At 36.8% G+C, this 288,358-nt stretch overlaps 8 protein-coding genes across 20 annotated transcripts in view; 4 read left to right on the top strand and 4 right to left on the bottom strand.

Annotated features, from left to right (window-relative positions):
- The window catches only part of NLN (neurolysin), a 100,182-nt gene extending 14,022 nt beyond the window's left edge, over positions 1–86,160 (bottom strand). For 2 of the 5 annotated variants that reach the window (XM_060143021.1, XM_060143022.1), the window contains exons 1-10: positions 86,017–86,160; positions 47,932–48,191; positions 44,025–44,173; positions 35,252–35,359; positions 32,627–32,729; positions 31,853–32,013; positions 19,583–19,718; positions 17,184–17,550; positions 8,969–9,170; positions 83–269 (exon numbers count right to left, since the gene is read on the bottom strand). In XM_060143021.1, the coding sequence (XP_059999004.1) occupies positions 83–269; positions 8,969–9,170; positions 17,184–17,550; positions 19,583–19,718; positions 31,853–32,013; positions 32,627–32,729; positions 35,252–35,359; positions 44,025–44,173; positions 47,932–48,191; positions 86,017–86,057 (1,714 nt within the window). In that variant the 5' untranslated portion in view covers positions 86,058–86,160. Of the gene's footprint in view, positions 1–82; positions 270–8,968; positions 9,171–17,183; positions 17,551–19,582; positions 19,719–31,852; positions 32,014–32,626; positions 32,730–35,251; positions 35,360–44,024; positions 44,174–46,021; positions 46,135–47,931; positions 48,192–86,016 lie in introns of those variants that run through there. The other 3 variants (XM_060143023.1, XM_060143024.1, XM_060143025.1) reach the window with 3 other exon arrangements.
- A 191-nt stretch (positions 86,161–86,351) lies between these two features.
- On the top strand, positions 86,352–131,733 carry SGTB (small glutamine rich tetratricopeptide repeat co-chaperone beta). 2 transcript variants are annotated; one of them, XM_060143017.1, is made up of 11 exons: positions 86,352–86,535; positions 87,679–87,800; positions 96,769–96,872; positions 99,470–99,539; positions 103,373–103,472; positions 123,429–123,533; positions 127,547–127,673; positions 127,788–127,850; positions 128,547–128,584; positions 129,533–129,616; positions 130,898–131,733. In XM_060143017.1, the coding sequence occupies exons 2-11, from the start codon at positions 87,701–87,703 to the stop codon at positions 131,007–131,009; spliced, it is 903 nt and encodes a 300-aa protein (XP_059999000.1). In that variant the 5' UTR covers positions 86,352–86,535; positions 87,679–87,700; the 3' UTR covers positions 131,010–131,733. The 2 variants fall into 2 exon arrangements, with proteins under 2 accessions (XP_059999000.1, XP_059998999.1); XM_060143016.1 differs by having other exon boundaries at positions 127,547–127,685.
- A 1,755-nt stretch (positions 131,734–133,488) lies between these two features.
- Positions 133,489–169,286, bottom strand: TRAPPC13 (trafficking protein particle complex subunit 13). Of its 4 annotated transcripts, none has more exons than XM_060143012.1 (14): positions 169,145–169,286; positions 158,556–158,624; positions 157,893–157,992; positions 156,689–156,773; positions 151,388–151,477; positions 150,258–150,385; positions 147,435–147,507; positions 146,278–146,322; positions 143,263–143,280; positions 141,225–141,358; positions 139,312–139,510; positions 138,156–138,256; positions 135,810–135,960; positions 133,489–135,684 (listed from the first exon to the last, which is right to left on the bottom strand). In XM_060143012.1, the coding sequence occupies exons 1-14, from the start codon at positions 169,188–169,190 to the stop codon at positions 135,577–135,579; spliced, it is 1,347 nt and encodes a 448-aa protein (XP_059998995.1). In that variant the 5' UTR covers positions 169,191–169,286; the 3' UTR covers positions 133,489–135,576. The 4 variants fall into 4 exon arrangements, with proteins under 4 accessions (XP_059998995.1, XP_059998996.1, XP_059998997.1 ...); XM_060143013.1 differs by having other exon boundaries at positions 135,810–135,957; XM_060143014.1 differs by lacking the exon at positions 151,388–151,477.
- SHLD3 (shieldin complex subunit 3) lies at positions 164,568–169,265 on the bottom strand. Of its 3 annotated transcripts, XM_060143020.1 has the most exons (3): positions 169,145–169,207; positions 166,907–167,078; positions 164,568–166,199 (listed from the first exon to the last, which is right to left on the bottom strand). In XM_060143020.1, the coding sequence occupies exon 3, from the start codon at positions 166,078–166,080 to the stop codon at positions 165,328–165,330; it is 753 nt and encodes a 250-aa protein (XP_059999003.1). In that variant the 5' UTR covers positions 166,081–166,199; positions 166,907–167,078; positions 169,145–169,207; the 3' UTR covers positions 164,568–165,327. The 3 variants fall into 3 exon arrangements, with proteins under 3 accessions (XP_059999003.1, XP_059999002.1, XP_059999001.1); XM_060143019.1 differs by lacking the exon at positions 166,907–167,078 and having other exon boundaries at positions 164,598–166,199; positions 169,145–169,265; XM_060143018.1 differs by lacking the exon at positions 169,145–169,207 and having other exon boundaries at positions 164,598–166,199; positions 166,907–167,081.
- A 603-nt stretch (positions 169,287–169,889) lies between the features above and the next one.
- On the top strand, positions 169,890–208,593 carry TRIM23 (tripartite motif containing 23). 2 transcript variants are annotated; one of them, XM_060143010.1, is made up of 11 exons: positions 169,890–170,019; positions 174,791–174,953; positions 180,515–180,636; positions 189,379–189,657; positions 190,219–190,401; positions 193,006–193,221; positions 196,863–196,997; positions 201,870–201,999; positions 202,492–202,602; positions 203,880–204,004; positions 206,089–208,593. In XM_060143010.1, the coding sequence occupies exons 1-11, from the start codon at positions 169,939–169,941 to the stop codon at positions 206,266–206,268; spliced, it is 1,725 nt and encodes a 574-aa protein (XP_059998993.1). In that variant the 5' UTR covers positions 169,890–169,938; the 3' UTR covers positions 206,269–208,593. The 2 variants fall into 2 exon arrangements, with proteins under 2 accessions (XP_059998993.1, XP_059998994.1); XM_060143011.1 differs by lacking the exon at positions 202,492–202,602.
- Positions 176,575–178,167, top strand: LOC132517879 (F-box only protein 27-like). Its single transcript, XM_060145928.1, is given in 3 exon segments — positions 176,575–176,581; positions 177,337–177,788; positions 177,790–178,167. Coding segments are annotated over 3 exon segments (837 nt in total).
- A 1,776-nt stretch (positions 208,594–210,369) lies between the features above and the next one.
- PPWD1 (peptidylprolyl isomerase domain and WD repeat containing 1) lies at positions 210,370–237,235 on the bottom strand. The gene is made up of 11 exons (XM_060143009.1): positions 237,046–237,235; positions 233,795–233,897; positions 231,813–231,913; positions 231,552–231,672; positions 222,837–223,284; positions 218,884–219,074; positions 217,619–217,808; positions 214,685–214,866; positions 213,171–213,252; positions 211,674–211,856; positions 210,370–210,635 (listed from the first exon to the last, which is right to left on the bottom strand). Exons 1-11 carry the CDS (start codon positions 237,233–237,235, stop codon positions 210,492–210,494), a joined length of 1,935 nt encoding a protein of 644 aa, XP_059998992.1. The 3' UTR covers positions 210,370–210,491.
- Positions 237,236–237,373: 138 nt separating this feature from the next.
- Positions 237,374–277,473, top strand: CENPK (centromere protein K). 2 transcript variants are annotated; one of them, XM_060146101.1, is made up of 12 exons: positions 237,374–237,443; positions 241,156–241,210; positions 247,840–247,905; positions 247,984–248,121; positions 250,156–250,212; positions 253,598–253,670; positions 258,609–258,655; positions 269,162–269,244; positions 269,339–269,437; positions 269,771–269,897; positions 274,038–274,091; positions 276,703–277,473. In XM_060146101.1, exons 4-12 carry the CDS (start codon positions 248,005–248,007, stop codon positions 276,859–276,861), a joined length of 816 nt encoding a protein of 271 aa, XP_060002084.1. In that variant the 5' UTR covers positions 237,374–237,443; positions 241,156–241,210; positions 247,840–247,905; positions 247,984–248,004; the 3' UTR covers positions 276,862–277,473. The 2 variants fall into 2 exon arrangements, with proteins under 2 accessions (XP_060002084.1, XP_060002085.1); XM_060146102.1 differs by lacking the exon at positions 247,840–247,905 and having other exon boundaries at positions 237,392–237,443; positions 247,971–248,121.
- Positions 277,474–288,358: the final 10,885 nt, after the last annotated feature.

The following is a 288,358-nucleotide window of genomic DNA, read 5'->3' as shown; positions in this document are numbered from 1 at the left end:
AAAAAAAGAAAAAAAGAAAAAAAGATGCCACCAATTCTCCATTAAGCAATTCTAGCTTATTTTCTAAAATTATAAGTCATACCTGTGTTGACCAGTCTAGAAGCAACAAGTTTTTCAAGCAGATCATCTGTAATAGGGCTTCCATCTTTATAATGTTTTGACAGTCTTCGGAGGGAATCAGCGTCCCACACCCAATTTTCAAGCATTTGTGATGGCACCTCTACGAAGTCAGTTTCCACATTTGTTCCACTAAATCGTGCAAAGTCAGTCTAAAAAGTAAACATAAAGGTCTTTTTTAAAAAGCACTGAATGAAAACTACATATATGATGAATTATAATTAAGACTCACCAAAACTTAAATCAGAATCAGAGTCAACTGCTTCTTTGAATGGTTAGGATAACCTCAAATTTATATTGCAAATAAAACACAGTAGCCAAGCAGCCTGAAAAATAACCCCCAAATACCCTTTATTAAACTAATATTTCATTCTTTTGAATCACAGAACACACTTGGAACAATCATTAAGAAATCATAACTGAAAAAAAATCAGTCTAAGTTAAAGGAAGCCTTAAGCTTTGAAAGTAAAAATATTTTAAAAGAATTTTCCATTAGAATTCCCTGGCAGTCCAGTTAATAAGACTCTGCGCTTTCACTGCTGAGTGCGCGGGTTCGATCCCTGGTTGGGGAACTAAGATCCCACAAGGCACTCAGGGCGGCCAAAAAGACCCAAAACAAAACAAAACAAAACCCGAAAGGAATTTCCCACTAAAAATGAAGAGATCCAAGAGATCTAAGACAAATCTCTCCCTAGCTCCCCTTTCTATTTGCATATCTTTGTTTACTCAATACATGCCTTTCTGGGGCATTCATCAGTCTATTATTTAACTACTCAAGTTTCCATCTAAATCAGTTAAAGAGTTAAATTACAACATTACAGACAGATGCCCTTTTCATGTGTGTGGTGTTTTGTGTTCTAAACTTTAAATAAGTGTTTCTAAGACAACCGTGTTGTAGAAAGCCAGAGCTGTACCTCTCAGATTGGGTAGAAGATGTTACCTTAAAACAAGAAGCCCCTTCAGTGGGATTTAGCACTATAATAGTTGGCAAGTGAGGTGAGTTAAATGCAGCTATGAGAAAAGAGAAACAACTGATATACTCAGAAGTTAAAGTACCCACTGTAAAAATAAAGGACTTATTCTGAGGGTGTGGGCTAAGCGTTAAAAAAAAAAGTTTTATTTAAAAAAGGAAAGTTTAGTAAATTGTTGAATCAGATGTTAGAAAGCTCTTGAGCAGAAAGATGGGAATTCACTAGACAGGCTGGTGTTTTTCAACCTTCACACCGTCCAGAGAACTCATGTAAAACTGCCATTGGCAGAGGAATATTTAGCATTTACCCAACTGGGTCAGCAGCAGAATGGGGCTTATTCTGTTATCTTTCCCTGAACCTCTGTCCTGTTTCCCTATTTAGATGCTTCACATCCCAGTCTTCTCTCTCTGACTTCATCATCCCTGGGGCTCTAAATGGAAGAAAGGGAAAGGAAGGCGACTTAACCACTGGAGAAGGCAGCAGACTGGTTGCCAAATCAGAAGCAAATAACCATTCTGTTTTTGGCCCAGGGCAGAGGCACAGATGTCAACGCCACCTCACATTCTGCCTTCCTCTCTTTATGAAAAAAAATGTTTTGCTTGACTTCCTATTATAATTGTGCTGATTCTAGATATGAAGAGCTGCAACTACTGAAGGGCCAAGGGAAACTAAATTCACTAGGCACTGGAATGAGGTAAACTCTGTTTGAGGACAGATAAATAATTTTTTATCCCCATAAAAAATTCTTACAGGTAAAGAGTCAAGGGCTCCAGAAAACTGAGTATTTTGCCACTTTCTTGTATATAATCTTCTAAAAATAACTACATCCAACATGATAGATAAAATAATTTTATACAATAATTATAATAGCCAACATCTATGGAGACTTTACTATGTCAGGCATTTTGCTAGGCTCTTTGCATGGATTATCTGATTTAAATGCCAAAACAATTGTATAAAGCACGGTAATCTCCATTTATGAGATAAGGAAATTGAGGTATACTGAGATTAATGGTAGAACTAGGATTTTAAACCAGGTGGTCGGACTACAGAACCCCAATTTTAACCACAAATGCTATTATACCGCTCTATCTCAGAGAAAAATCAAAGAAAAAAAGGCTAAATTACGATGTGACAAATTGATGAAATCATCTTGGATCTAGTCTTATATCAAACTGGCCTTTATGTGAATAGTAAAAGCGAGGTTTCAGTGTGCTTCCTTAAAAATCTGATTTCCTCTATATACTGGAAGATTTTTCAAAGTTCACACATGAGATTGAGGTGTAAAGGCCAGCCTCTGTAACCATCTATCCTGGATTTGGGATTCTGTAATACTAACTGCATAACTTTCTAAATATTATAGTTGTAAAATAAGTAAATAAAGACAAAATCACACCATCAACTATCACTGTATTTCAATATTTTGAAAAAAATATAAATTTTGTATATCCTGCTTGTGTGAACATTTTTTGGTTAGTATTTGCTGATGAGAGGGAAAATCAACCCCAAATAACAATAAAATGTATGTGTGTATTTGGTGGTGGCAGTGGTATTTCAGAACCTAGAAAAACATGAACAAATGAATAACTCATGAGTTAAAATTAAATGAGAATTAACACAATTCTGTCACGCAGAGTAGAGAAGAGAGGGCTTATTCTCTCTGAAGCCACCCTGTAGTTGGGGAGACAGCACAGCACATGAATGAACAGATCAACAATGTCTTCTAAAGAACAAAAGGAAATGTTTGCTAGGAGTAAAAGCTAAAAATAACTCTACTGCTTACTAATTTCCCGAAAGTCATGCTGTTTCTCCGTGTGCCCTTTGGGCAATACCATTTAAATATTTTTCAAATGAGGAGGACAAAGAACTTACAAAATCCAAAAGCTCAATTTCCAGCAAATAACTAAATTTGAACGTGCTAAGGAACCCACAGTCAGTCACTGTGTACGTCCACAAGGAAACCATGGGCAAGTCTTAGGATCCAGCAGCCTGATGGGGGCCTGATGTGCAAAACAGCCTGGCTGTTGAATTCCATTACTCACTGATGACCAGCCGGCAAATACCACTCCCCAGTTTTCAACTGTATGTTCCAAAGAACCCAAGAAGTACTTTATACAGTTTTCAACACGAATAATTCAATGGTGTTGAATACAGTACCTTATAAGCATTATTGCTGCAGGAAATATTTTGACAATAAAAGCCTAGAAAACAAGGTAAACTAGATTCCTGTTTAGTTAGAAGTTCTCGAGAGGAAGAAAGTTGTCTAAAACTATGAGACTTTTCTATATTATCTTTTAAAACAGACAGTCGGATGCCTAAAATATACTCCGTTATAGATTTTTACAACAAATGACTTGATGCTACAGAGATTAATTTCTCAATTGATACAACACAGTGAGAGCTGGAGCAAAATTATTAAACTAAAGCTCAAAAAGTTATGCGAGCTTTAAAGACCAAATCCTATATGGGTTATTGTTCTAATTGAGACTGGTTGCTTTTAGCATTTACAACTAAAGTGTTATTTTCATGAAAGCAAATCTCAGCTCAAAGAAAAGGCAGTTGCTGAAGTCAATAAGTGTACTGTGCTGAGGAAAAAGAACAGGGCTCAGGAGAGCGGACCTTGGCTGTCTGAGATGATCCCCTATTGATTTCTTAGCAGTCATTCCATGTCCCCTGTCTGATCTACCCCTAAATCCAGGGATGATGAAGTTTAAGTAACAAGTCATTGGAGAAAAAAAGTGCCACTGTCTCCTAGGCTTTGCTATAAACAGAAGGTTAAAGGTCATACTTTTAACTTCACATATACCTAGCAATCACTGGCAATGAAAACAGTAATAAAGAGAACCTGAATAACATTTTGTTAACTTTTACAACAGCCCTATAGTTCCACAGGTCAGTATTACCACCATCATTTAAGACATGTGAAGCAACACATTATCTGCAGAAGATTTTTCTAATCTAATCTTCCACCTTTGCCAGTACTCTAAACTGCTCATTCTGTTGAACTCCCTGATGTTCCAGTGGTTAGGACTCTGTGCTCTCACTGCCGAAGGCCCGGGTTCAATCCTTGGTCAGGGATCTAAGACCCCTCAAGCTGTGTGGCTCGGACAAAAAGAAAAAAAAAAAAGATACTTTCAAAAATAAATAAATACATAAATAAAGTGCTCATTCTGCTCCAGCTCCAGGAATCAAACTTCTAAGTAGCAGGTAATCATTAAAACAAAACAAAAATACAAATGTGATGTTTTCCAATCACCTTCCACAGATCTTCACCCAAAACCCGTGAAGGGTAAGCATTTGTGAACTCTTTAAAATCTGAAGTGACAGTGCTTTTCCTCATGGCAATCTTTTCCCCCGTCTCAAATTATGACCTGTATGCTACTTATTGATTTCAGAAGAGCTGAATTATATATAAGCATAGTTACAAGAACACTTCAAACATGTATGGCACTTTATTCTTTCCCAAGTACCTTTCTACACATTATTTAATCTCATCAGCACTCCAGGGAAGCAGATATGAGAACTGTTGTTGTTTCTTATTTTAGGAATAAGAAAAAAGAGGTGGCCCAAGGAGGTCAGAAAATGTGCCAAAAGTCACATAGCCAGGCCTACAAATACACGGATGATTTTTAATCCAGTGCTCTTTTCATAACACTAGGGTGCCTTCCTAACTGATATAGGCTACATTTATTTAAAACAGCATCTAGTCCACAATATTTAAAGCAGACAAGATGCTCTACTAGTCTTTAGATGAAATTAACAGATTATTTGAAATGTGAAGTTTTTCTTTCACTTTAATAAGGCTTTATTGTGGTTCTCATCTGTTGCTTTAAAATAACGATATCTAACAGTCCAAAACTCATTACTGCTCTTAATGCACAACCAACACAGAGACATCACAATGGAGGCTGTTAAGAAGCATTACTCTTCTTTTCTACAGGAAGTTCGAAAGTCCAGCGATTACTGACGCCCAAACCACAATAAAGCCATGAAACAGGAACAGATACTAAGGATGCCACTTCCTGACTGCTATCTTCAAAATTATCTACGCTGTAGTGTAAACACAAAAATATGAGTGAAACTCATTCTCTTGAATGATGAGATAGTAGACACCTTGAACTAGTCCATCTACATGTTTGAAAACTGGATGTTCCTGCTGACATATTTAAATATTACTATGACAAGCTCTAGCAAGCTCTTCTGGTCATCAAACTTGCAAACTGCCACAGTGGAGAACTCAAACGCTTGGCTGCCATATCTTAAAACCAATCTACTGAATATGTATGGCAAACTTATAAATTCACTATATATTTCTCAGATAAGTCAGAAGTATTACTGAACACAGAAACTATTAAACTCCTTTTTCACTGCCATCTACTTTAGGTCAGCACAAAAGGTTTTGAAATCATTATAAAGCTGCAAATATATGGATCTGCATCTGTTACTTTTAAGACAAAAGCAGTGATCACTGGTTTCAAATACATTACTTTAAAAGATCTTAAAACGTTACAGGACATTTGAAAGGATTAACAGACAAACAAGAGATGTTTTGAAGATTACGTCATTAGGTGATGACCAGATAAGGGACTGTACTAATACACCATTCATCTGTATGACACATTTCGTGTTCAAGAAGGAGGTTAGGCAAATTCTAAGAATTGAATATAATCTACTGTTTCAAGAAAGAGACATCATTCATCATCAGTATATACACTGATTCATGTATATATTCATATGTATAGTTGTCATATATATAATTGTATGTTCATATATATAGCCGATTCATATATATGTGTATATATGAAACATACATATATTTTGTTCATCAGTATATATATTGATCAACAGTAAATATGCTATCAGCAGAATATCAGTATATACATTATCATCAGTATATCAGTATACATACTGATTCATATATATTCATGTGTGTAGTTCAGTCATATATATGTTTGGTCATATATATAATTATATATTCATATATAGTTCATTTATATATATATGTATATACATTTCATTCATGAGTTACAGAGCTTTAAAATGAAATAATACCAGGACAGTTATTTTCCAGTACTAAAATGAGTATTTCAAAGAATCAAAATTAATGTAAGAAATAATGAGAATAACAGAGTTGTAGAGAACTGTATCGTGAACACATGATAAGCATACAATATTAAGGTTATAAGAGGGCTGTGTTTGAAAACAAGAACATGCATCAAAAGCATGGAAAACCCTATCTGAGGATCAGTATTATTTTAATAAATGTGATTAAGACACCAAATTACTTCCTCAGAAATCACTAGCTGATAATCAACATCCAAATAAAGGAGGAAACTGCTCTAACCCAGTTTTTAACTTGGACTTCAGTATGGTCTGGGCTTCAGGGAGTCGGTGTGCCCTTTGAAATTCCAGGTAGAAATCTGACTGTATAAGTGAATGTGCATTTTTCTGGAAGAGGTATCTATAGCTTAAATCATATTTTCATAGGTTCTCAGATCCAAAGAAGTTAAGATCCACTGTTCTAAAAGCAGACTATTGTTTATCTGTGTACAAATACATAACTAAGATCTTAGATAATCTAAGTAACCTAAGTCTGAAATTAAGAAAAATATTTGACTTTCCCAAATTATTCATAAAAACACTTGAGAAAAATGGAACCTAGACTTGTCCTAATTAAAGGAAATGTCAGTCATAGAATGAACACTGATGGAAAATAAATATTTCAGGAAACCTATTGCTGTGAAAATAGACTTTAAAATTACCTAAGAAAGAAAATTTAGGTTATTCTGAAAGCTTTATTTTCCTTGGATTAAACAGAGAGTAGAAATGGCTATATCAGTATATTAGGATTTATTTATCTGAATAGATTCATACCGGAGTCCCCTCTGTTTTTTAAAATAAAACATGGAAACACCAGGATGTAAAGATAAAATGTTGAAAGAACTAAATACTTTTTTTTTAACAAAAGTGATAGTAGTATTCTGGAAAAGAGTGGGTACATTTTTGGTTATTACAATGATTAGGGGCTGCTCTGGGGGTGGGATGCTGGATGTCCAGGACTGAACTGCACATGTCAAGACAATGAAAAATTGTTCCCTATTCTGCATGTCATTCATATGCCCTGCTGGACATTCATATCAATGAAAAATCTGTAATTAAGTAAGCCTAGAAACTAACTCCATTGCACATATTTTTACAAAATTTTTTTGGCACACTTAAAGTTTCCAAGACTCTAACTACTAGAATCAATTGTGTAAATCAAAGTAAGATTACTTTCTATTTGGAAGTGTCCCAAGAGATAGTCACCATTTTGGAAAATCATGTCACTATTGAGGCCTGAATGTTTGTGTCCCACCCCTAAATTCATATGTTGACACCTAACCCCCAATATGATGGTAGGAGGTGGGGCCTTTGGGAGATGATGAAGTCATGAAGGTGAAGTCCTATGGCTGGGATCAGTGCCTTATAAAAGAGATCCCAGAGAGCTCCTTTCCGCTATGTGAAGACACAGTGAGAGGGTGCTATCTCTGAACCAGAAAGCAGGTCCTCAGCAGACATCAAATCTGCCAGCACCTTGATCTTGGACTTCAGCTCCCAGAACTGTGAGAAATTTCTGTTATTTTTAAGTCACCCAATCTATGGTATTCTGTTATAGCAATCTGAACTAAGACAACTGGCTATACCATTCTTGGACTTGAATGGACAAAACAAACCGCTTAAGTATCAGTCTGCAGTTTTTGCTGCAAGATTCGGGGTCATTCACATATAATCTGACTACTTCCTTATGTCTTACTACACAGCCATGCCCAGGCATTACAATTTGAAAAACATAAACAAAATGCTTTCTTTTATGCAGTGAGGATATTGCATAGATTAAAAAAAATTATCTGTATAGAAAAAGACCTTTAGGGAAAAACTAGTTAAATCCAAATAAAGTGTTGAGTTTAGTTAGGAGTACTGTACCAATGCTGTTAGCTTCTTAGTTGTGGCAAATGTACTATAAGATGTTAACAGTAGGGGAAACAGGGTGAGGAGTACTGTCTTTGCAACTTTTCTGTAAATCTAAAACTATTCTGATAAAGAGGTTATTTCTAAAAAGTTCATCTTTAGAGATTCATGGAGATTTCAAATTTGGAAAACTGTCCCTCTACTTCTGTAAATATCAGTTTTTAAACTATTAGGCTGAACAACTGAACTAGATGTTTTCGTATGTCAACAGCGGTTAAATATTGGCATGTTCATATGGTTCATCCTAGAATAGTGTGGGCCTAGTTTACTGGACTATGTTACAAAGTTTAGAATAAATACACTTTTCATTTTTAAAAATAAAGAGAAATTAGTTGCAATCCGCTGCACACACACATTCTCTTTCTTAGTAAATTCTCCCCATGGTTATACCGTGCTATCTGTGATTTTAATTGAAGGCTAGTAAAGGAAGGTGTTACAAAATATTTATTATTAAAAAAGGAGTACAGAGTCTGGATGATTGAAAACCATTGTACTAAACAATGCATTAATACGCAGAAGAGACAGATTATAGCACAGTTTATCTCTGAAGCTTACACCAAATTCCTATGAGGAAAAGATTTGAAAGGAAAAAACACAGTATTTGTAACCCTTCCTTAACGACAGTTTTCTTTTTTTCATAGGGTGGTATTCAATGAAGCTCTTTCATTAGTGGATCAATCTCTGAGTAAAGGTATGTTGTGAAAACATAGTAAGAAAAATTTTGTGTTTTTGCAGAAGGCCTATGAAATTTTTGAACATGTTCAGCTTCTGAGAAAACATGTTAAGAAACATGTTGAGAAACCTGACATTGGTGGAAAAAAAAATCTGGAAAAGCAATTAGTAGGTCTACCATAAAAAAAAAAATCACTCACCTGTGCACAAATCTGATGCATGACGTGACCAAATTCATGGAAGTAAGTCCTCACCTCATCGTGTCTCAGGAGAGAGGGACGACCTGCTAGTGGCTGTGAGAAGTTCACCACGAGGGCAGCCACAGATATCATGCGGCTCCCATCAGGCAGGAGGCAGCCAGGCTGGAGACCAAAGCAGGCTGCGTGGTTATATTTTCCTTCCCTAAGGAACCAGAAGCACAGTTGGTGAGATACAAACACTCTTCTCTAGCAACAACATTGGCATGGCCTCTCTTAGTCATTTAACCATATTTGATAACAGGAGATGCTTTGAAACATTTAATTCACCTTTTACAAAGTGGGTCGATGTTTTGTTGAAATGAAACAACGAAAACTAGACAAACAAAAACCCCACTATCACTTGATATGAGTTATATTTCCAAGGTTTCTTTTGTTGAAATCTTAATATAAGAATTAAGAATATACACCACAAGTAGGGTACAGCTGAATGTCCAATGTATTGTAACAAGCTCTTGCTTTTTGTCTTCAAAGATAGAGTCAATAAACACTAAATAGTGTTGAAGCAAAAGTGAAATAATGGAGTTTGACTTACTAGGTAGTTTTTCCTTAAAGTTAAAATTGATTTAAAAAAACTGATAAAAACTAAAATCCAGACAGTAATATTGTTCTTTTATTCAAGGAGGGAAGAATCAGTACTCATAATTAAATGAGCTCCTTTTATAAGCCAGACAGGCCTTTTTTGAAACAGAATGCTTTATTTAGCCTTGGAAAAAGCATAAATTATACTATAAAGTCATCTATTCTAGGACAATGTGATACCAGTGATGGTAGCTCTCAAAAGCTATGGGCCATTAGACTTTATTACAGGGATAGGTTTCCTCCTTTTTTCTTTGCTCAGAACATGAACGTACATTCAAGTTTAGTGTGAATTTTTTAGTTTGATGTTTTGATTTGTATATCTTTTTCTGTATTATCTTTTCTTTGCGACTCATAACTTTTTTCCTGCTGAAGTTATTCAGGTAAAATAAAAACAAAAACAAACTAGTCTTTTTACTGCTTCCTATTAAGATGTAGAAAGCTGAAAAGGGCATTGCTCCTATTCTTACAACAACATGCTGGACAATTTGCAAAGCACAACTTTTCTTGAACCCATCGGAAAGTGAAGGTTGAAGGGCAACCAACCTACAATCCATCTAAGACAGATGCCTCCAAGGAGAAAGAGAAAGGAAACAAGCACTTTTTGGTTTGTTTGTTTTTAACCTGGGGCAGACACTGCAGACATCAGTAAGAAAATTTTTAACAAATTGATAAAGATTGATGGTGAACCAGCAAAAATAGGGAACCACTAGGAGTTATTAGATAAGGGAAATTTTGCATCCATTTGCAGGGTCTTCTCCTTAGACCTCACTGAGTACACACAAAAAAGACAGGGGCAGGATGAGAGCTCTGGGAAAGAATCAGTGCTGATGCAAGCCTGGTGGAAGGGAGCATTGCCTAGATCCATTTCACCTCTCTCCTAGTGGACACGAGCCTTGAACTTCTCATGGAAAGGCAACAAACCCTGTTGCCCTAAGAGAACTGGTAAAAACCCACTGCCGCTGGGGGGATGGTAACACAAAAAAACACTCTACTCCTGAAGGTAGGGCAGGAAAACATCCTGGGCCCAGATCTACAGCTGAGGGTGGGGCAGTATCAGTATATAGGTCTACTCCTCAGACCCAGGGTAAGACTGAACAGAAAAGACCCCCACCCCACCTTTCCAGGCTAATAGGCATCCAGTAATAAACAATAGCAGTCTACTGCAGGGAGAGGAACAAGAGCATGAAAAGAGACCTGCTCTAAGGCACAGCACAAATGAACAACCTCAAACTAAGTGGAACAGACACTGAGAAAAACTCTGGCAAATAAGCTCTCATCCTAAACACATACAGGAATCTGAAGCTTTGGGTTCACTGAGGTTAACCATAGCAATAACAAGGTCCAAACCCAGCTCAACTACTAAATGGAATGAGTTAAAGACTCACATTAAAGGCCTAGCAGAAGTACATATGTGCCCACTGCCAGGTATAAAAATTATTTACTTCAGTCTTTTCTGTCTTATATAAGTGTCTGACTTAAAAAAAATTATAAGGTACATGGAGACGCAAGGAAAAAAGACACAATGTCAAGAGGCAAAGAGGGCAAGAAAAATAGACTCAGATATGACAAAGATGTTGGAGCTATCAGACAGAATATTTACAATAACTTAAATGTTAAAGGTTTTGGAGGAAAATGCACAGTCAGACGGATAATTTTGGGAGAGAGCTGGAAACTATGAGAATAAAATGAAAATGCTAGAAATAAAAAGCACAGTAATGGGGATGAAGAATGCCTTTGATAGTCTCATTGATAGACTTCCCACAGCCATGGGGAGAATCACTGAACCAAAAGATAGGCCAATAGAAATTACCCTAAAACACAAAGATTTTTAAAAGGGTGCCAAAAACAAAAAACAAAACAAAACAAACAAAGACTCAAGAGCTGCAGGACAATATCAAATGATCTATTATATATGTAAGTGGAATTTCAGAAGGAGAATAGAGAACAGGATAGAAGAAATATTTGAAGAATAGCTGAGAATTTTCCAAAATTAGGGAACTCCCTGGTGGTCCTGTGGTTAGGGCTCTGCGCTTTCACTGCCGAGGGCCTGGGTTCAATCCCTGGTTGGGGAACTAAAAGCTTGCAAGCTGCGTGGTGTGGGCCAAAAAAACCCCCCAAAAACCAAAAGAATAGCTCAGAATTTTCCAAAATTAACAACACTAAACCACAGATCCAACAAGTTCAAAGAACACCAAGGAAGACAAATACAAAGCAAACAACCAATAAAAGAAAAAAGAAGAAATTATCCCATATGCCTGAGTGTATGGAACTGATGAAAGAGAGGAACAAAGAGAAAATCTTGAAGGCAGTCAGAGGAAAAGAATGCAGTACAGAACACAGTAAGAACACAAAAAGAACACAGTAAGAATTACAGCCAATCTCTTGTCAGAAACTCTGCAAGCCAGAAGACAATGGAATGCCATCTTTAAAGTACTGATAGAAAATACCTGTGAACCCAGAATTCTATAAATAGTAAAAAATACATTTCACAAAAGAAAGTAAAGGAAAGACTTTCTCAAAAAAACTGGTATATATTACCAACAGACGTGAACTACAAGAGATTTTAAAGGAAGTTCTTCAGGCAGAAGGGATGTGATACCACTCTAAACTTGTAACTACAAAGCAATTAGTGCTGAAAATATAATAAATGAAGATATATTACAATCTATTTTGAATTGCTGTGAATAATAGTTGACTAATTAGTAATACTAACAACGCACTGGGTGTTAAGCATATGTGAAAATAACATGTAGGCCAACGATAGCACAAATGATAAGAAATATAATATAACTTGAAGGTAGACTGTGATTGAAGATATTGATATATACTTTAAACCCTTAGGCAATTTTTTAATTTAAAAATATTAAAAGGAGATGTAAATAATACGCCAACAGTAGAGACAAAAATAAATCATAAAAAAACCTATCAACCCAAAAGAAGTCAGAAAAGTGGGGAAAGTATAGATGGGACAAAAAGTAAGATGGTTATACTAAATGTAAGTTTCCTAAGCATGTCAATTAAAACACTATTAGAGTGGATAAAAAAGCAAGCACCAAGTACAGTGTCTATAAGAAATCCACTCTAAATAAAAAGGCAAAGGTAAAAAGTTAAAGGATGGAAAAAGATACACTGCAAATGCTAATCAGATGAAAGCTGAATGGCTATAGTAATAGCAGACAAACAGAACAAGGAATATTACTAAAGATAATAAGGAACATTATATAACGATAAGGGGACAGTTCTCTAAGTAGATATAACAATTCTAAATATGTGTATAACTAAAAGCAGAGCTTCAAAATATACTAAACAATTCAATATCCTGTGACAAATCATAATAGAAATGAGTATAAAAAAGATCGTGTATATATATGTATAACTGAATCACTTTGCTGTACAGCAGAAATTAACACAACATTGTAAATCAACTATACTTCAATTAAAAAAAATACATGAAGCAAAAGCCGACAGAACTGAAAGAAGAAAGAGACAAATCACTTAGAGACTTCATTCCTTTCTCAGTAATTAAATGAACAGGCTGAGAGAATATCAGCTCAGATATAGAACACCTGAACAACATTATTGGTCATCTTCATCTAACTGACATTTACAGAACCCTCAACCTAACAACAGAAAACAAATACTCAAGTGCACATGGAACATTCACCAAGACTAATTACATGTTGGCTGTAAATCAAAACAACTTAAAAGAATTCAAAGGATATAAAGTACATTCTCCAATAAGAACAGAACCAAACTAGAAATAACAGAAGGCTAACTGGAAAATATCCAAATATTTGGAAATTAAAAATATACTTCTATAAATATAGTCAACTTCTCTTTGACTAAAGGGCAAAGGCACAGATAAAGACAATGGAGCACAGACATTTTTTTTCAACAAATGATGCTGGAACAACTAGGAGTCCACATGCAAAAAAATGAGTCGAGACACAGACCTTACACCTTTCACAAAAAATAATTCAAAAATGGATCACAGACCTAAATGCAAAATGTAAAACTACAAAATTCCTAGAATATAATGCAGGAGGAAATCTAGATGACCCTGGGTTTGGCAACGACTTTTTAGATGAAACACTGAAGGCACAATCCATGAAAGAAAAAAAATCAATAAGCTGGATTTCATTAAACACTGTCAAGAAATTGATAAGACAAGCCATAGACTGTGAGGAAGTATTTACAAAAGAGACATCTGATAAAAGACTGTTATCCAAATACACGAAGAACTCTTAAAATTCACCAATAAGAAAACAAACAATCAGATTAAAAAATATACCAAAAACCTTAACAGACACCTCCTCAAAGGAGATACAGAGATGGTAGTCAAGTATATGAAAAGTTGTTCCACATCATATGTCATCAGGGAAATGCAAATTAAAACAACAATGAGATACCACTACACACCTATTAGAGTGACCAAAATCCAGAATACTGACAACACCAAATGCTGACAGGGATGTGGAACAATAGAAACTCTCATTCATCACTGGTGGGAATGCAAAAATGGTACATGCACTCTGGAAGACAGTTTGGTGGTTTCTTACAAAACTAAACATACTCTTACCATACAATCTAGCAATTGCACTCCTCGGTATTTACCCAAAGGGACTGGAAATTTATGTCCACACAAAAACCTGCACATGTTTATAACAGCTTTATTCATAATTGCCAAAACTTGGAAGCAACCAAAATGTCCTTTAGTAGATGAATGGGTAAATAAACTGTGGTATATCCAGACAATGGAATATTATTCAGTGCTAAAAAGAAAAGAAATGAGCTATTAAGTCATGAAAAGACATGGAGGAACTTTAAATGCATAATGCTAAATGAAAGAAGCCAATCTGAGAAGGCTACATACTGTATAATTCCATCTGTATGACATTTCAGAAAAGGCAAAACTATGGAGAAAGTAAAAAGATCAGTGGTCGCCAGGGGCTGGGGTGGTGGGGGAAGGGATGAAGAGGCCAAGCACAGGGGATTTTTAGGGCAGTGAAACTACTCTGTATGATACTATAATGGTAGATACACATTATATATGTCTTTTCAAATCCCAAGAAAGTATAACATCAACAGTGAACCCGAATATAATTTGGGTGACAATGATGTGTCAACGTAGGTTATAACAAATGTACCACTCTGGTGGGGGACGTTGATAATGGCGGAAACTGTGCGTGTGCGGGGCAGGGGATATACGGGAAATCTCTTTACTTTAGGGTCAGTTTTGCTGTGAATCTAAAACTGCTCTAAAAGATAAAGTCTGTTTAAAATAAATAAGTAAAAATAAATAAATAACAACAACAACAACAGAAAAGAACTGTGTCAGGCTGAGCTAGGAGTGAGCAGGGACATGGGAAGGGAAGGCAGACAGAGGAGCGGAGAGAAGGGAAGAGAACCCATGGACATGTACACCAGAAACCGTGCACTGAATTTGATAACATTTTCAGCCAGTCCAGCCTCTGGATGTTCAATGGGCCCATCAGTGTTTCTGGAATAATTCCATGTAGTTAGACTGAATTGTTTAAACAGGTAAACAGATCTATAAATATTATTTTACCGGGGAAAACAAACTAATCTGCAAGGTGTTTATCCTGTTATATTTTATACATCTTGGTCCATTATGAAACACCATAAGGACTTTCGACCAATTTAAAAATCAGTGCCATTGAGGGGTTTTTATCTTTCTTTTTAAAAAATAAATTTGATTTATTTAATATCAGAGGTTTCCTTACTCTGAGAGTATGTCTTTTTTACGTTGTGTTTATAAAATGATGGTGATTTTTTTTTTTTTTTTTTTTTTTGCGGTACGTGGGCCTCTCACTGTTGTGGCCTCTCCCGTTGCGGAGCACAAGCTCCGGACGCGCAGGCTCAGCGGCCATGGCTCACGGGCCCAGCCGCTCCGCCGCACGTGGGATCTTCCCGGACCAGGGCACGAACCCGTGTCCCCTGCATCGGCAGGCAGAGTCTCAACCACTGCGCCACCAGGGAAGCCCAAAATGATGGTGATTTTAAGCCCTTACCTGGCAATCTTATGTTGGAACCATTAGAGGTTTCTTTCCTGTTGTTTGACAATCTCACTGTTTGATGAATAAAAATTGATACGTGATTTAAAAAAAGAAGAAACTGGTCTTTCCTAATCTACTACAAATATCCTTTTTTTGAGTCAAGTAGACAAAGAAAACAAGAAGCAAGCACGTCAGGAGACAGAAAGTGAATATTAACTAGGTCACTACCCTCACAAAACATCACTCTCTGGTCCCCATACCTGAGTGCTGGTAGCAATGGCCAGATCTCTGAGCACAAAAGACACCAGTTATATCTTGGCAAAGAAACAGCAGGATGGGGTAGCTAGACTTGCTATCTTTGGCCATGGAAAGAGAATCTGGGGACAGTTATAGGAGGCTCCAATGCTGAAGGAGTTCCCCTGAAAGAATTCTTGGCCTAAAACTGTATCCTGACACTCTTCAATTAAAAATAGACTTATCCAATTTGACATGGGTTTATTTTTAGATCATATCAGAAGTGAAAGTAAGTCCATAAAGCAGTGGGATCAGACAACTCTGCCTCCTGTCTGGTTGACAATAGTTAACCAGCCTCCTTCCTGAAGTCATGCAAAATCAGTAGGTTACGAAGTTGCATGTGCTGCTGATCTAGAGAGATGCTATTGATATAATTTACTCTGGCCTAGTTAGTAAAATTGCAACAAGCTGGCTTTGTTTTAGAAAGCAGCCTACAGAGAAAGTAATCCAAATCCTTTCATGTCTGATGAAACACTGTGGAGTACATAGTTACTACATGCTACAGAGACAATAATAATAATATTTTTAAGTCTTACTACTGATTGAATGCCCAGGCTGGGTGATTAGCATATATAGTCTAATGCACAAAACAAACCTGTAAAGCAAACATCATTCCCATACAATAGAGGTGGATATAGAGACTCATAAAGGTTATGTCACTCAAGCATTCCAACTCAAGTTTGACTGACTGCCAAGATTTTGCTATTCCTTTATACTGTGCTGCCTTTCAGCCAGACTGAAGGGAGTGGACATAGATTTAAGAGTACTGGCAGACAGATCACCTGAATAATAAACATTCTGAAGTCAACTTTAAATTAAGAAATGCAGGGAATTCCCTGGCAGTCCAGTGGTCTGCACTCTGTGCTTCCACTGCCGTGGGCCCAGGTTCAATCCTAGATAATGATGATGATAATGATAATAGTGATGATAATAGCAGCTCACATTTACTAAGCACTTGCTGTGTGCTGGGTAGTCTTCTAAAAGCTTCGCATGTAATTAACCATTTTAGTCCTTACAACGACCTTACAAAGCAGGTATGATTGGTATTCCCATTTCATAGGACTGTAATATAGGTAAGGAAACTGAGGCAGAGAAAAATTAAGTAACCTGCCTAGTAAGTGATGGAGCCAGACATTCTGGCTTCAGATCCCACATTTTTAATCCCTATACTAGGAATCACATATGAGAATTATGAAAGACAAGAATCTTAATCTGGGTAGGAGTTGAATCCCTAAGGTCCCTTCCAACACGGTGATCCTCAGTACCTTGGATAGAGGTCCAAGTAGAACTGTCCTAATACTTCTCCCGTAGCTTTATCTTTCACAGTGTAAAGTGTAACACTCTTATGCCAAACATGAGCATCTGTCACTTGCTCAAATGAAAGTCCCAACAGCTCCTGGTAGATGTTCAGTAAGCCTTCAGTGACCACTTCAATTGGGAAGTATTCCTTGAGGATCTCTTGGTCTACAGAGTACTTGAGTTCTTCTGTCTCAGTCATGTAGTAATATAGATCCCAGGCATTGATTTTCCCATCGTATTCAAGACCTCTCTCTTCACATTCCTTTTTCTTCAAATTCAAAATAAACTCTCGTTCTGCTTCACCCAAGGGTTTTAATTTCTGGCTTAAATCATCTGTGAGGAGAGGGAAAAGTTGGCAATCCATTGCTCTTGGAAGCAGGCATATTCATACATACCACCAGTATTTTAGCATTGTGCTTCCTCCTTTGTCACACGCAATACAGATACATCAGGAAAAAAGAAGGAAGGAAGGGTGGAAGGAAGGGGAGAGGAAGGGAGGGAGGGAGAGAGGAAAGCAGGCTTTATTATGACAGCACTGCTGTTCTCTTCAGGGTAATTTATTTTATGGCTCCTCACCCTTCTTCTTCTTTTTTTTTTTTTTTGCACCACCCAAATCAGGCCACAACTTCCTTACATCATCAACAAAGCTGAAGTTTATCTCAGAGAACTCTGCCTTAAGAACATTATAATTCAGGGAATGAAGCGATAGTGAAACTACACTCATGTACGTGATTATTCTTCAATGAGGTTAGGCTCCTCAGAGACCTAGGGAAAACAAATCAGGTGTGACCTGAGGTCAGAATTACTGAAAACTGTTCATCGCCTTTGAGAGCCATGGGTTTAGTTAATCACTATCTCATTCCTACGAAGAAGGTCTATTTGGACATGGCAATTCTACTTTTTAGATGGATACTGCAATTTAACACTGTGGTCCGTTTTTGACTATTGCACTGTATTTGGCTAAAGGAGTATGCTTTTATTATGTGTTTATTTTCCACAATTTGCTACATATGTAAGATAAAAAGCATTGCTTCTGTAAGGGCCATCCCCATAGTGTGAGGTGAAGGCAGCAGCTTGAGCAGTGCTGTGAAACAAAAAGAGGAAAATCATGGAAGATACAGAGAGATGTAATTCTGATTAGAGAGAAAACTGCTTTTAAAAAATTAAGTTAATGAGGTATTGTTAAGGAAAATTTTCAGTATACACAATCACCACTAAAGGAAACATTCTCACCAAAACTATTAACTCCCCAAGCCAATCTCTTGTATACAATACATCAGAACAGATGGCAATTACTGGTTCACATCTCTGTTGTTTCCGCTCAGCAGAAAATTCATTGAGTAAAGAACCTTGTCTTAGCCCTTTCTATAGTCCAACTGTGTAGCACACACACTAATACAGGGCAGTTATTTCATAAATGTCTCATGAATGAATAAATGAATTATATAATAATGAATAGCTACTATTTGTGCAACACCTGCTACATGTCATATGTGACGTCAGCATATACATTAATAATTCAAGGTGTGGCCGTAGAGAACGCAGAGGACTAAAGTGCAGGCTGCATGATGATTTTGACACATTATTAATCATCTCCAACTTTAAGCTAATAAAATTATGCACTAGTTGTTAAAGGTGAATAAACTCTGAAAGGGGTCCATGAGAAAGTTAAAAAATAAATCATACTCTGGTAAACTCTGATTAGAGAAGATTAAAACAAAAATTAGTATTTTTGCAATGGTTATGTTATTCAACCATTTTCACTAAAATGAAAGAGAAAACCAGAGTGACTTGGAATAGTGACACTGAGATTGAGAGGGGTAAGGGTGATAGAGTGTCACTGACTAAATGTCATGGACATAAGCTCTATGGTTTTAAAAAGATTAATGAAAAAGTGATTTTAAATGAATGTGAAGATAGTTATTAGATAACAATTTTGATGCTTATTATTTTATATTCTTTTATGTATTAACAAGTGGCTTCTGAAATATAAAATATTTTTTTGTTTCTATATGCTCTATTTTCATTTATGTCCTGTCAGCTTATTTCATACAACAGGCTAATCCTCTCTCTATAGGTCCCTAGACATCTTCTTAGAAATTAATATAAAAATCCCCGTCAAGATACAAATAGAATGAAGCAAGGACCATAATAGTAATATAAACAATGAGCAACTCTTAGGGCCAAGCACAGTATCTAACATATAGTAGGTGACCAAAACATTTCTCTTGCATGAATGAAAAACAGAATGTTCTCAAGGGCATATTAAGTTCTGAGGCTCTCTGTCAAGTTGGTACTATGCAGCAAAACAGTCACAGAAAAAGAGAAATGGCAATATACAAGGGATTAAGAAAAGAAGACTAACCTAGAAAGGCTGTTACGTGGCCTGTACTCTTCGCAGTGTTCATTTCAAGGACAAAGTCAGCATGTGTGCTATAGCCGAGCAGTTTGGCTACTTTGGCCCGCAGTGGGAGTAGCTGATGCAGGATTATGGTGTTTTCCTGGTAATAGACAACAATAGTAAAAACCAAAATACACAGTAATCAGAGGAGAGAGGGGGAAGATGGCAGAAGGGTAAGACGCGGAGATCACCTTCCTCCCCACAGATACATCAGAAATACATCTACACGTGGAACAGCTCCTACAGAACACCTACTGAATGCTGGCAGAAGACTTCAGACCTCACAAAAGGCAAGAAAATCCCCACGTACCTGGGTAGGGCAAAAGAAAAAAAGAAAAAACAGAGACAAAAGAATAGGGACGGGACCTGCACCAGTGGGAGGGAGCTGTGGAGGAAAGGTTTCCACACACTAGAAGCCCCTTTGCGGGTGGAGACTGCAGGTGGCGGAGGGGGGAAGCTTTGGAGCTGTGGAGGAGAGTGCAGCCACAGGGGTGCGGAGGGCAAAGCAGAGAGATTCCCGCACAGAGGATCGGTGCCGACCAGCACTAACCAGCCCGAGAGGCTTGTCTGCTCACCCGCCAGGGCGGGTGGGTCTGGGAGCTGAGGCTCGGGCTTTGGTCGGATCGCAGTGATTGGACTGGCGGCATCAACACAGCCTGCAGGGGGTTAGTGCGCCACGGCTACCCGGGAGGGAGTCCGGGGAAAAGTCTGGGTCTGCCAAAGAGGCAAGAGACTTTTTCTTCTCTCTTTGTTTACCAGTGCGCGAGGAGAGGGGATTAAGAGCACTGCTTAAAGGAGATCCAGAGACAGACGCGAGCCGCGGATAACAGCGCGGACCCCAGAGACAGGTATGAGACGCTAAGGCTGCTGCTGCCGCCACCAAGAAGCCTGTGTGCGAGCACAGGTCACTCTCCACACCTCCCGTCCGGGAAGCCTGTGCAGCCCGCCACTGCCAGGGTCCCGGGATCCAGGGACAACTTCCCCAGGAGAATGCACGGTGCGCCTCAGGCTGGTGCAACGTCACGCTGGCCTCTGCCGCCGCAGGCTCGCCCCGCACTCCGTACCCCTCCCTCCCCCCGGCCTGAGTGAGCCAGAGCCCTTGAATCAACTGCTCCTTTAACCCCGTCCTGTCTGAGCGAAGAACAGACACACTCCGGCGACCTACACACAGAGGCAGGGCCAATTCCAAAGCTGAACCCCGGGAGCTGTGCGAACAAAGAAGAAAAAGGGAAATCTCTCCCAGCAGCCTCAGGAGCAGCGGATTAAATCTCCACACTCAACTTGATGTACCCTGAGTCTGCGGAATACCTGAAGAGACAACGAATCATCCCAAATTGAAGAGGTGGACTTTGAGAGCAAGATTATTTTTTCCCCTTTTCCTCTTTTTGTGAGTGTGTATGTGTATGCTTCTGTGTCAGATTTTGTCTGTATAGCTTTGTTTTCACCATTTGTCCTAGGGTTCTATCTGTCCGATTTTCTTTTGTTTTTTTTTACTTAAAAAAACTTTTTTTCTTAATAATTATTTTTTTATTTTAATAACTTTATTTTATTTTCTTTTATCCTCTTTCTTTCTTTCCACTTTTTCTCCCTTTTATTCTAAGCCATGTGGATAAAGGCTCTTGGTGCTGCAGCCAGGAGTCAGTGCTGTGCCTCTGAGGTGGGAGAGCCAACTTCAGGACACTGGTCCACAAGAGACCTCCCAGCACCACGTAATATCAAACGGTGAAAATCTCCCAGAGATCTCCTTCTCAACACCAACACCCAGCTTCACTCAAAACGACCAGCAAGCTACAGTGATGGACATCCTATGCCTAACAACTAGCAAGACAGGAACACAACCCCACCCATTAGCAGAGAGGCTGCCTAAAATCATAGTAAGTCCACAGACACACCAAAACACACCACCAGACGTGGACCTGCCCACCAGAAAGACAAGATCCAGCCTCATCCACCAGAACATAGGCACTAGTCCACTCCACCAGGAAGCCTACACAACCCACTGAACCAACTTTAGCCACTGGGGACTGACACCAAAAACAATGGGGGGCTTCCCTGGTGACACAGTGGTTGAGAGTCCACCTGCTGATCCAGGGAACACAGGTTCGTTTCCCGGTCCAGGAAGATCCCACGTGCCGCAGAGTGGCTGGGCCCGTGAGCCATGGCCACTGAGCCTGCGTGTCTGGAGCCTGTGCTCCGCAACGGGAGATGCCACAGCAGTGAGGGGCCCGCATACCGCAAAAAACCCCCAAAAACCAAAAACAGGAACTACGAACCTGCAGCCTGCAAAAAGGAGACCCCAAACGCAGTAAGATAGGCAAAATGAGAAGACAGGAAAACACACAGCAGATGAAGGAGCAAGATAAAAACCCACCAGACCTAACAAATGAAGAGGAAACAGGCAGTCTACCTGAAGAAGAATTCAGAATAATGATAGTAAAGATGATCCCAAATCTTGGAAATAGAATAGACAAAATGCAAGAAACATTTAACAAGGACCTAGAAGAACTAAAGATGAAACAAGCAATGATAACACAATAAATGAAATTAAAAATACTCTAGAAGGGATCAATAGCAGAATAACTGAGGCAGAAGAACGGATAAGTGACTTGGAAGATAAAATAGTGGAAATAACTACTGCAGAGCAGAATAAAGAAAAAAGAATGAAAAGAACTGAGGACAGTCTCAGAGACCTCTGGGACAACAATAAATGCACCAACATTCAAATTATAGGGGTTCCAGAAGAAGAAGAGAAAAAGAAACAGACTGAGAAAATATTTGAAGAGATTATAGTTGAAAACTTCCCTAATATGGGAAAGGAAAAAGTTAATCAAGTCCAGGAAGCACAGAGAGTCCCATACAGGATAAATCCAAGGAGAAACACATCGAGACACATATTAATCAAACTGCCAAAAATTAAATACAAAGAAAACATATTAAAAGCAGCACGGGAAAAACAACAAATAGCACACAAGGGAATCCCCATAAGGTTAACAGCTGATCTTTCAGCAGAAACTCTGCAAGCCAGAAGGGACTGGCAGGACATATTTAAAGTGATGAAGGAGAAAAACCTACAACCAAGATCACTATACCCAGCAAGGATCTCTTTCAGATTTGATGGAGAAATTAAAACCTTTACAGACAAGCAAAAGCTGAGAGAGTTCAGCACCACCAAACCAGCTTTACAACAAATGCTAAAGTATCTTCTCTAGGCAAGAAACACAAGAGAGGAAAAGCCCTAAAATAAAAAACCCAAAACAGTTAAGAAAATGGTAACAGGAACATACATATCGATAATTACCTTAAATGTAGATGGACTAAATGCTCCCACCAAAAGACACAGATTGGCTGAATGGATACAAAAACAAGACCCATATATATGCTGTCTACAAGACACCCACTTCAGACCTAGAGAAATGTACAGACTGAAAGTGAGGGGATGGAAAAAGATATTCCATGCAAATGGAAACCAAAAGAAAACTGGAGTAGCAATTCTCATGTCAGACAAAATAGATTTTAAAATAAAGACTATTAGAAGAGACAAAGAAGGACACTACATAATGATCAAGGGATTGATCCAAGAAGAAGATATAACAATTGTAAATATTTATGCACCCAACATAGGAGCACCTCAAAACGTAAGGCAAATACTAACAGCCATAAAAGGGGAAATCGACAGTAATACATTCATAGTAGGGGACTTTAACACCCCACTTTCACCAATGGACAGATCATCCAAAATGAAAATAAATAAGGAAACGCAAGCTTTAAATGATACATTAAACAAGATGGACTTAATTGATATTTATAGGACATTCCATCCAAAAACAACAGAATACACATTGTTCTCAAGTGCTCATGGAACGTTCTCCAGGATAGATCATATCTTAGGTCACAAATCAAGCTTTGGTAAATTTAAGAAAGTTGAAATTGTATCAAGTATCTTTTCTGACCACAACGCTATGAGACTAGATATCAATTACAGGAAAAGATCTGTAAAAAATACAAACACATGGAGGCTAAACAATACACTACTTAATAACCAAGTGATCACTGAAGAAATCGAAGAGGAAACCAAAATATACCTAGAAACAAATGACAGTGGAGACAAGACAACCCAAAACCTATGGGATGCAGCAAAAGCAGTTCTAAGAGGGAAGTTTATAGCAATACAATCCTACCTTAAGAAACAGGAAACATCTCGAATAAACAACCTAACCTTGCACCTAAAGCAATTAGAGAAAGAAGAACAAAAAAACCCCAAAGTTAGCAGCAGGAAAGAAATCATAAAGAACAGATCAGAAATAAATGAAGGAAACGATAGCAAAAATCATTAAAACTAAAAGCTGGTTCTTTGAGAAGATAAACAAAATTGATAAACCATTAGCCAGACTCATCAAGAAAAAAAGGGAGAAGACTCAAATCAATAGAATTAGAAATGAAAAAGGAGAAGTAACAACTGACACTGCAGAAATACAAAAGATCATGAGAGATTACTACAAAGAACTCTATGGCAATAAAATGGACAACCTGGCAGAAATGGACAAATTCTTAGAAATGCACAACCTGCCAAGACTGAATCAGGAAGAAATAGAAAATATGAACAGACCAATCACAAGCACTGAAATTGAAACTGTGATTAAAAATCTTCCAAAAAACAAAAGCCCAGGACCAGATGGCTTCACAGGCGAATTCTATCAAACATTTAGAGAAGAGCTAACAACTATCCTTCTCAAACTCTTCCAAAATATAGCAGAGGGAGGAACACTCCCAAACTCATTCTACGAGGCCACTATCACCCTGATAACAAAACCAGACAAGGATGTCACAAAGAAAGAAAAGTACAGGCCAATATCACTGATGAACATAGATGCAAAAATCCTCAACAAAATACTAGCAAACAGAATCCAACAGCACATTAAAAGGATCATACACCATGATCAAGTGGGGTTTATTCCAGGAATGCAAGGATTCTTCAATATATGCAAATCAATCAACGTGATACACCATATTAACAAATTGAAGGAGAAAAACCATATGGTCATCTCAATAGATGCAGAGAAAGCTTTTGACAAAATTCAACACCCATTTATGATAAAAACCCTGCAAAAAGTAGGCATAGAGGGAACTTTCATCAACATAATAAAGGCCATGTATGACAAACCCACAGCCAACATCATCCTCAATGGTGAAAAACTGAAAGCATTTCCACTAAGATCAGGAACAAGACAAGGTTGCCCACTCTCACCACTCTTATTCAACACAGTTTTGCAAGTTTTAGCCACAGCAATCAGAGAAGAAAAGGAAATAAAAGGAATCCAAATCAGAAAAGGAGAAGTAAAGCTGTCACTGTTTGCAGATGACATGATACTATACATAGAGAATCCTAAAGATGCTACCAGAAAACTACTAGAGCTAATCAATGAATTTGGTAAAGTAGCAGGATACAAAATTAATGCACAGAAATCTCTGGCATTCCTATACACTAAGGATGAAAAATCTGAAAGTGAAATCAAGAAAACACTCCCATTTACCACTGCAACAAAAAGAATAAAATATCTAGGAATAAACCTACCTAAAGAGACAAAAGACCTGTATGCAGAAAATTATAAGACACTGATGAAGGAAATTAAGGATGATACAAATAGATGGAGAGATATACCATGTTCTTGTATTGGAAGAATCAACATTGTGAAAATGACTCTACTACCCAAAGCAATCTACAGATTCAATGCAATCGCTATCAAACTACCACTGGCCTTTTTCACGGGACTAGAACAAAAAATTTCACAATTTGTATGGAAACACAAAAGACCCCGAATAGCCAAAGCAATCTTGAGAACGAAAAACAGAGCTGGAGGAATCAGGCTCCCTGACTTCAGACTATACTACAAAGCTACAGTAATCAAGACAGTATGGTACTGGCACAAAAACAGAAAGATAGATCAATGGAACAGGATAGAAAGCCCAGAGATAAACACACACACATATGGTTACCTTATCTTTGATAAAGGAGGTAGGAATGTACAGTGGAGAAAGGACAGCCTCTTCAATAAGTGGTGCTGGGAAAACTGTACAGGTCCATGTAATAGTATGAGTATAGATCACTCCCTAACACCATACAAAAAAATAAGCTCAAAATGGATTAAAGACCTAAATGTAAGGCCAGAAACTATCAAACTCTTAGAGGAAAACATAGGCAGAACACTCTATGACATAAATCACAGCAAGATCCTTTTTGACCCACCTCCTAGAGAAATGGAAATAAAAACAAAAATAAACAAATGGGACCTAATGAAACTGCAAAGCTTTTGCACAGCAAAGGAAACCATAAACAACACCAAAAGACAACCCTCAGAATGGGAGAAAATATTTGCAAATGAAGCAACTGACAAAGGATTAATCTCTAAAATTTACAAGCACCTCATGCAGCTCAACAACAAAAAAACAAACAACCCAATCCAAAAATGGGCAGAAGACCTAGATAGACATTTCTCCTAAGAAAATATACAGACTGCCAACAAACACATGAAAGAATGCTCAACTTCATTAATCATTTGAGAAATGCAAATCAAAACTACAATGAGAAATCATCTCACACCAGTCAAAATGGCCATGATCAAAAAATCTAGAAATAATAAATGCTGGAGAGGGTGTGCAGAAAAGGGAAGCCTCTTGCACTGCTGGTGGGAATGTGAATTGTTACAGCCACTATGGAGAACAGTATGGAGGTTCCTTAAAAAACTACGAATAGAACTACCATATGACCCAGCAATCCCACTACTGGGCATATACCCTGAGAAAACCATAATTCAAAAAGAGTCATGTACCAAAATGTTCATTGCAGCTCTATTTACAATAGCCAGGAGATGGAAACAATCTAAGTGTCCATCATCGGATGAATGGATAAAGATGTGGCACATATATACAATGGAATATTACTCAGCCATGAAAAGAAACGAAATTGAGCTACTTGTAATGAGGTGGATGGACCTAGAGTCTGTCATACAGAGTGAAGTAAGTCAGAAAGAGAAAGACAAATACCGTATGCTAACACATATATATGGAATTTAAGAAAAAAAATGTCATGAAGAACCTAGGGGTAAGACAGGAATAAAGACACAGACCTACTAGAGAATGGACTTGAGGATATGGGGAGGGGGAAGGGTAAGCTGTGACAAAGTGAGAGAGTGGCATGGACATATATACACTACCAAATGTAAAATAGAGAGCTAGTGGGAAGCAGCCGCATAGCACAGGGAGATGAGCTCGGTGCTTTGTGACCACCTAGAGCGGTGGGTTAGGGAGGGTGGGAGGGAGGGAGACACAAGAGGGAAGGGATATGGGAACATATGTATATGTATAACTGATTCACTTTGTTATAAAGCAGAAACTAACACACCATTGTAAAGCAATTATACATCAATAAAGATTAAAAAAACCCCACCAAAATAAAGGTTAATACTTAACTGGATCCAAAGCACTAAAAAGAAGAGTTTCTACATTACTTTCAGGTTGGTAAAACTGTCAAATATTTTTAGACCATCTCAACTTCTAGTAAATTATTCCATTTCAGTGTTGCAGAGTTTTTTCTGGATTCATGATCCAATTTTATTTCTGAAATAATTGACTTTTTAAGTCTCAGGAGATAGCTATGAGGGTCTTAACAAAATTTTAGGTACTGTTAAATTTGAGTAAAAAAATATATATTTTTAACGTCGTTATTGGAGTATAATTGGTTTACAATGGTATGTTAGTTTTTGCTTTATAACAAAGTGAATCAGCTATACATATACATATATCCCCATATCTCTTTCCTCTTGCATCTCCCTCCGTCCCACCCTCCCTATCCCACCCCTCTAGGTGGTCGCAAAGCACTGAGCTGATCTCCCTGTGCTATGCGGCTGCTTCCCACTAGCTATCAGTTTTGCATTTGGTAGTGTATATATGTCCATGCCACTCTCTCACTTTGTCCCATCTTACCCTTCCCCCTCCCCGTGTCCTCAAGTCCGTTCTTTAGTAGGTCTGCGTCTTTATTCTCGTCCTGCCCCTAAAAACATATTCTTAAGGACTATACTGATTCCACATTTAGTCTCGTCAATACTGCACAAGATATTGGAACCTATAATTTTTCTTTTATTGTCGTAAAATATACATAATACAAAATTTACCACTTTAACTTTGCACCCATAAGTATGGCTATTGAAAAAAAAAGGAAGGACTTCCCTGGTGGCACAGTGGATAAGAATCCGCCTGCCAATGCAGGGGACACGGGTTCGAGCCCTAGTCTGGGAAGATCTCACGTGCTGCAGAGCAACTAAGCCCGTGTGCCACAACTACTAAGCCTGTGCTCTAGAGCCCACGAGCCGCAACTACTGAGCCTGCGTGCCACAACTACTGAAGCCTGCACGCTTAGAGCCTGTGCTCCACAACAAGAGAAGCCAGAGCACCGCAACAAAGAGTAGCCCCCGCTCGCCACAAGTAGAGAAAAGCCCACGTGCAGCAATGAAGACCCAATGTGGCCAAAAATAAATAAATAAAATTTTTTAAAAAATAAAAAAAAGAGAAATAATAAATGGTGAGGATGTGGAAAATTTGGAACCTTTATATCTGATGAGAGTGTAAAATGGTACAGCTGCTGTAGAAAACAGTATTATGATTTCTCAAAAAATTAAACATAGAATTACCATATGATCCAGAAATTCCACTTCTGGGTATACATCCCAAAGAAATGGACGCAGAGACTCAAACAGGTATTTGTATACCCATGTTCACTGCAGCATTATTCATAATAGCTAAATGGTAGAAGCAACCTAAATGTCCATCAATGGATGAATGGATAAAGAAGATGTGATATATATATACAGTGGAATATTATTCAGCCTTAAAAGGGAAAGAAATTTTGACACATGTGAAATTATGGATAAACCTAGAAGACATTATGCTACGTGAAATAAGTCAGTCACAAAAGGACAACTACTATATGGATTCTACTTACATGAGGTTCTTAGATTAGTAAAATTTACAGAGACAGAGAGTAGAATGATGTATGCCAGGGGCTGGGGCTGGGGGGATGGGGAGTTAGTGTTTGATGGGTACAGAGTTTCAGCTGGGAAAGATGAAAAAGCTCTGGAGATGTATGGTGGCGAGGGCTGCACAACAATGTGAAATCACTTAACGCCACAGAACTCTATGCTTAAAAATGTTCTAGGGATTTTGCTCTAATTATTACAAACATTTTATATATTTTATTTGTATTAAAATGCAAATAATGATATTGCTTTATTGTTTTCTTAACAATAAAGTAAAAAATAATCTCCTAGAGGAAGTAAATAAACGTTGAGGTCAAAGAAAAACTACTATTAAATCATCCAATTATTTATAGACATGCTTCTAAGGAAGATCACACTCCGAGGTCAGACTACCAGGGTTCAAAATTTGGCTCCACCATTTACTACTTGTCCAATTATTGGCAAGTCCCTTAATCTTCCTAAGCCTCAGTTTTCTCATCTGCAAGACGTAGATAATAAAAGTAGCTACATCATAGGGTGATCATGCAGATTAAGTGAAAATATAAGTAAAATGCATAGAAAAACGCCTGGCACAAGAGCAAACACCATATAATTATATTATTATTATTAAACGAGAATGGAAACATGGATATGAGAAACACATAATACAATTCTCCAAGTTCTAAAGTTAAGTAGTTTGAGTCTTTCAAACTAGTCTTGGCCCCGTTCTTCAGTTTCCCTAGACCTCCCTAGACTGCCAATTTTTTTCCTAATATCAATTCCCCCATTCTTCCTTTCAGTAACAGAATTCTCTGAGTTTTTGCTGGACACACAGTCTCCTGACTACCTTTCCCAGCCTTTCTTAAAGCTAGCTGTGGCCATGTGATACACAATGGGACAACGGAATACGAATGAGATGATAAGTGAAATTTCTGGGTCATCTCTTTATAGATGCTTGTCTTGCTAGCTGTGAACTGAAGATGAGAACAATGACCTTGGAAGCCACATACTAAGGACAGCAGAGCTGTCTTCCAGCTCTGGACCCCTCACCTCTGTACTGTTAGTTGCAAGAGAAATAAACCTTAAAAAAAAGTGTAGTAAAACATACTTAACACAAAATATACCATTTTAGCCCATTTTTAAGTGTACAATTCAATGGCACCAATTATAATTTACACTGTTGTGCAACCATTACCACTGTTTCCAAGACTTTTCTAACACCCTAAACAGAAACTTGGTAACCATTAAGCAATAATTCCCCAGTCTCCCAGCCCCTGGTATCCACTAATCCTTTCTGAAGAAAAATAACTTTTAGCTTATTTGAGTCACTGTGCTTTTGGTTGACCTTGCACATTTTATTTAACCTGAAGCCTAATACCCACAGAGACTAATAGTAGGAATAGGGTGCTGCTATAACCAAAATGAAAAATGCACAGGAATGGAAGGTGAGGACACAGATGCTGTCAAGCGGGAAGCTGGTAATCCTCATGATATCATGGATAACATTTGTTAAAATTGTTGCTCGCTATAACTTGGAAGGCAGGCCAGTCACCTACTGAGTCTTAGCTCTAGGGTAATTGTTTGGGAAAACTAATAATGTTGGTGTCTGTTTGTTGGTATTTATTGCTTTTGGAAAGATTGATTACATGAGAGACAGCTCAAGTGAGCTGTCAGTTTGCAAAGATGGAGGGAAAAGAGTTCTGCTAAGAGAGCTTCTGCCTGTGGTCCCTGATGTGGGGCTTCAGGTGACTGGAAAAGGTAATTGCTCTGTTCTCCAGAGACCAGGAGAAGACTGCCACTCAGAGTTACTGAACTGTGAAGATTAGTGTGAGGGTGCTGCCTTCTTCCTCAAGCCTACTGTTGCAGGGGGCCCTGAAGCAGACCCCATTAAACTGAAGAACAGCAGGATGGACACCATACAGGAGCCCGTATATAAGAAAAGATATGGTGGATTTGAGGACTATGACGAAAAGCGGTATTTGGGTGTTGTTATTTTAACATGAATCTGATTGGAAGCAAACAGATAAGAAAGTGATTAAGTTTCTGAGGGAATTTTATTACCAAAGATATCATTAAGCCTGGCCTACAAAAGCAACCCTCTGGCTTCAAAACTGGCATCAGCAGGAATCTATACCAGCAGCTGCCCAGGATATATGGTCATGGAGGGTAACGGACAAGAAAGAATTCCCTGCAGGCAAAACCAGGGGCCATGGCATACAATTGCTAAAGGAATTCCTGCTAGAAAGGAGACCCAAGTAAGTCCAACGGGCTATCCCAGGAACTTCACCAGAGCTCGAATCTTCACAATTCCTGCCAAATTGTTTCTGAAAATTGGTATGGGCTTGCTTTGTTTCCCATTCTTTCCTTTTCCAAATGGGAGTCTTTAGTGTGGTTTTCTGTTCCTATTCTACCACTGGGTACGTGTTGGAGGTGAGCGGGCCAGACAAGTTTTCTAACCTTTCACATGCGGCCAGATCACGAGAAGGTATAACTGGGGAGGACCGTGTGCCCCTCACAGATCCTGGTCTTTGAGCTAAAGGCAGTAACTGGTTGGGATCTGACATATGGTGAATGGGTTCTATGTGGGGGAAAAAAAGGGTGCTCAAGATTACTCGGATAGCCAGAGAGGCAGACTGTGGTGAAGCTGGCTAGTTGACTCTTAGAATTCATTTCTAATTCTTCCGTTTTTTCCTTTTAGTAATAGAATGCCCTCAGCTGAGCAAATGGCTATCAACTGAAGACTATATTTCCCAGTGTCCCCTGCAGCTAGATACAGTTATATGATGGAATTTGGGTAAATGGGATGTGAATAGAGTTGATGGATGTCACTTCCAGGTCTTCTTCTTAAAGATGCTTGCTCTGTGTTTTATTTTCCCTCTTCCCAACAGGCTGGAAAATGGTGACAACTGCCTTAGAAGTCACTTGTTGAGGAGAGAGAGGTATCCCGCCAGCCCTGGACTGTTGACTTGGAAGAAGAATACAACTTTTAGTTTCTTTAATCCATTCTATTTGTATTAGAACAGCTTAGCCTATGGCCATACCAAGCAGGTTGCCAATGAACAAGGAAAAAGGTGTCTTGTAAGTCTGAGGACTTAGGAGGCATAACCTTCACACAAATAGAAATTCACACAGAGGAATCAACCTCTGATTCAACATTGGTAAACAAAGCAAACATTTTGCTTAAAATTTTCCATAAAAACAAAAGAAAGACAAACATTTATAGTACCTCTTTGCATCTTGTATTAAAAGCCATTTCCATCTTCCTTCTGGTTTCAGGGATACAACATTTCTTCATGACAGGAAAATAGTGTGGATATTTTAAGGTAATTTTATACTTGTCATCATCTGTCTTTTCCAAACTGTCAATGAAATCATCAGGAAGAGCACCTGCAAAAAAATCATTTTCTCATACTTCAATTTTTCCACTCATTATTGGTTTATTTAGCATTGGCATGGTGCCTTTAAGAAGCTCTAGGAATTTTGTGGAGTAACTGAAATTCAAGTAAAGTAATGACAACCCTTATAATATCGCTTTGACGTTATTGTAATGGGGGTGGCAGTTAGAGGACAGGTGGCCTGGGAGACGGTAATTCAAAATATGAACAGGCTTCAGTGCACTTGTATAGATGGCATTTTGATGAAGAACAGGCAAAATTAAGCCAAGAAAAATCCATCACAGAATAAGGAAAGACTAGTTTAAGTTACAATGTAGAGGACATTGCGAGGCAAAAAAAAATTCAAAGCACTGAAGGCTGTTAAACGCTAGCATGAGTTACCAAGAAAGATTATGAAATTTCTTCTGGACTGTCTCTAGAAACAGTATACATTCTTATAGCCTAAAATCTAGATGTGGTTTGGTTGTGTTTTTTTGTAGAAGGGGTGGTGGGTTCTGTAGAAGGTACATTGTAAAAAGAATTCTTCTAACTTTGATTTGGCAAACTGTGAGGTGACATTATTTGCCTAAATTACAGATTTAATCTAAAAAACAACAAAACTTTACCAAGTTCAGCCTTGGAAAATTCAAGGAAGGTATCATCCTCATTGAGGTTTTTGTTAAAGTCAATACATAGCTCACTCATTCTTTTCTTCATTGCTTTAATTTCCTGAAACAAAGATACAAATACAGGACCTTAACAATAAAATGAAATTTTCATTTTTATTGCCATCAGTCAAGTAAGTTTCACTTTTATATGAAGACTGGGTTCTGTACCCAACTCTCAGGAAGTACTTTCTTAGAGATGCGCTTGATACCATAGTTTTCTGCAATCTTCTACATTGTGTCCCTGAGTATTTGTATGTAATATGTACAAAAAAGCAATCCTGGTGATGTGTTAGAAATTACACGTAAATTTGTAAGAACTAAATACATTGAGGAGGTATAGTCAAAGCAAAGTCTGGCATATAGCACATACACAATAAGTAGCTTGCTGAGCAAATAAATGAATCTAGTAGCCTGTTAATAATTAACACTTCTAATCTTTCCAAATTCTAAATTTTAATTTAGTAAATCAGTATTGGGTACTGAAGTAAGCCAAGAGATAAGAACTGAGTAATTACTTCTATGGTTCCTTTGGAAAACAAGATATGTCTTAGTTTTATAGACCGTTTGCAAATAAAAGCAATTTATGGGCCCTAACATTTACATAAAAAGTACTAGGTAGGGAAAAAAAGTATTAGTTGGGAGATCAAAGGAAGCAACAGAAAGAACACCACAAGAAAACACATGAGATAATTTATTAACCTGTCCCACTCTTCTAAAAGTGCTAGATAATAAAACTTACATAAACCACACACTTTCTCAAAGTGTGCTTCTGACCAGAAGCATCAACATCACCTGGGAACTTGTTAGAAATGCCCTCTTTTTTTAAAAAAAATAAATTTATTTATTTATTTATTTTTGGCTGCATTGGGTCTTTGTTGCTGTGTGCGGGCTTTCTCTAGTTGCAGCGAGCGGGGGCTACTCTTCATTGCAGGGTGCTGGCTTCTCATTGCAGTGGCTTCTTCTGTTGCGGAGCACGGGCTCTAGGCATGTGGGCTTCAGTAGTTGTGGCACACGGGCTCAGTAGTTGTGGCACGCGGGCTCCAGAGCACAGGCTCAGAAGTTGTGGCGCACGGGCTTAGTTGCTCCGCAGCATGTGGGATCTTCCTGGACCAGGGCTTGAACCCGTGTCCCCTGCATTGGCAGGCTGATTCTTAACCACTGCACCACCCAAGTCCAAAAATGCCAATTTTGAGACCCATACCAAACCTGTTGAAACAAACTCTCAGAGGTGGGGCCCTGTATAATCAGAGCTTTAACAAGCCCTCCAGGTAATTCGTATACACAATAAATTTGAGACTTAACACATACTGTGCAGTGTCATTTTTGGACACTTTGGTCGTGTCCCCAGCTCCCTTCCACTTCTCCCCAACTCTACAGCAGCCATGCAATTTAGGTGGGACTGGATCCTATCTGAAGTCCAGGGTGTGACCTCTACACCAATCAGGTAATCCCATCCTCACTGCAGCAGTGACTGGTTCAGGGAACCCAGGCCTGGCATTCCCCTGACTAAAGAAGGATTCAGGATTAGGCATGTGATCCCATCTGGGCCATTAAGACATGAGGGGAGGTCTAATGGAGGCTTCTCTATGTCCTTCTGGATGGTGGGGTTTTTATATTTGCAGCCATTTTAGTAATAAAAGGAAGCCAGCCTTTGGATAACTAACACTGAAGGAGACAGAGTAGAGAAATAGAAAAATCAGGTGGTCAATGACACCACTGAGCATCTGACTCAAACTAACTCCTGAACCCCAACTACCTCTGGATCTTCCGCTTATATAAGCAAATAAACTTCTTCTATTGTTTGGACTGTTTCAACAGGGTTGACTAATATAATGTTCATGAAGGCAAAGCGAGATCAGTTACACTTCTCCTGTAACTAGGATGAAGAAGATACAAGGTGTCTGAAGGGCATTTTGGTGGAGGAAAGGTGCCCATATCTCAGTGGTGCTTTCACATGTGTCTAGCATGCTTACATCACTCGGCTTGAATTTCTTTCCAACTTATTTCCAGTTCTACTGGCAAGAAGAATAACCTGGAAATAAATCATGGGTTATATATCCTGTCCAAAAGAATGAGTTAATTCTGCAGCTGAGTTTACTTCTGAAACTGAAAGATCTGAATGGTATTAGACAAAGGAGAAAGTCTGAAAAGCTAATCTCTCCGCCTTTAAGGAGCATATATTACTCACAGGGTATTCCATTCCAAAATGCTGGTTTGAAAACTCTCCATCATAGGGATTTTATTACCAGCCCTATCTCTTTACGAACAAGGGGGTAAGAATACAAATCAACTATTAAGATCTGAACTAGCACTAGAGCAGGGAAAATAAGCCTGGCACACATGAAACAAATAAAACCTTGACAGGATTAAAGAACAATTAAGTTATCAGTTGTTTGTCAGTCATCATGAGGTTAATAGGAGTTGTGGAATTTAAAATCCTTGACTACTAAATACATTGTAAACTGATTTGTATTATGGGTTATATCCCATATTACAAACACGTGTTTCCCTATTTCCTGTTTTTTGTTGTATTTTGTTTTATTTATTCTTTTGTTTTCTAATAAGAAAAGGAAACAAACTCACATTTTGTACTTGTTCTGGAAGATGGAGCCCATTCCTTTTCCCCATTTTCACTGATTTTTCCAAGTATCGTCTGGCTTCAGGCTTTATCATTCCCAGATCACACGTTTCCTGAAATTAAAGAATGTGACAACCTCTTTGATTTCTGTTACAACAGTGCATGGGTAAATTATAAACTATGAGGCCACAGCAAAATTTATTCATCATCTCTGGTGGGCTATGAAGTACATAGGTGATTATGAGGCAGGTCTTTTTGAAAACCTATGTTCTTTTATGCTTTAGTGAGCTTCTGCTTATTTAAAACTGAAAAATTAAATAAATAAAAAGCTAACCAGAATTTCCTTGCTTTGCATCAGAATCAAGCGTGCCTGTACCACTTGAAAATGTGATAATAGGGAACATTTGCATAATCTCATAAAACATTCTTTATGACTGAGTAGTCCTTTTCACAAAACATATTTCTTATCACAAATCATCTGGATTTAATTTTCTATCGTTTGCTAACCTGGTTCCACTTGAGAGGCAAAAATAGAAATAATGGGCAAATTCTACAAAAATGGAGAGGACTCTTTTGCCAACATACTAAACAAGGACAGCTGGATAGAACCCCAGCAAAAGGCTTACAACACTTCAAAAATGCCTTACTGTCATTTGGTAAGAGAGATCAAGGGACCACATCAAGCTGCATATGGACAAGTATCTGGGGAAAATGAGTTAGCACTGCACAAAGAGGAGGAGAGCTGGACAGTACATGTGAACCTACATGTAGCAACGCAAACAACACTCACTCAAAAGGACGGAGGGCCCTAAAGGAGAGTGGAAAATTCCCCCGGCCACAGCAAGGTAGTAAACATATCAGATTTTTCCAAGTATCTTCAAAACACGTGGCAGAATATACATGGCACATCTGGGTGGCTGGTTAGTTTGTGGTCCCTGGGAGGAAAGGGGCTCCAGACAGATTCAACAGGTGCAAAGGATTCAGTGTGGTTGAGAGCCAACGAGGGACTTCTGTCTCTAGAGCCTTAGAGCCCTCTCAGCCTCAGAGACCTACTCTGGTTGCACTCTCTCCGTGAAAGACTTGGGCTGTTCACCCCAAGCTTTATATTTTCCCACCTAACCAGATCTTTAAAAGGACTGTGCTTAGCTTTAGAGTCTGCATTTTAGACTGCTGGTAAAAGGCTCTTGCTGCAATAGGTCTGTCATTTTTTATATTTTGTTGCAGCAGGTAAACAGAGTTGTATTTTAACTGAGGGTCCTACTTAATACAACAATCTGTATCTCACTTTACCTGCCAATGAATAATTTTGTCATAGTACTAAAGCACTTGTTATGCATATATTACTCACAGCTTCCTCTGAGTTTATTCTCAGTGGGGGCAGAGAACTGTTAGACCCCTTTTTCCATAATAACCCCTTCTTCCATAATAACCCCTTCTGTGCCCTTGGAGAATTTCTGAGCACGCTGGCATGAGTGGAGTGGGAACCCTCCCTAGCTGGTATTGGCACATACTGGGATCCCGGCAGCAGGTGCCGGCAATGGCAAGAAACCCAGAATGGCTAGGGAGATAGCTGGGCTGTGGGCTGATTCCCTCAAAGACGGCCAGCAGTTCAAATCATAGTGTTCATATGGATGTGATTAACGTGGGTTGACTGAGGCTGGCTTTAACAGCACCAGGAAGTCTGTTCTGAGATATGGGGCATGGCAACAGGAGTCCCTAGACAGGATGATACTCCAGGTTGTAAGACTGGGGAGAATCTAGGCAGTAGCTATATGCAGTGGAAGAGAGGAAAAAAAAATCACTGGTGAGCAGGGCCCGGCAAGGGTTGGGTACACTGTGAGGACCCAAGTGATCAGGTTGAGGTCCAGAGCAGGGGACCTTCCCACCGGGGCAGTGGGCCAAGGCAGAAGTAAGGCACACAGCTGGACAGCAGCATGGGTTTTTGGGTCCCTGGCATTCACCTGGTCACATGTGGCCCTGAGCTTAGGACAGAGGCTCATCATAATCCTCACCAGCTGATGTAAGCAGAATTCTTACTCTACGCCAATGCTTGATCAGGATGGGCTCTCATACTCAGTGGGCCTGGACTTGCCATATCTGGGAGCAGCAGGGCTGCTACTTCAGAAAGCCTGAAAGTGTACTCGGCACAGTAAACTCAAAACTCTTGGTCTAAATTAGGTAAAACTACCTATCTCCCCAAAGAGGTAATCCAAGTGTAAACAGGTAGAAGGATGTTCTGAGAAAAATCAGCTCTGAATTAGGTCTAATTAAATATGAACAAATTACCTGTACTGAAATATTCGACTTACCACAAAAATGACACTTAGCAAAAATCTGATTCAATTATATCCAGACACCCTTTGCCAGTCAGACTCTGAGGTCTTGGGAAATCTCCGGAGGGCTCTGGTAGGAGTAAAGCATGTCTAAAATGTGCTTCTAAAGCACATTCCTGTGCCAAAGCTGATCATAATAATATTCTCCCTTATAATCTCCAGGCAAGGTCAGAATTCCTGCCCAAGGATTTTCTAAGAGGGAATAAGCCAACAGTTCTACACTGCTCTGCCGCAGTTGCATCTTCCTTCCTGAAAAAGAATTTAATCCCCTTGAATCTGAACCAGGTCTCATGCCTCTTTGGGGGAGTAGGGAGCTAAAGTTCTCTGAAGTAATTTTCAAATTTATATAATCTGACAGCAGGGGATCTTATTTTAAACTCTGTGATGACAAGATTTAGTTTTCCCCATCTTCCTCCTGTAACTAAGAACTTTTATATAAAAGTGTGAGTGCATACACACACACGTTCTTACATGTATGTTTATATACTAATTTCACAGACAAGAAAACTGAGGTTAAATGATTTCTCCAATATCACACAGCTGTTTAGTGGTAAAAATGGGGATAGAAATAAATTCTTTTATATTTGCAGTGTCTTTCCCTTTTTTTCGTTTTGTTTTGTTTTTTCAATCACATTTGCTGTCAGGTTTCTTTCTTTCTTTTTTTTTTTTTTGCTATCAGGTTTCTATCCTACTACTGTGAAGAGGATGTTCTTAGGCAGCTGCCTACACTCTGGACAGGAGGGCTGCAGAAAGGCCTCTTGCTGACTCCTAACTCAATACCCTATCATGAGTCTCTGCTTTTGAGTGGGCCACAGGCAGAGTGAGGACACGGAGAGGGGTACCGCACTGCATGAAGACACATTTTAACTGAGACTAGTTCTGTTCCATTCAACAACCATTTACTGAGCTCCAATTTATGTCAGGCACCAGGAAAACAAAGATGAATATCCTTGAGGCTCTTTAAGTCACATGGAGGGAAAAAAAGATATATCAGCAAATAATGTTAATATCATGTAGTGAGTGAAAAGAGAGTAAGTATTGTACTTGAGAAGCACAAAAGAGGGACAACTGGCTAACGGGGAAACTAAGGCAAGGTAGTTGATGCTTTATATAGGATCCCTTGGCTTTTAAGAGCCTGACAAAGGTACAAGGTTCAGTAGTATTATGACCAACGACTAGACTTACGCATTTCAAAATCAAGAAGGCATGGTAAGTAGAGGGAATTACCACTGCTATGTTGAATTTTGGACAGAGCTTTTCCTCTTCAAAAAAAATTTTTGTTTTCTTTTTTTTTTTTTTAAACCGCGGTTTTAAGGCACTGATTCTTCCACAGCTGGTAGATCACATGCTTAAAAGCATCTATACTTAATCCTGTGACCTATTCATTTACACTGTAACATTAAAACTTTTCTGTTTAAATTACTAATTGGCTAAGACGAACTGGCAAAGACCAAGTTCCACAGCTCTGAAAAAAATATAAATAATATTACAATAGGTAATTGTAGTTCTCAATTTAGCTTGTATAATTCACTCAATTTCACTAAAGAATCCCTTTCCTGTACTTACTACTCAGTAGGCCACTGGAATAAAATATTACAGGCCTGGATTGTTTCAACATGGAGACATTGTACATTTTTTTCTCACCAGTGTGGCTTTTTTGATCTTTGCAGGCTTTTTAGCCAATGATCGAGAAGCCTTTGTCAGCACAGGGAAACACCAAGACTTGAGTCCATACTGCTGGCTTTTGATACCTGGACATGTTTTAGCTAAAGGGATGAGGACATCCCTGTTTTTCACTTTTTTTTTCTTCTAGAAAATTCAGAATTAATTTTAGAATTAAGGATACATTAAATGTTATTTGTTTTTGTAATATTTGAAATCTACAAATGACTATAACTACATATATATGTTTTGAAAACAAATTAAATCCACCCTTATACTTATGAAATACAATATTAAAACACTATTGCCTTTATCTATGTAACAGGTAACCACTCTCTTGAATTTTGTGTTACACATTTTCTTCCAGTATTACCACTTACGTATACATTGTTTAGTTTTGCTCCTTTTTGGCCTTTTTATTATTTTTTTATTTTTATTAGTACAAACCTTTTATTTTTAAATGATATCATGTTGTATGCAGTGTTCTGCAATTTCTTTTTTCTTTCGTTGTTCCTAAGATTCAGCCATGCTGTTGCATGTTGCTGTAGTTTATTTCCTTCACTGCTATAAAACATCCCATTGTAAATCTACTACAATTTATTGCTCCATTTTCCTGTTGATGGAAATCTGAGTTGTTTCAGTGTCTTGCTATTATACATAATGTTGTTACGAATACATGTCCCATGTCACCTGTGAACAAATGCAAACCTATTTCTAGGTAAATGCTGAGGTGGGGGTGGGGAGGGTATGCTAAGTTACGGAGAATGTAAGATCCAACTTCATAATATTAGATTTTTCTCTGAATTAGTTATTACTATTATTTAAAAAATAATTTTACACCTTTACTAGCAGTGCACAAATATTCCCATTGATTCACATCCACACAGATACTTGGCATTGTCAGACTTGTTCATTTTTGCCCATCTGGTGAGTGAAAAATGGTATCTTATTGCAGTCATTATTTGAACTTCCCTGACTTAATGAGGTTAAACATCTTTTCATATGTTTAACTGCCATTTGTGTTTCATCTGAAATACCTTTCATGTCATCTGCCCATTTTTCTATTGGGATGTTCGTCTTTTTTACTGATTACAGTAGCTCTTTATAAATCCTAGGTATTAATGCTTTGCTAGTTTCATTTTTTTTTTTTTTTTTTTTCAGTACACGGGCCTCTCACTGTTGTGACCTCTCCCGTTGTGGAGCACAGGCTCCGGACGTGCAGGCTCAGCGGCCATGGCTCATGGGCCCAGCTGTTCCGCAGCATGTGGGATCTTCCCGGACCGGGGCACAAACCCGTGTCCCCTGCATCGGCAGGCGGACTCTCAACCACTGTGCCACCAGGGAAGCCCTAGTTTCATATTTTGTAAATTTCTTTTTTTTTTAGTATTTGAGTATTTTTTTTGAATTAGTGCCTTTTCACTTTATTAATTAAAGTTCTTTATTTTAATGTAGTCATGTTTATCAGCCTTATATTTTATAGTTAGCACTTTTGGTGTCTTAAGAAATACTTCCCTGATCAGATATCATAAAGGTATATTTCTATATAAACTTCCAGAAGCTTTAAAGTTTAACTTTTTAAGACTTTAATCCATTAGGGATTGTTTTTCATTTAGTTGTGAAGAGCAATCCAGTATTTTTTACCCCACATGGATAACCCTTGTCCTTGCATCAATTACTGAAGGCCTATTTTTTGGATCTGTCACTGTTTCTCACTCTAGTTTGAAGAACATTTATTAAGTGTTTACTGTACTTTGTACCAGGCACTCTGCCAGAGATGCAAAATAGAATCAAATGCGACACGTCCCTCCCTTGAGGGTTTTAGTGTAAAGTCTACATGATTTCTGGCAAACATTTACCAGCCACTTCTATGGCTCCTGGAAAGTTACCATTTCTGAGCCTCAGTTTCTCTACTAATAAAAAGGGATACTTCACAAGATTGGTATAAAAGTTAACTTAGATAACTATATTGCTATACAAATGTAAAGTAGTATTACTAGCCACACTTGGGAAGGAGGTAGGAAGACTACAGCACACTGGTTAGTCTCATGCTCTACTATGATTTCATCTATCCATTTAGTCAACAAATTGCTTATTTTAAAGGTTTTGAAACATGACTGCAAATCAGATGATACTTCCTAGACTGTGATGTGGTGGCCCTTGAATCCGGGTAGATCGTAGCGACTAGTCCATCAGTATGGTATTGCAGAAGTGATCTACATGACTTCTGAGACAGGTCATAAAATGCAATGCAGCTTCTGTGTAGTTTATTGTAACATCCGCGTTGAAGCCCTCTGTCTCCATGAAAGAAGTCCTACCACCCTGACGCTGTCATGCTGTGAGGAAGTCCAAATTAGCCTATATAAAGACACTACATGGAGGTGCCCTAGGGGGACATGAAGACAGAGATAACTGGTTAGCCTCTACATGCTCCAGCTCCAGCCACCACTGTCTGAAACCACATGCAAGACCCCAGAGTTGCCCAACTAATACCTTCCTGAATTCCTGATCCACAGAAACTATGAGAGAACATAAAATGATTGTTGCTATGTTCAGCCACTAAGCTTTAGAATTACATATTGTACATCAACAGATAAATAGGATGTTTACTGAGCACAGATTTTGCCATAAAGAACTGTGGCAAAAGTAATTTCACATTTCTATTCATCAATATTAAGTGAAAAATAACATAAGAGCTAAAATAACATTTTATCTCTAATTAAGATAATACATTTGATTATTGCCTACATTGGTGGTATCTTGAGACCTCCATATTATTCAGAGCACCCTCATTTTAGGAGAGCATGCCTGAAATTGATGACTCTACATAAATTTAAAATCCTATTATCCAGCCTAAGGAAGGCTTCATGTATTATATCATGGTAGCCCTATTTTATTTACAGTGTTACAGGAAAAATTAAATACAGGATTTAGATATATCTAACTTTGTCCTTTAGTTATGAATGGGATGAGATTTACCATCTATTAAAGTGGCCAACTCTAGCAGAAAACTGATTCTGATAGTTCTAGATTTTAAAAAATACTGACTAAAAAATGTAACTATTTGTCAAGGAAGGTATTTAAATTCACCAAATAAGCTCCAATTCATAAACAAACACAATAGTTATTTTTAAAATTATTCTGATGTAGCCTTAACATTCTAAATGCCCCTGAAATTGTTCACATAATAATCCACATGTATGAGAATAAACTCCTGTGGAAAGAGGAAACATTATGGAACTAAATCTGAAACAATTACAAATTAATATAATAAAACACTGAAGTGAACCAGCTCAAGTCAATGAACAAATCTGATACATGCACTGGTGTTTATGAGGTCACTTACAGTGTACTAGGCTGCTGTCTCGTCTACTACACAGGCAGCAATTTGTTCCCAAATTTAGTGGGATCAGAGGCCAATACATACAATATTTAAAAAAGAAATTTTTTTTAAATATAAAAAAAATTTTTTTTTTAAATAACAAAGTTTAACAAAGTTTACTTTGTTAAAAAGTTTAACAAAGAAATCTAAAGCGACAAATCTCCCATATCTTGATAACATTTGTAAGAATCAGAAACAGTGGAAAAGTAACAAAAACATTAGACTCAATAACATTAAGACTGCAATACCTTTTTGAGGCTAGAAAATCCCAAATGAGAACTTAGAAGTCAGGATGAAAAAAGAATTAATCAAAGGAAATTAGAAATGTGGGGGAAAAGCTCTACAGTACATATATAATATCCAGATAGAAAAGAAATTAGATTGTTTTGGGATTAAATAAAAATAGGAGACTATAAGGGCCATGATTTGAATTGTACAGAATAACAAGTGAAGCTAAAAGTTGAAAAGAGAATAATTTAACTAGCAAAAAATAGTCATAGTTATTTTAATTTGTTATTTTTACAGTGCCAAAGATGAACAATTATGAACCATCATAGATGAACATAAATTAAGGGTGAAAAATGTTTGTCTTACATTAGAAAATAGGCAGCATGTACGTCTTACATGCCTAAATAAATTCTGGATTACATATTCTACAGTGAGTTACAAATAAAACATTTGAAATAAAACTGCTTTTTATTTCAATTCCTGTCATAACTTGCTAAAAAGAACACAAATTTTGAGATTTTGCATATACAACGTGCAAAATTAAACAAAAATGCCTAGGATTGTAAAACACTGGTTGTTTTCCAAACAAATTGCTGAGTTCCATGAAAATAAAAATTCAAAGCAAAGACATGATGAAAATGCTAGGAAGCAAACCAACATCGTTGATGAAAAGACCTGAAATACTCAAGGCAGACCCACTTAGAGCTTTCTTAATCCATAATTTCTGTGAGTCCTGAAAAATGTAAGGATGACAGATAGGAATGTCTCTGGCATGCAGCATCAACAGTATGTCATCATTATTGTGGCCAAAACCACATGATATTTATAGATAACTCAACTCCATTCGCTTCTAGTTGATCTGATCTAATACAAACCTTGCAAAATTTTGAAAATTCAAAGAGGTTTTTACATCAAACCATTAAGTTCATGATGGCTAAAAAGCCTTAGATTTATGGATGTACACTCTTTTAATACTTGGTCTTAAAAATTTTAAGTGAATGTAATTAGTAACTTAAAATAAACCTAAGTGATATAACACTATGTTGTGCCCACTATCATAATAATTAGAAACAAAATCTAGGAACATTCAAATACTTTTTATCATTGGTCAAAGGTTTTTACTTATTTATTGTCAGTTTTTTTTTTCCTTTTAAAGGGAATTATAAGATCATTTACCTTTAAATGAACAATTCTCAGAAAGATATCTTCTCTCATGCTCATCTCGATATCAAAACGAGAAAGTCTTTTGTCTGCTTCTGTACTTGCTGCTCGTACTTCTTTGTCAGAGGAGACGTGCTGGGGAAAGTCTAGCATGGTTCGTTCCACTGTTAACAGAGGAAAAAACCATAAGGACTCATTAAGTCAGTATTAAGCAAAATACCTTGTACCTAGATGAATGATTATCCGAATATAAGTTTTTCATTACATACTTTCCATATAGGCTCCTAGGGCTATCAAGAAACAGCATCGAACACAGGACTTGGCTATTCCTGGGGCATTGTTAGGAACAATAAGGGTGTACACTGAGTACTTACCAAAGGATGTTTAGTGTGCAATTTATTCACTGGGAATGTAGAAAAAAAAAAAGATGTAGTCCTTTTTAAAAAAATTTTTATTGGAGTATAGTTGATTTACAATGTTGTGTTAGTTTCAGGTGTACAGCAAAGTGAATCAGTTACACATGTACATATATCCACTCTTTTTTAGATTCTTTTCCCATATAGGCCATTACAGAGTATTGAGTAGCATTCCCTGTGCTATACAGTAGGCTCTTATTAGTTATCTATTTTATATATAGTAGGGTGTATATGTAAATCCCAATCTCCCAATTTAAAAGATCTAGTTCTTGGGGACTCCCCTGGCGGTCCAGTGGTTGAGACTCTGTGCCTCTATGGCCGGGGGTACGGGTTCGATCCCTGGTCAGGGAACTAAGATCCTGAATGCTGAGCGGTGTGGCCAAAAATAAAGACAAGAAAAGAAAAGATGTATTGATAGTTCTTATACTGAGGCATTTTATAGTCTGGGAGTCGGGGGTAGGGAACAATACATGAAAAGATAACAATACAGGACAGAGCAGCTTAGCTGTCAAATGAATGGGACAGAAATTCAAAGTCTGCAATACCGAGGGCTGGGGCATTATGCCATGCCTTGTGGAGAAGGCTGGATCTTAGAGGATGGGCGGGGTGAGAGGAAGAGCTCAGTTGAGGACTGGAGAAGTAGAGACTGAAAGCATGGGGACTGGCAAACAAACAGGATGTTTAAGAAACAAGTAGGCCTATTTAGTGGGATGGGGCTTGTTTAGAAAAGAAGTTCTTAACCTTTATGACAGACTCCTTAGAAAATCTAATCCAAGTCATGGACCCTCCCCCAAATGCAAACATTCATACAAATATAAAAAGCTGCATACAATTTCAGAATTCTCAGAAATCTCAGTGGACATATTCAGTAAGCAGCTGAATACTGGGGCTATTCTTGTTAAATGATGGTAGTAATGTCATCTGCTCTTATTTTCACATATCAAAGTTGGTTGTTGGGTTTTTCAAACATTTGCATTTTGACTTTAATTAGGCAAAAATCTGATGTCAGTGAAATAATCCATACTACAGCAAAAAAAAAAAATCAGTATGGTTTATAACCATAGTTGTGGTTATGCTGTGACAATGAATATATTTTAATTTTACTATCTTTAGCACTTTGAAGGTATTATAAATAGGTAACATTTACACGTGTGATATATGGTAGACAGTAAAGCTATCCTTTACATACCACGGAATTGTCCAGTTAAACAAGCTACCTTATGCATATCAGTCCTCTTAAAACATTGTCACAAAGAAAGCTGTAAAAAAATTGCCACAAATCAATAAATTCATAGTGTCTGTTTTAAAAAAATCAAATTAGATAATTATTATTTTAGATTTAATATATCATTTTTGTCCCTTGATTAAAGAAAGAAAAGAATGTAAGATTTAACATTTAATACATACAGCACTTGTTTAAGTGAGTTAACTAGATAGTCACAATTTCTGTTTACTTTTAAAAATTAGCTCAAAAAGATATTAAGAAGGAATCAAAATTGCTCAAGAACTTAAATGAGCAGAACAAAATGCAGGAGTCTAAAACTGGAAACATATTCTTAAACAAACAATAATATTGAAAACCATTTCCTTCCTTACTTTGCCACAAAGACCTGGAACCAGACTTATGTTCTCACTGCCAAACTATAAACAATGTTGATGCCCGGTACCTGACACTGGACAAATGGGGTTTTAACAGCTACTGCAGGAGGCTGAGAACATACACAGATAAGAGAAAGTTAGTCTTTAAAACTCTAATCCGAAACTCAAACATTTTTATGATTAACCCATAAAGATAAATTTACAGGAGAGGAAGAAAAAATACCACAAAACTAAAGGTATATTTAAAAGATGTATGACTGGAAGAAAAAACAGAATTTAAGATAATTCTGTTTTAAAGATTTTTTCCCCACCTATTTTTACATTTGCTAAATGCATAAGCTACTAGGCTGGCACACCGTCTTAGTCATAAGTGACTGAAGAAGTGAGTATGTGAACCAAGGACAAACCACATACAGGGTGGGAGATGCACACGAAATTGCCTGCTGGGAAAGCTCTGCTGAATAGGGACCACCTCCATTCCTTTGACTTTAACTACAAGACCAACCAGACTTTTTTTACTGAAGAGTTTAAGCTCAAGGCGTGTAGCAAGATTTAGTGGCTATTAATGAGAGTGAAGCAGTTGGTATTAAGAGGCAGAAACTGAAACAGAAATGCAGAGGGAAGAGAAAGTAGCCAAGTCCCTATATGGTGGGACATAGGGTAGGGAACTCTTGGTGGGGAAGAGATGACTAGGTCACTAGGGCTGTGCAGGATTTTGGACAACCTTCCAAATTCCAGAATCCATACAAATGCTTATGATAATTCAGTTCTACAGACAACCTATGTTCTTATGATGCTTGGCTACACAGCCAATGTTGTTTAGCCATAATTATCCTACAAAATATATCCAGTTCTTTGAGAAAACTGGCATGAATCTTCATTCCTTACAACTCAAAGGGTTTAATACTTATATTATTAAAATAATATATTTTAAGTGTAGGAAATACGGAAAATAGAGAAAAGCATGAAGAGTAAATGAAAAATCAACTATAAACCTGAAAAAACAATGAATGGTTGCTTCCAAATAACACACTGTTCTTTGAGAAAGATCACTTAAAATATCAAATTTATCTTAGCTCCATTATCAATTGTTCTGAAAGTCTCCTTTGGATCATTTATCTTTGTGATCACTGTCTTAATCCATATATTAGCATTTAGACAGGTGGGACAGATGGACAATATCTTAAAAAGAAATACAAATGTATAAAAATGTACCCATTATATCCCTACTGAAATATTAATGATAAAGAAACTAAATTTAATGTGTTCATTTTTATAATAACTTTAAAGAATTCATGTTTAACTAAAAGTGATCTACAAATCACAGAAAGACTATAAACCTAGTACCAAAAATATTGGCCATTATTAAAATTTGTTTTCTTTCTCTGTCCTTTTAATGTTATTAAATACGTCTCTTAAACATGATTTTAATGGCTACATAATGTTACAGAGGGTGAATGTACCATAATTTATTTAGCTATTCTACTTGTTGACACTTAGGGGTTGTTTCCAAGCTTTTGCTATGATAGAGTACCTGTTTATACATAAGTTTATACATGATTTTTCCTATAACTGATTATTTCTTTAGATTATGCCTAGATGTGGAATTAATTACGGGGCTAGGGTATGAACTTCTCAAAAGTTTTGATATATATTGCTCTCCAGAAAGCAGTTGTAATGAGACTGTACATTTTACAGCACCTCTGCCACATAATAAAAATTTTTAACTCAGGTAATATAAATAATTCTAAGCAATTATGAATCATTAATCATTTAAGCAATTACAAATCATTATGTAAAAATCAATGTCTTATAAAATTGGAAAATGAATTGCCAAGACAGGAAGCATAAAATGGGTTATGATGCCCACAAAATGAAATATTGATGTGCTTTTGCATCCTACCCACCTATATACTTCACTTCTACATCTGCCAGTGCCTGCAAACAGTTCGCGTAAGTTACTTCCTCAATGTCAAGCATTGCAATATTATCGTACACCTGTTTGGTCTGTGCAATGAGCTCCTCAGTTCTTGTTTTAATTTGTTCTGGTGAAAGATCCCATCTTAAAACATTTCTGCCAGCTGCAGTATAGGAAGACATTGCCTGAAGAGGAGACATCACTTCTTTTCCTAAAGTCATTCTGAATAAAATCCTGGAACCACCAATTCTACGAAGAATCAGAAAAAAGATAAAAATTAGGCATTTTGTTGGTCCAAAGTCAACACACAAATGTGTATTATCTAATTAAATTTTAAAGGAAAAAGAACTTTTTACTAAAATTGAGCAAATTTCTTTCAGGTGAATACATATGCACAAAACTAAATGCTCTTTACTTCCTTGTTTTCTTGAATAGTTACAGAGTTAATGGAATTTGGACTTTCCAAACACTGAATTGCTTATGTAATTAAATCATATAGAGAAATAAAGTTAGGTGTCAAAGACATAATAATTGTCCTTTATAAATTAAACCAGTAATCTTTCTTACTTAAACATTTTTCCTGTGCTAATATCCACCTACTATGTATGTAGAATCAATATTTTGATACTCAGCAAGGAAACATTTTCAAAATTCTTTCTATATTGAACAACAATTTAAAAAATGTTTTACCAAAATTTCATGTAAATCAACTATGGCAATTTGAATTTAAGACTTAAAAAATAAAATCTGGTATAGCTATGGTATTATCCTAAAAGATAAAGGAATGATACCAACCCTTTACCCACTTAAAACACTGAAACTAAAAACTGATGCCATATGTGTGTATATATATTTATAATATATAATTCTAGAACTTATAAATAAAAATATTATAATTAATAGCTAACAGTTATTGTGTTTAGGCACTGTATTAATTACTTTCCATTTATTAACTCAGTCCCTACAACAATACTATGAGACAGATACTGTGGTTGTTTCCATTTAGCCAAAGTAACTAAAACACAGAGAAGTTAAGTAACTTGCCCAAGGTCACACAGCTGGCTACATGGTGGGAACTAGGATTAAAAACCAGGTAGTACAGATCCAGAACCCACTCTCTTAACCACAATACTAAACTTAATTCCTATTATCTTACAAGACCCCCAAACAACCATAGGCAGGACAATATTCCCTTTTAACAGATGATGCAGTTGAGACTCAGAGAGGCTAAGTGACTTGCTTAATGTCATTTGTTCAACAGATATTTATGAGCATGCACTGTGTCTGGTCATTGTGACAGGCACGAAGGATAAAAAGGCAAATTGACTGGGACCCTGCTATTTATATCATGGAGAAGACTAATTGATAAATGGGTAATTGTACTGCATTGAGATGAGTGCCAACAGGGAGAACTCTGAAAGAGCACAGAAGGAGCTTTTCCAGAAAGATTTTCTAGAAGGAACAGTGAGCAAGCCAAGATCTGAACAATGTGCAGAAATTATCCAAAGGTCAAAGGTTGTAAGGAAAGAAAAATCTGAAAAAGTTAAGTAGGGACTAGAGAATGAAGAGCCTTGGGAATCATTTGAGTTCAAACCTACTCTGAAGGCAATGACAGAGCCACTGAAGGGTTTTAATCAGGTGAGAGATGAGAAAAGACATGCATTTTAAAGAAATCACTCAAATTATAGTGAGTTGAAATGTTTAGAAAAGAGAGATCATTCCCAGAGAGAAGCTATAATGGTAACTGGGGCATAATATTATGGTATACCTAACTAGGAAATAGGGGGAATTGGAGTGATTTAGTAGATATTCACTAAGAAGAATCAATATGACTTGGTATTGAATGGATGTCGGGAGGAGGTGAGATACTCAAGGATGACGTCCAGGCTTCTGTCTTGGAATTGGAGGGATGGACAGAGGCTCTGTCGCTAAAACAGGGGACTCAGATGAAGGAGGAGGCTCTCTGGTGGGACAAAGGGAAATTCAGTTTTGGACGTGCCAAGTCTGAAGCGGCTGTAGCACACATAAGTGGAATTCATTACTAGTAAATGTAATTGGAGGAGACTTCCCTGGTGGTCCAGTGGTTAAGAATCGGTCTTGCAATGCAGGGGACACCGGTTCAATCCCCGGTTGGGGAACTAAGATCCCAGATGCCGTGGGGCAACTAAGCCCGCGCGGCACTACACAGAGCCCGTGTGCTGCAACTAAGACCTGACACAACCAAAAAAAAAAAAGATAGATATTAAAAAAAAATGTAATTGGAGTTACATGGGTGGTTGAACTAGCCCAAGGGAATTTGCAGAGTGAGAACAGAAGAACAACAGAGCTCTAACTCTAGTTTAAGCATTGAGGTAGAAAGAAAACCAAGTAGGTTGGGTTCTAGGAATTGTGAAAAGTAAGCACTGAAAAAGGGAGTGAATAACAGTATGAAATGTACAAATCTCAAGAAAGACACAAGAGTCTCTGTTGAATTCAGCAACAGGAACGTCATTGATGACTGGCAAGAGCAGTGTTAGGGGGGTGGCAGAAGTGCAAGTCAGATTACTATGATCGAGGGCTATGGAGATGGTAAAGAACCGGAGAGAGTGCACCTCAGCAACTCTCCATAGAGCTGGCTGTGAAAACAAGGAGAGCTAACGCAGTATAAGGGGCTGAGACATACAAGGGTGCATTTTTAACATAGGAGAAGCCAGAATACTGACCCCCTTTAACTGTCTCTCTACAATAACTGATACTGTCTATGTGAAACATACTGGTTGATGGTTACACTCAAGGCTGGCAGATTATTTTCCAATGTATTTCCACATTTCTCCTTCAACCAGTTGAGTTATATACTCACCAAGAGTCAAGTTTAATTGCTCCAAAACCTGTTTATGCTTACTATACTCATTTCCTTTTAATTATTTTATTTTATATCAATTTTTTATTGGAGTATAATTGCTTTACAATGTTGTGTTAGTTTCTGCTGTACAATGAAATGAATCAGCTATATGTATACCTGTATCCCCTCCCTCTTGAACCTCCCTCCCCACCCCCATCCCACCCATCTAGGTCATCACAGATCACTGAGCTGAGCTCCCTGTGCTATACAGCAGGTTCCCACTAGCTAGCTATTTTACACATGGTAGTGTATTTATGTCAAACCTAATCTCCCAATTCATCCCACCCTACTCTTCCCCCCGTGTCCACATGTCTGTTCTCTATGTCTGTGTTTCTACTCCTACCCTGCAAATAGGTTCATCCATCTGTAGCATTTTTCTAGATTCCACATATATGCATTAATATACAATATTTGTTTTTCTGACATTTCACTCTGTAAGACAAACTCATCCCTACATTCGCAGAGATGTGGATGTAGGTCCATCCACATCTCTACGAATGACCCAATTTCACTCCTTTTTATGGCTAAGTAATATTCCATTATATATATGTACCACATCTTCTTTATCCACTCATCTGTTGATGGACATTTAGGTTGTTTCCATGTCCTGGCTATTGTAAATAGTGCTGCAGTGAACATTGGGTACATGTGTCCTTTTGAATTATGGTTTTCTCAGGGTGTATGGCCAGTAGTGGGATTGCTGAGTCATATGGTAGTTCTATTTTTAGTTTTTTAAGGAACCTCCATACTGTTCTCCACAGTGGCTGTATCAATTTACATTCCCACCAACAATGCAAGAGGATTCCCTTTTCTCCACACCCTCTGCAGCATTTATTTTTTGTAGATTTTTTGATGAAGGCCATTCTGACCAGTGTGAGGTGTAGTTTTGATCTGCATTTCTCTAATAATTAGTGATGTTGTGCACCTTTTCATGTGCCTCTTGGCCATCTGTATGTCTCCTTTCGTGAAATGTCTATTTAGGTCTTCTGCCCATTTTTTGTTTGGGTTGTTTTTTTGGTATTGAGCTGCATGAGTTGTTTGTATATTTTGGAGATTAATCCTTTGTCCGTTGATTAGTTTGCAAATATTTTCTCCCATTCTGAGGGTTCTCTTTTTGTCTTGTTTATAGTTTCCTTTGCTGTGCAAAAGTCATTAGGTCCCATTTGCTTATTTTTGTTTTTATTTTCATTACTCTAGGAGGTGGTTCATAAAAGATCTTGCTGAGATTTATGTCAAAGAATGTTTTTCCCATGTTTTCCTCTAAGAGTTTTACATTTAGGTCTTGAATCCATTCTGAGTTTATTTTTGTGTATGGTGTTAGGGAGTGCTCTAATTTCATTCTTTTACATGCAGCTGTCCAGTTTTCCCAGCACCACTTATTGAAGAGGCTTTCTTTTCTCCATTGTATGTTCTTGCCTCCTTTGTTATAGATTAGGTGACCATAGGTGCGTGGGTTTATCTCTGGGTTTTCTATCCTATACCATGGATCTATATGTCTGTTTTTGTACCAGTACCCTACTGCCTTGATTACTGTAGCTTTGTAGTATAGTCTGAAGTCCAGGAGCCTGATTCCTCCAGCTCCATTTTTCTTTCTCAAGATTGCTTTCGCTATTAGGGGTATTTTTTGTGTCCATACAATTGTAAAATTTTTTGTTTTAATTCTGTGAAAAATGCCATTGGTAATTTGATAGGGATTGCACTGAACCTGTAGATTCCTTTGGGTAGTATAGTCATTTTCACAATATTGATTCTTCCATCCAGGAACATGGCATATCTCTCCATCTGTTTGTCATCTTTGATTTCTTTCTCAGTGTTTTATAGTTTTCTGAGTACAGGTCTTTTGCCTCCTTAGGTATTATTCCTACCTAAGGTATTTTATTTATTCCTCCTTAGGTATTTTATTCTTTTTGTTGAAATGGTAAATGGGATTGTTTCCTTAATTTCTCTTTCTGATCTTTTGTTTTTAGTGTATAGGAATGCAAGAGATTTCTGTTTGTTAATTTTGTATCCTGCAACCTTACCAACTTCATTGGTTAGCTCTATTAGTTTTCTAGTGGCATCCTTAAAATTTTCTATGTACAGTATCATGTCATCTGCAAACAGTGACAGTTTTACTTCTTCTTTTCCAATTTGTATTCCTTTTATTTCTTTTTCTGCTCTGATTGCCGTGGATAGGACTTCCAAAACTATGTTGAATAACAGTGGCGAGAATGGACATCCTTGTTTTGATGTTCCTGATCTTAGAGGAAATGCTTTGAGTTTTTCACCATTGAGAATGATGTTTGCTGTGGGTTTGTCATACATGGCCTTTATTATGCTGAGGTAGATTTCCTCTACGCCCACTTTCTGGAGAGTCTTTTTATCATAAATGGGCGTTGAATTCTGTCAAAAGCTTTTTCTGCATCTGTTGATATGATCATATGGTTTTTATTCTTTAACTTGTTAATATGGTGTATCACATTGATTGATTTGTGTATGCTAAAGAATCCTTGCATTCCTGGGATAAATCTCACTCGATCATGGTGCATGACCTTTTTAATGTGTTGTTGGATTCTGTTTGCTAGTATTTTGTTGAGGATTTTTGTGTCTAAATTCATCAGTGACATTGGTCTGTAATTTTCCTTTTTTGTGATATCTTTGGTTTTAGTATCAGGGTGATGGTGGCCTCCTTGAACGAGTTTGGGAGTGTTCCTCCCTCTGCAATTTTTTGAACGAGTTTGAGAAAGATACGTGTTAGCTCTTCTCTAAATGTTTAATAGAATTTGCCTGTGAATCCGTCTGGTCCTGGAATTTTGTTTGTTGGAAAATTTTAAATCACAGTTCCAATTCCATTACTTGTGATTGGTCTGTTCATATTTTCTATTTCTTCCTGGTTCAGTCTTGGAAGGTTATACCTTTCTAAGGATTTGTCCATTTCTTCCAGGTTGTCCATTTTATTGGCATAGAGTTGCTTGTAGTAGTCTCTTATGATGCTTTGTATTTCTGTGGTGTCAGCTGTAATTTCTCCTTTTTCATTTCTAAGTTTATTGATTTGAGTCCTCTCCCTTTTTTTCTTGATGAGTCTGGTTAATGGTTTATCAATTTTGTTTATCTTCTCAAAGAACTAATTCTGAGTTTTACTGATCTTTGCTATTGTTTTCTTTGTTTCTATTTCATTGATTTCTGCTCTGATCTTTATGATTTCTTTCCTTCTATTAATTTTTGGTTTGCTTTGTTCTTCTTTTTCTAGTTGCTTTAGGTGTAAGTTTAGATTGTTTATTTGAGATTTTTCTTATTTCTTGAGGTGAGATTGAATTGCTATAAACTTCCCTCTTAGAACTGCTTTTGCTGCATCCCATAGGTTTTGGGTTGTCATGTTTTTGTTGTCATTTGTCTCTAGGTATTTTTTGATTTCCTCTTTGACTTCCTCAGCAATCTCTTGGTTATTCAGCAGTGCACTGTTTAGCCTCCATGTATCTGTGTTTTTTACAGTTTTTTTCCTGTAATTGATTTCTAATCTCATAGCATTGTGGTCGGAAAAGATGCTTGATACAATTTCAAGTTTCTTAAATGTTCCGAGGCTTGATTTGTGACCGAAGATGTGATTTATCCTGGAGAATGTTCCATGTGCACTTGAGAAGAAAGTGTATTCTGCATTTGGATGGAATGTCTTATAAATATCAATTAACTCTATCTGGTCTATTGTGTCATTTAAAGCTTGTTTCCTTATTTATTTTCTGTCTGAATGATCTGTCCATTGGTGTAAGTGGGGTGTTAAAGTCCCCCACTATTATTGTGTTACTGTCCATTTCCCCTTTTATGGCTGTTAGCATTTGCCTTAGGTACTGAGGTGCTCCTACGTTGGGTGCATAAATATTTATAATTGTTATATCTTCTTCTTGGATTGATCCCTTGATCACTATGTATTGTCCTTCCTTATCTCTTGTAACAGTCTTTATTTTTTAAATTATTATTATTATTTTTTGTGCTACGCGGGCCTCTCACTGTTGTGGCCTCTCCTGTTGTGGAGCACAGGCTCCGGACGTGCAGGCTCAGCGGCCATGGCTCATGGGCCCAGCCGCTCGCGGCATGTGGGATCTTCCCAAACCGTGGCACGAACCCATGTCCCCTGCATCGGCAGGTGGACTCTCAACCACTGCGACACCAGGGAAGCCCAACAGTCTTTATTTTAAAGTCTATTTTATCTGATATGAGTATTGCTACTCCAGCTTCCTTGTTATTTCCATTTGCATGGAATATCTTTTTCCATCCTCTCACTTTCAGTCTGTATGTGTCCCTAGGTCTGAAGTGGGTGTCTTGTAGGCAGCATATATACAGGTCTTATTTTTGTAGCCATTCAGCCAGTTTGTGTCTTTTGGTTGGAGCAGTTAATGCATTTACATTCAAGATGATTACTGATACATATGTTCCTATTACCATTTCCTTAATTGTTTTGGGTTTTTTTTGTGGGTCTTTTTCTTCTCTTGTGTTTCCCTCCTAGAGGTTTAGCTGAACTCTCTTAGCTTTTGCTTGTCTGTAAAGCTTTTGATTTCTTCGTTGAATCTGAATGAGATCCTTGTGGAGTAGAGTGTAGACTTTTTCCCTTTCATCACTTTATATATATATCCTGCCACTCCCTTCTGGCCTACAGTTTCTGCTGAAAAATCAGCTGATAACCTTATGGGGATTCCCTTGTATGTTATTTGTTGCTTTTCCCTTGCTGATTTTAATATTTTTTCTTTGAATTTAATTTTTGCCAGTTTGATTAATATGTGTCTTGATGTGTTTCTCTTAGGGTTTATCCTGTATGGGGCTTTCTGCACTTCCTGGACTTGGGTGGTTATTTCCTTTCCCATGTTAGGGGAAACATTTCTTGTATTTTCTTGATTTGTGCCTCCATTCCATTTCCGAGATTTTGGATCATCTTTACTATCATTACTCTGAATTCTTTTTCAGGTAGGTTGCCTATTTCCTCTTCATTTATTTGGTCTTGTAGGTTTCTACCTTGCTCCTTTGTCTGTAACATATTTTTTTGTTTTCTCATTCTTTTTGATGGGTGGGGCTGTGTTCCTGTCTTACTGGTTGTTTGGCCTGCGACATCCCGCACTGGAGTTTGCAGGCAGTTGGGTAGAGCCAGGTTCTGGTGCCGAGATGAGGACCTCCAGGAGACCTCACTCTGCTTAATATTCCCTGGAGAGTGAGGTTCTCTGGTAGTCTAGCAGTTTGGACTCGATGCTCCCACCATAGGAGCTCAGGTATGACCCCCAGCCTGGGAACCAAGATCCTGCAAGCCATGTGGCATAGTGAAAGGAAAAAAAAAAAAAAAAAAAGGAACAGTAAAATAACAAAAAATAAAATTAGAAAAATGAAAAATATATTAGGAAAAATAAAAATATAAGTGAAGTAACAACAACAAGATAAAACAGAACAACAGAAAAAAAAATGGGGTGGGGGGAGCAAGCCAAAAGGAACAGAAATAAAAATATAAGTGAAGTAACAGGACAACAACAAAGAATAGAGAATAACATAAAAGTAGAAAAATAAAAAACTTATTAGAAAAAATAAAAATATAAAACAGAACCACAACCTAAAAAGAAAAGAAAAGAAAAGAAAAAAAGGCCAGGGGCTTCCCTGGTGGCGCAGTGGTCAAGAATCCACCTGCCAATGTAGGGGACGTGGGTTTGAGCTGTGGTCCGGGAGGATCCCGCATGCCACGGAGCAGCTGAGCCTGTGCACCACAGCGGCTGAGCCTGCGCTCTAGAGCCTGCGAGCCACAAGTCCTGAGCCTGCATGCCACAACTACTGAAGCCCACGTGCCTGGAGCCCATGCTCCACAGCGGGAGAGGCCACCGCAATGAGAGGCCCACGCACCGTGGCGAGGAGTGGCCCCCACACGCCGCAACTGGAGAGGGCCCGCACGCAGCAGTGGAGACCCAACACAGCAAAAATAAAATAAATAAGTAAATAAATTTATGAAAAAAAAGAAAAAAAGGCCAGAAAAGGCCTTGGCTGTGGGTGTGGAGCTTAGGCAGGGGGCAGGGCTTAGGCAGGGGCGGGGCCTAGGCTAGGGACCCACACAGCTGGAGGGAGGTAAGGTCCTGAGTGGAGATGTGGGGGTGGGGCTTAGGCTTAGCATGCTGAAAGGGAGCCTTACAGGGAAGACGATCAGGCCTGGGACCCACCTCCCGTCCCACTTCCACTTCTCCTCCCCCCATCCACACCCCCCACGTCCTACCCAGTCGCTCGGGGGTTCCTCCCACCCCCTTAGGTGTCCATGGTCCCCCACCAGTGCCTGTTAGGTGCCCTAGTTGTGAGGAGACTCGAACTCCACATCCTCCTGGTCTTCCACCTCGACTCCACCCCTCTATACTCATTTTAACGTAAGTTAAATATTTAACTGATTAAATGCATGCAAAAAGAATGATCTGTTTTTCTGGTAAACTATCTTGGGAATACTTTAAAAAAGACAGTTACTAAAAAGCCAACCAAAAAACTGCTGCTATAGAAGATTGAGAAAAGAATTACAAAGATTCAGAAGGCTTCTGAATTCAGATTACTTATGTGTGTCTGGAGTGTTCTTGCTTCACTTTAAAGAAACTGAAACTGGAAGTGAAAATAATGCATTTCTGGTAGAGTTTATTCAAGGACAGTGAGGAATGCCAATCCAGCTATTCACCCTTAACCAAAAGGCCTTGGTCTTACCTCAAAATTTTTGAAAATAAATACTCATTTATGTTTTCTTTGAATACATTGAGCAATTTAACATTTTTTATGATTCTATTTGAAACAAATTTTAAAAATTAATTATTAAATGGCATAAGCACTGGGACTTCCCTGGTGGTCCAGTGGTTAAGACTCTGTGCTTCCATGCATGGGGGCATGTGTTTGATTCCTGGTCAGGGAACTATGATCCTGCATCTGCATGCTGCATGGTGCTGACAAAAAAAAAAAAAAAAAAAAAAAAAGACATATGGAGGAAGGTCTTAATGGAGGTAGGAAGAAATGCCATATATACCACGAGCAGAGCAAATTGTTTTAGATAGGAAGAGACTACAGTCTCAGTAAAATCAATGAAACAGGTAAAATGGAAGTAGTTAGGTTACAGTAAAAAAGAAAAAAAGAGATATGTTTGAATTTAAGAAATCAAAGATTAAGCCTGACAAGAACCAGGATACTTTCTTGGAAGTGGACTGATACAAATGAGCAGAAGAGTGCAAAGAACCGACCGTCTACGTGAACACTGGCATCAGCAGCTTGATGGCTGGGCCTGGGAGTAGAAAGGAAGACTGAACCACGAAACAAAACCTTCAAAGAATGGAGGGGACCAACCAGATGGGTGGGAGAGGACATCATGAGCAGGGTCCCGTGAGCCTTGAAGGTGTTTTTTTACACCACGGTGAAGAAGTGTTGGTCTGGGAGTATAACGGGAGACACGGTGGGAGTCGGGCAACAAAGAAGATGTGGATCTTTCCTCCTTACTTAGTGGTATGGCGTGTAGAAGAAACAGAGATGGGGAAAACTTTCCTCAGAGTTGAGTGGATTTCAGTAAAGGTTAAGAGGAGAAGAGAGGATCCAGAGAATATGAAGAAATGGAGGAGTCTGTTTACTATGGGACAAGGGCTCCAGAAATAACAAAGGAGGAGTCCGAGTACAACCAATAGCTAAATATGTGTTGGCTGTCCAGTCATTCACCTCTTCCCCATCTGATTACATACACATTTTCTTCCCAGTACCCATGCCTCCTCAGCGAAGTCCATGAACTTTGAAGGTGGCTGCCCCCACCCTCAGAACTCCTGTGAGAAAAAGGGGTCTCATTCCTATTGAATGTAACTGAGCAAGCTGGTGTCCTTGACTGTAGCTGGCATCTATCTTATGAGAAAGAGTGGAACCTGACTTATGATGAAATAAACACTGTGACCGGAAGAATAAAGGAAACCAAATATTTACTGACATCACTGATCCCTTAGATCAACTAATTCTGAAGGCTGACCTAGAGCTAGACTTTCTAGTTATGTGAGCATATTGTTTAAAGGCAGTTTGAATGTGTTTTTATGTTATTTGCCTCATACAGGATCCTAACGGAAAAAGGAATGAAAACTGGTAAAGGAATGAGCACAGAAAAAACAAGTAAGGAGGTCAGAATATAAGAAATGATGGATGACTGGAGGGTCTCACAGGCTTGGTGGTGACCTAAAATAATAGGGATGTGAAGTTCAGTGTGTTGGCTGAAAATTTCCAAAATAATTATTCCCACAATCCCTCATGGATACACAGAACTGAGGCCTTAAACAAGGAGTCAGCCAAGGAAGTTGCAGTACAGGTGAAGGGACTGGCCGCGGGATTACTGAGGTAGGGAACAGCAAGAGGGAGACTGATGAATAAAACATAAGACTTCTGCATCTCAATACCCTGCTTTTTTCACCACTCCTCTTAGTACAAACCAATTACTATGAACAAATTTTCATTATTGTTAAACATTATTGTTAAGCTTTAAAAGAAAATTATGTCAAACATTTCACTGATAAGATGACCTCCACTGGTTTTCATTTACTTCCGAACATTTATCAAAAGGCTGAGTGTTTGGCCACGGCACACCTCAGTTAAACTGATAAAGATGTCAGCAGCAAAAAACAAAACAAGACAAAACAAAAAGATGTCAGCAGCTCTACCTTGGCTGAACAGCTATATCAACAATCACCCTTGTACAGTTTCTACTGCAACTAATATAAAGCTACCCCTTCCTTAAAGTAGTATTATTCCCTAAATGTAGAAGGGGTAAGAAGAAAGGAACAGAAGTTAGAAATCATGATTTCATGGGTCAACAGAACACATGAAAATTTTTATCTTATACGTTCTTTTCTTGCCTCCTGGGATTTTGTCTTAATTCCTTTCAGGATTTATAATTCTTGTTACCAAAGAAAAGAAATGGAGACAGAAGGATTCCCTTATACTTCTAACTAAAACATTTTGATCTATTGAGAATTTTTCTCCCTGCACTGTCTCCGCTTTTCCTCTCGCACAGTTTTTTTTGCTGAGTATCCCTCCTTTTCTCCTTTATTACGATTTCAAGCTCATCCAGTACTTCGGATGCTGGTACACTGATCTCTTCCTCCCCTTCAGTGTCTCTGCGGCCCTGGAGAACTGCACTTGGGTGGGAAAACCAGTGCACCTGCAGTCATTCTAGCAACTGTGCTTGTACCCTTGAGAATCTGGTGAGGATTTTTTATTGACTTTTTGCAACTGAGAGCTACAAAATTTGAAAGCAGGCAATACACCATGATCGTGTCTTTCTCTACAGGAGTTATTACCTGCAATTATGTGAACATGAAAGTCTAGATTAAATCCGAGATTCCTACTGTCTGATTAAACTCTAGGCTTTTTTTCCCCCCTACAAACTCCCAGGCTCTCTATTATTTCAGTCCCAACTACACCTTCATTTTCTCCTGTCTTTAAAGCACTTTCAACACACAACTCTGAATTTCTAACCAAGAAATAATATAGAATACGCTACTAGAATTGACAAGAAGATGCATTTGTTAGGGTTCTAGTCTCCTATGTCGAAAAACCAAATAAAGTATTTAGGCAAAGAAAGCAAGTAGTACAGATTTTGACAGAGATCACCAGGCTAAAGAATTTCGTTTGGACAAATGAGCATGCTACAGTTACCGTGAGTTAATTAGTGTCCTAAAACTTTAGCAAAACATCTTATGGAATGTAGTTTCAGAAATGTTCTGATTTGCTTGATTCATTTTCTTCTGAAGTATAGTTTAAAGGCCTCCAAGTCCTCCCATCAAGGCGTCTTTGACCGTTCCAGTTCATACAGATCTGAGCTTCTATCACCTTTTATCTGTGCCGTTCATTTTAGACATTTAAATTACTGTCATCCACCTGTTCAACTGGTTTGTGTATGCCAAATCAGACTAGGACTTGTCCAGCACGATAACCATTGTACATACCTCGTGTCACAACCCTAGCACATTGCTGAGCAAATAGAAGATGCTTTATGTATTTGAAATGAGACGGTATTGACGTGGCTAAAACATTACCGCAACACCATCTCCCTTCATCATCACAAATAAACATCCATACAGGAAAGTGTGTCTTATTAGGGCCAGGACTAGAGTGAAACTCCACTACATAAAATGTCACAACTTCCATTTCCCCAGACTTTACATTTAATCCATGCTCCCATCCTTTCCCTATAGTGTTACTGTGTTGTAGTACACATTTTGCATGGCATTACCTGAAATTTGCCCCAATTCTTTTTTTTTTTTTTTTTTTTTGCGTACATGGGCCTCTCCCGTTGTGGAGCACAGGCTCAGCGGCCATGGCTCACGGGCCCAGCCGCTTCACGGCATGTGGGATCTTCCCGGGCCAAGGCCCGAACCCGTGTCCCCTGCATCGACAGGCGGACTCTCAACCACTGCGCCACCAGGGAAGCCCTGCCCCAATTCTTTAAAATACTTGGCAAATATTCCTAGTATTTACTTTGGAACTAATGTTTCTCTACAAGCTATGAAGATTGCATTTCATCAACCCCTTCGACTGGAATTTCTATACGTTTCTTTTAGTTATTTCTCATCTGGCTATTATGTCAGAACCATTTCTTTTTAATCTTGATCCCTACTGATCACAAAGTTGTCATTTTCAGCCATTGATTTAACTAAATCGCCCCTCTCCTTACAATTTACAGGCCACAGCTCAAGTCCAGGTTCCTTTCATCAGAGCACACGGGGCTCCATAGTTTTGGATTTCACCAGTGCCAAAGCCCAGTCATGCACCTCCCCAAGGCTCACCTGTTCTTTTAGGCACTTAGCCTACTTCCACCTTGAAGCCTCCAGCCAAGCAGCACTTTATCCACTACATCTATGCTTTCTAATACAGTAGCCACCTGTGGTTACTTAAATTTAAAGTAAATAAAATTAAAAATTCAGTTCTTCAGTTGCACTAGGCACATTTCAAATACTCAACAGCCACCATGGCAAGTGGCTCCCATAGTGGACAGCACAGATGGAGAACATTATCATCAATGTAGAAAGTTCTAATTAACAGTGCTGCGCTAGATGATCTCATTGTAGGAATGAGATGTACGCCTGTATCCTCCTATGGGTATCCTTTCTCTTTTCCACTTGCAAAGCAGTTCCTCTGGTGTCTTCTTTGGAGGGAAGAAAGAACAGAGAAAGTGAGGAAGGGAGAACTCATTTACTGAGTAGTTCCTATGTGCCAGGCAGTGTTAAAAACACTTATTTAATCCTAACAACATTCTGAGAAATATGTCTGAGGAAGCACTATTTTTAAGAACATCAGTGTAGAAGAAAAGACTTTTAGTTCTTTCTACAAGAAGCAGGGCCAAAAGGTATCGACAATATCATTAAAATATAAAAAACACTTTTTTACAAGATAGTTTAAATTCCACAAATCCTTTATTTTTACAACTGAGAATCAATCTTAATAAGCTGTGCTTACCAAGATAGAAAATTCAAGTTACAAAATTTTACCTGAAGGTTCTTGGTACTAGTCCCTCAACGTATCAAACATATGTGAACTTACTGTTTTCTCTCTGCTGTAAGTGTCCTGTTATGTCTCACATTCCTGCCAATGTCCCAAAGGTTAAAGCATCTCCAACTGGTGAACCCATCCCAGACTCCCAGTCTCTCTCCTGATACTCAAGTTTCTGTATATCCTCAACCTCTTCAGAGCACGGTCTATTCCACTGTCTTAATTGAAACCTGGATCCGTGCAGAACCCATCGCCTTCCCCAGGATGTGTGCTCATTCTCTCAAGCTCCTCATGCTACTGGGCCTTGTGACAGGGTGAACTTTCTCCTAGATTCCCAACATAGTTTCCAAATCATTACTGTGCTACAACCGTATTCCTCTGAGGCTGCTGCCTTCCTGCAATACTACTTGCTATTATCAACCAACCTCTTTGCCACTCCCTCACATTTATCAAGATTTGGCTCTACACTCTTTTCCATCTTAAGCTCCAAAATCATCCCGGGAAGACTCTAAGGAGAGATGGATGAGCTATACCACTCCCTTAACTTCAGTTTCTTGACCTACTTCACTCCAAGAACCTTCATGCTTACTCTGCTTACCACCACTTGGAGATGCTCCTAAGAGATGATACATTCTGATATTCTACTCTCTGATCACAACCTTCTATCTTTTCAGCTTCCATTTCTCTACTCCTATGATTCTTATTTTTCTATCTCCTTTAGACCTCAGGTCCTTTGATCCTTCTCTTTCCTCACTCTACTAGGCATCCCCTGTAGCTCCCCTTAGACCTGGGAAATTACTGCACTTTAGAGGGGCTCACTTTGGCCCTCTTGCATCTGCACTCTGATCAAGAGAGCTGAGAGGAGGTGCCCAGGCAGAGCCTCACACCTGCTGACCACACAACCATGCTTTGAGTACCCAGGATTCCAGAATCCCTTGCTCAAATGGCTCCCAGAGCCTATGCGGGTCTCTTCCCTGGATCAGTCCTCCAGAAGTTGAACTGTACCATTGGTGTGTACATCTCTTGGACTGAGGGGTGGTCATAGGTAGGAGAGGGTGTGGTTGGAGCTTGGACTTACAGGTGGAGATACCCATGCACATGTGAGGACCCTCAAGGTAAAGGAGGGAGCCTGGGTGGTCTTCCAATTGGACTGTTCTCCCACGTTGCACAAATGTCAAAGCGAGCCTCATCTATCAATCCAACATCTTTCACTAAAACCCCAACTGCCCTGCTCCTAGTCCTTCTGCTATATCCACCTTCAACACCTCTGCCCAGGACCATTTTAACCAGCCACCTTCCCTATTCTTGCATGTAGATTTCTGAACAGGGTTATGGATTTTGACGTTATTATATCATGGTCTCTAATTTGAGCTGAACACTCAAGGCTTCAGGAAATCCATCCATAAAGGTCTGCCTCCCATTTCCCACACCAGTTACTTCAAACCATGACCAGCCTCCCCAAATTTCTCCTCTCACTGTCACTAGCTGACCTTGCTGCCTACATTCCTGAGGCCATCAGACAGAAACTCCCTCAACTTGCCGCCTACAAACATAGCTACATCTGTATCATCTTCTCCTCTGTACTCCTAACTAGTATAATGGGCACCTTGTTCAAAGCCAATTTCTCACTCTGTGCTTGGGTCCTATCCCATCTCCTCAAGGACATCACTCTGAAATATTATCTCTTTTAGTAGAATCTTAAATGTCTCATTTGTTTTGCCTCTTTATACACATATACATGCTTGAGCGCTTAGGTTTCTTCATCTAAATAAATCAAAATCTTCCTTGATATTGGGTGCCCCACTAGAAAACACCCTATTTCTCCCCTTTCCTTCATCCCCAAGATTTTTCAGAGTGGTCTAGCCAGCCCTTGCTGTCTTCATGTCCTCAACTCTCTTTGACTCTTCAACCTACTTCAGTCTGGGTCCTGGCCTCATAAAAGATGAAAACTGCTCTCAGCAGGGTCCCCAATGATTTCTAATAAACCCAACTGACATTCTTCAGTACTTACCTATCCTGACTTTTTGTGATATTTGAGTGTTGCAATTCCTTCTTTTTTTACTCCCTCTGTTTTGGAATTTTTTTCTCCCTTAGCCATCTGTGATAATGATACCTCTTTTCATTCTATGTCTCTGGCTGTATCTTTACAATCTCGACCATCTGCTCTTTTTTTATCCTCTTCCTTACAATTCTTTAGTGATCCTCAGGATTCAGTTCCATGCCCTCTTTTCTTCTCTTTTCATTTTGTACACACTTCCTGGGTATTCTGGTCCACTTGCATGGCTACATATACCACCTGTAGCTAAAGACTTCCACATCTATATCTCTAGCCCAAATCTCCTAAGTTTTAGACCCATATAGCTAACCCTATTGGACAGCTCCACTTGGATGTCAATGGTCACATCAAACTCAGTATGTCTAAAATTAAAGTGACCATCTTCCTTATTTCCCAGAACCAAACCTGTCTTCCTCCTGTATTCCTCATCCCAGTGAAGGTCACCAGTGTGCATTCAGTTGCCCAAGTCTAGGAGACCTTTCTGGACCTTTCTGGATGCCTTCTGATCGATTTTTCCAGATTGCCTGCAGAGTAATCTTCCTGAAGGGTAAGTCTGATCATGGCACTCCTTCAGTGGCGTGGTTCAGGATCAAGTTTTGACTTCACTGACTTCAGGATCAAGTTCAAGCTACTTAACAGGGCCCTCTGGATCTGCCCCTATTTTGCTGGCTTTCTCAGTGCCACCTTTCTGCCCTCAAATCTATGCTCTAGGCATCAATAACTACTTTCACATCTCCCTAAAATTGTTAGGCTTTCTTCAGGCCTTTGCAGCATTTTCCCTCTCCCTGGAACACCTTTCTTCTTCCTTACCTGAGGAACATCACCTCTTTCATGTCTCACTTATCTTTCAAATCTCAGTTCAGACGTCATCTTCTCCAGGAAGGCTTCTTTGACTACCTCCAGCTGTTTCAGAAATTCTTTCTCTGTGCTACTAAACTATCCTACATGTACATTGACCGAAGCACTTATCGCACTGGAGAGTATTCACCTACTTACTCAGCTGCGTCTCCAGTATACCCTGACAAGGCACTGGGTTTTAGTGATACTTGTAGACCCTGAACCTAACATAGTTTGTGGTACATGTATATTTTAACTGTGACAAGTTTACCCAAAAAATTCCACTTAAAGTTATTTGTTTAATACTTCTACTATCTACATGTCTAATACACAAGTAGTTCCATCTGAGAACATTTAACTTCCATGGAGCATTATACAGATCCCTGATCTGCAATGAGGGAATACAGACTGGATAGAATGGCATATATTGGATACTCAAGTATCTTGAATATGGCTAATAATTCTTCTTCTGAATGGACTGCTGCACTAGGGAATCAGACTCAGGAGCAGTACTCACCAGTTATTGAGCCTCCCAGTTTGCATACTTATAGCCCCCTAACAAAGCTAAGCATCTGGTATTTGAGCCACTAGTGTTCCAGACAACAGCTTTTTCATTTGCGGACCTTTTAATCTGACTTAGGATCAAACTGTTTTATGAACAGAATGCTCTGGAATTAAATGCCTTAGAATAAGTCAACTTTAACAGCAAACAGAGAATCACATTCTTAGCCAAGATTGTTTCTTTTAACGTTCTTTAGTAGAATTAATGCCCAGAAAGGTCATACCAGCTTGGTTTCTAAGTTTATAGAAAATGTAATTAAAATATGACAAAATATATTTACATCTCTACTCATTCCCATCTTCTTTCTCTCAGTTTTAAAGAAAGATGTGTTCCCCAACCTATGGTCTTCAGCTTTGAGTCCTGTAATTTTCTCAGGTACTGACTACACTGCCTTGCCTATCACTAATTCTTCCACATCATTCCACCAAAAGTGCTCTGGCAAACGTCACTTTGCTATTTTCCTAGTCCTTCTTCCACTTTTCTGACCATTTCTTCTCAGTCTCCTTTGCTGGCTTCTCTTCCCGTACCCATTCAAAAAAGTTGGGTGTTTCCCATGAGTCCATCTAGATGTCAAGCTGGAACTCCAGACCCACAGATATCTCAAATGCAACATGTTCAAAACCTGGTCTTTCTCACGACTTCCCAATCTCAGTTTACCACTCTTCACCTATGCCCCTAAACTAGAAAGTTGTCACACATATGAATGATGAGTATTATCATCACCCCTAAAATTTATTAACAATTAATGTGCCAGGCACTATACCAAGAGTTTACATCCATTTTCTTATTCAATCCTCCCAACAAGCCAAGAGGTAGGCATTATCAACACAATTTTACTGGGCAGAGAGAAGTAGCTTGCTCAAGGTCACACAGCAGGTATGGAGCTGGGATTTAAACCGAGGCCTGATTACAGAGCCCACATTCTTTTTTTTTTTTTTTTTTTTTTGTGGTACGCGGGCCTCTCACTGTTGTGGCCTCTCCCGTTGCGGAGCACAGGCTCCGGACGCGCAGGCTCAGCGGCCATGGCTCATGGGCCCAGCCGCTCCGGTGCATGCGGGATCTTTCCGGACCGGGGCACAAACCCGTGTCCCCTGCATCGGCAGGCGGACTCTCAACCACTGTGCCACCAGGGAAGCCCCAGAGCCCACATTCTTAACTACTATGCTATATTCATGTTGCACCTGAATCCTAAAAAAGGAAAACATCAGATGTGTCACCAACTGCACCTCCCTGATCTTCCACCCCGCTTGTAATGGGGAGAGAATAAGGTAGGTAGTTAAAGCATATATACTGACATCACTAGTCTGATCTGTTGTCTATACCACTCCGTGAAGGATTGCTGCAAGGGCTGTGGAGCAATGCTCCACTTCAGCTTTCATCCAGCTCTGAAAAACAGGCCAGCTAGGCATGGGCACCTTTTTTTTTTTTATAGAACTTTTTAATTTTTTAAAACAAATTTATTTATTAATTTTTGGCTGCATTGAGTCTTCATTGCTGTGCATGGGCTTTCTCTAGTTGCGGTGAGCGGGGGCTACTCCTTGTTGCGGTGCAGTGCATGGGCTTCTCATTGCGGTGGCTTCTCTTGTTGCAAAGCATAGGCTCTAGGTGCACAGTTTCAGTAGTTGTGTCACGCGGGCTCAGTAGTTGTGGCTCACGGGCTCTAGAGCACAGGCTTAGTAGTTGTGGTGCACGGGCTTAGTTGCTCCACAGCATGTGGGATCTTCCCGGACCAGGGCTCGAACCCGTGTCCCCTGCATTGGCAGGCGGATACTCAACCACTGTGCCACCAGGGAAGTCCCCATGGGCACCTTTTAGTCACCCATTTCCAAAGAGTAAAACAACTCAAACAACTCAACTCATTGGACAACCTGACGGCGACCCTTTGCACCCAGGTCTCACTTTTTCCAGAGCCCTTTGATTAACTACTCGTAGGTAAGCAGTAAACCACTTGATAAAGTGTATTCCTAGGAAGTTGCAAATGCTTTCTTAAAGTACTCAGGCAAACGAATAACCTACATTTCTTGTGGATAAGGTTCAGCTGAGGCATTCTAAGATAACTTTCTATACAACAAATGCTAGTTCTCTATTCCCTGGTGATTTCTCAGATAAAGATATAGACTTGTTACCATTCTCTGTGATTATGCCTACATTGCAAATTATATTCCTCCCCAAAAAGGGCTCATTACAAAGGGCTTTCCCACGAAGTATATTAGTTGACTCAGTCACTCCTTCAGTAAACAATGAGGTTACAAAGATGAATAAGACAGTTACTGCCTTCCAGGAGCTTATAGACTTGTGAAGAGACACAGAGATGGATTAGAATATCAGGCAGCAAATTTTTAAAAAATATATATGTATATTATTTATTTTTGGCTGCGTTGGGTCTTCGTTGCTGTGCGCGGGCTTTCTCTAGTTGCGGCGAGTGGGGGCTTCTCACTGCGGTGGCTTCTCTTGTTGCGGAGCACGGGCTCTAGGTGTGCGGGCTTCAGTAGTTGTGGCACATGGGCTCAGAAGTTGTGTCTCACGGGCTCTACAGCCCAGATTCAGTAGTTGTGGTGCACGGGCTTAGTTGTTCCACAGCATGTGGGGTCTTCCACGACCAGGGCTCAAACCCGTGTCCCCTGCATTGGCAGGTGGATTCTTAACCACTGTGCCACCAGGGAAGCCCCAGGCAACAAATTTTGTATGAATAAAGCAATGGGGAATTTAGAAGACAGAGCAAGTAACTCTACCTTGGGGAGGTTCTTATATTTCTCTCACTCTGCACACACACACAACCTTAAAACTTGGTTCTCCTCTTTCTTTTATACTCTTTGTATAAAATACTTTATTATTATTATTATTACTACTTCTACTATTATTAGATGTCAGTAAACAGCTAACAGAATTGATCTAGAATAGCTTACTTTAATTTTATTTTGACTAGCGTTTGTGGAAGGTCTTCTAAGTATATTCCAGGGAATGTTACTCACATTAACTACTTCTAAACCCTTAAGTTCAATGTTTTAGTGTCTATATGTCAACCTGATCTATATAATCTGAATTGAAAAAATTTTAAATGAATGATACTTCTCCTGAAGAGCGTTTCAGTCTTTTTAAAAAAAACTCTGTTAGGAAAAAAGCACAAGTTTATTAATTAAGCCCCTACATAGTACCTGGTACCCAGTAAATATCTGTTGAATGAATTAAAATTTCTGTGAATACTGAATGCCAGCCACAGGTTACTTGGAGATACACTAGGAAGGCTGAATGATCTGTTCTCCCAGGTCAGGGGAAGAATGAAGAAGACATTCTCCTTGTCATTCCACTAGAAAGTAAGTTCTTTGAGAATGCAGACCGTGTCTTAGTCATCTTTTTACTTGTTGGCATATGTGGAAGAATGTATCAGCGCATAGCGTATATGTTGTAACTTGAATGAAGTATAAGAAAGCAATGAAAAATCTAAATTAGCCTGTCTTAGAATGACTATTAGTTTTGGTCCCAGACACTAATAAGGTGATAAAGCAATCAAGAGAATGTGCTAAGAAAATAAAGTTGTTAAAGAAAAGTAATTAAAGTGATATATCAAAGATACTCTGAGTCATGGATAGATTATCTACAGGACATGCTGGTACACTTAGAAAGCAAAGTACTACAATTTGACTGCTCTTGCTTCCACCTGCTGGTACAGGAAAGTAATTTTTAGATTGGGCAGAAAATGTTTAGCAGCTCTAGAAAGAAACCTTATGAGAAGACTGAACTTTCAAAGTGCTCTTGCCAAAGTTACACAGTACACTGCCCATAAACAGCCATTCACAAAAATGTACACCATGAACTCAGCTACAAACATATTGAGAACAGAGCAGATCTATCCTAAACATGGAGACATTCCAGTGGCCTTTATTCTGAGTAGCCTCCAGCATCTGATAAAGCCAAAAGCATTACCCATTTTCTTTTATTGGGCCATCCCGTTTTGGTATTCACAAATGTAGCATTTAAATTGGATGACAAAAGTGACCAGTGCAACAATAATGGTCCAATCTTGGTCTTACACAGTGAAAACATACTATTTTGGAAACAGTACCACATAAAATCTCAGTTGTGTACAATTTCCTATATCAACAAGGCTTAAAAGTACAATTAATTATATTATACAAAGGCTCCCCTAGGAATGAATGATTTACTTTCAACTCTTTCTTAAAATGTTAGTGACCCATTTAAAAAAAGGAAAAAAGGCAATTTTATTTTGGATTTTGGAATGTAACAGAAGTAAGTTCTTGTTTCCAAATTTCATTGTAAATAAATGAAAAGGGCCTCTTCAAAGTCATCTTTTCCAAGAAATAGAAATAAAAATTTTAAAATGTTAGAAAGAAACAGCTTAAGGGTTTTTTTTTTAACATTTTTATTGGAGTATAATTGCTTTACAATGGTGTATTAGTTTCTGCTTCATAACATAGTGAATCTGTGTGACACTATAAATGTTTGTAATATTTCTACTCTTAATAAATAGAACTTTTAGGGCTTCCCTGGTGGCGCAGTGGTTAAGAATCCGCCTGCCAATGCTCGACCACGGATTCGAGCTCTGGTGGTCCGGGAAGATCCCACCTGTGGCGGAGCAACTAAGCCCACGAGCCACAACTACTGAAGCCCGTGCGCCTAGAGCCCATGCTCCGCAACAAGAGAAGCCACCGCAATGAGAAGCTCGCACACCGCAACGAAAAGTAGCCCCTGCTCACCGCAACTAGAGAAAGCCAGCGTGCAGCAACAAAGACCCAACACAGCCAAAAATAAATAAAAATAAACTTATGAAAAAAAAATAGAACTTTTACAAAAGGTTCATATCACTAAGTTATAAAGAATGAAGTAGAAAAATCTCAGGTTCTGAAAATAAGAAACAGAAGATAATAGTCTAATTGACTTGTATAGGACAAGTGGTTTAATAATTACAGGTTTTAAATAAAGTTATAATAAATGAACATGCACAGACTTCTTTTCTCAAATCCTTTAACTGGCTTAAGAAAAGCCACCTGAGACCACAGAGCATCTAAAATCAAGTACTTTGTCACAAATGAAATCAAGACTTCTTCAATAATTCATTAGTAAAGGGTGTACCCACATACATGGAAAACCACAACTCAAAAAGACATTCCACTTTTATTTTTCTCTAGGCGGATGAATAAATTGCTTCTGGCACATTTAATTGGTGTTTGGGGCATAATTTTCAGAATTGAAATGCTTAGTAAATTACTCAGGAGAGAGACTTCTCTCCTCAGTACAGTATTTAATACTTAGCCTTTTTTTTGTTTTTTTTTGGGTCATCTATGCATGGGTATTTTGTTGAGTGAGTGATGATGCCCAAATCCTCTTCCTAGGCCTGGCTAATAACTAGTTTGCTTTTATTTTTAAAGACTGGTTCAACCACAAATGGGCGTTTATTATTTTTACATGTGACGATAGTATTGTGATTATTTTTGAAAAAAATTTTTATCTCTTAGAGCTATTTATATACCGAAATACTTATGATTAAAGTAGTATCAATAAAATGTTGGGCATATGTTTAAAAATAATTGGAGGGGACTTCCCTGGTAGCGCAGTGGTTGGGAGTCCGCCTGCCGGTGCAGGGGACACGGGTTCGTGCCCCGGTCCAGATGGATCCCACATGCCGCGTAGCGGCTGGTCCCGTGAGCCATGGCCGCTGAGCCTGTGCGTCCGGAGCCTGTGCTCCGCAACTGGAGAGGCCATGAGCAGTGAGAGGCCCGTGTACCGCAAAAAAAAAATAAAAATAAAAATAATTGGAAGATGAAGAGGCATATGAAAAGAGATTGGCCATAAGCTAGTAATTTTAAACCTATACTAATTTCATGACTTCTATTTGTGGCTGAAAATTTACATAATAAAAAGTAAAATTTTAAATTAAAAATAGCTCTAGTTGCTATTCTAACCTCAGACATGTGGTTTGAAAAACATAATAACTCAACATTAAAACAATACTCATGCTGACAAGCAGATTAAAAGGGATAAGAATGGAGCAAACCCCAAGGGAAAACTAGAGCACACGTAAGAAGAAGCTAGAAGAAACTACAGCACAAAATATATTTGACCAGTAAATGAAGGTTCATTAAATTCACAGCTGGAAGGGGCCTAAGAAACCAGCTGGTTCAAATCCTTTAATTTAGGATGAAGCTCAGTGATGTTAAGTCAAGTAATTAACTATACTTCACTGCAGATACAGTGAATATTACATTATAAATGGATTATTAGAGAAGATTCAAAGTGATACTGCTTTCTAGTGTATCTAAAACTTGAGGCTGACAACTTTGGACACAGCTATCAGCTGGCTGGCTTCCTACTTCATCTAGTTAATGAATAAGCTTCTAGTTGCTGTTTGGCCACTGCCACTACCATCAATAGAAACAGTGTCAAACATTTACACAGCAGGCACTGCTTTGCATATACTAACTCATTTAATCCTTTGAATAACACTGTGACAGAGACTCTATTTTATCTCCATTCTAGAAATGATGAAACTGAGGCACAGAGAGGTCAAATAACTTACCCAAGGTCACACAGCTATAAATGGTAACTCCGGCAGTCTTGCTCTGGAGTCAATGTTGGTAAATACTAAATCACCAATCACACCATTCACTTTGACAGTTCTGCCATTCTCTTCAAGTTGCCCACAGTTATTAACCTAACACCTTGTCAGTGCCTGCTACTTTTCTTTACTCTTTCCTGTCCTTGTTGAGACAGACAGAGACATAATCAGAGGGCATGGTCCATGTGGCTCTGTGTTGACCCATGCCATATCCCAATTCTCCTGCTGGTCTGGCCAGCAACCCCTAGAAGCCAATTGTCATTTACTTATGTGAGAAATAAGTAAATCAACAGACTATGTGAGAAAGGAAAATAACAATGACACATATTTAATTTACTTCAAGATGGTAAAAATGATTTCAAATTCTTTGACATGTCTGTATATCAGAAGGCTACTCTTTAAAACAGAGAAGAGAGTTTCCTCACCGATAAAAGACAAAAGGCAGGTTTTAAAAACACTTCCTAACAAAGATGAAGGATGAATAACTACCAACCTTAGGTCCTTGAGGTTTGGAAGTCACACTGAAAGCAAAGAAAAGCACCTACCTGAATATAATACAAAGTCATTTACGCACTTATGAAGTGCTAATTATGTCCATGCACTGTGCTGTTTTTTTAATGCATTATCTCATTTAATCCTCATTGTATAGATGAAGAACCAAGGCAGAGAACGGTTGACAATCATGCCAGAGTCACACAACTAAGTAAGTGGCAGATCTGGGATGTGAACCAGGCAACCTTATTCCAGAGTCTGAAATCTTAACTATTTACTAAGCTGCTTCTTTCAACCCCCAAAAGTTATATTATTTTGTATAAGCCAAGCTGCTGCTTACCAACAGAACAACAGAGTTTCAGAACTGGAGGGTCTAGACTGAATCTTTCAACAGCAGCCCCACAAGACTTGGTGAGACGAGGGTGGGAGGAGAGAGGAAGTCTAAGATGACCACTTTTGGCTTTGCATGGATGTGAGTGATAGCTAGAGGGTTCAGGAGGAGAAGCAGATTAGAATGTTTCCTTCTTTTTCTTTTTTGGGGAGAGAGTGGGAAGACTGGGGGAAATTGGAGCTTTATAGGCATTCAATTATAGACATGCTGAGTTTATAATGTCAGTAAGATATCCAAGTAGAGAAGTGGAGCATGCATTTGGAGCTCTGGGGAAAGTAAGCACAGAGCTAGCTGCTAAAGATAAAAGATGAATAAGGCTAGTATGGCAGAAAAACATACTAAAATGAATGTAGCAGATACCTATTGATCTTATGTGTATCAGACACAGATAACAACAATATCATGTAAATGCAATTACAGAATTATATACAAGATGTTACAGTTGGACAGAGAAATAATACTCAGACTGGGAAATCAGAGCAATCTTCTTGGGGAGGGGGCATCAACAGGAATTATCCAGGGAAGGATGGGGTGTGGTATGTGAAGAAGCATAAGGGCAAGCCTGGAATAGAAGACAAGATTAGCAAAGGCCCATTTTCAATCACTGGTAGAGTGTATTGCAAGAATTACAACCAATTTGGAAGTTAGAAATGGGAATCAGAGAAAGATGAGGCTGGTGAGGTTGATAGGCAAGATTCCATGGCTTTATTTATGTCATGCTGGAGACCTTAAACTTTGTATCGAAGCCCTGAGTGAGAAGGTAAGATCTGTATTTTATTTATTTTTTGTATTGAAGTATAGTTAATTTACAATGTTGTGTTAGTTTCTGGTATACAGCAAAGTTATCCAGTTATACATATATATTCTTTTTCATTATGGTTTATTATAGGATATTGAATATAGTTCCCTGTGCTATACAACAGGACCTTGTTGTTTATCCACTCTTTATATAAGAGTTTGCATCTGCTAATCCCAAACTCCCAATCCATCCCTCCCCCACCCACCTCCGCCTTGGCAACCGTAAGCTTGTTCTCTATGTGAATCTGTTTCTGTTTCGTAGATAAGTTCATTTGTGTCATATTTTAGATTTCACATATAAGTGATATCATATGGTATTTGTCTTTCTCTTTCTGACTTACTTTCGCTTGGTATGATAATCTCTAGGTCCATCCATGTAGCTGCAAATGGCATTATTTCATTCTTTTTTATGGCTGAATAATATTCCACTGCATATATGTACCATATCTTCTTTATCCATTCATCTGTTGATGGACATTTAGGTTGTTTCCATGTCTTGGATATTATAAATAGTGCTGCTGTGAACACAGGTGTGTATGTACAAGATCTGCATTTTAGCTAGGTACTCTAACAGCTGTGGGAAGTATGAAAGGTCCATTTTAGGAGGCAAAGGAGGTCAGTTAGGAGGCTTCAGTAAGATAGATGAACAACTAAATTAAAAGTGGTAGTAGGGAGCCTTCCCTGGTGGTCCAGTGGTTAAGACTCTGCACTCCCAATGCAGGGGGCCCGGGTTTGATTCCTGATCAGGGAACTAGATCCTGCATGCTGCAACTAAGAGCCTGCATGCTGCAACTAAGAGCCCACATGCCACAACTAAGATCCCGAAGATCCCACACATAGCAACGAAGATCCCACGTGCCGCAACTAAGACCCGGCACAGCCAAATAAATAAATACATATTTTTTTAAAAAGTGGTAGTGGGAGTGGAAGAGGAAACAATGGGTTCAAGAAATATTCAAGAGGTAAAACTCGCAAAGACGGGATGTCATAGTTTCCAGTTTGGGTGGGTGGGTTGGTGGGTGGGACCGTAGCAAATGAACATAGCACATTTACCCTTGCAAATAGAAAATGCAAGGTCAGGTTTGGGGAAACACTACTAGGTAAGTTTCGGAAATGTTGATTTTTTTCAGTGCTTATGACATACGCCAGGGTATGAAACTGTGGTGATATGGCAGTTGGATATATGAACCTGAAGGCAAGGAGAGGGCTCCGGGTGGGAGACATAGCTGTAGATGTATTCAGATGTACAATTCTTAGAATGGACTGGGGCATCTAAGAACAGCATGTAGATAAGAACACTGGGGAAGTCTAGAAAAGTATGGAAAGGAAAAGTGCATACCAGGTGGGTTGAGGGAAGGTTTCAGACAGCAGGGTGTGTGGGAGAGACTCCAGCATGTATGTCTGCTCAAAGAAAGGAGACAAAAAAAGGGATTTACAGTAGAAGTTAAGAATAGAAACTTGAGAAAAACTAGGGCTTGAGAGGCAAGTGTCAGGAAAAGGAAGCTTGAAAGAAATTTGAGGATTCCTTGTAATAAAGGAAAATTAGGAATTTGATTCTCTGGAAGTCAAGAAATCATGTGTGGCCATTAACAGTGTAAATGTTACATGGAGACCAAGCGAAATCAGGACTGAAAAGTATCCACTGCATTTGGCAACTAACACCCAAGACTTAAAAGTGTCATCTGATTAGTGGCTCTTCCCTCTCTTGTTCTTTGGCAGCCACATCAAGCTGCTAATTCATACTGAAACCGAAAACAACTCAAGGTTCTGAGTTTTTCCCATGTGCTGCTCTTACATCATCCTGCTCTCCGATAGGTGATGTGTTTAGCTTAAATATAAGACTTCATATTTGATACTATTAAGAGTCTCCTCCCGATTAGAATGGTGTTATAGTGAGTTGAGATCCTCTGGAACTTTCATTTTTCACTACTAATTTCATTAGTAGGTCATTTATAGCCTCCCCCCAGTCACTGATAAAACATTTGTGACTTTCAATATTCACAAGTATAGACAGTCCTTGAATTACAATGGCTAGACTTAAGATTTTTGACTTCATGATGCTGTGAAAGCGATACGCATTCAGTAGAAACTATGCTTCAAACTCTGAACTTTGATCTTTTCCCAGGCTTGGGATACATGGGACGATACTCTGTCATGATGCTGGGCAGTGGCAGTGGGCCGCAGCTTCCAGTCTGCCATGCAGTTATGAGGGTAAACACCAACACACATACAACTATTCTGTAACCACACATTTGTGTTTTTTACTTTCAGTACAGTATTCAACAAATTACACGAGACATTCAACACACTATTATAAAATAGGCTTTTGCTAATGTAAGTGCTCTGAAAACATTTAAGGTAGGCTAGGCTAAGCTATGATGTTTGGTAGGTAGGTGTATTAAAAGTATTTTGACTTTTCAACTTAAGATGCGTTCATGGCGACATAACCCCACTATAAGTTGAAGAAGATCCCTAGTCAGTTCTTAATTATCCAAGTCCTTAGGGCTTCCCTGGTGGCACAGTGGTTAAGAATCCACCTGACAATGCAGGGGACACGGGTTTGAGCCCTGGTCCGGGAAGGTCCCACATGCCACGGAGCAACTAAGCCCGTGCGCCACAAGTACTGAGCCTGCGCTCTAGAACCTGCAAGCCACAGCTACTGAGCCCATGTGCTACAACTACGGAAGCCCTCGCGCCTAGACCCTGTACTCCGCAACAAGAGAAGCCACTGCAATGAGAAGCCTGCGCACTGCAACGAAGAGTAGCCTCCACTCGCCGCAGCTAGAGAAAGCCCGCACACAGCAACGAAGACCTAACACAGCCAAAAAAAAAAAAAAAAAAAATCCAAGCCCTTAGAACTACTTTCTTTTACCTTGAATGGAAGGGAGCAAATTATAAGTTATTATGGACTCACTTGGTATCAAACACTGTGCTAGATGTTCTCACATACAATGGTTCCTGCGCTCCTTACAAAAACTGTAGGAGGTAGTAAATGTTATCTCTATTTTAGGGTTGAAGAAACTGAAGCTTAGTGAGATTACACAAGCATTTGAAACCAGGTCTGCCTCCAACGCCATGTGGTTTGCCAATTTTCTCTCATTAAATGTATTAAATGTATTTTTTTTTAAAGATTTTTTTTTATGTGGTCCATTTTTATTTTTTTTTTGCGGTACGCGAGCCTCTCACTATTGTGGCCTCTCCCGTTGCGGAGCACAGGCTCCGGACGCAAAGGCTCAGCGGCCATGGCTCATGGGCCTAGCCGCTCCGCGGCATTTGGGATCTTCCCGGACCGGGGCACGAACCCGTGTCCCCTGCATCGGCAGACGGACTCTCAACCACTGCGCCACCAGGGAAGCCCTGATGTGGACCATTTTAAAAGTCGTTATTGAATTCGTTACAATACTGTTTCTGTTTTATGTTTTGATTCTTTGGCCCTGAGGCATGTGGGATCTTAGCTCCCCTACCAGGGATCGAACCCGCACCCTCTGCTTTGGAAGGTGAAATCTTAACCACTGGACTGCCAGGGAAGTCCCTGCAGATTCTCTTTCCCTTTTTTTTTTTTTTTTTTTTGGTGTAAATCTCTACATACTGAGCTTTGTTCTTTTTCCAGCTTTATTGAGCTATAATTCCCATATAACATTGTATAAATTTAAGGTGTAGTACATTCTCTTTCTTGGAGTCATTTCATTAGTTTTTAGCATGTTTGCCTTGGACACTCAACTTACTCAATGTGCCTATTTCTAAATTCAGGTAAACAGTCTGAGGGGAAGAGAACTCCCTCCCCTGGTCTTCACACGTCCAAATCCTACCACTCTTCCAGGACCAATTATGACCTTGCCGCTTCCTTTTATCCTGAAAATAATCTCTCCTTCCTCTGAACTCCCATAACAATTTCTCTATTACTCTCTGTGGTACTTATCACCCTCCATCTTGTATTATAATTATTTATGTATGTGCCTTATCATCCTTACTACCCTGTACTGCCTTGGTCTTTTAAGAAAGATCAGAATAAGAAATTGCCCATACAAAGTCTACTTATGCATTTACTATGTAAGTATTATTGAGGCTATTATTCATTGCATTCACTCAATTTCCCCTGTATAATGCACCCACATGATAAATTTATCTCATGAACAGTACCAGGAAAAACTCTGTTTCTGATAATTTTTAATGGTATGTTTTCCCTTTGCCTTTACTGCCAGAAAGTTAACAGTTCTGAACCCAGTTAAAAGAATTAGACTGACTCTAATGTTTAAACATTTTTTTTTGCCTAATATTCTTTTCCCTCGATTAATCTTAAGGTGTATTTTTAAGGTAAGCAATCACAAATTAATTATGGTAAAGAGGGGGAGTACAAAGTAAATTTCAACAAGCAAATATTGGGCTGGCCAATATTTGTGACATGAGTGAATGAAGATTTGAAAGTTATGTATAGGTTTCAATCAACCACATTCTACTATCCATCATTTCTGTAAGTTTACAATTTTTCAGTGTCATTAAAAACATTTTGATGAGCTGTTATACATCTTACTGAGTCGCCTTGGTCCTTTTTGCCATTCTAAGCAAGTTTTTTTTGTTTTTACTTCCCTTCAGTTTCTTTTGTGCAGTTATGGGAGTATAGTACTTATAGCACAGGGTCTAGATCTAGCAGAGCAGGAATGAGATGTGTTCCAGTATATGAATCCACCATCATGGCGTTTTTGGGTTCTCCTGGGTACTTCTTCCACCAAGTAGGGCAAGCTGCATGTCATTACCTTCCTGGTCTGTACAACAAGTTAAGTATTTTGGCTTTTCTCAGGATTATACTCTGCTTAATGTCATGTGTTTCCCCAGTACCAAGTAACTCCCAGGTCATACAAGTCCAGAGAGTCTGGTTTCTCTGCCCTGGGCTGACCCCACACCCACTCATGAGAAGTTCACCTTTGTTAACTTCTCAGCTTGGTTGCTTCTGACCCAGTACTTCAGAAACTAGCACCTCTTTCAACTTCTTTCATATCCAGGTTGACAATGTAGAATGAGCTTTGCTATTAATATATTAATGTATATTAATATACAGAGTATTCATTAATTAGACTATTACTCTACAGATCCACCAACTGGTCTGTAAGGCACCAAGTCACTATTTGAATGCCCTCAGTGGTGACAAGGGAATATGACAAAGATCATGTCTTTTAACATATGGCTTCTCTTCTGCCTCAAATCACCTAGTATATACTCAAAATTCCTATGAGTCTGTTGGTTAGGTTAGCTTCCTACTGCACTCTACTCTGTAATTTTTTATTACATGACTAGATCTAAATTAATACTTAGACATAAATTTCCTCTTGCAACTTTTTTTTTTGCATAAAGAAATTCACAATGAGCTATTTCCTATAGGGTTTGAAATATTTACTTCCTACTAGAAGTTATACTGTCATTGTCAATATAAAAATGTCAAATCTAGGCCTATACTCCTTAGATATCAGGAATGAATGCTGAATTTTCAGTTATTACCACTGATGACATCTTTTCATCCATCCAGTCACTACATATGGTTGTTAAGCAACTACTCTGGGAACAACACCATGCTAAATGCTGGAGGTACAGACATGAACAACAACAAAAAAACAGGCTCCTGATCTCAGAAAACTTGTGAACTACTGTGGAAGACAAACACTATTAATAATAACGTGTATGCTACGGAATTACTTACAGTATTCAGAGGGATCAAATTTAGTAGGAGTCAGGCAAGTTGACCCTGAGGAAGTGCAAACTAAGCTAATATTAACAGCATCTATCCCAATCTGTTTTAGAGATATGTTTGATTACTTTCTGAGTCCTTAAACAGAGTAAGGGCATGAACCCTTGTGGACAGGGATAATTTGTCATGTCCACAGCTCCATTCTCAGAGTTAGCTCAGTGGCTGGCATAGGTAAAATACACTATAAATATGTACTTTTGAATGGAAATCAAATGAAACGTATCTAGAATATATAAATAGTACTTAAATTCAATATGAAAAAAAATAAACAAGCAAATAAGAAAATGGGCAAAAGACACTAACAGGCATAAAATACAAATGGCATATAAACATGAAAACAGCTCAAACGCATTAGTAAACACAGCAATACATAAAAAAACCAAGAGGTACCATTTTACAACCTTGGATTGGTAAAAGGTCTGACAACACCAAGAATTGCTAAGGATGGAGGATCAATGGCTACTCATGAAGGATATACAGCGAGAGGGAGTAAATTAGCATCACCACTTTGGAAAAGAATTGGACATCATTTGGTAAAGTTGAGAATGTACATATGTCCTACAAACCCAGCAATTTTTCTTAGGTCTTCCCCTTGCACATATGTATCAGGAGAAAATACAAGAATATTCATAGCAGTATTGCTTATAATAGAAAATAACTGGGAACAACCCACTGACAAGAAAATGGATAATACATTTTGGAATGGTCACACAAGGAAAGACCTAACAACCGAAAAAATGAACCACAGCCATGTCAAACTAGTTCCATCATGTGAAACTAAACCATATATTGCTTAGGGAAACATGCATTTGTGATAACATTTTTCTTTTTTGGGGGGGGGTACGCGGGCCTCTCACTGTTGTGGCCTCTCCCGTTGCGGAGCACAGGCTCTGGACGTGCAGGTTCAGCGGCCATGGCTCACAGGCCCAGCTGCTCCGTGGCATGTGGGATCTTCCCGGACCGGGGCACGAACCCGTGTCCCCTGCATCGGCAGGCGGATTTTAAACCACTGCGCCACCAGGGAAGCCCTATAATAAGTTTTAAGTTGAATGACAAGTATTAGCTAGGCTGTGGAAAGGTAGGGGAAGAGAAGCATACTCCAAATAAGATATTAACATGTGTTAATTTAACGCCAGGAGATGAGGATATGAATTCTCTGGCTGAAACATTGAGTTAAGAGAAGCCGGGAGAGCTAAGTCATGGTCAGACTGTATAGGGCTTTATAAACCATATGAAAGAGTTTTGATTTTATCCTAAGATTCATGGCAATCAAAAGAAGAATTTTAAACTGGAATGGGACACATCACATTTGCGTTTCATAAAGATCTCTGTTTTCATAAGGAAAGTATATTAGTAGGAAGCAAAAATTGAGGCTGAGACTGATGATAAAGATTTGGATTATAGCGGTGGTACCACGAATAGAGAAAAGAGAAAGAATTTGAAGACTTGGGAGTTGACGGAAACGTTACAGAGAGAAGGCCAGGAACAGCTCCAAGGCTTTTGACTTGGGTAACTGGTGACATTCACTGAGACAGAGGACAATGGCAAAAGAGAGGATTTACAAGGGAATGCTGTATAGTTTAGAATAAGGTGGTGCTGAGATTAAACAATAACTTAACAGATGCTCAGTAAATATTTGTAAAATGAAAAAGTGACTGAATATGAGACCTCCAAAAAAGCTGTACAACTGGTAGTTGGAATCTACTATCATTCATTTTCTTCTCGTTTACATAAATAATTTGTGTTTCTTTATGCTGTGTCTTGCCAGAAAATTCCTATGAGGATGTGAAAGCTGTATAAATATATAATTTTCAGTGTTAGAATGATAAGATCTAACAATGTAGCCTTATAGTATACATGTCATGCTTTGTGGCAAGCAGCCGTCAACTGTTTCAGTCCCTACAACCCTGTCTACAATGTGAGGCAGAAAAAGAATTTTCTCTTGGTCTTGACAGCAAGTAAGATTACGTATCAAAGATACCAGCTAAGTGTGTCTAAGAAATAAAGAGGGTGCCCTTTTGAACGCTAAGCAGGAGGTATAGATAATCTCAGAGTAGGTGGAAAAGGACAGGGTCTTCCAAAATAAGCTATGGTAAGTCAGAAATCCATATTTTGCAAGCTGGACTTTCTCTTATACTTAGCTGCAGTTTCTGTGTTGATTTCCTTTTTGTTTCACTTAATAAGAAGAAAAAGTCTTTCAAAAAAATGTCAGTCTTGGGGCTTCCCTGGTGGCGCAGTGGTTGAGAGTTCGCCTGCCAATGCAGGGGGCACGGGTTTGTGCCCTGGTCCGCGAAGATCCCGCATGCCACGGAGCGGCTGAGCCCATGAGCCATGGCCGCTGAGCCTGCGCGTCCGGAGCCTGTGCTCCGCCACGGGAGAGGCCACAACAGTAAGAGGCCCGCGTATGGCAAAAAAAAAAAAAAAAAAGGAATTCAAGAGAAATCCGAGAAATTGGGTGATTTAATTAAGGTCACAAGGTTAGTTGAACAGCAAGTACAATTCAATCTTCAGATCCCCAGTCTACTTATTCCCAAGAAATTGGCTAAATACCCCCATCAATGATCCTGGCTGCAAAGCTAGATTTGGGAAACGAGTATACAGCAACTATAACAACAGGAAAACCCAAGAGAAATCATAAGCCGGTTGAGTAAAAACCTAGTTACTCATATAACACTAAAATGAATTCCCACATGTCAAAGGAAACAGGAAATCAGGAGTACATAGAGGGCCTTCCATGTGGTCGGTCAAGTACTGACTCCTTTAGGAAGATACAGATTTTGAAACAGAGATTCTGCGATTAAGTCACTCACAAGAACCATGGGTGGATGACTACTACTACTGTAGAGTATGTTGATTGACTGCAATATATGCCCTTAAGTAACAAAATAGTTAATATATTTATGGTAGATTGCTAGCTTCTAAAAAAGTAATAATTGTACGGCTTTTTACATTTATTTTCTTCCATGCATAAACAAAGAATATGCATAACACATACCAGCGGTTCTCAAAATGTGGTCTGCAATCCTATGGGGAGTGGTTCTTGAGACCATTTCAAGGAGTATGTGAGGTTGAAAGTATTTCATAAAAATACTAAGACATTATTTACCTTTTTCACTTGGTTGACGTCTGCACTGATGGTGAAAAGCAATGGTAGATAAAACTGTTGGCACCTTAGAACAAATCAAGGCAATGACACCAAACTGTCCTAGTAGTCATTATATTCTTCACTGTCACTCCCTCATGCTAAAAATAATGTAAATTCCACTTTAGAATGTCCTTGATGAGATAGTAAAAATTATTAATTTTATTAAATCTCAATCATTAAATATATGTGTGGCAAAGTAGGCATAAAGTGCACCAGCTGAATACCTGAGTACAATGGTTGTCCAGAGAATTTGGTTGTGCAAATTAAAAGCACTTGTGCAATTGACTGAATTGTGAACTGAAATAGCTGCTTTTCTCATGGAACACCATTTATACTTGAAAAAATGACTGACAGACAAACCATGGTTACTCAGACTTAAGTGTTTTGCAGAAATCCTCTCAAAAATGTAACATAGTAAGGCTGTCACTTCAAGGAAAACAACTGATAGTATTTGTTACCGATGATAAAATTTCAGCTTTCAAATGAAAAATAGAATTTTGAAAAAGTGTATCTGCCACCATGAGCTTGCCAGCTTTCTAGTATTTGAAGACTTTTATGATGGGATGATGATATTAAGGAATATGATTATTTGATAATGTAAAATATGTCAACATTAGGAAGCTATGTATAACACAGTGAGCCACTATTTTCCAAATGAATAGTGTTTGATATTACAAAATCATGCATAGGTAAGAGACTCATTACAAGTGTAAAACAGACCTATGGATTTTAACGTAACAGTAAGAAAAAGTACGTTGATAGTTTCATATTTCACATTGCAACCATTCTTATAAAAACTACACCTTGTCAAACTTTGATGTGATATCAAAGAACACCCATGATTATCTAAAACGTCTATTAAAATTAAAATACTTTTCTTTTTCCAACTACATATGACAGGTGGGATTTTCTTCATCTTCTTAAACCAAAACGAACCAGTGCAACAGAATAAACGTGTTAGCAGATGTAAGAATCCAGCTACCTTCTATTAAGTCACATATTTGTGTTGCAAAAACACAAAACAATGCCACTCCTAGGATGGTTCTTATTTAAAAATAAATAAATCAATAAAACAAGTGTTGATGAAGATGTGGAAAAACTGGAACTCTTGTTCTTTGCCAATAGCTGCCAATACAGCTGCTGTGGAAAACAGTAAGGTGGTTCCTCAAAAATTAAACAAAGAATTATCCTGTGATCCAGTAATCCCCCTTCTAGGTACGTATCCCAGAGAATTGAAATTAGAGACTTAAACAGAAATGTGCATGCCAATGATCATAGCAGCATTACTCAAAGTAGCCAAAAGGTGGAAACAACCCAAAGTCCATGGATGAATGAGTGGCCAAATAAAATGTGGTATATCCATACAACAGAATACTACTCAGCCTTAAAAAAGAAGGAAATTCTGACACATGCTACAACACGGATGAAGCTTAAAGACATTATGCTAAGTGAAATAAGCCAGTCTCAGCAGAACAGATATTGTAAGATTCCCCTAGTATCAAGTACCTAAAATAGTCGAATTCAAAGAGACAGAAAGAATAGTGGTTACCAGGTACTGGAAGAGGGGATAATGAGGAGTTTCAGTTTGGGATGATGAAAAAGTTCTGGAGATGGATAGTGGTAATGATTACATAACAATGTGAATGTACTTAATGCCACTGAATTGTGCACTTAAAATGATTAAAACGGTAAATTTTATGTATATTTTACCACAATTAAAAATAAAAACCCAAAGGAAAAAAATCCACAATACCATCTTCTCACTGACTGTTTTGGAGATGTTTTGTAAAATAGTTATTTTTTGTTAAAAATGTTATTTATGCATGTAATGAATTTATTACTGTTTTAAAAATAAACTAATAAATACTTAAAAAATCTCCCTGGTTTCATTTCTAATATGGTAAATAAGGAAAGATATAACCCACATAAACAGAAGCTCTTAGGTCCTCAGTAATTTTTGAGTGGTAAAGAGGTCCTGAGACTAAAAAGTTTGAGAACTACTGTCAAATATGAAATTTATTCTCTCTTCTCACACCTGCGTTATAGGAAGATATATATTTCTTCATTTGTTGGTATAGCTTCATTTGAGAGCTATACCACTTGCAGCCTGCAGACTAAAAGGACAGTCTGAAATATGGTCAAAATCATCACACTAACTCTTTATGATCACTACTGTCCCCAGATGCGCCAAAACTGTAAGGACTGAGTAGCCTAAAGCTCCACACAGATGAGTGGCAACGTACAACAGAAAACTGTTAAAAAGCTTACAGGCTGATTGCTAGGTTCTAAAGGTTTTATAAGGATCTAGCAAGAAACACACATTTCCCTTTTTCTGTTGGTTCTTCATTCAGATTTTCAGTTCAAAGCTAGATTTGGGAATGCGGGTGGTAGTGGCATTGTTTCTGAAAACCATTCCATCCAGCGCATCCGTGCAAAGAATTTAATTCTCTCACCATGTTGCTACTGGTCTATGGCACAGGGGTGTGGCGAGGGCGCTAAGGAAGCAGTCCAAAACAGCAGCTGGGGCTGCACCAAACCGTGTCCAAGCAATCATTTCCTCCATTTGGGGCCAAGTCAATTAGCCCCGGCCAGAGGCCGAATGTTTTATGCGAAGTAAATAAAAAGGAAATTAGAAAGCATGGACGGAAATAAGCAGCAAAACCATAGCGGCTGCATCTTGTGCGAGTGTTAAACGATGTGTATGCTAACGATGTGCAGGAGGGGTAAATGAGAATTGTTATTCGAGTCTACAGCTGCCGGCACTGTTAACGACAGGTCTGCAGTTCTGGATGGGGACGAAAGTCAAATGATTTTCTTATCCCGACCATCTTTCTGCATTCGTTTTGGGCTGGGCCCGGGACCAGTCTCACTGCTTGCAGCTGAGGCAGTCCCAAACAAAGGGGAATGGACGCCCTCTCAAGGGAGCGGATGAAGAAAAGGTGGCCCCAAGTTCCTGCGCCAGGTGTCCCTCGGGGTAGACCATGCGGACTGTGGGAAGGGAGGGTTCCAGGAGCGTCGGAGGGGTGCTGTTTGGAAAGGCTGGGCGGAGGCGCCTGGCAGTGACGGGGCAGAAGACCCCGCTCTGCCCAAGGTCAAGGTTAACACGCGCACGGGAGGTACCTGTGGAGGCTTCGCACAGCCGAAAAGCACTGGGCTATCATGGGAGCGCCGAAAGGCGACGGCGGCTGAGGGCGCGCTGTCCTCCGGTTTGGGGGTGAGGGATTCGGGACGCCGGGAAGCCGCGCGGCGGCCTAGCAGAAGAGACAAGAGCGGCGGCGGCGGCAAGCTCCGCCTGAACCCTCCCACGTGCTTCAGCCCCAAGCCGGCGCCCACTTCAGCCCCGCCCCTGCCCCGCCCCGGCCTGCGCCCGGCCCCGCCCCGCTCCGCGCCCGCTCCGCGTCCCGCCCTGTGCGTCTTGCACCGCCCCGGGGGCGGTTCTGGCGAGGCTCCTCAGCTGGGTTGAAGCGCACAGCTGGGTGGGCTAAGGGGCGGCGGCGGTCTGGGAGCCGGGGAAGTTTGGGCCACCGCTCGCAGTGCTGCGCTTCGAAGCCAGGCTCAAGCCCGGAGAATCAGCGGGGCGGCGGACCGACTTACCGACGCCCTCGGGCCCGCTGCCACCGTCTCGCGTCCTCTTCCCTGGTAAGGGGCTTCTGTATGGGAGGGGTCCGTCTGTCGCCGCCCCAGACCGGGCCTGCACCGCGCACCCGCAGCAAACCCCGTCAGGGCCAAGGCGAGGCCTGGGTACCGAAGGGAGGGAGATGGAGGTCGATGTGCTCTGGGGAGAGGAAGGGAGAGAAGCCCGGAGGAGGTTGCCCTTCTCCATTTCCCCTCGCACCCCCGCTCCCCTCCCTCCCCCACCATTCTTTTTTCACCCTTCTGCCCTGGGGCCTTATTTAGTACTTGCAACCCCATGGCCTATTGGCTGGGCTCGCTTTTAAAATAAGCACACAAATAATAAACGTCCTAGTGGTGGGTACCACACCCTGGCTTTGAATTAGGTAACCTGGGGAGCAGATGGATGATTCGATTTATTGGAAATAAGCCATTAATGCATGATGGCCCTGCGCCACTGTTTGGATGCGATAGTATTCCATGTGAATGAACATGACCCAGAGCTTCCAGTTTGTCCACGAGAGCACAGCTACTGCAGAGAGCATTGGTCGGTTTGTAGTATCCATCGACTTAGGCAATGATTTTCTGACATGTCTTGATTAAATAGAAATGCCATTTTTATTAAAAATGACACCCAATGGCTGAACAACCTTTCCCTAATATATTTTCTCATCACATAACTGTCTCCACCTACAAAAGTAGGTGGAGTGTAAATTGTGCATACATTTGAAAAAAATCTCATGAAACAGAGGAAAATACTCAGCGTGGATCAGCTTCTGAGTCAGCAGTATGAAATCTCCCTCAACTTAGTACTAAAGCCTTTTGGGGATTTCTATATCTGCATCTGTACCCCTGTCCTTTTCTGGATCTGTACCATATAAACTGTTAAGATACAGTGAACTATTCAGTGAGAATTTAAGCTATGTTGTACATGTTTTGAGAAAGACTTTACTTTTGCAAGTTTTAACATAACCTAATATTACTGGGTGTAAATGAAAATGTCATACATTAGCATATCTATACTTTGTGCTCTCTTGACTCTTTAAAAAGAAAGGAGTGAAGATAATACAGACTTTACTTTTAATGTAATTTATGACCCTTGTGATTTATAATCTTCTTCACTGATTCTTTAAAATTACTTATTTCAGTGTTTTCCTTTTTCTTATCAAGGAAAAGTGTTTAAACTTTAAAAATGTCATCTATCAAGCACCTAGTTTATGCAGTTATTCGTTTCTTACGGGAACAAAGTCAGATGGATGCTTATACTTCAGATGAGCAAGAGAGTTTGGAAGGTAGGTACCTGTTCTCTATGTTCATTTGTGTTATAATTATAAATAAACACTAAAATAGCTATAAGCTATTTTTGTTGTATCAAAATCAGAACATTTTGTAGATTTTTCAAGGAGAGAGACCTTACAATAAGGTTATGGTGTTTTCATTCTCTGAGGCTTGTTTTGTGTTTTACAATTAACAACAAGAGGACTATTGTTTTTTATTTATTTTAAAAATTATTTTATTTTATTTATTTTTGGCTGCATTGGGTCTTAGTTGCTGCACGTGGGCTTTTGGCGAGTGGGGGCTACTCTTCGTTGCAGCGCGCTGGCTTCTCATTGCGGTGGCTTCTTTTGTTGTGGAGCACGGGCACTAGGGCACGCAGGCTTCAGTAGTTTTGGCTCGTGGGCTCAGTAGTCGTGGCTTGCGGGCTCCAGAGCACAGGCTCAGCAGTTGTGGCACACGGACTTAGTTGCTCCGTCACATGTGGGATCTTCCCAGACCAGGGTTCGAACCCGTTTCCCCTGCATTGGCAGGTGGATTCTTAACCACTGCGCCACCAGGGAAGCCCAACTACTGTTTATTTATTGAACAACTATTATGTGTCAGAACTATGCTATTCATATTGTAGGGAAATTTTTCTCCACAGTAACTGTTAAGTTAGTTATTATCCGCATTCAACAGATAAGTAAATGAAAGCAGATAAAGTAATATAACACAGCTAATATGTGACAAAGCTGAGATTTAAATCCTGGTTCTTACTTTGAAGATCTTGTTGTCTTTTCCTAATAGGAAAGCATCCAGTTTAGAGTCAATATATGAAAACACCTTAGTCATCATAAAAGCACTATGCAAGTCTAATAATTATATCACTATTAAGCTCTGATAACTTCCTCTTGGAGGACTTGAAATAAGAGGATTTCACCCTTATCTATGTTAGCTTTAAATATTAGATTCAGTAATCTGTAAAGTTGAGCAGGACTTGGATGATAGCATCGCATGTTTCCTTGACACCATCTTTTCTGCTTCATGTTTATGCATTAGAAAATTTAAATTCAGTATAACCATAACAAGATAGAATTCTGCAGCTGGGCTTGTGGAGGTTCAATGAGCCCAGCTTCCTTGTGGCCTAAAGATTTAATTATTGCAATGAGACAGTACATTTGAGAGAATTTAATAAAAGTACAATTTGAATTGCCCATCTCGAGCTGTTTCATGTCTAAAGGGGACACATCTATTAATTTCAACAAGTACTTCCCTTGTGAATATGCTTTTAGGAAGTTGGGATGAAAATTGGGCATTTGCTCTAAATCTGCTTGCAATCTGGTGAGATTATCTTTCCAGGTGGCAGTGAGAGGAGCTGGTGACACATAGTTGGAGATTGCAATCAGTCCATTAGGGTCTTTTTGTCCTTCTCGATGGTTAGACTATGTGAAGATAAAGGCGACTGGTTATCTAAGGAAAATGTTGTTTATGGTGCTCTGTAGCAAACAGATAAATGGAATCATTTAATAAAAGATGTTTTTTTTCTCATCAAAGGCAGTATAATACTTTTAAGGGCCAGAAAGAAAATTGAGAGTTTTTTAAAAACCAAGATGTTGTGTCCTATTTTTAGGATGGTATTTGGCCAAAACTATGTGCCTTCAGTTGTGTGTTATATATGGCATTCAGAAGTGGTGCCAATTGTTTTTGACCAGCCCCTATTTTTGACTCTCTGAGTCTAATTTAATTGAACATGAAATCATGTGGAAATGTCTGCCCACCTTCTAGACATTTAAAAAAGCCCTAGGAGGACTTCCCTGGTGGCGCAGTGGTTAAGAATCCGCCTACCAGTGCAGGGGACACAGGTTTGAGCCCTGGTCCAGGAAGATCCCACATGCCGAGGAGCAGCTCAGCCTGTGTGCCACAACTACTGAGCCTGTGCTCTAGAGCCTGCGTGCCACAACTACTGAGCCCATGTGCCACAACTACTGAAGCCCGCATGCCCTAGTGCCCGTACTCCGCAACAAGAGAAGCTACTCCGCAAGCAATGAGAAGCCTGTGCACCGCAAGGAAGACTAGCCCCCACTCGTTGCAACTAGAGAAAGCCTGCGTGCAGCAGTGAAGATCCAACGCAGCCAAAAGTAAATAAATAAATAATAAATAAAATAAAAAAGCCCTAGGAGAGGAGCCTAAGTTCTCATACCAGCTTTACCACTACAGTGAAGCTGATGTATTATCAGCTTTGAGCCTTGTCATCAGGTTATGTCACTCACTCCTAATTATTGTCATCTGCTGACATCTGCTTCATGTTTTGACTATCGTGGCTCCTGTGCACTGTCTCTCTGGCAGTACTCCTATCTTAATTCTTGGCAATTGTAATACATTCATACCTGATTCTTCCAGTTCTCTCCCACTTGGTTTCTTGGCCTTCTGTACTCCAGTGATCTCAACCACTTTCACTTGCTTGGTCATACCCTAGACCAGTGGTTCTCAATTTGGGGCAATTTTGTGTTATCTGGAGGTATTTTGGTTGTTACGACTGGGGGGCTGGTATTATTGACATCTAGTTGGTAGAGGCCGTGGATGCTGCTAAAGATACTACAAATGCTCAGGACAGTCCTGAACAGTAAAGAATTGTCTAGTCCAAAATGTCAGTAGTTGCTGAGGTTGAGAAACTCTTCCCTAGACCTTGTTATTGTTATCCTCCCTAATCTCTATCTTAAACATTTCACTTCTGCTGCCTGTCTTTCCAGCTCACTCCCTATAGAATCCCTACCCCAACAATTCTTTGACCTACCAATACCTCCAAGCTATTGATCCCTTACCTTTTCACACCCCTCTTCTTACCCAGCTTAAATTCCATTGTTGATCATTATAATCATGCTGGTGTATATGGCTCCCTTTCTTGTAAAACCCAGCCTTGTATGAATCCAGCTCTCCACCTACTCCATGCCCATATCCATGTGACTTTGTATAGATGGAATGAAACACCCAGCCTTACTGACTAGTCCCACTTTGAGTTCATGATCGTGAGCCTCAAGTGGACCTTTAATGCTGCCCTCTGTTCCAAGTTCATTCATATTTCTGCTCTCTAGATGAGCACTTTAACACTTTCTCATGCCTTCTCAAAACCCCAAACCTCCTCCCCCGTACTCACTTTTTGTTAATGACCTTGGTTCTTACTCCATCAAGAAAATTGAAGTAATAAGAAAACAACTTCCACAGACTCTCTCTGTCCCATCTACCCACCTACCAGCATCTGTACTCACATACTCTGCCTGTCTGCCTAACTATTACCATATACTATGGATTAAATATTTGTGTCCTCCCAAAATTCGTATGTTGAAACCTGATGCCCAGTGTGATGGTATTAAGAGGTGGGGTCCTCATGACTGGGATTAGTGCCTTTATGAAAGAGACCCCAGAGAGCTCCCTCACTCTTTCTACCATGTGAGGACACAACAAGAAGGTGCTGTCTGTGAACCAGAAAGCAGGTCCTTACCAGATGTTGAGTCTGCTGGCACCTTGATCTTGCACTTCCCAGTCTCCAGAACTATCAGCCACCCAGTCTATGGTATTCTGTCATAGAAGCTCAGGCTAAGATACCATAGATGAACTATCCATTGTCCTTTCTAACTGAAACCCCTCTACTCGCAGACTGGATTCTATCCTGTCTCACCTACTCCAGGCTCTCACTCTAGTTATTTTACCCTCCTTGTCTTACATGAGCAAATTTTCAATCTCTTCTAGATCATTTCCATCAGAATATAAACTTTCTCCCTTCTTAAAAATTCAAAAACAACAATTAATTATTCTTGCCATACTACTACCTACCCCTCCCCCCACTGAAATATTGCCTGCTTTTTTTGTCTCTTGCTGGAAAGCTCTTTGAAAGAATTGTCTGTACTTGCTTTCTGCAATTCCTCTCCTGTCCTTCCTTCCTTCCTAATATTTATTTATTTTTGGCTGCGTCGTGTCTTAGTTGCAGCATGCGGGATCTTTTGTTGTGGCGTGTGGGCTCTTCGTTGTGGCTCGCAGGCTTTTCTCTAGTTGTGGCATGTGGGCTCCAGAGCTCGTGGCGCATGGGCTCAGTAGTTGCGGTGCGTAGGCTTAGTTGCCCTGTGGCATGTGGGATCTTAGTTCCCCAACCAGGGATCGAGCCTGCATCCCCTGCATTGGAAGGCAGATTCTTAACCACTGGACCACCAAGGGAAGTCCCATCTCCTACTCTTTCTTAAGCACTCCAGATAGGCCTTTGCCTCCATCTCTCCACTCATACTGTTCTCATCAAGGTCATCAGCAATTTCTGTGTTAGGTAGTTCACTGGTCAGTTTTCAGTCTTCATCTGATTTATTAGCTGCCTCTGATAAAGCTCCACCCATATACTTTATTTATTTATTTATTCACTTGGCTTCCAGGATACCTCATGCTCTCTTGGTTTTCTTCTAATCTCATTGTTTGCTCTTTCTCTGTTTCCTTTGCTTGTTCCTCTTGTTTTCCCTCACCTGGAATATCCAGGGTCCAGTACTTGATCTTCTTCTCTTCATTATCTGCATTCACTTTTTTGATGATACAGTTAAGCTTCTTGGCCTTAAATGTTCTTTTTTATATGCTGATATCTCTCAAATGTATATGCTGATATCTCAAATGTATACTCTCAGGTCAGACCTTTCTTCTGAACTCCAGGCTTCTATATCTAACTGCCTACTAGCTATCTCCACTTATATGTCTAACAGGCACCTCAAGTTGAACATTTCCAAGACTGAACTCCTGATCCTCCCACCCAAAATCTGTTCTATTCCACAACTTCCCCAACTCAGTTGATGACAACTCCATCTTTTCAGTTCCGGCCAAAAGTTTTGTTATCATTCTGGACTCTTGTCTTTCTCTTAGACTCTGCATCTAACTGTTCAATAAATCTTGTTGGCTGTGACTTCAAAGGATATCTTGACTTTTTCCCACTTCCACTGATATTACCCCTGGATAGAACTAAGTATTTATTTTACTGTGATGGCCTCTAACTGGTCTCTCTGCTTCTATAATTGCTGCTTCATTGACTTTTCTAAATGCAGCAACCAGTGATCCTTTAAAACAAACTGTGTCAGATTCCATCATTTTTCCACTCAAAATCTTGCAGTGACTCTTCATGTTACTCAGTCATTGTTTAAAGGATCTATATAATTTGGACTTCTGTGATGTGTTGTTCACAGACTCCTCCTTTCTCATTTGACTTTAGTCAAATTAGCTTCCTCACTCTGAATGCACCAAATGAAATGCACCAAATGCTCTTTCCTAAAGGCTTTTGCTCCAGTTGTTTTCTCTGCCTGGAATGTTCTTCCCCCAGATAACGGTAATATCCCCATCTCCTTCAAGTCCTCTTTTCTGAATGAGGCCTTCCCTGAGCATGCTATTAAATCTGCAGCCTGCGTCCCTGCTCTGCTCCCCACGCTCCCATCCTCTTCACCCTGTTCTACTTTGTATAGTATATTGTTTACAGTCTGCCTCTCCATCCCCCACTGCAATGGCAGCCCCAAGCAGTCAGGAATCTTTTCTGTTTTATTCACTGTTATATACAAAGCTCCTAGAAAAGTGCCTGACACATGATAGGTGCTCAAAAAATATTTGTTCAGTTGAATTGATGAATTGAATCAAGTGATCCTGGGCATCTCACTCATTTGGTCTGTATCTTAATTTCTAAGTCTGTTAGGTGGAGATCTCTGCCCCCTCTATCTAATAGATTTGTCAAGACAATTAGATTTGTCAAGAATTAGTGATGGCAGGTAATATAGCATATGGAAGCTTTAGTATAAAGTGCTATATAGATGGGATATGGTATTATTGAGAATTCTTTGCTTGTCCCTCTCCTTATCAGTACCAGACTATTATCGTTTGGTGTTAAAGTGGAGCAAAATTGTATATAGAATTTCTTTAGATTTTTATGATTTATTCCTGAGTATAACCTTCTGAAAGTAGGATCACATATAATAATCCCTGTTTCATAAATGAAAATCTTGAGGTAAAAGTAAGATAAATTATTGCACCCAGGTTATTAGATTTTTTTTCTAGATTAATAATGATAACGAGAGTCCTGAGTTCCAAGGCTGTGGTGGGTTTTTTCACTAAACCATTTATCTCTCTAGATATGTGTTAGTGTTGAACACTAAACATTTTGGCAGCAAGTTTATGTATCAAAACAATTGTGTTTACTTACTGTGGAATCTAAAATAGTCAAACGCATAGAAGCACAGAGCAGAATGGTGGTTGGCAGGGGCTGGGGTAAGAGGAAATGGGGAGGTAATGGTCAAAGGGTACAGAGTTTCAGTTATGCAAAATAAATAAGTTCTAGAGACCTACTGTTCAGCACAGTGCCTATAGCTAACTGGATTGTATACTGAAAATCTAGTAAGAGGGTAGATCTTACGTTAAGTGTTCTTAACACACACACACACCCCCCCCCCAATAAAGGGGACAAGAGGAAATGTTGGGAAGTGATGGGTATGTATATGTCTGTGGCCTTGATGGTGGTGACGGTTTCACGGGTGTATACTTATCCCCAAGCTTGCTGAGTTGTGTCCATTAAATATGTGCCGCTTCTTACATGTCCATCATACTTCAGTAAAGTGATTTTAAAACAAACGAACAATTGTGTTTAAAAAAAACCCAAAGAGCCACCTCCTTTAGTAATACTTGATTGTGTCTAGAATGTGCCAGGTCTGTGTTCTAAGGTTAGTGGCAGCAGAGGTAAAGGAGCTGGACTGGATTGCCTCAACAAGTTAGAGTGTAAAAATCCCTCATATTTTTATGTGGACTTTTCCCCTGTCAGTGTGATGTTCCATACTCTGATTCTGGTTAAGGCCTTGGTTGGGTTCTATCCACCTTTCACAAGGCTGTGAATTCATGTTTTGTGGGGAATAAGTGCTCTCTTCTGCAGATTTTATTGTTTCTATTTCCTCTGAAATTAAACTGTTACTTCCACTGTAAACAAAGACGTAGATTAAATTTATTGAGCATCTATTATTTGCCAGGCTGTGTTAAAGTCAAAAGATAAGTAAAATGTAGGCCTTATCGTCAAGGAGACAGTCTAATATGGGAGACCGATGTTTTAAGTGCATATAATGTAGTATGTGTGATAAGTACGATGCTAGAAACATGTACCAGCTAGATACATGGCACAGTAAATGACCAATATGATAAGGAAAGAAAGATGCTGATCAAAAAGAAATTTATACATATACATACATGTATTATTATTGATAATAATTGATTTTTAATTAATTGTCTTCATGGCAATGAGAGTCTATTTTCTTATGGCCCAGTGTGTTTAGTAAAAGTACAACTGAAGTAAAAGAACAACTACCTGGCAAGGATAGAAAGGGAGAAAATGAGGGTTGGGTAAACAGTGCATTATTTTCTTTCTAAAAGACACTTTGACTTTTGGTAGTTGGTAACTCAGTTTGTTATTCAGTCCCTTTTCTAAGGAGAATTGATCTGTGGATAGTGACAGTAATAGTGTTTCTTTTATGATAGAGGTAATTTTCTCAGGACCATAATGTGTCTTTTAAAACTCATACACAAATGTAATTGGATCTATAATAAGTCAGAGTAAGACAGATACCCTATGATCTCTCTTATATGTAGAATCTAAAAAATAAATAATAATAATAATAAAAACCCAAGCTCATAGATACAGAGAACAGATTGGTGGTTGCCAGAGACAGGGAGTGGGGAATGGGAGAATGTGTGACCTGTTTTTAATTTTTGTTTTTGGTTGAAACAAACTGAATTAAAAAAAAAAAGTCATACACAAATGTAAGTGAATCTATTCCACACTGTCTAGAAGTACACTGGACACTTTGGCTACATCCCCATCTTGTTGAGCCAGAAGAGAATTCTTGTTCAAAGGAGAGCACTCTCAGGATAAGAATCTGCCTCCATTCCCCTCAGTGAGGACTTGTAAAAAGGGCAGGATATGCCTTCTTCACTGTTTTTGCCCTAGTTTAGGCTCCTTGTTTGTTTAGGTCATTGATGTAGGAACCCATAAATGGGTTCCTGCTTTTTTGCTTCCATTTTCTCCCTCAGCTTCCCTCTCTAATTCATTCTCAGCATTCTTACTAGACTATACTTAACTAGTATTTTAGTTCTAAACACAAATCCAGTTATGTTGTTCTCCTTCACGAAAATCATTAATGGCTCTCCATTTGCCCATAGCATCAAATCCATGTCCTTTAAAAATATTATTTAAGGTGCCTTGTCATCCAGCGACAGACTTTGTTCTAGCATAATCGCCCACCATGTCTTTCCACCCAGTCTGTACCCTAGCCATACTGGTTATCTTGTCATACATCAATGTAGATGAGGCACCTGTCAACATTTAACATGCCATGTACTTTATTTACTGTGTTTGTCTGCCTCCTTCTATTAAGGGTGAGCTTCATCACGTGGATCGTGATTTTTGTGTTAGGTTAACTGTAGTATCTCTACCACCTTATAACAGCACCTTTCACATAGTAGGTGCTTGGTAAATTTGCATGCCTGAATGAATTTTTAAAAGCCAAACTATTTTAACATAAGTAAGTACACCAGGATTAATATTTAGTGTTTCCTATGTGCCAAAGACTGTTTCTCTTACTATTTTTAATCAGGTTGAGAATTCTGTTTCTCACATTAAAAAAGATAATTTTTAAAGTTTTATTCAAGATACTGGTAATGGGGAATATGTTGTTAATGACCTGCTTTAAAAAGAATATGATGTAATACATATACTGAGAAATTATATTCTAGGTAACATTTTTCTTTAAGTGAGGAATAAGAAACTAAGTTGTCTTCCCTCAATAGCTGGTCTATAAACAGAAATCTTTATGCAGATGAACCATTTAGTTTTCCATATGTTCTGTGATCAAAATGCTGAATTACCACAGATTGCAGAGTGCAGATTTCTACCAGAAAAAAAGGTTGTTTCTTTTTTTAGGTTGCTAATTTTTTTTCACTATTAAAATTTATTTCAAGTTGCAATTCAGTGCTTGGAGACAGTTTTTAAAATCAGCGCAGAAGATACACATCTAGCAGTTTCACAGCCTTTGACAGAAATGTTCACAAATTCCTTCTGTAAGGTAAGCTGTCTTTGTTTTCTCATTAGTATCTCATTTTCTAAGTATGACTGCAGTATTATGTTGGATTGTTAATATTTGAGGGGCCAGGCTTTAAGTAACTAACTTCTTCCTGGGTATAAGATAGTTGGTCCACGTGGATGATTTGGGACATAAAATATAACTTTTAATGTGCTTTAGATTTTCATATTAGTAACTCTTCTCATCCTTTCACCTTCTTTTATATTTAATGATATATCGTAGTTGACTTCTTAAGTCCTTTACAGTATCCGGGTGTTTTTAGATTTCTGACATCTGAATTGATATTCCCCGAAAACATGAAATACAAGTTAAAAGTAAAAGTCTTAATGTTTAGGAAGAAACCATATAGAAGAGGAATCATCAGGAATTGCATCATCATTTTGAAGCAGATTTTATCAAATTTGGCCATTGATGGGGCTGTTTAAACAGGGAAAGGTTCAGGGTCAGTGTGCAAAACCAAGACTGAAATCCAAGTGTTCTGATCTCTGCTCCCTAGGACTGTTTACATGGTCTCTGGTTTCTGGCCTTTTCAGGAAATATGAACTATAAGATTGAAAAATCTTAAGGCTAGTGAGTTTAGGGCCACAGGGGGTCTGCCCAGGTGGTTTTTCATTACATTTTGGTGCCACGTGAACCTCTTTTATTATTGTAACTCTGTATTCAAGCTTCAGTACAGAATGAGGAACTCAGGAGAGGAGCTGAAACATGCAGGGTATACTTCAACTTGGCAGGGACATGGCTGAGAATACTGCACAGACTGTTTTTAGAATTTGTTGGGAAGAGGTTCTTAGAGTTGCAATGAAAATGGTAATTTGGCAGTAAACTGCTCCCTCTTTTTATACTTGGAAAAAGGATAATACAGTTATACATTAATTCATCAAACAGATGAATTCTAATTATCTGACAAGATGCAAGGAGATAGTGGAATATCTCCGTGGTCCTTTTGTTTTCTTTGGTTTCTGTGGTTCTTTCATTTTCTGAGCTTGTGGCATCCTTAGGGAGCCCTATTTCAGAGGCTGAGAATGGCTATGGCAGAAGACGACCTTCTTTACTCCGAGATGCCCGAGAGGCTTGTGGGTGAGACGGCACTTGGATTTGCTCACTCTTTAGCTCCTGTTATCATTGACTAGTACTGAAGAGATCAATACTTCTTTTTTTCCTCCTAGGAAGCTCAGATTGATTGAATAGAGCTCTTTTTTTTCTTCTTCTATTTCTCTCTGATTGTACTTAATTGTAAAAATTTGTTGCTTACTATTTTAAAAATATAGTTTCTTAAAACTGGCTCCAGGGCTTCCCTGGTGGCACAGTGGTTGAGTGTCCGCCTGCCGATGCAGGGGACACAGGTTCATGTCCTGGTCCGGGAAGATTCCCACATGCTGCGGAGCGGCTAGGCCCGTGAGCCATGGCCGCTGAGCCTGCGCGTCCGGAGCCTGTGCTCCGCAACAGGAGAGGCCACAACAGTGAGAGGCCCGCGTACCGCAAAAAATAAATAAATAAATATGGTACATAGGTATATTGACTACAAATTATACTTTTTTGAAAATTATAAACATTTATGAACTTCGGAGTCAAGTTTAACAACAACACAATTTAAAAAGAATCTTCCAAAAATGGAAAAATACAGTTTCCAGTGCCACTCAAGACATTTCTAAATTTTCATTTAGTTTTCATAAGCACTTTGGTTTGAACCTTATTGAAAAAGAGGTTTGAGGATGATAGTAGGTGCTAAAAACAGGAATCTTATACTGCTTATTATCTTTTTTTTTTTTGCTTTACGCGGGCCTCTCACTGTTGTGGCCTCTCCCGTTGCGGAGCACAGGCTCCAGACATGCAGGCTCAGCGGCGATGGCTCACGGGCCCAGCTGCTCCGCGGCATGTGGGATCTTCCCGGACTGGGGCATGAACCCGTGTCCCCTGCATCGGCAGGCAGACTGTCAACCACTGCGCCACCAGGGAAGCCCATGCTTATTATCTTAATGAGGAAATAAATCTATGACCATTGTTTTAAAAAGTTTGGACAATATGAAAGGATATAAAGAAGAGACTGAAAATCCTACTTCCAAATATTCCTACTGTTAACCTTTTGTGTATACCTTTCCAGTCTTTGATTTTTAGCCTGTGTGCATGTGAATGTATGTGCATATATTTAAACAATAAGATCATATTATAAATGCTTTTTTTGGTACCTGTGGATTTGACTTTCTCTTAGGATATTAACATTATGTTTCAAAATTTTCACTAAACAATCCTTTGAGCATAATTCTATTACTACTCTTTGTATACTGATTCTGTTTTTGTTTATGAAGTAGGATTTCTAGATACAGCGAAAGCAAGTAAAAAAAAATTGATTCACAGTTGCCCATTTTTTTCTAGAAAAAATTCCACATATTTGTTTTTCTAATAAAAGTATGTTGGGGGACTTTTTCCCTGTTTCTTGCAGACAGTGTTATTTAGATGTTAGATGTCATGACATAGATTTACAGATGATGTACTAAATAATTATTACTTTAATTTATAGTTCTCTGGGATGACTCTTTATGTAGCTAAATGGAAGTACATTGTATTTTATTTAATTTCAGAATGACATTCTGCCTCTCTCAAACTCAGTGCCTGAAGATGTGGGAAAAGCTGACCAATTAAAAGATGAAGGTGAATATTTCATAGAAAAATTACTTAGTAAAGCTTTCTGAAACTCTAGGGAAAGTGACTCTGTCACCCAATAAGATTCTGGTTTGTACTGCCAAGACGGGGTTGTCGTAAGTCCTTGTGGCATTTGTGAAACAGAAATGAGCATGGAAATAGAGAATGGCTTATGAACAATATAGGTATGGCTTGCTTCAAGAGAAGCAGATCTGTTGTGAGTAAAACTTGCAAAACATGTCACTGAAGGGTTGATTATTTGCAACTGTATTTGCTGTGTGTACTCTAGGATCCCAAATTCTTTATGCTTAATCAAAGACATGAAAATGATTTTCAGTATTATTTTTAACTTTTGTATATTTAGCATTTTTGAGTTCTTTGAAATTTAATATATGTATATGGCACTTAAGGATTTATTAACTAGCACACATGATTACTGTTATTAAATTTTCTAATAGTGACTATTGAAGCATACTTGATTTTAATAAATAAGTCACCATTGAGGATCTGTGTTCAGTTTTTATATCATGTCAGTTTTGTTGAGCTATAGAGGCAAGCCAGGTCAGGCCTACAAGATTTGTACTAAGGAGCTGTAGGGCAGAGTCCTGATCTTTACCAGTGAATGAGAGCCAACAAAGACCCCGTCCTATAGGCAGAGAGTTATTAGGGAATGTGCAATGTTCTGAAGCTGTACACAAATGGTTCAGAACCATTTTCTGGCCTTTTCTTTAGTTTATACTCTGAAGAAGGCAGTTGAGTTTTTTCTTTAAAAAATTGGTGGTTGTGTAAAAAGGTAGATATGGAAAAGAGTATGCTTTTCCTATTCCTCGGGCATGGTCCTTTCTATTAGGTCTATAAATTACACTATATCACTGCTTTTAATGGCTGCATAGTGTTCCATGGTACTGTTAGACCGTGATTTACTTACCTAGACAGATAATTTTGTAATCCTAAGTAAAGCTGTCTTAATATCTTTGTCTATATTTATTTTCACTATTGTGTGATTATCTTCTTTGGATTACATTAGAAAATGCTGTGTTTCCTACAAATAGACTGGTTTCAGTTTTCAATTTTTTATTTCCTCTAAGAAATCTTATCACTACAGTGACTTAAAATTTTAGAATTAGGACTTTCGTAAATTACATGTAAAATAAAGTAACCAGATCCTCATTGTCATTTGAATTATAGTATTCTCCAAAGAATTTGCATTTGAACTATCCAGATACAAATGCATTTTTCATATATTATTCTCACTGAAACAATTTAATCTGATGTTTCTTTTTCCTTCTACTTAGACTTTTGTAGTGTGTGAAATCCTCAGTGATGTAATATATGCTCCACTAACATTTTGCTTTTGCAGCTCTCTTGTTTTAGCTCTAGTACTAAATGGCAAATTGAAATTTTATTTTTGTCCCTCATATTTACTCCCTCTGCATGGCAGAACATTGGGAGACTGCATTCCCTGTAGAGTTTGTTTTGATATAATGAATGTTAGTAAGTTGAGGGTTGGAAGGAGATGCAGAATGAGGCTCATTTACTGTGGCAGCATGGGTAAACTGAAGTACTTACTGCTTGTGGCTTTAACCAAAAGCTCTTAATCTTTGTTTTCACTAAGACATGTCACATCTAAGACATGTTACACATAAAGTTAAAGCAATTGTCATACAGATTTTGCTATTCGTGTGAAAACAAATGGCCACGGTAGACTGTCAAGCATAGGGTTATTACAGGCTGCATGTTATACTTACCTGTGTTAATCAGGGCTTCTGGCCAGCTAGTACCTTCCTGGAAGGTTGCTTTCAAATATTTTTGTGTGCTTTGCTTCTGAAGAGCTGCAATAAGATCAGACAAAACCAAGAAGGGTTCATTGCTGTAATTCCCTGCCATGTCACAGAAGTAAAGGCATATCTCAAAGGGTTGTCTTGAGGATTAAAGGAGACAGGAGAGTTCTGTGTATAAATATAGAGTGCTGTGCAGTGCCTAGTTATATTTATCTTCACAAATATCTGTGTCCTGAGTTTTTGTATATTGAATATTTTCTGACTTGAAGCTTTTTATCATTAATATCGCTATATATATCTTTAGTATCTGTACACTTAGTGTGGTTTACGGGAAAAGACATACACTAGGTTTTACTACTACCCAAGAAATGCCATCCCAAGGCAAAAAGACCCAATGGCAACAAGAAAATCCACGTAACCCAGAGAATTTAAATCTTTTACATGGAAGAAGCAAATCTATTTAAGTACTGAGGCTAATGTAGTTAATTTCTTGCTCAATCATAAAAGCTATGTAACCTTTTGGCTTCATTTCTTTTTGGGGGTGGAGATGTAAATTAATTTTTTTAGCTTTAAAAATACAGCTTTATTGAGCTATAATTGACGTACCATGCGATTTACTGTAACATGTATGAATTCATTGGTTTTTAGTATGTACACAGAGTTGTGTAGCCATCACCACAATTTTAGAACATTTTATCATCCCAAAGAGAAATTATGTAGAAATCACTTTTTATATTCATTTAGCAATCACTCTTTATATTCATTTCTGCTTCTTAATTTGAAGTAACGTTTGTATGATTTTAGGTACTCTTATCTACATGTCTTTCCTTTAATCTTACTGTTATCTGCAAATTTACACTCTCCTCCCATTAAGTAGCTAATGATCTGTTAAGAAAACAAGGCTAATAGGAGAGCTTCTGGTTCAGAGAAAGCTGGAAGGAATAATAGAGGCTTTTGAGATGTAAACACTTCCTCGTAATCCCAGTGTTTTAAAAATTTCAATTTTGAGCATTGGTTCTTATTAGTGATCATGACACTTCTTTTCTGTTTGATGGATTACAGAAGATAGCCACAAGAAATCCCTTATTTTGCCGACCAGTCGTTAATATAGCTAAATTATTGCCAGATGTGTCTGCAGAAGCCCTTCCTGAAGATCAGTATGCTGTGGGCTAGCTGTGGTATCTGAAATTCTGTCTTTCTAGAAATTAATCTCCAATAATCTTCTTTAAGAGAGAATCTATCTCTGGAAGGGATAGCACATAAAAATATCTGCCAATGACATTGACATGAGTAGTTTTACTAGCTTACCCTCACCACATGTTCTGAGGGCTTGCTCATCAGCAGGTGCATGTTTTGACAGGGAAGGAATGGAGGACCAGGTCCAGACTGAGATAGTGATTGTGGAGGGTGGTCCACCTGGAATGGGGTGGGGCAGCTCTAATAGGAAAGAGAGAGATGAAGATAAGGAAGGTGAGAAGAGATTAGGTTTTGCCAAGAGGTAATCATAATTGTTACACTTACTCACTTATTGAAGTCTGGTTTTATAACATATTAAAAGATTAATTTTGTTTTTCATCTTTATTGGAGAACAATTGCTTTACAATGGTGTGTTAGTTTCTGCTTTATAACAAAGTGAATCAGTTATACATATACATATGTTCCCATATCTCTTCCCTCTTGCGTCTCCCTCCCTCCCACCCTCCCTATCCCACCCCTCCAGGTGGTCACAAAGCACCGAGCTGATCTCCCTGTGCTATGCGGCTGCTTCCCACTAGCTAGCTATTTTATGTTTGGTAGTGTATAGAGTCTTTAAAAAATTAATTTTTGAGAGTGGCATGGTCAAAGATTAATTTTTTAAAGACTCTCCGTTGTTAAAAATCATTCAAACACACTGAAAGCTAAGGGGTATCAACTCTATAGTACAATATAAAATTTATTTCCAGTATGAATGAAAAATCATGTTGCTGACCTTCGTATTACTGTAGTTTCTATGATTAAAATTTATCTTCCAGACTTTTTTTTTCTGTATATTGTACTTACTGTACCTATTGGTTATTTTAGGCAATAACCACATGAAAGAAGAAAATTATGCTGCTGCAGTGGATTGTTACACACAGGCGATAGAATTGGATCCAAATAATGCAGTTTATTATTGTAACAGGTAAACTGGCACTGTTGTGGCAGGTTTACAGTTGTTAAACATTTGCATTAATAGCTCTGAAGGAGTTTTTTATAGCTCCGTAAAATTTGTTTTTTTATTTAGAAAATTTCGAACGTTTGGAAACATATAAAAGAAGGAAAAAATAAGCTCATAAATTTACCACTTAGAGGCAACCACTGTTACTAATAACCTTTTGGCATATGTTGTTTGATGTAAGAGTAATCAATTTCAGATTAATCTTTATTCACTAGGCATATCACAAACACGTTCTTATTTTATTTAAATCCTTCATAAACATTATTTAAATGAATACAAATTAGTCTGTCATTACCTCTTAATCTTTTTTATATATCTAGCACCTTTCATTGTGGCTGGCAAACAAGCAGTATTATTTTTTAATAAATTGATAGCTGTACCTTACTTTGCCTTACTTTGCTTTGTCCTACTGGTGGACATTGAAGGTGTCCCTTTTTTTCCCAATATTATAAAGCTGCAATGAACATCTTTGTTTCTAATATTATTTTCTGGACTTAAGATTTTCTAGACTTTGTATCTATCCTTGGAAATGCACTCAGTTGGTCTAACAGTATAAACATTTAAAAATTTATTGATGCTAATTTCAAAATTGTTCCAGATTCTTTGAAAATATTTTGAAAATTCTTTTCTTCCCCTAGGATATGTGAGTGTATCTGTTTTTACCACAGCCTTATCAGCACTAAGTACTTGAATTATTATTGTTAATTTAATATTATTCTTATTTTAATAGTGATTTGTAATTTACATTTAATTACTGGTGAGGTTGGGCATTTTTCAAATGTTGGCCATTTGTGGTTTTCTTTTTCTCTCTAAATTATTTGTACCTGTGCCAGGCCTCATCCTGTTTGACCTCAGACATTTCTTCCCTTCCCTTTTCTGCCCTTTTTAACAGAGGGTCTGACCCCTGCAGGCTATGTTTCCCAGGCTCCTTTGACACCTCGGTTTTGTCTGTGTTCAGCCATGGGAGGTACTGGCAGGAGATTGGAGGGCAGAAGGAAGGCAGAAGTTGGGTATTTCTTCCCCTCTTTTTACATCAGGGTGTTTATCCAGCAGGGGCTGCTTCTCCTCCTTGTCTCCAGCTCCCACCCAAGATACCCGCTATGGTCCCAGCTTTTTCCAGGTGACATTGGGTTTTGGGCTCTGCACTCTGTTCTGTCTTAGGGACGGTAATGGCTTCCTGCTGTTGCTAATCTCTGCATTGATGCACAACCCCCTGTTTGGCATCTCAGTTCTTCCATCAGCTATGTAATGAATTCCCTGCACTAAATTTTTTAAATATTAAAATTCCAATAGAACTTTCTGCAGTGATGGAAATGTTCTGTATCTGCATTGTCCAGTACAGTAGCCACTAACCACAGTGGCTGTTAAGAACTTGAAATGTGGCTAGTGCAATGGAGAAACTAAAATTTTAATGGTTAATTAATTTAAGGTCAGTTTAAATTAATTAAATTTAAATAGCCATATGTGGCTTGTAGCTGCTGTACTGGACACTATAGCTCTATATTAAAGATAAAATCCCTTTGTCCTAATTGCATAGCTTATTGTTTGCCTTTTAATGTTTTTCATATGTAAAAGTTTTAAATATTTATGTAGACAAATTTGTTTATCTTTTCTTTTGCATTTTATTACAGTGTTTTTAGGCTGAAAGCTCTCTGCATTTACAGACTTGGCAAATAACTTTTATTTTTTCCTTTACGTTTAAATTTTGTCCTGCCAAATCTATTTTAATCAATCTGAAGCTTTTTATGACAGATTTATAAAAATTACCTTTTATTATACAGTAAGTTCTTAGATTTGAAAGAGGTCTTCAGGTTAGTTTGGTCCAATCTTTCATTGAGTTATTTTTATCATATTTAGGGTATTCATACCCTTATGAGATAGTCCCTTCTCTCCCACCTTTTCTTTTGTGGTTATATCTGTTAGAAAAGTCTTCCTTGACACTGATTTTGTTTCCTTGAAGCTCCTGTAGCTTCTCTCAATTGAGTTTATTTTTATTCTTATGGACAATAATAGAATAACTGTGACTCTTCTTTTTCATGACAGTACCTTACATTTTGAAGTTTGCTACTGTGTTCATTTAATTCTTTTCTCCACATTAAATGTTCACAGCTTTTTCCATTGTACCTCACATAGGTCAGTTGTAAATCTTACACTTTTGTTCTAAACTTGTTCCAGGTTACCTGTGTCTTTACTCTGTAGTTCCCAGAAGTTAGCACAGCATATCTGGCATTGGTCTGACTAGAACAGACTTGTAGAGTGCTCATTTAACCTACTTCTAGATAACATAGTTATATATTAGTGTTTTGTAGCATTATCTATTAAATTTATATTTTGCTTTGGTTTTATTAAAGCCTGTCCTTTTTCACACACTCTCTCTCCCCTGCCACTCAGTCGTACATTCATTTGACAGGTTCTTACCCAACACCTGCTGTGCACCAGTGTTGTCACAGGAGGTAAAGTTGGTTGTTTGGACTCAAATGCAGGATCTTACATTTTATCCCTATGGGATTTTATCTTGTTAGTCTTTTATTTATATGTCCCTAATCGTTTGGGATAAATTGTAAAGTACTATATTTGCTTTTGCTCCTAGCTTCATGTCAACCACAAACTTGACAAGAGCACCCTATATGACATTGTATCAGTTACAGAGTCAACTAGGGGAACAGTCATGGGGAAGTGGTTAAGAGCAGGGGTTCTGACCCACACTCTTTGGATTCTAATTTCTGGCTCTTCCACTTACATGTATGTGACCTTGAGCAAATTATCCTAACATCTTAGTTTCCCCATTGGTATAATGTGGATAATAGTATTTATCTCATCGCATTGTTGTCGAGATCAAATAGTTAATATATATAAAGTGCTAGGAAAGTGTCTAGTAAAGAGTATTGTACACAGCAGTAGCTATTATCATTATTATTTATGCAATCTGGGGTTTTTGCCTTAATCAGATTATGAAGAGAGATCCAAATTTATCGGGGTCCAAATACATTGTCAATTGTTTTTCTCTGAGTTACCAGTCTGGTGGTAATCCCGATAAAATAGAAAGGAAATGATGTTAGCCTCATAGGACTTGTTCTGTATTAATCTAATGTTATTTTCCTTCTTTTTTTTTTTTTTTTGATCTCTAACATTTTTTTAGTGAAGATTTAGAAAAATCAAAGAGGTTTACAGTGAATATGCATATATCCACACGAAGATTTTGCCATTAATATTTTAGTATATTTGCTATATCAATATTTATTCATCTATCTGTGCCTATCTTATTTTTGATGCATTTCAAGGTAAATTGCAGCCATCAGTACACTTTCCCCCTAAATATTTTAGTATGCATGTCATTGACTACAGTTCAATATTTTACATTCTTTTCTTTTGAGGTAAAATTTACATGCAATAAAAAGCACAGATCTCAACTGTATGTTCACTAAATTTTGACAAATGCATACACCTATATAACTTACCACCCCTATCAAGATAGTGAAGATTACCACCCGGGAAGTTTTCCTTGCCCCTTCAGAGTCAGTTGCCTAAAACACTTGCCAGAGAAAACCACTGTTTTGTTTTGTTTTGTTTTTCCACCATAGATTAGATTTGTCTCTGTTAGAATTTCACATAAAAGGAATCATACTATGTATACCCTTGTGTGTGAGACCTTTTTTACTTGACATAATGGTTTTGACATTCAGTCCTGTTGTTGCATGGTTCTTTTTTTTAAACTGCTCAGTATTGGTTGTTTGAACGCATCACCGTTTGTTTAGGCATTTTCCTATTCATAGGCACCCAGGCTGCCTTTAGTTGTTGTTGTTTTTGTTTTTTGTATTTTGTCCAGAATTTAGAGTTGTTATTTCTGGAAGCATTGGATCCATAAGGAATTTAGTTGGCCATACTGAAAACCTACATTTTCTCTCTTCACATACATACACACACACACACACACACACACACACACACACACACACACACACACACACACACACACACACACACACAAATCACTTTGTTAATCTGTTCTAATAATCCAGCTCAGAAAAATAGAAAATCCAAATAATTTGTGGAGAATTAATTTCCCAAGCTCTGCTTTTATGTTTGGATTTTATTCTCTGTAATAAGATGACTAGACATGTTTTCATTTAGCGTATGAAATCTTGAAATAAATACATTTAATACTGCACAGAATGCTATGACCAGGTGTAAATGTTATCAGAAAATTGATTATTTATAGAGCTCCGTAAGCCATATATTTTAACTATGAATATGATGAATCTAAGCCTAGATAAATCATTTATTTTTAATGAGATTAGTGTTTGTTAATAGTCGCATGTCCACTAGTACAGTATTAGAAGAGATTCTTGGCAGTACCTGTACTTGCTTTTCATTTAATTATTGTTAAATTGAAATGAATAATTATGCTTCTTTTTTGCATTTAAATAGTATCTTCTTCCCTGAGGAGTTCAGTAATAGAGTATGCAATTTAATATTAAATAATTAGAAAACTTTATTTGCAAATATTAAATAAAGCTTTAGGAATTTTTTTTAGACTCAAGTGGTTATAAATATCTCAATAGCCTGTAGTTTGCCAGCTACCCCTTGCCATTTTTCTTAGCCAGCTGACTGCCGTGAGTTGGAAGCTCAGAATAGCAGATCTAAATCTTTCTTTTGATATTCATTTTCACAGTTTATTACTAATCAAAATATTGTTTGCATATTAAACTTGCTAGGATGAACCAAAGTTTACTTTTTATAGAAGTGACTTTTTTATTTGATTAGAGAACAATAAATTGGTATATTTCTTAAGCATGAATCTTTCTTTTCTAGACTTAATCTTCTATTTTGGGCTTTTAGGATCCTAATGATGCTTTAGGCTCAGCTCAGATACCAGGACAACATGAGTCCTTCCTTGAAAAACTATTATTTAGTTTTGCTTTTATTCTATGTTCCTAGCACTTACTATGATATATAACACTTATATAAGTTTATCATATATGTTCTGCCTTATAATTATATGCATAGTTGTTTTATTTCTTCAGCTGAAGGGCAGAGATTGCATCTTGTATCTATTCGTACTCCCTGTAATACCTAGCACTGTGCCTCACAAGAGTTCAGCCAATTTTTTTTGGATGCATGGAAGGCTATAGAAGAAATATAAGAAATTTCCGGTGATGTTGAAGTGACCAGACACTCAAATTAACACTTGTATACATAAAACAACAAATGATTTATAGGTCTAAAATATTTCCAAATATTTTATAATATGAAATGATATTTCATATTAAACTCGCTAGTTTTCCATGTCTTCCGTCCCTAAACAGTACAGATCTTCCTCGACTTACGATGTTACATCCCGATAAACTTGAAAATGTCATAAGTCAAAAGTGCATTTAATACACCTAACCTCCTGACACAGCTTAGCCTAGCCTACCTTAAATATGCTCAGAACACTTACATTAGCCTCACAGTTGGGCAGAATCATCTAACACAAAGCCTATTTTATAATAAAGTGTTGAATGTCTTGTGTAATTTATTGAATACTGTACTGAAAGTGAAAAGCAGAATGGTTGCATGGGTACAGAATGATTGTAAGTGTGTCATTGTTTACCCTCGTGATTGCATGGTTGACTGGGAAATGCAGCTCGCTGCCACTGCCCAGCATCACGAGGGAGAATCATGCCACTTACCACTAGCCCTGGAAAAGATCAACCTTCAAAATTTGGAGTATGGTTTCTACTGTATGAGTATTGCTTTTGCACCATCGTAAAGTCAAAAAATTGTAAGTTAAGCCATTGTAAGTCAGGGCCCATCTGTATTCTTATAGGTATTTCTTTTGTACAGCCTCATTGCTGAATACATTACCTTACACAGAATCATCTCCTGTTTCTGGGATGGATAGGTGGTTCAGTGACTGAGTCCATAAATGGAATTAAAGATATTGGGAAAGAGAGTGCATGATGGAAAGAATTTGTCTGGAAGGCCTCTCACGTGATGGGGAATTTGAATTGAAGGTGGATTTGGTGGACAGGTAGAACTGGGATAAACAGAGGGGAGGGGAAGGCATTTTAGGTTGTAGAGCGTAGTTTAAAAGGCAAAATTAGGAAGCATCAGGGCATTGTACCAAGGAATGCTGGTGACAGCGTGAGCTCTCAGAAAGATGGGAACAGAGACCTCATTGTTTTGCATTTTGTTTTCTTCCACCTCCATAAGCAGCATATAGTCATTGGGTTCAGTGGGACTTGACTTTGGTTTGTTGAACTTAGAGTTGAATCTTAGTTCAGCCACTAACTAGCTGTGTGACCTTGGGTAGCCACTAAACCTTTCTGAGCCTCAATTTCCTCACTTGTAAAATAGAGATAATACTAACCACTTTCACAGGGTAGTTGTGAAGAGTAATGATATGTGTGTGTGTGTGTGTGTGTATATATATATATATATATATATATGTCATAGTTCTAGGCTTTCAATATTTGTTTCTTTCAAAAACAATGTAATTCCTAGTTGTAGGAGTAGGCTTTTGCTATAATTTATTTATATGTGATATACAGTATGGGAAATGTTAGGTACCTGTAAATTTTTTTTGCCTTATTTCCTATAAAAACAGAGCACAAGTTATATTCATGCTCTCGCTCTAACAAGGTAAAGAAAGCGAGGGTGTCTGAAAACATGATGACTCTGACTGTTTTGTTCTGCTGGAGTTTCATTAGTTATGCCCTGATAACTAGACAGCAGGGTCAGAGAGAGCAGACCACATTGCTATTCAGTTCAGACACTGGCGTGTTTGGCTGCATCTCACAGAAGCTTCAAATATAGCCTGATTTCTCTTCCCTTTCCTGGATGCAGATTCAGACGCCTCTCCTCTTTTGTGAGCTGCACATTCTGCTTTCATCCCAGCTTGCAGTTTGTGATCTAAAGCTAAAGCTATCAGTATTGAAACATAGTCATACTCTTTCCTTCTGCCCACTCGTCTTTCTGGGTCTGATTCTCCCTGCTTTATTTCTGTTTTATTATCAGTATCAGAAGCTAAATATCAGGGAGTCTTCCTCTTTGTTTCCCTTTTCCGTATACCTACCAAATAGCTCATTTGTTCCCTCTTTCATTTCCATCCAGATTCTTAACTTTTGCTAAACTAGTGCAATAGTAACTTCAGTTGGTTTCGCGTTTCTACTTGCAGTCTCCACTCCAGTCTTCTGTCAAAATGATCGTTCTAAAATATGAAATTAATTGTCTAACTCTTGCTTTCTGTTTGCTAGTTCCAAATACCGTGATCAGATTTAAGCTCCTCTGGATGATACATCAGATCTTTTATAATATAAGCTCTCTCTTTTCTTTTAACTTTATTATCCTCACTCTTCTTCTTACCCCATTCCTCTCCTCTGCTCTCTATGCCCATGTAACGTGAAATTTACTGATTTCCTAAAAATGCCGTGTTGGGACATCTCTTCATACTTTTATGTGCTTCTTTATCTGCATAGAATATTTCCTACCTTATCTAATTGGGCAAATTCCTGTCATCCTTCAAGACCCTGTTAGATGTTGCATCTTTTGGGAAGACTTTCTTAATTTCTTCTCTCTTCAACCTCCCCTTCCCTGCCATGCCCTATGGAGTGGTGCTGTTCAATATGGTAGCTTCTATCCACATTTGGCTGTTCAAATGTAAATTAATTACAATAAATAAAATAAAAAATTCAGTTCCTCAATTGCAGTAGCATATTTCCAGTGCTCTTTAGTCACATGTGGCTAGGGACTGCTGTATTGGATAGCACAGGTAAAGAACTTGTCTATCACAGAAAGTTCTATTAGACAGCTCTGTATACAGTTAACCATATCTTTCTCTGTGTTGCCTCTTTCTTTGATGTCTCCACTGTTGCACTTATCATACTATTTATTTATTTACATGTCTGTTTCCCTATTAGATAGTGAATGTTTGAGGGCAAAGATATAGCCTCTTCATTTCTGTATACTTGATTTTGAGCTGGATTTAGCATATTGCAGGTGTTCAACAAAATTTTGAGTTGAATTGATTCAGTGAATTTTAGAAGGGAGAATTGCCTCTACTTGAAGACTTCTAATGGTGAAACAGTCACATGGCAGCATGTTGCATATATATATTCACAGATAATACATATTTATTATATATAATAATTTTATATGATATGTATTTATTTAGGGAAACAAATTTCAACATATTTTAAACCTATTTAAACTTACTGGAAGAGAAATACAATGAACATCCATATATGTTTACCCTAGAGTCAATAGTAGCTAATACTTTGCTGTGTTTACTTCCTCTCTCTTTCTTGCTCTCTGTCTCTCTACAAGGGTGTGTTTGTGTGTATGTGTGTGTGTGTGTGTATGTGTGTACACACATATAAAATTTCCTTGCTGATCCCAAATACTGTAGTTATATCTCCTAAGACATACCCTGCATAACTACCCTACCATTCACATATAAGAAAATTAGCATTAATTTTCTAATTAATTTCATTAATATTGAAATTTCTCCACTTGTCCCCCAAATACCATCTATAGCTATGTTTTTCGATCCAGAATCCAGTCAAGGACCACACGTTGCATTTTGATATATCACTTTAGTCTCTTTTAATCTAGAAAGTATTCCTGTCTTTTTTGGTTGTTTATTTTTCATGACATAGACTTTTCCAAAGAGTTAAGGCCAGTGATTTTATAGAATGTGTCATATTCTGGATATGTGTGATGGCTTCCTCATGATTAAATTTAGGTTACATTTTGGCATGAAGCCTACATAAATAATTTGTATACCATTTATTGCATTATATTAGGAGGCCCATAATTTCAAACTGTCCCACTGATGGTGATTCTGAAATTTATATCTTGAGGTGGTGACTACCATATCTTTCTATTACTCCTTTTATAATTAAAAATAATGTATGAGGGCTTCCCTGGTGGCGCAGTGGTTGAGAGTCCGCCTGCCGATGCAGGGGACACGGGTTCGTGCCCTGGTCTGGGAAGATCCCACATGCCGCGGAGCGGTTGGGCCCGTGAGCCATGGCCACTGACCCTGCGCGTCCGGAGCCTGTGCTTCACAACGGGAGAGGCCACAACAGTGAGAGGCCCGCGTACCGCAAAAAAAAAAAAAAGAGTGAGGAGCTTCCCTAAGATGGCTGAGTAGGAAGACTCTGAACTCGCCTCCTCCCATAGGCACACCCAAATTAGAACTGCTTACAGAGCAAATATCTAGGAGGATGACCTGAAGACTAGCAGAAAAGATTTTCCACAACTGAAGATACAAAGAAGGAGCCACATTGAGGAGGGGCAGAGATGTGGTATAGGCAGGATACACAACCTCAGGTTGATGACCCACAGACAAGAAAGATACTTCAGCTGCAGATGTCCTCCTCAAGGAGTGAGGAGTCCAAGCTCCACCTTGTGTTCCTCAGCCTAGAGGTTCTGAACCAGGAAGGCGAGTCCCCAGAAAGTCTGGCTTTGAAAACTACCAGGGCTTACATTTGGGACAGCTGGAGGGCTGTAGGAAAGAGGGACTCCACTCTTACTGGGCACATGCAAAATCTAACACCCTCAGGGTCCCAGTGCAGAGGCAGTAGTTTGAAAGGAGCCTGGGTTAGACCCACCTGATGGTCTTAGAGAGCCTCCCAGAGAGACAGGAGGCAACTGTCTGTCTGGGGACAGAGACACTGGCAGCAGCCATTTGGGGGAGCTTGTTCTACTGTGATGAGACTGGCACTGGGAAGTGCCATTTTGGAATCCTCCCTCCAGCCTGTTAATGCTGGAGGCTAGCACTGCCTACCAGCATGCCCACAGTAGTCAGCCCACCACAATAGAAGAGTGCCCACGGCCCACATAGAGGGCACTCTTAGCTCATATAGCCTGGTGATCAGAAGGGAGCATGATGTTGGGCCCCATAGCACATCTCCTACATAAAGCTACTTCTCCAAGATTGGGAGATATAAGTGACCTACCTAATACATAGAAATAAGCAGAGAGAATTAGGCAAAATGAGGAGACAAACAAAGGAACAAGACAAAACCTCAAAAAAAGAACTAAACGAAGTGGAGATAAGTAATCTACATGATAAAGAATTCAAGGTAATTATCATAAAGATGCTTACTGCACTTGGGAGAAGGATGGATGAACACAATGAGAATTTCAACAAAGACTTAGAAAATATAAAAGAATGAAACAGTTGAATAATAAAATACAATAACTAGAATAAAAAATACATTAGAAAGAATCAACAATAAATTAGATGATAAAGAAAAATGGATCAGCAATCTGAAAGACAGAGTAGTGCAGATCACCCAAGCTGAACAGGAAAAGAGAAGAAAATAATTTTAAAAAATGAGGATAGTTTAAGGTACAATCAAGTGTACTAACATTTGCATTAAAGGGGTACAAGAAGGAAAAGAGACAGGGAAGGGGGCAGGTAACTTATTTGAAGAAATAAGTTAGCTGAAAATTTCCCTAACATGGGGAAGGAAACAGGAAAGAAACAGGTCCAGGAAGCACAGAGTCCCAAACAACATGAACCCAAAGAAATTCACAGCAAGACACATTATAAATAAAATGGCAGAAAATAAAGGTAGAGGGAGAATCTTAAAAGCAACAAGAGAAGCTACTAGTTACATACAATGGAACTCCCATAAGGTTATGAGCTGCCTTTTCAGCACAAACTTTTCAGGCCAGAAGGGAGTGGCATGATATATTCAAAGTGCTGAAAGGAAAAAAACCTACAACCAAGAATACTTGGCAAGATTATCATTCAGAATTGAAGGAGAGATAAAAAGAGTTTTACAGACAAGCAAAGATAAAAGAGTTCAGCACTACTAAACTGGCTTTACAAGAAATGTTAAAGGGACTGCTCTAAGTGGAAAAGAAAAGGCCACAACTAGAAATACGAAAATTATGAAAGGAAAAATCTCATTGGTATAGGCAAACACACACTAAAGGTAGTGGATCAGCAGTCTATAAAGCTACTATGAAGCTTAAAAGACAAAAGTAGTAAAATTATCTATAGCTAAATTACTTAAGTGAATCACAAAAAGATGTAAAATATGACATCCAAAACATCAAATGTTGGTGGAGAGGATTAAAAATGTAGTGCTTTTAGAACGCACTTGAACTTAAGCAACCATCAACTTAAAATAGACTACCGTGTACAAAGGTTGTTGTATATGAACCTCGTGGTAAACATAAACAAAAAACCTATACAGATACAAAAAAATTAAAAGGAATAAAGACACAACACTAAAGAAAGCAATCATATCACAAGGAAAGAGAATAAGAGAAGAAAAAAGAAACAGGAACTACAAATACAACTAGAAAACAATTAACAAAATGGCAGTAAGTACGTACCTATCAATAATTACTTTAAATGTAAGTGGACTCTGTGCTCCAGTCAGAAGACTTAGGGTGGCTAAATAGAGAAAAGAACAAGACCCATATACATGCTGCCTACAAGAGACTCAATTCACATATAAAAACACACACAGACTGAAACTGAAGGGATGGCAAAAGGTATTCAATGAAAATGGAAATGAAAAGAAAGTTAGGGTAGTAATACAAATGCAAGACAAAATAGACTTTAATACAAAGGCTGTAACTAGAGACAGGAAAGGACATTACATAATGATAAAGAAATCAACCCACCAAGAAGATATAACTGTGAATATATATGTACCCAACATAGGAGCACCTAAATTCATAATGTAAATATTAACATAAAGGGAGAAATTGTTAGTAATACAATAATAGTAGAGGACTTTAACACCCCACTTACATCAATGGACAGATCATCCAGACAGAAAATAAGGAAACACTGGCCTTAAGTGACATATTAGACCAGATAAACTTAAATGATATATATAGAACACTCCATCCAAAAGCAGCAGAATACACATTCTTTTCAAGTGCACATGGAACATTCTCCAGGCTAGGCCACAAAACAAGTCTCAGTAAATTTAACAAACTTGAAATCATATCAAGCATCTTTGCTGATCACAATACTATGAGATGAGAAATCAACTGCCAGGAAAAAGCTGCAAAAAACACAAGCTTGTGGAGGCCAAATAATTTGCTACTAAGCAACCAGTGGGTCACTGAAGAAATAAAAGAGGAAATAAAAAATACCTGACAAATGAAAATTGAAACACAGTGATCTAAAAACTATGGGACTCAGCAAAAGCAGTTCTAAGAGGAAAGTCTGTAGTGATACACACCTATCTCAGGAAATTTAAAAAATCTCAAACAATCTAACCTTACACTTAATGGAAATAATAAAGAAGAACAAACAAAACCCAAAGTTAGTAGAAGGAAAGAAGTAATAAAGATATGAGCAGAAATTAATGAAGTAGAGACTTTAAAAAAAGAAAAAAATCAATGAAACTAAGAGCTGGTTCTTTGAAAAGATAAAATTAATAAACCTTTATCCAGACTTACCAAGAAAAAAAAGAGAGATGGCCCAAAGAAATAAAATCAGAAATGAAAGAGAAGTTACAACAGGCACCACAGAAATACAAAGAATTATATTATTATGAACAAATATACACCAATGAATTGGACAATCTAGAAAAAATGGATAAATTCCTAGAAATATACAATCTTCCAAGACTGAACTAGGAAGAAATAAAAAATATGAACAGACCAATTACCAGTAATGGAATTGCATCAGTAATTAAAAAACAAAACAAAAACAAAAACTCCCTACAAACAAAAGTCTAGGACCAGGAGATTTTCAGGTAAATTCTACCAAACATTTAAAGAAGAGTTAACAGCTGTCCTTCTCAAAAATTTGAAGAGAAAGGAATGCTTCTGAACTTATGAGGCCAGCATCACCAAAACCTGATACCAAAACCAGACAAAGACACCACAGAAAAAGAAAACTACCTGCCAATATCACTGATGAACATAGATGTAAAAATTCTCAAAGATATTAGCAATTTGACTTCAACAAGACATTAAAAGGATCATACACCATGATCAAGTGGGATTTATCCCAGTGATGCAAGGATGGTTCAATGTCTGGAAATCAATCAATATGATATACCACATAAAAAGATTGAAGAATAAAAGTCATATGATCATCTCAATAGATGCAGAAAAAGCTTTTGACAAAATTCAACATCCACTTACGATAAAAAGTTTCTACAAAGTGGCTATAGAGGGAACATACCTCAACACAATTAAGCCCATCTGTAGCAAACCCACAGCCAGCATCATCCTCAATGGTGAAAAGGTGAAGTCATTTCTTCTACAGTCAGGAACAAGACAAGGATACCCACTCTCACCACTTTTATTCAACATAGTTTTGGAAGTCCTAGCCAGGTCAGTCAAACAAGAAAAAGAAATAATACGAATTCAAATTGGAAAGGAACAGGTAAAACTTTCACTGTTTACAGATGACATGATACTATATATAGAAAGCCCTCAAGACACCACCAAAAACTATTAGAACTAATAAATGAATTCATTAAAGTTGCAAGATCCAAAATTAATATATGGAAGTCTTGCATTTCCATATGCTAAAGATGGACTAACAGAGAGATTAAGAAAACAATCCAATGTATAATTGCATAAAAAAGAATAAAATACATAGGAATAATTCTAACTAAGGAGGTGTAAAAGACCTGCACTCGGGAAACTATAAGACATTGATGAAAGAAATTGAAGATGACACTAACAGATGGAAGGATATACTGTGCTCATGGATTGGAAGAATTAGTATTGTTAAAATGACCATACTACCCAAAGCGATCTACAGGTTGAGTGCAATCCCTATCAAAATGCCAATAGCATTTTCTACAGGACTAGAACAAATAATTCTAAAATTTGTATCCAAAAGACCCTGGATAGCCAAAGCAATCTTGAGAAAAAAGAACAAATCTAGAGGTATCATGCTTCCTGTTTTCAAACTAAGCCACAAAGCTAAAGTAATCAAAACAGTATGGTACTGAAACAAAACCAGACACAGATCAATGGAACAGTATAGAGAGCCCAGAAATAAACCCACATTTACATGGTCAATTAATCTACATCAAAGAAGGTAAGACTATACAATGGGGAAGAGGCAGCCTCTTTAATAAATTGTATTGGGAAAACTGGACCAGTTTCTCACACTGTATATCAATACAAAAATAAACTCAAAATGAATCAAAGAATTAAACATAAGACCTGAAACCATGAAACTCCTGGAAGAAAATATAGGCAGTACACTCTTTGATATTGATCTTAGCAATATTTTTTTGGATCTGTCTCTTTGAGCTAGGGAAACAAAAGCAAAAGTAAGCAAATGGGACTATATCAAACTAAAAATCCATTGCAGAGCAAAGGATACCATCAACAAAATGAAAAAGCAGCCTGCTGAATGGGAGAAGATAATTTGCAAATGATATATCAGATAATGGGTTACTATTCTAAACATATAAAAAACTCATACAATTCAGCATCATAAAAACAAACCAATTAACAAATGGGCAGAGGACCTGAATAAACATTTTTCCGAAGAAGATATATAGTTGGCCAACAGACACATGAAAAGATGCTCAACATCACTAATCGTCAGGTAATTGCAAATCAAAACTACAATGAGGTACCACCTCACACCTGTTAGAATGGCCATCATCAAAAAGCATATAAAAAGTGTTGGTGAGTATGTGTACAAAAGGGAATCCTCATGCACTGTTACTGGGAGTGTAATTTGGTACAGCCACTATGGAGAACAGTATGGAGGTTCCTCAAAAAATTAAAAGTAGAACTACTGTACAGTCCACCAATTTCAGTTCTGGGTATTTACCCAAAGAAAACAAAAACAGTCATTTGAAGAGATATATATGTAACCCAGTATCCATTGTAGCATTATATACAATAGTCAAGATATGGGAGCAACCTAAGTGTTCATCGATAGATGAATGGATAAAGAAGATGTTTTATATATACATATACACACACACACACACACACACACACACACACACACACACAATGGAATATTACTCAGCCATATAAAACCCCAAATCTTGCCATTTGTGACAGTGTGGATGGATCTAGAGGGTATCATGCTAAGTGGAATAAGATAGAGAAAGACAAATATTGTATCTCACTTATATGTGGAATCTAAAAAACAAAACAAACAAAATGAGAACAGATTCATTGATACAGAGAACAAACGGGTGTTTGCCAGAGGAGAGTGGAGCATGGGTGAAATAGATGAAATAGATGAAGGGAATTAAGAGGTGCAAGCTTCCAATTATAAAATAAATAAGCCAGAGGATGTAATATACAGCATAAGGAATATGGTATACAATATTGTAATAACTTTGTATGGGGAAAGTTGGATACTATAATTATTGTGATCATTCCGTAATGGATGTAAATGTTCAATCACTATGTAGTTCACCTGAAACTAACATAAAATTGTACATCAACTGTATTTCAATTTTAAAAAAGGAAAAAAATTATCTATATGGTCAGATCATGTAAATATCCTGTTCCCCAGCAATCTTTTAATGTTTTTTCGGCTGCACCGTGCAGCATGCAAGATCTTAGCTCCCCGACCAGAGATTGAACCCAGGCCCTGGCAGTGAAAGTGCCGAGTCCTAACCACTGGACCGCCAGAGAATTCTCCACAACAATCTTTTACTCAGTGTTTTATCATCCACTGATGATTTGTCCCTGAATCATTAATACATTGATGGTTACAAAATGGTGATTTTTCTAATTTTTTCATTTCCTTTACATAATATTTTCTCACATATTTCTGAAATGAAGAGTTTTCTTTCCTTTTCACTCTTTTTGGCTTTCCTCCTCCTTTGTCCTCTGAAAGTATTGTATGGACTCATGAATTTTTAAAAATTTACTATTCAGTGTATTATAATAAATTGCCATAATTGTTATTTTGACCCTTAAATTATCCTATACAGTAAGTCCTCTACGTACGAACGAGTTCCATTCCAAGAGCGCATTCTTAAGTCCAATTTGTTCGTAAGTCCAGCAGTTAGCCTAGGTACCGACTAACACAATCAGCTATATAGTACTGTACTATAAGAGGTTTATAATACTTTTCACACAAATAATACATAAGAAACAGGGCTTCCCTGGTGGCGCAGTGGTTGAGAGTCCGCCTGCCGATGCAGGGGACACGGGTTTGCGCCCCAGTCCGGGAGGATCCCACATGCTGCGGAGCGGCTGGGCCCGTGAGCCATGGCTGCTGAGCCTGCGCGTCCGGAGCCTGTGCTCCGCAACGGGAGAGGCCACAACAGTGAGAGGCCCGCGTACCGCAAAAAAAAAAAAAAAAAAAGGAAAGAAACAAACACACAGAAAACACTTTTAATCTTACAGTACAGAACCTTGGAAAGTACAGTAGTCCAGTACAACAGCTGGCATACAGGGGCTGGCACCGAGTGAACAGGCAAGAAGAGTTACTGACTGGAGGAGGGACAGGAGGCGGGAGATGGTAGAGCTGAAGGGTCGTCAGCAATAGGAGACAGAGGGTGAGCTGCAATTTCACTCATGCCTGGTGTTGATGGCACAGGTTCTGGTTCTTTGCTGGAATCAATTCTATCTACCTTGAAAAAATGATCCAGTGATGTCTGGGTAGTAGCTTTTTTTTTTCTCATCATAGATAACACAGTAGCACTGGATTGCATTTTGAACAGCTCCTGCCACCTTCGTGTACGTGTACTGTTCTACATTTGGGTCTTGTGCCTCAAAAACTAACAGTGCCTCCTCAAATAAAGAAAATCCCCTTGAAATTTCCTGCATCATTAATCTCTTTGGTTCTTCAGTTACTTCTTCCTCTTGTCTCTCTTCATCCTTTCTCTGGGCCTCCAATCCTAGAGCTTCTTAGCAGTACCAGCTACATCACCGCTGCTTTTACACTTGCCTCCTGACATCCTGGGCTTGAAATAAAGATACCGTACTACTGTACTGTATACAGTACTGTACAGTAAAATACACAAAAGCAAAATCACTTGTAGAGGATGCACGCACGTGACAGTGTAAGCCAGACACATGAACTAATTTATGGGATTGGACATGCAGACGCATGTTCACATCTTTGAAAGTTCTCAACTTGAAGGTTCATATGTAGGGGACTTACTGTATTTGTCTAGTGGGAGTCCCTTTAAACTGGCTGTGTGTCCTCTTACATACCTTCATTTGTTTTTTGAACACTTTCTTGCTTTCTGGGAGAACAGGGTATTCCAGATTTGCCTTGTACTTTCTCTGCCCCTAGACCTGGGCTCAGCTGTTTCTGCAAGGAGCTCCTGTTCCTTTTAGTGCAGAAACCAAGATCTGATTGCAAGACCTGATCATTGCTACTGAAGTGTTACTTCTTCTAGGTCCTTTTAAAGGACAGAGCTAGGAAATATATTTTTGGAAAAGTCATCACTTTATCCAGATACCCTCAATTCATATCCAGTGTCACAGAGGTTATCCTTACTTTCCCCCATTTTATATTTGTATCTCTCTCTCACAAGAGAGCCCTGCTTTCCAACAGCACCAGAGTACTTACTCATTAGCTCTATCCTTCAGCTGATATTACAACACCAGTGTTACACCACAAGCAAGCCTACTAAGGAAACTTAAGGATTTCTTTGCAATTTATTTTTTATTCTTAGAATGCATCTCACTAAGGATATATACTCAGAATTCTGTGTTTGAAAGTTACTGGGTTGTCCAAAAAGTTCATTCGGGTTTTTCCATTAACATCTTATGGAAAAACCCAAATGAACTTTTTGGCCAACCCAATATTTGAATTCTTTCTTTTTGACATACAGTTAGGATCATTTGTTTCTGTTTTATTCCGTTTGAAGGTTTTCTTTTTCATCCTTTTTGAAGTGTCATTCTCGTTTCTATCCCATTTACCCCATTCCCACCCATCCTCTAGAGGATGAGAGTGAGGCTTTTAATATAGGTTTGACTTCTGAGTCATGGAAATGTTTTTCATAAAATTAAACTAAAAAGAATGTTAATATATGATGACTTTGTATACTTAATAATGTTCTTTGCCTTATGTCTGATATTAATGTTCCTACACTTGCTTTGTTTTGCTTGGTTTTCAGTTTGTCTCATTGTCTTTTTCTACCCCTTTAACTTCAGCCTTTGTGTGCTTATGTTGTAGGTGATATCTTATGTATACAGTTTTAGAATCTGATGTTTATCTAGGCAACTTTGTGATTACTTACATATTTGAATTATTTTCTGCTATCTTATATTTTGTCTTCTTCTCCCTCTCCTCTGTTTTTTTCTTTTGCCTTCTATTGTTAGTGATTGTTATTTTTATTTCATTTTTTCTTTCTAATTATTTGGAAGTGATACATTCTGTATTTCTTCTTTTAATGGTCATTTTTAATGGACATTCTTGTCATCCTGTTAGTTTTTTGTTTTTTCTTTTTTATAAATTTATTTATTTCTGTTTTTGGCTGTGTTGTGTCTTTGTTGCTGCACACAGGCTTTCTCTAGTTGCGGCGAGTGGGGGCTACCCTTCCTTGCAGTGTGCGGGCTTCTCATTGTGGTGGCTTCTCCTGTTGCAGAGCACGGCCTCTAGGTGCATGTGCTTCAGTAGTTGTGGCACGGGGGCTCAGTAGTTGTGGCTCGCGGGCTCTAGAGCGCAGGCTCAGTAGTTGTGGCGCACGGGCTTAGATGTTCCGCGGCATGTGGGATCTCCCCGGACCAGGGCTCGAACCCATGTCCCCTGCATTGGCAGGCAGATTCTTAACCACTATACCACCAGGGAAGCCCCATCCTGTTAGTTTTGTGTTGAGTATTCAGTCAAATAAACTCATAGCACTTTTCCACATGAACTACCAAAATGGGTTTATTGAATCATCTACTTTCATATTTATATTTTTTAACTCAAGCAAAGAAGACTATGTGTTTATTTTTTTCAAATTTTATAATCTTAGTTTGAGAAGTAGTCTCGGTCATTCGGTATAAACAAAGGTTGACAGAAAACTGGACTCACCACAACCTTTTCTTTACAGTCTGCCAGCCCTCAGCCATCACCCTTGCCCCTGCCCCAGAATCTAAGCACTATTAAGGCCAGGAATATTATTTTGATTACTGTTCTGTCCATTATGTCTAGAAAAGTATCTATGCATTAGCTCACCCTTAATAGATATATTAGTTGAATGTGTAAGGTAGAAATACTTATTCTGGAGAAGAAAGAATGGGGTAATGGTGGGATGGAGGGTAGGAGACATTACGGAACCTTTTAGTTTGAAGGACTTGCATGTTGAACAGTAATTCTACTTGTTTAGTATGGCCCTGAGGGTTGAGGTGAACACTACTACAGGGAAACAGAGAGCTGTATACTATCAGGATTGTGTGGAGGCGGGTAAGTAGCTTCATTGTCAAGTCCCAATTATTTCAGGAGAGTTTTGTTAGAGGTAACTTAGACGGGTTTAAATAGTCCTTAATTGCTCTGAGATTCTATGCTAAGTAGATGGAATACATTGCCATACTTAATTTACAGTCAGATTCAGGCACACAGGTTAAGTTTCATTTTTCATCTTAGACTTGTAGATGATCTTAACTTTACTAATAAAGTGATCATTTAACAGCACAACACTCTGAGTGGCCATGCACAGCAATCAATCACTCTGTGTGCCTCCCCAGAAATCCCAAATGTCCTGGTGTTTTCAGTTTTCTGTTTGGGCAAATTAGAAAGGCAATAAGCAGGTAGATCAGTTGATCAGTTGTAGGGTTCTCATATTTATCTTTTCTATAGCAAAGCAAACTGGGAAAAGCAGACTGCATATTTTCTCTGAATTTTGTTTCTGAGTTTTCATTTGATTACAGAATTATTTTAGTTTGATTTAGATATTTACTGGGAATGATACACAAATTGGGGCAAGTTAAATGTAGTTTTATTAGCACCTGGAAATCTAAATTAGTGCCTTGAATGCTCCTTATAATAAAAATCTCTTCTCTTTCTCTTAGGGCTGCTGCTCAGAGTAAATTAGGTCACTACACAGATGCAGTAAAGGATTGTGAAAAAGCAATAGCGATTGATTCAAAGTACAGCAAGGCCTATGGGAGAATGGGGTAAGTTTTGGGAGAACGTTCAAAGTACAGAACAGAACTGATATGCTGTTCTTAATGGCTTGGTTTTGAATTTCCTGCTTTATATTGTACCCTCTGAACTAATAAGAAGATAAATATAACATTTAGGTAGGAAATGACTGCAGTTTCTGACTTGGGAGGGAGATGATTAGTGTTTGATGAGTGGTTGGTTTTGGAGAAAATCATAACAACCATACTGAATAGACCTACTTCATATTCAAGGCTACAAATCTCAAGTAAGCACTCAGTATTTTGGCAGATAATGCTACTACACTTCCTTCTAGATTCACCTTACTACTCTCTGAGTTGACTGTTTCACACCTACTCTTCAAATTTCCACTGCACATTCCATGGTGACTCTCAACTTTTTACTCAATTGAAAAATAGAATGTATTTAGAAGAAAAGTGATTCATCTTCTTACTTGCAAATCTACCAGTCTACTTGCACTTGTATCTACACAGATTATCTTTTTTCTGTTAAAATGGGAGGGTTCTTATCTAAGACTACTGCATTCATTCATGCTTGAGATCTCATTCCTTTGTACCTTCTCCAGGACTTTACACTTGTAATCATCTCCTTTATCTTCTACAACACCAGCTTTCCTATCTCTAACAGTGCTAATGACTGCATGTGAAAAGATCATAAAAAATCATCTGTTAGAACCATCTTTCACACAGCTACATCATTCCTTAGTTCCACTTTCTCTGCAAAGACCCTAATAATTGTCTGTACTTGCCATCTCATCTTCACCATCTCTTATTCTCTCTTCAGCTCACTCCAGTAGGACATTTGTCTGTATCACTCTGTTGAGAACTCTATTCAAAGTCACCAGTTGTCTATATTTTTCCAAGGTCAGTATTCAGTTCTGTATCCTCACCCTTCCCCATCTTTTAGTATTTGGCATGATTAACCTTTTTTTTTTTTTTGGCAGCAAGGCTTGAGGGATCTTAGTTCCCCAACCAGGGATTGAACCTGGGCCATGGCAATGAAAGTGCCAAGTCCTAATCACTGGACTGCCAGGGAATTCCCATGATTAACCTCTTTTTGAAATACTTCATTCTCTAGGCTTCTGTGACACCACACTTCGTGGTTTTCCTTCTATTTCACTGGACGCTCTTTTCCAGTCTCTCTTACTAGTTCTTCCTCCTCTGCCACGTGTAAATAATGGTGTGCTTCAGGGCTCTTTCCTCTGCTGCTGCTGTTTCTCTTTTTTCTTTGATTTCAAACTGTCCCATGCTTTTAAATTCCATCTACAGTCAGTACTCTGTATTAATGAATACTGTATTTAAGATTCACCTACTTGCTAAAATTTTTTTTGTAACTCCAAATCTGTACTCAGTATGCTTTGTGGTCATCTACAGATTGGTGAAAAACTTGAGTCATCTGATGTGCAAGATCTCAGCTGAGGTCAGATAAGGCAATGCTCTACCTTTTTGTTTCAGCTCTCATGCTGTAAAATGAGTGTCCTTTCCACAGTCTATTTAGTGCTATATTTTTTGCATTTATGTGCCTTTTGTTGTTGGTTTCTGTTTACAGTGGCCTGCAAACATAGGCTGAAGTGTTGTCTATTGTTTTCTCATGCAAGAAGGCTGCAATGTGCCTCACCAAGAAAATACATGTGTTAGATAAGTTTTGTTCAGGCATAAGTTAGTGCACTTGGCTGTGAATCAGTGATATGTGTTACATAAGGTTTCTTTAAACAGAAACATACATAAATCAAGGTTATGTATGGATTGGTTGATGAAAATGTTGTTGACCAGAGGCTCACAGGAACACAACTTTTATTTCCCCTAGAACCAATTGTTCCATATTTGCTAATTTAGTATTTGCAGTGACCTTTTAGAGCATAATTACTATGGATAAAGAGAATCAACTGTATATGTTGATGGATCTCTTAAGTTATATGTCTGAACTCCATACTCATATATTCAGCTATTTTTCATCTCTACCTAGATGTTTAATAGGCATTTTAAACTTAACATGTCCCAAACAGAACCCTTGTTCTCTTCTTAAATCTTTCTCACCTCAGTAAATATACTGTCATTCTACCTACCCAGTGCTCCAGTCTAGGAATCATCCTTCATTCTTATTACACCTGACACATCTAATCTATCAGCAAGTCCTACGAATTCTAGTTTCTGCATATTCCTTGAATTCAAGTATTGATTGCTCTCTTGCTTACAACTGTAGTCCAAATTACCATCTTGTACCTAGGCTGCTGCAATACAGTCTTAACTGGTCTCCCTGCCTTCACTTCACTCTCCCCAGAGAAGCCATAGTGAGCTTTCTAAAGCATAAATCACATTATGTCATTCTGTTACAACCAGAGTAAAATCCAGACTCCAAACCACGGTCCTATAATATTCCCTGACGTCATCTCTTCCCACACTTTGTTTTCTGTGCTCCCTCCTCAACCTTTGTCCTGTTCCTTAAGCATACCAAGCTTGCAACGTTCTCAGGGCCTTGGTGCTTATTGTTGCTTCTATTTAGAATGTCTCTCCTCTAATTTTCATATGACTGCTTTCTTCTCACTGTTCAGGTCCTTTCAATATGGCTGCCTTTGAGCAGCTCCCCTATTCATTCTCTTTAAGATTACTGTTTTTTTATTTGCATGTTTATTGCTTATCCTCCCCTGTAGAATGAAACTTTCTTAAACTCAAGGACTTTTCCTTTTTCACTGAGGAATCTAAAATAGTGCCTGGTACCTAGTAGGATTCCAGTAAATATGTGTTGACTTAATTAAGTGAGGACTCTGATGAAGTATCTTTCATGGTTGACTGGTAGAAAACTAATTAGGTTCTGAGATTTTTTTCTATGATTAGGCATTATATTTTATCTAGATCAGAAGTCTGTGAGATAAGTTGGCCAAGAAAGAATTGGAGTAATTTGTTAAAAATAAACTTAGGAAAAAAACACTCTATACTGTCTCTTCATATATACCATTATTGTTTAGTTCTGAAGTAATATTCCAATAAATAAATTCTAACTAGGTGGAGGAAAACATTAAATTTAGTAACTCTTTGACCTGTGCTTGGGATAATGTGTTATTGAAGTGTAAAGGTTGCCAATTTAGTTAGTTGTTTAACAACTAACATGTCTTATTCAGGAGTAGTTAGCTAATACCCGACAGCCTACTTTCATTTTTTATTTTTCATGGTAAATTGATATTTATTGTGGCTCAATGTCTCTGCTAAGAAGGAAGAAAGAAAGTGGGACATAGTGAAGGGCAAATCTAGTTCAGAGTTCTTTAAATGGTTTTAGCATCATGGAGTTATATGACCACAGAATTGTTAGCTCACATCTTTATGGAGCTTAATCATTCATAAAGCAAATTACTTTACATATTAGGCTTAAAAATGGAAGGGTATGTAAGGTTCATTTCTAATCATTAAGTTCTTTTAAAAAATTATTTTTATTAAAGTATAGTTGATTTACAGTGTTATGTTAGTTTCAGGTGTACAACAAAGTGATTCAGTTATACATATATACATATCTATTTTTTTTCAGATTCTTTTTCCTTTCTAATCATTAAGTTCTTGATTCATGTAGGACAGCCGAGGTTGTCACCAAGGAGAATGGAGAGAGTCCAGACTTACAGAATCTTGGAATTAGAAGGAAGTGATACTCCTGTGAGCCACAGTACGGTTGGCCCTTGAACAATGTGGGTGTTAGGGGTGCTAACCCTCTGCTCTCAAAAATCTGTGTATAAATTATAGGCAACCCTTTGTACCCGCAATTCCTCCACGTCTGTGGTTCCTCTGTATCTGCAGATTTAACCAATCTCAGATCGTGTAGTACTTCTATATTTACTATTGAAAAAACTCCATGTATAAGTGGACCCATGCTGTTCAAACCCTTGTTGTTCAGGGGGCAACTGTACAATGAATAAATTTAGTGTAATCTGGATTCAAATTGAATACAAGATAGATATTTGACTACATTTGTGGGGTCTTGATGTTCTTTAATCATATATCTTACACTGTATTCTTTTCAGGCTGGCCCTCACTGCCATGAATAAATTTGAAGAAGCAGTTACAAGTTATCAGAAGGCATTAGATCTAGATCCTGAAAATGATTCCTATAAGTCAAATCTGAAAATAGCAGAACAGAAGTTAAGAGAGGTATCTAGTCCTGTAAGTTACTAATGCCAAATGAGTGAAATATTTTGTCATTCACAATTTATTGTAATCAAATTGTAGTGTTTAGAGTAATTTTCATATATAATTGTTTTACAGACAGGAACTGGATTGAGTTTTGACATGGCCAGCTTAATAAATAATCCAGCCTTCATTAGTATGGTGAGTATATTTCCTTTTCTGCTTTGCTGGCTCTATTTTCCATTAGAACTATATAGTTCCAAACTTTTTAGAAACAAGTAAGAGAGCTTTTGTGATGGCGGTGGTAGGAGAGTGGTGATATGAAGCTATGGCTGAGGTTTTAACCTGCCCCTGTACTGCTTCGTGAAAAAGCCATGGGTGGACTTCAGGAAGCCCATGGATTCCCTGGAATTGTAGATGAAAATTTGTGTACATGTGGATATGTGCATTTTTCTAGGGAGAGAACCATATTTTTCATCAGATTGGCAAAGGGGTCTGCAAATCTACAAAAGGTTAAAAACCACCCTCTTACATGAAAGTGACCCTAGAAAGGTCTAGTAATCAGACTTCTAATAGGATTTTGGCTATTGTGGTTTCCTAAGCTCTTTTGGCTTTATTGATCTGATAGTAGGAAGTAAACTGCTGTCAATATCCTTAGTTTATAGTGTTTGTAATCTCTTTATCCTTGTGATGATGTATTTTTAATACCAATTTTTCCTAGTACCTCCTCTTTTTTACATTCCCACTCACTTTATATAGCACACTAAAACTCTAAAAAATGTTAGTATATACACGGTTTAGCTTTCACTCCTCTGGTTAAAAAAAAAAAAGAAATCCTTGTTAAAGATCCCTAAATATTAACTGCCTTTAACGGGAGATGCCATTTTTCAATTCTAGGCAGCAAGTTTAATGCAGAATCCTCAAGTTCAACAGCTGTAAGTATATAGAAAGAGCATATTACGTTTCTCCCTTCCACTTGCCAGCCTCCTAATTTGAGCACAGTAGCTCCAAAATGATAAAACTGGCCCAAATGCCAGTCAGTTGGAACTTAAAGCCACACCCAGTTGGCCTAACCTACACAATGTGGGTATATCTACCTGCTTTTCCTTGGCCGGTATCCTACTTGTTAAGAATATATGCCAATTCTTTTTAAGTGCTTTGACTCAGAAAAGAATAATAGACCATCAGTACTAGGGGTTATTTAGGTTTATGAGATTGGGTTTCCACTTGATATGCATAATGATTTTTGGGTTCTTATTGTGAAGGGTAGAAAAGATGCCAAAAACTGACTGACTCCACACAGAGTTGCCTTTTTTTTTTTTAAATTTAGTCTTGGCTGCGTTGGGTCTTCGTTGCTGTGCGCGGGCTTTCTCTAGTGGTGAGCAGGGGCTACTCTTCTTTCTGGCGCACAGGCTTCTCATTGTGGTGGCTTCTCTTGTCGCGGAGCACGGGTTCTAGGCACACGGGCTTCAGTAGTTGCAGCACGCGGGCTCAGTAGTTGCAGCCTGCGGGCCTTAGAGTGCACGGGCTTCAGTAGTTGTGGCATGTGGGCTCAGTAGTTGCAGTGCGTGGGCTCTAGGGTGTGCAGGCTTCAGTAGTTGTGGCTTGTGGGCTCTAGAGCACAGGCTCAGTAGTTGTGGTGCATGGGCTTAGATTCTCCCTGGCATGTGAGATCTTCCCAGACCAGGGCTCAAACCAGTGTCTCCTGCATTGGCAGGCAGATTCTTAACCACTGTGCCACCAGGGAAGTCCTGTTTTTAAAAAATTAACATTCTAAAAATATCAATCAGTGAACCAATTTTTAAAAATATACTAATTTATTCCAGCAAAAAAAAAAAATATATATATGCCAATTTGAGTGATATATCTCTTGCCTACTCTAGAATGTCAGGAATGATGACAAATGCTATTGGGGGACCTGCTGCTGGAGTTGGGGGCCTAACTGACCTGTCTAGCCTCATCCAAGCGTAAGTATTATTTAAAATAGAAATAGTAAAAAAGTATTTTATATTTTACAGTTTGTCTCTAAGGTAAGGGGACCAAGGCTTTCTTTTTAAATTTTTATCTTTTATTGTTAGTATCAGTTACCTCATTAGTTATTAAATTTAAAAGTGGTTCATAAATTGAAATTTTCAGACTGAAGGGTAGGAATCCAGAAGATCTGGATCCAAGAAAAACTTTTTCAGCAGACTTGAATAGCTACTCAAGAATATATATGAATGTCAAATATTAACTTAAAGTAGGTATGAATTTAGGTACGTGTATATATTTAAAAATCATATATTGCATATATTAGTGTTCAGACAACTTAGGCAGCTGTTTTATTCAAACTCTGCAGTGCACTTCATTGCTAAGGGAACTCGTTTCATCTTCTCATTACTTGAACACATTACCTCCACCTCCATCCAAGTTGCATAAATTCTGTGCTTTTTGAGTCTGTGTGATGCTGTCACTGGAAATATTATATGAAGCAACAAGTATCATTTTCTTTTTGTGATCACAGCTGTGTAAACTCACTCGAAATATGGCATTTTTAGAGTGATCTTTAAGTGGCATGATTATAGTGATACCTAACATTTGCAGTTGGGAAGCACACACTCAGGAATTTGGATTAAATTTCTTTGCCTTTCCAAAAATCAGTTCTGTTGGGTGACTTCATAAGCATCCCAAAATGGGTGTGACACCTGTTGTATGAGAGACTAAGACTTGACTATAAGAACAAATACCCTGCATTATATTTGTGCACATACAATAAAAGCATACACTTTTTAGCCCTTTATTTATCTGTAGTTAAGCACTGGGTGGAGGGTGGATTTCACTTAATTCAGGAACTCACTTTTTTTTTTGCAGTACGTGGGCCTCTCACTGTCGTGGCCTCTCCCGTTGCGGAGCACAGGCTCTGGACACGCAGGCTCAGAGGCCATGGCTCACAGGCCCAGTCGCTCCGCGGCATGTGGGATCTTCCCGGACCAGGGCACGAACCCGCTCTCAACCACTGCACCACCAGGGAAGCCCTAAGAACTCACTTTTTAGCTTGGGTCTTTCATTTCTCATGAAGAACACTGCACTGTAGTAATACTATATGGAGGCACTAGTAAACTTGCAGATGCTAAAGTCATGAATCTAAAACTTGCTTTAATAGAAAAAGTTCCCTTTGGGTAGTACCCACATCTTCTGCAGTTCTTTTTGCATTGGTATTGTGTGATTGGAAATTCCCTAATTCATATAACTTTGCCTCTTTACTACAGGGGACAGCAGTTTGCTCAGCAGATACAGCAGCAGAATCCTGAACTTATAGAGCAACTTAGAAATCACATCCGGAGCAGGTCATTCAGCAGCAGTACTGAAGAACATTCCTGACTTGACCAGGGGCCCTAGCCCAGAATGCCAATGGCGATGGCTCTGAAGTGTTTGCTGTAGATAGTGGCCAAAACAAAAACAAACCTAAAAAATAAATCTGTCTAGACAATAGGTTTATCACAAACAGACTTGAACATAACATGATTCCTTCGTAAACGAGTGATCATCAGTAACCTTGTTAAGTGCCAGTACAGCACTTAACTGGACAGGGTTCCATTTTCAGATCTTCATCATATTTGTATACTAGATTTAATAGCAGAGTATATTTATTGAACAGTAAGGCTGTTTACTGGTGAATTCTCTAGCACCAAATTCCTGTAGGCAAACTTTTTGAAAGGGGAGATGACTAAGAGGAAAGGTTTCTCACGCTGATTTAGGGGAAATATACTTGCCAGTGAGCAACATCTCTAGAGAGAAGAAATTCGTTACTGGGTTTAGCTTTGATAGTGCAATCAGTAATGAATAGATGATATGATATGGACCAGTACTATCTTTAATGCTGCTTGTTCTGTTGGGTGATGAAATCTTAAGAGTTGGTGGAAAGCAGTATTCAGTGTTGTTTAGAAAAGCAAAAAATAGATGCTGTGAATGTATAGAAAGTGAATGTAGGGTGCTCAGGTTTTTTGCGTAGTTCTTAACTAATCTTGCCTACAGTTTGGTATTGATAACATTAGCATGGCCACTTATGCTAAGTACATAATAAAATACATTTAGAAACCCTTAATGATACTGGTTAGGTCAGTTGTGTAACTATTCAGTTTAATTAGCACAATTTCCCCAGTGGTGACCTTACCATGGAAACTCTCAAATATATCTACATTTAAATAAACCAATGGCTTGGCCCTTAAGGATTTTCTAGGTGGCATTTAATTATGTGCCTGTAAACACTGATTTTTTTAAACTCGGTAATTATTTGATGGGTTATAAAAAGCATCTATCACTATCACTGCTTGTTCATGTTAATCCTCTGCTATAATTTGGCTTGGCATGTCGCTTTTATGCTTAACCTTAATTTGATGTAGCTTAAATGTAACAGGGGACTTGAAATATTTTATTGAAATTAGAATACATATTAGTGGAGAGACGTGGCACTAAGTATTAGTGGAATGGCTTTAACTATAGTGATGGATCAGACTGTTCTAATTCCAACTGGAATTTCTTTGGTTTGTTATTATGAAATTGGTAAGGTTGGCGGACACATAAATTTCACAAGTGTTGTGAGAGAAAACTGAAATAGAAAGTAATATAAAATTAAATCAGTAATACCGATGATGATCAGGGCTTTACTATAACTGTTCTCCTCAAAAGGCTAATTACTTGGTATTTTGAAGTTTAAAAGCCAACTTTCCCTTTTTTTCCTTTGTGAGATTAGAACAGTGGTTCTATAATTTCACTGTAAGAGTCACCTGGGGATTTGTTAAAAATGCAGATTCAGGGGCACACTTTTCAATTTTTATTTAGTAGGTCCTGTAATGAGGTCTGGGAATCACCATTTCAAATAGCACACCAAGTGGTTCTGATGTAGGTCCAAAGGACTCTTAATTTAATGCAACACTAGATTAAAGATTTCTCTCTCTTAGGCCAGCAGACACCTAACTGCCTGGGTTCAGACTACAAGGAAGAGCTACATGAACCTACAGTTCTGGTCAGAGCAGAGCGGGACTTAAATCTAAGCTGAGCCTTCTGAATTAAGTCTCCTATATTGCATCTAAATCAACTTAAATTTTCATGAAGTTAAATTCAGATCCTGGTGTTCAAATGTTACACAGAATAAAGTACTAACTAATCATAGGAAAGTGATGACTGTGAAAAAAAAAAGCAAAGTTGATCCTTAATTAAAAGTTAGTCACTCTTGGGAATTCCCTGGTGGTCCAGTGGTTAAGGCTCAGTGCTTTCACTGCTGAGGGCCCAGGTTCAAATCCCTGGTCAGGGTATTAAGATCCCACAAGCTGTGCGGCACGGCCAAAAAAACCCCAAAAAACACTCTTATCCAGTGTTGAGTAAGAAAAGGTTCCTAGCATAACTATCTTGAGCATATTAAAAATGCTTTCAAATAAGTAAAATTGGTAAGCCTCTAACTGACTAGGAAAATAGAGAAAATATGAATCAACAGTATCAGAAGTCAAAGAGGGGATATCACTGCTGACCCTGTAGACATTAAAAAGATTATTAGAAAATACTATGACCAACTTTACATCCATGTATTTAACAACTTAGATGAAACAGACAAATTCCTTGTAAGATGCAAACTACCAAAGCTCACTGAAGAAATAAAGATATCCTCCGGAAAAGAAAGATACAGGCCCAGTTTCAATGGTGAATTCTACCAAACATTTAATACCAATTCTACACAATCTCTTCCAGAAAACAGAAACACTTCCCAACTCATTTTATTTCACCATTACTTTGATACCAAAATTGAAGACATTATAAGAAAAAACAGTTTAAAACAAATGTTTTGATTTACTAATATCTGTAGTTAAGGTAGCCATTCTTTTTACATGAAGTAATGCGAATTGGTGTATTCCATTTCATCCTTCTAGTTTGTTTCTCTTCTAATATACCATCCATAACAAATTAAACCTAGATAATCTGTCCACTTACCTGGATTTCCATTCTATTCAAGCCATTTTTGCTTTTTAAGTACTTTCATCACTTTGGAATTACTGCATTGCACGCTATTGCAAGAAGGTTTTGTGTAGCTGTATCGTGTTAGCTACTCTTAAAATGATAAACAGTGCTCCAAAAGTTATTTTGCTTGTCTGAAACAAGAGAGCATTAAAGTAAATCTTTATATACATTCTACTTAGGAATAACTGACTTCCATTAACCACTTTTCATTATAGTAGCTGTAGCTGTTATGATGCTATGTAAAATTTACAATGTCCTTTTTACACAAATGACATTTCCACTTAATGTACCAAATTGTTTAGCTAATTTTTATAACATGGTTTAAACATCCTTTCTAAGATGACATTTTCTAACCTTTACTTAAAGAAGGAACATTATGTATCTAGGTATTGCTTATAAAAGGAGTCTTTGTAATTATAAGTCAAATTATATAGCAGATTCCAAGTGACCATTGTATGTTACTTTTAAAATTTGAAACAGAATGAAACAGAAGGTTCAGTCACGAGAAGATGCTTGAAAAGTTATCGCAGTACCCAGTGCAGTGGCTATAAAGTCTTATTTCATCATTTAATGAATTGTACTCATTTTGGAGGAAACACAGACTTCAATTTTATACTGCTTGCACTTTATTTTGCACAGACATTTCATTGATTACCTCTCTAATTTAAGGGCAAATCTCATTCTGAATATAGCTTTCATTTTGGACCAAACAGTTTGTCATGGCAATAAATAATTAATGCATTTAAGAAAAACCAACTTTTGTATTTGACTTTATGCACTCTTTACATGTAAGCAATTATATATACATCCTTGAATTTCAACTTAGCAAAATAAGTTTTATTTAACAGTATTAGCTTTTGTTTTCAAAATATTGAAACTTTTATTACATTCATGCTGTAAAGTTGTTTATAGTCTTAACTTTCTCATTGTTTTGTATATGGCATAAGTAAATTAGTGTGATTACATGCAGAGATAGAAAGTTTTGTAATATTAATACATGATGTAGAGTTCAAAAGCAAGTATCAGAAGCTGGAAATCCTTTAATCCTTATGAAAATAAGTGGCTTATTTTTCAATGGGGAAAAAAAAACAGGACTTTTTTGGCTTAGAATTAGAAAATTATCAGACTTCTTAGTTAACAGAGTAATCAACAATTTAAGAAATAAAACCAATTCTGATCTGCTGTTAGTAACTGAAACTTAGACATGTGTGTTTGTATGTACACACAAACACAGATACCAATACAATAATTTTGAAAACAACTAGAAAAACTCATATTGTGTTAGCAAATACAAGATTACATGAGGACCACCCCGGTTATTTTAAACTTTTTTTATTGACTGACGGAAAAAACGGGGGTTAACGGAAATACTTCTAAGTAAAGTATGATAAGAATTCTAAAATTTTAAGAAACAACTGTATCTTCTAGATTGAGATCAGCAAACTACGGCCCGCAGACCAAATCTGGCCAGCTGTCTGTTTTTGTAAACGCTGCTGTGCAATTTTTGCCTACTGGCTGCTTTTGCACTATAACAGCAGAGTTGAGCATTTTCAATAGAAACCACATGGACTGCAAGATCTAAAATATGTAGTATCTGACCCTTTACATGAAAAGTTTGCTGACCATTATTCAAGATACCTGCTAGGGACAAATGGCCTCAAATATAGAGCTTTTGGAGAACAAAGTCCAATGGTCATTTAAAATGAAACAAAATAGCATATGTGTGGAAAGTATACAAATGTTCATCTAGACTGTAACTCACAAGATAAAATCAGTAAATGGTTCTTTTCAAAACAAATATTTTAACTGTTTTACAGGAAAGAAATTTAAATAATATATACTTATTTTTACTGTTGACTTGATCATTTTACAAAAGTGACAAAAATACAGAAAGTTCTGGGAAACTCAATGACAAGCGTAACATTGGAAATTTTCTTCAGCTTTCCACTTTAATGGCCGAAGATACCACGCAGACTTGTGCGATGTCATCATATTCATATGTTCTCTTTAAGAACGTGTCTGTTAGTCTTAAGCCGGAGACACTCTATTGAGAGAAACATATAGACCTAAGTTTTCATTCATTGGTAATGACCAGAGAAAGAATGGATATAATAAATGACTATGGATTAATAGCCCCCAAATACCAAAATTATTGAAAAGAGAGCATACTTGCAGCCCCTGTACTGAAGACAGTAGAGTGAGGGCAAGGCAGAGAGAGGAACTTGGATGGAGCTTTCCAAGCTGTCTTCCTGAAATGCCACACCAGTGGATAGAACTGGTATTGCACATTTCCAAAACGAGATCCATCGTCCTTTCACTGCTGGAGGAATCAGAAAAACAGGAATAAATCTTGTTCCTTTCACAAAAAGGTACTGCAATATTTCTTCCACTATTGTGGGTGAATTTCTTTTCTGGATGTCCAACAGAAAACCAGGAACAAATGAAAAGCTATCATATTTTTATGTCACTTAAGGTAGAATCAGGAAAATGAAAGGAGATGGTGTCTTCTGGGATTTACAGTGACACTGAGACTAATCTGCCTGTCTGGGTGTAGTCTTTCTGGTTCTGTTATTGAACACTGGCTCCCTGGTGCTGATCTGTTAACAGTTTTGCCATTTCTCTGGAAGATGTCCAGACATCTGTGTCTAATCTTGTTGCTATGCATCCTTCCTATTTCTGTAGGGCACTCTACAGGAAAGAAAAAGATAAACTGAGTCTGGTCCAGTGCTTTTTCTATTTAATCTATGTTCCTTTACCATGCAGATAACATAGAAAATGGCAAGATTTCTAAGTAAAACTATTCAGATGTTCAATTAACACGAAAAGACTACCTCTGCTTATAATTGATACCACCAGTTCAACTTAAGCTTAAGATTAAAAAAAAACTTTTAATGAAAGTATGCACATTGTTTTTAAAACCAAAACCAAAACCAAAAGGCTCATAATGAAAACGGTCTGCTACTCTACCACCATTCATGACTTGTTTTCAACTCTTTAAAGCTATTTTTTTCTCCTTGGAGTTGGCTCCACATTTTAAATACTTATTTAATTTTAAACTCAAACTTGATTTTTAGACATGTTGATTTAATGATATTTAGCTTTTATATGTCTCCATCTCCCGCCCCCGCCGAATTTGAAATGTTCACTGTGTGCCACAGACCAGTTTAGGTGCAATGCATGAATTTTCTCGTTACGTTTCACAAAACTCCGGTAAGTGTATGTTGTGTGTATGTGTCTTTGTGTGTTGGGGGAAGTCGAAATCCTATTTTTATAGATGAGGAAACTAAATATCTAAGAAGCAAGTGCTTTTTAGAAAACTTACTTGAATCGCCAAAAGGTAAAGTGAATACCCAAATAAACTTTATTACAGCACTTTGTCATTTGGTCAATAACTGATTTGTTACAACTCAAAAATGCAAAACAAACCAAAAATCCAAAAGCACACCCTATATGCACAGGGTCTTTATCCTGTGTGTGTTGTCTACTGAGCTCCTATGATGTGGCAGGCACTGCATTTATAATGCTGGGTAAGACATGATCCCTTTTCTTGAATTATTCACAATTCAGTGAGGAAGAGACTAATGATTATAGCAATATATTAATACCACTAAAAAACTATATTACAATTTGCTATGACAGAGAAAAGGATGATTGTGCACGGGAGGGTCTAGGAAGCTTCACAGGGGAAGTAGGTATTTTTGTAATTCTGAAGGATGAATACTTCTTATCTCCCTAATACAAAGTTGTAAGGGATATAGAATTAAAAAGGATTATACATTTGGACTAAGAATAGGGATTCATCATTGCAATATTATCAAAATGCCCCAATTAATAATACATACCAAGTAGTAATACAAGTAGTAGAAAAGTGATAGGACTGGGATTTAATCCTAGGTTTTTCTGGCTTCAAAGCCCTGTGCTCTTTGCTTCGCAATAGCTAGATTATACTCTATTATCAAAGCCCTGTTTTCCAATCTATGGTTATCCCCTATATTAAATTCATAACCACTTCTAACTTTCTTAATACTTAAGATACAGGTCAGGTATAAGTATGGCTCAGAAAAATCTATCTTATTACAGTAAATCTATAATGTATTATTCCATAAGAAACTGCTAGTTCATGTTTTAGTAATCTGAAGTGTGTAAACGAGGAAAAGAACATGGACTTTGAAGTCAAATACACCCGGTTTCAGATTCTGATCCCATCTTTTCTAGCTCTCTGAGAGTGAATAAGCCACATCCTCTGAATTGGCTTTCTCTTGCAAAGAATGTGAATAATTAATACCTACCTCATAGGTACGGAAACAAAATACAAAAAATGCCTAATACAGTAGGACCTCTAAAATATGTAATATACAGCTACCAGATGAAGAACTTTACAGTATTCAATGTCAACGTCAGAGAAGACTATACGGCAAGAGGAAACTTACAAGGAGGTAGCATATTTAAAAGATTTTAAAATTCTCTCAAGTAGGTAAGGAAGAAAGGACATCCATCCACAAATACTGGCATTACCTGCAGTTTGTTATTTTACAAGTAATATGAAAAGGTTCTTCTAGGTTTACAGTATCTGGGATTGCCTCCAAAGACAACCTAACATCTCCATAACCTGGAGCCTAAGAGAAAAAGCAATACAGTTAACATACATCTATTACAAAACCTTTCCATTTTAGTGAGGGTACCACAGTCATTCTAACTTCTTTTGCTGCTACTGCCTACAGCATAGCACTACAGACCCCGACTGTTTTTGTTATAATTACTCCATGTTTAGTAGAGTTAAAATGAATCTCACAGGTAAATAGTAAAGGAATTTCAGGGGGTCTGATCTTAAAGGGATACTTTTCCAAAGATACTGTAGCTTATACATACGCAACTCTTCGTAGGTAAAACAGGAAAAGGAAGGTCACTGAAATGATCCAAGAAGAAAATCATGTCTGTTCACAAGACACACTGGCAGGGACAGACAACAGAATCAACATGCCATGGCAGGATGATAGCTAATGGCTATATTTAAAAATAGGCCCAGTGATAATCTCTCTCTTTTTTTTTCAATTTTTACCTCAAACAGTAAAAGAAAAGTAAATTTTAGAATATATCACAGTAGGTGATATTCAGTATAAACAGATGATTCTGTAGTATATTCTCACTAGCACAAGAAAAAGAAGGCTGGTAGCTTATCCATACTCTCGGAGTAGAAATTAGGTAAAATATCCAACCTATGTTTACAAGATAATTTGAGTGGGACTCACCTGAGTTTCAGATGACCCACATTTTAAATATCTTTAAAAAAGGTATGAACTGAGTAGATAAATGTAGTATAAGCCCAAGAGTTCCAAGACATTGCAAGAAAAGAAAACTTTAATATAGTGGAAGTCAGATAACGGTGAGGACAAATTACCACAGGGGGAAACAACTGATATGCAGTTATTTTAATTTGGTAAAGTAAAAAACCATGTATAATGCATAAATTAACATTTGAAAATTTCCCATTCATATCAATACCAATTTTCTACCTAGATATCGGTGAAATTATTAGTCTTTTATTCTCCAGTAATATCAATGTCTTTTATAGTGCTCTGATTTTTAGTGACAGACCTAGGAAAATTTAAGTTGTTCTAACTATCTGCACACCATACACCAAAACCCCCATCAGTGTTTTTTCTAGACTCACCATTCTTTGAAGTTGGCTGGTCTGTAATCTTCCCCTTTCACCTAGATTTGTTTTCCATACTATATCCAATTTTCCAATTACCGTTACTCCCTTAATGATGCCTGCTTTTTCTGCAAACTCCTTCTTGGGTTTTAGGCAGTACAAGTACTGGCGTGTATCCATTGGCTGCAGATATGCTCTTGACCCAAATGTAGTTACACTGTGGGGTGGAGATAGAGATGGAAAAAATTCTCTAGAACCTTTTAGAAGAAAAACTATAGCTGTGATTGTTCCTTTGGACAGGAACCGAATGATTTACCATCTAAAGATCCAGAATACAACAGGTCGGTGGTTTCAACACAATGAAAAGGACTTGTACTGAGAGGACTTATTTTTCTTTATTTTTTTCAGTTGATACGGAAAATCTTGAGATTCTTTATAATATAATGCAATATATTACCTGAAGCATTGGATATACATCGACTAACTGAAAAAAAGCAATAGAAATCAGAACCTTAAGTATCCTGTCTCTTCTCTAAAATTATGAAAGCAAATAGTTTAGAATAAAAAGAAACATACTATTCTAAACTAATGATTTTTCAAAATTAATTAAAGATCAGGAAAAGAGTGGAAAATTATTGTTTTCCTCTGTGGGAGTATGAGAGGCTATGAATTTTACTGTAAGACCCATAATAAGTAAAAGTAAATTTTTCATTCTTGATTATTAAAATCAGGTACTTTCTCCAGCTATTACCTTCTTATCCATATTAATATCAACCCTACATTTATTTATTCTTCTTTTTCTAAGTTACCTATAAAGATGTGTATTTCATTTTCATGAAAAATTAAATCATCTATTCCTATCCTCACTCCTTTTGATGTTAAGAGAATACTCCTTAAAACTCACTGCTTACTCTTACCCCTTCTAACTTCTCCATCATTTCTTACAATGCCTCAGTTTTATCATTTGCAGGATAAGGATGAAATGTTCCATATTTATCTCACTGAATTTTTATAAAAATTTAAAAGAATAAGTGCTTCAAGTACAAATGGCTAGGATCTTATTTTCATGTGAAGGGAGGGCTGAACAGGTGGACCATAGATTTTTAGGGCAGTGAAACTTTTATATCCTACAGTCAGGATGGCTACGTGTCACCACATTGGTCAAAACCCACAGAATGCACAACACAAAGAGTGAACCCTAATGTAAACTATGGACTTCAGTTAATAATAAGTATCAGTATTAGTTCATCGCCTGTAAAAAATGTGCCACATTGGGGGGCTTCCCTGGGCGCAGGGGTTGAGAGTCCACCTGCCGATGCAGGGGACGCGGGTTCGTGCCGGTCCGGGAAGATCCCACATGCCGCGGAGCGTCTGGGCCCGTGAGCCATGGCCGCTGAGCCTGCGCGTCTGGAGCCTGTGCTCCGCAACGGGAGAAGCCACAACAGTGAGAGGCCCGTGTACCGCAAAAAAAAAAACCCAAAAAACAAAAACCAAACAAAAACAAACTTTCGCAGTGGTTGAGAGTCCGCCTGCCGATGCAGGGGACGCAGGTTCGTGCCCCGGTCCGGGAAGATCCCACATGCCGCAGAGCGGCTGGGCCCGTGAGCCATGGCCGCTGAGCCTGCGCGTCTGGAGCCTGTGCTCCGCAATGGGAGAGGCCACAACAGTGAGAGGCCCGCGTACCGCAAAAAAAGGAAAAAAAAAAAAAAGTGCCACATTAAACAGGATGTAAATAACAGGGGATCCTGTAAGTGGGGAGGAGGGCATGTGGGAATGCTGTGCTTTCTGGTCAATTTTTCTGTGAATTTAAAACTTCTCTAATAAAATAATGTCTATCCCTTAAAAAAAATTTTAAACCACCCAAGAGTAACAATGTTAGAAAAGTTCATATCTTTCAAAATAAAAGCAAACACTTCATAATCCATATTTACCATTCTCCAGCTTGGTTGACTGAATTTAATTCTGCTACATTGTACATTATAGATGGCTCCAATGAAACTTTCTCCATAAACATGGGTGAGGTTGTAATGTTCTGAATCTGGGCTTCAAGAAATACTTCATCAGTCTGAAAATATGAAAGAAAAATCCACCAAAGTATGCTGGTGTTTAAAGTACTTTACCACCACAACAATATCTGATTTATATGAAGGAAAAAACATTAACCACAAATGTGATTAGTTCATGCCTGCAAATCAAAGTTATCATAATTAATGCAAGAAAAGAAATTGTCCTCCTAACATAATTCACAGGGGCAAAGTCAAGTGTTAGTCAACTGGTAAGTTGTCAAACAATGGATGGGGGATAACTATAATATTTTTTGTATTGATATCCAAAAATGCTTAACTGGAATTTCATTTACATATATCTTAAATTTTCTAGTAAGTCATTAAAATGTGAAAATGCAATTTAGTATAATGAATTTACCTGTGCACCTATCATTTCAGAGATGTGTTAAGATAATTAGGTCTTTGTTATAATATTCCAGCATAATTTATTAAGTTCAATTTTCATGTTACTTCAATTTAGATAGTATAGCAAATAATCTATTTTATAATCTTATAAGAATTTAACTTTTTAATTAAAGCATTTTTTTAAGTAGTCATTAGTGATTTCTTGGTTCATTGAAAATGCATATTTAGAGCAAAAATATATGTGAATTATACTTGAAATCTTTAAGTTTTTAAATCAAACAAAAGGTATTTTGTGGTCTTAGTGAAAACTGGTGCTATACAGCAGTTATTTCAGTCAATGGGTAACTTACATATGTACTTTTACATAATATTTTAAATTCCCTAATTATTTACGTTAAACATTCTTCTTTTTATGCTATTTGGTTATTTTGGGGGGTATATATTGGAGGATAACAGAAAACTTGGCTCATTTCTGATAAAAAACTATACATAAAATGGTATACTAAGGATATTCTAGAATTATTTTATTCAGAAGTTTTATAGTAATATATATACAGAAATAAAGTAAACTATGACCAAAAATTTTTGGCACTTATGAGCTATTTTAACACTAAATCCAGGAAAGTAGAAATCATTTGCAAAAATATAATGATGAAGTTATAATTTAATGTATTATTATCTAAAACAAAACAGATTCTTTAGTCCTTGGCAAATGTGCTCTAATGAAAACAGAAATACGATTTATCAGTTTAAAAGAAGTACACATTCAAAGGCATTATTCTGTTACTTTTTCTCAAAAAAAAATATCCCATCGATCCATTGCTTTAAAAAAAAACACCATAGACCCACATTTCAAATTTAAAAATGCAATTTCTGCATAAGTTTAGAAGAGCTTAGATAAAATGAAAGAAAAACAAGCTGCATAATGGAAAATTAAGCTAGTTTGAACAGTTAGCATGAAATAACTTGACATTTAAAAAATTAAGATAAGAATTCAGTGCTAAGGCAGTTGATGTTTTTATCATGTATATATTGTGTTATAAGCAAATGCTGCTTATATTAAATAGAAATTTGAAAATATGATTTTAGTCAACGTGGGAAAATTTAATTTTCTTCTGTTTACTGTTGTCAAAGGGCCATCTTTACCTGACCCAGACTTAAAACTAAAACCACTGCTCATTTGAAGATGAATTTCAACTACACAGTTTACTCAAAGAATTGAAGTATAGTAGGATATTTTATATTAAGAGGTTGAAAATCCCGAGGCTATTTTAAACAAGGTTAACACGCCTCTTTTTAAAAACAGCTACAGGAAACACACTAAAAATAAGAATATAATTGTTTCAATATGCCAATTTAATCTTTGATGTATTTTTTCCCATAGAATAAGATGATCAACATAAAAAGTACAAATTATATACATATTTTTGAAGTCACTAAGTATATCCACAACTAACTTTGTTTTTCCACTATGTTTTGTAAAGAGAGATTAATTAGGCAGAGTCAAAAAGTGGTAAGTAAGAAAAGCATATAAATTTATAATAAAAAATCAAATTACCACAGAACTGAGGTCACTCTAATGGAAAAATAAAAAAGAAAAATTAGAAAAATCAGATTAAATGTTAAAAAAAAAGAATAACTAACTTTAAAATAAAATGCATTTCTGCATTTTTTTTAATTTACTAAACAAGACAGCATTAGTAAAACAAGGAAGTAAACAGAAAGTAATACAAAGAAATATGACAAATCATTCTTCTAAAAAGGTGAAACTGCTAAGGTTAAATGAATAGAGAAGAACACTATAGGTGAATACTTAAACAGGAGCAAATATTCAAGGGCATATCTTGGGGGAGAGAGGTATATTCCATGCCTTTCTAGTTCTATAAATTCTTTACTCACTTTGTAACTTCTTCATAGATTACTTAGGTTGGGTATATACTATCTGCCACATTCAGAATAGATATACACTGTATAGCTTCTTTTAAATTTATCTAATAATGGAATCATTTTTTCAAGGAGGATCTTGGGTGACTACAGTTCCACTGATCACACTTCAGGGAATGCTGGGCTAGACCACTTCAGACAACTGAGAGTTAACAGATTTCAGTTTGTCTTTTTTTCACATATATATTGCTAAAGCTACTTATTTACCAAGGGCCATCTCAAATGTCAGCTCTTTCATCAAACACATAGCTGGAAATCTTTTTCACCTATGTTTCCAGAGAATAAGTACACTTATGATCGGGGTGGGCGGGTATGCTTACACTGTATTTATGTCATGTCAGTCTCCTTCACTAGATCTAAGTACCGTGAGGACTGGGAAGATGTTCAGTTTATATTTATTTCTCTTCAGTACCTGGCATGGAGCTGTGACAAAAGGTTTGACACCTAGCTTCTAATGTCACCAATTTTTTTTTTTTTACAAGGCTTTCTTATATTAGAAGACTACAACAAAGTTTCTCACAAAACTTGTTTTCCTTTAGGTGATTCACGCAGTATTAGAATTTTTAGAAGCAGCATAAAAAACATGTTTGAGACAAATGTGGGGCTAATAACAGTTGTTGTGTAAGGACTATGGCATAGTGTAATAAAAATAAACTACTGATATCAGTGTGGTTAACTAACTCCTACAATTTACCTGAATTTCCTAGATGGAGTCCATAGAATCTGCTTCATGTTACAGGCAGAACAGTATCTGTTTGCCTAATAGGTAATACCAAATATCTTAGAGAGATCCTAAATGCTATTTGTTCACTCCTCATTTTTAAAAAAATGTCTATTTTCAAAAGTTCAGAATTTTACTAAAATTTTTTAGCTGAAGTTTGTTGGCAAAGTTTAGACTAAAAATTATGTCTATACTTAATGTTAACTGAAAAAGCAAACAAAATTGTTACTATGATTATAAAAACAGAATATTATATATAAATGAGTAAAGACTGAAAGAGAATATGGGTTAATGAAGAACCAATTACTTTTTAGTGTGGTGGACTTTGGGTTTTTTCCTTTCTTTTGGGGGAGTATATTACTTTTATGTTATTTATGGAATAACTAGCAATTTAAAAAACAACTTGCAACTCACTCTGAATATTGGTGTGATAAAACTACTTGACAAGTATCTTAATGTACCACCATACTTCAACAAAGAAAACCTGAAATAGTTTAATATGTGCCTTCCTATACGTGCCTTTAAACATCTAGTTATCTCCTTGATGAGACTGTATCCTCGCATCAAATACGTATACTCTTCACTACATACTATATGTTCCACTTGTATTTCCAACTCGGCTTGGAATGCCTTCACTGCTCTGACACTTAGATGTTTCTAACACCCATTCCTTCTAGACACTGATGCAGTCTCTTCCTTTTCCATGAAGCTTCTTTAGACTACTCCAAAATCTCATCCCCTGAGTTCCTGTAGCACATCTTTTTGCGCCATGCTCTTTAATCTCACTATATACTATACTAGTTACTTTTGTTATTTTACTTTTGTTATTTTTTGTTACTTTTACTTTTGTAGAAGTACTTTTACTTTTGTTATTTTTGTTATTTTATGTTACTTTTGTTACTTTTGTTATTTTACTTTTGTTATTTTATGCGCTTTTTTCATTTCTCCTAATAGGTTTTTACTTTAAGGTTAGGTTCCTTATCTTAGATGTCTTAGCATGCCCAGCTGTAGTACAAACTTTATAGTGAATAAAAATTCAGATGCTGATGGTAAAAATATGTATCAAATTTGACATGTGACTACAAATTTCTGATCACCTGGTTTTGGAGTAATAGACAAAATTTTCATTCAAAATACTGCATTTGAATATCTTTGAGTTTATCACTGTGATATGAAACACATGATTTTGGGGGAGTAAAAGGCCCATTAGGAAATCTGCTTTTTCTGGACCTCTAGATACCAGGATAAAATAGAACTGTAAAAGAAATCCAAGCCATAAAACCTTTTCCTTATGGAAAATTCTATTTTATCTCTTTTGTTAGAAAAGAAGATAATCTTCTATTCTAAAAGTTACTTCTTTCTATAGTTTTGCCAAATTTGTTTCTCCCAAGGAGCATTTCAAACCATTCACTCAACTTAGCAACCTAACTCTGGCTGGCACACTGACTTCTCAGGACAAAGAATTTAATGTACTGAGCTCTACTTAATATTTTTCTAGGTGAATATTAAATCTTCTTTGCAGGGTTGGATCTACCACTTCAATTTTTGTAATATCACAACCACATTTATAAAATATTTAACAGATTGCTTATGTTTTTAGACGGTAACAACAACTATTAAATGGAAGCACAGGGCAATCATTTAATGAAAGACGGTGAAAGCCTCACAAAATTAATGAGAATAAAAATCAAGGCATATTGATTTCATGTCAGTTGAAAACAGCAGACTAAAAGAGATCTGCAGTGAAATTATTCACTTTCAATTGAACTTTATGCTCATTTTTCACAGGTAATTCACAGTCATATCAGCAATTTACTCTGCTATGAAAAGAAATGTAATACATGAGAATTTTAGTCAAATAAGATCTTAATGTTGAACCTGAAATCCCATTAAGTGCTCAACACTTACCTCTGCATTGTAAAATTTGGTTTTCACATCCAATGGTTTGAGAACCTAGTTGAATAAAGCATATCAGTCAAAGGAGATTATTATCATTTGACCATTTATTTTGTTTATCTGTTTTAAACTATAGAGCTTAAATTTGTCAAAGGCATTTTCCAATTTTAACTGTAACAGACTTTTCTAATGGGTATGCAGTACTCTTGTAAAAACAAAAACAATCCCAAATGCATTTTTAAAAAAGCCACCGTAAAAAAAAAAAAAAAAAAAAAAAAAAAGCCACCGTAATTGCTTGACTGGGTAATAGTTACATGAGTTATATGGATCTGTACTTCATAATAGTTTGTTAAACTGAACACATATATTTTTGTGTATTTCTCTATATATATTTCACAAAGCATGTTTATCGAAATAAGCAATCAAACCTTTTATTTTCTTTTAAAAGACATGCAAAATCTTAAACAGATGAGTGATAACAAAAGCAACAGAATAAAGCAAAATTTTTCTTCCTATTGCTGGTACTTTTTCTTCCACTTACAAACAGAGGAATGAAAAATATATATAGTATCATATCTAGATCTACATAACTGTATATGGTCATCTCATTTCCCTATCTACACACATACGTGTATTAAAACAGTGGTTTTTAACTATTTTTGATTATGGACTTCGAAAATTGTGTATAAATAAAAAATTCTAACTACAATTTCAGTGACTCATGAAGTCTCTGAAGGAAGCTTGGTCCACTTAGCCCAAGGCAATAATCTCTCATTTAAATATTTCTTTAGAAATCTGATATTATTTACACTTATTTTGTCTGGACTTTACACTCATTTTATCCATCTTCTAGATTCTTTTGTGTTTTGTCAAGGCATGAAAACACAACAAATTGTTTTCTGGATAAAACATTACATTTCCAATGATAATTTCTCTTTTATTTAACTTACTTTAGTCCAACTTTAGATTGCTAGTAACCACAATGATAATTTCTCTGCTTTTATTTAACTTGCTTTAGGCCAACTTTAGATTGCTAGTAATAAGACAAATCAAAAAATATTAAGCTATTTGCTTTATTTGGAGCTTGTTTTTACTGCAGATAAATAGTAGTAATCTCCTAGGGGAAAAAAGGGCATCTAAACACTATTTACCACTGTCGTATTCAATACCTGAAATTTGAAGAATTTTCTAAAATACATTTTTTCTCCACCCTGAGTTGTATAACTCACTGCACACACCAAGCTGAAACAGAAAGATGTTTTAATGATTTTGTATCACTATCAATTTTGTTTTTTAATAGTTAATCTACTAACCTTCAATTCTACCAACAAATTTGGAAAATATTTATACTATGACACGAAAGTGTAGCCAAATGAGCCTAGAGCAGGAAAAAAAGAGTTCCAGTAGATATGGATATAATTCTATGAACAAGAAAGCTGATTAGTAAAATAAGATATACCATTTTTAAAGCAGGAAGTCAGAAACTTTTTTCTTCAGAAAGTAAAGCATAAGCCAAAATAAATCACAGGATAACTAAATAGTTGAATGTAAAAAGTTAAGTTCATATAAACTAGAAGAAAATACAAATTTAAAAAAAATTCCAGGATGAAGAAAGACTTTTTAATATAAATGCAATGGAAAGGAAAAGACTTCCACAAATTTAGAAATTGGATAAATCAAAAACACTAAAACAAAATTTTAAGAAGGACAACAAACTGGGAAAAAATGCTTCTAACAATATGAAGAGAAATTTTTATAAGCAAAACAATATCTCATTCAAAATAGAAGGATATACACATAAATTGTAGTACCATAATCGACTAACAAAAATGTGGAAATGTTCAGCCTCACAAGTAGTCAAAGAAACAAATTAAAATAATGAAATAAGATTTTTCCTTATCTTAGGATTTGGCAAAAATTCTTTCCAAGAAATATCAGGGTTGGTGAGAGTTTAGAGAAACTGACTCTTTATACTGTTGGTGGTTATGAGAAATTTAGAAAAGAATCCTTCAGGGGCTTCCCTGGTGGCGCAGCGGTTAAGAGTCCGCCTGCTGATGCAGGGGACGCGGGTTCGTGCCCCCGTCCGGGCGGATCCCACGTGCCGCGGAGCAGCTGGGCCTGTGAGCCATGGTCGCTGAGCCTGCGCGTCCGGAGCCTGTTGCTCCGCAACGGGAGAGGCCACAACGGTGAGAGGCCCGCTTACCACAAATAAAAAAAAAATAAAAGAATGTTTTCAAAGAATACTGACTAAACTGGGTTCCTGGTGTATTAACAAAGATAAAATCATGCATAATATGATCAAAATTCTATAAAATATTATTTAAGTTACTTATACACATCTGTTTTATATATATATGCACATAAAGGATTGAAATATACCAATATTATAATAGTGGCTATACTAGGTGGTGACATTACAGGTAATTTAATTTCTACTTTATACTTGTACCTAGTACTAAACTAGGTGCTAGGTATTTAGAGTTCATCAAAACTCAACACCTGCTCTCCAAGTGCTCACAGTTGGAAGCAGTGTAGCAAGGTACAGGTTATGAAGTTAGATTTAGATTTGAGTTCTATGCCATTATGTGCTAGCTATTAAATTCTCTAAGAGTCTCATTTTCTGTAAAATGGGGATTTTACACATTTAATATCATTTCAATAAAAACAATTTCAACAAATATTGACCATTGTTCTCGCTAAATCCCAGGGATGCAGGTGACTTTGTGGAACTCATACTTTAATGGGAACGGCAGGCACTCAGTAAGTAATGTCAAGCATAAAAGACATAGAAAAAAATGACAAGTTGTGGATGCTATAAAATAGACAAGAAGGGGGATTTTATCTAGTCTAGGAGGTCAAAAAGTCTCTTTGAGAAAGTCATGATGAATCTGAGATATGACAAAGTAGAAGAAAACTAAACAAAATGACACAGGCATTCCTTTGTAAGGGAAGGATACATTTCAAGTCACAGAGCAGTTCAGAGGTAAAAGAACTGCAGAGTAGAGAGGGAGGGAGGGAAGCATGATGAAAGGTGAGAACTAGAGTACGTAGTTGGTAAGGATTAGTTGTGGAGAGCTCTGCAAAACCTATACAGTTAGAATTTCCTAAGGGTAGTAGGAGATCACTGAAGTGTTAAGTGACTTATCTGAGATCACATAATTAAACAAATAATCAAGGTAAAATCTGAACTCCAGAAAATCTGACTCAAACCTCATACCAACCACAGAATATATATTAAAAAGTGCCTACAACAGAGCTTGTCACCAAAATGAATTAAATAATAGATAATATTACATAATTCTTTAAGACAAAGAAGAGAAGCAAAAATGGTGACGTTAAGTGGAGATGAAGAGAGGCTACTGAGAGATAGTTAACAAGAACTAACAGGACTTTGTGAATCAACTGGATATGGGGGTGGTAAGGCAGATAGAGAAGTCTAAAATTACTTTAGATGGCTGAAATTTTCATATTTGCCTCTCAGACAAAGAAAAATACAGCATTCACATTCAAATACATACACAGGCCAGGAATACAGAATTTGAGATTTTTTTCCCTCATACCTTTACTTTGGTTCTCTGTTTTTGAACTCTCAGGGTAGAGTATATTTATACAGTTAAATACAGAACTGAAAAATTATGAATTTAAAAATAAATGTTATTAACATCAGTTAGCATTTCAAAAGAATAAATGTACTTTTAGAGTGCTACCTGGGTTTTAAAGGTTTGCATGGATTTTTATTTTTAAATAAGATTGTAGATGCAAAAATGAAACTAGAGATAAGTGAAGATAAATTAAGATATTTTTTCCTTTCAAAAATAAACATTTTGTTTAAAGTTTGTTTCTGGCAAGCATGTAAACATGGTACATAAAATTCCTTCTGAAGTAGGTTCTTAGGCTTAGTAACAAGTGGAATAAGTGGAAATAAAGCAAAAATTTCAAATAAAGGCATATATAAGTAAAAGCCTCTGAGATCTAGTAAAATTAATTCTTACATGTGTGTTCCAATCTCCTTTACTTCATGGTGTATGACATCATCTATACAACAATCGGGTTTAAGTTCAGCCACTGCAGCATTGGAGGCGGAAAGATTTAAACGCTGAGAACTTGTCTGAAGATCAGCCTTGAAAGAGAGAATAAAATCCAAATGAGACTGGTTACCTACAGGGTGTGGATAAGTATGGGTGGAAAGAATAGGGGAACAAGAACAAGAAAGTAGGGATGAAGAGGGAGCAACACGTCTCTGTGTACATCTTTTTGTATAGCTCTGATGCTCAGGAACAGGGTAATGGTTCACACACACACACACACACACACACACACACACACACACACACACACCCCTAAAAATAAATACTGATAAAATCAGCTATAAAGTAGGGGGAATCCAAAATGTAATACAAACAGTACCACATGAACCTAACTGTATTACAAATGAACACAACCATACTGGGAGGAGGAAACAGAAAAAAGGAACTAACTTAAGTTTGGCAAACAAAAGCTAAAAATGAAAAGAGCAGCACACAAATGTTTTACTCTAGCTAGCCCATTTGCTGTTTTGCAGGGGTATGGATTAGCAGTTCTGCAACTTCTACATGTATACTAGGACAAAACAAAAAATATATATATTATGGATAACAAGAGACAAGTTTCTTACCTTTGGAGAAAAAAAGGTACAGATAAGGAAAGAGAGAAGCCTGCAATGAAACCTTTGGTGCTGGACTGGAATTTGGGGCATCAGTATGAACATACGGTTTTGAAATTTATACATATACAGATGGATATTACAGAAACATATATAGATGTGTACACATGTGTTAGTATATAACACTAAAAGGTAAATAATCATTCAAAACAGTATTAGATGTCAGAGACCAGCTGATTTGTAGAACTAGAGATCAGCATTAAAGTCATCAACTAAGAAAGGACCATTTTCTCTCTTGCCCCTACCAAGTTACTTTCTAACATATTCCCTCCCTTATTCCTTTTGAACATCGATCATTTTCTCTAATTCTCTTAAATGGCATCCTCCTTTAAGCTCAGCTACTTTCTATCACATTCAATTTTAACTTTCTTTGTAACATTTATTATGATCTATAATTACCTTATTTATGATTTTGTTTACCTGTTTCCTTCTGTCTCCCCTACCAAAGATGTAAGGTCTGTTGAGGCAGGAACCGCTTGCCTTCTCTTGTTCACCACTATAACATGGTGCCTGGCACACAGTAGGCAATTAATAAATGTTTGTTGCATACTGAATGAAGTTATGATAAAACTTCAAGGCAAATGTCAAGACAAATTCAGAGAAAGCAAAGATCACATTAAGTCATGGGGATTAGGGGAGGTTTTGTCCATAAGAGTGCAGATTTTTTAAAAGCTTTTTGTTTTTTTTTAAAATCAGTTAACAGGTTTTCTGCAGTTAATTCTAACCTAACATTCTTAATGCAGCACTTCCAAGTGGAATATTTATTAGTGCTGTCTTTTTTTTTATTATATTCAGTTATTAAACAGTAGTAGCTCACATTTATTGGGCACCTACTATGTGCAAGGCCCTGTTCTAAGCACATTACTCATTTAATGCCCACAACCCTGAAGTAGGTCATTATACTGCCCCTAATTTACAGACAAACCAAGGCACATAGAAGGAACAACTCCCCTTAGGTTATACAACTAATAAGTAATGAAGCTGAAATTCAAAATTCTTTAACAAACATTTCAGAAATTAGAGAAGAGGGGGAAAAGAAACAGTCAAATCCATGGGCTTTCTGTCCAATGTGTTTTCCTATGTATCATTTTTTAAACATTAATCATAACTACAGCATGTATTATATATGGCTGAACACTTTTACTTTTCTCCTTTTTCATCTTATAAACACTGCTGCACTTAACATTTATTTCCTAATTACCTATGAGGGCTTTCCCAGGAGCTGGAGATACACTAGTGAACAACAGACCAAAATCCCTGCCCCTAGGGAATTTAAATGTTTGGGGAAAATAATATAGAGTAAAGGAGGAATGGAGGGCTGGCTTGAGGTAAGGGAATACAATTTAAATTACAGGGTTGGCTTCATGCTACAAATTGGTTTTTGGATGAGCAGGATTTAAAAAGGGAGAGAGGAAAGGGGAAATGGAGAATCATTTTAAGTAAGTTAAAAAAAGCAAAACACCTTAAGTGTGTAAAAGCTCAAGATCAGGAAAGAGTTCGGTATAATTAAGGAATTAATGTTAAAAAATAAGAAAAAAGCAGTTAAAAACATCTAGACTAAACTTCAAACGAATAGAGGCTTTGTCTCTTTTGTTTCCTGCTATAACCCCAGTATCTAGAATTGTGCCTGGAATATATACTTGTTGAATGAATGAGCAAATGCCTATTACTCACCATTGGTTCTCAAAGTATGGTTCCCAGACTAACAGAATCAGCATCACCTGAGAACATGTTAGAAATGTAAATTCTGGGAATTCCCTGGTGGTCCAGTGGTTAGGACTTTGCGCTTCCACTGTCAGGGGCGTGGGTTTGATCCCTAGTTGGGGAACTAAGCTCCCACAAGCCCCGTGGTGTGGCCAAAAAAAAAGGTAAATTCTTGGGCACCATTTCAGATTGATTAAATCAGAAACACTGGAAGTGAGGCTCAGCAATCAGTGTTTTAAAAAGTCCTCCAGATGATTTTAATACCTTCTAAAGTTTAAGAACCAATAGTACAGGGACTTCCCTGGTGGTATCGTGGTTAAGAATCCATCTTGTAGTGCAGGGGATGCCAGTTTGATCCCTGGTCGGGGAATTAAGATCCCACATGCTGCGGGGTTACTGAGCCTGCGTGCCACAACTACAGAGCCTGTGCACTCTGGAGCCCATGCAACGTAACTAGAGAGAAGGCTGCAAGCTGCAACTAAGACCTGATGCAGCCAAAAATAAATAAATAAAATAAAAATAAACCACCAATGGTACAAATCATTAAAGTTATTTATTTATTTTATTATTTTTTTTGCGGTACGCGGGCCTCTCACTGTTGTGGCCTCTCCCGTTGCGGAGCACAGGCTCCGGACGCGCAGGCTCAGCAGCCATGGCTCACGGGCCTAGCCGCTCCGCGGCATGTGGGATCTTCCCAGACCGGGGCACGAACCCGTGTCCCCTGCATCGGCAGGCGGACTCTCAACCACTGCGCCACCAGGGAAGCCCTAAAGTTATTTTTTTAAAAATAAATTTATTTACTTATTTATTTTTGGCTGCGTTGGGTCTTTGTTGTGCGTGGGCTTTCTCTAGTTGCGGCGAGCGGGGGCTACTCTTCGTTGTGGTGCACGGGCTACTCATTGCGGTGGCTTCTCTTGTTGCGGAGCATGGGATCTAGGCGCGTGGGCTTCAGTAGTTGTGGCACGCGGGCTCAGTAGTTGTGGCTCGCGGACTTGGTTGCTCCCCAGCATGTGGGATCTTCCCGGACCGGAGCTCGAACCTGTGTCCCCTGAATTGGCAGGTGGACTCCCAACCACTGCACCACCAGGGAAGTCCCTACTATTTTTTTATTTATAGTACACTATGCTGTCTTTTGTTTATAGAACACTTCATTTTTTGGTAGCATGCTAAGGTTTTCAGACTTACTGCTGAAAACTATTTTTCAGTTAAAAAACAAACAAAAAACCCCCTAGTGGTTTCCAGTTAAACATGACAGATTATATAGCATTTTTATTCTCAAAAACAACACTAAGATGTCAGTAAAGGAATTAAAAGAGTACAGATTCATAATCTCTTTTCCACATTCCAAAATTCCAAGAGCTATAAAAAATTAAACTTTTGAGAGCAGAATTCTGAGTAGCTGAAGTAATGGCAGTAGAGTAGCTGAATCTCCTGAGTCATCCTCAAATAAATAAATAAAATTTTAAAACTATATAAACTCAGTGTTAGTATAGCTAGAGAGCAGCAAATGTCTAAACTTCAAATTTCTGCAAGCTATTTCTCATGCTCTCGTCATAAGCCTTTGCAAAGAACAAGAGAAGTTCATGAAAAATTGAGCTTAAGAGAGAAAAGGAAGGTAGAGACAGGCCTAAGAATGATGAAAAGTACTGCCAGGAAGACAAAGTCTATCTTAAGTGTCAAAATACTGAGAAAGTGCATTACTGGAAGATGAGAGCACAGCCTACAGGAGATATAACAGTATGTTTAATGGTGAAGAGGCAATTCTGGCAAGATAACAATTCAGGGGAAGAAGAGAGTTAAAAAGGAGAAGAACCTTCTGGACACTGTCAGTGAAGAGAAAATGAAGCAGGAGGAGAAAATTGAGGATGCTGTCACTCAAAAGAAAGAGAAAAACTGAGGAACACTCAACCTTTCTTCTTCCACCACCCTCCCAAAAGCCACCCAATAAAGAAATGACACTTTGCTTGCAAGGCTCTAATAGAGTATTCTTGAACTAAGAATATCAAAGCACCCCAAACTGCATTTCACAGAATGCAAAGCTAGCAAGAGTCTTAATCCATACAAAAATACTATTAAAAAAGACCACACAATGATAATTTAAACAATTCACTGATCCAAACTGCCACCCAAAACCAATAGTGAAACAGAAGAAAACTGCAACACAATATTCAAAGTGAATTAAATACCCTCAAAAAAACATTTGGAGATAATTATAAAGCACCCAAGGAAACATAGATTTGAATGAAAATTTACTAAGGAAAACTAAAGAAAAGCAGGCAAAGAAGAGCCAATTTGTATGTAACTGGAGTTTGTAAAATGATAAACAAAATGCTAGTTCTTAGTTAAGAGTAAGAAGACTCTTGGTGGGCACTGTACTGCTCAATAAACATTAGCTATCTCTGTTATTATGCCAAACACCACTGCCTTTATAGAAATTAAAACTGAGCAGAGCCCACAGAAATATAATCACATATTTTATAAGAAATACACTATGGTAATATTTGTTCTTTTTAACATTGACTTAAATTACACACATTTGCTGATTTATTCATCTTACAAAAATAAATTCAACATTTACTGAATGCGAACTGTATGACAGGAAAAAAGTATACATTCTCGAAGTTCTGAAAGTCAGTCCTTTTCATAATCAAATGCAGAGGTCAGCAGACTTTTTCTTTAAAAGGTCAGATAGCAAATATTTTAGACTTTGCAGGTCATACAGTTTGTTGCAACTACACAATTCTGATGTTGTAGCTTGAAATCTGCCACAGATAATACACAAACGGACGAATGTGGCTATATGTCAATAAAATTTTACTTACAGACTGAAATTTGAATTTTATATAATTTTCACATCACAAAATAAGCTTTTGTTTCTTTTCAATTATTTAAAAATGTAAAACCTTTCTTAGCTCATTCTTAGCATAGCTTCATACTGTCTTGCAAAAACAGGCAATGGATCAAATTTGGCCTGCACGCTGTAGTTTGCAGACTCCTGCTCTAATGAAAGGCAGAAACCCTAACCATAGAGTGACAAACACATGTACATGTATGCAAAAATTTGCATCCAGTTTCTGGAAGTTGGGTCATATACGAAACTTGGAATATTTTCTCTCTGAGATCCTTTTCAATTCTCGTACTTGCTGATCATTTTTCAATCTCATTCTAACTGGACTTCCCTTTCCCTTCCATAGGCGATGCTCTAGTGACCTAAACTCACCACTGGAAGACAGCTTTGACCACTTCTCAACAACATACGATGAATTTTTCCTTTTTTTTATGCCCTTTCTTTTCGGGAATAAATTTCCAGTTGTTTAACTGAGCTAGCATATTCTCTCTCTTGATTTCTCAAAACTGCAAGAATATTCTAATTGGCCTATTTCCTACAAACCATCCCATACAATGCTTTCATGACAGTCTTCCAACATAGCCTGAATACCTCTGCTCAAAAGTCTCCACTGACTGCACACTGTCTTAAAATAACCTTAGCCTTAGTCTTGCTTTTAAGATGCTCCACTGTATGGCTACTACATATCTCTACAACCTTACCTACTCTTACTAAGTGAATTCTGTTCACTGCTACAAGAACACATTACGTATTCCTATGTCTCTGCTTCCGATTACCATGTCCCTCTTTGTCTTTTCTTCTAAATCCTGCCATTCTTTTGAGATCCTCTTGTGCTCCCTCTCCGTCAATAAGCCTTCCTGAATGATGCAATCCCCAGTGATCTTTCCTCCTCTTTCAAATTTTATTATGTTAATCACAAAATATTAACAAAAATTTAAAGTGTTATTTACCTTTGGTACATTTTCTCATCCAAGCTATCACAAATTTTGAGGATAAGGAAAAATGATTCTGTGCACAGCATATCTTAGAACTTAGGTGTTCAATTAATACTTGTTATTAATGACAATTAAAAAGTCCAGTATCAAGCAGGCATTTTAATGAAGTTTCAAAACATAAGAAGAGAAATTAAAAAGTTAAAAAAAATTCTCCCGAATAAGAATGCCACTTACTTTAACCAATATATCTTTTACAACTTGATTGCTATCATTATGAACGCTGATATAACTGGAAAAGGTCTCTCCCAAAAATATATTCCTGTGAAATAAAATAAATTTTTAGGCAGAAATCCATTCAACTTTTATCATAAATCTTCTATTTGTGCACCACTGAGAACGTCAAAAGGAGAAATTACTAAAGGATAGAGATCAGGTGAAATACTATTTCAATATTTCTTTGTTTACACTAGGCTGCTCACTCATTACCTAGTGCAATTAAAAATACAGATTTAATCTATAAAACATGCTATATATCTTGACCCTCAACTACTGCCAAAACTGCCAGCCCTCCTAAAAATGTCATTGAGATCAGATCCATGTTAAGAGTCTGAAGAGTTGATACTGAGGAGGCTAGAGAAAGGCAGTTTTTGAAATAACTTATGCCCCGAACCTAGAAGAGACCAAGTTATTGATCTCAGAGTATTTTTTACCAATTTATTTTATTTTTCTTTTTCTAAGTCATTCTAATAAAAATAATGACTAGTGGCATTACTTTATAAATATATGTTATATATATAATGCATATAAACATATAAATATATGTAGATATATTTATAAAAATATTTTAATATGAATACATTTTTTACTTGAATATATTTCTAAGCTTTGAAGACACTAGTCAATGACCACATTCTGTAAACCTTTTGAAAAAACCTGAAAAATTCCTTTTGGTCTCAAATTGTCTCAGTTGCAAACAGAATGGAACCAGGGACTTCTACCTCAGTAATAATCTAGAGTAAGAGAATAGCTAAGAGCAAAAGAAGGAATAAAATATTTAGAACTCCTAATGAGATGACAAGTCCAATAACTTAAGTTGGTAAAGGGCTGTGATGGTGAATAAAAGAGCTGCTTCTGAAAGACACTGAGATTAAATCAGTTAAAATAAAAGGAATATGTAGGCATTAAAAAATATAATAAGATCTAAAGAAGAAAGTTAAAATTCTACCACCCTAGGAATTAATATTTTGGTATGCATCTTATTTTTTTAATTAAAAAAAAACCAGAATCACATAGTATAATTTTGGTAAAATTTTTTTTTGTTTCCAGCCACATACATGTATCATGAGCATTTTCCCATCCCATAGTTACTTTTTGAAAACATGATTTGTAATGGCTTCAGAGTATTGTTGTGTTTCTAATGTGAACATGTCATTCTTACCCAAAATTCTGTGGTAAAGTCAACATTTCTCCCAACATTAGAATCTCTGCACCATTTACAGTTGAAGGATCATCTCTCATGAGCTGGTTAAAGAGGTCTCCTGTAGAAAGAGAAAAACATCAAATTCTAACACCTACTTTGTAAATAACTTTTATTTATGTGACGAAACAGCTGGGAGAGATATTTAAAAAATAATCTCATAACAAAAATTATATTAAAAAAATCTAATTTCTAATCTTCACTACAACAAATGCATGCCAAAAAAATTCTGTTTCTACAGAAAATGAACACTTCAGGAACAAAGGAAAATGTAGGTCATGAGATATATAGAAAGCTCCAATGATTTTTAAATAAAGGGAATGCTAACATACATTGATGGAACATCTGAGGATAAATGAAATTTTAATAGTGTCATTATGAGCAATGCATTTTTACTAAAACTAAAAGTCTCTAGTTGCCACGGGATATCAGTAGTATTTTGATGTATAGATTATGACTGAGACCTATTACTCAGATGGCCACCATTCACACGTACAAAAACAGGCAACAAATAATGCAGCAAAGAGTTAGCATAAGACTGGCAAGGTTAGGCTTATTCCAAGGTAAGGTAATCCAGGTTTCAACTTTTCCCTAGGTGCAAGTAGGATAAAGCATGTGTCATACCAGGCAAGTCTTTCTCTTCACATGTTACTGGAATATTGGTAAATAAAGTAGGCTTAGTCAACCGCATCACTGTGAATTGGGAAAGTAGAAAAAAAAAGAAAGAAAGAAAGAAAGAAAATATTAATATCATTTTATGCCAGTATTTGCAAGTTGAATGTATGGTATTCATCAATTTTATACTAGTATAAAATATAATCTAAATACTTCCTAAACAATATAATATTAAGTATTTCCTAAGATTATTACACAGCAATGATTTACTAATAAAAATGTTAGGATATAACAAAAAGAATTTTATATATGACAAAAAGAACAATTTTGCTTTTATTTACAACCTAATGAATTATAAAAATTAAATGCAAATGAAATATAGCTCATTATACAAAAAGTAGAAAATAATTTCAAAGCTTACGGTATATTACAAGAATAAGGCTTTAAAAAAATCTTGAATGACTTCACTGTAAACAATATCAACAAAATATTAACCAATGTTAGTCTGATAGGGACAAGAATTTAGATGCGCCATTCTGAATATGAAACAATAATTTTATGCCAAAAGGATTTTTGTTAACTTTATTCCTTGGTTATAATCACAGGCCACTGAAGTTCAGTAAGTGGCCCTTTAAGTAATATTAATCCTTTGTAAAAATTATGAAAGTGTCAGTTAATGTGTAGGTTTATAGAATTCCAACCAAAACTAGCATTTGTTCTCGGAACACGACAGAATGTATCTAAAGTTTATCTAGAAAAACAAATAAATAAAAATAAGCTATAGAAATTAATAGGAAACAATGATAAAAAACTGGACATAACATGTAGTAAAACATTTAAGTCCATAATCAACTAATTGGCTTATTAATACAAGACCATACTGACATGTTAGATAATTTAAAAAATTTATTAGGATGCAGCAAAAACAAATCAACATTATAAGGTGCTAGGACAACTGGTTCACTATCTGGGAAAAATGAAATTTAGTTTACAAATTCATTTCAAATATCAAGCTGCATATGTATCAAATAGATGGACAAAAATTAAGCAAGAGAAAACTAGAAAAAGTGAAAATTAAACCTAGTCTAGCGGGGATAGGACATTCTAATTAAAAAATCTTTTTCAATTTTTTGTTAAGATTGACATTTGACCACATCAAAATAAAGACAAATCAGCTCGGTGCTTTGTGACCACCTAGAGGGGTGGGATAGGGAGGGTGGGAGGGAGGGAGATGCAAGAGGGAAGAGATATGGGAACATATGTGTAAGTATAACTGATTCACTTTGTTATAAAGCAGAAACTAACACACCATTGTAAAGCAATTATACTCCAATAAAGATGTTAAAAAAAAAAAGATTGACATTTGACCACATCAAAATAAAGACAAAAATATAGAAGTAAAAATCATACAAACTCATAAAACATTTCAGAAAATGAATCCCAGAAGACTGTTTCTTTATAGTCTATTAAGATGTTCATTCAACTCAAATCTTTAAAGACTATTGATCTAAATGGTCAGTGCACAATATGTGGTATTCGTTAATGTATGTAAAACTGTACCACCTAACTACTAATTAACTAGCTATATCATTCATATCAAATTTAGTGCCTGGGCTTCCCTGGTGGCGCAGTGGTTGAGAGTCCGCCTGCCGATGCAGGGGACACGGTTCGTGCCCCGGTCCGGGAAGATCCCACATGCTGCGGAGCGGCTGGGCCCGTGAGCCATGGCCGCTGAGCCTGCGCGTCCGGAGCCTGTGCTCCGCAACGAGAGAGGCCACAACACTGAGAGGCTCGCGTACCGCAAAAAACAAAACAAAACAAACAAACAAAAAATTTAGTGCCTTTCTCATTTTGGTCTTAGCTTATATGTCATCTTTCTCAGAAAAGAAGTACAGGTCACCCTGTTTCTCTCATAGCACCTTGTATTTATCATGAATTATGTTTATTCACTTATAAGTTTATAGCACTCCTATCCAAACTCCTTTAAGTTTAGGCTCGTATGTATCATGTTAAGTTTTGTGGGCTCGGTGCTTGACACAGGTTCTGGCACATAGTATTAACGCCTCACCAAACTCTTCAAGTAAGTGGTATTTTTGAAGATGTAAAGTTTCAAGAACTGAGGCCATTAAACAATGTTATATTAAATAGATGGCCGCAGACTTCACTTTGCTCAAAAATAATTTTCCCTATTCTTAATTATAAGCCCAGGGTCATAAACCTGGAATGTCATGCTTTATTAGAAACATCCCATGGGCATTCCAAGTCCGACTATTTCAAACAGAACATTAACCAGCTACACATCAATGATGTGGGTGGGAGACTGAATGGGGAAGTGTTTCAAACCTCTTTCACTCTTACTTTTAACCAGGAAAACATTAAAATTAAGTACAATCTGCAGGGGATAAAAAGGTGTTCTGAAAATGACACACAGGAAACAGTTTTTTTCACAATCTTTCAAGACTCTAAGCTCAATTTTAACACCAATTGGTGCTCTATTTCTCTCTCTTTTTTTTTTTTTCATTTCAAGTGAGACCAAATCTTAATAAAGAGGAAATACACTCTCAAAGGAATCCTGAAACACTTTTTTTTTTTGCGGTACGCGGGCCTCTCACTGTGTGGCTTCTTCCGGTGCGGAGCACAGGCTCCGGACGCGCAGGCTCAGCGGCCATGGCTCACGGGCCCAGCCCGCTCCGCGGCATGTGTGATCTTCCCGGACCGGGGCACAAACCCGTGTCCCCTGCATCGGCAGGCGGACTCTCAACCACTGCGCCACCAGGGAAACCCCTGAAACACTTTTTAAAAAGTGTTCTTCACAACACTGTAAATCAACTATATACCCCAATAAAAATTTTATACCCTAATAAAATTTTTTTTAAAAAGTTATACTCAGTTAATAGTAAAAAGTAAACAAGTTAAAATAAACATAAATTCGAAGTGATCAAAAAAAAAAGTGTTCTTAATTCACCTAGATGTGTAGCCAGCTTATTTGCTTATTATATGCTCAAACTTCCATTATGTACAAAAGCCCTTTAAAGCTTAGCTTTTACTGATGCTATGGTTTTCTACGGGATGAGACAGTAGAGGGTGGGTAAAGAACAACCCTCCATTAAAAATAAAAACATCCCAAGCTGGTATTTAAAGTACCAGTTTTCTTCCTATTTTCAAAAAAGGGTAAAAAATCAGCAAGAGGGGATAGCAGTTGGTAAGAAATACCATCATCCTGTGGAGGCAAAGAAAATTACTATAAAGCACAATTTGTCATACTGCAGATTTTTAAACACAAACTGAGAAAGCCAAATTTGTAACATAAAACTATCTCATTCTTTTAAAGAAGATGTGGCACATATATACAATGGAATATTACTCAGCCATAAAAAGAAATGAAATTGAGTTATTTGCAGTGAGGTGGATGGACCTAGAGTCTGTCATACAGAGTGAAGTAAGTCAGAAAGAGAAAGACAAATACTGTATGCTAACACATATATAGGGAATCTAAAAAAAAAATATGCAGACGCAAGAGGGAGGAGATACGGGGATATACGTATAGGTATAGCTGATTCATTTTGTTATAAAGCAGAAAATAACACACCATTGTAAAGCAATTATACTCCAATAAAGATGTTAAAAACAAACAAAAAACTATCTCTTTCCTTGAAGGATGATCCAAAGTATGTCCATAACAAGTATAGATTTAAACCTTATTATTTCCTGTCTTATAATGAATTAATGAAACTCAAAAATTAAACACAATGTTAGAAAAGAGCAAATATCAATTAAAAAAACTGGCAGAGAAACTACAATAAAGCACTGGTTATTAAATGGTAATTATGTATCCAGTCTTGAAGTTAAAGCAGGTTCTTGGTCAAAAATTAAGGAGGCAAAAAAGAATATGTGATTTTTAGTCGAGTGACAAATATTCACTACACACAATGCACAGTTAGTGCCATGTGTAGAAACACTCTCAGTGGAACTCACAAAATAGACATTTGATTTACTTATGAAATTCAGGTTTCATCTAAAATCTTATAAAAAAAACTTTTGAAAGTCTTCAGTAAATTAAAAAAAAGATAGGCTTGAGGTTATAAACTAATGAATTAGGCCAGTTCAACTTACATATACATTTTGCTTGGTCACAACATTAAAAAAAATTATGTCAAATCTTCTTCACTTTCAGAGTCCTTACCACATTCTATAGTCTTACTTTTCTAGTTCCTGAAGGCATTCAAGTTTGTGAACCTTGGAATAATCTGGGGCATTTTGAGCAGATTAAATCAAAGTGAACCATTATGCAGGAGCTCATCTTAGAAATTTTCAAAAAATGGTCTTTAAATTATTTGCTAAGTTGGCAAATAATTTAGTTAAATTCATGTGATGCCCTTCACATCTTTTTTCTTAGAATTTGAGTTAACATTTATTTGAAAGTGGATAGCTCGTCAGGGAAAAATAAAATTATGGCACTGTTGCCACTTTCCTAGAGTAAATGCTTCGGCATTTTACCAAATGCCCTCAGATTCACCTTCCTGCATATGTCTTTGTTTCCCCAATTTATTCATGTCTGTGACTTAACAGTGGAACCCAGAAATACTGGTGAGCTCTACTATTATCTAGTGCTATAATCATCAGTCCTAAGGTTCTCAATACTCTAAGAAGGCTTCAAAGACATGGCAGTGGATTCTAAATTCTTAGCCCTTAATTACTGCCTAAGCATTGTCTAGGTAGATGAGAAATGAATCGCTTCTTCCTTTAAGATCACGGCACTAGTTGCAGTAAAACTCAATCTTCATTTTCCCAGTTCTGATTCACCTTTTCATTGTTTCTCAGAGGGGTAGAAAGCAATTTATACAGAGTAAATTAGAGAAATTTAAATCTGCCACATATGAAGACAAAGAAGCTCTTTTTAATGTGTGATTCTTGAATTAAAAAACTGCTCATAAGAAGCCCATAAGAAAAGAATCATAAGAATATTTTCAGTTCTGTGTATAATCATTTCAAAATAATAAAAATGTATCATAAAAGAAATGCTGTGGTCTATGTAAGTGACCCTGTCTTATGATTACCTAACTTTTAACCCTTGATTAGCAACCTAATGCTAAATAAGACCTGAACAACAAAAAAAACAAATCCACCATTTATGATTGCCTAATAACATTAGCCAACTCTTATTTGCAAAGCTCGCTAGTAATAATGAATAACTTGTTGACTTTTCTCCAGCACTCTTGATTGAAAAGTAAGATGACTAATGAATGAAAGAAGAAGTAATTACTGATGAAGTTACCTTGGAAACTCCCTCTACACCTGGTGATTTTTCATTTAAAGACTTTTGGAAGCATTCATGCACATGATGATTATTTTCTACAGAGCAGTCTCATTTGAGACAATAAGAAAGGTATTAAAAGTTAAAAACAAAACAGTGTTTGGATAGTGTGAAACCTAATTAGAAAAGATAACCTCTTTAGTTAAAAATTGGTAGACTCGGGCTTCCCTGGTGGTGCAGTGGTTGAGAGTCCGCCTGCCAATGCAGGGACATGGGTTCGTGCCCTGGTCTGGGAAGATCCCACATGCCGCGGAGCAGCTGGGCCCGTGAGCCATGGCCACTGAGCCTGCGCGTCCAGAGCCTGTGCTCCGCAACAGGAGAGGCCACAACAGTGAGAGGCCCGCGTACCGCAAAAAAAAAAAAAAAAAAAAATTGGTAGACTCCTTATGTATTAAGGAACCTCAGCCAGGTCAGGCTATGAGAAACCCCCCAAAGGGCGCATTTACCATGTAGTATTGAGCCTCTACCACGCCAGGCACTGTGCCACAAGGCAAATGTGTTTCTGCCTTCCTAATGAGTACAGTCTTACAGGTTTTTTATCAGGGATATAGTTTAACTACTTAAGAATAGTGACTCTATGTTAGCTCTGTGAGGGCAGGATCCATGTTTGTCTCCTTCCCTACTTTAGTACCTAGCTCATGGTACGCATTCAAATTTGTTAAATAAATATACTTTTTAATAAAACTTTTATTATATAATCACTTTGAATATTTTTATAAAATGATGTGTAAACCCAATTTACAACATTTTGCTATGGGAAACCCATGACTCCAAGAACCAGAGCATTAGTAATGAGCAATAACAGTCATTAAGATTGAATTATCTGTATTAAATAAAGAATAACTTGATCTCTTACCCATACTTGATACTTTACTTCAAAAGAGCTCATTGCCTTAAAGATATATTAGGGTCTTAGACAAATTATACATTTTATACTTTTGTTTCAGAACAACACATCAACTATTGTCTATTACATATCTTTGGAAATATCAGCAGAATCTGGGCTGGTCTCTCAACTTGAATACCACATTCATGGCACTTGAATACCATTCCCAACAGAACTGGTTTTAGTTTTATTTTTAAAAAAATCATTACACTTTAGGTGAGTAAAGAAAAAATACTGTAAAATTAGATTTTGGGGATTTACTAAAATCCAAACTAGTCACTGTAATTCATAGGAATATCTAATTCAACCATTGGAAAAGTAAGAGAACAAAAGGAATAGAACATTTTACCTTTAAATTCAGTAAAAATAATAATTTATCACAATTCATTTAAAAGGAGGCTGCTCAAAGTAGAATGCAGAAAGTTCCTGACTTAAGTGACAAGCCTAGGAATTCACCTGATATTTATTTCTGGGATACAAACTGTACATATATTACCACACAATTAAAAATTTATTCATTTGTTTCAGTTCCTACTCAGTTCACTCAGAATATTTTTCTTTTTGACAATTAGTGGAATTCATTACATACTAAAAATAAGACCATATTTATGCACAAATAAGTTGATCTTCCCAGTAAGAGCTAATCTTCCTTTAAGAAGACTTCCCACATATTCACAGTACATAACATCACAGAACACCCATATCTGGCCTAAATGTCTCTGAATTGTAGCATTACAAGATGGAAGTTCATTGCACCTGATAATTCGATTGAGTTTTTCCCAAATGTCTTCCAGAGTTTGGTTGTTACAAATAGTGTGCTCTATTGTCCATCTTGCTCTATAAAATGAGTGCAAATTTAGTGCCTTTAAACTATCTTGCAATTTTTCAGACAAAGGAAAAATGTTTTCAGTACAATTACTGCTGGGAAGTGAAACACTCCAAGACCTCTTCTTGTGCCGTTTTCTTTTTTCTGATTGTTTATCCAGACTTCCAGAATTAGTCTGTTCATTCAGTGTATGTGATCGGATTAAGTGCTTTTTTTTCAAATTAGGTTGAAACTCCAGTAGATCTACTGTGCAATCATAACTCTGCAATTTAATATCATGTTCTGAAATGGTTAAGTACTGTCTTACATCTTCAGTTGCCTCTTCAGAAATCACAGGTGGTAATCTTTTAGGTTTGAGTGGAAGTCTGGACCCATCATGAGGAAACCAAGGAATAAATCTTGATAGTGGACGTGTAGGAAAGTCTTGAATTGCTTTCTCTGCAATTTTTGGCAGTTGTGTGGTTTCACTCTCATATGGTCGATAATGTAATATTACTTCTGTAGTCATTCTGCAGTAATCCAGTTATTCTTAATGAAGAGAATATTTCTTAGCTGAGCTCCTCAGAGCTAGAATGCAATTTATAATTACAAGACTCTCTCTCTTTCCAAATCAGAGGGAAACAGGACCTAAAGTGGAAGTATTGCAAAGAATAAGATATGGTAGAGATAGCCTGTATACAGATAGGCAGGGAAAAAAGAAAAAAACAAACCAATTCCAATATGATATTTTACCAAAGTGCTATTGGTAAATGTGAATGTAATCCACAAAACTGGAAATCCTTTCTCTTACCAAAATAAGGGATCTGGATTAGATGCCCTATCATATCCTTTCAGCCTAAAACTGCTAGTAGTCAACATGTTTAACTGAAGAGATATAATGGATTTGGAAGTACTGATATTAATATGTTAGATAATAATCTTAAGACTATAGCAGAAACAAAAAGTAAATTAGTGATTTTTAAAATACAAGATTCATATGAAGATAATGAACAAAAATGTAATAATACTAAAAAATTTGAGACGTGAATTGAGGACAATGAAAATCATTGTAATTTTTAATCTTTTTGAAGAAAATGGATCATTTTATACTTTAAAATTACATGAATTCTGCCAAACAAATATATAGACAGAATACTTAATGATTTTATTTCATTCTCAGTAGTAAATACTGAAAACATGAAAATGGTTTAACTTTGCATTTTAACCATGCTAGAAACTGGTTTCCTGACAAAGTCTCATTTGTATAAATGAGGCACTTAAGCAGTGTCAAAACCTTAGTAAGCATGGCTTCTGAATTCCAATTTGGAGGATGAACAAGAAGACTAGAGCCTTACTTTTTTTCCTCTTAGAACACAGACGTCTTCAAGTTGCCCCAAATTAAGTCATCAATAAGAAGTTCCAGCATACAGTACACAGGCTCAAGAATGGAGCCTACAAGGATCTGCAAGTTAGGTTTCCTAATCGGGCCCAAAGTTGCCTGAGCCATAATGCAGGTTCTTTCAAATCCTAGCTACCAGAGAAAAAAACAAGAGGTCAAATCCCTTCTTCCAAAAATCATTAGAGAACTACTTGACGGGGGTTCTCCCATTGCCGGGATGACTGTGAGTGGGGTCTCCTTGGCATGATGTCACAATACTCATTTAACTACTGACTCTGAAAGTCAAAAGAAGTAACCAATCTCATAATAATTCTTTTCCTTACTGTTAATGTCCACTGACTGACAGACTTGGCAACTCAAATTCATAAATGACTGTGTTCCTTAACATCCATAATTTTAATATGGATCTAAATATAGATAGCATATTCTTTCAAGAATTAATAATGTTTTTATTTTTTCTTCCCTTTTCCTTATATTTTCTCATTTTAAGACATGCCACTGAGAATTCTTTCATTGTTGTCTGAACTCACTCAGTGTTGTATTCCAGGGACACTGATGTTGTGAGAGCTCCTTAATACTTTACATACATATGAAAGTAAACTTATATGACAAGACAAATTGATATATTTGGCATCCAACATAGGTAAAATTAAAACTTGTGAAAACTCTTGGATAGCTTGAACAGTGGGGAAGAATGGGGCCAAAGAGCTTTAAGAAAGCTGAAACTAACACTGAATTTCAAAGCACTTGTCCTTTTAGGTTGCTAAAATACCCTTCTCCAGGAACCTTCTGTTTTGGAAAATAGAAGATACCTGGGAAAGACTACTGTAGCAGCCTCAAAGGACTACGGCAGTTAGCCTGCACATCACTGGAATTTAACTGTATTTAATAGCTTCCAATTTGTATAAAATGATACCTAGCAGCTAACAGAACTGCTCTAAATTTCCATCAAACTACTAATGGAATGATATCTGAAAATGCTCTTTCCTTCATTAGGAGGCAACATGGAGTCTTGGGAAGATGAAGGCCTTGTGTTGAAATATTACCTCAATCACTTACTAGCTGTGCGATCTTGAAAAAGTTTAACTTCTGAGAGTTAAGTAATATATATTTCACATACTACATATGAGTCTGAGATAAAGAACATGACAATTTCTCTTCTTTCTTCAGGAATATGCCATTTCAGTCCAGGCTAAGCTCACAGGTCCTATTGCTATTACATTAGTTAATATTTTAGTTTCTTAGTTCTACAGTCAGAGACAGTTCTGATAACCCCAACTATCAGTATATGATTTTATGCTTCAAATGAAACTGGTGAACTTCTGGAAGGTTTGATGCTTACAACATAACTAAGGGGATAAGGGTCCCTCAAAATGGATCCCACAAGGAAGGTTAAGTGCTATTCACTTGAGTTCACATGTCTATCGAGCATCTTTTCAGCTCAGTCCAAGAAGATATTGGTAACCACTGAGTAGGGCATCCAAGAAATAAGTGCATTTGCGGTAGCAGAAAACCGATGAAATAAAGCTGAAAGCGTTTCAAATAAAAGGTTTCACAAAACAACAGGAATTCCAGAAAAAGAATGCCCTGCTCATTTTCCCTAAATAATGATCCAATTAAATCATCAAACTTACTCAAAACTGTTTGCTGTGTATGCAAACCGACATGAATTTCCCCCTATACACAATACTTTGACGTAAACAGTGATTTTTAACATACCTAAATTATATGTTGTAGTACTATGTACTTCTAAATCCTTGGCACAATACTAGACTAATTTCACAGATGAAGCTGAGGCCTGGTAACTTTGTCATTGCCACATGAAGAGACAAGAGACAGAAGGAAAAACCACTTTATATACCCGCTGTTAATCATCTCGGTTCACAAGGCTCTCCCCGGGTAGGGTGGGGACATCAGCATCTGCGGCTAAAATCTGAGCAGCATGTAACAGAGTAAGTAATTTACCAGGTATCTATTCCATTCTAACAGGGGCTCTCAAACCTGAAAAGCAAAGAGGAGAAACAGTTTCCTTTCGCTCGGCGCCAAGGAACCAAGCAGGAGGGCGAGCATTGACAGTGTTTAAGAAGGACGAGGCCTATATCCCAGAGGCCAGGTCTATGTGTCAAAGGCTTCGAGAACTAGTGAGAGAAAGGGAGAAAACAGATTAAAGGGAGTCGGGTTCGCAAAAGTTTACCTTTCAGGGCCAGCAGGTGCTCCTGTTTGGGGGGATTCACTTCCATTTTGACCGGTACTTTGGACCCACTGCCTACGGGGGCTGAAAAGGGTCAATCAGCCCGGAAGAAGACAGAAAAGCGCACGTTCGGGAAGACAGGGCGTCAAACACACTCCCAAGTTTCCCTCTGCCGGTGGTGCCTTAAATTTTCTTCTTACCAAGTCCTTTAGGAACCCAACGGCTTTTTTACCAAAGCCATCTCTTGCCTCTTAGAGACCTATACATAAAATACTTCTCTATTTTCCAGTCACAATCACACACCGCGACTTCAAGAAACCACTCCTCGGTGACAATTCACGGCCTCCCAAATACCTACATTGCAGTAAATGATAGAGATGTGGCATGCTGGGACTTGTAGTTCAAAAGCCGCAGGGCATGCAGGGACATGTAGTCCCCTCTCGCTCCGTCCGTTTTGCAGCTGGGGAGAAGAGGTCGTTTCTGGAGCGGGAATTTCACCCCAAAACTTTACTTTTGTTTTATCCCTTCTTTTTTCTCTTAATTTTACTCCTTCCATCTATTTCAGACTCCTCAATAATAACAATTAAAAAAATAACAAAGTGCCCACGCACAGGCCTGCGAACCCAAACACCTAGCGGCTGGCGGGAGGACGCTCGAAGAGACCGTCCCAGCAGCTCCCCGCGTGGTACTGCGCCTGTGCTCCAGCGTCGAGCGCCGAGGCTTCTGGGTAGGTGGCTCTACCCCGCCCAGCAGGTGAAGGCCTTGAGGGCTGCTTCTGCGGCGCTGCTCCTCCTAGGATGGCTGCCCTGGTTGTAAACAAGCCTGGAGCGGGACTAGACAGTGGTCGTCAGGGCAGCCGGGGGACGGCCGTGGTGAAGGTGAGGGACCTTGCGTGCTCTGTTCTCCACCATCGGCCTCCCTTCTGTTTATCCCGGAGATCTGGCGGCAGCACCGCGGCCCTGGCATTTTTTGGGCGGGATGCGCGGCCTCTGGCCCGTCTCGGCTTTACAAGCCTATCCCTCACCTCCGGACCTTTATCCCAGCAGGCCTGAGGTTACCTGGTCTTCGGGTCACGCTAGTCCTCTGCTTGGAGTCGCCAACGGGGACCTTTGTGAAAAGGAGCTCATGGGCCTCGGAGAGTGACCTGGGCTGTTTTTAGTTAAGCCCAACAGGCATTAATTAGCTTATTTTTAGGAAATTGAGCCGTTATTATCGCCGGGTACAAAGTTAGGTATTTTAGCTCGTTAATATCTGTTGAGGAGGTAAGTGTTGATTACAGTTTTACAGGTGAGGAGACTCAGGTTTCAGTTAACACTGTGTAGCAGAACCAGAGTTGACTGGCCGTAAAGTATGCTTTTCACTATCGCACTACTTCTGTAATCAGACCTCTATTATTGGTTGACCCGCCTCCTCTTTTGGGAGTACGGTCTGTCAACACTTTTGAGAAGTCTCCAACAGCCCCATTAACGCTGGGGGATATGAATTACCCTGTGCTTGAAGTTTGAAATTCTAACATGTGTAAATGCTGCAAAGTGGGTTTACTAAAAATTCAGATGAAGTATGTAGAATTCACTTTTCCATAGGTAGATAGATCTGAAAGGGAGAACTGATCTTAAAGGTTTGTAGAATAACCTTCAGGATCATCTGTAATCTGAGATATTGGCAATTCTTATTCCTGGCTACATATTAGAATCACTGAGGACTTAAAAAAGAAAAAGAAGCTACTTAATCCCACATTTCTGAGCGAGTTGACATCAGTATTTTTTTGCAGTCCCAGAGTGATTTTAATGTGCATCTAGGATTCAGAACCACTGGACCAGATATCTTAAGTTCTTTTAAGATCTTGAGTAATAGACACCTATGGTTTTTCACCTAATGTTGGTTTTATGTGACAACAAATGATACATTTCTGCTTACAAGTGTATTATCAATTAGTATTGGTGGTGGTTGATTTATCTGACCTTTATATATTAATGAAGTTATTCTGAAGGTACATAGCATATCTGAGATGCAGAGGAGCCCTCTTATTATTCAGCTTGTTGTATGGTTGAGATTTTATTTATTGAATTGTGCTTTTTCTATGTAGAGAATACCTGAAGGTTATTTTGTGAATTAACTTCAATTAAGAAGTAATTGGAATGGATATTATTGCTGTATCTACTTTTGTTACCCTGTTTGCCTTAAAATCTGAAAAATATACCAAAGCCTGATGTAACTCCAGTTTATTATAGCACAGAGTTTGATAAATTAGAGGCTTATTTTGTTAATCTTCATTTTTATGTGTAAATTGTGACTGAGATGTGCAGTAGGATAGTCCTTTTTGGCAAGATCCTCATGCTGTCATTTGTAAGAAATACAGTGGCATAAATTTAAAAAAATCTCACAGATGAAAGCAAGACGTGTTCGTTGGAAGGTAAAAGTTGAAGTATATAATGGTAATATATATATATATATATATGTAAAATGGCTTTTTGCTTAATGAACAAGTAGATGATGACAGGGTTTTTATCGTTAGGAAAAAAAGACCAAAATTGGTCTATACATTCACAAAAGACTAGTGAGCTTTCTTAGTCCTTTGAAAATATGGCCTGGTGTATTAAAATTTGATTTACACGTAATAAGTTTGAAGCCCTCTTTGGCATATTGTGAAGTTTGTAAAATAAAGAGCTTTTTTCCTATCTAGGACTTAATTTCTTATGCTGTTAGCCACAATTCCTATTCATAAGTACTGAAGAAAAATTTTCTTACTCTTATTTGCTGAGTTGATGCAAAATAGTCTAATAACTGTTTTTGGAATTATGTTTGGTTTACTAATCAGTGGGATTTTACTAGTGCTCTTTGGAAAAAACCTATGGTCTCAACATGAGTAAGTTCTCTTATCTTGTGTAATGATGGGGTTAGAGATGAATGAAAAAAGTAAAATTTTAATTTGGTTCTTTGGAGTTTATTGTCATATAAGTTTAATATGTTGTCACTATAGTGAGGACATTTATTTAAAATGTTGCATTTATAATATCTAATTCTGTTGTGAATATCTTTTCTGTATTTAGTTGAATTTGTTATTTAAGTGAGGATTTTTTTTCTTTTGTTCTTTTTTTTTAATGTGAGGATATTTAAGTGAAACTTTTTTCCTGCCTTTTTAAAAAATACAGGATAATTTGAAGTGTGTGTATTGTGTGTGTGTGTATGTGTATATATATATATATATGATTTATGTGTAGCTGTTCCCCAGCTGTTTCCCTTCCTCAAAGAGAACTACAATTCCAATGTAATGTTTCCTGTATATCTTGCCAGAAAGATAGTATGCTTGTAAAACAATATATATGAAAATATATGCTCTCTTTATTTCCTCTCCTTTATGCAAAAGTTAAATATTCTATGTCATTTTCACTTTGCTTTGCTGATATGAAATCATTCTGTGTTTGTACATAAAAAATTTCCTAACTTTTCCTCATCAGATTGCACAGTTTTGTAGTATATGAATGTGCCATAATTTATTTTCCATATATATTTACTTTGTTTCTAATCTTTTGCTAATGCAAGAGGTGCTCTAAGGAATAGCATATAGATCTTTTCACACATATGATATTTGTAGGATAAACTCCTGGAGGTAGAATTACTAAGCTATTCAAACTTTTGATAGGTATTGCCAAATTGCCTTCCATAGAGGCTATATCAGTCCATAAACGTTTCACAGCAACCAGCAATTTATTCTCCCACACTTCCACTAGCACAAAGTGTTATCAACTTTTAAAAATCTAATCTGAAAAAAAGTATATTGGGATAGCTTCAACTGACTTCAAAATGTTTCGGGTGAGATTGGACACCTTTTCATATAATTAACAAGCTGTTTTCTTTTCCTGTTCTGTGAACTATGTGTTACACTTCAGCTTCTTTTGAACCGTACTGAGATGTGAGCCAGTTATGAATTATCAGTTTATTTACAGTGAAAGGTGTTTACATTTCAAGCACTGACTCCAGTTTAATTGCGGAGTTAAGATTAAAATTTTAATGGATTAAGTCTGACTTCCACTCTGGGTTTTCTGTTTTTTTACCTTGTATTATGTATTTGTTGGGGGATGGTGGTTGGCTGTTTTAAAAATTTTATTTTGTTGGACTTCATTAATATAAGCACATAGGAGCTTGATATTTGGAATACCCTGTTCCTGAGGGCTTTTTCGTCTAACAGGGAAAGACAGGCTGGAACGCCAATAAAAGTATTAAAGTGTTTTGGGTGTTAAGATTGACACTTATCCATGGTACATGGGGGCCCAAAGGATAGTGTGTTCATTTATGAATTTGTTGGTTTATTAATGTAAAAAAAGAATCCACTAGGAAAATGTCTATTTAGCTGTTTCTTTAGCATTAGCATAAAGAAAGAGGCAAAAGCAGTTTGTTATGTGCTGTGAACTACAAATTGTTCGATATAGTTTGAGAATAGAGTTTGGAAGGGAAGAGAAGCAGTAGGACAGGGGCCAGATTGTAGTAGGTCGTGGATGGTGGGCACCGAGTTTGGGGTACAATCAAACAGTTCAGTGTGGGTATTTTTATTTTTAATTATTTATTTATTTATTTATTTTGCGGTACGTGGGCCTCTCACTGTTGTGGCCTCTCCTGTTGCGGAGCACAGGCTCCGGACGCGCAGGCTCAGCGGCCATGGCTCACGGGCCCAGCCGCTCCGCGGCATGTGGGATCTTCCCAGACCGGGGCACGAACCGTGTCCCCTGCATTGGCAGGCGGACTCTCAACCACTGTGCCACCAGGGAAGCCCCACTTCGGGTATTTTTTAAAAATTAATTAAATTGTGAAACACTTCAGGTATATTAAGAAATAAAAGTACCTTCATTGATATAAATATAGTTTGTTGACTAATTATAAAACAAACTGATGGGCCGGGGAATCAGAATATGCCGATTCTTGTCACCTTTCTTTTTTTTCGTTGAAGTATAGTTGATTTTTTTTTAAAATTGAAGTATAGTTGATTTGTCACCTTTCTTTTGACTGACTACGTGGCCTTGAGCAAGTCATGTACTTGTAATTGGAACTAGATAAACAAAATATTTTCTATTTTCTAACCCAGGGGCATATTTATTAATTGAGAACAAGGAATTGAAATTTAAGTCTAATTGCATTCTTTACATTGTATGATGTAAATGAATAGTATAAGACACTTGAAAATTACTTATAGTCTTTTCTTAACAAGTTCTTTATCGTTTACAAGGTAAGTTGTCATCCTAGCACATATTTCAAATTATTTTTGTCCAAATTAATGATGGTTTTTTGAGGGTTAGGTAATTGCAGAGAAATTGTTTAAGAACCCAACTTTGGTAGAGTTATATATGGTTATGGATTCTGATGTAATAAATCATGTCATAATTTTCAAAAGCTAAAGATGTTAGTTTACAACGTTATCTTGATCCGTAACACCCTTTCAAGGAGATTTCACTATGATATAATTGTGGTAAGATCTGTCAGATGAAAGAATAAAAGGTGATTTAAGATTTTATACCTAGACAGTTTTTTTCATGGAGGAATAAAGTAATTTAACAAGATTGATTCATTAAATTAGATCAGGTTTTTCTTTTTAGCCTAAAATATTTATGCTTTTAAAGTCATTTAAAGAGCACATGTGTCCTTTCCAAATATTAGGTGCTGGAGTGTGGAGTTTGTGAAGATGTCTTTTCTTTGCAAGGAGACAAAGTTCCTCGCCTTCTGCTTTGTGGCCACACAGTCTGTCATGACTGTCTCACTCGGCTGCCTCTTCACGGAAGAGCAATCCGTTGCCCTTTTGATCGACAAGTAACAGACCTAGGTAGGAAAAGATATATATAAAATTGTTTACATAATACAAATATCATAGAAAACAATTTTTTTCTCCTTGGTTTTAAAAATCATAAAATTCTGGGAATTCCCTGGCGGTCCAGTGGTTAGGACTCTGGGCTTCCACTGCAGGGGCCACGGGTTTGATCCCTAGTTGGGGAGCATGCTGTGGTGCAGCCAAAAAAAAAAAAAGAAAAATTATAAAATTCCAAGGAGGTTTCAGTTTCTATTAAAGCCAGTAGTCTTGAAGCTATAAACTAGCCCACTCTTAGGTACTAATTTTATTTCATCTTCTGAAATTTTTATATTCAGTACTTATAGATCAGTAGTTTTAAGACACCTGAGAAAAACATACTGACCTTTTTCATTTGCCTGCAAAACAGCGTTTATCTTAGACATGAATAGGCCAATAATGAAAATACAGATAAGTAATTTGAGTTTCAGCATGTTGTTATTTACTGATATCTGAGGCAGAAGTGTTTGCAGCTAGTGATAACTACTAACTACTCCTTGTTTTCTGTTAAAATGAATTTAAAGGTCTGGTGGATTTTTTTCAGTTTCCTGCATACTTTTATTTATTTCTTTAGTAAATATATTTATTTATTTTTGGCTACGTTGGGTCTTTGTTGCTGTGTGTGGACTTTCTCTAGTTGAGGTGAGCAGGGGGCTACTCTTCCTTGTGCATGGGCTTCTCGTTGTGGAGCACAGGCTCTAAGTGCGTGGGCTTCAGCAGTTGGGGCACGCGGGCTCGGTAGTTCTGTCTCGTGGGCTGTGAAGCACAGGCTCAGTAGTTGTAGCGCCTGGGCTTAGTTGCTCCATGGCATGTGGGATCTTCCTGGACCAGGGAACAAACCCATGTTCCCTGCATTGGCGGGCGGATTCTTAACCACTGCACCACCAGGGAAGTCCCCCTACATACTTTTAAAACTTCACTTTATATTTTTCAAAATGAATTAATTACTGTGAGATACCAGATTTGGAAATAACATTTATTAACATTTGAACAGTTATTTTACAACCATGAATTCTATGTTTATTCTTTTTAATGATCGAGTTTCTCCAAAAGTAATAGTTTAAGGTTGTCCATTTTTTTCAGGTCAGTAGCACTAATTGTTTTAAGACTGTTTTAATGTATTCATACTATATGTCAAGTGGAACACATTTAAAATAATGTAACCACCAAAAAAAGGAAGCAAGAGTACCCAGATTTTTAGACTGAAAAGCTTTAAAATGCTAAGAAGCACGGTTGTAAAATATTTTCTTGTAAGGAAAGAATGGGTTTCTTAAGGTTTTGGTAGTCCTTGATTTAAGTAATTAGTATGCCCATTTGCCAGAAAACTAATATAGGAAAGTGTTAGCATTAACTTACTGTTAGCCAAGAAATAATAAAGTGGAGGGGAGAGATGTCTATTTTGACATTCTTTTATTTGGCCTTTTATTCTGTAATTTATATATATCATACCATCTTCTTTATATAAAACTATATAGAAGTAGTAATATTTTGCAAACAGAGGACGGACCCTTCCACCATTTTGAAGAGTACTATCTTCTCTACATAAATACCACAACATCCTCACTGTGTTATCATCCTCACTGTGATAAAGTAGGAATTTATGACAGGTAATGGTTAGTCGTATCCTAGGTTGAAATCAAACATGATTGCTATCATATCAACATTAGAAAAAACAAGCAAACCAACAACTCTGCCTCGGATATAGGTTGTAATTATTATAGGTAATTACTATAGCTTGTAGGTTAGATTTTTGCCGTGATTCCAGCCTATGGAATATGTGTTAATGACCCTTGATATAGTTTGCTGTCATTGTTTTTTAATCTCTTTTTAAATGTATTATAGAAATAATATATATATACATTGCAGAAAATTTGAAAAATCTATTAAAAAGTATAAAGAAGAAAAAAATCATATTTTGCTTCTAAAGAAGCAAATTACTGGGGTTTTTTTCCATTATGGTTTATTACAGGATATTGAATATAGTTCCCTGTGCTGTATAGTAGCACCTTGTTTATCCATTCTATATATAATAGTTTGCATCTGCTAATGCCAAACTCCCAGTCTCCCGCCCCCCACACCCTAATCCCCCAAACTATTGTTAATATGAGAGAATCAGAATTAGAATTCTTCTCTAGTTCAAGAATAGTATCAGAGTCAGAGAGAGGATGGGGCTGGGGCAGGGGTGGGTGCAGGCAGGGGTCTGGGGCTGGGTATTAGGAAGGGAGGGGCGGGGGAATAAAAAGGGCAGAGGTGGAGAAGGGAGCACGTGAGGCAAGGTGATGGCCCACCAGGGAGGAGCAATGGCTGAGATGCCCACAGTGGCAGCTGGGCCTGGTGAGGAGACCACGCACGTGCACCTCAGCCTCCAGGGGCCTGCCCGCCAGGGTCCCCGCTCCAGACCCCGAACCCGAGGAGGTTCCGGGTCTGGGCCAACTGCCCATGGAGCTGCTCGAGATGGTGCTGAGCCACGTGCCCCCACACGTGCTGCTCGGGCACTGCCGCCGGGTGTGCCGGTGCTGGTGTGACCTGGTGGACTGCCAGGACCTGAGGCTGAGCATCCTGGCCCAAGACCGTGCCGCCCTGTCACCTGTCCTCCACTCCTACCTGCCCTCCGCTGACGACCTCAGGCCCTGCATCCTGGGCTGCTTCTGGGAGCGAAGACCGATAGGACGCAACCTCCTCCAGAACCCCAAGGGCCTAGAAGGCTTCCGGGACTGGATGATGCAGAGCAGTGGAGATGGCTGGGGAGAGGAGGAAAACTTGGAGGTCAGGCCTGGGGCCACTTCCCAGGACTCCTTCCTGTCTGCCTACAAGGTGGTGTCACAAGAAGGAAATGTTGGACCTGGAGGAGGAGGGTCTGTGGCCAGAGCTCCTGTATAGTGGAAAGATTGAGATTTGTGTCTCTGCCGGGTGGACAGACCAACAAGGCATGGCCTGTGTATATGAGCTAACTGTCCAACTTCTAGATGCCAACCAGACCATGCTGCATAATTTCTCTCCTATGCCTGTTTCCATCCGGCAGGGTAGAAACAGTGTCCGCTTTGAGGTCAACCATGTGTTCTTCAGCTTCAAGATTGGTGTCCGCTTTGTGTCTGTTGAACACTGGGTTTGGGACTTGGGGTTCTGGCCTGAACAAAATGGAATCTATCTGCCCAATGCCAGTGTGATTCCACGGGTACATCTGTTCAAGTGAAGGACTGTCCTTGTAAAACAACCTGACCGTACTTTCCAGGAGCTGGGACCATTAGCTGGGCCATCTCATTAATCAGGCGCTTATAGCTCCTGGCATCCTCGGATCTGCTGCGGCCCATCGAAGGTCCTACTGGGCCCTGTCTTTAGAATCTGGAAGCTACTAGAAGAATGTTCTTCCGTCAAATTTACAGCTGCTGCTGCTGTAAGGCAACCCCTGGTCTATTGAGTGGAAACCCACAGTGAGCACAGGGAAATGCTGGATTGGGAGAGGTCCTCACCCTCCCCTCACACCAGGCCCTTGAAACCACCTTTTTGGTTTCAAGACTGGGACCAGGACTCAGAGCTCATTGCTCACCCTGTGAAGAATGAAGTAGTCCCCTGAGCCCAACCCTACCCTGAATTGTATGGTGTATAAAATCATTTTGTTGTTTTGAAATTCTTTTCAAACATGGAGAGAATAAATATATTTTATTTATAAAATATCTACCAATCATAGGTAATAAAGGTATTATTTTGCCAAAAAAAAAGAATAGTATCAGTAGTTGTTTGTCATGGTTATTAATACTGGTCAGCATTACTTATGGTTCTTCTCTTCTGTTCTCATGGTAAAATTACACTTCCCTGCCCTCTTATGATTAGGTAGGAAGAGCTGTGTGATTTCCCTTTAACCAGTGAAATTATGAGTAGAAGTGAAGTGTTAACTTCCAGGTAGAAGCTGTTAAGAATGGATTTATGATGGTTTGCAGTAAATCCCTCTCCCTGCTGTAGTGAGGTGGTCCAGGGGGTTGGAACCTCAGTGGCCTGTGCCCCCTGGTCGTGGACAGTAGGGAACAGAGCCTCTCTTGTCTTCACCAACCCTTGAGATGCTGGGTGAGCAAAAAGCAAATCTTTGTTGCTTTAAGCCATTGAGATTTTAGAGTTATTTTGACAGTTACAGGAGTATTTAGTGATATACTAGGCAGTAGATAGATACTGCCTAGATACTGCTAGGAGTTTACGTGTATGTGTTTACTATATAATGACAGTATTTGGATATCGTCAAGGTAATACTTTTAAATAAAGGACTCAGTATACTTCTTAATCTTTTATAAATAAAGTGGATAGAACTCAGCTTGAGGTAGAATATGTGTGAAAAATTAAAACAGTTGAGGAAGCCCTGTGGGGTGGCAAGGCTGAGGCCCTTCCTTTCTCTTCCCTTCCCTTCATCTTCCTTTTTTTCTTCCCTTCTTTCCTCCCTTAGAAAAGAGGGGCCAAGAGGAAGGGGAGCCGTGTAGCCAATGACCCCATCATCCTTTTATTTATTTGCTTTTTCAGTGAATATGTATTAGGTGGCAGCTTTGTGTCAGATGGTATTTGTTGTATAGAAGCTCATCATAACAGACAGATATTCCTTCTAATTGCTGAAGGATCTGGCTCTTATTTATAGGCTTAGGAAGAGTTTGTGTGTGTGTTTGCGCATGTGCATGTGTGTATGCACATGCCCATATTGTGTAGGCACACATGCGTGCACATATGAATGCTCACCTGGCCTTTTATGGTCAGTTCTGGGGAAAAGAAGCATTGGTCCTTATTCAAATGTACCTAGATTCTTAGCTACCTAAAAGGGACTATTGTCATGCCTTAGTGTGAAGCTGTGTATTTGTGTGAGAAAGAGTTTATATGTTCACTGACTGCTATTAGGTTCTAGGTTAGATGAGGGATGGGGAAAATATTATCTTTAGCTGTTCTAGTTTCAGTTTACTTAGAGACGGACTTATTTTTGGTTAAGTGTATCTTTCATATAGTGGTTTTCAAACATGAGTCATAGCTTATTTGTGGTCATAAAATGAATTTAATTGGTTGTGAATAGGGTTTTTAAAAAAGAAATAGAACAAAAACCATCAGAGTGTGTCGCAAACTGTGAGGGTGAATATTGGTGTGTTAATCTTTTGTTTCAGGGGGTGTGTGTGTGTGTGTGTGTGTGTGTGTGTGTGTGTGTGTGTGTGTTATCCTGGGTTGCAATGTGAAATATATTTCTTACTGTAGGTTGCCGTTAAAAATATTTAAAGCACTTGTTTTAGTATATGTAGTCAAAGTCGGTGACAAAATAGGGTTTATAAAGTTAAATTATAGAAAAATAATAGAACTTTAAAATATGTTTCTACTTAGAATGCTAAGGAGTTCTGTATTTTAAAGAGAATATTAAGACAACTGTTATAGCATTAACAGAAAATGGAGAAATTTTGAATTTTTAAAATTTAGACATTATTAATGATTGAACTATGAGACATAGAAATTACTATTGAGATTTGAGGTAAAATAAATAATATTCTATTTTGTTAGATTTAGTTTTTATTTTTATATTCTAGGAGATTCAGGTGTCTGGGGATTGAAAAAAAATTTTGCTTTATTGGAGCTTTTGGAACGACTACAGAATGGACATATTGGTCAGTATGGAGCTGCAGAAGAAGCCATTGGGATATCTGGAGAGGTACTGATTGAACTGGTTGAAATTTTTGTTATGAGCATGAAATTTTTCTTTTAGTTTAAAATATTTGCTATTAGATGCACAATATTACCTTACTTACCCCAGCAGGTAGGATTCCAGAAACACAACTTTTCATTACATTATAGTTCTGAAGGCAACAAAATCCCCAACCAAACAAAAGTAAAACTGAAATTTGAATTCTCTGAAAATGCTGTACCCAAAGTATGTTTAGTGTATAAACTTGTTTCCTTATCATCATTAATTCTATCTAAGGGTAAAGTGAAAAGTAAGAAGATTATGGATGAATAAGAAGGATGTGTAAGCTACATTAAAGCAGAGGATGCAAAAGTGAATCATTCAACAGTAAAGCACAGAGAGAGAAAGAGGAACTCCATGAAAGGCGGCTTTTAGTGTAGAGGCAGAATGCCTTAAAGATAGCAGTAGCTCCTGAGGGAATTACTATTAAATATCTTCATGAAAAGTTAAATTGTGCATAGATGTACTCTCTTTATCCAGACAGGTAAGTATCCAGTAAATATTAGAAGACCATTAACACAAATTAAAGTACATTTTTTTTTTTTTTTTTCTGTGCGTGGGCCTCTCACTGTTGTGGCCTCTCCCGCTGCAGAGCACAGGCTCAGGATGCGCAGGCTCAGCGGCCATGGCTCACAGGCCCAGCCGCTCCGCGGCATGTGGGATCTTCCCACTCCGCGGCATGTGGGTCTTCCCGGACCAGGGCACGAACCCGCGTTCCCTGCATTAGCAGGGGGACTCTCAACCACTGCGCCACCAGGGAAAGCCCCTAAAATATATTTTTAACACATAAAATTGTCTGCATAGCTCATAGACTGTTCTGATTATAGGAATAGTTGTAGTAAATAAGCAGTTAATAGTTTTGATGATCAACTTTAAAACCACATGTTTAGTATGAAGGAAAACATGTCAGATTGCTTTTTACTTCTCTTTTATTAGATTATTATTTCCTTATATAAAGCGAATTAGTGAAATGGATTTCAAACTGAAGCACTGTTTTCTAAAATTTGCAGTTTCTTTCCCGTGATTTATCTTTTATCTTTATTTTGAAAGGCATTGAGTATTATCTGATGTTGGTCCTGTAAATTATTTATCAGGTCTGGAAAACAGAAGACACGACTTTTAATTTTACACGTATATATTTCTCATAATTGCAAACAAAACTGTTTAACTTCGGGTTCACTTTTTTATTTAGTGTGATATTGAATGACATCATTGATATATTTTCTAATTTTTATTTCTGCAAAAATTTATACTAAATCTTTCCCTTTCTAATTATGGCCTTTTATATGCAGAAAAGTTTTCAAAGATTCTTGAATATCTGACATGTAAAATTTACAACTCATAATGCTTTTTACTAATTCATAAAAATTATAAATATTTAAAAGGTTACATATAACATAGGGTTTTTGTTGTTGTTGTTTCTTAAATCAGTGATTTTCAACCAGGATAGTGCAGTGGACTCACCTGTGGAGTTTTAGAAAAAATACACAGTTTCCACTTCATCTCTACCTATTGAGAAATAAGTGTTTCTCAGGTTGGGGTCTAGGCATCTGTGTTTTTAAAAGCTTCACTTGGTTATCTAAATAACATTTGTGCTTCTCCTATACATCATGCTGACAAGTAATATTTAAAGCAGTGAGGATATATTTACTATCAGTTTTTTCAGTCTTAAAAAAAAAAGACTTCTATCCTCTATTGTCAGTTTCTTGCGTGTAAAGTGAGGGGATTTTGCAGAAGATATCTTTGCACTGACTGTGAATCTATAACAATGGTTTTATTTTTGACCTCAAATTCATAGCATATATTGATAATCAATTTTGGAAATACCTTCTCACTTACCTATAGAAATGAGTAGCAAATGACCTTTGTACTTAATTACCAGTATATTTTTATGTATAAAGTCTGGTCAGTTAAAAAAAAGATTATGGGCTTTTATATTTCAAAATTTGGCATGTTATTTATTTATTTTTTTTGGTTGAACAACAGAAATTTATTTATCTTGTCACAGTTCTGGAGGCTGGTAAGTCCAAGATCAAGGTGTTGGCATTCTGAGACCTCTTCTTTTGGCTTGTAGGCCACGGCTACCTCGCTGTGTGCTCACCTGGCCTTTCCTTAGGACATGTGCGCAGGGAGAGAGGGAGGGAGATCTGTCTCTTCCTCTTCTTATGATGCCACCTACTAGATTAAGACCACATCCTTATGACCTTATTTAACCCTAATTACCTCCTAAAGACCATATCTCCAAATGCAGTAACACTGGGGGCTGGGGCTTCAATATATGAATTTTGGAAGAACACAGTTCAGTCCGTAGACCTGGGAAAGTCTATTCTAGGAAGGAAATGAAGATGACTGGGAAGGAGGTAAAGGAGACAGTAGAAGAAGAGAGACATCCTGTGATGCTTACTCAGATGTTTTAGAAGTCTGACACTGAGGTGAGGGTAAAGGATTGAAATAGGATCCTAAAAGTACACAAGGAGCTACTTTTATTAATACTAAAATTACCTATTGGGAGGTAGGTCCTGTGCTCAGTACTGTAAATGCAGAAAACAGTAAGACAATGTTCTTGCCTTCATGCAGCTTATACCTAGTTGATGACACAAACAAGTAGATGATTTCATTATCGTGAAAAGTTCCAAGAGACTATCTCAGTAATGGTAGGCTTGGTTATAGACACTATCTCGTCTGCTGAAAATAAATAAAGTGGAATGAATTCACTAAAAATTATTTTAAAAGCATTAAAGACCTGACAAGTTAGGAACAAAAAATCAGGCCAAATCTGAAGGGAAAATGGAAATTCACTGAGATACAGAAGCAAAGAATGTGCTTTTGCCCTGAGGGAATTAGCCTATTCAGGAAAATGTCTGGGTTTTTTAATGGCCTTCAGTGGTGAGGAGGCATAAGTCAAATACCAAACCCACACCTAGATGAGATATCCAGCAGAAGACATTCACAATAAGCCAGGACACCAGTTGAAACAGACATGCTATTGCATAGAATTAGATTCAGAGTTTGAATCTTTGGATTGTCCAAGTAATACCCATTTTTGCACTCATATTAAGGTGGTCCACTATTGATAATACCATAAAATCATGAAAAAATAAATATGAATCCCTTTCTAGAGTAAACTACCTTCATCCTAGGTCTCAGTTACCTCTCTAAATAATTTTTTTTGTCTTTCCTTGTATTTTCTTTTTTTTTCTTTTAATTGGGGTATAATTGTTTTACAATGTTGTGTTTCTACTGTACAGCGAAGTGGAGTTCCTTGTGCTATACAGCAGGTTCTTATTAGTTAACTACTTTATACATATTAGTGTATATATGTCAATCCCAATCTCCCAGTTCATCACACCCCCCACCCCCTGCTTTCCCCCCTTGGTGTCCGTACGTTTGTTCTCTACATCTTTATCTCAATTTCTGTCCTGCAAACCCGTTCATCTGTACCATTTTTCTAGATTCCACATATATGCGTTAGTATACAATATTTGTTTTTCTCTTTCTGACTTATTTCACTCTGTATGACAGTCTCTAGGTCCATCCACGTCTCTACAAATGACCCAATTTCATTCCTTTTTATGGCTGAATAATCTTGTATTGTATATATGTACCACGTCTTCTTTAACCATTCTTCTGTCAATGGGCATTTAGGTTGCTTCCATGACCTGGCTATTGTAAATAGTGTTGCAATGAACATTGGGGTGCATGTGTGTTTTTAAAATTATTATTAAATAGGAATTGCTATTTTTAAAAAATGTATTATTTATTTATTTGGCTGTGTTGGGTCTTCGCTGCTGAGAGCGGGCCTTCTCTAGTTGCAGTGAGTGGGCTTCTCATTGTGGTGGCCTCTCGTGGAGCATGGGCTCCAGGCGCGTGGGCTTCAGTGCTTGTGGTTCGCAGGCTTTAGAGCACAGGCTCAGCAGCTGTAGCGCATGGGCTTAGTTGTTACACGGTATGTGGGATCCTCCCAGACCAGGGCTTGAACCTGTGTCCGCTGCTCTGGCAGGCAGATTCTCAACCACCATGCCACCAGGGAAGCCCGCGTGTGTGTTTTTGAATTATGGTTTTCTCTGGGTATATGCCCAGGCTTGGGATTGCTGGGTCATATGGTAATTCTATTTTTAGTGTTTTTAAGGAAACTCCATACTGTACTCCATAGTGGCTGTATCGATTTACATTCCCACCAGCAGCGCAAGAGGGTTCCCTTTTCTCCACACCCTCTGCAGCATTTGTTGTTTCTAGATTTTCTGATGATGCCCATTCTAACCAGTGTGAGGTGATACCTCATTGTAGTTTTGATTTGCATTTCTCTAATGATTAGTGATGTTGAGCAGCTTTTCATGTGCCTCTTGGCCATCTGTATGTCTTCTTTGGAGAAATGACTGTTTAGGCCTTCTGCTCATTTTTTGATTGGGTTGTTTGTTTTTTTGATATTGAGCTGTTTATATATTTTGGAAATTGATCCTTTGTCCATTGATTTGTTTGCAAATATTTCCTCCCATTCTGAGGGTTGTCTTTTTGTCTTGTTTATAGTTTCTTTTGCTGTGCAAAAGCTTTTAAGTTTAAGTCTGCTGATCTTTTTTGACCCACCTCCTAGAGTAATGGAAATAAAACCAAAGATAAGCATGGTGTATCACATGATTGCTTTGTGAATATTGAAGAATCCTTGCATCCCTGGGATAAATCTAACTTGGTCATGGTGTATGATCATTTTAATGTATTGTTGGAGTCAGTTTGCTAGTATTTTGTTGAGGATTTTTGCATCTGTATTCATCAGTGATATTGGTCTGTAATTTTCTTTTTTTGTAGTATCTTTGTCTGGTTTTGGTATCTGGGTGGTGGTGGCCTCATAGAATGAGTTTGGGAGTGTTCCTTCCTCAGCAATTTTTTGGGAGAGTTTGAGAAGGATGGGTGTTAGCTCTTCTCTAAATGTTTGATAGAATTCACCTGTGAATCCATCTGGACCTGGACTTTTGTTTGTTGGAAGATTTTTAATCACAGTTTCAATTTCATTACTTGTGATTGGTCTGTTGATATTTTCTATTTCTTCCTGTTTCAGTCTTGTAAGGTTATACCTTTCTAAGAATTTGTCCATTTCTTCCAGGTTGTCCATTTTATTGGCATAGAGGTGCTTGTAGTAGTCTCTTATGATGCTTTGTGTTTCTGCGGTGTCCGTTGTAACTTCTCCTTTTTCATTTCTAATTTTATTGATTTGAGTCCTCTCTCTCTTTTTCTTGATGAGTCCAGGTAAAGGTTTATCAATTATGTTTATTTCTCAAAGAACCAGTTTTTAGTTTTATTGATCTTTGCTATTGTTTTCTTTGTTTCTATTTCATTTATTTCTGCTCAGATGTTTATGATTCTTTCCTTCTGCTGACTTTGGGTTTTTTTTGTTCTTCTTTATCTAATTGCTTTAGGTGTAAGTTTAGGTTGTTTATTTGAGATGTTTCTTGTTTCTTGAGGTAGGATTGTATTGCGATAAACTTCCCTCTTAGAACTCTTTTGCTGCATTCCATAGGTTTTGGGTGTTTTCTTTGTCATTTGTTTCTAGGTATTTATTTTTTAACATCTTTATTGGAGTATAATTGCTTTACAGTGGTGTCTCTAGGTATTTTTTGATTTCCTCTTTGATTTCTTCAGTGATCTCTTGGTTATTTTGTAACATATTGTTTACCCTCCACTTGTTTGTGTTTTTCACATTTTTTCCCTGTAATTGATTTCTAATCTCATAGCATTGTGGTCAGAAAAGATGCTTGATATGATTTCAAGTTTCTTATATTTACCAGGGCTTGATTTGTGACCCAAGATGTGATCTATCCTGGAGAATGTTCCATGTGCACTTGAGAGGAAAGTGTAATCTGCTGCTTTCAGATGGAATGTCCTATAAATATCAATTAAATCTATCTGGTTTATTGTGTCATTTAAAGCATGTGTTTCCTTATTAATTTTCTGTCTGGAATTTCTGTCCATTGGTGTAAGTGAGGTGTTAAAGAACCCCACTATTATTGTGTTACTGTTGATTTCCCCTTTTATAGCTGTTAGCATTTGCCTTATGTATTGAGGTGCTCCTATGTTGGGTGCGTATATGTTTATAATTGTTATATCTTCCTTTTAGATTGATCCCTTGATCATTATGTAGTGTCCTTCCTTGTCTCTTGTAACATCCTTTATTTTAAAGTCTATTTTATCTGATATGAGTATTGCTACTCCAGCTTTCTTTTTATTTCCATTTGCATGGACTATTTTTTCCATCCCCTCACTTTCTGTCTGTATGTGTCCCTAGGTCTGAAGTGGGTCTCTTGTAGACAGCATATATATGGGTCTTGTTTTTGTATCCATTCAGCAAGCCTGTGTCTTTTGGTTAGAGCATTTAATCCATTCACTTTTAAGGTAATTATCGATATGTATGTTCCTATGACCATTTTCTTAATTGTTTTGGGTTTGTTTTTTTAGGTCCTTTTCTTCTCTTGTGTTTCCCGCTTAGAGAAGTTCCTTTGGCATTTGTTGTAGAGCTGGTTTGGTGGTGCTGAATCCTCTTAGCTTTTGCTTGTCTGTAAAGCTTTTGATTTCTCCATCAAATCTGAATGAGATCCTTACAGGGTAGAGTATTCTTGGTTGCAGCTTCCTTCCTTTCATCACTTTAAGTGTATTGTACCACTCCCTTCTGGTTTGCTGCGTTTCTGCTGATAAATCAGTGGTTAACCTTACGGGGAGTTCCCTTATATGTTATTTTTTGTTTTTCCCTTGTTGCTTTTAATAATTTTTCTTTGTCTTTAATTTTTGTCAATTTGATTACTATGTGTCTGGGTGTGTTTTTCCTTCGGTTTATCCTGCCTGGGACTCCTTGCGCTTCCTGGACTTGGGTGGCTATTTCCTTTCCCATGTTAGGGAATTTTTCAACTATAATCTCTTCAAATATTTTCTCAGGTCCTTTCTCTCTCTGTTCTCCTTATGGAACCCCTATAATGTGAATGTTGGTGCATTTAATGTTGTTCCAGCGGTCTCTTAGGCTGTCTTCATTTCTTTTCATTCTTTTTTCTTTATTCTGTTCTGCAGCAGTGATTTCCACCATTTTCTCTTCCAGGTCACTTAACTGTTCTTCTGCCTCAGTTATTCTGCTGTTGATTCCTTCTAGTGTAGTTTTCATTTCAGTTATTGTATTGTTCATCTGTTTGTTTGTTCTTTAATTCTTCTAGGTCTTTATTAAACATTTCTTGCACCTTCTTGATCTTTGCTTCCATTCTTTTTCCGAGGTCCTGGATCATCTTCACTATCATTATTCTGAATTCTTCTTCTGGAAGGTTGCCTATCTCCACTTCCTTTAGTTGTTTTTCTGCGATTTTATCTTGTTCCTTCATCTGGTACGTAGCCCTCTGCCTTTTCATCTTGTCTATCTTTCTGTGAATGTGGTGTTTGTTTCACAGGCTGCAGGGTTGTAGTTCTTCTTGCTTCTGCTGTCTGCCCTCTGGTGGATGAGGCTATCTAAGAGGCTTGTACAAGTTTCCTGATGGGAGGGACTGGTGGTGGGTAGAGCTCGGTGTTGCTCTGGTGGGCAGAGCTCAGTAAAACTTTAATCTGCTTGTCTGCTGCTGGGTGGGTCTGTGTTCTCTCCCTGTTGGTTGTTTGGCCTGAGGCGACCCAGCACTGGAGCCTGCAGGCTCTTTGGTGGGGCTAATGGCGGATTCTGGGAGGGCTTGTGCCAGTGAGTACTTCCCAGAACTTCTGCTGCCAGTGTCCTTGTCCTGAAGGTGAGCCTTAGCTGCCCCCAACTCTGCAGGAGACCCTCCAACACTAGCAGGTAGGTCTGGTTCAGTCTCCTGTGGGGTCACTGCTCCTTCCCCCTGGGTCCTGGTGCACAGACTACTTTGTGTGTGCCCTCCAAGAGTGGAGCCTCTGTTTCCCCCAGTCCTGTCTAAGTCTTGCAGTCAAATCCTGCTGTCCTTCAAAGTCCAGTTCTCTGGGGATTACTTTTCCTACTTCCAGCCCCCCAGGCTGGGAAGCCTGACGTGGGGCTGAGAACCTTCACTCCACTGGGTGGACTTCTGTGGTGTAAGTGTTCTCCAGTTTGTGATTTTCTCACCTAGCGGTTATGGGATTTGATTTTATTGTGATTGCGCCCTCCTACTGTCTCACTGCAGTTTCTCCTTTGTCTTTGGATGTGGGGTATGTTCTCTGGTGAGTTCCAGTGTCTTCCTGTCGATGATTGTTCAGCAGTTAGTTGTGATTCCGGTGCTCTCACAGGAGGGAGTGAGCGCATGTCCTTCTACTCCACCATCTTGAACCAATCTCTCAAAATTTGGCATGTTATGATGACTGAGGTTGAGTTTTTAAAATTTTTTTAAATTGAAGTATAGTTAATTTACAGTGCTATGTTAGTTTCAAGTGTACAGCAATATGATTCGGTTGCTGTACACCTGAACCATGATACATATATTCATATACATGATACATATATTCTTTTTCAGATTCTTTTCCTTTATAGGTATTACAAGATATTGAGTATAGTTCCCTGTGCTGTACAGTAGGTCCTTGTTGTTTACCTGTTTTATATATAGTAGTGTGTATTTGTTAATCCCAAACTCCTAATTTATTCCTCCTCCCCCTCCCTTGCTATCTATCCCCTTTGGTAACCATAAGTTTGTTTTCTATGTCTGTGAGTCATTTTCTGTTTGGTAAAGGGGTTCAGTTTTAATACGTTACTTTTTTGTTCATCAGAGCATCATTCGTTGTGATGAAGATGAAGCTCACGTTGCATCTGTATATTGCACTGTATGTGCAACTCACTTGTGCTCAGAGTGTTCCCAAGTTACCCATTCAACAAAGACATTAGCAAAGCACAGGAGAGTGCCTCTAGCTGATAAACCTCATGAGAAAACCATGTGCTCTCAGCATCAGGTGCATGCCATTGAGTTTGTTTGCTTGGAAGATGGCTGTCAAACTAGCCCACTCATGTGCTGTGTCTGCAAAGAATATGGAAAACACCAAGGTCACAAGGTATGAATATAGTTAAACTGGATGACTACCTAGTTCACCAGCCCAACCACTGACTTGGTTTTTTATGCTAAGAGTAGAGATCAAAGAAGAGCTAAATGATGAATGAGTTGAGCTTGGTAGCATGAAAAGAAATGAGAGATTTATTTTCTGAATATTATAACAAAAATTTCAGAGTCCTCATGATTCTTTCTTCATTGAAAAATGGCTTTCCAGCATGAAACAAAAGTTCTTTTCTTTGTGTGCCTGTTTTTGTAATGCACTGGATTATCTTGATAATAATTATGTCTGTTGATGAACTAATGCTTGTGGTAAAATTTTAGAGAGGGTTTCTTGGATTCTTGTTTAGCAATAAATTGACTTCCTAATTTTAAATTATTTCTTTGAAAGGTAAATAGTTTTGGGGCAAAGGCAAATTAGTATTTTTTATGCTGTTTTTTGTAAATGTGTTATAAAAGCCTCTTGCGGCTGATGGTTTTTTATTAATAGGAGCCATTTAAGTAGCATTTTATATCATTAGTCAATACTGTGAGTTCTTTTCTATAATTATGTTGCATCTTATAGCATTCAGTATTGGAACCAGAAGCTAACCAGATCCGAGCATCAATTTTAGATATGGCTCATTGCATACGGACCTTCACTGAGGAAATCTCAGATTATTCCAGAAAATTAGTTGGAATCGTTCAGCACATTGAAGGAGGAGAACAAATAGTGGAAGATGGAATTGGAATGGCCCACACAGAACATGTATGGGTTTTTTTCTTCCTCACCCTTTTCCTTGTCACTTTTTCACCTTGTAGGATTTATTGAGCAATTATATTGTGCTAGTACTGCACTGGTCACTGGAAATAAGTTTTTTAAAAAGTCTTTGTCTTTATGGAAATTTATAATCCATCATGGAAGAGAGCCAGTTTCAACTGTGGTAACTGTTACTTTGTGGGGGAAGTACAGGATGCCCTGGCAGTGTGCATAAAAACAGCAATAATTTGGGTAACTCGTAGAAGGCTTTCTAGAAGATGTGATGTCTAAACTGAGATTTGAAGGAATTTAGTCAGGGAGAAGAGTGGGGTGGGGAGTGAGTTGTTCCAGAGAGGGAAGCATATGTTAAAATACATGGAAGTGAGAATTGGACATATTGTAGAAACTTAACTAAGTTCACTATGGTTGAAGCTTTGAGCATTGGGGTGGGGCATGGCAAGAAAAGATGTTGGAGAGTTAAGGGCCAAATCCTGCAGCATCTTGTTAGACATGTTAAAGAGTTTGGACTTTATCTTACAGGCAGTGATGAGCTGTTGAAGAATTGGCATAGGAATAACATAATCAGGTTTGCATTAAGAAAGGTTGCTCTTTAATATAAAAAATGAATTGGAGGAGCAACAAGATTGGAAGCAAGGAGACCTATTGTGAGGTTGCTGAAATTATCTACTTGAGAAATGTTTATGGCCCATAATACTGGAGTAGTGAGAGTGGAGAGGAGTACATGGATTTGAGATTTTAAAGAAGTAGAATAGTGATTTACTGATAATATTAGTGATTCATTGATAATATTGATTGGATAGGTACTTTGCAGGGTCAGGCATAATGCCTAGATTTCTACCTTGCCCAACCTGGTGGATGGTGATATTGTGCTCTAATGGGGAAGGAAGAAGAATTTGGGAGGGGATAATGGGACCAAGGTGATAAGTTTAATTTGGATGTTGAATTTGTTATTTCTGTGAGATAAAAGGAGATACCCTTCGGTAAAATGAAGAGTCAGTGGGTGTTAGGAAGTGTGTCTAACTTTTAAGAAGTTTGGCTGTGGAGAGAAGGAAGGAACTTAGGTGGTAGTGGTAATTGCATTTTAAAATTGAATTATAGAGGAGAAAGGGATATTTTCAGATGGGAATATAAAGTACAGGGACAGACACAATGTAGTGTTTTTCTTTTGTAAAGAAACAAAGTTAAGCTAAGTCATTGGGGAGTAATGCTAGAACTGCTCTCTGTCAAATATAGTAGCCATGTGGCTATTTAAGTTTAAATTATTTAACAGTTCAAGAAAATACAGAATTTACTTCCTCAGTCTCACTAGCTACATTTCAAGTACATTTTACATGCATGTAGCTGGTGGCTACCGTATTAGTCAGCACAGATATAGAATATGTCTATCATCACCTAAAATTCTATTGGACATTTTTGTGCTACAGTGGAAATATTTTATTTATTCCCTCAGCAAATATTTATTGAACACATCCAAAGTGCTAGACACTGTTGAAGTCAAAAATACCTGCTTTTGCAAAGTTTACATTCTAATGTGGGGAGAGGGACAGTACATAAGTAAAATACAGAAGTATGTTATTAGATACTTTGGAGAAAAATAAGGGAAAGGGGGAATGCACTTTTATATGGGGTGTTTGAGGACAGGCTCTCTGAGAAGGGGCATTAAGCAGAGACCTAAAGGAGATGAGAAAGGGAACCATGCTAATATTTGGGGGAAGAGCATTCTAGGCAGAGAGAAGAGCAAGTACAGAGGCCCTGAAGTTGGAGTGTGCCTCGTGTGCTTAAGAAACTTTGAGGAGGTTGAGTTAGATAAATTAGAATGATTGATGGGGAGCATAGCAGGAGTTGAGGTCAGAAAGGACCTTAAAGGCAGTTGCTTTACTTTCTTCCAGGAATGCCCTTGAAGATATTCACATAGTTCCCTCTCTTACCTCTTTCAGGTCTTAGCTCAGATGTCTCTTTCCCAGGGAGTCTGTCGTTGAACATCCCCTATAAAGGACTTTGGCATTTACTCTGAGTGGGAAGCCACTGGAGAGTTTTGAGCAAAAGAATAATTATCATTCTGACTTAACATTTAAAAAGGATCAGTCTGGCTTCTGGGTGGAGAATACATTATAGGCAGCAGAGGTAAATCTAGTGAGCCCAATTAGGAGGCTATTATAATAATCAGGTGAGAGATGATAATGGCTTCAATCAGGTTGGCAGAGGTGAAGGTGGTGAGGCATGATCAGATTCTAGATATATTTTTAAGTCAGCAGAATTTGTTGAGAAACTATTGTGAGATACGAAAGAGAAGTGTTAAGGGTGACTCCAATTTTTTTAACTTGAATAACCTGGAAGATGGAGTTGCTATTTATTGAGATGGAGGAAACTAGGTTCAGGGTTGGGAGAGACTGGAGATTAGGTATTCCTTGTTGCTTGAAATATCATTTAAACAGTTGTATATCCAAAGGCTGTGGTTAAGGGGAAAAATTTAGTGTGGAGATAAACATTTTGGGATTTTAAGGATATAGATTGTATTTAAATTTTCATTATTTCACATATAAAATCTTCGTTAAGGTTACAGTTGTTTAAAACTTATTTTTATTGCCTTAGGTACCAGGTACTGCGGAGAATGCCCGGTCATGTGTCCGAGCTTATTTTTCTGATCTACATGAAACTCTGTGTCGTCAAGAAGAAATGGCTCTAAGTGTTGTTGATGCTCATGTTCGAGAAAAACTGATTTGGCTCAGACAGCAGCAAGAAGATATGACTATTTTGTTATCCCAGGTTTCAACAGCCTGTCTCCATTGTGAAAAGACTTTGCAACAGGTATGTGGTTTAAACATGATTAGGACATAGTTTAAGAAGGAGAATTTGTAAGCTTAAGTATATCATTACCAGAGGTACACACTAGTCTATTTTATTAATTTAATAAATATTTTTATATTATTACTCTGTGTTACTGTGGGCATTAACATTGTGCTTAGGACATGGTCTCTAACCTCAAATTGCTCCACTCAACCACATCAGTGTCCTCTCTTTCATGTGTCTTCCCCACCATAAAACCATAGGTTCTAGAACCCCTCTAACTTCCTGTCATTCTTCAGTCATCCCAAGCCCTTTAACCCTTCTTTGCCAAGCATATACTATTCTTTCTGCTTGATGGGCTTATGTCTCCCTTTTCTGATATTGGAAATCCTTCTTCAAATGTTTGCTGTTCTTTGAAGCTACTTACCCTTCCTTGCTCTTTTTGTTTTTGTTTTTGGTGGTGGAGGTGGGGTGCCTCTCTAGCATGTACTCCCTATCTCTGCTCTAATTTATTGGTTCTTAACTTTGATGTCACAGAAAACCTGTGTTTTTTCATGGTTGACGTATCATAAGCAATGTGTTACCCAGTTTGCAGATAATGTGCTTTTAAAATAGATTTAAGGTTATTCTAACAAAAATGCCAGTCTTAACTCATTACTGTTTTGGATCTGCCTTCATGAATGTGCAATTTAAGGCTAATTATTGCCCTAGGAATTCCTGATAAGCTTCAGTCACTCTCATCTTTTGCTATATTGCTAATGATTGTGTTGATATCAAATCATCATAGAGCTAAACTTTTTACTGTTGTAGAACTTTTTCTCTTAAATATCTGATTAGACTTAAATGAATGTGGCCAGGCTGTAACCACATCAGTCTTGAGTCCTTTAGTCCTTATCACATTGAATTGTAATAATTGATGTTTATGCCATTTATTAAGTTGTCTTTGAGCTCCAGTCCTGTTCTGTCCTCTGCTTTGTGATGCTGATACTGGAACTCTGCAAACCACATACCAGCTCTGCCAGCTGCCTCCATGCGATTTTAGGCTCTGCCAATAGGGGACAGTAGAAGGAAGCTGAAAGGTGGAGGTGGTTTCCTGTGCGTTCCCATTTGCTTGGGGTTCCTGTGAATGACACTGCTCATACTACGAGACCACTTTCCTTAGAGATCTGAATTTCAGCTCCATGAGATCCCTCCTATAAGTTTTTAAGTTTTAATAATTCTAGCATCTCTCCTTTATTCTCCCAGCCCTGAGGGTGGTAGCTGTTTCCGACAGTTGTTTGCTCCATGATGCCTCAGAGTTCTTTTTACCCTTTCAGTTGCCTACTTAATAACTACACCTAGTTAACAGTTCTTCATATTAATTTTTTTCTATTCATATGACTATTGTGGTTTTTATCTCCTGATTTGAACCTAATGATACAATATGCACATTTGTCCTTCTGGATGTATCTATCCAGATACAAAGAATTTAGAGATACAAAGAGCCTAATAAATACTTGTTCAGCTCAAGCTACACAGCAAAATTAGAAATGGATCATGTCCTAAATCATACTTAAGTGAATACTTCACAGTATTTTTATATTTATTTTATTAAAAAGAAAGCTCATAGTTAACTGAAGTATTTAGAAGTATTTTAGAGTTTTTGAAGCATTTTGTCAAAGTGACTGATAATTGTTAATGACATGGTATTATCTCACTGTGTTAACGCAGATGAAATTGGGGTCTTAGATTCATTCTTCATATGGACCTATTAGTTTTGTTCTGATTTATAGACAGAGAACCGTAATCTCAATCAATATTCTTAAAAGTTCCTGCCACAGAGATAACTGAACAGAGGAATGGATGGAACATCACATATATATTACCAATTTTGAGAACAAAATCATCCCTCCCCTCCAGAAAAAATTGATGCATAGGCATAATACTGAATGCCATTCAAGGCATAATACTGAATGGTTAGGATTTGTTTATTAGGCAAATATTTGTTGTGTGCCTACTGTGTGCCATGTATATTCTAGGTACATGGAATATGTCAGTAAACAAAGCAAGCAAAAAGCCATAATCTTGTGGAATTAGCATCCTAACAAGGAGAAGGCAGACAATAAGCCATAACCATATCTAATAAGTAAATTATATAGTATGTTAAAAAGTGATAAGAGCTAAGGGAAAAAGAAAAAGTATGAGGGTACAGCAGATTGTATTTTTAAATAGGGTAAGCATCACTGAGAGAAGGTGAGATTTGAACAGAGACTCAAAGGGGAAGAAGGTGAGGGGAACTAGCTCACACCTTAATGAAGAAGATTTCAGCTGAGGAACTGGTTAGAGCAAAAACCCTAGGGTGACATGCCTGGTGTATTTGAGGAACGGCAAAAGAGGGCACTGTTGCTGGAATAGAGTAAGCGATGGAGAGAGTAATAGGAGCTGAAATTAGAGATAATAGGGAATTATATGTAAGGAGGGCCTTGTGGGCCATTGGAAGGACTTCAGTTTTTACTGATTGAATTGGGGAAACCATTGTGGGGTTTTGAGCGCAAGAATGATTTGATCTTACTTAAAAGGATCTGGCTGATGTGTAAAAAACAGATTGAAGGAGGGCAAAGATGGAAGGAAGGAGCTCAATGGTTAGAAGACTGTTGTAGAATTCCAAGTGAGAGAGGATAGTAGCTTGGATCGTGAGGGCTAGAAGTACCCAAATTTTGGATATCCAGTAGGATTTGTTGACAAATTATATGTGGGAATAAGGGAGGAGAAGGCAAGAATGACTCAAAGTTTTTGTTCTGGCAATTGGAACAACCAAATTGCTATCACCTAATTTGAATATGCAACTGTGAGCAAAAACTGACAACACCGCTTCTCTCATGGAGCTTAAATATTGTTGGGAGATCTCTGTCTTATGAAGAATACATTGGTATATGTATAGAATATCTCTGGAATAATATTTGAGAAACTGAAAAGTGCTTAGCTTTGAGGAGAGGGCCTGGGAATCTAAAGTGAGAGGGAGACATCACAGTTTGACCTTTAGTCTTTTTTTTTTAAACCAATACATGTATATCTTAAATTATTTAAAAAACTATTTATAGGAGTACAATATATATATACAGAAGTATGTGCATAAGTGTTCAGCTTGCTGAATTTTCAGACTGGACATTACTGTGTAACGAGCATCCAGATCAAGTAACAGAACATTACCAACCCCAGAAGCCCCTCAGACTCTCTTCTAGTAACTATGCGCCTTTCCTCCTAAGGATAAACTGCTATCCTGATTTCTAATGTATACCTTGTTTTGGCCTGTTTTGGTAATTAATAAAAGTGGGAATCATGCAGTACAAACTCTTCATGTCATTTCTTCCCTTACCGTATGTTTGTGAAATTCATATCATCACATGTAATTGTAGTTCATTCTTACCTGAATGAACCTGTAGTTCATTCAACCATGCATTTTGGTTGTGTTGCATTTGTGAATATACCATACTTTATCTATTCTTCTATTGATGGGCTCTTAAATTATTTATTAATGCCTGATTATTGTTAACTTAGTCAAATTTATACGTAAGTTAACTTTCAATACTGTAATGTTAAATGAGCTTTTCTTGAGTTTTAGTGATATCTCTGTTTTCGTTGTTTCTTTAAAAAGTTTATAAGAAATATCATCTCTTTTCTAGGATGATTGTAGAGTTGTCTTAGCAAAACAAGAAATTACAAGGTTACTGGAAACATTGCAAAAGCAGCAGCAGCAGTTTACAGAGGTTGCAGATCACATTCAGTTAGATGCCAGCATCCCTGTCACTTTTACAAAGGTAATATATTCTATACTTTGTTTTTAGGTGTGTTTTTGAATAAATCATAATTGTTTTACATTCCATGATAATCAACTAAGAGACAACTAAGAAATTAATGAACCACAGAATTAGGGGAAAAAATTACTGTATCAGTGGAAAATAGAAGGTGGTATAATGAGTCTCCCTGTATTATCACCTACTTGAACAATTAAAAACTTTTTATTTCATCTACCCTTTCCCCTAGTCTCTTTCTACCTACAGTCTCCCAGGTTATTTTGAAACAAATCCCAACATATTTCATCCTAATACATCATTTCATCTATGTTATATTTTCACGTTTCTAAAACACGGGTTCTGTTCTCTTTTTCAAAACACAACAAAATTAGAAATGGATCATGTCCTAAATCATACTCTCTAATAATATCTATTAGATTTCCCAGATTGTTAAAAAAAATTTTTTAGGTTTGAGACAAAATCCAGCAAGGTGTGTATTTGGCATTTGGTTAATATGTTTTGGTCTCTTTTCAAGTGGATTCCCCCTAATTTAAAAAGGTACATGTGTTCCATTTTGCTCTCTATTTTTAGAGAGTGGCTTTTTTATTTATTTATTTATTTATTTTTGGCTGCGTTGGGTCTTGGTTACTGTGTGCAGGCTTTTTCTAGTTGCAGTGAGCGGGGGCTACTCTTTGTTGTGGTGCGCGGGCTTTTCACTGCAGTGTCTTCTCTTGTTTCGGAGCACGGGCTCTAGGCGCGTGGGCTTCAGTAGTTGTGGCTCGCGGGCTCTAGAGCACAGGTTCAGTAGTTGTGGTGCCCAGGCTTAATTGCTCCACGGCATGTGGGATCTTCCCGGACCAGGGCTCTAACCTGTGTCCCCTGCATTGGCAGGAGGATTCCTAACCACTGCCCCACCAGGGAAGTCCTAGGGAGTGGCTTTTAAAACTTTTTAAATCTCGTTTTATAATTATGTGAAACATTCACATGGTCCAGAATCAAATCTACAAAGCAAGGTTCATTCAGAGAAGTCTAACTTATATTCCTGACCCTGCCACCCTTTTCTTCCCTTCTCCATTAAGAATTTTTCTTAGTTTTATTCGTCATTTAAAAAAAACAGAGAAATATATTTGCATGCACACTCCCCAATTTTTTTTTTTTTTTTTTTTTTTTGTGGTACGCGGGCCTCTCACTGCTGTGGCCTCTCCCATTGCGGAGCACAGGCTCCAGACGCGCAGGCTCAGCGGCCATGGCTCACGGGCCTAGCTGCTCCGTGGCATGTGGGATCCTCCCAGACCGGGGCACGAACCCGTGTGCCCTGCATCGGCAGGCGGACTCTCAACCACTGCGCCACCAGGGAAGCCCCACACTCCCCATATTTAAAGGTAGAATACTGTACCTACTTCTCCAGCTTGTACTTTTCACTGAAGTGTACATCCTGGAGGTCAGTCCATAGCAGTATATAGTGACATTTTCTGTTCCCTTTTACAGCTGCAAGGTACTTTATTGTGAGGATGTACATTTTTTTATTATGGTGAAAAACACATAATATAAAATTTACCGTCTTAACCATTTTTTAAGTGTTTAGTTCAGTATTGTTAAGTATGTTCACATTGTGTGAAACATTTCCAGAAATTTTTCATCTTGAAAAACTGAAACTATACCTTATAAACAATGACTCCCCTATTCCCCCCTTCTCACTAGCTCCTGGTAACCACCACTCTACTTTCTATTTCTTTGTATTTGACTACTCTAAATTTATCATGCAAGTGGAATCATATAGTATTTATCTTTTTGTGACTGGCTTATTTCACTTAGCATTATGTCCTTAAAGTTCACCCATGTTGTAGCATGTGACACAATTTCCTTCTATTTTGTCTAAATAATATTCCATTGTTTGTATATACCACATTTTGTATCCATTCATCTATCGATGGATATTTGGGTTACTTCACCTCTTGGCTATTGTGAATAGTGCTGCTATGAACATGGGTGTACAGATATCTCTTTGAGGCTTTGCTTTCAGTTCTTTTGGATAAATTCCCAGAAGTGGGACTACTGGATCATATGGTAGTTCTATTTTTAATTTTCTGAGGAAATGCTATACTGTTTTACATAGTGGTTGCATCATATTATGTAAATCCCACCAAAAGTGCATGAGGGTTCCAATTTCTCCACATTTTGACCAAAACTTGTTATTTTCTGTTTGTTCTGGGGGGTTTTTTTTGATAGTAAAACAGGATGACTTACACTAGTAGCCATCCTAATTGGTGTAAGGTGATATCTCATTGTGGTTTTGATTTGCATTTCTCTGATGATAGTGATGTTGAGTGTCATTTTCATATGCCTCTTGGCCAGTTCTTTGGAGAATTTTGTACAAGTCCTTTGCCTGTTTTTCTATTGAGTTATTTGATTTTTTTGTTGTTGAGTTGTAGGAGTTCTTTTTATATTCTGGATATGAATCTATTATCAGATACATGATTTGCAAGTATCTTCTCCCATTCTGTAGTTTGCTTCTTCACTCTACTGATTATGTCCTTTTATTCACAAAAATTTTTAAGGTTGATCTAGTCCCATTTGTTTATTTTTGCTCTTGTTGATTGTGCTTTTGATGTCATATCCAGGAAATCATTGCCAAATCCAATGTTATGGAGCCTTTCTTCTGTGTTTTCTTCTAGGAGTTTTATAGCTTTGGTTCTTATGTTTAGGGCTTTAATTCATTTATTTATAATCCAAGTATTTATAATTGTTACATATTCTTTCTGTATTTGCCCTTTTATCATTATCTAATGAACTTCTTTGTCTCTTATAACAGTTTCTGACTTAAAATCTATTTTGTCTGATATTAGGATAGCCACCCCTGCTCTCTTCTGGGTATGATTTGCATCTCAAAGATTTGCATCTCTTTCCATCCTTTCACTTTCAGACTATGTATTTTCTTAGCTATAAAGTGAGTCTCTTGTGGATAGCATATTTTTGGATCTTGGTTTTTCACGCATTTAGTCAAGCTGTGTCTTTTGAGTGGAGAGTTAAGTCTGTTTAAAGTAATTATTGATAGGTAAATACTGTTGTCATTTTGTTCATTGTTTTCTGCATAACTTGATAGTTTTTTTTGTTTCACCTTTCCTCTTTCATTGCCTTCTTTTGTGTCTTATTGGTTTTTTTATAGTGTCATATTTGATTCCCTTCTCTTTTCCTTTGGTGTATATTCTGTGGATTCTTTCTGTGTTTGTGGTTACCATTGCAATTACATAAAACATCTTAGTTATAACATTCTATTTTAAACTGACAGCAATTTAACTTCAGTTGCATACGAAAACACTATTCTTTCACAGCTCCATCCCCCTGTACTTTATGTTATTGATGTCACAAATTACATCTTTATTGTACACCTATTAGCACAGGCTTATAGTTTTTTTCATGTGTTTGTTATTTCAATTCTGTGAAGAATTAAATTTATGCACCCAAATTATAATACAGGTTACTATTTTTCCATGTAGTTATTGTTATCATTTTAGATTTTCATATGGCTTCATGTTGCTGTCTAGCGTCCTTTCATTTCAACTTGAAGGACTCCTTTAGCATTTCTTATAGAGCAGGTCTAGTGGTAATGACTCCCTCAGATTTTGTTTTTCTGGGAAAGTCTTGATTTTTCCTTCATTTCGAAGGACAGTTTTGCCATATATAGCATTCTTGGTTGACAGTTTTTTTCTTTCAGCACTTTGAATGTATCATCCCACTCTTTCTGACCTGCAGTGTTTCTGCTGAGAAATTTGTTAATAATCAAATTTATGTGATGAGTCACTTTTCTCTTGCTGCTTTCAAGATTATCCTGTTTTTGACTTTTGACAGTTGGATTATAATGTGTCTCAGTGTGGGTCTCTTTGGACTTATCTGAGTTGGAACTGAGCTTCTAGAATTTTTATGTCCATTTCTTTCCTCAGATTGGGAAGTTTTCAGCCATTGTATCTTCAAGTAAGATCTCTTTGCCCCTTTATTTCTGTATCCTCCTTCTGGGACTCCCATTCCCATATGTCTCTTAGGGTCTTTTCACTTTTCTTCATTCTTTTTTCTTTTTCCTCCTCTAACTCCATTAGTTCAGATTACATGTCTTTTAAAAAACTAATCCTTGCAAAAATCCTATGTAAGTTTGGTACAATTTTTAATCCCCATTTTACAGATGGGAGAAGTCAGGCAGAGAGGTCATGCAGCTAGCAATATATACAAGTATGTTCATTGCAGCATTATTTGTAATATCAAAAAATCAGAGATGACCTAATATCTCTCAGTTGGTGATTGGTTAAATAGTGGTACATGGAATATAATAAAGCAATTAAAAGAAAAAGGTAGGTCTATATGTTTTGAAATGAAAGGATTCCATAATGTACTATTGAGTGCAAAAAGTAGTTGCAGTGTGTATTTTTTTTTTTTAAGTATATCTGCTTTGTGTATGTCAACCAATGTCTGCACAGGAAGATATCTTGAGGGATATATGTGAAATTGTTAACAGTGGATATTTATGGGAAGTGAGTATCACTTTTCATTTTTAATTAATATATTTAACACAGAATGAAAAATCTTATTTAAAGAAGATTCAGTTGAGTTAGAAAATCTGGGAAAAATAAGTGGGTATGTGTATTTTTTTTAACTTATAAAAAAACAAAGTAAGTAGTAAGTTTTACTAAGCTAAGATTTAGCAAAGCAATGAGGATTGATTTCCTCTTTCTAAAGATCAGAATAAGGGTATTTTCATAGGGGACTATAACTTTGATTTTAATGGATTAAGGAATGAGTAGGAGACACAATAATTAACAAAGGTATTTTATAAATAAAAGTGTAAGTACTAATACTTTTAACTCCATATCAAAATAAAAAGATTAATTTTTTAAAAAATTATAGGACAATAGAGTTCACATTGGACCCAAAATGGAAATTCGAGTTGTTACGTTAGGATTAGATGGTGCTGGAAAAACTACTATTTTGTTTAAATTAAAACAGGATGAGTTCATGCAGCCTATTCCAACAATTGGTAAGTATAAGTATTGCTTTTACCTTAATGGACATTTTACAGACAAACCCTAGCTTACAGCTGAGTTCTTTGGGACTTATTTTATGTCAATCTGGTTTGGAGACTGGCTCTAAGACACCAGCATTTCAGAGAAAAAATGCAAGATTCAGTGGCTGTGGGATTGAAATGTGGATGGGGAGGATAGCAAGAAGGAACAGAATATGGGTGGAACAGTTGGAAGGAAAAAAGGATTGATAACCCTGCTGAGGATTAGGGCAGTGATGCAGATCTGGTACTTGGGTGTCAAGGTCTTAAGGACTCTGGTGGATTAGAGGGCTAACCCTGGTTAAAGGTATACACTTCCCCACGCATGTTTGTCACGAGTGGAGTTGGTTGCAGAGCAGTAGATAGTGCTGTATGCAGATAATTTGTAAGTCAGAGTTATAAACAGGGTTGCCTGTGTTTGGTGTGTAAATGTAAGTTCAGTATTAAAGTAAGTTTTTTTAAAAACAGGTTTTAATGTGGAAACTGTAGAATATAAAAATCTAAAGTTCACCATTTGGGATGTAGGTGGAAAACATAAATTAAGACCATTGTGGAAACATTATTACCTCAATACCCAAGGTAAGAGTGTAAAAATTACATCTTAATTTTTCAAATTTTTAGGATGCCAGTTCAGTTTTCAATTCATTGATTTAGCTAATAAAACTGATATTTTAGCATTGATTAAAAACATGACTATACCTTTAAATATTGGTAGCAAGCTCCACATTATTAAGAAAATTAAGGTGGATAGACTGGGTTATGTACTCTGGTTTATTTCATGAAAAACCATAATTTAGCATAAAGACCAAATTTATCTTATATATGTAGGTAATTAAGGGTACTTTCCTCTTGCTGCTCTTAACAGTTAAAGTATATTATTAGTGTCCATATGAGCATGATCACTGGCAATATTGTGTTATAGGGTTGAATTTGTGGTATATAGTTCTCTTGCTCTATTCAATTAAATTCAACTCAACAGTTATCCCATTATAATCTCTCAATAGCTCCACTCCTTCATTTCTATTCACAATTAGTTATTATCTGCAGAAGAAACTACAGTGGTTTGCTTTTGACCAAACGGTGTTATATCACATATATTCCACTTAGCATTTATTCACACTTGGGCCCCATTCTACACTTTGCCTCTTGTACCCCAACATAAAGCTTATTATCTTCATGCTACCTGTTGCATATGTCATCCTATTTTCCACCTAGAAGAAAGACTAGATAATTTTTACTTTGGGATTCTTGATATTAAATTTAGTATGAGACAGTGATTTAGGGGACAAAATGGAATTTTGAACATGAGGAATGGTTGAAAGTCTGGGATGTTTAGCTACCATAAGGTAGCTGGAAAGATTCCAAAAGAGAATTAATTCAGTAGATATTTATGAAGTTTCTGCTGTGTATTTTGAGAACAATCTGTGGAAAGTGCTGTGCCGGGCACCTAGAGAGAATACTTGGGAGAGAGAAAGATGGTGATTTATTTATTTTTAAAACACTATCTTTTGGTAAAGCAAGTAGTAATCGAAGAAATAACATCAGTACGTAGATCATAAGAGCTACATTTTCATTCATTAAGAGAAATATATTAAATCATATGCACAACAACCTGTGTTTGGTAGGCAAGCATTGTAAATCCTGTTACAGATGGGGAAACAACAGCTGAAAAGTTAGGCGAACTGTTTGAGATTATATCATTAATTATTGCTAGGTGTTCCTGTAATAAGCAGCCTTTCTGTGAAAATAATGATGGTAGACTAACCATAATATATTAATGAGAACATTAAAATATTTAGTCCATTTACTGAAATTTAACAAGTGACTAAATGAATATTTTTCTCTTTTTTTGGTAGCTGTTGTATTTGTTGTTGATAGCAGTCATAGAGACAGAGTTAGTGAAGCACACAGTGAACTTGCAAAGTTGTTAACAGAAAAAGAACTCCGAGATGCTTTGCTACTGATTTTTGCTAACAAACAGGTAACACATTTTTATTTCAGAATATTTGTTTTAGCATTCCACATTATAAGTAGCTGTTAAGATTTCAAGGGAAATAATTCAGTAGATATAAAATTTCTGCTCTGTATTTTGAGTACAATCTATATGGAAGGTGCTGTACTTGGTACCTTGGAATATACAGAAGGAAATAAAGTAGATGATGCTCACTAGAAACTCCTATGTATTTAGGTAAGCATGTTGTGTATGTTTTTAATACAAAGAAAATTGCTAAGTGACTTCAGTAATATTAACAGTGTTAAGGAAAATTGGAGAGTAGTTCTAGGGGTGGTATTTTGTAAGATTTGTAAAAAGTAGGATTTGAATTGAAACTATAAGAGTTGAAATTATGGATAAGACTTTGAGTTAATTTGTGAAGGAAAGAACACTGCAGGCAGGAAAATTTTTAGGGAGCACCAAGGAGATCTGTATGTGAGGGGTAGGTAGAGGATGAAGAAATTCTAGAGTAACAGAGGAGGTTGTGTGATAAAGGCCTGACAGGGCCAGGCTGAGAAATTTAGGTTATATTCTATGAGCAAAGGAGAACCATTAAAAGTTGGTGATAAGATCATATTAGTGTTTTAGGATTGTAATTTTGGGGGTAGGATGTAGAATTAATCAGGGGCAAGGGAATAGAGACAGGCAGATGCAGTAAATTGCTGCAGTAATTCAAGTGACAGTTAACAAGATCCTGAATTAAAGGAATGGAAGGGTAGAAGCAGACTGAAGAAACTTTATGGACATAGAATAGTTAGAATTTGGTGACCGAATGGAGAGGATGAAGGACGGGGAGTAGCTGAAGATTCTTAGATTTTGGGACTAAGCTTCTGGGAGGATGAGAATGCTTTTCTTTAGTGCAATAGGGGGGCTTAGATGTCATAAGAAGGAAGAGTAGGATGGACAGGGAATCTCCCCTTAATAAACAAAAAAGCAAACCATTAAGAGCTGATATACTTCACTTTATTTATGATTAAAGATATGCAAATAAGACAGAGTGAAATACCATTTTCCACTTATCATATTGTTAAAGATGAAAATGTTTGATAATCCTCAGACCTGCATACACTGCTGGTGTGGTTATTAAAAGGAGACATTTTCTTGGAGGGCAATATGGCAGTACTTTGTCAAAGTTTTAGGTGCATATACGCTTTTACCCTGTAATTCTATCTCTAGTAATGTATTCTGCAAAGAGATATCCTAAGGTTATCTTAGAGATAATTTTGTAAATGTATGTATGTAAAAATACATGTTTATATGAATGTGTATGCATATGTAATAGCACATAAGCACACATCTTCAATCTAAATATTCGGTATAGGACTGGTTAAGAAAATTATGTTGCACCTACAGTGGAATGCAATACAGATGTTAAAAATAATATGGAAAATCTGCTTGTCCTGATAATGGAAAGATATCTTTATTTTCAAGATATGTGTTAAGTAAAAAACAAAAAAAGAGAGTATGTTCCTGTTAATTTGCGTGAGTGTGCGTGGAAGTTTTCTGAAAAATATGAAAGAAATTGTTACTGATGATTGCTTCTGGGAAGAAGGGGTATTCAGAGGTATTTGGAGAGGTTTTTATTTTTATTTTTTGGCTGCGCAACGTCTTAGTGTCCTGCACCAGGATCTTAGTGTCCTGACTAAGGGATTGAACCCGGGCCCCTGGGAGCGAGAGTGCTGAGTCCTAACCACTAGACCACCAGGGAATTCCGTGGAGAGTTTAATAAACTCTTTACTATATAAACCCTATGTAAAAGCCATTTCTTACAATGTACATGTATTAATTTTTTTTAAATTGATGCCTTATAATGACCTCGGCAGTTTTTTCACTCAGGGGGCACAGCCTTTATTGATTTCATTGCAAGACTTCTTACAGACTATCTATATTATAACCAAAACTCAAATTTTTTCTCATTAATCTCAAAATAATTACTGAAAGTTGAATTTAGGTTTTAACTTTAGTATAGGCTTCTGTTGGAATGGTACCAACAGAACTGTAAATAAATAATAATTACAAATATGATAATTTTGATGAACTGATTAAAATTCTGATGTGTATATATCTTTCAGGACGTTGCTGGAGCTCTGTCAGTAGAAGAAATCACTGAACTTCTTAGTCTCCATAAATTGTGCTGTGGCCGAAGCTGGTATATTCAGGGCTGTGATGCTCGAAGTGGTATGGGACTGTATGAAGGGTTGGACTGGCTCTCACGGCAACTTGTGGCTGCTGGAGTATTGGATGTTGCCTGATTTTAAATGCAGCAGTTGTTTAAAGTTTTGTGGTTAAAAGTTATTTTGCACGTAATATGATGTAAGAAATTATACATCTCAAAGGTAGTTAATTTACGATGTATACATAAAAGGAATTTTAGTTTGGGAATTCAGTACAATATCACTTTTAAAAAACTGTAGTAAAATTTAAATATCTGATGGAGCAGATTAAATTGGATTAAATAGGGACTTACTGGGTATACATTTTTTTTCAACGTACAATAGTTTTTCAGATTATATGTGACCCATATATTGGGAAAGAAGTAGTCACAAAGAGTAGGTGAAAGTTTATTCTTTCAAAGGAAAAAGGATAGCCAACTGAATGCCTAATGGAACCTCTGTATGAAGCAAGTGAAGCATGGCTTCTTCAACTTGGCTTTTCACTGGATTTTGGCAGTATTTAGTAGCAAAACTGGCAGTGACTTAATGAAATACAATTCAAACTGTATCTTTGAGTAATAGGATTACTTTAACGTTCAGTATAACAGAACACGTTTAATGCTAAGAACTATAAGCTATAGAAAATTAATATTTTAGTGTTTTATTAAAGCTCTCCTAAAGCCTTTTGTATAAAACCCAGTGAGTCAGAATGAAATGGAATCTAACTAGGCCTGATGTTCGATTAGTGCTACACTGAAGAACAATTAATAATAAAATTGTGAAAGTCAGTTATATTCTAGTTGATCTTCACTTATGAAAGACCCATTTGCAGGGCTGAACCTGAAAGTATTATTTTCCAGGTCAGAGCTCTAAATTCGTCCTTCTGTTTTTCAGTATGTTTAAAGTACTTAGCATTGTGTCTTTTAAAAATAATATTGCATCTTCAGTGAGAATGACTATAGGTAAAATGTAGTAAGTTACACACAGAAACGAGGGTTGGTTTTACATAAAAGGTAGAGATGTAAGTAGAAAACTACCTCTACCACAGAGAAGTTATTTATGCAGTGGAAAATGCTTATTACAATTACTTTAAAATGTTTTCCCCAAATAAGTGTATTTATGTTAACAATAAATGTGATCAAGGCTTTTCATGACAAGGCCTTGAAAAGTTGTTTGAGAAACAACATGTCTAAGGAAAAGAAATGTTCAAAAAGTTTACATCACATTTATTATGCAGTGTTGAGTAGGAGTTTAAAAAGTTTGTGCTCTTTACTGTTTTTCATTTTTTAAGGAAACTCCCTTATTATGGCAGTACGATTTATATTTAAACATACCTAGATTGAATTTTATGGTTTTTGTTTTTCTTTTTAAATGCTCTTTATACTTTAGGATGAGGTTAAATCCTAAATCTTATTTGAAACGCTATGAGGACATTGATGTCTGATGGTAAGATGTGACTCCTGGGTGGCACTGTTTTGGTTCAGTCTCTTCAAATGTACTTTTGTTTAAAAACAACAAAACTTTTAGAAAACAAAGCATTAAAAAAAAAGTCTGTCAGTATTATGGGCAGTGTGTAAATAAGTAATATTACATCCTTTGTTTTTCAAGTAAAAGGTCATGCTGTTACAAGTGTAGTTTGTGCATATAATACTTCTGAATTAAATTAACATTTGACTGATTGCAATAACTGTGAAAAATAAAAAAGGTGTTACATTTGCCTGTGAGCCCTTGAACTGTTTTCTCTACTAGGTAATTGGAAAAAAGAAGTCTAACACTAACATGTAAACTTGCATTTTCCTTGTAAATTAAGTTTATTTTACCAATTTTGCTTAACTTTTAAATTCACATTCCTAGCATATTTCTAAAACAATTTAAAAATTGTGTTTAGACTTGATTATAACATACATGATAGTACTGTTTGTTACTATTTTTTTAAGAAATACTTTTCTCAGGCTCTTACTACTATTTGTGGTTGTATTCTTTCACTAATTATTAGTTAAGATTGTGCTTGCTAGTTCCCTCTGGGAAATGTCAAACTTCAGAGAGGTTTTAAATACAGTCTATTTGGATTTGCCTCCTGGCACTGAATTTCTGTATCAAGCCTAAATATTATTGTATGGTTTATGTAAAGCAGGTTTTTCAAGTGTATAGTCTTGGTCTGTAATTCTGGAATGCTTTATAATTACTAGAAGCCGTTATTTGCATTACACATATGATCAGTATAGACAGCAATAAAATGTTAAAATCATTTTAAAGAAGTCCTATTATTCTAAAAATTCTGTTTCTTGAACCATCTATATAGTAGTATTGCTAGTAACCAATTAAAGTTATATTTGTGCTATGGTTAAGAGAAAACAAAATGGGATAGGGATTGACTTGTATGACAAATTTGAGATATACTTTATTAAAAATTTAGAAATACCATTCTGTCATTCCGTATTTGCAATTTGTCAAATTTAAGTAAGTATCATAACTAGTGTTTTTAAAGGAGAGCTAAAATTTTGCATTGAACAAAGTGAAATTATTGCTTTTTAAATTTAACCTTGTTTCACACAAGAACATAGCATTTCAAATAACTTTTTATAAGAGGGCTTGGAAAACTTAGCTATATCCTATGAGCTAATGTTGCTAAAACACTTTTTTTTTTTTTTTTTTTTTTTGCGGTACGAGGGCCTCTCACTGTTGTGGCTTCTCCCGTTGCGGAGCACAGGCTCCGGACGCACAGGCTCAGCGGCCATGGTTCACGGGCCCAGCCGCTCCGTGGCATGTGGGATCTTCCCGGACCGGGGCATGAACCCGTGTCCCCTGCATCGACAGGCGGACTCTCAACCACTGCGTCACCAGGGAAGCCCCTAAAACACTTAATGTGACACTGAGATACTTCTCAATTTGCAAAGTGGTAATAAGGAAGAAGATAGCTGTACTTTTCCCTAAAAGAATAATGAATGAAAAGGACTAATAAGTATCAGATGGTATCTTGCTAATAATTTAAAACATGCTTTAAAAAAAGACATCTGGCAGTGTAGGTTTTTAGGTCTACTGATTATATTAAATTTGTGACATGGAATGGAAAAATTCATTAATCAAATATGATTTTCACTCAAAGCAAAATAATTTTATTTTGGGAAGAATGAGGCATCACTACCACCACTTGGTGGCAGTATTACCAAAAATTTAGGATTAAGCTTTTACGAATGAATTGATAGGTAGGTAAGTCTGAACACCTAAAATTAGGGAGAAAAGGTAAATGTCATAGTGAAGAGTCATTTTCTGTCCATAATTTAGTTCTTTTTAAAAGGAGGACACAATATTAATTTAAAGTTAGCACAGTTTGGCATGTTCTTCCATCACAGTTTATGGTACAAAAATAGGTAAAGGAAATAATCCTGCTGATCAGTAGAAGGAAAAATGTAAGCTTAGATATAAAGCATAAGAATGTGAATTCCCTAAACACGTCTGTTGAATGTGTTCCTCTTATAAGTTCTTAAGAGTCTGTCTGGAAAGTAGAAGCAGTGATTCTGAAGTAATTTATGAGGGTAAATGAATAAATGAATTGGACTCATAAGACGTAGACTCATATTGTTTTATTGCTCCAATGTCTACTAATCTCTTCATTGTTAGATATTAACATTTTTACTCAATATATACTTTCTTGATGGTATATTTAGTAAGGTAAGAAAAGATATACTACATAAACTGAAGACAAAAACTGTTTAGCTACATTAGAAAAATGATGTGAAAATAGTAAATGAATCAGTATATAAAACCAAGGACTCAGGTGTTCATTTATTCTGATTTTTATATTTGAAGAATATTTCCTAATGATTAAGGAATTAGAACACTTTTGACTAAAGGCACTTCCTATTTATTTATTGAAGTTTTACTTACCACTACTTACTACTTAACAGTGATCAAAGGACAAAACTATTTGGCATGTAACACAAACCTTTTGTAAAAGGAAATGGTATATCACTGTCACATCTTGACCTTTTCTTATTGGATCTAAAGAAACATTTGAGGGCAGACTATTTGGCATATTTTTAAAAAACTAAGGAACAAATGCATACCATTCTCATTGTTTAATATGGTTTTAAGTCTCATGAGAAATTATGTGTAAGGAGTGCTATTTGCCTGAATTTTGGTACATTTCAGTTTATCACCTCAGGATGAGAAATACTGCAAGAAAACTCAAAGGCAGAGTTTTTAAAAAATGGCCTTTAATGAAAAATATAAAAATAAATCTCAAGAGCTTCCTTATGTAAAATAATCCTGTGTTTAATATGTGTATTTTTATTTACAAAGACAATGAGACAAATCTTATTTTACTTGACAGTAATATTTATGATGCTGACATCCTCATAGGGCTTATCTGTTTTGGGATTGACTTTGACGTTGGAGATCCTCTGTACAACTTCCATTCCTTTAGTCACTCGTCCAAACACTGTGTGCTTATTATCAAGCCAAGGCTATGTTGGAAGACAAATAGAAAATCTTGGTGAACTCCAAATTCTTAAATCACACCCTCTGGGTGAGCAAATTAAAGAGAATTTAAACTTCAGCTTCATTTAAAAATATAATTAAAAAATACTTTCACTTAGCAGCTTTTAAGAGTAATTTCCATGTTATATTAAAAAATATAAAAGCATAATCTAATGTTTAATTAAATATCTGCATCTTTCAGACCAAACAGCACTTGAAGATGTTTGCTGAAGCTAAGTTCTTTGCATGGCTTAAAGAATTATGGCTAAGGCTTTAAAAGTTTTCTGCACGAATCTTACCCTGCACAAGAGGCAGTTTGGAATAGTTTAGGCAGCATGTGCTTTGGCATCAGAGAGATAGGAGCTCAAACTCTGGCTCTGCTACTTACTTGACGTTTGTCAAGTTAATCAGGTCTCACTGTTTCCTCATCCGTTTTTTAAAACTGGGTATAGTGATAGTAGAAGTATTGTGAATATTACATGAGATCATGTGCCTGGCAGACAATAGTTATAAGTATTTTTCCTTTACTGCTCGGTGCCTACGTCTAAAAAATAAAATGTGTAATTTTTATAATTTTGTGGAACTGCACAGCAATAGAGCTAGATATTCTTACACTGTATTTCATTAAATCTACAATGTCATTGATTAAGGGCTGCACTCTGATTTCAGAGACATAAAAATGTGGAAAAAAATATCTTAAAATTGGGAATTCTTACACTCTAATCCTCTCATTCTAAAGATGAGGAAACAAGTCCAGAGGTAAAATAATTTGTTTTGGATTGTCCAATTAATAGTGGCAGAGTTGACTTAAACTGCAGTGTCCTGAATTACAAAAGAACTGTTTTACAAAGTAAAATCTGATTTGTTAGGTAATTTTACATTTTCTTCTCTAAATTGTTTTCATTTTTATATCCTGGCATATATAAATAATGTAGAGAATAATAAAGCTCTCTTTTCTACTAAATTCACTCTCTTAGATCAAAACCTATGAATCTTTGGCTTATAGACAATGCTGTTCTACTTACCGTTGGTACTACTGTTATGAAAAACTGGGATCCATTAGTATTCGAGCCAGCGTTGGCCATGCTGAGTGTATATGGTCTGTCATGTCGTAATGTTGAATGAAATTCATCTTCAAATTCTCCTCCCCATATGCTTTCTCCTCCCATACCAGTACCTGTTGGATCTCCTGTCTGAATCATGAAGCCCTTAACAGAAAGGAGATAAAATCACATTACACGTGTTACATATATGTATGCTTTGGAGTCTTATGTTTGTCAAGAGTGCTTTGTAGTCAATAAAATCTTAACTTTATTAACAGTCTTTCTATAAAGTGATTTTATTAAACTCTTAGTTATACTTTAATTTGGATGATATATTTCCATTGCTTAACTGCTACCTTATTTCAATGATGGAAACAAAAATGTAAAGGTCTTTCCATTTATAGATAGGTACTATCTTGCTCAGTAATCTAAAGCCAATTAATAATTTAGATAAGTTTTAGGATCTTACATAATGTGTTAGGTCTTAACATAATTGCCCCGTTCTTCTCTTTTCCCTTTCCCTAAACACTGGATTTTCTGGTGAGTCACTTCACTAATTCCTTGAGAACCCTGAAATCTGATTTTTCCTTCTGGTGTTTCTCCTGCCATTTCTTTCTTTTTAAATTTTTTCTTTAAATTTATTTATTTATTTTTATTTTTGGCTGCCTTGGGTCTTTGTTGCTGCACCTGGGCTTTTTCTCTAGTTGCGGCGAGCGGGGGCTACTCTTTGTTGCGGTTTGCAGGCTTCTCACTGGGTGGCTTCTCGTTGTGGAGCACAGGCTCTAGGCACGCGGGCTTCAGTAGTTGTGGCACTTGGGCTCAGTAACTGTGGCTCGTGGGCTCTAGAGTGCAGGCTCAGTAGTTGTGGTGCACAGGCTTAGTTGCTCTGCAGCATGTGAGATCTTCCCAGAGCAGGGCTTGAACCCGTGTGCCCTGCATTCGCAGGCAGATTCTTAACCACTGCGCCACCAGGGAAGACCTCTCCTGACATTTCTGACCTGCCAGTAATCAAGAACTACATCACTGCTCCATCCATTTTATGGAATGCTGCTCAACAAAATCGTAGGCTGAGTTCATTCTGCTCGTCAGGTATTAATGGTAGTTTTCACAGATAAAGTGGCAACATGGCTCTTCTATTATTTAATCTTATCTTCTAAATCCAGACCTTATCTAGCCACTAGGAACTGGTTACCTTGGCTGTTGGTCTTATCTCAGCAACATCCTTTATTCATTATCTGACCCTTTGCTTTAACTGCTTTAATTGCTGCAGTGTTTCTAAAAAGGTAACCATGCTATTATTCTTATCCTTGATTCTAGATCTGATTCATGACCATCCATTCTTCTTTTGACTTCCATAGTCCATTTTTCCTATTCCTAATAAACTGCTAAGTGTGAGAGAACAAGATTCCTTAGGTTTTAAACCTCTTGTTATGCAATAACATACTATTCCTTAAATCACATAAAATTTGCATAACTGACCTTAATTATGCGATGAAATGTATGTCCATTATAATAACCGTTTCTGCTGTGAACACAGAAGTTTTCCACTGTCTTAGGGCACCTAGTAAGACATATATTAAAAACATGAAAATTAATTGGAGCACCTTATGACAGTTGTCTTTGTAGTTCAGCTTCCTAATGGTGTTTTCAGAATCTTCTGTTTCAGAAGGACAGTCTTTTTTTCATAATTTCTTCTGATCTCAGGACAAACAAGAGTTGACAGGGCATATAAGCAGTAGCCTATTCTTACAGTTTAATAGACTATCTTTAGATCATGACTGCTTATTATATTTGAGTTTGACAGTATTTAGATTCCAAAGTCATTGAGGAGTTTTAAAAAAAACAACCATAACACCTTAACCCACTGCACATAGTGGGTTCAGTTCCTGGAAAAGGTAATTTTCTTATTAAAAAAATGATATAGGGCTTCCCTGGTGGTGCAGTGGTTGAGAGTCCGCCTGCCGATGCAGGGGACACGGGTTCGTGCCCCGGTCTGGGAGGATCCCACATGCCGCGGAGCGGCTGGGCCCGTGAGCCATGGCCACTGAGCCTGCGCGTCCAGAGCCTGTGCTCCGCAACGGGAGAGGCCACAGCAGTGAGAGGCCCGCGTACCGCCAAAAAAAAAAAAAAAATAGTATGGTGATATTTCCTGACCAATGACTAATTCACTGATATGACAGCTACTAAATTTAATAAACTTTAAATGACAATCACACATTCAGATACACTTCCTAAATAATATTCACTAATCTCATGAGATGATTTAATACAGTACTTTATCATGTAATAGCTCCTAAAGCTGGGAATGGCAGAGGGAGTAAGGAGAATCTGTACCAAGCACATCAGGGAATAGGCTTAATGGATGCATGGGTTCTGAATGCTTAAAATGAGATGGTCCAGGAGTCTAGAACTGCCTAGTTTTTTGTTCAATGCCATGATATGGTAAAACACTGGACATAAAACATTCATATCCAAAATAACTAAGTACTTTTAAGTCAAGGAATTGTAAAAGATGTCATCTTTTGGATCAAGAATAGCCAGCCATACTGTATCGTATTTAGTATTGTATGTTAATTCTGCAAACTTTTCAAACATCAGGAAGGAAAAATAATTATCCTCCCCTTAAAGATGTGCTTTGAGAGGAAAGCCAGTTATAACAAGTGACCCACAAAACCTATAGTTGGAATGTGTAGTTGATGGTGGTAATATATATTTATCACTTTACAGTTACATTCAGCACTGTCATAGCTACGATATTCTGTCCTTATAATAATAAACCCGTGAAGTATGTATACTGAAGTATGTGTATATATTTATAAAATTTTCCCATTTCCTAGCTTAACAGTTATCAGAAAGCTCAGGAAAGATGCTCTAACATTTCAATTCTTCTAAATTCCTTAAGTCAAAATAGCAAGAATTTTAAAGTTGCATAGTTTCTTCAAATATACACATTTACACTGGTGTGTGTTTATGACAACAAAAACAGTACATACTCAACAGGAAAAAGTTTGATGTGAATGTCTCCCATGCTCGTGTGGATAATGGCACTATCTGACACTCGTTTAGGTCCCTCAGCTTGAGTAGCTGCCATGACTTCTTCTTTAGAAGGTTTCTCATTAAAAACATCTCGGTCAGAATCTGCACTTTTTGTATCTTCTGGTTCTCGTTTAGTAAACTCAAGGAGGAAAATAAAAAGTGAGTAAATGAATTAAATTTTTCATCTGGTTAAAATTTACGAACAAGAAAATTTCATTTCTAATGAAGTATTTGAGGAAACTAAGAATTCACATCAGAATAAATGCTTATTTCAGGAATCACTTCCTATCATAGGATGTGTAAGGCAGCTAAATTATTTCTACACTTGTCTAATATGAAAATTAATATGACAAAGATGTATGATTTCAAATGGAATTTTTTTGGTGGAAATTTTTATGGGTACCCATTTAACAAGATGCAGTTTTATTTGAGGTAGCTCTCTGCTTCTGCCTTCTATTATGTCCTACCTAACCTGCAATTTATTGCTTACTTTTCTCTATTTAGATTGCCTGAGTTTGAATTCCAGCTCTGCCACTTAACTAGTTATGTGACTTTGGGGAAGTAAATTGATTACTTTCATTTCCTCATTCATAAATGGGGATAATAATAAAAACTACCTCAAAATGGCACCTGATATGAAGATTAAATGAAGGGATGTAAGGTGCTTAGAAAACAGTGCCTAACATATAGAAGGCACTATATACATATTAATAATTGTTATTTCTATGAGTAGGACCTTGTGCTGGTAGGATGAGGATTCAAAGATGAATCAGTAATGGATCGTGATTTTTTTTTTTTTGGTCAGAGCCCATCTGATCTATCTAAACTCTGAAGCTTGGAAGAAAGGATTACATTTTGAGTGAAGTTGTAGAAATCTCAGGATCCTCGGGGTCTATGGAGAATTGAGAAAAATCTTTCAGTTGTTGAAATTCTGGACTTCTCAAGGCCTGTTTCTTTTATTTGACTCTCAATAAGCAGAAATCTTTTCCCCCAAGAAAGTTCTACTGGATGTCAACTAAGTTCCAGGAAGGTAAAGCTAGTGCCCAGGCCCTGTCTCGCCTAATGTCATTCCTTGATCTACTTGGATCAATTCCAAATAAAGGAACAACTAAGCTAGGATGTTACTGCCTTAACATATTATTCTCCAGTTATCAAAGGAATGGCATGTCTGTTGTACTATTTAATTATGTGAATTTAAAAAGTTATCTTGATTTAGTTAATATGTGGAACTATTGAAGTTCAAATTCTGTAAAATTTTACTTTTATTTCATGATAGTGGATTTGAAAAAAGGGATACGAAATTTGTGCATATGTTTACCATTTTAGGTTTGCTTAAGAATATGTACATCTAATAAAAAAATTCATGAAAATGTTAGCAGTACAAATACACAGTGAGTGACTTAACATTTTGTTTTTCTATTTCTTCAAAGTTTCCAAGGAACATGTATGGTTTAATCAACATAAGCATGAACTCTGAGGAAAGATTAAGAAAGAAAATTTGTTAAAGTTTTTAAATAAAGTGGATGGAAAATTAGTATATGTGTTTTTAGTGTATATCAAGAATTATCTTTTATGATTTATTTTTACCTTCAAAACAGTTAAATTACAGGTAAAAACAAGAAAAATTATTTTCCTTTAACATATATTAAGAAATCTTTAACAATGACTTTGAAAGTTATAAGCAAAATTCTCATCTTAAAAGAATATACCCATTTTAGGCTAAAAGCTTGGTTGGAGGAGATAAACTGCTATTCCTACATTTACCAAATGCTGGTATCCTTCATAGCATCACAGCGGCTTCTAATGTGTCAGATGAACGAATGAGTATACTATAATGGGCCAGATACTTTACCAAATTCTGTGGAGTTTGCTATGTGAAGAAAACATAGTGCCCTGTAATTATGGATTTTATATTATCTTGAGGAAGAGAGGATAGTGTCAGAGACACCCCCCCCCCCGCCAAAATCAGCAAATTATTCCAAAAAGTGTGACACATTACACAAGCAGGCACACCTAATCCAGACTTAATGTCAAGAGAAGGCTTCCAAGCTGAGACCTGAAGTATGAGTAGGAACTGGGGAGAGGTGTGTGGCTGGTAGAAGGAATAACCTGTGCAAACACCTACCAGTAAAAAGAACACTCAAATCTTGTAAGTGGGATCAAGTTCAGTATGGTCAGTATAGCAAATGAACTAAAAATGAAGAAAGATAAACTAGGAGGGCAGCTGATATAGATAGCTGGGGAGTTATTAAAGGATTTCAGGCAAAGAAATAATCACATTTGGGTCTTAGAAAGTCTCTGACTGATTGTGAAGGATAGAATGCAAGCACAGAAGTGTCTACACTTCAGATTTTTCTGTTTGAACAATCAGAACGGTGCTACTCCTAGATAGCTTAGTAGTTTGATTTTGAGTCCAATCTTAGTTAACACTGCAAAGTACTTTTAGTTCTCCAGAAAAAAAAAAATCCCTCAGGAATGTACAATTCCAAGGTAGCATCATTACAATGGAATCAAAAGGTAAAAATATGTATGTAGAGAAGGAGGTGTGCAAGTTATGTTCAAGAGTAAAAGGTGAAAAATACTGAAACAAGAATTTTAAAAACTCCACAGCAAAAACTATCATAGCCACTTACTATCATCTTAGCACAAATCGTTGTAGAAGCCAGGTTGAAAAATGTTCAAAACAGGATGTAAAACAGTACAGAAATACTTAAAATCAAACCCTAGTTAAAAATTCTACATTATTAATGTTATAAGATGGTATTCTGGTTGTTTAGAAAGTCTGCTATTATTGCCAACATTTTCTTCAGTTGAAAGCACAAGCTAAAAAAATAAAACTCCAACTAAACTGGAAGAAACATTAAAGTCTATCTCCTAGTACTTCCACATACCATATAAAATCTATTCTTTTTGAAAGATGTACAGACTATTGTTGGGTCAGCTTGAATATTCTGAAGAACAGGGTTTTCAGAAGCTTTCATTTCTATAGTAGTTGCAGCACGATGTTTTTTGGCTATTCCCTGGAACAACGCCAATTGCATCACTCTAATATTTTCTTGCTTGCCTAAGATCCGCACACACCTGGAAAATACAACAATATTTTATTCAACAAAATTATCAGGATTAACTCCAGTTATAATAACTTTACAGATAAAAGCTAGGAATCAACTATATTCTTTATCTTTGTACAAAATAACTAGTGAAAGGCTTTTCCTTTTTTTTTTTTTTTTTTTTTTTGTGGTATGCGGGCCTCTCACTGCCGTGGCCTCTCCCGTTGCGGAGCACAGGCTCCGGACGCGCAGGCTCAGCGGCCATGGCTCACGGACCCAGCCACTCCGCGGCATGCGGGATCCTCCCAGACCGGGGCACGAACCCGCGTCCCCTGCATCGGCAGGCGGACTCTCAACCACTTGCGCCACCAGGGAAGCCCTAGTGAAAGGTTTTTAAAGTGTTTTTCTACCTCTCCTTCTCCCCCAAAAAAGTTATTTTAAATTGGTAGCTATCTATAATTTTCAGATTAAAACAATAACAATCATTCAGTCATACAGTTTTAACCTATCCCTATCATTTTAATCTTTCTGCAAGTCTTCAAAGATTTTGTATTGCCAAGAACTACAATATAAATTTGTTTATATGTGAGAATGTATAGCACAAGATTTTTTTCCTTTAAATATACTTTAAGTTCTTTTCATTTACATTCTGTGATAGTATCTGATTATAGCAATTTTGTTCTAAGACCAAATGGGCTGTTTGCACAAAAGGCTTTTTGTGGTTTCATACATTTTAACTTCTGATTTTATGTCTAGCAGGATGTAATGCTGAATTCTGTGGTTAAAATATTTGGCAACATTTAACATGAACCAGGCTAATTTAAATCAATAAGCAAAAGACAGACTGAAACTTGTTAAAAAAAAAAATTGAAACTATGCATATCTTCCTTCCATTTCTTTTACAAACATGAGTGGAAACTTTTTACATAAGATTATAAACAACCAAAAGACCACAGAAAAATCCAGTCAAAACATTTGGTTAAGCTTAGACATTTGGGACCATTCCACTTGTCTTAGAACAAACAAAACTCCCATTGTTTCCCAAAAGGAGGAAATGGTCCCTTAAAAGTACATTTTTAAAAAGCATAAATTATATTAAAGCTTACCGGTTTGTTTCTACATTTATAACTTTAATGCCCAGCATTGTTCCATAGAGTACAAAGTGTCCAGTTTCATCAAAAACTATATTAATTAATCTTACTGCATCCACCTTCTCCAATTCACGTTCTACAGCCATGCGTCGGCCAAATTCCATGTCTGGTAGCTGTTGCCTCATCTGCTGCAGTTCAGTAAACATCTAGGAAACAAACCATTTATTAACAAAAAATGTTACATGATAAAGGGAAAGAGAATTTAAATAAAAGCAGAGTATACATTAAGAGCCACTAACAGTTTATGTACTTACATATCTTCTTAAGGAGTATTCTAAACACTTGAAGCAGGAAATCAAAAGATGTTAGTAAGTTCAATCATAAAAAATAGTATTTATACTAACTGGTTCTTCTAATGAAAAAAATAAAAGAGTAAACATAACTACTGCTTTCTCTGCAGAAACAATATATCTGCTGCATTTTATAAGCCACAGACTAACACTTTCCAATAGAAATATAATGCAAACCACATATATAATTTAAAATTTTTTAGTAGCTACATTAAACAAAGTAAAAATAAACAGATAAAATTAATCTTAATGTTTTATTCAACCCAATATATCTAAAATATTATCAGACGATTTAAATTTAAGTAACAAAAAATATAAAGAAGCAAAATAAAGATATTAAAACATTAAGCAGTATTTAAAAATTGAGATATATTCTTTTTTTCTTATATTGTCTTTGAAGTCCAGTGTGTATTTTATACTCAGTCCAGCTCAATTTGGACCAGTCACATACCAAGTGTTCAACAGCCATATGTGGTTAGTGGCTATTAAACTGGACAGTGCAGCTATGGACTGTGAGGTCCTTGTACAAGGATCATGGGCCTGCCATATAACAAGCACTCCATTTTTGTTGAATGAATGAACTCTTTTATGATTTCACTAATTTATAACAATTTCATAGTTCAGAAAATGTTTCAAGTTATTTTGGAGCACCATTACAGTTAATTATCATTAGGAATATGTGGTTTAGGATAGACGAATATTTTTATGAGTGCCCTTTATTTTGGACATTTGGTTTACTTTTCTTTAGATATTTAATACACAGCTTTCAAGATGGAGGTCACATCTCAATTACTATGTACTATCACACTACCAGCCTCCCCAAAGATGTGATCTTTACAGTTTTCTAGATATTTAGGGCATCAAACTGCAGAAATCAAAAGTAGCTCTCTATTGCAGATGAAAAGAAGTCAGGCTTATGTCCCATCTACTTCTTTTTTTCATGCTTGCATTAACGAAATATCCATTTTTTCTAGATATGGAAAGAACAACATACATAACTCCAAAAATGTAAAGGAGGTATGTGTTAGGGAACAAGATGAGGCCAAGTTCTTAAAGAATAGCTAAAAAGCTTGGTCATTAGGGTTTCTTGTCTCCAGTCTCTGAAACTGATATATTGCTTTACTCATTTGCCAGAAATAGCCTAGATGCCAGACTACATTTTTGTAGTGTGGGACCCTTGATTATTTTTGCTAGAGAGAAGATTCATTTTCAAGACTTAAAGTCTGTACATGGCCATCTGCCCATATATATGTATTTAATAAATTTAATCCCACCTTTTAAGCACATCAGTATCTTTTTTTTTTATAGTATTCTAGCTTTAATAATTGGACCTCTGTAATACACAACTGCATGGCCATATGCAGTGCTCCTGATTAATAAAATACCAGAAGATACAACTTCATACCATCTAATTAAATTTGTCTATTAAACCAGGGCTCTAACTAGTTAGAAGCTCCCTCCCTTAACATGGGACTATGAGATTCTAGTCATTAACCAGTCATTAGCATTGTACATAATTTAATTGGCATTTGCCTTTTTTTTTTCCCAAACTCTCTCATTCTGAATTTCAACTTCTATCATACACTTTGCTACTGACCTTCTCGTATTACCTCAGTCCTATAATTTCAACAAATGTTAAAGACAACAGTGAAGAAATAGTGGATTAAACATCTCAGAGTATATGTGTTAAGAGATTTATATCCAGAGAATAGATTTTAAGTATTTCTTTTCTTAAGGAATCTGGGAAGAGCCGTAAGTTATAAAGAGTTTTAAAATTATATTTAAGTTGAAACCAATATGTAGTCATCAGCCACCATCAAAGAAGAAAATATCACAAGGAAAGGTTTCTCCTTCTCCTAAAAGCATAATGGAAAGCTATATTCTTCCAATAAGAAAATGAGTTATGAGGATGATTTGATTAGCAAACAAATCTTCCCTTTTGTCTGGATTCATATTCCTTCAGGCAGATGATCAACCCAACTTATTACTACTTGCCACCAAACAAGAGTATCACTAATAAGGGTCATAACATTTTTGAAGCACTTAATTCAGGGAATCTAATGTAAACTGGTGACTACCAAGATTGTAGAATTGACACTGTCATACAGTAAACATTATCACTACAAAGGTTCAACCCACAGCCTTTCAAGAGGATTCAACATACCATCAGCAGTTAGAGAACCACATGATGGAAACACGTGATGAGACTCAAATATCCACAAAAAGCAATTACCTTAGCATGGATAAAAACTCTTATTCTACAACTACATGCTCTAATAAATTCTTTTTTTTTTTTTTCTGTTTTATTGGCCACACTGCGCAGCATGCAGGATCTTAGTTCCCCAACCAGGGATCGAACCCACGCCGCCTGCAGTGGAAGTGCGGTGTCTTAACCACTGGACCGCCAGGGAAGTCCCAATAAATTCTTGTTAGCAGTAATTATGTGTCAAGTATTGTTCTTAATGCTGGAAATACAATCATAAGCAAAACAGATAACAGGACCATAAATCACACACAGTTTAGTTTACTGGGGGCTGATACAAATTAATCATATAATAAGACCAAATATTCTAAAAGAAAATAAACAGTGATACAAGAACCACATTAAAAAAAAAAGTTGTCTGAGACTCTAAGCACAGTGGAAGATTACCAGGGAAAATGACTCTTCAAGATTTGAAGGATGAGTTCAATAGGTAATAGGAGGAATGGGGAGAGGGGTCACTCCATACATGAGGGACAGCATATGCAAAGGCCCTGTGGTGGAAGACACAGTCAAGAACTGAAAGAAGGCCTGACTGGCTAGAGTAAGAGGTAGTAGAGGTAGGTTGAAGGCACAATATGGCAGGCCACGATTTGGTCTTGATCCTAAGAACAACAGGTAGTCACTAAGAGATTCAAAGTATGACAAGATCAGATATGTGCTTTGAAAACATTCCTTTGGGTGTAGCATGGATAACAGATTAGGAGGAAGCCAGAATAGATGCAGGGAGTAGTCCAGGCAATAGGCCAGGCAAAAGATCATGAGCTAGGGTAGTGACAGCTGTGCTAAAAGAAGTGTATGTAAAGTATATGCAGAAAGTAAAATTAACAGGACTCATGATGAATTAAATAGAGCGGTAAGGACAAACAGGTAAAGATGACTCAGATTCTGGCTTGTGCAAGCAGATGGATATTTGTGCCATTCATGAAGACAGCAAAAATAAATAAATGAAATAAAAGGATAGGACCAGGTCTGTTTATAATAGAAAGCTGGAAAAATAAATTTGGAAGTAGTCATACAGACAGACAGGAGTGTAGAGTGAGAAGAGAAGGGGGCCTAGCATGGGTTTTGAGGATCTCAAAAGAAGGAACTTGCAAACAAAACAAAACTGAAAAAAAAGACACATAAGTATAAGAAAAACTGGCTCAGAATTTATCAAATCATAAACCTAGGGAAGGCAGTTTTGAAGAGCAACAATGCAAGAGAGCAGACAGTTGAATAATATCTTTAATGTGCTAAGAGAAAATGATCATCAATCTAAATGTCCATATCCAGAAAAAAAATATCTTTTAAGAAATAGCACAAAATAAAGACATTTTCACAAAAGTAAAATCTGATTAAATTTATATGGCACTTACACTTAGTGATTCATCGAAGACTCTCATGAGTTTTCCAGTTAAAAATCTGAAAATTCTAACCTTTCTATCAGAACCAATAGTAGCTATTTTCTTCCCATCAGGTGAAAAACATATGCTGGTTGGATAAGCCTTGCACTTGGCAAATTCATATAAATCTGTGTCAGTTTTATATTCCCAGTTCACATTTTTGGGGAATTTATATTCATGAAGAGGACCGGTCCAGTATTCAATCATTCCAGATTTGTCAGAAGACACTATTGCTTTGTAAACTGGGTTTAGCCGTATCTGAGTAAGAGGTGATGTATGGAGTTTGTCAAAAATATGTAGCGGCTGGTTATCTCCTCGACCGTCATAAATGAAAATTTTTCCTGTACTCTTCTCAGAAGCAGCAACTGAAGATATGGCATCCCCTGGGCAATAGATCCACTCACACTGTCCAGGAAAATAGCTAAAATAGTAAAGAATTGAGGGGGAAGAAAAGAGGTCAATACAAGAAGTAAGCATCCTTCCTCATTCTCATCACCAAAAAATGTCCTGGCCAGTGATTTACTTGTTTTGGATTCTTTGCTCAGAAGTAGCAGACAGAGACACAGAATGGGGAAGAATAAGAATAGCTACTGATTTTTCTCTTTCTGACTTCATCAATGCAATGATAATAACTTCTGAGGATTTATCAAACCACAAGAAGAGAACTGCATACAGCAGATTATTTACAAGGAAACCTGAACAGACGTGGGCCTTAAAATACTCCAAGGCATTGTTTTTTGGATCTTTGTCTATGTCTCCTCTCCATCTATGTATAACTTACTTTTAAAGGTTAGCATGTAACAGTATACTTCATAAATCCATTCTTCAAATATTTAAGATAAAAAAATTTTAGTTATGACTGTGCTCAACAGAAAAACATTCTGATATCACACTCTCGTGATCAGTAGCTTGATCTTACAACTATGAGCTTTGAACATGCTACCTGATAAAGTGTAAAACAACTGGACATATTTCATCAACATACAAAACTTATATATTCAATTGTGTGTTGTCTCCTTCAAAATAGTCAGTCTGAGAAGTTACACAGTTATTCCAATGATTGAGATAGTGCTCAAAACCTTTTAAGGACTCTTAGAATTTCTATCAAAGCTTAAAAAATATAGGCATACCTTGGAGATATTGCAGGTTTGGTTCCAGACCACTGCAATAAAGTGAAAACTGCAATAAAGCAAGTCACATGGATATTTTGGTTTCCCAGGGCATATAAAAGTTTATGTTTACACTACCTGTAGTCTATTAAGTGTGCAATCGCACTAGGTCTAAAAATATAAATATATATATATATATGGATATACGTACCTTAATTAAAAAATATTTTATTGACTCCCTCTTGCGAGAGCACCAGAATCACAACTACCTGCTGAAAAATCAACGACAGGAAGACACTGGAACTCACCAAAAAAGATAACCCACATCCAAAGACAAAGGAGAAGCCACAATGAGATGGTAGGAGGGGGCGCAATCACAATAAAATCAAATCCCATAACTGCTGGGTGGGTGACTCACGGACTGGAGAACACTTATACCACAGAAGTCCACCCACTGGAGTGAAGGTTCTGAGCCCCACGCCAGGCTTCCCAACCTGGGGATCCGGCAACAGGAGGAGGAATTCCTGGAGAATCAGACTTTGAAGGCTAGTGGGATTTGATTGCAGTACTTCGACAGGACTGGGGTAAACAGACTGCACTCTTGGAGGGCACACACAAAGTAGTGTGTGCATGTGGACCCAGGGGAAGGAGCAGTGACCGCATAGGAGACTGAACCAGACCTACTACTAGTGTTGGAGGGTGTCCTGCAGAGGCGGGAGATGGCTGTGTCTCACCGTGAGGACAAGGACACAGGCCGCAGAAGTTCTGAAGTACTCATTGGCACAAGCCCTCCCAGAGTCTGCCATTAGCCTCACCAAAGAGCCCCTGCAGGCTCCAGTGTTGGGTCTCCTCAGGCCAAACAGCCAACAGGGAGGGAACACAGACCCACCCATCAGCAGAAAAAACAGATTAAAGTTTTGCTGAGCTCTGCCCACCACAGCAACAGCCAGCTCTACCCACCACCAGTCCCTCCCATCAGGAAACTTGTACAAGCCTCTTAGATAGCCTCATCCACCAGAGGGCAGACAGCAGAAGCAAGAAGAACTACAACCCTGCAGCCTGTGAAACAAACACCACATTCACAGAAAGATAGACAAGATGAAAAGGCAGAGGGCTATGTACCAGATGAAGGAACAAGATAAAATCGCAGAAAAACAACTAAAGGAAGTGGAGATAGGCAACCTTCCAGAAGAAGAATTCAGAATAATGATAGTGAAGATGATCCAGGACCTCGGAAAAAGAATGGAAGCAAAGATCAAGAAGGTGCAAGAAATGTTTAACAAAGACCTAGAAGAATTAAAGAACAAACACCTAGAAGAATTAAAGAACAAACAAACAGAGATGAACAATACAATAACTGAAATGAAAACTACACTAGAAGGAATCAATAGCAGAATAACTGAGGCAGAAGAACGGATAAGTGACCTGGAACAGAGTGGTGGAATTCACTGCTGCAACAGAATAAAGAAAAAACAATGAAAAGAAATGAAGACAGCCTGAGAAACCTCTGGGACAACATTAAATGTAACATTTATATTATAGGGGTCCCAGAAGGAGAAGTGAGAGAGAAAGGACCTGAGAAAATATTTGAAGAGATTATAGTTGAAAACTTCCCTAACATGGGAAATGAAATAGCCACCTAAGTCCAGGAAGTGCAGAGAGTGCCAGGCAGGATAAACCCAAGGAGAAACATGCCTAGACACATAGTAATCAAATTGGCAAAAATTAAAGACAAAGAAAAATTATTGAATACAACAAGGGAAAAATGACAAATAACATACAAGTGAGTTCCCATAACGTTAACAGCTGATTTCCCAGCAGAAACTCTACAAGCCAGAAGGGAGTGGCATGACATTTTAAAGTGATGAAAGGGAAGAACCTACAACCAAGATTACTCTACCCCACAAGGATCTCATTCAGATTCGATGGAGAAATCAAAAGCTAAGAGAATTCAGAACCACCAAACCAGCTCTACAACAAATGCTCAAGGAACCTCTCTAAGTGGGAAACACAAGAGAAGAAAAGGACCTACAAAAACAAACCCATAACAATTAAGAAAACGGGAATAGGAACATACATATTGATAATTACCTTAAACATGAATGGATTAAATGCTCCAACCAAAAGACACAGGCTCGCTGAATGGATACGAAAACAAGACCCATATATATGCTGTCTACAAGAGACCCACTTCAGACCTAGGGACACATACAGACTGAAAGTGAGGAGATGGAAAAAGATATTCCACGCAAATGTAAATCAAAAGAAAGCTGGAGTAGCAATACTCATATCAGATAAAATAGAGTTTAAAAGTAATGAATGTTACAAGAGACAAGGAAGGACACTACATAATGATCAAGGGATCAATCCAAGAAGAAGATATCACAATTATAAATATATATGCACCCAACATAGGAGCACCTTAATACATAAGGCAAAACTGCTAACAGCTATAAAAGAGGAAATTGACAGTAACACAATAATAGTGGGGGACTTTAACACCTCACTTACACCAGTGGACAGATCATCCAAACAGAAAATTAATAAGGAGACACAAGCTTTAAATGACACAATGGAGCAGACAGATTTAATTTATAGGACATTCCATCCAAAAACAGCAGATTACACTTTCTTGTCAATTGCGCATGGAACATTCTCCAGGATAGATCACATCTTGGGTCACAAATCAAGCCTCAGTAAATTTAAGAAAACTGAAATCATATCAAGCATCTTTTCTGACCACAACACTATGAGATTAGAAATCAATTACAGGGGAAAAACATAAAAAACACAAACATGTGGAGGGTAAACAATATGCTATGAAACATCCAGGAGGTCACTGAAGAAATCAAAGAGGAAATCAAAAAAGTACCTAGAGACAAATGACAACAAAAACACGACAATCCAAAACCTATGGAATGCAGCAAAAGCAGTTCTAAGAGGGAAGTTTATAGCAATACAAGCCTACCTCAAGGAACAAGAAAAATCTCAAATAAACAATCTAACCTTTCACCTAAAGGAACTAGAGAAAGAAGAACAAACAAAATCCAAAGTTAGTAGAAGATCAGAGCAGAAATAGAAACAAAACAATAGCAAAGATCAACAAAACTAAAATCTGGTTCTTTGAGAAGATAAACAAAATTGATAAACCATTAGCCAGACTCATCAAGAGGGAGAGGACTCAAATCAATAAAATTAGAAAAGAAAAAGGAGAAGTTACAACAGACACCGCAGAAATACAAAGCATCATAAGAGACTGCTACAAGCACCTCTATGCCAATAAAATGGACAACCTGGAAGGAATGGACAAATTCTTAGAAAGGTATTACCTTTCAAGACTGAAACAGGAAGAAATAAAAAATATCAACAGACCAATCACAATAATGAAATTGAAACTGTGATTAAAAATCTTCCAACAAATAAAAGTCCAGGACCAGATGGATTCACAGGTGAATTCTATCAAACATTGAGAGAAGAGCTAACACCCATCCTTCTCAAACTGTTCCAAAAAATTGCTGAGGAAGGAACACTCCCAAACTCACTCTATGAGGCCACCATCACCCTAATACCAAAACCAGACAAAGATACTACAAAAAAAGAAAATTACAGACCAATATCACTGATGAATACAGATGCAAAAATCCTCAACAAAATACTAGCAAACACAATCCAACAACACATTAAAAGGATGATACACCATGATCAGGTGGGATTTATCCCAGGGATGCAAGGATTCTTTAATATACACAAATCAATCCATGTGATACACCATATTAACAAACTGAAGAATAAAAACCATATGATCATCTCAATAGATGCAGAAAAAGCTTTGGACAAAATTCAACACCCATTTATGATAAAAACTCTCCAGAAAGTGGGCACAGAGGGAATCTACCTCAGCATAATAAAGCCCATATATGACAAATGTACAGCAAACATCATTGTCAATGGTGAAAAACTGAAAGCATTTCCTCTAAGATCAGGAACAAGACAAGGATGTCCACTCTCGCCACTATTATTCAACAGAGTTTTGGAAGTCCTAGCCATGGCAATCAGAGAAGAAAAAGAAATAAAAGGAATACAAATTGGAAAAAAGAAGTAAAACTGTCACTGTTTGCAGATGACATACTATACATAGAGAATCCTAAAGATGCCACCAGAAAACTACTAGACCTAATCAATGAATTTGGTAAAGTTGCAGGATACAAAATTAATGCACAGAAATCTCTTGCATTCCTATACACCAATGATGAAAATTCTGAAGGAGAAGTTAAGGAAACACTCCCATTTACCAGTACAAAAAAACCCAATAAATACCTAGGAATAAACCTAGCTAGGAAGACAAAAGACCTGTATGCAGAAAACTATAAGACACTGATGAAAGAAATTAAAGATGATACAAACAGATGCAGAGATATACCATGTCCTTGGATTGCAAGAATCAATATTGTGAAAATTACTATACTACCCAAAGCAATCTACAGATTCAATGCAATCCCTATCAAATTACCAATGGCATTTTTTACAGAGCTAGAACAAAAAAATCTTAAAATGTGTATGGAGACACAAAAGACCCCAAATAGCCAGAGCAGTCTTGAGGGAACAAAACAGAGCTGGAGGAATCAGACTCCCGGACTTCAAACTATACTACAAAGCTACAGTTATCAAGATAGTATCGTACTGGCACAAAAACAGAAACATAGATCAATGGAACAGGATAGAAAGCCCAGAGATAAACCCTCGCACCTGTGGTCAACTAATCTATGACAAAGGAGGCAAGGATATACAATGGAGAAAAGACAGTGTCTTCAATAAGTGGTGCTGGGAAAACTGGACAGCTACATCTAAAGGAATGAAATTAGAACACTCCCTAGCACCATACACAAAAATAAACTCAAAATGGATTAGAGACCTAAATGTAAGACTGGACATTATAAAACTCTTAGAGGAAAACACAGGAAGAACACTCTTTGACATAAATCACAGCAAGACCTTTTCTGACCCACCTCCTAGAGAAATGGAAATAAAAACAAAAATAAACAAATGGGACCTAATGAAATTTAAAAGCTTTTGCACAGCAAAGGAAACTACAAACAAGATGAAAAGGCAACCCTAAGAATGGGATAAAATATTTGCAAATGAATCAATGGACGAAGGATTAATCCCCCAAATATATAAACAGCTCATGCAGCTCAATATTAAAAAAGCAAACAACCCAATCCAAAAATCCAAAGAAGACACACAGATGGCCAAGAAGTACATGAAAAGCTGCTCGACATCACTAATTATTAGAGAAATGCAAATCAAAACTACAATGAGGTATCACATCACACCAGTTAGAATGGGCATCATCAGAAAATCTACAAACAACAAATGCTGCAGAGGGTGTGGAGAAAAGGGAACACTCTTGCACTGTTGGTGGGAATGTAAATTGATACAGCCACTGTGGAGAACAGTATGGAGGTTCCTTAAAAAACTAAAAATAGAATTACCATATTACCCAGCAATCCCACTACTGGGCATATACCCAGAGAAAACCATAATTCAAAAAGACACATGCACCCCAATGTTCACTGCAGCGCTATTTACAATAGCTAGGTCATGGGAGCAACCTAAGCGTCCATCTACAGATGAATGGATGAAGAAGATGTCGTATATATATACAATGGAATATTATTCAGCCATAAAAAGGAACGAAATTGGGTCATTTGTTGAGACGTGGATGGATCTAGAGACTGTCATACAGAGTGAAGTAAGGCAGAAAGAGAAAAACAAATATCGTATATTAACACATATATGTGGAACCTAGAAAAATGGTACAGATGAACCAGTCTGCAGGGCAGAAATTGAGACACAGATGTAGAGAACAAACGTATAGACACCAAGGGGGGAAAGTGGTGGGGGGGAGGGGAGAGGGTGGTGGTGTGATGAATTGGGAGATTGGGATTGACATATATACACTAATATGTATAAAATGGATAACTAATAAGAACCTGCTGTATAAAAAAATAAAAATTCAAAAAAAATATTTTATTGCTAAAAATAATGCTAATTGTCATCTGAGCCTTCAGCAAGTCATAATCTTTTTGTAATAGTAACATCAGAGATCACTGACCACCGTAACAAATACAAAAATAATGAAAAAGTTGAAATATTATATGAGAATTTCCAAAATGTGAAATAATGACACAAACTGAGCAAATGCTTTTGGGAAAATGGTGAGTGTAGACTTGTTCATGCAGGGTTGCCACAAACTTCTATTTGCCCAAAATCCCACAGTATCTGTGAAGCACAATAAAACAAGATATGCCTGGTTCTCTTTCAGTATCCTCAAAGGGGGCAAATGTTCAACATTTATGAATAGATTTGATTTTTTTTTTTTTTTTTTTTGCGGTACGTGGGCCTCTCACTGCTGTGGCCTCTCCCGTTGCAGAGCACAGGCTCCAGACGCACAGGCCCAGTGGCCATGGCTCATGGGCCCAGCCACTCTGCGGCATGTGGGGTCTTCCCGGACTGGGGCACGAACCCGTGTCCCCTGCATCGGCAGGCGGACTCTCCACCACTGCGCCACCAGGGAAGCCCCAGATTTGATTTTTTAAAATAGCTAAAGTCTGAGGGAAACAAAGCTGGGGAATAAGACACATGATCAATAGGTCAATAGGTATTTCTATTTGTAGTCAAAAAATAAGTTCTGACCACAAATAATTAGACTGATTTCCTTCAGTGTCTCATAAACTGATTTTGAAGGAAATTCCAAAGAATTCCTGCTACATACTGAATTGTGTAATTCCAATCCCCTACTCCTCCAATTCATATGGTGAAGCCCACATCTCCAAAGTGACTATATCTGGAGAAAGGGTTTTAAAGAGGTAATTAAGGTTAAATGAGGTCATAAAGGTGGGGCCCTAATCCCACAGGCCTGTGGCCTTCTAAGAAGTGGAAGAGTAAAATATTCCCCACTCTTTCCCCTGTCCCTAATGAGGACAAAGTGTGAAACCTGGAAGAGAGTCCTCATCCAAACCACATCCTGCTGGAACCTTGATTTTGGACCTTCCAGGCTCCGAAACTGTGAGAAAACAAATTTCTGTTGCTTAAGCTACCCAGGGTATGGTCTTTTGTTTAATCTCATTACTGTACAGTCTAAACACATAGTTTGGATGTCAATATACTTCAAAGTTAAAATAACCAACAACTCCAAAACTGTGCATAAGCCTTATAGAAACACAATGCCATATTAGTGGAATAAGCATAACAAGGAAGTTAATTCTACGTACCAGTAAATTAGACACGATGGATACTCATTAATTTATTAAGTAGTGTCAAATGGATATAATGAATCCTTGTTGTGGCGCTGTTGCGACATTTCTGCTGTAATTAATGATAAAAACCACAGCAGGAGCCCCCAAACAGCATCATAACAAGGATTCATAATATTTAATTTTCCCAAGTAAAATCGAAAGTCACATTTTTTAATGGAATGATAATATATTCTGTTTAGAAATACCTATGGAACAGGGAAGTTTAGTTCAAGAATTCTTCCACTAAGTTAAAAAATATATATACTTTAAAACAGACTCACCCAAGCTTCAGCATATTGATCATGTCAAAGTTCACTACATCAAACACCTTCATTGCTTTATCATCACCCACGGAACAGAACAATGCTCCCTCAGAGCTAATTGCAATACTCTCAATAACTCCTATTTAAATAAATCAAATTAAAACATTCTAGTAAACACCAATGAAATGGACATAATTGAAAGAAAAAAATATTTTAAAAGGAACTTTAATCAGTACAGTTTAAAAGAGAGCCAAAAAAAAAAAAAAGTGAAATTCTTACCTAGGTGACTGCGAAAATGTTTAACAAATTCAATCCCCTCTTCTACTTTTTTCCAGAATTTAACATGTCCATCATGACTGGCAGTAATAATAAAGTCTGTCCTGCATATATAAAATTGTAGAAGTTAATTTCTAAAACAGATCTATGAATCACTTAGGACTCCCAAAGCAATCATTCACTGAGAATCTTGGACTCTTAAATAACAGGTTAAAAAAAAAAAACCTTCCTTTATGCAGACCCCTATATCACTATACTAGGGTAGACAGAACATTGCAAAATTTGATGCTCTTTTTTGGATATCGTAACAGCTTCTGCTGCACTAATTTTAAATCCAAGAACTAGGATCAGAATTGAGCTAGAACTTGACATTAAAAAAAAAAGAAAAAGAAAAAGAAAAATCTCACCAGGAATCACTAGATCTTAGGGTCCTTTAATGCTAAAATTACCCTATAGGCAGTTTTTTCACAGGGAAAATGTACTATCTTTCAGAAGTTGATAAATAATTAAATTCCAACATACTACTTACATATACAGCAAAATTCAATGTAAGTTTGTTTCAGATACTATCCAAGGTATTTTGGTTGTTTAACTATCAAAATCTTGTACAGTATAGCCTCCTCTGTCAGGTATATAAAAATAGAAACCATTTGTTGAAACCTAGTGTATGTCAAGTACTCTACATACATTATCTTAGTTACAACTACCTTTACAGCAACTCTGTTAGGGTGAATATTTTTTACCACCTTTTTAAAAATTAGGAAATAGTTTTACAATGTTAAATGTATTTGTCACAGGTCCATAGCTGGAGAGCAGCATTCAGTATTGGGTCTGCCTAACTTCAAAATCTGGGTTTCTATAAAATCTTCAAAAATCTTTCTATTACATCCTGCTACTTAGGTTAAACAAAGAAACTTGGAGTGATGGAATGCTAGTTCTACATGCAGCTTTATACACTGACAACTTTGGACTAGGAAAAAAGAGTTAATATTTGGTTAAAATTATCCCATAAATGAAATATAAAGATATTTCATTTAAATCTTTAACTGTCTCCAAGAGATCAAGAATAGACTGATCCAAAGAGCAACAACTCATCTTCTTTCCATGCTCACTGCCAATATCATCCCAGCCACCATCATATCTCATCTAGGTTTCTGTATTGGCTTCCTAACTGCTTTCTCTGTATCCATTCTTGCTCTATTTGAATCCATTCATCTCACTACAGCTAGAGTGATCTTAAAATAAATAAATAAATAAATAAATAAATAAATAAATACACACACACACACACACACACACACACACACACACACACATATGGTGTTACTCTCCCAATCAGGTTCAAATTCCATATAAGAAATAGAAAACCCTCTGGGGTTTAGTCCTTGCCTTTTTCCTCCAGCCTCATCTGCCATTTAACCCCTCTAAACCTGCTCCCTTTTCTGTAAAATGTAGATGATACTACCTTATAAGATTGTTAAGATAAATGAAACAATTTATGAAAAAGCCTTGGCACTGTACCTGGACATAATATGCACTCAACAAAGAGCAATATTACTATTATTATTATTATCCTTCTACAAATCCCTATTCAGCTCTTTTGAAGGTCCTGTGACAGTTCCAGAATGTCTTAGATCTCATCATTTTCCCCATTAGTACTGAAGAGGCCAGCTACCAATTACTCCCATCTTAACTAATAGACTCTTCTTCATGGAAGCTCAGATACTACCTGGATCATCCCCGTTTGGCATTTATCTCCAAAAGACATGTACACAAACTAGGGAATTTTGTCTTAGAGAATGCATTCCTTGTATGATATAGCAAAGACCATGTAGGTCTTTATTTAACATAAACTATTACAAAACCTATGAATGAAATAGAAATCCTTAATATCCTAAAGCTACTTCTACAAATCCATCTCAAAACTGAAGCATTTTAAAAAAGGATACACTTCTTAGAAAAAAATTAAGATGTGATAGACTTACTTGGTGCACACCACATGGGTGATAACATCTCTATGCATGTAACTGCGCTCATACATGGATGCACTGGGGAGATTATCAAGATAGACTCTTTCAAACTCTAGAACTAAGGAAAAAAAAGGAAAGAAAAGTATTTTTTAACAACTGGAATGCTATTTTGTATTTTCTTCTAGATTTTAATTTCTCTCAATTCACGTATAATGAAAGAAAAATCCAGTGTCAGTTATGTCAGTTGTAACTTATTTCACAGTACTGAATAGCACCATTATTTAGTTGGTCATAACAGGTTTTCAAGTACTATATAGACGTTTAACTGTTCCCAGAACTTAAGAATTGAGTGGTTCTGGCTTAATATAAAGGTTCCATTAAAAACCAAAAATCTTAAAGTTTCATGAAAATATCACAACCATATTTCTAACCATGTAGATCCAATCATTAGTGCTCATTTAAATAAGTAATAAGAGGCCAGTGACAATCTAGAATGTCTCAGTTTATCTTGAAGGCAATGATCCTCTTTGAAGTCACTGATACTAGGTTTGAAACAGGTAAACACGATAAATGCTTAGATTTCTGGAGCTGAGAAAATCCTAGAGAATATCCAGTTAAGTGCTTCTCAAACCTTTCCCAAGGGTGAAACATTTTTAAGAGTGGTAATCTGAGGAAATATTTCATTATAGGAGCTATGAAAAATTTACTAGTAAAAAATGCCATTATACTTGTAACCAACAAAACAATCAATGATGGCCAAACATGCCTATAAAAAGTTCTTAAATTAAGCATGACTGTTCCTAAATTAAGCATGGTTTTTCGTAACTACTATATAGCAGACTCAAAGTTGTGTCCAACAAATTACTTTACTCTTCATTTTTAGTAACAGAACCCCTGTTTTTATATGGGAGTATTGACATCCAGCCACAAGATCTTTCTCACCATCTCTGCAATTAGGTGTGACCAAATGCCAATGAGATAAAAGTGAAAGTGTTGTGCAACAGTCAAGAAGTCTCCTTGAAGAGTTGTGCCCTTCTTCCCTTATTCAGTCCTACAGCTGGGAACTGGGAGATAAGCACTGTTAATTCTAACAAACACTAAGGACAAAGATGAGGTCCATACCCTAGTGATGTTTGGGCATGAAGTTGGAAAGAACCTAGGTCCCCTTGGAGCCTCCACACCAATCCTAGATTGTCTACTTTAGGACTTTTATCTTTTTAATGTTACTGTCATATTGAAGTTTTCTGTAATATGCAGCTAAATTTAATCCCATCTGATGCATATTCATTTTGCTGTTTGTTAGTTCACTTGTTGAACAGATATTTATTGAAAACAAACTAGGTTCCAAGAGACATGGACATAAAGAAGAATTAACACATAGTTCCTGTCCTTGAGAAACCATCGGTTTAATTAAAGGTAATGCCATATCATTTATAGTGTCTTTCTGAAAATGTGTACAAAAATCCCATGTCCAAAGAACATGTTAAAGGGGATGGTTCCATTTCTAGAAAGTTTTAAACCCCTGTCCTTTTAGATAAAATCTTCAATGATATTTTTCTAACATTTCATGCATGTTTTTAAATTTCAACTTTTTCTTCAAACTGAACACACTACTGACTGGTTTAAATAGAATGAACATCTAATTGTCTCAATTGTATCGCGTTTATAAGCTTTTTGTCTCCTAATGCTAATATCAGCACTTTGATATTTTTGGATTTTTCCATTCCCTCCACTCATTTCCACAAAAAAAGGACATGAAATCTAGTGCAAGAAAATAATTACGAGCATAAACATTATAATATTCAATCATTCAATACTTATTGAGTATCTGCTATATGCAAAGCACTGTACCAAGCACTGGAGCAAAACAGGCATGTTCTTTGCTCTTATATGTTTACAGTCTTAACAGTGAAGAGAAACATTAATCAGACAATCACATGAATAAATATACAATTAAAAATGTAGCAAGTGTAATGAGGAAACAATTGCTACAGAAACATTTAACAGAAAGACTTAGTAGTAAAAAAAAGGTAATGCACTTTAAGGGTGTTAATGTACAATGTTCAAAAAAATAGCTTCTTCAAAATTAGGATACATAAAATTTGAAGGCTACCTATAAATTCAGTGTGATAAACACACCTCAGATTTATGATCAATGTGCTTTAGAAACCTAGCCCAGACTGGAAGAAGTCACAGGTTTCCCAGAGGAGGTGCTAGCTGAGCTGAGTGTTAAAGGTTGAACAATAGTAGGTTAAGTGAAATGGGTGAGCGAAGTTATTCCAGATAGAGACACCATGACAGCCACGCAGGCATTCACAGGAGAAAAAGGGCATGCCCAATTCTCAAGTGTTTTAGTATGGCTGGATCACAGAGTAAGAAGGAACTGCAAGGGTTTGGTAGAGGGAAGTAATGGAAATGCGCTGAGGGAGGTAAGGAGAAATCATATCAAGAAGGACCTTGTATGCTATGTTAGGGAGTTTGGACTTTGTTTTGAAAATAATGAGAAATCACTTAAAATTTTTAAGTAGGGAGAGTAATAAAGATTTGAACTTTCAGAAAGATAACATTTTAATTGTCTTATACGTTTAAGGAAAAAATTTCAAAAACTTGAAAAATAAGTAAATTTAATCTGTCCCTTTCACCACTGCCCCCCCGCCCTTTTTTGGACCACCCTTTTTAGTTGATAAAATTTTGTCACTAATCCACGTTAGTGGAAAAATGCTTCAGGCCATGGTATCTCACGAGTATGGTTTGAAAACCACAGACCTTGGTTTTTAGATGAAAGATTTGTGATCCAGGAAATTTATGTAACTATATCAGAAAACTCATTAGTGGAAGAGTCAGGATTGAAATTATCTTTACCTATTCTTTACCACTCTAAATAGGCACCGCCTGCGGCCCAACACACTACACCACTCTTGAACTGAAAACCTTAAATAGAACCAGTATTCTTATCCACATCTGCTAAACGGGGTTAAAAATTCCAACCTCATACGGCTGCTGTACGGATTAAATGAGAGGCGCCAAACACGTAAGTACCGGCATAAATTAGCTTTAGCATCCATTGTAACAAATCAGAGATTAATTGTGTTAGATATTATCAAAAAGACGCTTTACTCAAACCAAGTAACTATTTCGGGAGTAAAGAACGGCCAGAAGTGAGAAGACGACCCTCTGTTCCGAGGGCACAAATCCTCCGTTTTGGGGTCTGGCTTGAACTCTCCTACTCGGGGGACACAGCATTCCAACCTGCCCTCTGTAGCTACCTTTCCTCTTCTTGACCAGCGCTGCCTCTACAGGTAAGGGCCCAACCCAGCGCTCTTCATTTTCTTCTTCGTTCTCTTGGGCCACAGCCACTACCAGCTCTCCCTCGTCGAGTTTCCTTTTTTCAGGTTCCTCCGTGTCCCGGCGCCTTCTCCTTCTCAACTGTGACTCGCTACCACCTTCGGCCGCCATGTTGCCCGAATCGTCAGAAAAGGCGCGACACCCACAAGCTCTGCTACCAATCCCGAAGCAGCGGCGCGGCCTGTTTGTCAGCGGCAGAGCAAGTTCCGGGATTGGCTGGGAGCAGAACCAATCAGAAATCAGCGCGCGCGAGTCCTCGGCCGCAGAGCCGCGTCTCCGGTAGGCTGAGACGACCTGAAGTCCGGGTCTCTGCGTGGTGGTAAGCGATGCGCCGGGGAGAGCGCCATAACAGTTGAAACTTGCTCCGGGGTTGGCAACTCCCAGGATATGGAGCTGCAGCCCCAGTGGTGGGACCCTTACCTCCGAGGAACTGAATACCTAACGTCTAGCCAGGCCTTGAGTCCCGTTCTTTTCCGGCTCTAGAATCCCACCTGTTAGGACAGAGAGACACAGGGGTGGGGAATTGAAAGAATTGGTTTATTTGCGGGCTTCCCTTCAGGTGCTCCAAACATGTCTTTTTTCCTGAGCTTCTTGTTTCTTTCACACAGTCTCTGAAGAAGGTAGTGAGCGCTTGTTACTGTGGGGCGTGGGGCGTAGGGGGTGGGGAGGGATGGGGCAGAAAACCAGTCATGGCTGGTAACCTAAGTGGCCCAGGCAGGACCATTCACCCTTCTGCCTTTATTCTGGTCTAGGTTTCCATCTCTTAATGGCTTTCTGGACTTAAACTCTCTTCTTTAAAAAAAACAAAAAAAAATTTTTTTATTGTGGTAAAAACACAAAATTTACCATTAAAAAAAATTGAGGGGCTTCCCTGGTGGCGCAGTGGTTGAGAGTCCGCCTGCCGATGCAGGGGACACGGGTTCGTGCCCCGGTCCGGGAAGATCCCACATGCCGCGGAGCGGCTGGGCCCGTGAGCCATGGCCGCTGAGCCTGCGCGTCTGGAGCCTGTGCTCCGCAACGGAAGAGGCCACAACAGTGAGAGGCCCGCGTACCGTAAAAGAAAAAAAAAAAATTGAGGTATAATTGGCATATGTTGTATTAGTTTTAGGTGTACAGCATAATGATTCAATATTTGTATATATTGCGAAACGATCACCACAGTCTGGTTAACATCCATTACTATACATAGTTACAGAATTGTTTTTTTCCCCCTGTGGTGAGAAATTTTTATGTCTCCTCTCTTAGCAACTTGTAAATATGCAATACAGTATTATTAACTGTAGTGACCATGCTGTATATTATATTCCCATGACTTACTTATTTTACGTTCGTACCTTTCAACCCTCTTCACCCATTCGCCCCCACCCCTGCCATCTTTGGCAACCACCAATCTGTTCTCTGTATCTCTGAGCTTGGCTTTTTTTTTTTTTTTTTAGGTCCCCCATATAAGTGAGATCATGTGGTACGTCCTTCTCTGTCTGACTTATTTCACCTAGCATAACACCCCCAAGGTCCATCCATATTGTTGCAAGTGACAAGATTTCATTCCTTTTTATGGCTGGATAAAATTTACCTATCCATTTGTTATCTGTCTGTATTACACTTTCTTTATTCATCAGTTGATGGACGCTTAGGTTGTTTCCATATCTTGGCTATTGTAAATAATGCTGCAATGAACATGGGACTGCATGTTTCTTTTTGAATTAGTGTTTTTGTTTTCTTTGGATAAACACCCAGAAGTGGAACTGCTGGATCATATGGTAGTTCTATTTTTACCTTTTTGAAGAACCTTCATTAATTTCCCATAGTGGCCACACCAATTTACATTTTCACCAGCAGTGAACAGGGGATCCTCTTTTTTTCCACATCCTGGCCAACACTTGTTTTTTCTTATCTTTTTGATAATTCCCGTTCTAACAGGTGTGAGGTGATATTTCATTGTGGTTTTGATTTGCATTTACTTGATGGTGTTGAGTACCTTTTCACATAACTGTTGGCCATCTGTATATCTTCTTTGCAACAATGTCTGTTTAGATCTTTTCAGTTTTAAATAAGATTGTTTTTTGGTATTGAGTTGTATGAATTCTTTATGCATTTTGGGTAGTAACCTCCTATCAGATATATGATTTGCAAATATTTTCTCACATTCATAGGTTGCCTTTTCATTTTCTTAATAGTTCCTTTGCTGTGCAGAGGCTTTATAGTTTGATATAGTCCTACTTGTTTATTTTTGCTTTTCTTGCCATACCCCCAAAATCATTACCAAGACCGATGTCAAGGAGCTTACCACTTATGTTTTCTTCTAGAAGTCTTGCGGTTTTAAGTCTTACATTCAAGTCTTTTAACCATTTGGAGTTAATTTTTGTGTATGGTGTAAGACAGTGATCCAGTTTCATTCTGTCCAGTTTTCCCAACACCATTTATTGAGGAGACTGTCTTTTTCCCATCATATATTCTTGGCTCATTTGTCATAAATTATTTGACCATATACGTGTGGGCTTATTTCAAGTCTCTTTATTCTGTTTCGTTGATCTATGTGTAAAATTTACAACCTTAATCTCTTCTGTTTTATCCAATAAATGTAACTTGTCAAATACCCTCCTTAAAACACTGCTTCCAAAAGCCTACTGAAAGCCTTCTGGTTGCCTATTTCAAACCAGATAAGTCTCTTCTTTACTTTTGCTTTGAGGTGGATCCCAGAAGTAACTGCCCATAGGAAATACTTCTTAAAGTTTTTTTACCTAAATTTTAAAGGTTCCCATTATTTGACACGTCCTACCTTGCAAGTCTTGTTTCTTCTTTGTCTTCTGCTCTAATCAGACCAGTTTCTTTTGTGTCTCACAAATTTTACATGCTCATACTTGCCTCCAATCTTGTTTCTAATGCCTTGAGAGCATCTCCACAGCAAATCTAGCCTTAATCATTATCATTCTAAGGAGTTAGTACTGTGTACTGAGCACTGTACTAAGCCATTCGTTCTTACAGGTAGATTTCTTTGATCTCTTCTATTGTGAATTCTGAAAGCACTTGCAGTCTTTGTTGTATAATTTACCACATCATAGCACTTCTAACTACCTGAAATCGTATCAGGTATTTAGTTGTCCATTTGTTTATATTGTCTCTTTTCAGTGAAAATGTATGCTCCATGAGGACAGAGACTTTTTCACCTACACAGCTAGAGCCATAGTGTCTGACAAACAGCACACATTAAGATGATGTGTTGGATAAATGAATACAGCTTAGAATTACATGGGTATTTTCTGTTACTTGATTTCATGTGTATTACTCTTTTTCCAATGATAGTATGAGGTTCTTTAATTAGTATTAGGTCTTGGCATTAGATCTTTTAAGTTTGTATGCCATAGTATCCCTAAATATAGCACTATTGTTCTTTAGTAAATGATTCAAAATTGTAGTACCAACTGAGAATCTCAAAAGATTGACTTGTTGTCTTTACAGAAAGGTAGATTTAAGGATACAAATTGTGGGGAAAGGATAAATTTAAACCCTTAAGCGATTTTATTTATTTGTATTCTAATGCTACATTGAGCTGCACATTCAGCTAACTTGTTGAATATCTATATACACATACACACACACAGACTTTCACATTTTGCATGCTGATAATGTATTTTATTGGTTAGTATTCTACAAAGTAGGGAAAGTTCAATTTGCACTTAATTTCTAAATTAAGGTATATTTAAAACAAATATTTATATAATGTTAGAATATTTTTAAGCATAAAAGTCAAAAATTGTTAATGACTGTTTATGGCTTTGTGAACTTAACTATATCTTTTGTGTGTAGCAAGGAAGATGTTTAGTGTAAACATTTTTGGATATGGCGTAAGTTATTTAACCAGCTTTCTACTAGTTGACATTTAGTATTGGCTATTAACATTAATATTAATGTTAATAGCCAATACCGATATAGTTTTTTATATGCTAGGCACAGTTCTAAGAGCTTTACGTATATTAACTCATTTAATTGTCATAACAATCCTATAGAGTAATATTATCTTCATTTTACAGATAAGGAAACCAAGGCACAGATAGTTTAAGTGACTTGTCCAAGGTCATACAGCTTGTAAGTATTGAAGCCAGAATTTAATCCAAGACAGTCTGATTGAAGAGTTCACTCCCATAAAGTTTTTTTATAGATAATGTTGCAGTAAGCATACCTGTGTAGACTTATGCAAATGTATCTATCTGTAGGATTATTCCTAGGAGTAGAATTTCTGGGTCAAAAGATAAATGCATTTAAAATTTTGATGGATATTGCTAATTATCCTACAAAGGGATTGGTCTACAAACAGTGCATGCCTTTTGTTCTACACTCTTGCCAATATTGTTTTTTATTAATTTTTTCATTATTGCTAATCTGAATGAAAAATAACTTTTGTTTAATTTGCATTTTTATGACTTATGAGTAAGGATAAGTGCATTTTTCTATATTCAAAAGATAATTTTTTTAATTCCGCATTTGTGTTCTTTACTCATTTCTATTAGATTGTTTTTATTGTTTGCCTTTTTATTGCAAATACCATACAGATATGAAAAGCCCCACACAAAATAAATATAAAGTTTATAAATTGTTATAAGGCGAACAGCTTTATCACCATGCAGATTAAGAAATAAAATTTTGATAATCACTTCGGAAGTCTCTCCACTTGACCCATCCGAGTCAGAGCTCCCCATCTCCTTTCATCTCCTTTCTCCCTCCCTCCAAAAGTATTGGGTTGGCCAAAAGATTTGTTTGGTTTTTTTCCCTACGATGGCCCTATAGTGCTTAGTTGTCTTTTGAAACAATTTTGTTAGATTGTATTGTGACAGCTGTCATATCTACGTGCATTTAAAAAAAAGCTTAACAAAATTGGTGAATTTTTGTGTAGCCATTTTAATATTGAAGATGGAAGAAAAAAAGCAACATTTTTGCATATCATGCTTTATTATTTCAAGAAAGGTAAAAACGCAACTGAAACACAGAAAAAGATTTGTGCAGTTTATGGAGAAGGTGATGTGACTGATTGAACATGTCAAAAGTGGTTTGTAAAGTTTCATGCTGGAGATTTCTCGCTGGACGATGTTTCACAGTCGGGTAGACCAGTTGAAGTTGATAGCAATCAAATTGAGACATTGAGAACAATCAACATCATACCACGCAGGAGATAGATGACATACTCAAAATATCCAAATCAAGCGCTGAAAATAATTTGCACCAGCTTGGTTATGTTAATTGCTTTAATGTTTGGGTTCCACATAAGTTAAATGAAAAAAACCTTCTTGACCGTATTTCCCCATGTGATTCCCTACTTACACATAATGAAAACGTTCTGTTTTTAAAACAAATTGTGACAGGTGATGAAAAGTGGATACTGTACAAAATGTGGAACGGAAGAGATGGTGGGGCAAGCTAAATGAACCACCACCAACCACACCAAAGGCTGGTCTTCATCCAGAGAAGCTGATGTTGTGTATTTGGTGGGATTGGAAGGGAGTCCTCTATGATGAGCTCCTTCCGGAAAACCAAACAATTAATTCCAGCAAGTACTGCTCCCAATTAGACCAACTGAAAGCAGCACTCAACAAAAAGTGTCCGGAATTAGTCAACAGAAAATGCATAACCTTCCATCAGGATAACACAAGACTGTATGTTTCTTTGATGACCAGGCAAAAACTCTTACAGCTTGGCTGGGAAGTTCAGATTCATCTGCCATATTCACCAGACATTGCACCTTCAAATTTCCATTTATTTCGGTCTTTACAAAATTCTCTTAATGGAGAAAATTTCAATTCCCTGGAAGACTGTAAAGGCACCTAGAACAGTTCTTTGCTCAAAAAGGTAAAAAGTTTTGGGAAGATGGAATTATGAAGTTGCCTGAAAAATGGCAGAAGGTAGTGGAACAAAAGGGTGAATATGTTGTTCAATAAAGTTCTTGGTAAAAGTGAAAAATGTGTCTTTTTTTTTACTTAAAAACCAAAGGAACTTTTTGGCCAACCCAATAATTAATAGCCTGACTTTTATAGTGATCACTTTTTTAGTTTTCTTTTTTTTCTTTTATGATTGGTTGTTGGTTTTTTCTTATTAATTTGTGGGCATTCATTATTCATTAAGGAAATTAGGTCTTGGGTGCCAAGCATATACAAATTTCTTAAGTTTTGGGGTTTTAAATTTTAACTTTTTAATGATATTTTTGTCCAGTTGGAATTTTAAAAATTTTATACAGTGATTTTACTTAGTTTTGTCTAGAAAGGCCTTTCCTAATCCAAGATCAAAAAAATGTTTTCTCCCTGTTCTTTTTTATGGTTTGGATTTTTTGAGGGATGGAGGAGTAGTATAAAGATTGAGACATATATCTAGGCTTATTTTTCCCCACAAATACTATGCATTTGTTAAAAAGAATGAGGGAGGTGTGTTTGGGCCAAAATATATCTGAAAAAAAAAAGCAGTGTATATCATAGGTTTGTAAATGTGTGACTCTAGAAAGGCTTTGTATTGTGTTCCATTGTTCAATTGCCTGTCTATGTGCTGATTGAACACTATCATAATTAGTATAGTTTTTAAATAAGTTTAACACGTGGTAAGGCAAGTCTTCCCATCTTAATCTTCATGAGTGTCTTGGCTGTTTTTGGTCATTTGTACGTCCATATGAATTAGAATTAGTTTGTCAAGTGCCACAAAAACACACAAAAACTCTTAGAATTTTGAAATAAGATTGAATAGATCAACTTGGGAGGAATTTACATCTTTACAAAATGGAGTCCTCCAATCTATGACATATCTACGTTTTTAAAAGCTCTCTGTTGATAAGTCATATATTAAGCAATATAAAATTTAAGTTTCATATGAAAGAAGTATTTTGGGGGGGTGGGTTATTCTGGTTTGCATTTGGTGTTGTGGGATAGACATCCTCATTGTTTTTTATTGCTCTGTCCACCTCCTTAAAGTTACCCAACATTGAATCTTATGCCATCAGACTGTACCACCGATCATTTCTCCTTGCAGCAGTTATCTAGCTGGATTATGTCAAGCTCCTTCATTCCTTGATTTTTAGCTCCTCTCCTGCAATACTGTTGTAATACTGTCCCTCTCCTGCAATACTGTAATTCTTGGTGATTTTAATATCCATATAGATGATCTTTCAAATAACCTGGCCTCTCTTTTTCTTGACCTCCTTTTCTCCAGTGGTTATATTCTCCATCTTATCTTAGCTACTCACTCCTCTGGTCATACCTGAGAGACTTTGTCATTCTTTCACTTTGTCTCTGTCTTCACCTATGCTGTTACACTATAGAGGAAAACACACAACTATGTTCTACTTTCACTTTAAATTCATGACTACTAATCTCAAGTGGGCGTTTAATGTTATCTAGTAATCCTACTGTTTTACCCTCTTCCACTCTCTTATATATCTATTTTATACATTTTTTTTGTTCTTAAATCTCCAATGCTTTTTCCCCATTTTCATTTATAGCTGATGACTTTAGTTACCATTTCATTAATAAAAGAGAAGCAATCCAAGTAGAACTTGCACAAGCTCTTACCAACACATTTATTCACCTACCTGTCTGTATCTGTGCCCCTAATATTCTGCCTACCTTCCCATTAAAATAGATGAACTGTATGTATATCTATCTTAAGCCAACCCCTCTACTCGTGTATTAGATCTAATTCTTCTCTTTCCTCTCCTTTCTCTTCAGCATCAGCAATGTTTGCTTCTCTTACTGTATCATATAAAGATACTGTATTTCCTCCTAACTTAAAAAAGAAAGCAAAAAACTCCAACCCATATCTCACTACAGCTGGTACCTCACTTCTTCCCTTTAGAGAAAAAAATTCTTGAAAATGTTTTATATACTGGATATGTCCAATTCTTTTTACCTTCTATTCTCTCTTGAGTCTACTTCAGTCAGGCTTTCACTTCCACCATTCTCCTGAAACTACTTTTATGAAGGTTAACAATGACCTCCATTTTTGTTATTTACTTTAATGAAATTGTGTGACAAGTTACTCCAAAACTTATGTAATAGGAGTGGGGCAGGTGTGCAGCCATTGGGGCACGACTATTAGCATGGCGGTTAGAGGTCCTGCTCCAGCAATGGTCAGTCTTGCAGTGGTCCTCGCGGCAGAGAGTGCAGTATCAGGCGGACTGTGGGCTTCTCCCCAGACCCTCGGGCCTCAGGCTGGTGGGTGAGCTGGGGGGCCCAGGGACAGGCTAAGGGCTGTGTCCCATTGAGCTCCAGAGCCCTCGCCCTGGCCACCCACTGGCCAGGCCCAGGCCTTGAAGCAGCAGTGAACCTCTGCTCTATCCCTACCTCCTCGACCTAATGGTGGTGGCAGTCTCCATGGGTCACGGTCCGAGGAACCTGGTTTGGATGGCCTGAGGAGCTTGAGGGCAGGTTGGGTCCTGGGCGCCTTGCTCCCTCGGTGACGATGGCTGGGCAGGGTCTGGGGACCTGGCTCTGAGGGCGCCGCCAGCTGAGATCTGTCTTTTCAGCCAGGCCTGGGCACTGGCGGGAGGGCCCAGACTGGGTGCAGGATGGACGCTCCTGGACAGGATAACTGGCCTGCTCCTGGGCAGGATACACGCCCCCACACAGGGGGGCAGGATAACCCCCTTCTCTTAGCCAGGGCCTGGACCTTGGAGGGTGAAAGTTGAGCCTTGGGACCTTGCCCTCTCTTGCCAGAACAGAGAATAATGTTTGTTTTGTTGGAGGTTTATGGGAACATCGTGACCTGACCATGACCTGACCTCAAGAACAAAGGACCTGACTTGAAAAAGTTTGCAACAACTAACCATGCCCATCCCTCACCTTTCCTATAAAAGGGCTTTGCTGAAACTTTTCAGGGAGTTCCGGGTTTTTAAGGATGAGCCACCAGTCTCCTTGCATGGCCCCGTAATAAACCTTTCTCTGCTCCGAACTCTGACGTTTGGGTATTGTTTGGCCTCACTGTGTGTCTGGCACACAGACTTGCATTCATTAACAGAGATGTAAAACAACCATTTATTGTGCTCAGTGATTCTTGCATCAGGAGTTCAGACAGGACATAGCAGGGACAGCTTGTCTCTGCTCCACAATGTCTGGGTTCTTATCTAGAAGACTCAAAGCCTGGGGGCTGAATCATCAGAAAATTTGTTCACATGCGTGTCTGATAGTTGATGCTAGTTTTTGGCTGGGAACCACAGTGTTTCAGTGTGGGCTTCTCCAAATGGTCCCTTTATTTGTGCTAGTTTGGGCTTCCTTATAGCATGGCTGGGTTGCAAGTGTGAGTATTCTGAGAGAGAGAGACAGATGTAAGCCTTTTATGACTTAGTCTTGGTAGTCATGTGACATCACTTTCATTGTATTCTATTCATATAAGTAGTCAGAAAGGCATACTCAGGTTCAAGGGGGAGGGTAAAGAGGCTCTGCCTCTTGTTGGGGAGTGACAACCTGAAATATTGCTGACTATTTTTGGAAAATACAGTCCCTTAACCATATTGCCAAGTAAATTGTCAATTCTCTGTTTTTATCTTACTTGACCTATCACTAGTAGTTGATAGTTCATCACTCCTTCCTTGAACACTGATCTTGGAGTTCAGGATATCATACTCTTTTTTTCCTTTTACCTTATGCGTCACTCCTTCTCAGACTATTTAGGTCACTCCTTCTCAGACTATTTCCTCATCTCTTCAGTCTCTCCAGGTCTGGAACTCTTCTCATTTCTATCTGTACACTCTTCCTTTTCTGATCTCACCTAGCCTCATGGCTTTAAATATCTGTATGGGGGTGACTCAAATTCTAGCTCGAAACTTTCCCATGAACTGCAAACATGTATATCCAGTTGCCTAAATAGCAGCTCCACTAATAGATACCTTAAATTTAGCACGTCCTGAACTGGATTCTTAATCAGCATCTCATGCCTTGCTGAATCTGTTTCTTCTATCATCTTCCCCATCTCAGTAACTGGCAACTCCATCTTTCCAATTGCTTAGGCCCAAACTTTTAAAATAATAATTGATTCATCTCTTTCTTTGACACTCTATAAACAGACTGCTAGGAAATCCTTTTGGCTCTATCTTGGAAATATATTTAGAATTGGACATTTTGTACTCTCTCAATATTATGCTGGTCCCCATCTTACTTGGATCATTGCAGTAACTTTCTAACTGGTTTTCCTACTTCTCTCCTTACTGGCTGTAGTTATCCAGAGTTATAATGTTAAAATACAATTCAAATCATGTCATCCCTCTGTTCAAAGCCCTCTAATCACTTAACATCCCAGCATATATCGTTAAAATGACTTGCAAAGCCCACATGATCTCATCCTTATTATCTCTCTGACTTCATCTTGTATTCTCTGCCTTACTCTGCTCTAATCACCGTGGCTACCTTACTGCTTTAGGACACAGCAGTCATGTTCCTTCCCCAAGGCTTCTGTACTTACATTTCCCTCTGCCTGGAGCCTCTTTCCCTAAATATCCACAGGTCTTACTTCCTTGTTTCCTTCATGTTTTGGCTAAGTTGTCAACCTCTCATTGACCTTATATGACCACCTTACGTAAAATTACATTGCCCCTGTCTCAGCACTCCCTGTGTTTCTTCCTTGTCTTGCTTTTCTTCATTGTACTTACAAATTATTTGATATGCAACACTATATTTTTAAAATCTTTTTATTATAGCTTCTTTATATTTATTTTAATCTTTTTAGTTTATTCTGTTTTCCTCACCTAGAATGTAAGCTCCATGGTTGGAGGAATTTTTGCCTATTTTCTTCACTGTTACATCGTTAGCGCCTAGGTGAGTATCTGACAGGTAATGGGTATTCAACAAATATTATTAAATGACTATTTTTTATACTTTAGTTTTTCTCACAAGGCTAAGAAAATCACAAGGCACATGTCAGTGAATCAGCAACATCTAGATCCAGATAGTACTACAGATGTGGAAGATGTTACAGATGCTGAAGAAGAGCTTATTAAAAAATGTGAAGAAATGTGGAAAGATATGGAAGAAGTAAGTATCAAGACATGAAAGTGATATCCCAATTACTTACTATAAGATTGAATTCCATTTCAATAATAGACTTAGGAAAGAAATAATTATGCTGGATTCTGAAAGCCATTATATGATAAATACTTATATATTTTTTAGACCTATAAGCATTCATTTAAGAAACTTTATACTAGGTGAGCTGTAGAAAGAGAGAAAATTATGGCAGTCCCTACCCTGAAGAAGATTATCATCTAATGGAGGCAATAACAAATTATATTAGAAGTGTGGTGGTAAAGTTCAAAGACTATACTTAGGAGGAGTACTAAGCCTAGACTGAAGGGGCCAAAGATAGCTTTCTAAAAGAGGAAATAACTGAGTTCATTTCTAAAGAATAAATAGGAGTTAGCCTGTGAAAGTGGAAGAGGTATACAAAGCAGAAAGAACAAAATATATAAATGTTGGGAGAGTTTAGAGAACTCTAAGTAGAATAGTATGACATGTAAATTAGGAGAAGAAGGATATGTAGAGTGAGACTGGAGAGGTAATTAGGGGCAACACATGAAGGATTTTGTTGAATGTATATTATGGGGAATGATTAAAGGATTATAGACATGAAGTGACCTGATGAGATATCTTGATTGAGAAAATAACTGGTGGTTTTGAAGAAGATGGAATGCAGAAGAGTGAGACTATACAAAGAAAGAATATTTAGGAGTCTCTAGTAGTAGTCCTGTAAGACGTACTGAAGCCTAAGTCTTGTCATTGCAAATAGAAAAATGGATTCAAGAGATGCTAAGAAGTTTGGACCAAAAGGACCTGGAGGTTAATTGTTGTGAAATGGGGAGGGGGAATTACAGATAGTTTCAGGTTCCTGGTTTGGGCTATTGAGTGGTTGGTGAGGTTATTTCCCAAGATAGAGAATATAAAGGGGGAGAACACATACTTATGGAGTTTGAGTGAAAATATGAATTAATTTAGAAAACGTTGTGTTTGAAGCGTATGTACATTTTCTGAGTTACTGGGGTAGAATCACTTCTGGTGCACTATAGTATGCTGGTAAAAATTTGTTTTACTTAAAATAGTGTAATGTATAATATAGGCCACAGACATTTTTTTACATCCTATTCTTCCCAGTAAGGTTTCAGATCAAGGCAGGTTAGTGGGGTTTTTTTCTTTTAAAAAAAATTTTTTTTAACATATATCCTTGGTACTCTGTATTATTACTGTATTTTCAAGATAATTTGTATTGCTTTGGAAATTTTTTCGATATAGAAATTTGAATTAAAAAAACTGAAATTTTTTTTGATGGAAAAATACTGCTCCTAGAAATAAGCACAAATAAAATTTTAATTGCCCATATTTTTACTCAGATATAATCACTATTAACAATTATGGATTTTTTTTTAATGGCATAGTAACAATGTCTCCTGATGGCTTTATTTTCTTATGATCTTAACTATCTTCTTACCTCTTTTGTTATCTTTCTGTAATGTTTTCCCCCTTGTTCTTTTATTTCCCATTTTTCCGTTATCTCGTTTCTAATTCACCCTAGCTATTAATTTTTGTTTTTGTTTTTCTTATGCTCATCTTTTCATTCTGTGTTGAGTTAAGCATCCACTTTTACTTTTTTTTTTTTTTTTTTTTTTTTTGCGGTACGCGGGCCTCTCACTGTTGTGGCCTCTCCCGTCGTGGAGCACAGGCTCCGGACGTGCAGGCTCAGCGGCCATGGCTCACGGGCCCAGCCGCTCCGCGGCATGTGGGATCCTCCCGGACCGGGGCACGAACCCGTGTCCCCTGCATCAGCAGGCGGACTCCCAACCACTGTGCCACCAGGGAAGCCCCACTTTTACTTTTGATCTGTTCACTTTGGGTCCTATTTGGCTGCCTTCCTGATCCTCTTGCTTAGGAAGTAAAGAATTTAAACAAACTCTTCTCATATATCAGATATTTGTATATTGTTTTAGAGGAATATTACATTGGTATAAAAGGACAAGGAAAAGGAATTGTTTGTGGTGTATAGTGTGTGACTTGTTTTTCTTTACTTTTTAAATCAAGTGTCAGAACAAATTATCGCTTGTTGGAACTGAGACACTCACTGATTCAAATGCTCAGGTATGATTCTTTTTGTTCTTCCGAAAAGTAGGTAAGTGGAATTTATGTTTTAGATAATATTTATGCCAAGTATAATAGCTTTGTTAATACCTGTATGCTTAATGATTTGGAAAATTTTCTACTCTTTCTGATTTAAGAGGAGTATTTTAAAAACTTTTTGAATAATCTGTTATAAATAAATTCTTTATCATTTATCTTTTAACAACTACACATACATTCAACTTTCAGTGAATTACTCATTGGCTGCTATTATGATACCGTGTTAAAAATTAGAACAAATACTGTCGTACTTTGTGTTAGGTGCAGTAGCCACAGTTATTTTACTGTCTGTGTGGAATCTTAACTGATTTTACCCTAAGCTTAATAAAAGGATTAAAATATTCATTTCAAAATGCAAAGACCTATGGAATTGGTTTAGAGATAAACCAGTGGTTCAGTGCAACAGATTAAGAATTTAAAATATGACAAAGATGATAGTTCCAATCTTTGGGAAAGGGATGAATTAGTTAATAAATGATAGTGATACAACTGTATATCCATCTGGGAGAAAATAAAATTGGACTTCTATCTTTCATTATATAAACATAAATTCTGGATGAATTGCTATGAAAATCTTACAAGAAAAGCTGGAGACTATTTGTGCAATCTAGTTAGAGACCAGGGGAAAATGTCTCGGCTGATAATAGAAATTTAGACATGGTAAAAGAAAACTTAGATGCATTTGACCATATAAAAAGTTAAAAACGTTTTAGTGATAAAAATTCTAAGAACAGATTTAAATATACAAATAATTCCAATGAAAGTTCTCCAAAACTACTGGGAGCATGTCAAAAGACATTGGAACCAATTGAAGGCACTTGGCTGTCCAAATTTAGTATCATGTGAGCATTAAAAGAAATAATGGCTTCAATTGATTATAATGATGTGAAAACATAAAAACCTGTGAGCATAATAATACTCAGTAATAAATGAGAATGAGAGAGAAAGAGGAAAAAACTAATTTGTCACTTTTAGAAGTGCCTATTACACCAGATCTCTAAAAATTGGTGATAAAAAAATTAAGCCATCTTTTGTAAAAAGCTTTTTATCCATCAATAAATAAATAGTGTTCTTTTATACAGGGTAAAACTGAATGTTTTATTTGGAAAAATATTGTACAGTAAATAAATAATTATATGGTTTCCTTGGGAAATGTGGTTCTTATGTTGTAGAAATTGAGACCTACTGAATCAGAGTCACTAGGGACGAAGTCTGTAAGTTTCCTGAATGATTTTCAGGTAGTAAGCCAAACACTTGGTTTTGAGGGAAGTGCTTATGTAGTTGTAAATAATCAGTATCCTGAGATAGTCAATAATAGCATTATCTAAAGAATCCACAAAATGTCTTTTCCTATTTTGTTAGAGATCCCTAATATTCCTCCCAGGTTTGATGATTCTCTAGGAACATTCACAGTACTCATAGTCATACTCATGGCCGGGATTTATTGCACTGAAATGATACAGAGTAAAATCAGCAAAGGGAAAAGAAGCATGGGTTGAAGTTCAGAGGAAACCAGGCACAAGCTTTCAGGAGCCTCTCCCAGTGGAGTCACACAAGACGTGCTTAATTACCCCAATGAGTTGTGACAATGAGTGTGAAATGTTGTCTACCAGGGAACCTCATTAGAGACTCAGAGCCCAGAGTTTTTTGTGGGGGATAGTCACATAGGCACCCCTTGCCTAGCAGTTATCAAAATACCAGACTCTCAGGAGGAAAGCAGGTGTTTAGCATAAATTGTATTTTCTCACACTTTAGGCACAGAGAGCCACTCTTGTGAGTTAGGTTGGTGGGAACCTTCTGAAGCCAGATGCCAGCCAAGGGCCAACCTTCCAAGCAGGCCTTTAAGCATAATTTCAGGCTTGCTTTTTTAACTCTTTTTGACATATCTGGTAACTTCAAAACTTCAATATTAAAACTCAATCCATTTTCCAAAGCAAGAAGTTAGATATTTAAATGAGAAAATGGCAGGATTTCTCAAATATGTGTGTTTAAATCACTTTAGAAATACTACTGCTATTTTTTTTCAGAAAGGGTTTAATTTTATATCAGTATCAAATAATTTGGGTGTTTGCTTTAGCTGGGCTTTAGAAGGTAAGAGCTGAGTTTCATCAGTATAGTATGAGGTTAAATTACAGTTTTTTAATAGGTTCAAAAATAAGTATCAGTAATTTTATATATTTCAATCTAATATGTTCAGGAAAAGTGATATAGATACCTTATCATTATGATAGTTTTGCCTAGTTTAAATAGTACTTTTTAAGTATTTGTTATCCTTTTCCAGTAATAATAATAATAATAATAATTAACATTTATAAATCACTGTATAGTTCACAAAAAACTTTTTTACATTCTTATTTAATTATCTCTAAGAAAATAATGTTAAACTCTTTTTTGGTAAAAATTTTAATACCTGTAAATGCATTTTTATATAATTATATAAATCTTTCAAAGAGACTAGGGTTTTTTTCTCTGACTGTTCAACAGCCAGTGTTATGATCCAGAGCAGGGTCTTTGAGCTCCCCACTCTGCATCATAAAAATTTGTTAAAAAAGAGTACTTGGTGTCCTTTTAGTATAAATATTACAGGAATACCTATTGCATTTTTGAAATGTGAATTTTTGATCTGTTTGTCTATGTATAAAAATTATATAGAGGAGATAAAAAATGTTCTGAAATTTAAGCATGCATAAGTTTTAATTTTATGGTCTAATCAGGCAACAGATTTATCACACAGATTTATAATTATCAAATTTACAATGATTGGAATCACCTAATATTAGAAACATTTATCCTAATTTATTTTTGGCTAAAGGGGTACACAGTTTACAAACTATTGTGTAGTAAAACTGGTTTTTATATGTGATTTGTGGAACCAGTCTCATTTTATAATTGTCTTTATATATGTATTGATATTTAAACTTACTTTTAACTGCTCAGCTAAACATACTTGCAATTTTTCTGAAAGTGCATAGAAAGGAAAAAAAAAGCATATTTAAAGCAAATTTGTTTAAAAAATGTTGGCAATAAATAACATTCTTTTTTTAAAAGAATATTAATTTAGGGAATAAACTTAATGTACTTAGGTTTTTTTAGGTTGAATGGTGAAGTTAGAATTGATCATTTTTAATACTGTATTGCTGGTGTAATGGCAACTTATAAGCCATTTAAAGGAAAATTCTGTTAGGAGTGATAATTTTTTATAGTTTTGATTGCTATTGTGTTAACCATTTATGTTAGGAACTTGTGTTAAAGTATTAAGACTGTCTACGCCTTCATCTATGAATAAATATGAATATTCCACAAGAAATGACTTTGTTTTATTCTCTTGTTCTTTTTTTTTAAATAGCTGTCATTATTAATTATTCAAGTGAAATGTTTGACTGCTGAACTCAGTCAATGGCAGAAAGAAACTCCTGAAAGTAAGATTCTTATTTTTAGGCTTATATTTTTGTAAACAAATTAATGGTGAATTAATTTAATGTTCACAAGAAGAATTCAAGGTCCATTTACCCTCTTGAAATTGCCTAATAATTTCCATTGCTATTAGGAAGTCACATTATTTTTCTTTTTTTACACACATTATTTCATACTTCATTATTATTATAGATGAACATATCTGCCTCACATTAGAATATAGTAATCTTGATTATGGAGATTTTATTACAGCCATCATTGTATCCTCATAGACACTTTTTTTTTTTTTTTTTTTTTTGTGGTACGCGGGCCCCTCACTGCTGTGGCCTCTCCCGTTGCGGAGCACAGGCTCCGGACGCGCAGGCTCAGTGGCCATGGCTCACGGGCCCAGCCGCTCCGCAGCATGTGAGATCTTGCCAGACTGGGGCACGAACCCGTGTCCACTGCATCAGCAGGCGGAGACACTGTTTTACATGCTCAGTAGAAACTGTAAATTGTTTCTTAATGAATGAAACTTACTTAGTGGAAGAGAGAAATTATTTTAGATACTTACTTACATAAGGGCCACATAGATTTTATGTTGCCTTTTGACTTGTCCAACTGAGGCCAGCTATATTTTTGCCTTTGGTTGAGCAATAGAAAATGGCTTAAAAGGGACTTCCCTGCTGGTCCAGTAGTTAAGACGCCACACTCCCAATGCAGGGGTCCCAGGTTCAATCTCTAGTCAGGGAACTAGATCCCGCATGCTGCAACTAAAGATCCTGAATGCCTCATCTAAAGATCCTGCATTCTGCTATGAAGATCCTGCATGCCACAACTAATACCCGGTGCAGCCAAATAAATTAAAAAAAAAAAAAAAAAGCCTTAAAAATCTGTAGTTATAATACCCAACTAGGAGATATTTTTCTATTATTAAAGCCTACATTCCTTTATGTGGTATGTATGTCTGTATTTGGTCTTATATATGGATTGTACCCTCTTTTTTCATTTACGTCTCCCTTCTGCTTTCTCCTGCCCCTCTGTCCTGTTTCTTTTAGGTCCCCCCCCCCATCCCTTCTTAGTTTACTCTCCATTCTCTATCCCAGTTATTGGGATTCTTTTCTCCTCATTCTCTTCCCAATTTTATCTGCATTCTTGTTTTAAACTACTATATTCATGCCAATGTCCACCGTTGTTTTGTGTCTTCACTACCACCTAGTAGTCTTTTTTTTTTTTTTTTTGGCTGCATTGGGTCTTCGTTGCTGCGTGTGGGCTTTCTCTAGTTGCAGTGAGCGGGGGCTACTCTTCGTTGCAGTGTGCTGGCTTTTCATTGCGGTGGCTTCTCTTTTTGCCGAGCTCAGGCTCTAGGTGCACAGGCTTCAGTAGTTGCAGCATGCAGGCTCAGTAGTTGTGGTGCACGGGCTTAGTTGCTCTGCGGCATGTGGGATCTTCCTGGACCAGAGCTCGAACCCGTGTCCCCTGCATTGGCAGGCGGATTCTTAACCACTGCACCACCAGCGAAGTCCTCACCTTGTAGTTTTTTTAATTTTGGCACATCAGATAGGTATGTGTATACAATTTTTATTTTAATTTGCATTCAACTGTTTTTCTTATTGCCTCCTCTAGCATTATATTGGGCATCTCAGAGACTGCTCATACTCTGCTATTAAAATGTTGGTGTTCTCCAGTTGACTGTGTTCAGCGATTTTTGCTCCTTACTCTATATGCTATTTCAACATTATATTTTCTGCTTCTGTTTTTATGGATTATATCTGTATTAATGACTTCTATATTAGTTTGCTAGTGCTGCCATAACAAAGTAGCATGACTGAGTTGCTTAAACAACAGAAGATTTTTTTTTCCTTCACAATTCTGGAGGCTAGAAGTCCAAGATCAAGGTGTTGGCAGGGTTGGTTTCTTCTGAGGCCTCTCTCCTTGCCTAATAGATTATCATCTTTCTGGGTCTTCACATGGTTACCTGTCTGTGTTCTAATCTCTTTGTATAAGAATGCCATTCATAATGGAGTAAGGCCCATCCCGATGACCTTGTTTTAACTTAATTACCTCTTTAAAGATCCAGCCCCAATATAGTCACATTTTGAGGTACTGGAGATTAGGGCGTCAAAATCTGATTTTGGGTGGGGTGGGAGAGGGTGGGGGGATAGGGAGAGGACACACAATTTCCACAACAACTTTCAAGTCTGTATATCCAAACCAGACTTCTCTGTATCACACTTATATATCTTTCTACCTTCTAGACTTCTTTTCCAAATTATTCTACAGATGCCTCAGATTCATGAACTGATTGCCATTCCCTGACACATTGAATGGAATCTATTTGATCAGCTACAAATTTAAGAGTCCTTTTAGATTCTTCTAGATTTTCCCATTTCACATATAGCTGGTCATTAAATATTGAGCCCTACTGCCACAAATTTACTTTAGGCCTTTATCATCAATCCACTAGTTTTATTAAAATAGACTTTTTACCTCTTGATCAAGAATTTTTTTTATTAATTTTAGAAATTTTCAAACTTAATGAAAAGTTGAAAGTCCAGCTTCATTCTTTTGCATGTGTATTATCTAGTTTTCCCAGCACCATTTGTTGAGAAAACTGTTCTCTCCCCCATTGAACTGTCCTGACACCATTGTCAAAAATCAATTGATGGTGTGGGGGGGAGGTGGGGTGGGAGTGTGATGAGTTGGGAGATTGGGATTGACATATATACACTAATATGTATAAAATGGATAACTAATAAGAACCTGCTGTATAAAAAAATAAATTCAAAAAAAATCAATTGATCATACAGTGAGGATTTTTTAAAATATTTATTTAATTTATTTTTTTGTCTGTGTTGGGTCTTTGTTGTGGTGCACGGGCTTCTCTCTAGTTGTGGCCTATGGGTTTTCTCTCTCTAGTTGTGGCGTGCGGGCTCCAGGGCACACGGGCTCTGTAGTTGTGGCGCACGGGCTCCAGAGCATGTGGGCTCTGTAGTTTGAGGCACGTGGGCCCTCTCGTTGGGGCGCGCTAGCTCAGTAGTTGTGGCGTGCTGGCTTAGTTGCCCCGCGACATGTGGGATCTTCCCGGACCAGGGCTCGAACCTGCATCCCCTGCACTGTAAGGCAGATTCTTTACCACTGGACCACCAGGGAAGTCCCCACAGTGAGGATTTTTATTTCTGGGCTCTCTATTCTATTGGTCTATATCTCTGTCTCTATGCCAGTAGCACACTGTTTTGATTATTGTAGCTTTGTAGTAAGTTTTGAAATTAGGAAGTGTGAGACCCCCAAATTTGTTCTTTTTCAAGATTGTTTTGGCTATTTGGAGTCCCTTGAGATTCCATGTGAATTTTAGGATGGATTTTTCTATTTCTACAAAAACATCATTGGGATTTTGATAGAGATTACATTGAATCTGTAGATTGCTTTGGGTGTTATTGGCATCTTAATAACATTAAGTTTTAACACTTCTTGAACACCGGATGTTTTTTTCTTTTCATTGGTGTGTCTTTAATTTCTTTCAGCAACATTTTGTAGTTTTCAGCGTATAAGTTCTTTGCTTCCTAAATTAAATTTGTTCTTGAGTATTTTATTCTTTTTGATGCTATATGTCAGGGAATTTAAAATTTTTATTTTTCTTATTTTCATAATCTTTTACGTACAAACCTTGTACTGCCAGCACTGAACACACTGACCTGTTGGTCAAATACCCACCTTGCTTAAGGTTGTGAATCCTGTACACTGCCACACTGGAAAGATTATTAAAATCTTTATATTCTTAGAGCCTGTCATATTGTATCTGTTGAAATGATTGTTTTAGCATTGAAGTGCTACTTTTGGCCACACTCTCCAAGAGGGAGATTTTTGAACTTTATGTTTTTAGAATCCTTTTCATTGTATAGCCATCCTAGGGCTACCTATAATTAGTTCTAATACAGGGCCTATGAAGTACATAGCTCTTTTCTATTAAAAAACCCTCTAGAATGGCAAATAGCTTAGAAAGTTTCAGTAGCATATCATTTGAGAAATTTAAATAGCACTTCATTAGGAAAGATAAACTTTTCTTAGTATGAGTTGAACTTTTCTAAGTATAAGGGATTTGATTTTGCTATGTAAATTAATTAAGGAATATTAGTTTATACTCATTAGACTGGCAAAAATTTTAGAAGATTTTATAGTATCTTTTGCTGTTTCTTGTTCATTGCTTCTAGAAAAATTAAAAGAATCTAGCATCCTGTTTTAAAATTCAAAATACACATTTCCTTCTATGAAATTCACTTTCTGAGAATCTATCCCACAGGAATGAGAGCACCAATATATAAAGACATAAATAAAAGAATGCTTCCTGTGTCATTGTTTTTTGAGGCTAAAAACTAGACACAAGGTCAATGCTGAATCAGTAGTGAAATCCCTGAACACATTTGGTGTATTTACCCTGCAGAATATTATACAGTGATTTAAAATTATGAATTAGACTTACACCAAATGAATATACAGGATTTCCATGGGGGTTTTTTTGGGTGAAAATAAGAATAATATGTATGATATTATCTCATTCTTGTAAAACCAGCAATAAGAAAATTAATAACACTTGCATGTATATGTACAAATATGTACGAATATGTGTATATGTATGCATAGAATCATGTAACCACAGAAATATTTGAGGAACACACTGTAGATTATTAATTTTGTTTTTGATGGATTAGGAAAATAAAATGAGAAGAGAAAAAGGCACTGAAAACAAAAGGCATAAATATCACATTTGTCTAAAATGATATATAAGTTGGCTATATAAGATGTTAAATTAAAAAATTTCATAAAAACTGTACACATCTCATAAAAAGTTCTGTAATATATAAATGGAAAGGGAAAGGGGTATCTCAGAAACCATAAAATCAAATTCTTGATTTTTGAGACTTAACTAAGCATATGTATAATTTTGGTTTATTTTGTTCCTGTAGTGATTCCACTGAATGAAGAAGTTCTGGTAACATTAGGAAAAGAAGAGGTAAGTTACTGAATTTATAGTAATCCAAAATAACTTATAACTAGAAGTGTTTTGGATAAGCTCATGCCATAACGAGTAAGATGAAACCACTTTAAAATTGTATTAATTACATTTTATTGAACAGGATATTTTAGATGATTTGAATTTTGAATTAAATATGTAAACCTTACTCTTGTACTTAATTTTTAGTTGATTAAACTCTTCATAATCAAAGTGAAAAGGTTAAACATAGCTAAATGATCATACATGTATATCTTTCCCCAAAACTTAACATAAATGTCAATAAAGATTTTTTTAAAGTGTCAGTTTATTAGATCAAAGTATAGGAGAGAAGATAGAGGCAAAGAAGAATTTTAAACAAGGTTGTAGAGCATGGAAATAGAAAAGTATCTGTGTTCCAAGAGACAGAAGTAATGATAACAAGAGAGATTATCTGCCCTACAGAACTGAAGAGAAAGGCTTTGAATTTGAAGGAACCTTGTACTTCAAAATTCAGGGTTCAAGTGTGGAGCTAAAAACAAGGAGATTTTTTTTAAAGTAAGAACAGACTACTAGACCTTCTCCCTCTCTCTTTTGCAATCAAGAGACTAACTTTTACCCACACACCTAAAAACTGGAGGTATATGGAGTGGAGACATTAAACTATTGAGGCTTTGGACTCAGCACACCAAGTTGGGTCTTTAGTAGGGGTAGTGTGAGGTCAAAAGTCAAAGTTCAAGTTAACATTTTTATACTGTGTGGTGAAGTACCAGCTTCTTCCCTTGATCTATCTCCAGGGGTCCTACAGTATGGTATAAAAGTAGCTTCAGACTGGAGCTAAAATAATCTCTGGAAAATCTAAATGGCCTGAGAAAAAAGGTCTGTAAGTATTAATATATGGGGGATCCCAGTGAAAAGCAGGACGGCCATCCATCAAAAAGCCATTTATAAACAAAGTTTGTTTTTGAGCTTTAAATGAGAATACCAACTTTTATTCAACATAGTGTTGGAGGTCCTAGCCACAGCCATCAGACAAGAAAAAGAAATAGAAGGAATCCAAATTAGAAAGGAAGAACTAAAACTGTCACTGTTTGCAGATGACATGATCCTATACATAGAAAATCCTAAAGATGCTACCAGAAAACTACTAGCACTCATCAATGAATTTGGTTAAGTTTTAGGATACAAAATTAATATACAGAAATATGTTGCATTTCTATACAATAACAATGAACTATCAGAAAGAGAAATTAAGGAAACAGTTCCATTTACCATTGCATCAAAAAGAATAAGGTAAGCTAGGAATAAAGCCACCTAAGGAGGTAAAAGACCTGTAATCAGAAAACTGTAAGACACTGATGAAAGTAACTGAAGGTGACACAAACAGATTAAAAGATGTACCATGTTCTTAGATTGGAAGAATTAATATTGTTAAAATGACCATAATTTCCCAAGGCAATCTACAGATTCAGTGCAATCCCTATCAAAATACCAATGGCATTTTTCACAGAACTAGAACAAAAAAATCTTAAAATTTGTATGGAAACATAAAAGATGCCCAATAGCCAAAACAATCTTGAGAAAGAATGGAGCTGGAGGAATCATGCTCCCTGACTTCAGACTATGCAGCAAAGCTACAGTAATCAAAACAGTTTGGTCCTGGCACAAAAACAGACACATAGCTCAATAGAACAGAATAGAGAGCCCAGAAATAAACCCACACACTTACGGTCAATAAATCTACAACAAAGGAGGCAAGAATTTACAATGGAGAAAAGACAGTCTCTTCAATAAGTGATGATGGGAAAACTGGACAGCTACATGTAAAAGAAGGAAATTAGAACATTCGCTAACACCATATACAAAAACTAAAGATGGATTAAAGACATAAGTGTAAGACCAGAAACCATAAATTCCCTAGGAGAAAACTTAGGCAGACCACTCTTTGACATAAATCATAGCAATATGTTTTTAGATTTGTCTCCTCAAACAAAGGAAGTAAAACAAAAATATACAAATGGGACCTTATTAAACTTAAAATCTTTTGCACAGCGAAGGAGCCATCAACAAAATGAAAAGACAACGTACTGAATGGGAGAAAACATTTGCAAATGCTATGACTGATAAGGGGTTAATATCCAACATATATAAATGACTCGCAGCTCAACATCAAAAAAACAAACAAGCTGGGACTTCCCAGGCAGTCCAGTGGTTAAGACTCCATGCTTCCACTGCAGGGGGCATGCATTCAATCTCTGGTTAAGGAACTAAGATCCTGCATGCCATGTGGTGTGGCCCCCACAAAACAAAACAAAACAAAACAAAAAAGCCAATTAAAAACTGGACAGAAGTCCTGAATAGACATTTTTCCAAAGGGGACATGCAGATGACCAATAGGCATGTGAAAAGATTCTCAGTATCGCTAATCATCAGGGAAATGCAAGTCAAAACCACAGTGAGGTAACACCTCACACCTGTCAGAATGACTGTTGTCAAAAAGAACACAAATAACAAGTGTTGGTGAGGATGCGGAGAAAAGGGAACCCTCATACACTGTTGAGAATGTAAATTGGTGCAGCCTCTGTGGAAAACAGTGTGGAGTTTTCTCCAAAAACTAAAAATAGAACTGCCATACTACCCATCAGTCCCTCTGCTGGGTATATATCCAAAAAAAAAAAAAAAACACTAATTCAAAAAGATACATGCACCTCATTGTTCATAGCGGCATTATTTACAGTTGCCAAGATATGGAAGCAACCTAAGTGTCCATCAACAGATGAATGGATAAAGAAGATGTGGTGTATATATGTAATGGAATACTACTGAAGCATAAAAAAATGCAGTTTTGCTGTTTACAGCCTCATGGATGGACTTGAAGAGCATTATGCTAAGTGAAAGAAGTCAGGCAGAGAAAGACAAATACTGTATGATATCACTTATATGTGGAATCTAAAAAAGTACAGCAAACTAGCGAATATCACAAAAAAGCAGACTCACAGATAAAGAGAACAAACTAGTGGTTACCAGTGGGGAGAGGGCAGCGGAGAGGGGCAATATAGGGGTAGGGAATTAAGAGATACAAACTATTAGGTATAAAATAATCTACAACGTTATATTATACAACAGAGGGAATATAGTCAATATTTTATAATAACTATAAATGAAGTATAACCTTTAAAAAATAAAGCTAAATAAAAAATACAAAAAACTAGTGAATATAACAAAAAAGAAACAGACTCAGAGATATAGTCAACAAACTAGCAGTTATCAGTGGGGAGAGGGAAAGTGGAAGGGCAATATAGGGGTAGGGGATTATGAGGTACAAACTGTTATGTATAAAATAAGCTATAAGGGGACTTCCCTGGCAGTCCTGTGGTTAAGACTCTGCACTTCCACTGCAGAGGGACGTAGGTTCGATCCCTGATTGGGGAACTAGGATCCTGCATGTAGTGCGATGCGGTGGGGGGCGGGGGGGGAAGCTATAAGGATATATTGTACAACATAGGGAATGTAGTCGATATTTTATAATAATTATAAATAGAATATAATCTTTAAAAATTGTGAATCACTGTATTTTACACCTGTAACATACGGTATTGTATGTCATCTATACTTCAATTAAAAGAAAATGTTGACAGACTCTAGGTCCATCCACCTCATTACAAATCTTTTTATGGCTGAGTAATATTCCATTGTATATATGTGCCACATCTTCCTTATCCATTCATCCGATGATGGACACTAAGGTTGTTTCCATCTCCGGGCTATTGTAAATAGAGCTGCAATGAACATTTTGGTACATGACTCTTTTTGAATTATGGTTTTCTCAGGGTATATGCCCAGTAGTGGGATTGCTGGGTCATATGGTTAGTTCTATTTGTAGTTTTTTAAGGAACCTCCATACTGTTCTCCATAGTGGCTGTACCAATTCACATTCCCACCAGCAGTGCAAGAGTGTTCCCTTTTCTCCACACCCTCTCCAGCATTTATTGTTTCTAGATTTTTTGATGATGGCCATTCTGACTGTTGTGAGATGATATCTCATTGTAGTTTTGATTTGCATTTCTCTAATGATTAATGATGTTGAGCATTCTTTCATGTGTTTGTTGGGAGTCTGTATATCTTCTTTGGAGAAATGTCTATTTAGGTCTTCCACCCATTTTTGGATTGGGTTGTTTGTTTTTTGTTATTGAGCTGCATGAGCTGCTTATAAATTTTGGAGATTAATCCTTTGTCAGTTGCTTCATTTGCAAATATTTTCTCCCATTCTGAGGGTTGTCTTTTGGTCTTGTTTATAGTTTCCTTTGCTGTGCAAAAGCTTTGAAGTTTCATTAGGTCCCATTTGTTTATTTTTGTTTTTATTTCCATTTCTCTAGGAGGTGGGTCAAAAAGGATCTTGCTGTGATTTATGTCACAGAGTGTTCTGCCTATGTTTTCCTCTAAGAGTTTGATAGTTTCTGACCTTACATTGAGGTCTTTAATCCATTTTGAGCTTATTTTTGTGTATGGTGTTAGGGAGTGATCTAATCTCATACTTTTACATGTACCTGTCCAGTTTTCCCAGCACCACTTATTGAAGAGGCTGTCCTTTCTGAAGTAAGTCAGAAAGAGAAAGACAAAAACTGTATGCTAACACATATATATGGAATTTAAGAAGAAAAAAAAAATGTCATGAAGAACCTAGGGGTAAGACAAGAATAAAGACACAGACCTACTAGAGAATGGACTTGAGGATATGGGGAGGGGGAAGGGTAAGCTGTGACAAAGCGAGAGAGTGGCATGGACATATATACACTACCAAACGTAAAATAGATAGCTAGTGGGAAGCATAGTGGGAAGCAGCCGCATAGCACAGGGAGATCAGCTCGGTGCTTTGTGACCACCTGGAGGGGTGGGATAGGGACGGTGGGAGGGAGGGAGATGCAAGAGGGAAGAGATATGGGAACATATGTATATGTATAACTGATTCACTTTGTTATAAAGCAGAAACTAACACACCATTGTAAAGCAATTATACTCCAATAAAGATGTAAAGAAAGAAATGAACTTTAAAAAAATAAAAATAAATGGTTTTGGACTTACAAAAAAAAAAGAAAGAAAAGAAAATGTTGAATGGCCAGCCTATGATCATTGACATTTGTGAAATGCCTCCAAATGGAAAGGTGGAAACCCAAAACAATTTATGAAGGTGAATCTTAAGAAAATAGAGGCAATTCAGGGAACAAAGAGAATTTAATAAAATAATATCTTCCTAATTTGATTAACTCTACTTTATCAAGTTTTATTTTAAGGCAGCAGTCCCCAACCTTTTTGGCACCAGGGACCAGTTTCGTGGAAGACAATTTTTCCACAGACCGGGGTTGGGGGTGGGATGGTAATGTGAGCATTGGGGAGCAATGGAGGGTGGCAGTGAAGGAAGCTTCACTTGCTCACCCACTGCTCACCTCCTGCTGTGCAGTTCCTCTCCGCGGCCCAGGGATTGGGGACCCCTGTTTTAAGGTCTGTACTCAAATATAAGAAATACTTGCCCAACTTAAGGTCACAAAGAGTTTCTTTCATTTTTTTTTTTAGAAATTTTAATATTTTAGGTTTCACATTTAGATGTATGATCCATTTTAGAATAACGTTTGCATGTGGAATGAGTTACTGATAAAGGTTCTTTTTTCTTTCACGTGGATACTAATTATTCTAGCACAAATTGTTGAATAAACTATCTTTTTCTTTTGAATTTCCTTTGCATATGTGTTGAAAATTAATTGATCATATATGTGTGGATCTATTTCTAGACTCTCCATTTGTTCTCCATCCTATGTGGTGGATATATCTTTTCCTTTGTTCTGTATTTCTGTCTTTAGGCCAATACTGTGTTGGTTTGTTTACTGAAGCTTTGTAATGTCTTGAAATTAAGTAGTATGAGTTCTCTAACTTTGTTTTTACCAAAATTGTTTCATATTTTCATATAAATTAGAGTTGGCTTGTCATTCTATCCCATAAAGAAGCTTACTGGAATTTTGACTGAGATTGCCCTGAATCTATAGTTCAAATTGAGGAGAAGAGACATATTGAGTCTCAGTCCAGATCCATGAGCACTATATGGTCTCTGCATTTATTTAGGCCTCCGTTTATTTGTTATTTACAAAATTTATCTCACTAATGTTTTGTAATTCACTATATCAACAGACTAAAAAAGAAAAAAAGCATTTTATCATTTCAATAAATTCAGAAAGAATTAAGTGACAAAATTCCATATTAATTCATGATTCAAAAAAAGACTTTATAAATTGTGATAGAAGTGTGCAAGCCATGAGGGACTTCCCTGTCATTCCAGTGGTTAAGACTCTGCACTTCCACTGCAGGGGGCACAGGTTCGATCCCTGGTCGGGGAACTAAGATTCTGCGTGCCGCAAGGTGCGTCCAAAAAAAAAAGAAAAAAGATGTGTGCAGGTCTTATATATGTTTGTCAGATTCATCCCTTTAGTATTTCATATTTTTGGTGCTATTAAAATGGTATTCTTTTTTAAAATTTCAATTATTTATTGCTGGTACATTCAAATACAATTAATATTTATATGTCAATCTTGTATCTAGTGAGCATGATAAACTCCTTTATTCTAGTAGCTTTTTTGTAGATTATGTAGAATTTTCTTTTATATTTAATTAATTAATGTATTTATTAATTTTTTAATTTATTTGGCCGCATGGAGTCTTTAGTTGTGGCAGGCAAACTCTAGTTGCGGCATACTTGTGGGATCTAGACCAGGGATCGAACCCGGGACCCCTGTGTTGGGAGCACAGAGTCTTCACCACTGGAACACCAGGGAAGTCCTCTGTAAGATTTTCTACATAGCTAGTCATGTCATCTGAGAACAAAGGCAGTTTTACTTATTTCTTTCCATCTGGATGCTTTTTATCTCTTTTTCTTGGCTTATTGTACTGTCCTAGAATATTTAGTAATGTATTGAATAAAAGTGGGGAAAATGAACATTTTTGCCTTGTTCCTGATCTTAGTGGATAGCATTCACTCTTTGACCATTAAGTGTGATGTTAGCAGTAGGTTTTTCATAGATGCCATTAATAAAGTTGAGAAAATTACCTTTTATTAGAATTTATGAAGAATTTCTCAAATCATGAATTAATATTGAATTTTGTCACTTATTTCTTTTTTTTTTTAAAGAAAACATTTTTAATCTTACAGTACAGTACCTTGAAAAGTACAGTAGTACAGTACAACATCTGGCATACAGGGGCTGACATCGAGTGAACAGGCAAGAAGAGTTACTGACTGGAGGAGGGGAAGGAGGTGGGAGATGGTAGAGCTGAAGGATCGTCAGGAATAGGAGACGGAGGGCAGCTGCAATTTCACTCATGACTGACATTGATGGAACGCATGTTCTCATCTTTGAAAGTTTGCAGCTTGAAGGTTCATACGTAGGGGACTTACTGTAATCAGTTTATGTCGTGTCCTCGGGCTATGTCATTTTTTTTTTTTGACATCTTTATTGGGGTATAATTGCTTTACAATGGTGTGTTAGTTTCTGCTTTATAACAAAGTGAATCAGTTGTACATATACATATATTCCCATATCTCTTGCCTCTTGCGTTTCCCTCCCTCCCACCGTCCCTATCCCACCCCTCTAGGTGCTCACAAAGCACCGAGCTGATCTCCCTGTGCTATGCGGCTGCTTCCCACTAGCTATCTACCTTACGTTTGGTAGTGTATATATGCCCATGCCTCTCTCTCGCTTTGTCACAGCTTACCCTTCCCCCTCCCCATATCCTCAAGTCCATTCTCTAGTAGGTCTGTGTCTTTATTCCTTGTCACTTATTTCTAAATTCACTGATTTCAACTATTAACTTGATTCCTAAGATAAACCCCACATTGCTATAATGTATTAATCTTTTTTATTTATTGATGGATTTAATTTGCTAAAATTTTATTAAGAGTTTTGTGTCTATGTTTTTGAGAGATATTGGTCTGTGGTTTTCGTTTTTGGTGACATCTTTTTCAGGCTTTGGTATCAGGGTAATACTAAGCTCATAGAATGATTTCAGAAGTATTCTCTCTTCAAAAGAGCTTGTATGGAATCAGTATTATTTATTCCTTAAATGTTTCTTAGAATTCATAGGTGAAGTTGTCTGAGGTTAGAAATTTTTTGGTGGGAAAATGTTAAACTATATATTCAGTTTCTTTATGGCTAGTCAGGTTATCTTTCTCTGAATGAACCTTGGTAGTTTGTGACTTTGAAAGAGTTTGTCTCATCTAGTTTGTCAAATTTATTGACAGAAAATTGTTCATAGTATTCCTCCATTACTATTTTAATGTTTGTAGCAGCGCCCCCTCTCTTATTCCTGATGTTGGTAAATTTGTGTTCTTTTTTTCTCCTTTAATTAGTCTGGGTAATTGATCTTCTCAAAGAATTAGCTTTGGGTTTCATTGATTTTTCCCTATTTTTCTTTTTGTTTTTCTATTTCATTGATTTAAAACTTTTACCATTATATTTTCTTCAGCTTACCTTTGGTTTTATTTGCTCTTTTTCTAGTTTCTTGTGGTGGAAGCTAAGGTCATTAATTTGAGAGCTTTCTTTTTTCTAATACAGTCTTTTAGTGGTGTAAATTTTTATCTGAGTACTTCTTTTGCTTTATTCCAGAAAATTTAACCTTTTCATTTTCAGACAGTTCATAGTAATTTCTTATTTTCCTGCTGATTGCATCTTTGACCCATGGATTATTTAGAAGTGTGTTTTTAGTATCCAAATATTTGCACATTTTTCCAGGTACCTTTCTATGATTGATTATTTTTTTTGAACTTTTTAAAAGTTTTATTGGTACAGTTATTATAGTGAATTGCAATTTATATACTGAACTATTTCTTTTTCTTTTCTTTTTTTTTAAGTATGGGCTCTGACACTTTTTATTTTTATTTGTGAAATCTCAGGCAAGTTACCTAGCTCTTTTTTTTTTCATACATCTTTATTGGAGTATAATTGCTTCACAATGTTGTATTTGTTAGTTTCTGCCTTACAACAAAGTGAATCAGTTGTATGCACACACATATCCCCATATTCCCTCCCTCTTGAGCCTCCCTTCCACCCTCTCTATCCCACCCCTCTAGGTGGTCAAAGAGCACCAAGCTGATCTCCCCGTGCTATGCAGCAGCTTCCCACCAGCCATCCATTTTACATTTGGTAGTGTATGTGTGTCAATGCAACTCTCTCACTACATCCCAGCCTCCCCTTTCCCTCTGTGTCCTCAAGTCCATTCTCAATGTCTGCATCTTTATTCCTGCCCTACCACTAGGTTCATCATTTTTCTAGATTCTATATATATATGCATTAGCATACGGTATTAGTTTTTCTCTTTCTGACTTACTTCACTGTGTGTGACAGACTCTAGGTGCATCCACCTCACTACAAATAACTTGATTAGTAATTTAACTTAATTCCATTATTGGATCATAGTTAATGTAATATCATTATGGTTGCATTAAAATGTACATATTTGATTTTTCTTTCGTATTTGTCCTACATTTTCTCTGTTCCTATTCTCCTCTCTTCCCACTTTCTTGGATTAATTGTGTATTTTTCAAAATAAATGCATTTTATTTACATTATTAGCTTATTAGGTATATCTCTTCATTTTTTTTTCATGGTTGCTCTAGGGTTTATAATATACAATTTTATATTATTACAGATTTAGAATTATAAGAAGCTAATGGAAACGCTTAATATCAGGAGAATGGAACACTAGCTAATGTGTTCTAGAAACAAAAGGATACTAGAAAAAGTTTAGCTTATTGTAATCCCCTATAGCCACACAGTCTTCTTATATGTTCCTCAGATACCTCATACTTCTGCCTCAGGGCCTTTGTACGTAAAATTCCCTTTGCCTAGAACATTCTTTTGCTAGATGGTGACATGACTTATCTTTAATGCTGTCTTTCTCTGTTGCTAAACTGTTAGTTAACCTGATCAGAAAGGTCTTTCCATATCATACTACCTACCTAAAAGAGCCATCCCTGCTCCTCATTTCTATACTCTCGTTTTGACCTATTTTTACTTTATGGTATTTATCCCTTTCTGGAGTTACAAGTTTGTTTCTTTGTTTGGATTCACCTCTTTGTTCTGTTCATCTTTGCATCCCTGACTCCTTCATCAATGCCTGGTGGTCAACAACTGATCAATAAGTATTTGTTGAATGAGTGATATTCATTTGTGTCTGTTTTGTATAGTCTCCTTAGAAAAGAGACCTAATCTGCCTGGTTACTGAAAATTCACCATTAAATTGCCTTTCAGTATGAAATTAGAAATTATTGCTCAAAACCCCTTATATTTTTTAATTTAACAATGAAATATTACAAAGAACTTAGTACCTGCTGTATAATTTCCCTTTTAAAGATTTTTTGCTAGGCTTTTTTTTGCTGTTGATTTCTGAATATATATCCTAGTATGTAAATTTCACTCTCATTCAGAAATATCACTATTTACAGGAGTAAAGACTAAGCAATTAATTTTAATTATTTTGTTCTAGTTCCAAAAATTGAGGCATGATCTTGAATTGGCACTATCTACTATTCAGTCAAAGAATGAAAAGTTAAAGGAAGACTTAGAAAGGTATATTTGTATTATAATTACTACTAATCATTGATATATATTGAATTGGCATTATGTTTTATTTGAATACTGTTTTGTTTTTCCATGTTTAAAGGGAGCAAAAATGGTTGGATGAACAGCAACAGATATTGGAATCTCTTAATGTACTACACAATGATTTGAAACAGCAGGTTGTGACATTTTCTGAATCAAGGTATTGATTTTGTGTTCTAGGTTTTCATAATAGGAAAAATTATTTCCTTTTTTATGTTATATGAAATACATAGATGAAAAGAAGGTAAATTTTACCAGAAATTGTGAGTCTTACCCTGACTTTTGCCAATTGTTAAGTTACCTAATCTTTTATGAATAATTTGACTTTTAGTTTTCCTACATGTTAAATAGAGACTATTTATCTCATAAAGCTAGTTATTTTGAGCAATGAAGTTTGAACAAAGTTTTTGATTAATTTTATGAGTAACCAGTTATATATACTTAAGTATTTTATCAGCAAATTAATTCTCTTAAATTTAAAAAAATCTTTTAGAATCTTTAATGAGCTGAAAACGAAAATGCGTGATATAAAAGAATATAAGGAGAAACTCTTGGTTACCTTGGGTGAATTTCTAGAAGACCATTTTCCTCTGCCTGATAGAAATGTTAAAAAGAAAAAGGTAAGTTTTAGAGAAGACATTCATGTAGATATTCACATATGAAATTGTTTTAGATAGGTTCACAGGTAAATTTTCTGATAAATTTTTATGTTAAATATACACTTCAAAGACATACACAAATAGGTACATGCACAGAAATATTCCATCATCACATTATAATAATTAAAAATTAGAAGCAACCTAGTTATGTAATAAAATAAGATTAAATACATTTTTTTACATTGTATTCATATTGATGGAAAAATGCAGCTTTTAAAAATGTATTGAACACTATCAAAAGAGTTTATGAAATCTCACAAATTATTGATTGTTAGAAGATAAAACACAGATGATTAAATTGTGTGAGTCTAATTTGTACCAAAGAACGTAATAGTGCTTATGCCTGGGGCTAAGATTGTAGGTAAGATTTGTTTTTGTTTTCATTGTTTTTCAAATTTTCTATGATAAACATATGTAACTTTTAAAATCAGAAGGTACCTGTAGTTAAGGTAAGTTATTGACTATTTTAATAACAGTTATGATGGAATAAACCTTTTTCACAAAAGCAAATATTTCATCGAGTGACAGAAGGTTGGGAACAAGCACTTTAATTCCTTTTTTAAAAATAGTATAGGTATAGGGCTTCCCTGGTGGCGCAGTGGTTGAGAGTCTGCCTGCCGATGCAGTGGACACGGGTTCGTACCCCAGTCCGGGAAGATCCCACATGCTGTGGAGCAGCTGGGCCCGTGAGCTATGGCCGCTGAGCCTGTGCATCCGGAGCCTCTGCTCCGCAACGGGAGAGGCCACAACAGTGAGAGGCCCACGTACCGCAAAAAAAAAAAAAAAAAAAAAAAAATAGTATAGGTATAAATAAATAGAACTTGTGGAAGTGGAATAGGCATTGAAACTGGGACCAGAACAATCTTTCTAAAAATAAACACATTTAACAATTTATTTAATCATGTATTTTAAAATATACATATTTAAATCATTTTTCAACATAAAACTTTTGATGCCTCCCTCTGGGATGAAGTCTATAAACTCCGTAGAGGAATGAATTTATATCCTGGACTTTGTCTATCTCTTTAGCCTCCTTTTCAGCCATTCTTTATTCATCTCTTGCATGAGTCCATTCAACAATAGTACTATACAGTTCCAACAGATATGCAATGACCTGTCACTTTTTTGTGCCTTACACATTCTATTCCCTCTGGTTACGAAACAATTCCTATCTGGTGAAAATAGTAAATTCTTTCTTAAAGCAACTCAAACATCATCTTTTGTGTGATGCATTGAATGAAGTTTTGGTGTCATTTTATTAGCATTTATTACATGATTTTATAGTAACCATTTATTTCTCTTTCTCTGTTGACCCACCACGCTCTGTGAGCTCCTTGGTTTGTTTAATTCATCTTTGTGTCTGTACTGTCTTGCATACCTATTGTAGTACCTTCTGAGTTCATATTTCTTAAATAACTGTGAGCATACTAGGAAAAGGAGAAAAAAGTTTGTTTTCTTATAATCTGCGTTTATTTATTCTTTCCTGTCTTCTTTGTAATTATCAGTAGGCTTTACATTTGTTATGGACAATTTCTCCCATTCTGTCCATTGTTATTTATGCCCCTTAGTCATTTGTGAAATTGTTAACAGCCTTCTGTTAATGATTTCAGTAAATTCATGATCCCTTACCTCTTAATGATCATAATCTTAAAATAACTTAATGATTTATTTTCTGATTCCAATCTTTTTTTCAACTTTTTTTTTTAACCTATTAAGGTTCTCCACTATTAGAACCAGAGGTTTGAGACACTCCTAAACAAAAGCATTGATTACCAGAAGCCACCATGAGTTTATTCAGTCATATTGGATAAGCTCACTTTTTTTAAATGAAGTATATGAACTGTTGATACATATTACAAACTGATAGGTTACTCTCTCTCCCTCTCTCTCTCTCTCTCTCTCTGTCAAGCAATAATAATGGATGTATCAGTGGGCTCAAGCTGCCATAGCAAAATACCAAAGAATAGGTGGCTTAAACAAAATAAATTTATTTTGTCATAGTTTTGGAGGCCAAATTCCAAGATCAAGGTGCCATCAGAGTTTTATTTAAAATAAATAAATTGTGTTATTTATTTTAACTTTGGTAGTTTCATTGCATTTATATTCTGTTCTGATACCATCATTCATGTATACATTTAGTCTTTATTGTACATTATGTTGGATTCAATCCTTATCATCTTTTACCATTCATTTTTGAGTTTTTAAGTTTAATCCATTGTTTGATATGATGGGTTTGTTTGACAAGTAATTTGTTCAAGAAGAATTCCTGGGTGTTTTATTTTTTGAATTCTTAAATGCTGAACATATTTTGCTGTATACTTAAACGCTTATCTTAGGCAGAGATTTTAAAAGTCACAAGACTTGGTAAGGGGTTTCTCCATTCTTCTCAGATTGAATGTGCTGTGGAGAAGTCTGAGGCCAGCCTGTAGATGTCTTGCTGCTTCTGACTATTTGCCTGAAGGATTCTTTATCTCTGAACTTCAGTAATTTAACAGGGATATGTCACAATGTTGATCATTCAATATCAGTTTTGCTTTGAAGATGATGCATTGTTTCCAGGGGCAGATTTAGGTCACATTGCATTTCATGGCAATTTTATTTTATTATATTTTACATTGTTTATCATATCCTTATGTTGAAACTTTTTTTTTTGTTTTCTTTCATTATATTTTTCTTCTGCATTTTCTTTGATTGTCTCAAACCTTTATATTTTAATCTGTGCCTTGCTGCTTATTTCTTTAATATATTTGTATTTCTATAAAACCTTAGGAGGACTCCATTGCTAATCTTTGATTATTGTCAGGAAGGTACTAGATGTCACAATAGTAGGAGACCTTGTAGTTAATTGAATGTCTGAACTCAAAAGCTGCTGATTAGCTTTAGTATTATCCTAGAAGATTTCCCTTAGAACCTTATCCTATGGAACATTTTTAACAGTAATTTGGATAAAGAGGGAGAGGACATAGTCATCAAAGTTTACAAATGATATGAAATTGAGAGAGGACTAGATAGTAAACTTATTGGATGACAGAATTAGAACTGTATTTTTTAACTGGCCAAGATAAAATAGGACGGTCCAAATAAAATAGGACGATATTTAGTGGAGGTACATAGAATATCTTTCTTGAGTTTAAAACATTGAAGAACGAAGGAGACATATCTTAGCTATATACAATGAAGGAAACTTTTGGCACTTTAGATGATAGTGTTCTCAGATAGAGGTCAGCAGGGCAGAATAGATGTCCAAAAGCTAATGCAATCTTAAACTTATTGAATAGAATTCCAGCTTCTACACGTATGGAAGTGAGTCTTCCATTTCATCTTCGGTTTTCTAATCACAGCTATATCATTGTGGAGACTGGATTTTTTTAAAAAGGTAAATTAGAACACATTTAGAGAACAACGATGCTATTGAGAGGCTGCAAGTCTATGAGAAATAATTGAAGAAACTCATGATGATTAATATGGAGAAGGCAGGGAGCTCATAATAGCTGTCTTCAGATATTTGAGAACTCTAGGGTGGAATTGGAATGAGATTTATTCTCTGTCATTCCAAGAAAAAAAGAACTAGTGAGTTGAGTTAATATTAGGAACTGTCAAGAACTATAGAAAGATGAACAAACCTCCCTGGGAAGCAAGTTTCCTGTCCCGAAGCTGTATCAATACAGTCTGGAATGTCATTTGTTTGGGATATTTTGATTGGGAAGGTTCAAACATTAGATTTTCATTTATATGAATATATATAATATGTGTAATATAATTTATCCATTTATATAAATTTATAATTTATCTCCATATTTAGAGATAGGTAGATAGATAGATACGTGGATACTCTGAATTGTATCTTCTAGTAATTGCAGAAGATTTCCCTGTCTAAGAGGTTGTTCCAACTATTTTTGTGAACCTTACTGTTTAGTACAGCAGGTTGTTTTCTTTCAGAATGCTTTTTAAATCATCTCATTATAAATGTTTGGTTTTAGTATATCTTGTACCACTGCAATTGAGGAATATTAATTTTTGAAATTTTGTAATAAATACAGTGTAATATTCTGCCATTAGAATTGAAATGTTAATTCTTTGTTATTCACACTTCTCTCAAAGAAAAACATTCAAGAATCAACTGCACAGCTGATAACACTGCATGAAATGTTAGAGGTAAGTGTTTTGTGTAGTTGTTTTGTCTTGAAGATATCTCTTCACTAGTGATTTGTGAACAATTATACATAGGCTTGAAAAAGAAAAAAATGCTGCTTTAGTTCTTAAGGTATACACCAAACTTTATTATATATATTAATTTATCTTAGTATAAAATTAGTTTCTATGTAGTAAGAAAATATTATTTTTTAGAAGAAGATGAAACTGAAGTCTTACTCTTAATCGTGTTCCCGATTATTACTTTAAGAAAAATTTTATGATGTTGTTTAGTATCTACACAGTAAAAACCTATGCTGTTACATTGATGTAATCTTTAGTTGGCCAGTCTGTATTCTATCTACAATACACAATTGAGTTTAAGGATTCTTTCCACAAAGTTGCAGAACTTCATTCACAGATTTTCCTTAAATAACATCAGCTTCTTTTTTCATAATGTAAGGACTCATTACACCTTTTTCTGCCTGACATTTGCTTTTTATTTTATTTACAAATATCTCTGACCTTTAAAAAAAAGAAGTTTTTGAACTTCAACCAAATTACCGACTATATTAAATACTTAAATCTTTATATGATGACCTATTGCAGATTGGGTGGAGAGGAAGTTAGTCTATGAAGAGCTATTTAACAATTAATGTGATTTTTTAAAGTCATTGGTAAGTTTAGAATAAAGTGATTTCAGAAAACTTGTTTCACATTGTAATTTTATGCATTGGATGCTAAAGTCTCTATGTATCTAGCTAAATGGTTTTGGTGCCTCAGGATATCTTAATATAGAATATTATTACTTTGGAAAGCAAAATACAATTATTTTTTAGATTGTGATTTGAATCTTTTAACATATTCCTATTTAGTCCAGTTTATACCGAAACTACTGTTTCTCATGGATGACTTGACTTTTTTTTAATAAAAGTTGTTATATATGTGGCAAATATTGACAGTTGTTAACTGGGAAATACATGTGTAATTTTTGAATAGCGCACTATGAGATACCATGTAAAACTTAGATTTAGAAACTATTTTTGTCTCCAAGGCTTGTATTATCAATAATAAATATAAACAGAATTTAAACTGCAGTTCAGTGAAGAATAAACCAATATACATGTTCATGTTAAAGTAGAATTTTTAGCATTTAATTATTTCTGGCATCTATTAGAAGTTTGATTAATATAACTGAAGTTAGAAATGAAAAGAAAAAATTTAAATTATATTAAAATAAGCAGTTGCTCTAAAATGGGAATAATATTTAATTATTTTATTATCATACCTAAAAGAAATGAGACCAAGAGCTTTTTTCTCCAGGATGTGGTTCTGAAGTAGCTAAAGTTAGGGAGTTCCCTGGTGGCCTGATGGTTATGATTCTGAGCTTTCACTGCCACGGCCCACATTCAATCCCTGGTTGAGGAACTGAGATCCCACAAGCCACATGTTGCAGCTAAAAAAAAAAAAAAAAAGAAATAGCTAAAGTTAATGGCAGATGAAATTATTTCAAGAATTGAGATGTAAAAAAAAAAAAAAGAATTGAAATGTTGATATTATTATGAAATGTGATTGAGATGAGAGCTTTATAGTTTTGATTTTATTTCTATGGTACTTTATATTTGTATAAATTGTATTTTTCCTTTTCTGTGTTTCTTAATATAATATATTTAAAGTTTTGGCTTGGCAATTCAGAGATACGGAGTCTAATTCATGATCTATTACTAATTATGTGCCCCTTGAGGAATCTTTTAACCCTTCTGGATTCTGGTTTTGTAATTTGTAAAGGCACTGTGTGGGAGCTGAGGAGGTAGAGTAATAATTGATACATATTTAACATTTATCAGTATGTTTCATAAAACATTAGTGTTTGAAGAATTTTAAATGTGTGTTTCTTAAAAAAACTTTTTTAATGCCAGTGGATCTGGGATATACAGGTGATTCTGAGTGCACATTGGCAGTCTTTCTCCAGCTTATATAACCATAGAACCCTGTTTCTCCACACTAAGAGCATCCTTAGGGAGACCAATTCCATGGAATGTAGTTTGGGAAATGTTAGTCTTATATAATTTACTGCAGATACTCAAAACGTCCCAATTTGTGGTTGTAACCCCTCAATATCCCTAGTGAAGAAATCAAAGATATTTAAGATAATTTGAAGGAAATGATGATAGAATTGTTGTTTCAAAGATTTATCAGATGAATAGGTGTTTTTTGGGGGAAGAGTAGCATTGGTGATTTCTCTTTCCCCCAAATATTAAGATATGTATGCTGTTTTTGAACTTTTTGAGTATTTAAGTTTTTTATTTTTAAGAAATGGTTATAACCAATCTTGTAACATAAGCAAATTATTAATCCTAAGAGAAGTGAGAGAATTGTAAGTGCCTTTTAACTAGTTTTTAGGAATTTTAAAAGTTAAGGTGCAAAGATTCATTTTAAAGCTATTTCCATTCACTAATGTTTGTTTTTTTAAAAAAGAAAATCAACTATTTAAGTTAATACATAGAAATTATGATATAAACAATTAAAGAGAAAAGACATTAACATTCCTTGGTAAGAAACTTCATTAATGTTTTATTATAGCTGTATCAATTTTTTTCCAAGTAAGGTATATTTTGAATGATTTTTTTTCTAGATTCTTTTAAATAGATTATTTGATGTTCCACATGACCCATATGTCAAAATTAGTGATTCTTTTTGGCCACCTTATATTGAGCTGCTCCTGCGTAATGGAATTGCCTTGAGACATCCAGAAGATCCAACCCGAATAAGATTAGAAGCCTTCCATCAGTAAAAAGGTGGTCTTTTTTTCACACGTACTTAAAGAATCTTGTCATTCAAGGATAATGGAAACACTGAGAATTACTTGGATAAGGAACATTATTTGCAAATCAAAGCACATAGTCCATCTTCCTTTTGTGCTTAAAATGACTCATGCTGCCATCCACTATTCATTTAAAAATGGTCCTTTCGCAGTCAGTCATTGCTTTGGTATTTTCAACTGGGTGGACAAGAATGCAAGTGAAAAATATTCTAGACTTAATTATTACAAAACTTTAAATATACCTTACTTCTGCAATATTCTTTGGAAAATTCGTTGTTAATTTATGATATTGATAATGTAATATTTTTCTTTTAAAATTTATGACAGTTTCTTTTGTGCATTTGATTTCCATTTGGTGCTTACATCATTTAAATTTACAAATTGTAATGGAAAGGCCATTTAATTTGCAGGAGGTTTAAAAATTGACTTAGCATCTTAATGTAGAAGGAAGCATAATTTAAAAGCATTTAGTAAATCTGTTCCATGTATAATGCCATATTCTAGATTTGTTAAAAATTTGAATGTTAAAAAAACTAATGGATAAAGGTAGCATGAAAACTATATTTTAATGTGTATTATATTATAAGTGATGATATATATTAAATCATTCTTGATTCTGTTAATTATTACTAACAATACTGTGTTCATAAAATTTTGTTAATCCTCTGTGACTTTCCTGTAAATAAAATTCTCATTTAAAAACTCTAGCTTTTTTGGGGATGTGGCATGATATTTTAATAAACTAAATAGACTTTTTCATAGGTAGATAAATGATGATATTATAGAACTACATATAAGCTAAACTAGAGAATTCCAAATACTTTTTGTATCATTATTTTCTAAGACGACTTAGTGTATACTTTTATTTTTGAAAATGCTTTCTACTGCATTATAGTATCCAAGTTTCTTGTTTACCTTAAATACTTCATCTTTTTTAAAGTAGGCAAAAACTATTCCAAGTATACCATGTTCCATTTATAGAAAATACAAATACTGTTATATTTTAGAAAATGTGTAAGTTCTTTTATGGGAAGATGACATACAAAAGTACCTTCCTAGAATACTCTAGTTGGGAGTCAAAGGATTGAGCAACTTATTATTCCTCAGTTACTGGAGAAAGGAAAAATGGTGCTAGCAGTATAAGTCTGACAATAATTCTGTCTGACAAGAGCAGATAATACTGTTGTCTGTGAAATTCTCTGTGTTGCAAATTACAATAAGAAATAGATAAAGGCAATAAACAACTTGATGATTTATTTGGCAAGTCTTGATTTCACATACATCTATTGGTTTGAATCTTTTTACTGTAGCATCTTGTGTAAAGTTTTAAAGAAAACTGTGATGATTGCATCCTACTTTTTAATTTGTTAACCCAGCCTTCTAACATAGCATGATTTTTTTGCCCACTTTTCATCTCAATCATAAACAACGTAAATTATAGCAGAATTAGTCTTGATTTGTACTCCATCTAAGCTTACAACCCTTGAAGGTTTTTTTTTTGTGGCTTTGAGTATGCTGGAGAAAATGTTTCAAGTTCTGAGAACCTATATGTGGGGGCCATCACTACAGATCCCAGGAACATTGAGGGTAATAAAAGAATATTTTGAATAACTCTGTGCCCAGATGTTATAACTTAGATGAAATGGACCAATTCTGTGAAAGACACAATCTACTAAAACTCACACAAGGAAAAATAGCCACTTTGCATAGCCTATATATTAAAGAAATTGAATCAATAATTAATAAGCTTTCAAAACAGAAGACATCAGGCCCAATGGTTTCACTGGTGCATTCAAGAAGAAAGTGATGACAATTCTGTGTTCCAAAAAATAGAAACTAATTCATTCTACGAGGCCAGCATTATCCTAATACCAAAACCAGACAAAAACATTACGTTACCCTAATACCAAAACCAGACAAAAACATTACATTACCCTAATACCAAAACCAGACAAAGGCATTGCAAGAAAGGAAAACTACAAACAGATACCTTTCATGAACGTAGGTACAAACATCCTCAACAAAATAATCAAATTCAACAATGTAGTACAAAAAATTATGCATAACAGCCAAGTGGTATTTATTCCAAATATCCAAAACTGGTTCAGCATTCAAAGATCAATTAATGAAATCCAACATATCATCAGACTAAAATAGAAAAATCATATGACCATACCAATAGATTACAAAAAAGCTATATGACAAAATCAGATAACACATTCATGATGAAAACTCTCAGCAAGCTAGGAATAGAGAGGAACTTCCTTAGCTTGATAAAGAACATCTACAATCTGATGCATTATTACTTATTCTTTAAAAAAAAAATTCAGAAAACTTACAGCTAACATACTTAATTGTGGGAAACTAGATGCTTTCCCTCTAAGATCAGGAAGAAGGCAAGAATGTCTCCTCTCACCAGTGCTAGTCAGCATTGTACTGGAAGTTCCACCTAATGCAGCAAGACAAAAAAACATCCCAAGAACCAACAAAAAATCTCTTGGAACTAAAGACCAATTACAGCAAGGTTGCAGGATACAAAGTTAGCATAGTAAAGTCATTTGTTACCTATATACCTGAAATTCGAAACATTATTACATTAACATCAAAAATATGTACAAGACTTATATGAGGAAACCTACCGAAGTTATAAAAGAAATCAAAGATCTAAATAAATGGAAACATATTCCATGTTTATGGGTAGTGAAACTCCATATTGTTAAAAGTCTCAATTCTTTTCCAAATTGATTTATAGGTCTAATGTAATCCCAATCAAAATGCCAGCAAGTTACTTTGTGGAAATCAACAAATTGATTCTAAATTTATATGGAAGGACAAAAGACCCAGAATAGCTGCCGTAATATTGAAGAAGAACAAAGTGGAAGGACTGACAGCAACCTTAAGACTCACTATAAAGCTATAGTAACCGATACTGTGAAATTGGTGAAAAATCAGACAATAGATCACTGGAACAGAATAGAGAGCTCAGAAGTAGACCCATACAAATATGGGCAACTGATCTTTGACAAAGAGGAAAGGCAAGCAACGCAATGGAGAAAGCTTAGTCTTTTTCAACAAATGATGGTAGAACAACTGTACATGCACTTGCAAAAAAAGGAAGAAAAACTGGTCACTGATAATACTGACATTATACCTTTAACAAAAATTAACTAAAAATGGATCATAGACCTAAACGTAAAATGCACAACTATAAAACTTCTAGAAAATAACATAAGAGAAAATCTAGTCTGACCTTGCGTTTGGTGAAGACTTTTTAGATAAAACACCAAAAGCACAATCCATGAAAGAAAAAAATTGATAAGTTGGATTTTATTAAAATTAAAACATTATGCTCTGTTAAAAACACTGGTAGCATGAAAAAAATAAGCCACAGATTGGGAGAAAATGTGCAAAACACATATCTAAAAAGATAACACAGAACTCACCAAAATATACAAAGAACTCTTAAAACTCAACAATGAGACAACAAACATCCCAATTAAAAAGAGGGGAAAATGACTAAATTGACACCTCACCAAACAAGATAAACAGATGGCAAATAAGCAGGTGAAAAGATCTCCACATTGTGTGTCATCAGGGAAATGCAAATTAAACAAAAGTGAGATGCCACTACACACCGATCAAAATGACCAAAACTCAGAACATTAACAACATCAAATGCTGAGAAGAATGTGGAGCAACAGGAACTCTCATTGATTGCTGGTGGGAATGCAAAATGATACAGTCACTTTGGAAAAAAAAGTATATTCTAAGCATACTCTTACTATACAACCCACAAATTGTGCTTCTTGGTATTTACCCAAATGAGTTGAAAACTTATGTTCACACAAAATCCTGCACACCAATGTGTATAGCAGCCTTTTTCATAATTGCCAAAAATTGGAAGCAATCCAGATGTTCTTCAGTAAGTGAATGGACAAATCATGGGACATCCATATAATGGTTTATTCAGACATGAAAAGAAATGAGCTATCAAGCCACGAAAAAACAGAGGAAACATTAATACATATTCCTAAGTGAAAGAAGCCAATCTGAAAAGGCTACATACTATATGATTCCAGCTGTATGATATTCTTGAAAAGACAAAAGTATGGAGACAGTTAAAAAATCAGTGGTTGCCAGAGGTTGTGGTTTTGGAGGATTTGTAGGAAGGAGGGCAGGGAAGGGTGGGATGAATAGGTGGAGTACAGGGGATTTTTAGGACAGTGAAACTATTCTTTATGATACTGTAATGGTGGATACATAACATTATGCATTTGTCAAAATCCATAGAACTATAATACAAAGAATGAATCTTAATGTAAACTATGGACTTTAGTTAATAATAACGTATCGGTATTAGTTCATTGGTTGTAACAAGTGTAACACAAATACAAGATGTTAATGATAGTGGAAACTATAGGCAAGGGGAAAGGGGGTATATGGGAACTAAGGAATTTGGGGAAAGAATTTTCTTACTGATTAAAAAAATTCTCAGGAAGAGATGGCTTCTCTTGTTCTGGTGAATGTTATTTGGTCTGCATGAAACATCTGGAACTCTTTAGCCATTCTGTAATCATTAGGAGAGCTGCCATGGACAAATCTGGCATATTTAGTATGGCAGAGTCTCAAAAAAGAGCAAATCGTAATGTTATTGAACTGGGGAATTAATTGACCCTAGAGCTGCCATACTGGGGAGCATGATTTACAAGATAATAAAATTTCCTTCTGGTTTAATCAATTGAGACAGGTTTTTCATGTTTCTTGAAACTGAAGACATTCTATCTGGTAGCAACATTCCACCAAACCATTAAATGGAACTTTCACTCTCGCTGAAATTAATTTTATGGAACAGTCTGACAAAGACTTTAAAATGTGTATTTTGAGGTTGCTGGAAGAAATAAATTTCTTCCATTTAAAAAGGGCTAGTCATTGTAACACAAAAATAGGAACAAATGAAACAACAGTTGGTTATGAAAAGGAATTAATTACAAATCCCATATCTGATTAAATATAATAATTTAAATACAAATTCTACAAGTAGGATAAACTCTTGACTGGATAAAGACTGAATTAATGAAAGATAATTTGAAGAATTCATCCAGAAAAATAAAGAGAAAAAAATTATGAAGCGCAGACAAAAGAGATAGAGAACAAATTGAGGCACTTCACCAACATAGAAGTTCCTGATGAAAAGAATAGCAGGAATGATAGATAAACAATATTTGAATAGATAATAGCTGAAAATTTTTCTGCAGAGCAGCCAAAAACCTCAGAAAAACATGCATACTGAATACTGTGTAGGATAAACCACACCATCAAACGGTTTAGTGAAGCTGTAGAATATCAAGAAGAAAGAATTTTCAAAGATACTAAAGAGAAAAGATAGTTTACCAAGATGGAAATAGCAATTATATTGTTCACCTGCAAAAATAAATGTTGGTGCTGAGGGAAAAGAAAGACCATCAGCCTAAAATTCCATAACCAGCTAAACTACTATTCAAGAATGAAGACAAAATAAATTTTCTGACAAATAAAAACTAAAAACCTTTCCCACAACATACTCTCCCTGAAAGAACTGTTAGCAGACATACTTCTATAAGAAGAAAAGTTAATCTAGGAGGAGGATGGGGCATAAACAGTCATGAACGTGTCAATTTATTTAATGTCAGTTATGAAAGGAAGACATTTAGAAAGAAACAGTGTTTCTGGAAAAGATGTTGCAAAGATATCATACTTCAGAATATCTGGCTATTCAAATTAAAAAATACAACCTATGTTTAAAGGAAAAATCCCTACAGGGTTACCACGTTTGTATTAGCCTGTTCATAGTGGGGAAAAATAGCAATTTTTTTTACATCATCATATGCATGTATCTTTAGGCATCAGTATTGCAGAAGTAAGGAATAAAAATTTAGTAGGAAGTTAATTTGGGGGAAATATTCAAGGTTTTTTGAAGATGAGATAGGATTTCCCTCTTAATTTTGGCTTATCTTAGGGTATAAAGTGTTTGTTTTGACTGTGGAGCATGATATGCATTCTTACTGTTAATGGCAGCAGAGCAGAGGGTTCTTTCTGCTTCAGGACCATTGCATACTATAAAGAAACCAATGACTTTTGCTTTTTTGTAAGAAAAAAATGTATAGCAAGTAGGCAAAAAATTTCTTTAGGAGAATATAAAGAGCTCTAAACATAAAAGAATAAGAATTGAAATAGATTATATTAAAATTTGGAATTTCTGTCTATAAAAAAGGAAAACACCTTGAGAGAGAGTTGGAAGGCAACCCATAAAATGGGAGAAATTATTTACAACAAAGAACTCTAATCTGAGATATATAAAGTGTGCCCCAAAATCAACAAATAGAAGACATTCATCCCAATTAAAAATTACATTAGTAAAAAGACTTAAGAGACGCTTCATCGTAGAGAATAAATATCTTTTTTTTTTGAGAATGAGTATCTTGAAAATGTTTTTAAAAGCGAGGAGAAAGAGCTTCTTAGTTCATTCTGGCTGCCTTAAGAAAACACCAAAAATTGGGTAACTTATAAACAAGACATTTATTTCTCACCGTTCTGGAGGGTGGAAGTCTGAGATCAAGGTGCCAACATGGTCAGGTGAGGGCCTTCTTCCTGGATCACAGCCAGTGACTTCTTGCTATCTCCTCATATGGTGGAAGGGCTGAGGGATCTCTGTATGGTCTGTTTTATAAGAACACTCATCCCTTTTATGAGGGTTTTACCCTCATGACCTAAGCACCTCCCAAAAGCCCTAGCTCCTAATACCATCACATTGGGCATTAGGATTTCCAGAGGTTGGGAGTGATCAACTGAATTGAATGTTGTTGGGAGATCAAGTAAGCACTACAAAATTGACCACAAGATTTCTCAACATGGATGTCCGAAAAATCGTTATTTAGACTTCACTGAGTTCTCTATTATTTGGAGCACATAGTACTTACAATATATGTCACTAAATTATGTAACTTATTGCAGTTTGTTTGTAACTTTATTGGGGGAAGGAACCTTGCCTTTTATCTTTATACTTCTTTGCCCTTCACACAATGCTAAAGAGTAGGCAATGGCTATTGGCATATCAAGGTCTTTGCTGTTAGCTCAGTGATATCTTTCTTTCTTTCCTTTCTTTCTTTCTTTCTTTCTTTCTTTCTTTCTTTCTTTCTTTCTTTCTTTCTCTCTCTCTCTCTCTCTCTCTCTCTCTCTTCCCCCCCCCTCCCTCCCTCTCTCTCCCTATCTCTCTCACACTCTCTCTCTCTCTCCCTCCCTCCCTCCCTCCTTCCCTTCCTTCCTTTCTTTCTTCATTCATTTTTGGCTGCATTGGGTCTTCATTGCTGCTCGTGCGCTTTCTCTACTTGTGGCAAGCAGGGACTACTCTTCGTTGTGGTGCGCAGGCTTCTCATTGAGTGGCTTCTCTTGTTGTGGAGCACGGGATTTAGGAGTGTGGTCTTCAGTAGTTGTGGCACGCAGGCTCAGTAGTTGTGGCTTGCAGGCTCTAGAGCACAGGCTCAGCAGTTGTGGAACATGGGCTTAGTTGCTCCGTGGCATGCAGGATCCCCCCAGACGAGGGCTCAAACCCGTGTCTCCTGCATTGGCAGGCGGATTCCCAACCACTGAGCCACCAGGGAAGTACTAGCAGGTGTTAACATTTTATGATAATAATTCAGGTTGTTTTGTTTCTCAAACAAAATTTTATAGATTTAGTTGATTCTCACTTTGTGCTCCTCCTTAATTGCATCCTCTTCTCTTTCTCTGCCAGGTAACTATGATCAAGATACCGTATGTTCTTCCTCTGCATACTTTGGTAAGTTTGAGATATATATTTGGTGTTAAAAATATTTATAATTAAAACTTTATATAAATTATCATATATATACAGCCTATCCCAGTTTGAATCATAATGTATCCTATTGCAGCATTTCAAATTAATGTTATATAATTTACCCATGTTGACATGTGTGGATTTTGTTCATCATTTAACTGCCAAATAATACTCCATTGTAGAAATGGATCACAGCTGTTTTTTGTCCCCTATTGATAATCATTTAGGTTGTTTCCATTTATTCACTGCTACACATAGTGTTGCCTTAATTATTAATGGGGATTCTCATGTGCAAGAATCTTGTAAGGTTATATATTTAAAAATGAAATAGCTGGGTCAAAGACGCACATCTTCCTCTGTATTAGATATTGCCAAATTTGTTCTTTGTGGTGTTTGCACTTAATTTACACTTCCATCAACGCTGTGTTAGATATCACCTCACACCAGTCAGAATGGCCATCATCAAAAAGTCTACAAACAATAAATGCTGGAGAGAGTGTCAAGAAAAGGGGACCCTCCTACACTGTTGGTGGGAATGTAAATTGGTGCAGCCACTATGGAGAACAGTATGGAGGTTCCTTAAAAAACTAAAAACAGAGCTACCATATGATCCTGCAATCCCACTCCTGGGCATATATATGAAGAAAACTATAATTCAGAAGGATACATGCACCCACAATGTTCGTTGCAGCACTGTTTTCAATAGCCAAGACATGGAAGCAACCTAAATGTCTATCGACAGATGAATGGATAAAGAAGATGTGGTATATATATACAATGGAATATTACTCAACCATTAAAAAGAATGAAATGATGCTATTTGCAGCAACATGGATGGACGTGGAGATAATCATACTAAGTGAAGTTAAGTCAGACAGAGAAAGACAAATATCATATATCACTTATATGCAGAATCTAAAAAAAATGATACAAATGAACTTATTTACAAAACAGAAACGGACTCACAGACTTAGAGGATGAACTTACAGTTACCAGGGAGGGAGGGCGGGTAGGTGGGATAGATTGGGAGTTTGGGATTGACATATACACACTGCTATATTTAAAATAGATAACCAACAAGGACCTGCTGTATAGCATAGGGCACTTTGCTCAATATTCTGTAATAACCTAAATGGGAAAAGAACTTGGGAAAAGAATAGATACATGTATATGTATAACTGAATCACTTTGCTGTATACCTGAAACTAACACAACATTGTTAATCAACTATACTCCAGTATAAAATAAAAATTAAAATAAATAAATAAATAAGAAAAAAAGGAAAAAAACCAAACAACAATATACTAGATATTCCATTTGCCCAATCCTCCCAAACAGTTGCTATTATCAAATTTTAACATTTTTGCCACTCTGATGAAAGAGAAACATTTCCATTTCCATGATTGCTAGCAAAATTGAACATTTCATTCTCATTTATTCGTCATTAGGTTTTTTCTTCTGCAACTCTCCTGTTTATGCCATTTTCTTATTTTTTATTTTTTTGGGGCTGTCCCTTATAGATTTGTGAGAGTTCCTTCAATATTCTCGATATTTATTATGATTCATTTATATGTGTTACAAATTTTTCTCCCACTTTCTGGCTTATATTTTCACTTTTTAATGTTTTTAAAATTTTCATTTAATAAATTTAAACTTATCAATCTTTTCCTTTATGCTTTGAGCCTTTGCACATTACTTAAGAAACCCTATAATAGTCTTTCAAAAGATTAGAAAATATTTATTTTAACTATGTCAAATTCAAATCCAGTCTCATTGAAAGAATAAAATATTTTGTGTATTGAATCTGGTTTTAATGTCTGGGAGGTAAATTCAAAACTCATCATCTTTAGAGATAGTCACCTGCTCCAATTTAATAATTTCAAACAAGCATAAAATCAGAATTCTTCATCTCATTTTTTTCTGAAAATACAAGAGAACAGTCTAATTTTAAGACATGCCTTGGTTTTTAACTAAAAAAAAAATTAAAGTGCATGCTACTATATTAAAAATTGTAAGGTAGAAGTTTATTCTTACCTGTAAAATGTTCTCAGTCCCTATTCTTTGACTCTCAGTCTCTTCTGCCTTTCTGTTTCTCAGTCTCTGAAATAAATACACACATGCATTCAGGCATACATATATACAAGTTCCTTCCTCTCCCATATTTCCACTTATTCCATCTTTGATTTCCTGAAAGGGCCCATTCATTTATATTTAATTTGATTTCTAAAGACTGATAGCAAAGCTTTTTTTAGGTAGGGGGTTTCCTATCACCTCCACTTTGCCCATAATCTTCATTTCTTTTTTAAATTTATTTTTATTATTTTTTTTAAAGCCAAGGTGTCTCCCACTGAGAGGTGAGTGCTTTAATTGTATACACTCTTTTTCTATTCTTTTCCATTACGGTTTATCACAGGATGTTGAATGTAGTTCCCTGTGCTATACAGTAGGACCGGGTTGTTTATCCATTCTATATGTAATAGTTTGCATCTACCAAACCCCAAACTCCCAGTCCATCCCTCCCCCACCCCCACACCCCCTTCATTTCTTAATTAAACAGAGAATGAGAAGGAAAGCTGGAGGAAAATTTTTTCAAAGAATTTCTATTGCAACTTAAATTCATTCAGGGTTTGATTTAAATTTGTTTCATATAATTCAGTTAAGAAATAATGCCTGTGTAGTGCACTAAAACACTTCCATGCTGTATATAATATTAGGATGGCAAGATATTAATATAGCATTTGTATTGCAAGATAAGAAATGAGGAGGAGCCAATAGATTGAGTTAGATGGATACATGGGCAGGTTCTGTTTGTGAAAATTCATTACACAAAGCTTTTCATCAAATTATATATTTATGTACTTTATGAATATTCTACTTCAATAAGAAGTTTTTAAAGACATAAGAGATCAACCTAATGCAATGTATAGATCCTGATTCCAATAAAAATGGTTTTTTTAAGCCTTTATTTGCAATTGAGGAAATCTAATATTTGACAAAATTAAGGAATTATTATTGTTTTAAGAGTCATAGTGGTATAGTAGTGGTTATTTTTTTAGTCCTTATATTTTAGAAATACAGGTAAATATTTAATGGATGCAACAAAATGTTATCTGACATTGGCTTTAAGGTAATCCAGTGGGGTGGAACAAGTAATGGGGAAAAACTGGTCTGGTTTGACACTTATTGAAACTGGATAATGGATACATTGGGATTCATTGTACTATTTTTCTTCTTTTGAATGTGTCTGAATTTTCTGTAATGCAGTGAAAATGTACACTTACACACACACATATACACACATACAAAGTTAAATTGAGAATTCATCATTTCTCATGCTGATAATTTTTCACCCTAACTCAGTTTTTCTTGATTTAGTCATTTGGAGAAAAGGAATCTCTGGGAAATTTTTCATTACTCTGTTTAGACGCAGGATGGCACTCTTTGAATAAGTAATTAGCCAAAGTCCACTTCTCATTGAATAAGCTCCTTTCCTTTACAATGCTGCTACTTCCTAAGGTAGTTTGTCTTAGTTGAGAGTAAAAACTTTTCAGTCAGCTTATACAGATGATTACTACTCACACATTAATTTTAGTTTTCTCTGCTGGCTATGTCTATCTACTACCAGTTTTTAAAAAA

Source organism: Lagenorhynchus albirostris, chromosome 3 (genome assembly GCF_949774975.1).
Source record: "Lagenorhynchus albirostris chromosome 3, mLagAlb1.1, whole genome shotgun sequence".
Classification (NCBI taxonomy): Eukaryota; Metazoa; Chordata; class Mammalia; order Artiodactyla; family Delphinidae; genus Lagenorhynchus; species Lagenorhynchus albirostris.
The sequence above is the reverse complement of the archived record's forward strand: the minus strand, read 5'-3'. Positions and strand labels throughout refer to the sequence as shown.

Coding starts and splice junctions, on each gene's coding strand:
- SGTB (XM_060143016.1), top strand. CDS start 87,701: ATGTCATCTATCAAGCACCTAGTTTATGCAGTTATTCGTTTCTTACGG. Junction 99,540..103,372: donor TGACCAATTAAAAGATGAAG/GTGAATATTTCA, acceptor TGGTTATTTTAG/GCAATAACCACATGAAAGAA. Junction 128,585..129,532: donor AATCCTCAAGTTCAACAGCT/GTAAGTATATAG, acceptor TGCCTACTCTAG/AATGTCAGGAATGATGACAA.
- SHLD3 (XM_060143019.1), bottom strand. CDS start 166,080: ATGACTACAGAAGTAATATTACATTATCGACCATATGAGAGTGAAACC.
- TRAPPC13 (XM_060143012.1), bottom strand. CDS start 169,190: ATGGAAGTGAATCCCCCCAAACAGGAGCACCTGCTGGCCCTGAAAG. Junction 158,625..169,144: donor GCACCTGCTGGCCCTGAAAG/GTAAACTTTTGC, acceptor CCCAATTCACAG/TGATGCGGTTGACTAAGCCT. Junction 157,993..158,555: donor TGAAGAGAAAGACTTGCCTG/GTATGACACATG, acceptor CTCTTTCTACAG/GAGACCTCTTTAACCAGCTC.
- TRIM23 (XM_060143010.1), top strand. CDS start 169,939: ATGGCTGCCCTGGTTGTAAACAAGCCTGGAGCGGGACTAGACAGTGGT. Junction 190,402..193,005: donor GAATGGCCCACACAGAACAT/GTATGGGTTTTT, acceptor TTATTGCCTTAG/GTACCAGGTACTGCGGAGAA. Junction 202,000..202,491: donor GCAGCCTATTCCAACAATTG/GTAAGTATAAGT, acceptor TTTTAAAAACAG/GTTTTAATGTGGAAACTGTA.
- PPWD1 (XM_060143009.1), bottom strand. CDS start 237,235: ATGGCGGCCGAAGGTGGTAGCGAGTCACAGTTGAGAAGGAGAAGGCGC. Junction 217,809..218,883: donor ATAAATGTAGAAACAAACCG/GTAAGCTTTAAT, acceptor TGTATTTTCCAG/GTGTGTGCGGATCTTAGGCA. Junction 214,867..217,618: donor AAAAGAATAGATTTTATATG/GTATGTGGAAGT, acceptor TTCCTCCTTGAG/TTTACTAAACGAGAACCAGA.
- CENPK (XM_060146101.1), top strand. CDS start 248,005: ATGTCAGTGAATCAGCAACATCTAGATCCAGATAGTACTACAGATGTG. Junction 258,656..269,161: donor TAACATTAGGAAAAGAAGAG/GTAAGTTACTGA, acceptor ATTTTGTTCTAG/TTCCAAAAATTGAGGCATGA. Junction 274,092..276,702: donor CACTGCATGAAATGTTAGAG/GTAAGTGTTTTG, acceptor TTTTTTTTCTAG/ATTCTTTTAAATAGATTATT.